Source organism: Caretta caretta, chromosome 10 (genome assembly GCF_965140235.1).
Source record: "Caretta caretta isolate rCarCar2 chromosome 10, rCarCar1.hap1, whole genome shotgun sequence".
In the NCBI taxonomy this organism is placed as follows: Eukaryota; Metazoa; Chordata; order Testudines; family Cheloniidae; genus Caretta; species Caretta caretta.
In genome coordinates, this window is record NC_134215.1 from 45,894,097 (window position 1) to 46,109,262 (window position 215,166).

At 53.0% G+C, this 215,166-nt stretch overlaps 3 protein-coding genes across 5 annotated transcripts; 1 reads left to right on the forward strand and 2 right to left on the reverse strand.

Annotated features, from left to right (window-relative positions):
* Positions 1 to 35,182: 35,182 nt before the first annotated feature.
* On the reverse strand, positions 35,183 to 157,852 carry DUOX2 (dual oxidase 2). Its single transcript, XM_048867468.2, has 38 exons — positions 157,782 to 157,852; positions 153,267 to 153,439; positions 151,362 to 151,419; positions 149,298 to 149,432; positions 148,872 to 149,085; positions 106,597 to 106,811; positions 75,018 to 75,128; positions 74,211 to 74,294; positions 72,601 to 72,765; positions 69,959 to 70,146; positions 66,688 to 66,889; positions 63,592 to 63,758; positions 63,401 to 63,461; positions 62,658 to 62,754; positions 62,059 to 62,149; positions 59,450 to 59,552; positions 58,866 to 59,026; positions 56,905 to 57,080; positions 56,261 to 56,379; positions 54,890 to 55,027; positions 53,807 to 53,920; positions 52,796 to 52,998; positions 51,714 to 51,899; positions 51,015 to 51,240; positions 48,074 to 48,167; positions 47,572 to 47,747; positions 47,165 to 47,234; positions 44,612 to 44,790; positions 43,683 to 43,913; positions 43,287 to 43,386; positions 42,935 to 42,984; positions 42,662 to 42,789; positions 41,719 to 41,872; positions 40,827 to 41,059; positions 40,199 to 40,357; positions 39,500 to 39,655; positions 38,767 to 38,895; positions 35,183 to 37,255 (listed from the first exon to the last, which is right to left on the reverse strand). The coding sequence occupies exons 2-38, from the start codon at positions 153,411 to 153,413 to the stop codon at positions 37,133 to 37,135; spliced, it is 5,343 nt and encodes a 1,780-aa protein (XP_048723425.2). The 5' UTR covers positions 153,414 to 153,439; positions 157,782 to 157,852; the 3' UTR covers positions 35,183 to 37,132.
* DUOXA2 (dual oxidase maturation factor 2) lies at positions 84,268 to 91,631 on the forward strand. The gene is made up of 6 exons (XM_048867469.2): positions 84,268 to 84,510; positions 85,573 to 85,630; positions 87,591 to 87,725; positions 88,312 to 88,525; positions 89,507 to 89,721; positions 90,870 to 91,631. Exons 1-6 carry the CDS (start codon positions 84,364 to 84,366, stop codon positions 91,067 to 91,069), a joined length of 969 nt encoding a protein of 322 aa, XP_048723426.1. The 5' UTR covers positions 84,268 to 84,363; the 3' UTR covers positions 91,070 to 91,631.
* A 15,097-nt stretch (positions 157,853 to 172,949) lies between the features above and the next one.
* NMB (neuromedin B) lies at positions 172,950 to 199,303 on the reverse strand. 3 transcript variants are annotated; one of them, XM_048866921.2, is made up of 3 exons: positions 198,327 to 198,636; positions 192,015 to 192,226; positions 172,950 to 173,495 (listed from the first exon to the last, which is right to left on the reverse strand). In XM_048866921.2, the coding sequence occupies exons 1-3, from the start codon at positions 198,619 to 198,621 to the stop codon at positions 173,475 to 173,477; spliced, it is 528 nt and encodes a 175-aa protein (XP_048722878.1). In that variant the 5' UTR covers positions 198,622 to 198,636; the 3' UTR covers positions 172,950 to 173,474. The 3 variants fall into 3 exon arrangements, with proteins under 3 accessions (XP_048722878.1, XP_048722879.1, XP_048722877.1); XM_048866922.2 differs by lacking the exons at positions 172,950 to 173,495; positions 198,327 to 198,636 and adding exons at positions 183,982 to 184,293; positions 199,019 to 199,303; XM_048866920.2 differs by lacking the exon at positions 172,950 to 173,495 and adding an exon at positions 183,982 to 184,293.
* Positions 199,304 to 215,166: the final 15,863 nt, after the last annotated feature.

A 215,166-nucleotide genomic window follows, 5' to 3' on the forward strand; every position in this document is an offset into this window, starting at 1 on the left:
CTGAAGAACCACCTATGTCACAGCCTGGATTTGAACATGCTGAAGCACTGAATAAGAGTTTCACACACTTGACTCCTGTTAATGGCAATGAAAATTGTGCAGAATAGTGTGTCTGGGCCTCTATTCAAGACTGGGACAGTACTCTCCTGGGCCAAGATTTGTTCTAAGGAGGTGTTGGGGCTGTTCGGTGCTGTCAGACCTGTGTACAATCCCCTGCAAAGCACAGTTGTGGAATACTAATACTTGAATACACTGTCTCTCAGGGCTTTACAAACATGGAATGAAGTCTTGGCATTTCATCTCTGTGGGATGTTCTTTGACAAAGGCAAAGCAGCTCTTACCTTCTCTGTGCTGGAACAGGTGGGGGCCCCCGGAGCCTGCTACAGCAGCTTTGAGGAGTGCAGTGTCTTGTGCCCTTGCTGCGATGGCCCATAACAACAGCACAGAAGTCCTGAGGCAATCCTGGACTTGGCCTGTCCAATCCTGTGCCCATTCTGGAACAGCTCCCAGGGCTGGCTGCCAGGAAGAGAGTGCAGGGCAGAGCAGGCAGAATTGAGCCTGTAGCTCCCATAGAGGGTCTCTTGTACCAAGAGAATTCCCAGATGGGGCCTTATGGCCCTTTTGTACTGGCAACATGGAGTGAATTTCTGGTAACTTCAGGGAAGAAGTCAGCAGGCAGCCCTGCTCGCTGACTGGTGCTTCTCTCAGCCCTACCCATTCTCCAGCATAGAGGAGGTAAGAGCTGCTTTGCCTTTGTCCTTGTGCTGGCCAGATGATAGGGAGGTTAGCCATCCCTAGGAAATCAATTGTGGTGGAGGAATGCTTTAGAGATGCCACACCTTCTGCACACACTGCAGGCAGTCTTTGGTTCCTGGGACCTGCTGCCAGCTAGGGAGCAGAGAAAAAGGAGCCCAACACAGGGCAGTCACAGGCTGCAGCCAGAGAGTAGCAGGGAGTTCTGTTACCATATTTCTGAACATGGTTTCCATTCCTAATAAATTTTACCGAGGGACAATGCTGCTCATCAGTGAGATACCACATAGTACCAGCGGTAGAAGGCCCACCATGCTGTGAGACCCTGCAAGAGAAGCCATTGAAACGGTTGCTACAGATTAGCAGGAGCAGGCAACCACATCCTAAGTGTAGGTCCTACCAAATTCAGGGTCCACTTTGGTCAATTTCATGGCCATGGGATTTTAAAAATCGTAAATTTCATGATTTTAGATATTTAAATCTGAAACTGCACAGTGTTGTAACTGGGGGGATCCCAGCCAAAAAGGGGGCCATAGGAGGGTTGCAAGGCTATTGTGTGTGTGGGGTGGTGTCAAGGTATTACCACCCCCACTTCTCTGCTGCTGCTGCCTTCAGAGCTGGGCTCCCAGCCAGCAGCCACAGATCCTCCTGCAGCCAGGGAAAGTTCCCGGAGGTGGGTCTGACCCAGCCCTGGAAGTGGCTCCTGCAGGGGAAGAGGAAGAGGAGTAGTCAAAGGTCTCAAACATCTTGAGGTAATGAACTTGCTTCACTGAAGGTGGGAAAAACCCCTGACTGGAGAAGGTAGGTGTTATCTTCACCATGTCCGGTTGATACCCTCTATCAGCCAGCCTCAATTCCATGGAATGCAGGTGAAAAATCAGTCAACAACTGTAGCTCTGGCCCAAGCCCCACTGGCCTGCGTCCACAAAATCTTATTAGTTAAATAATCAAAAAACCCTTCCAGTAAAAACACTCCACTCTGCTTCTGCACTTCAACTGCAGCTCACCTCTCTTTAGCCCCATTGTCCGGAGGAGTGCAGAGTGCTGATCAAAATATGTCATTCACAACTGAAGTGCAGCTACCTCTGGGGTGGCGAGGAGGAGAGTGTTCCCTCTGGAGCCTATGTGGAGGGCATAATGTGAAATGTGATCTCTAGTCGTAGCAGCATGGACTGTGGGGAGGAATCAGGACTCCAGCGCTATGTGGAGTGCAAGGCATGAGATATTGATACACCTGTGGCTGGGGAGTGGGATTAGCATGTAGATCGAAGAGGGGACAGTGGACTCTGTAACCCATGAAGGTTGAGTCTGAGTAATGTGTTGCTGGCCCAGAGGTGGCCGACAGGCAGGCAGAAAAGACAAAATTAAGAGGCTGATGGAATCTTAATTCTAAATTTCCTGCTAGAATTTGATTTAATTCATGATAGTGTTTCAGTGATTCATAGATGTTAAAGCCAGAAGGGCTGTTATGATCTAGTCTGGCCTCCTGCATAACCAGGGTACATCATCCCACCCGCAGAGTTCTGCATGCAGCCCAATAGCTTGTGGTCGAGTTGGAGCCATCTCTTGGTTAAAATGAGGTCCATCCTTAATTAGTGCTGTGTATGGTGACAATGATTCATTCGTTAAGTATAGTGGGATGGCAAGTACTCACAATGAGTGAAAAACCTTCTCATCCTTCCCCTGGCCTACAACTTCCGTGCAACCCATCCCACACCGGAGACAGACATCAGTGAAAAGCCTGGCTGAATTCACAGGCCCTGCAAGGCTGCTGGATCCCCTGCAGATAGCCACGACATTTCAAGTGGCTAAAGCGGGATGCCATGCCACTCAAGTTTGGCCTGTTCACCCTTCCATAGATGGAGGGGCAGCCAGACTATACCTGTATGCTGCTGTGACCCCAGCTGCCAGATTGCAAAGCTACTCCATTTGGGGTTCTTCTCAAATGGGGCGGCCTGGACAAACTACCTCTTGTGCCCCGCAGGTGGCCCTGAGCTGCTCCACCCTGCCTTGAGGAAAGTTACATTTCTTTGAACTTGGAGGATAGCAGGCCAGCTTCACCAGCTAGATCGTTTTGTTCACTCTGTTATTCGTTGCAGACATGACCAGTGCCAGGTTTACAATGGCACCAGTGGCACTATGGAGCTGGCCTTCTCTGCTTGCACTGCACCCCCACACCCTGCTGACTCCCCTGCTGACCACTTGCTCCTCCCAGCCTGGCTGCCAGTTGGCTGAGGGCTCCTCTCCATCCACATCCCCATCCCCCTGTTTCTTTTTGCCGCCGGCCGGACCCCAGTGCACCTCCAGCTCCGGGAAGTCTCTGCTTCCCCACACCAGTCTCTCCGGCACTGAGACGCCTGGGGACGATGCAGAAGCCTGGCCAGTCTCAGATCTCAGTTGGGGGGGGGGGTGATGACAGTGGGGGGAAGGAGGAGGCTTGGCTGGGCCTCTCGGGACAAGCGGGTCCTCAGAGAGCCCCTCCAGGGCAGGCCCTGGCCTGGCTGATCGCGCCACTCCCAGGGGGCCGGAGTGATTCCCCACCCCGGGAACAGCCCTGGCTGCACTGCCAGCTCAGGCTGGCAGACAGTCGCCTCCCACCAGGGCTGGTGAATGTGGCCAGAGGCAGGGCGTGGGGGAGTGGGTCTCTTAGGGGTCTGGGGCGGTGCTGGGCTGTGACGGGGGTGGGGAAGATGTGTGTGTTGGGGCACTAGGGAGTGGGGGTTCTGTGGGGGTGCTGGGCAGTTGTGGTGGGGCTGTTGGCAGGAGGGCACTGGGCAGGGGTGGTGTTGTGCAGGGCGCTGGGCATTTGTGGAGGGGTCTGAGGTGGGTGCTGGGCATAGTGGGTCCAGGGGGGCTCTGGCCAAAGGGAGTCAGAGGGTGTTGGGCTGGGGGGTATGGCGCAACATGGGCCTGCCCCCTGAGGGGAAGTGGCATGCTGCCAGCACAGGGCCAGGCGGGCCACTATGTGTCTGGCAACTGCTGGTTTGTAAATAGTGCCCTCGCACTGGACTGGGCGGAGTAGGGCTGCCCCTGCTATGCCATGCCCCATTGCCCCGGCTGGCCCCTTGCTCTGGGGACTGACTTCCCCGCGCCATGCTTCCATGGGGGCTGTTATAAATATAAAGATAAGGGTAAACCCCTTTAAAATCCCTCCTGGCCAGAGGAAAAATCCTCTCACCTTTAAAGGGTTAAGAAGCTAAAGGTAACCTCGCTGGCACCTGACCTAAATGACCAATGAGGAGACAAGATACTTTCAAAAACTGGGAGGAGGGAGAAAAACAAAGGGTCTGTGTCTGTCTGTGTGATGCTTTTGCCGGAGACAGAACAGGAATGGAGTCTTAGAACTTAGTAAGTAATCTAGCTAGGTATGTGTTAGATTATGATTTCTTTAAATGGCTGAGAAAATAGCTGTGCTGAATAGAATGAATATTCCTGTCTGTGTGCCTTTTTTGTAACTTAAGGTTTTGCCTAAAGGGATTCTCTATGTTTTGAATCTAATTACCCTGTAAGGTATTCACCATCCTGATTTTACAGCGGTGATTCTTTTCTTTTTACTTCTATTAAAAGTCTTCTTGTAAGGAAACTGAATGCTTTTTCATTGTTCTAAGATCCAAGGGTTTGGGTCTGTGGTCACCTATGCAAATTGGTGAGGATTTTTACCAAACCTTCCCCAGGAAGTGGGGTGCAAGGGTTGGGAGGATTTGGGGGGGAAAGACGTGTCCAAACTCCATTTTTTCAGGAACCTAGATAAAGTTTGGTGGTGGCAGTGGAAATCCAAGGGCAAAGGGTAAAATTAATTTGTACCTTGGGGAAGTTTTAACCTAAGCTGGTAAAAGTAAGCTTTGGAGGTTTTCATGCAGGTCCCCACATCTGTACCCTAGAGTTCAGAGTGGGGAAGGAACCTTGACAGGGGCCCAAAAATATGTTTGGCGCTGGGCACACAAAAGGTTAATCTGGCCCTGGACATGACCTGCTGCAAGGACCCGTGGTGTCAGGCAGGAATATTGCCTGTCTAAGGACATTCCATCTTGGTGTCTACCACAATGGGCAGTGCAGAGATCCAACTACTCATCTTGGCCATGTTGGGCCCTCTGGGCTGGTTCTAGAGGCACTAGATCTCCATCAGCTTCTCACTCAAGGAACAAATCTCCTATCAATTTGCCTATCACAAATTGCCTATCACTGCCCCATCAGGTAAGAGCCATTCCATCTGCCTCAAGATCCATTGCCACTTCTAGAGATCACTGAATGACAGGATAGAAGGAAGGACGTCATGGATCAACCTCCTTGTATAGCCCCATCTTCCCCAGATGAAGCTATTACCTTAAGTCCTCCTCACCTATTTGAGAGTTTGAAGGTTTTCCAAGACTTAATGCAGAGAGTGGCTATATCTTTAGGTATCCAGGTAGAAGTAATTCCACACAATCTGCATAAACGTTTGGATATTTTGCAGGATCCATCTCCAGGAAAAGTCATCCTTCCAATTAATGAACCCCTTCTTGACCTCTTCTTGAACACTCTGGTAGACCCTAGCATCCATACCTTGTATATCTAAGCATGCTGAGAGGTGCTATCAAGTACTTCAGCAGGAATGCAGGGTTTTGGTTTTGTTTTACTCATCCTGCTTCATAGCGTTACAGCAGCTAAAAGGCAGTCAAGACAATCTCAGTGCAAGTCTACCCTAAAAGACAAGGCCCATAAGAACCTTGACCTATAGGGCAGGAAGGCTTACACTATTGGGAGCCTACAAATAAGGGTCACAGATTATCAATATATTTATTAATGGGATATGCATTTCTGTTGGCAGATAAGCTGCCAGAGGAGTACAAAGATCAATGTATGGCTATAGTGGCTGAGGGTCATCTTTCTACAAGAACAACTCTTCAAGCAGCCATAGACTTCTCAGACACTGCTTCATGTTAAACAGCCAGAGCAATATCTATGAGTTCCTCCTCATGGCATCAGGCCTCAGGGATCCCAAAAAAGCTGCAAAGTATGACTGAGAACTTTCCTTCTGAAGGATCAAAATTGTTGTCTGAAAAGACCCACAATGCTATGCACATATCGAAAGACTCCTGGGGGGTTTATACTCCCACATCAAAGAGAAAGCAGTTCAAACCTTAGTCACAATTCAGATCTTCATACTATCATCTTGGACTCCAAGATACTTGTAAACATAGGTGTAAACCCCTGAGACACTGGTCTTCAACTTCATTGGCTGTGGAATCTACATCAACAAAGCAATCATGCTGAGATTTTCATTGGGGACAGCATACCAGCCATGACAATTCTTCAAGACACAATACCTTCTTTTGGGAACAATCTGTCCCTTTTTCACAGTGCTTGGGCCAATATAACATCAGATAAATGGGTTCTCTATGGAAGGTGGCTATATCATCCAGTTCAATTCCCTTCCTTCCTCCCACCACCTTCGTTGTCCCTATTCAGGGACCTAAGTCACAAGGCTACCTCTTCAGGAGGTGCTATCTCTTCCAGACTTGGGAGCTACAGAGGAAGTTCTTAACAAAGAGGAAAATGATCTTATTTTTGTTAGTTCCTAATTCTCCAAAAAGAGGTGGGTTCTGTACTTGAGGAACTTGAACAAGTTCCTCAAGAAACTGAAATTCAGAATTGTTCCCGTTCTTCAGTTTTCCCTTTCCTGGAACTTGGAGACATGTGTGTGGCCCTTTGATTTGTAGAATGCTTATTTTCACACAGCTGGACCTCCAGGCTAGAGGAAATATCTAAGGTTTGTGATCAGAAGAGCGCACGGCCATTGCACAGTTAATACTGTTTGGCCTTGTTCAGCTCCAAGACTTCTCCTCAGGGGTTTGCAGGCCTGGCTTCACTCTATTTACCATCTGGGAGAGGTATGGAGAACAGATACACTTTGAATGATTAATAACTATTCATTCCTCCTGGCCCTCAAAAATCAGAAAAGCTGATGCCTCTGATTCAAAATAGGATCCACCTAGAAAGTAAAGACAAGAAGAAAATGGTTTATATCATGTGAGACAGATCCACTGCAGTCAAGAATTCCACCCCCAAGAATAGAAACTAAAATGGCTAAATGTGAGTATTGTTAATCATCTAAGCAAGAATCTCATATCTGCATATGGATAAAATGTCTTTCTCCTTCCCAATCTAGCCAAAAAGCAGTCCAAAAAATTACCAAGCCGGGTAATGCCCTGTTTTCCTATGCGAAGCGGAGCATTACACATTGCGTGTGGACCAAGTGATGGGTAGGGAAGCTGTGAGTAAAAGCAACAAGATATAACTTGTGAGATTGAAGGTCAAATGAGGTAAACTGCCTATTGTCCCAAGAAATCCAAACCACGTGTTTGCACTCCAGAATATAAACTATACATTTATTTTCCTTGTGAGGTCTGATCTACAGCTCTCTATATATGGAGAGCGTCCCTTGTTCTGTCGCAAGGCCTAAATAATGTGAAATGCTTATGTACAAGCAAAGAATGTATGAAGTATGGCCATTAGATTTAGCAGATTATAAGGGATTTGTTGGTCTTCACTGGGAATACTTGGCTGCACTTTTTCTTCAATTAAAATTCTTCTTTTAAGAACCTGATTGCTTTTTCATTGTTCTTAAGATCCAAGGGTTTGGGTCTGTGTTCACCTGTGCAAATTGGTGAGGATTTTTATCAAGCCTTCCCCAGGAAAGGGGGTGTAGGGTTTGGGAGGATTTTGGGGGGAAAGACGTTTCCAAGCGGGCTCTTTCCCTGTTATATATTTGTTAGATGCTTGGTGGTGGCAGCAAAAAAGTACAGGGGCAAAAGGTAAAATAGTTTGTACCTTGGGGAAGTTTTAACCTAAGCTGGTAAAAATAAGCTTAGGGGGTTTTTCATGCAGGTCCCCACATCTGTACCCTAGAGTTCAGAGTGGGGAAGGAACCTTGACACATGGTTAACAGGATAAGTAGTGGTGAGATTCCATTTCAAAGCTTGTATTTCCCCTTGTGTTCTTCAACACAATAACTGGCAGTTATCTTCCTGTGTCTACACTCTCTGGTGAGCCATCAAGTCACCATATTTTAGGTTTTAACTAATGCTATATGTGTGCTCTCCTTTATAAGCCCAAGCAAATTGGCCTTGGCCCATGTCTACATTAGGAGTTGGATGTGTGAATCCCAGCTTGAGTAGGCATTTTTGCGCTAGCTCTCATTGAGCAAGCATGCTTAAAAATAGTAGTGGAGCCATGGTGAGCAGCAGCACAAGGTGGTCACACTGAGTGCATAGCCAGGGCGTCCAGGCAGGTTTGTACTAAGGTTATGGCTACACTAGAGAGCTTACAGCGGTGCCGCTGCTCTCCCGTCACTGTAATTAATCCGCCCCCAACAAGCAGCAGTAGCTATGGTGGCAGAAGAAACTCTCCCACTGACATAGTGCTGTCCACACTGGCACTTAGCTTGGTGTAATTTATTTACATCCCTGAGTGACATAAGTGGTACCGACATAAGTGGTAGTGTAGACATAGCTTCAGGACTGTTAGCCCATGCTGTTAGCTCACCACTTCCTGTGTTACAGCAGCTATACAATAGGCACCAACTCCATGAGTGCTCCAGGGCTGGAGCACCCCCAGGAAAAACAAATAGTGAGTGCTCAGCACCCACCAGCCACAGCTGATTGGGGGCAGCTTGGTCAATCAGCTGATTGGGGGCGGGATGGAGGCAGGATGAGGCGAGGCAAGGGTGGAGTCTCAGGGGAGGGGATGGAGTGAGGGTGGGGCATGAAGAGGTGGAGTGAAGGCGGGGCTTTGGGGGAAGGGGCAGAGCAGGGGCGGGGCCTCGGGGTGGATCGGGGGTGGAGCACCCCCGGGGAAAAGTAAAAGTCAACGCCTGTGAGCTACACTACTAATTTTAGCATGCTCGCTTACTGTGAACTAGCACAAGTATGTCCGTGAGCTGGGAATGACAGCCCCAGCTGCAAGGGTAGATGTAGCCTAAGAGGTTTGAACCATAACTTTAAGCATCTGCTTTTGATATTCTAAACTTGTCTCTTTTGGATCAATCAATCCATTCAAATAGCAGTGAGTCAGGACTAGACTCTTAAACATGCCTTAAAGACAAGTGTATCCTGACTCCTTGGAGAAACACTCAAAATGTGATAAACGTGTGGGGACTAAATAATTTGGTGACGGATAAACATAAGTAAATGTGATTTGCATTTTTCCTTGGTGTAACTGCTGAGTCTCAACACTCCTGTATGATACAGGCCGTTGCATTTCCCTGAAAAGAGAAACCAGAGTTTCCCATGAAAGACAATTTTAACATGCTTGATCTTTTACATAATACTTCTTGAAATTTGACAAATGAAACTTTAAATAAATGTGAAGATTAGATTGAATGACTGCTTGCTAAGAGATCATCTGTCTGTTGGCCTTGTTTTCCCAGGGTGGCAATAGGGCGCTAAGTCTTCTGTGAACAGTGATATTTACAGTATCACTTGGCCACCATTACTTCTGTGCTGCTGGTGGTGTGGTGCTGCCTTCAGAGCTGGGTGCTTGGCCAGCAGCTGCTGCTCTCCACTCTGCCTTCACAGCTAGGTGGCAATATATATACTTGTGGGGTGGGTGGCATAAGAGACTACAGACACAAAGAAGGGTTTTGGTGATGAAATAAGTTTGAGAACTACTGGCATAGCTTATTCCACTAACTTGTACATTGCAGCCAACTTTTTATTATGGAAGGTGAAGAAAGCAGCTAGGAGAGAGGCTGGTCAAGATTTGATTCTGACAAACAGGGAGGAACTGATTGAGAACTTGAAGGGGAAGGCAGCTTGAGTGAAAGTGATCCTGAGGTGATAGAGTTTATGATTCTATAGAATGGCAGGAGAGAAAACAGTAGAATAAAGACAATGGACTTCAAGAAGGCAGACGTTAGCAAACTCAGAGAATTGGGAGGTAAGGTCCTGGGGGAAGCAAATCTGGGGGGGAAAAAGTTCAGGAGAGTTGACAGTTTTTTAAAGAGGTATTATTAAGGGCACAAGAGCAAATTAACCCAATGCATAGGAAAGGTAGGGAGTATAGTAAGAGATCACCCTGGCTTCACCAGGAGATCTACAACAATCTGAAACTCAGAGACGAGTCATACAAAAAGTGGAAACGAGGTGAAATTACAAAAGATGAATCCATAAAAAAAAACAGCACAAGCATGTAGGGAGAATTAGAAAGGCCAGAGCAAAAACTGAAATTAAACTAGCTAGGACCATAGAGGGTAACAAGCAAACATTTTACAAATACATGAGAAGCAAGAGGAAGACCAAAGACAGGAGAGAGCCATTGCTCAATGAGGCAGGGAAAGACCATAACAGAAAACACAGCAAGGCCAAAGTATTAAATGTAAGTGTAAGATTGTCATGGAATCTGTGATTTCCGTTTCAGCCCCGGGGCTGGAGCTCCTGGGCAGCACCCCCACCTCCCGGGGGTCCCACCGCAGCTCCTGGCCACTGTGGGCAGCAGGGGGACCTCAGAGCTCCCAGCCACAGGTCCCCAAGTTCCCAGCTGCCACAGAGGGCAGGGGCCTCCACAGCTCCGAGCTGCTGTGGGTAGCTCGGGGACCCCACAGCTCCCAGCCACTGTGGGCACCGGGAGGACCCTGGAGCTGTCAGCCGCAGTGGCAGCAGGTGCTGGACACCCCTCCATCCCCTCTTGCAGTCGGTCTTGGGCTCGGGCTCAATCCCATTTCGTCATAGTTATTTTTAGTAAAAGTCACTAACAGGCCATGGACAGGCTTCCGTGAATTTTTGTTCATTGGCCATGACTAAGGCTAAGATTTAATCATGGGCATGTTTAGTAAAAGTCATGGACAGGTCACTAGCAATAAACAAAACCTCACGGCCCTGTGACCTCTCCATGACTTGTACTATTATAACCCTGATTAAATCTTTAGTTTTCTGGGGGTACCTGCTGGTGCTCAGGGTGGGGGCCTCCGGGGCGCCTGCTGGTGCTCGGGGAAGGGGGGCAGCATGGGACTGCTGCTGCTGGCAGGAGGAAGCCCAGGACTGCCGCTGTGGGGGAAGGGGGGGGCAGCAGTGCAACTGGCCCAGGGCCGCTCGGGTGGTCCTGTGGCCAATTGCTCCTGCCAGCTGCAGAAATCACAGTGGTCCTGGAAAGTCACAGAATCCGTGTCCTCCGTGACAGACTCACAGTCTTACCCATGACCTGTCCATGACTTTTATTAAAAATAACCATGATAAACTCTTAGCCTTTATTAAACACCTTTTTTGTTTCAGTCTTCACCAAAAAAGTTAGGGTGATAGCCAGACATCTACCATATGAACATCAGTGTAAGTGGGGTAGGACCTAAGGGTCAAACAGGAAATAAACAAGTTAAGAACTACATAGAAAAGCTAGATCTCTTCAAGTAGGCAGAGCTGATGAAATTCATCCTGGAATACTTAAGGAACTGGCCAAAGAGATCTCTGAGCCATTAGTGGTTCTCTTTGAGAACTCGTGGAGCATGGGAGAGATCCCAGAGGACTGGGAAAAGGTGCTATATTTGCCCATCTATAGGAAGGGAGGTAAGGAACACCCAGGGAATTATAGACCAATCAGCTTAACTTTGGTATTCAGACAGATAAGAGACCAGATAATGAAACAATCATTTCCTTCTCTGTGCTTACAGACTGAGATGATAAGTAACAGTCAACATGGATTTGTCAAGAATAAATCGTGTCATGCCAACCTAATATCTGTCTTTCACAGGCTAACAAGCCTTGCTGATGGGGGGAAGCAATAGATGTGATATATCTCAACTTCAGTAAGGCTTTTGATATTGTTTCACATGAACTTGTGACGGGTTGGATCACAGAAACCCCCTTGGAGCTGCCAACTCGTGTGCCAAGATTACTTCTGCCCCTGCTTTCCCTCCAGCTTGGGACTCCAGCACCCTGTCTTGCTGAACCAGACTCGCCCGTCTGCTACAACACAGACCCAGTGCCCCAAAGCTGCAGACTAACTGAAAGCAACTTAAGAAGTGTTCCTGTCCTTGACACTCAGATGCCCAACTCCCAATGGGGTCCAAATCCCAAATAAATCCGTTTTACCCTGTATAAAACTTATACAGGGTAAACTCATATATTGTTCGCCCTCTATAACACTGATAGAGAGATATGCAGAGCTGTTTGCCCCCCCCCCCAGGTATTAATACATACTCTGGCTTAATTAATAAGTAAAAAGTGATTTTATTAAATACAGAAAGTAGGATTCAAGTGGTTCCAAGTAGTGACAGACACAACAAAGTGAATTACCAAGCAAAATAAAATAGAACATGCAAGTCTATGTCTAAGAAAACTGAATACAGATAAAAACCTCACTCTTAGAGGAATTCCAGTAAGCTTCCTTTTACAGACTTGTCTCCTTCTAGTTTGGGTCCAGCAATCACTCACAAATCACTCACAATCACTCACAAATACAAAATGGGAAATGACTGTCTAGGAGGGAGTATTACAGAAAAGGATCTGGGGGTTATAGTGAATCACAAACTAAATGAATGAAGTAATGTAATATCACCACAAAAAAAGTGAATATATTCTGGGCTGTATTAGCAGGAGAATTGTAAGCAAGACACAAGAAGTAATTCTTCCACTCTACTCTGCACTGATAAGGCTTCAGCTGAAGTATTGTGCCCAGTTCTGGGAAAGATGTGGACAAATTGGAGAAACTCCAGAGGATAGCAACAAAAATGATTAGAAGTCTAGAAAACATGACCTCTGAGGAAAGATTGAAAAAATTGGGTTTGTTTAGTTTGAACAAGAGAAGACTGAGGAGGGACATGATACCAATCTTCAAGTGTGTATAAGGTAGTTATAAAGAGGAGCATGATAAATTGTTCTCCTTAACCACTGAGGACAGGACAAGAAATAATGGGTTTAAATTACAGCAAGGGAGATTGAGGTTAAACATGAGGAAAAACTTCTGAACTGAAAGGTAATTAAGCACTGGAACAAATTACCTAGGGAGGTTGTGGAATCTGTCTAACCTGTTCTTAAAAATCTCCAGTCACGAACACCTGTCAGGGATGGTCCAGGTAAGACCAAGAAAAAAGTTTTAGCTATTCTCATGAAAGAAAATGTTTACACTGTATGTTATCTACCTGGCAAGTGTGCATGCGTTTCTTATGCTATGACTTCTCAAAGCCATGGAAGAGTCCTAAATTACTTAGTTTTATAAATCACAACAATATTTAACAATTCTACCCCAAGTCTCAAAGCACTCAGCCAGCATTCATTATCCCTACCTCACAGGGATGCCAATTCATTTTTGAGTTGGGGAAACTGAGGCCAGGAGGTGCAGTGATTTGCTATTTGTCACGAAACAAGTCACTGACAGAGCCAGAAATACAATCTAAATAACCAAAGGGCTTGTCTTTGTTAGTGAGTTGACATGAAGTATAGCTTGTGTGTTCCCATTCCACTTTGTTATGCAGAAATTAGCTTTTGGGAAAGCACAAATCGTGGATCCCTAGAACACAATATGGTGAAAGCCTGGAGTAACTGGAATAAAAGTCTCTATGACAGTAACATAATACTAGGAACAGATACCTGCCTGCTTCCATATTTTAAAAGGTTCTGCAAAAAGCAGATATCCTAAATTCTGAATCTTCAGACATAATCAGAACTATTCAGTGTTTCTGTAACTATTTATCTAAGGCGTACTACATACCACTGATCAGCTCGCATACATTACAAAATGCACTCTAGTCTTTCAAAGAGTAATCAGAAGGAAGCAGTTACCTATGTTGTAAATTCAGATGGCAGGCGCTTTCCTGCTACACTGTTTAGAAAAAGGTACAGATTGTTTTTTCAGTTAAAGTCATTACTTTAATACTTGACTGTTTGGCCATCGCTTAACTCTATGTATAAACAAGCATGCGTGCAAACTGTCAGAATTCCCATTTATTTAATACACTTCAGCCTCCAGAGAATAAGATCTGGACAGTAGCATGATTTTTTCTTGTAACAGAAATCAGCATAATCCAAAAAGATTTTGGGGGTAAAATAGACACTAATTCACCTCTGATTTAATGTGTGGGGGAACCTCAGAATTCTAAACGGAATCATGTTCACCAAACCAGTCTATTTTTGGTGAGAACTAAAGACCTGTCTCAGGTTAAAAAGTGATTAAGAGATACCCAAGGCCACTAATAAGTGTCCTCTTAGAAAGATAGAGAAGAGATTGGCAGGGATGCCAAGGTTAGGAGTGTTTTTTTTTAAGTTACTCAACCTGAACGGCTGTCAACAAGAGGCTTGCAAAACTGGAATGGAACTAAGTGCCCTGGGTCAAGTGATTAACAGAGACCAGACTGAGCTTAATGGGACTGGATGTCTACAATAGAGTTGAGAACTATACCTGCCTGGGCCAGCAGGGGTGATGTTGAACATTAAAACTGTCTCCCCTGAGCTTGTCAGGTCCCGACTGGTGGAAAGGCAATATAGAAGTCCCTTGGCAATGCAAACGTTTCTTGTTGCCATGTGCTGAAGAATGATAAGCTTCTTGTCCAAATGATCAAGAGAAGATCAGCTTCTAGCCCATCAGTCCCTGCACAAAAACTGCTCATAAGGCTCCATTGTTAATTGACTTTGGTGTCTGCAGCCGTGCTCTCATCCTGCCAGCTTTGTACAGTTATGTATCAGTTCCTTGCTTATTTATGCAGCCTTGTCCGTTTCATCAGGACAGCCCACCTGCCCAAACACCCGCCACACACCAAGAAACCCAACACAAACTAATCAAACAACAAGCAAAGCAAAACCCCATTCCTGAAGCAGAGATTTTACTCTGAAAAGAGAGAGGAACCAGAGACTCCATGAAGTCCACGAAGAACTTTGCTTTTGATTTTACATGGAAGGCACTGATACCATGGTAACGAGCAGCAGTATAAAACTGTCAGGTATCATGTCTCTCAAAATGGTTACTTGCATATTTACATGCAACTGTTCTTGAGCATCTGTTTCACATGGGCATTATTAGCCTTCTCCTTTTAAGTCCACACTCAACACACGCTCAACACTAACAAATTAGAGTATGAGTTGGGGACATCACTTTCATTCCATAAGAAAATTCGCAACTCCCTATTGCTCTGTTTACACTCTGGCCTTTCCTCAGATATCCAGCTAATTCTGATCTCACTTGGATGCATTATGTGTCCTGATTATCGGTACGCTAACCTTATGATTTGTTTTGTAATTTTTTTCTGTGGGAAACTAAGAAGTTGCCTCATTCAACAGCAACTTCTATGCTAAATGCATTGATTAATCAGCCTTTGCAAAAGTTGCAAACATCCTCATGACAAACTATTCAAAAATCTCTGCAATTGGGAAACTGAGGTTGGCCAGTGGTTCCCCTCTGAGTGCAAGCATTTAGAACCATAAATATAGCTTAGTATTTGGAATCATTGCATAGAATAAGGATACATAATTAAACAATCAGTTTGTAAGAACCTAGAAGATAATGGGATTATAAGGAACAGCCAGCATGGATTTCAAGAAGAAATCATGCCAAGCCAACCCACTTTACTTCTTTGACAGGGTTACTGACCTAGTGGCTATGGGCTAAGCAGTAGACCTGAGATATCTTGATTTTTAGTAAGGGTATGGCTACACTTGCAGATCTAGAACGCTTTGAGTTAAACCAGCCTTTGTAGAGCACAGTAGGGAAAGCGCTGCAGTCTCTCCTCACTGACAGCTTCAAGTGCACTTGCATGGCCATATTTGCGGCACTTGTAGCAGCATTGGGAGCGGTGCATTATGGGGGGGTGGGGTGGAGTGTGACAGGGAGTGTGTGGTGTGCATGTGGGGGGAGGGAGAGTGGGTTTTGGGGGGGGCGCTGAGAGAATGTCAGCATGCTGTCTTGTAAGTTCAGACAGCAGCAGACCTCCCCTCCCGCCTCGCCTGTCTCTCTCACACACAGCATTCCACAGTAACGACTTGCTTTGTCTCTGAGCCGGCTGTCAGAAACAGAGCTTTCAAAGAGCATATCCGCATTCCTAGGCAAGTTCAAAACAATGAGAAGAGTGGCCATTTGACTTAAGGGGATAAGGGGACATTTCCAGAGGCTGATCAGAGCACAGTTATGCAGCACCTCGTTCACGCTGACCCCCGGGCGTTTCAGCCACTGTGCAACAAGCATTAATCTTCTTGCCGAGGTGGAGTACCAGGAGCGCTCTAGCCGTAGAGTCAGAGCGCTCTACTTGCCTTGCCAGTGTGGACGGGGAGTGAGCTAGGGCACCTGGGGCTGCTTTAATGTGCTCTAACTCGCAAGTGTAGCCAACCCCTAAGGCTTTTGACGTAGTTCCATATAACATTCTCAAAAGAAAATTAGGGAAATGGTGTAGATAAATTACTACAAGGTGGGTGGACAACTGTTTGAAGGATCATACTCAAAGAGTAGTATTCAATCGTTCACTGTCAAATGGGGCAGGGGGAGGGGGAGCTAGTGAGGTGCTGTGTGGATCAGTCCTTGGTCTGATACTAGTCAATATTTTCATTAATGACTTGGATAATGGAGTAGAGAGTATGCTTATAAAATTTGCAGATGACACCAAGCTGGGAGGGGTTGCAAATACTTTGGAAGACAGGATCAGAATTCAAAACAGCCTTGACTTATTGGAGAATTGGTCTGAAATCAACGAGATGAAATTCAATAGCAGCAAGTGCAGAGTACTTCACTTAGGAAGGAAAAATCAAATGCACAATTACAAAATCGGAAATAACCAGCTAGGCGGCAGTACTGCTGAAAAGGAACTGGGGATTATAGTGGATCACAAACTGAATATGAGTCAACAATGAGATCAGCTTTGAAAAAGGCTAATGTCATTTTGGGGTGGAGTGTTGTATGTAAGACATGGGAGGGATTTGTCCTACTCTACTCTGCACTTGTGAGGCTTCAGCCAGAGTCCTGTGTCCAGTTCTGGCAAAAGATGTGGACAAACTGGAGAAAGTCCAGAGGAGAGCAACAAAAATGGCAAAAGGTTTAGAAAACCTGGCCTGTGCAGAAAGGTTAAAAAAAAAATTGACATAGAATCATAGGACTGGAAGAGACCTTGAGAGGTCATCTAGTCAGGTCCCCTGCACTCATGGCAGGACTAACTATTATCTAGACCATTCCTGACAGGTATTTGTCTAACCTGCTCTTAAAAATCTCCAATGATGGAGATTCCACAACTTCCCTAGGCAATTTATTCCAGTGCTTAACCACCCTGACAGCTAGGAAGTTTTTTTTCTAATGTCCAACATAAACCTCCGTTGCTGCAATTTAAGCCCATTGCTTCTTGTCCTATCCTCAGAGGTTAAGAAGAACAATTCTTCTCCTTCCTTCTTTTATGTACTTGAAAACTGTCCCCTCTCAGTCTTCTCTTTTCCAGACTAAACAAACCCAGTTTTTTCAATCTTCCCTCATAGGTCATGTTTTCTAGACCTTTAGTCATTTTTGTTGCTCTTCTCTGGACTTTCTCCAATTTGTCCACATCTTTCCTGAAATGTGGTGCCCAGAACTGGACACAATACTCCAGTTGAGGCCTCATCAGCACAGAGTAGAGCAGAAGAATTAGTTCTCATGTCTTGCTTACAACACTCCTGCTTATACATCCCAAAATGTTGTTTGCTTTTTTTACAACAGTGTTACATTTTTGACTCATATTTAGCTTGTGGTCCATGATGACCCCCAGATCCACTTCCGCAGTATTACTTCCTAGGCAGTCATTTCCCATTTTGTATGTGTACAACTGATTGTTCCTTCCTAAGTGGAGTACTTTGCATTTGCCCTTCTTGAATTTCATCCTATTTACTTCAGACCATTTCTCCAGTTTGTTCAAATAATTTTGAATTTTAATCCTATCTTCCAAAGCATTTGCAACCCCTCCCAGCTTGGTGTTGTCCGCAAACTTTATAAGTGTACTCTCTATGCCATTATCTAAAACACTGATGAAGATATTGAACAGAACTGGACCCAGAACTGATCCCTGTGGGACCCCACTCGTTATGCCCCTCCAGCATGACTTTGAACCACTGATAACTACTCTCTGGGAATGGTTTTCCAACCAGTTTTGCACCCACCTTATAGTAGCTCCATCTAGGTTGCATTTCCCTAGTTTGTCCATGAGAAGATCGTGTGAGACAGTATCAAAAGATTTACTAAAGTCAAGATATGCCATGTCTATCGCTTCCCCCCATCCACAAGGCTTTTACCCTGTCAAAGAAAGCTATCGGGTTGGTTTGACATGATTTGTTCTTGAAAAATCCATGCTGTCTGTTACTTGTCACTCTGTTATCTTCTAGGTGTTTGCAAATTGATTGCTTAATTATTTGCTCCATTATCTTTCCGGATACAAAAGTTAAGCTGACTTGTCTGTAATTTCCCGGGTTGTCCTTATTTCCCTTTGTATAGATGGGCACCATATTTGCCCTTTTCCAGTCTTCTGGAATCTCTCCTGTCTTCTGTGACTTTTCAGAGATAATCACTAATGGCTCAGATATCTCCTCAGTCAGCTCCTTGAGTATTCTCAGATGCATTTCATCAGGCCCTGGTGACTTGAAGACATCTAACTTGTCTAAGTAATTGATAACATGTTCTTTTCCTTTTTAGCCTCTGATCCTACCTCATTTTCACAGGCATTCACTATGCTAGACGTCCAATCACCACCACCATACTTGGTGAAAACTGAAACAAATAAGTCATTAAGCACCTCTGCCATTTCCACATGTTCTGTTGCTATTATCTCCCTTCAATGGGTACCTGTTCTACCCTGTCCTTGGTCTGCGTCTTGCTTCTAATGTATTTGTAGAATGTTTTCTTGTTACCCCTGTCTCAAGTCATGTTTAGTCTTGAGGAATAAAAACTGAGGGGGAACTGATAACAGTCATCAAATATGTGAAGGGCTGTTATAAAGGGGCAGGGATCAATTGTTCTTCATGTCCACTCAAGGTAGGGCAAGAAGCAATGGGTTTAATCTCTGGCAAGGGAGATTTAGGTTAGATATTAGGAAAACTTTCTAATTCCAAGGGTAGTTAAGCTCTGGAACAGGCTTCCAAGGGAGGTTGTGGAATTCTTGTCAATGGAGGTTTTTAAGAACAGGTTGGATAAACACCTGTCAGGGATGGTCTGGGTTTATTTGGTCCTGCCTCAGTGCAGGGGGCTGGACGTGATCACTTCTCAAGGTTCCTTCGGCCCTACATTTCCCTGTGTTAAATAAAAGGCTGGAATAGTCAAAAATGTTTAGCTTCTATTTTGCACTGCCTCTGTTTTTAACAGAACAGAAGTATAGGGTAGTTTCAACTAAATTGATACCATTACCTGAGGGTGCAGCTGCCTGCCAGGAATCTGGTTTTCAAGATGACGGTGATTTTTATATACATCAGATGTAACCAGCATTTTAAGATCACACAATTTTACTCGGCATAGGAAATTTGGAAACATCAATTGGGATAGTAAAAACTTCAAAATTCACATGTTAACAGGATTGAAAGTGTAATTTTTTAAACTCTTACTGATGTGGCTACTTAGATCAGTCATGGCCAAAGCCTTCATTTAAAAACCAAATGGCATTTTTCTCTTGCTCAGCAATTGCTTTTACACTGAACTCAAATTAATCCAGTGGCATTCCAGATAAAGGGGTTCTCTTTGGTTCCCCAAAAGCATGGAGGAAAAATATGTCTAGGCTTGTTGTTAACAGTGTTAGTTTTAAAAATACGGGAGTATTTATGAACATTTTTAGTGTACTCAACAGCTGTATAGTATATTATCAGTTTTGCTATTTTAGTCTTTGAAGTTTTTTAATTTAGCCTGTTCTCTTCATTTTCGGCGTATACACCGGTTCCATGAACATGAACCCATCTCTTTTCATTTAGGTGCTGACACTTTAACAATATGATTATATGAACAGACTATGCCAGGAACCCGCTTTGACCAACTAAAATAAATCGTAGCCTAGCAACTGAAAAGATATTTCCAATCTCTCTCACTAGTTCACCCGGGGCAAAACTCACAAGGAGCATAATTAGGAAGTTTAGCCAATGAGAGAGAGTTGGCAGTTGCACCTCTCTACATCCTTGTCACCCAGCTTAAAGATAGCAGGTACACAAGCTCCACCCACTGGTACTGCTGTCAGAAGGCTCTGACTCAAGCACATCAGGAGCATGCATACATACTGTGGACAATATATCTCAGAAAACAACAGTGACTGGGAAGGTCAGTAACCCCAGTGCAGATATGTTCCCCCTCCATCAAGCCAACACATTGGGTTTGTCCTTGTCTAGCTGCTAAGAAATTGGATTCTGCCATCTTCCAACAGAGGACCCCAAAACATTCTTCTAGGACATTCCCTTTCTCCAAGGGTGAATTCTGGAGCAGTGATGGGTGAGCTATCTAATCTGCTGGCATGGGGTCAGGATGGGGTGTCCTGGCCTCGGAGGTGAGTAGAATTCTCTCACTCTATGCCCATAACTTACTTTGCTACATTGAATATGAATTAAAAAGCCCCTGCGAAAATTGGCCAGGAGTCTGAGCAGCCAGTGTTAGGGCATGCTGGGAGAAGGAAGGGAGTGTTGGGTTGGGAGGGGCAGTGGCCCAGGGTTATGCTGGGCAGTGAAGCCGCCCATTGGTAGCTCTGGGGACACTACCCTTCCTTGGAGAAAACAGCACATAAGAGGGCAAAGGGCAGGCGATTGTGTAAGAAGGAAATGCTTGTGCTTAAGTATCAAGCTCTGCTGAGTTGCTATAGAACTGTCTGTGCATCGTAATCCACAACAGCTGGAGCACGACTCCACCTAAGTGATGAGTGAAAGAGAGGGAGAGCCGCTGCCAGTCCAGCCGAGAACAGAAAAAGGGGGAAATTCCCCATCCACAGATGCAAGGAAACACCAACATATCTGTCATAAATATAAAGGGAAGGGTAAACACCTTTAAAATCCCTCCTGGCCAGAGGAAAACCCTTTCACCTGTAAAGGGTTCAGAAGCTAGGATAACCTCGCTGGTACCTGACCAAAATGACCAATGAGGAGACAAGATACTTCCAAAAGCTGGGGGGAGGGAAAAACAAAGCCTCTCTCTCTGTCTGTGTGATGCTTTTGCCGGGGACAGAACAGGAATGGAGTCTTAGAACTTAGTAAGTAATCTAGCTAGATATGCATTAGATTCTGATTTCTTTAAATGGCTGAGAAAATAAGCTGTGCTGAATGGAATGGATATTCCTGTTTTTGTGTCTTTTTGTAACTTAAGGTTTTGCCTAGAGGGATTCTCTATGTTTTGAATCTAATTACCCTGTAAGGTATTTACCATCTCGATTTTACAGAGGTGATTCTTTTTACTTTTTCTTCTATTAAAATTCTTCTTTTAAGAAACTGATTGCTTTTTCATTGTTCTTAAGATCCAAGGGTTTGGGTCTGTGGTCACCTACACAAATTGGTGAGGATTTTTATCAAACCTTTCCCAGGAAAGGGGGTGTAAGATTTGGGAGGATTTTGGGGGGAAAGACGTTTTCAAACAGACTCATTCCCAGTAACCGGTGTTAGACGTTTGGTGGTGGCAGTGAAAGTCCAAGGGCAAAAGGTAAAATAGTTTGTACCTTGGGGAAGTTTTAACCTAAGCTGGTAAAAGTAAGCTTAGGAGGTTTTCATGCAGGTCCCAACATCTGTACCCTAGAGTTCAGAGTGGGGAAGGAACCTTGACAACATTAAAACAAGGAGCAGGTGTGCCTCACCCAGGGTGGGCAACCGTAGGCCAGAAAGAGAAGCTGCAGCTGAGCCCCACCGAGGGGCAGGGAGCCAGAGACTTGGCATCAGGAAGATCTGTAAGTGAATTGGGAGCCAGGAGCAGAACTTGCAGCCTTTGCAGGTTTCCGTCCTGATGCTGCTGCCTCGGCAGGGCTGATCCTGTGGAAAAAACCCAAGGCAAAAACCCTTGATACCCTTCCCTGTGTTAAGGAAAAGTTAGTATATGTGACTCCATTTTTGGTTTGGGGCCCACCATTGTCTAAAAGCAAGCACACCATGCACCAGGAGGAGTGTTCCTTAGATACTGCTTTCCTAGTGAAAACCCTCCCCCTTGATTCCAGCCTGTTTCGACTCCCGGTTTCTGTTCTTTGTCTGTTCCTAACTCCCTGCCTCCTGGCCTTGTGATGTGGGCCTCCCATCCTGATAAGAAAAGTTACTGATGCATTGCTTTAGGACCATGTTATGTAGTTGAAGTAATGGTTTAGCACAGGGAATTACCTAGCAGGGATAGGTGGTAGATAAGGGAAGGGTTTGTCTATTGGCTAAGGTTTCCGATGCACGAGGGCAACATGCTTTGCTAAAAGGTATATAATCTTTGTATAACGTGCATGCGGGGTCCCCACCTGACTAGCAGGGGGGCACCACGCTCGAGCGTAATAAACTTAGTACCTTTGGGAACTCTGCAGTTATGGACTTGGTTCGTGTGTCTCAGCCTAGACTTGAACTGCATGTGACCTATCAGGTATAATTCGCAACACCTGCTAGCACTGAAATAAACCAACAAGAACCTGCCCCCTTCCAGCTTCCTTCAGGGCTGCCCCAGCTCCTCTCTCCTCACCATTATAATGTAATCATTGGGACCACGCAGGGCTGGAGCCCACCACATCCCTATGGGGCCAGGAGCATGCCTGGTATACCCCGCAGGCGCTCAGCAGCTAGGCCTTGTAGGTACTAGCTCTGGTGGGTCGCAGTAGCCACTCAGGCGCATGGCTAAAGTGAAGGGGTATTTTACTCAGGCTGGCAAGAAAGGAGGTTGTAAATACCCTAGTACTGTGGCTTAAACAGTAAAGAGACAGCACAGCAGTTCGTAGCTGGGCCCCTGGTTGGGTGGGCAGGCCAATCGAGAGCCAATTAGACCTAGTGTCTGGGTTGCTCTTTCCAGCCCAGTGTCTCTTCTAGCAAATAGGTGTTTGCAGTTTCCAGGCTCGGATCAGTCAGTGGGGCCACTCTGCACTGGTTCCCTGCCGCTTCCCCTCTAGTCGCGCACAGACCCGCACCAAGCTGTAACATCCGGCAGGCACAGCCAGAGCCAGCTTTGTACTGGGGATTTCTCCCTGCAGCCACCTGCCAAGCTGTTTTTCCAAGAGCCAGGTCACTTCCTGGGCCAGGGATTTCTCCCCTTCCTGGCTGGGGAAGGGGAGCAGTGATGGGGCGGGGTTGCTGGCAAAGTAGTTTCTTGCTACCAGAATCATCACAGTAATTAGGGTCCAAGAGTCGTTTGTAGTTGGGAGACTATTGTTCTCCAAGATGTGGGTGAGGGAGAGGGAATTGCTGAGCAGGCCTTAACTATCAAGTGCCCTTTATTCACTGGGAGTTGATGGGCCTTTATTCACTGGGCCCTTCTCCGTGGGGCAGTCTGTATCCAGCAGAGTAGGGAAAAGGCGGGGGGGTGGGGGGATGAGGGCAGGCATCTGGACTAGATGACCTCTCGAGGTCCCTTCCAGTCCTATGATTCTATGATCTTGGCTCTCCCCTGTGACTTCCCCTTTTTCTCGTCCCGTGGTGGCTGCTGCTTTCTCTTTCACCTGCTGCTTTCTCAAAAGCTTGTCTCTTGCCAACAGAAGTTGGTCCAGTAAAAGATACTACCTTACCCACCTTGTCTCGCTTTCTCTTGCAGGCTGCTACCTCTTTCCCCTCTCCTCTGGGATGGCCTGCACCTTCCCTTCCTACTTCTTCTCCTGTGGTCTCTGCTGTCTCCTTCCCCCCTCAGCCAGCAGTGGATGCAAAGCTTTGGGTTCTAATTAGAATTGCCCAGGAAGCAAAGTGGGGACTGAGCTCACAAAGACTGAGTGCAAACTAGTGCAGCACATTCCCAGTCGTGACTACCCCTGAATGTGCTGCTGTGCTGGGTCTGATGGTGCCTTCCTCATGTTGAATTTGGGGATTACACCTTTGTGGGTTGCCGTGTCGTGCAGGCCCTGTACTGGCTCTGAGTATGGGTGTGAATGTCACCAGGCAGTGAACAAGTACAGACCGCCCCACAGTGCAGACTGGGAGTCGGGAGGGGGGGTTGCCATAAGCGTTTACACAAGGTTTAATCGCTCCCCTCCGAAACTGATCCAGGAGCCTCTCTGGCTGTGCTGGAATGGATGATGTAGCTGGGAAGGGTTTCCACATAGACCTGATGTGCTTCCCACTAACCTGTGGACTCTGGGAACTTCCTCAAAGTTGTACATGAGCACAAACTCCCGGACCATCCGCCTTGCTCAGTGACTTCTCAAGAAAACCAGGCTAGTGAGTCATGTGTAATCATTGATCATGAGCAGCCACAGGTGTTCTTGTACCAGGAAGATGCCAGAACACCAGCCAGACACCCATATCATCGTGACTTGGGGAAAGGCTGATGGTGCCGTTCCGAGATAAGAGCCAGCCAATTAAGAGCTGAATCAGTGTTCCTGGAGAATGACTGTATTGTGGACCCTTGTACCAACACCACCCTGCCCAAACAATGAACGACACTTAATACTCCACAGTCTGGGCTTCAAAACAACCCCCCAGCCTCTCCAAGCAGATCATCAGAAGCAAATGTTGGGGACAACTTCCTGGTACAAGTGCTGGAACATCCGACTAGGGGCCATGCTCCTCTTGATCTGTTACTTACAAACAGGGAAGAATTGGTAGGGAATGTAGAAGTGGGTGGCAACCTAGGCAGCAGTGACCATGAGATGGTTGCGTTTGGGATCCTCACAAAAGAAAGAAAGAAGAATAGCAAAGTATGGACCCTGGACTTCAGAAAAGCAGACTTAGACTCCCTTAGGGAACTGATGGGCAGGATCCCTTGGGAGGATAATATGAGGGGGCAAGGAGTCCAGGAGAGCTGGCTGTATTTTAAAGAAGCCTTATTGAGGGCGCAGGAAGAAAACATCCTGAAGTGCAGAAAGAATAGCAAATATGGCAGGTGACCAGATTGGCTTAACAGTGAAATCTCTGGTGAGCTTAAACTCAAAAAGGAAGCTACAAGAAGTGGAAATTTGGACAGATGACCAGGGAGGGGTATAAAAAAATAGAGCATACAGGGGTGTAATCAGGAAGGCCAAGGCACAATTGGAGTTGCAGCTAGCAAGGGATGTGAAGGGTAATAAGAAGGGTTTCTACAAGTATGTCAGTAAGAAGAAGAAGGTCAGGGAAAGTGTGGGCCCCTTACTGAATGGGGAAAGCAACCTAGTGCCAGAGGATGTGGAAAAAGCTAATGTACTCAGTGCTTTTTTTGCCTCTGTCTTCACGAACAAGGTCAGCTCCCAAACTACTGCACTGGGCAGCACAGTATGGGGAGGAGGCAAAGCTTTAGCAAAACTTTAGCAAAGCTTTTGATACAGTCTTCCACAGTATTCTTGCCAGCAAGTTAAAGAAGTATGGGCTGGATGAATGGACTATAAGGTGGATAGAAAGCTGGCTAGATCATCGGGCTCAAAGGGTAGCGATCAATGGCTCAATGTCTAGTTGGCAGCCGGTATCAAGCGGAGTGCCCCAGGGGTTGGTCCTGGGGCCGGTTTTGTTCAACATCTTTATCAATGATCTGGATGATGGGATTAATTGCACCTTCAGCAAGTTCGCAGATGACACTAAGCTGGGGGGAGAGGTAGATACGTTGGAGGGTAGGGATAGGATACAGAGGGCCCTAGACAAATTAGAGGATTGGGCCAAAAGAAATCTGATGAGGGTCAACAAGGACAAGCACAGGGTCCTGCGCTTAGGACAGAAGAATCCCATGCACTGCTACAGACTAGGGACCAAGTGGCTAGGCAGCAGTTCTGCAGGAAAGGACCTACGGGTTACAGTGGACAAGAAGCTGGATATGAGTCAACACTGTGCCCTTGTTGCCAAGAAGGCTAACGGCATTTTGGGCTGTATAAGTAGGAGCATTGCCAACAGATCGAGGGATGTGATCGTTCCCCTCTATTCGGCATTGGTGAGGCCTCATCTGGAGTACTGTGTCCAGTTTTGGACCCCACACTACAAGAAGGATGTGGAAAAATTGGAAAGCGTCCAGTGGAGGGCAACAAAAATGATTAGGGGATTATTCAGACCCCTGAGCTACTTATTTATACCTAAGTAATTTGTAGTGTAGACACAGCCAGAGACAGTTTAAGTACATAAAGCTAGAACAGCCAGAATCAGTGAGCCATGGAAAAGTAAATATTCTGCACTGCAATTGTTGTACGATGTATGATTATTAGAGCACGGCAAATAACCCACGACAAATAAGTTATTCAATTAATTGCCCCGTTATTTTTGCCTAGGATTTGTTTTACAGTAAGATCCCAATTTTCTTAAATTCATTAATTACTTTTAAAATGGTCAACAAATAATTGACAAATGTACTGCTGTCTTAGCCCTGGTCTACCCTACAGAGTTAGGTCAACGCACGGCAGCTTACATCCATCTACCGCTGTCAGTGTTTACATTAAAATGCAGCTCCCACAGATTTAACTCCCCCACTACACCAATGTAATAACTCCACCTCCGCGAGAGGCATAGCGTTTAGGTCGATGTCGTTAGGTCGACGCAGTGTCAGTGTAGCCACTGCATTCCTTACCTCACCTGTTGCTGCCTTTCAGAGGCTGTCCCACAATGCCCCACACTGACAGTTCAATCAGTGCTGGCCCTCCTGGGGAGGACGCGCACCGCCGACACAAGAAGCGTAGGGTGGACAAGCAAAATCAGTTTAATTACTGCAGTGGCTGCAAGTTGAGGTAACTTAGGTTGACTTAATTTTGCAGTGTAGCCTTGCCCATATAATCTAGCATTTGATTTGTATATTGCAGCTACTGCCTATTAACCTGTCCATGACAGGTAATTTTAGAATTACAAAAATCCACATTTTAGTTTGTAAATCTATAAAATGAGCAGAGATTAACTGAATCAAAAGCAAGTGCTGACTTCATGTGACCAGCAAAACACAGAGAACAGGGAATGCTAACTATCTCCCTCCGGTATACACATACATACAAAGCTGAAACAGTTCCCTACAAGTCCCCATTCTCTATTACCTGGAGAACAATGAGGTATTTACATGCTGCAGGCTATGCACTGACATACAAGGGTAAAATGCATGTAAGTACACACATAATAGCTACACACACAGTGCTGCAGTGTAATAGCTTGCTAACCCAAGTAATACTTGGGCAGTTCTTTAGTGATCCCAGACAGCACAGCCCAAATCCCAGCCCTAGGCCTGGACTGTAAGTCAAAGTAAAGGCATGTCCCCATGACCCGCTGACTCGCATTCTTCACATTTGAAATGGCAGCCTCATCAGGGTAAAGCAGCATGACCTGCAGCCAGCAGAAAGAAGGGGAACTTTTGTCCATCTTGAGATGAGTCCTCTTTAGCTGGGTTAAAGAGCCTGCCATGGCTTTGGGCTGGGCAGGTCAGGATATGGCTGGGCTTTGGGCGGCTGAGTCTCCAGCGTAGTGCTGGCGGAGTATAATGAGGCGCAGCACATCACCAGTGCATGGAGCGGGGAGGGTGGGCATGTTTAACTGGTTTGAAAAATCATTTCACAAATAGGTCCTAGAATGGGATTTAACTCTAACGCTGGTGGAACTCCCGGCATCTGCTGCCACACACATCAGTTTCAGCCTTGCCCCATAGACACAGTGAGCTGGCTTCACACCTGCCCCACTCCTTGCGTTGCCATTTACCCCGGCAAAGGGGCTGTCTGCAGGACCATGTGCATACTTGTAAATGTGCAGCACAGTGGAAAAGCAGGCCATCAATCCAAGTCTTGACCAGCTTCTCTGCTCCAGCCTCTTGCCTTCTCAGGACCGCCCCCTCGAACTGTGGGGAGCCAGTGCAGGCTGGGGTGTGCTGCGTTACTAGGACCTCATGCGTCTCGCAGGCGAGCTTCTGTGTTATCCCCATTGGGTCATTGCAGGATGGGCAGCCTCACGCCTAGATCCACTGAGTTGCAGTGATCAGCCTGGAATGCACAAATGCTGTGGCTTGGGCTGAATTTGCTGGGAGGTTGTGAACAGCCCTGATCTGATGGCCTGGTGACTTTGGGGTGGACAACACTGTGGGGTGTCTGGAACAAACATGGGTGCCCTTCAGGGCAGGTTTGAATACATTTGCCCTGACATGTGTTTTCTCCTAGCCCACTCCAAAGGCCTATTCCAGCCGGGCAATGGAATAATTTTGAATGTGGTTCTCACTGCTTCAAAGCTAGCCAGCGGACAGGCACACACCGATTTGCTCCTGCTTTGGAAGGGCAGCAGCGTGAGCTCCTGGGCTGTGTTGCAGAGGGTGAAGCCTCTGCATCGTCTCCCAACGATCAGCTCCTCAGTATTTCCAGGGGCCACCTGGCATGAGTGCTGCAACTGACACGTCCCGCTGTGACAGGTGCTTCCTTATTTACATTTCTCCCCAGTTTCACCGGCAAAAACCAGTTACGAAAGGGGAAGGGGCTTTAAGAAGGAAGAGAGGGGAGTTCACGTCTTGAAGGATTGTGTAAGTTGGGGCAAAATCTCAACCCTTTTTTTTTTTCCAGTTGAGATTGTCCCCAGGCAGCGATTACTTCCTCTTCAGGTCTGTAAGTTAATACCAAGTTATGACTTGATCTTTGTCTCCTGAGTCAGTGCTGTGGCAAAGAGCCAGCTGTCAAGGTGACTAGTAATTAAATGGATCGTTGCCTTTTTCAGGTAAAAGTGAAACAATGTAAAAAGTACGTGCTCACGTGCACGTGTGTTCACATGGGTCAGGGGCCAGCTCCACGGGCCCATCACGCCAGCAGAGAAGCAGGCGGACAATCGTCAAAAATGGGCTGGTCTCGCTTTCTGTCAGGCCTGGAAGGAGGGCGGGAGGTTATCAAACTAGATGTCACCCAATAGTTCCTGTGCAAGGCAATTTGGGGGGACCAGTCAAAGAACCAAGTGCTGCAAGGCCTGGACCATGGAATTTGTAATAAAATGTCTCCGGATTTAGCCCTTTCCCCTTAGAAAGGCATATCCTAGCTACCGCTCTGCTGGTCCATCTCGCTGCTATTGCAGACCCAGCATGAGGCAAGCCTGAGCTGCTCAATTCAGCCAGGTAATGGCTTGCCCAGCTCAGGAATAGCTTGAGCCCAGGTACAGATCTGTGGCCATTTGGGCACCTCAGAGGGGTCACGATGCTGTGGGCCATGGCTAGTGATAACTGCACAGTACCGACAGGGCTAGCAGGCAGGTCCTTCTTCCCCAAGGCCAGAGGCACCCACCACTTGAGGCACAGGAGAATCTCTTGCACCTCTAGCAGTAGAGGGCCTATGAGACACAGTTGAAAAGAGGGTAGGGTCTGATTAGACGCTAGCTGGTGCAGTACAGTGCACCTCCTTGGCACCCTATATTTATATACATTTAGGCTGAGATTTGTCAAAGCTGCCTAATGGATTTGGAGCCCCAAGTCCCATTACATTTCCAGGGGTGCAGGCACCCAGTTCCCTCATGGGCAGCTTCTCTGCCCCCTCAGGGACAGCTTCTCTGCCCCAGGCCCAGGGTCCCGCCCACTCATCCGGAGAGGAACACAGATGTAGTTAGACAAGTACCAGAGGGGCCCCTGCCTGCTTCCCTGGCTAAGAGAAGCCTTGGTGCTACAGGACAGGATGGGCCACCCCCCCCTTGTAATGTCTGCTGCCTTTTTCTGCAGCCATATTAGGAGAGCAGAAGCCATGAGCCAAGAAGCAGAAAGACACATCCTCACTTTCCTTCTAAATTACATCAAAACAATGTAATATCGGGCTGGTCAGAAGTCCCCACTCCAATAGTACCCACCATCACCAGAGAAAGAAACAGATCTTAAGACTTTTAAAGAAAACTTTGAGGGCATTCTGCCTGACAAGGAACCACTCCTCAACAGTTGTGGGTGTGAAATCGCTACTTCTTTATTGTTTTGCCTTTGTGGTCCCCACTTCACTATTGTTTATCTGTAGGGTCTCTCTCTGATTCTTCAATTGTTTGTTTGTTACGTAACTAACTTTGCAAGGTGTCAGTCGACTAAGGTGGTGGGGGATGATTGGTTAAAGAATTGTTTCATAGTGGGCTAGGATGGGTACAGCTAAGCAGGACTCAAGTTTCACTATATAACCTGGGGTCCAAAGGGAAGTGCTTTGGCAGCAACTCCAGGACACAGCCCACGATCAGAGCTGCCAGACCTCACACTCTGCTGCTAACAATATCATGCAAAAGCTGGAGTCCCCGGATGATGTGATCCTGACTGGCCACCAGGAAAAGTTCGTCTGCCTTATTGGCAGTAGTGAACATTGTATGCTTGGTGTGTGCATTCTGTTTTGGTGATGATTAATAAATAGAGGTTAAGGCTATTACTGTGTAAGGCAGGGGTTTGCAAACTGGGGGTCGGGACCCCTCAGGGGGTCGTGAGGTAATTACATGGGGTGTCACGAGCTGTCAGCCTCCACCCCAAACCCTGCTTTCCTTCCAGCATTTATAATGGTGTTAAGTATATTTTTAAGTGTTTTTCATTTATAAGGGGGGGTCGCACTCAGAGGCTTGCTATGTGAAAGAGGTCACCAGTACAAAAGTTTGAGAACCACTGGTGCAAGGCTCTTTCACTGGTAAAAAGCCCCGAGTATAAGGTTATGCCCTGAGCCCATGGAAGGGTAAGAGTGGGTGCCTGAATTAACAGGGTTATGCCGTGAGCCCTAGGAACAGGGTAAAGGTGGGTGCCTAGAGTGTGAGATTATGCCCTGCATAGGTGCTGACTCTGTGGGTGCACCAATGCTCAGCACCCACTGGTGGACCCACCGATCAACTCTCCTCCTGCCCCGCCAGCACCTCCCGCCCGCCGATGGGCCCTGCAAATCTGCTCTTCCCCCGCCCCGCCAGCGCCTCCTGCTGGCCAAGGATCAGCTGCTCAGTGGCGGGCAGGAGGTGCTGTGTGTGGGGGGGAGAGGAGCGGGGACAGGAAGAGGTGGAGTGAGGGTGGGGCATGCTCGGGGGAGGGGGCAGAATGGGTGAGAAGAGGTGGGGTGAGGCTTTGGGGGAAGGGGTGCAGGAGAGGCCTGGGGCAGAGCTGGGGGTCAAGCAGCCCCGGGAAATCAGAAAGTTGGCGCCTCTGGTGCCCTGAGCCCTAGGAGCGGGGTAAAGGTGGGTGGTGCGGGTAACACCCTTACCTCCTTGTCCACCCACTTGGGCTGAGGGGAGGCAGCTGAGGTCCTGGCTTGGGTGACGGTTTCTTACCCATCCCTACGGTGTCTGAGCCCCTTCTACAGCACCCAGTGCGTTGTGTTCCAGGTCACGGTGCAGCGTGGACCCGCTGAGGCTTTGCTTCAGAGCAGGGAGGGCAGCGCACCCACAGCCTCTCCCCATGGCTTGTGCTCTGGAGCGCGGCCTCAGGGTGGCCCTGGGCTATCAGGCATGGCTGCTGGCTCCTGCACGCTGCAGCTTGCGCGGCTTTGCTGACATGGATGACTGCTCTTAAGGGCCACACAAGGGGGGCGCTGCCCTGTGGCGAGAGGGCGCCTGTGTCTCTCGCCCCGTCACAGCCTGGGCCTCGCGCAGGGCTCAACGGTTTCTGACTCGCCAGGTTCCCGTTACTGCTGTGACGCGTCAGGACCGGCGCTGATGTTAGCACCGGCAGGGGTCTGCAAAGGGGCACATACCCTGCTCAGTGGCCTCCAGCACTCCCTGCTCCTGAGCGTGACAGGCTCAGCATCTTAGGCAGCCCGCTGAGGAGATCTAAGAAGCCATGTCCCCTGCATTCAGGCAGCTGTTTGGGCAACCCACCACCTCCCAAGACGCCCCGCTCCGTGACGCTGGGCCTTCGGGGTGACAAGGCTGGTTCCCCAAAGTGCCTTGTGTCCTTCGGACCTGGGTGAGCAAATTAGTCATGGAACCCTGTGGCTGCCGGGGGGGGCATGCAGGCTGCCAACAAGCCCAGCTGTGCTGCGCCTCAACAATAACCACAGGCCGGTTACACGGCAAACACGCCCCGGACTGTGTCATGCACCCACTCTGGAGGAGCAGCAGCCAGCGTGGGGCTAACGGCCTCCATGGGGCTCAGCCAAGCCCTGTGCCGGGGCTGGGAGAGGCTGCAGCAGACAAGGGCATAGAGTCAGTGCTAAGGGGGCTGCAGGGAGTTTCCTTTTTGTAGCCTTTGTTTTTATTTAACGTTAATTGGAGAGCTGTGATATTACACCATTGAGGGTTCGGCTCTGGCAGCTCCAGCCTCATGTTCCACCGCGTTCGTTCGGCCTGGTTTCGAGCTAGAGCTCATGGGAACACATGAAACCACAGGCGAGTAACACAGGCAATCACAAGAACAAGGGCCACTCTCTTTTATTAAACTTACCAACAGCGTTATGAAAGTCACAGCATAGACAACCCCTAGATCTAGCCATGCACCAGTTACAACTACAACTAGCCTTACAGCCTCCTAGACAGCGTTAGGGGCTGATGGGTCTCTTATGGATTGATCATCAGGGAAGGGCTGAGCCCAGCTGGCGTTCTCTGACAGCAAGTGCCATTTTGCCGCTCTGGGCACCCCCTTTTTATAATGTGATTCTGCCTATACTGATGTTCTGGGCATGTCCATGAATGTATCACCCCCCCTCTTTTCCTTATTGGGCTGATGTTGTCCTAGAAACTTAAGGCACCCTGGTTTCTGTAGGCTGTGTAGGTTCTCTTTTTCCTCACTAGCACTGCAGCACCACCTGTATCCTGTGGTTAAGACACATGTTGGAGCCGGATATGCCTCTACAGCAGTTCTGTGATTTAAAATGAATCTTCCAGCTGATTTTTCACATATTACCATGCGGTATCTCTTGCCCCATCATTTTAGGGCATTGGTTAGTCTTCACTCATTTACTTATGTCAGCATTTCTTATCTCCAAGGCCTAAAATAGCTAAGCTAAAATCTTACAGGCGTCAGCCTCCAGGGCTTGCGGTTCAGCCTTTCTTACTTACATGATTCCCTCTAAAATACCGATCAATCTTATGCGTCTATAATCCTACAACTTAATGCTAACATACAATGATTATACATCACAGGACATGTGTGTATCAGGAGTGTTGTAAGCACAACACGAGAAGTAATTCTTCCGCTCTACTCTGCGCTGATACGGCCTCCGCTGGAGTGTCGTGTCCGGTTCTGGGCGCCACATTTCAGGAAAGATGGGGACAAATTGGAGAAAGTCCAGAGAAGAGCAACAAAAATTATTAAAGGTCTAAAAGACATGATCTATGAGGGAAGACTGAAAAAATATGTTTGTTTAGTTTGGAAAAGAGAAGTCTGAGAGGGGACGTAACAGTTTTCAAGTACGTAAAAGGTTGTTACAGGGAGGAGAGAGAAAAATTGTTCTCTTTAACCTCTGAGGATTGGACAAGAAGCAATGGGCTTAAATTGCAGCAAGGGAGGTTTAGGTTGGACATTAGGAAAAACTTCTTAACTGCCATGATGGTTAAGCACTGGAATAAATTGCCTAGGGAGGTTGTGGAATCTCCATCATTGGGGATTTTTAAGAGCAGGTTAGATAAACACCTCTCAATAATACTTAGTCCTGCCATGAGTGCTGGGGACTGGACTAGACGACCTCTCAAGGTCCCTTCCAGTCCTATGATCAGATGATTCTATGTTAATCATAAATGAATGATAAACTAAAACCACTGACTACATTTTGTTAGTCCCTGGCCTGCCAGGGCCAGGCTCATTTCAGTTTGAGTTGTTGGAGCCTTGTGACGGGTGCTAATATACACTGGCCCCTGGGACATGTGCCCCTGTCACAGCCCCAGTCAAGCCCGCTTCTTGGCTACTCACCAGACTCTGGGGCCTGGGTGTTTTAAGCCTGAGTCCCAAGCTTAGGGCCTCTGATCACACTCTTGGGGTGCAGCTCTTCTATCACCCTCTCCTGAAAGTTGCAACCCCATGGCCAAGTCCCTGCTGGCACCAGCACTCAGCCTCCCTCCCTGATAGTTCGAACACCCCCACTCCCAGCGCTCCACCTGACAGCCTGGGCCCGCTGGGCTATCGCTTCAAGGAGCAGGTGCAAACACTTCAAACACACACACTGACTTTGCACAAGAGTCTGACTCACCATTGCTCTGTCTTTAATCGCACAAGACTCCCAGAGTGACACAGTGTGAATAAACCCTACACCCATGATCCTGCTTCCGGTTCCGCCCCCCACTCCAGAACATTCTTTGGGGGTTGTCTGGGGCCAGCCAGGGTCCTCCTGCTGCAGTGCATGGCTGTGATTCTGAACCATGGAGCCTCCCCCCACCCCAATTCACCCCCTCTGATCTTAGTGGTCCGTCCCCCTTCCCTTCAACTGCCACAACTCCTGTGCATCTCACTGAATCGTCCCCTGTAAGTCCTTTTATAGCCTTTCAGAACGTGGTGGCTCCCAGGGCAGCCTCTGAGAATGATCCTAGACCTTAACCAGGTAACTTCATTGCCAGGCAGCCATTCCTCAACACACCCAGGGTCCTGCTTGGAGGCCAACTGTCTGGGACATTTGTATTTGAATAGAGGACCAGCCCGATTTAATGCCCCCTCTTTTGTAAACCCTGCATCACTGCCCCTTGGAATTTAAGTCCGGCCTGGCAGTACCAGGACAACAGAGGGGAAGACCCCATCCCATCCAAAGTGACGTCTGCAGTCCGACACACATACATACAGAGCACCCCCACCCCCCCCAGGCCAACGCCTTCATACATTGTACAGATTCCCGCATTATCCTAACCCCTCTGCCGCCCCCCATAGAGGAGCCGAGTCTGCTACGGCCCTGCCCACAGACCTTGGCCCCTTAGCTCACATCGTAGAAACTTGGGCTTTTAGCTCTGAAGGTTCCCTGGCTACATCCCTGCTGTCAGCTGAGAGGTGGCCATTACAACACCCTCCTGCAGATACCACCCGTGCTCATTACAGAACGTGATCTTCACTCGTTCTTGCTAGCTTCACATCGTCGCGTTCAATGCTGTCATGCTGGAGCTGTGCCATCGGCTGCTTCCTGTGCATTGACCAAGCCGGAGGGAACAAACGCAGCTTCTTGATAAGCACATAAGAACAGCCATACTGGGTCAGACCAAAGGTCCATCTAGCCCAGTGTCCTGTCTACCGACAGTGGCCAATGCCAGGTGCCCCAGAGAGAATGAACAGAACAGGTAATCATCAAGTGATCCATCCCCTGTCACTCATTCCCAGCTTCTGGCAAACAGAGGCTAGGGACACCATCCCTGTCCATCTTGGCTAATAGCCATTGATGGACCTATCCTCCATGAACTTATCTAGATCTTTTTTTAACCCTGTTATAGTCTTGGCCTTCACAACATCCTCTGGCAAAGAGTTCCACAGGTTGATTGTGCGTTGTGTGAAGAAATGTTTCCTTTTGTTTTAAACCTGCTACCTATTAATTTCATTGGGTGACCCCGATAAGAAGAGATTGCTACATATCAAATAACGAACCCCAATAATTACTAAAGACAAGAGAATGATTCCGCAGTTAACCAGTTTTATTTTGGAAGTGCCTTAAAATCAGTCATTTGAATTTACACATTCACAGCTCATCGAGATTAATGATTTCACTTCCCAGCTTTGGTTCTGAGGCATGGAGTGTAACATTCACAATTCACAAAAAGGGTATTTTAATGCTTGGACAGTTTGCAGTAATCGTTATTGTCATTCTTTCAAAGGCATGAATACTCAGCTAGCAAATTACGCTGGGCTGTTGGGTGATATGCCAACAAAAATAAGAGCTACGGGCTTAGCCATTAAATACAGAAAGGGAACAGACAAAAATGAGTCAGACTTTCAGAGCAGCAGCAGCAAATGCAATGAATTAATAGTTTCTTTCAGAAGCAGCCAGCAAGCCCTGGTTTAATGCATGCAATTACTCCAATACAATTCACGCCAAACGAGGGAGCCACACTTCTCTGTGTCCTAGCGGGAGCAGGTGAGAGCTGGGCAAATGGTGGAAATGTGTTTGAATGGGAAAGCAAATGGCGATTCATCCCTCGTAGGAGCAGGAAACAGGCTGCCTTGTGGGGATGGATACAGTCATTAGCAGAGGGGGGAATGTTCCCCCCCGTAGGGGTGCAGCACATGCTCTAGGCACCACTTACGTCCCACGCCAGCCCAGCCCCTTTTCACTCTATTCCAATGGCTCAGGCCCACCCAGAAGCCCTTTCAGGGGGGCCCAGCAACCAGCTCCATCCTGGATTTACTTGCAAGCATCCCAGTGCTCTTTGTACTGGTGTTTGCAGGCTGAAAAGCCTCCCAAGGCCCTTAGCTGAGGATTCCCTTCAGCTGGAGTTGTGCAGACACCCTCCCTGCCCAAAGCACCCTGGTGTGGCTCTGCTGGTTTCCCCAAGGTGATCCTCTTTCCACCCTCCCTAGCACAGCACACTGCTGCAGGCCACCGTCCCTGGACATGGACATGCTGGTGCTGAGTTCCTCTGAGAGCTGGGCTGGGGCAGGCAAGGGCCACGTGACACCCTCAAAAAGGGGGGTCCAGGGCCCCAAGTGAACAAATTGCCCCAGGTCCTCCCAGGTGTTCTGCTTCCTCCCCCTCCGGCTCCCCCGCCCGGCCCGCATTGCTGCTTGGAGTCACAGAGATGCAATTTCTCTGTGTTAGATTGTTGTCTGAGTGCAGGCTAGAACTCTGGCCCTAGTGAAGTTAATGGCAGCTTCGTCATTAAAATCAGTGGGGCAGAATTGTGCCTGAGGGCTCTTTTATCTGAAGACTTTAAGTTCCATAAGATTTGCAATTCGGTGGCTTAATGTCAGTGTCTCACTGTGAGATTCCTGCCACTGCTCTGGAGCACAGCGGAGTGGCGGAGTTGTGTCTCTCTCTCTCACTCACTACATACTGCTCTGGGGAGCTGGCCACAGGGAAGTAGGGCAGAGATCCAGGAGGACTGCATTCCAGTGATGATGCTACCCTGGAACAGAAGCCCCTTTTTTCAGGGCCTCTGTGACGCAGCACGAAGCTGCCGGATGCCAGTACAGAGACTGACGCAGTACCAATCAATCAGTTCATCGGTTCCTAAGGTCAGACGCACACAAAAGACATGCGTGACAGGACCTGGTGGGTCCCAATGGGATGGAAGAGCAGTGCTGCCTGGCTGGCTACACTGCCGTTGGGGTTTCCATAAATCACAGGCAAAGTCGCTCCCTGCTGGGCAGTGAGCTCCAGGAACCTGCTGCCAGTGCAGTGCAGATCCCCAGCATCCTTGCGATTCGCTCCTGGGACAGCGCGGCTCCAGGAGGGCATCTCCGTGAGGCTGTGCGGGGGACGTGCCATGGACACCCAGCAGCTCCCATCTGAAAAGTGGCAGGGAACCTTTCCCAGGACTCTGGAAGCACTGAGTTGACATAGCAGCTGGCCCCATGGTAGCCCAGGGAACCGCACTCAAGCTTGGGCAGGGCTGTGTGTCTGTGGGTGGGGGGCGGGTTAGAAGTTCTCATAGTGATGCACAAAGTAGGTCTGGTCCAGTTTGTTGATCTGCTGACAGGCTTGCTCCACGTTCTTGGTCATCCCCGGGGGGCCGCAGCTGAACACGCCAATCTTCCACACCTGGGGAAGCAGGGGCATCAAGTAACAGAGCCTCTGAGAGCAAGGGGCTCCCATAGCCAGTCCTCTGCACTGGCCTGGCTCGTCACACCAGCACTCTCCGTTCTGCCAGAGGCTCAGAGCAGTTCACCCTGCTGCCCTCAGGTGCCAGCTCTGGTTTCCTCCCACCAGCAGGAGGGGTGGGTGGCTCTGCCCCCACTGTGCACGGGATGCTGGGGCCATGTATCTCACACCTCCCCTTCTCTCGGCAGCACCCTCCCTGGTTTGTTGCTCTAGCCCCTGGAAGAGTCCAGGAACTGAACCCGTGTGCACACATGCTAAGGGAAGACTCTGCCCTCAGGCTACACCACCGTCAGCCCAATGCACTTGTACCAGTTTGGCCTGCACCTTGCATGAACGCCCCCCAAAGACACCTCCCTTTAGGAACAGCCTTGACCTTTCTGGCGGGATGGGGGAAACAAAAGCCGCGTTTGTTTCTCTGTTCACAACAAGCCTCTTTCCCGGAGCATCTCAAACACCCCAGCTGGAATTTCAGCCGCTGGCAGCGCCAGGAACTCGCTGCAGCCATGGCCTCTCCCATCAGCAGTGCACTGGGCAGTACCAGGTCCCATCCCCCTCAGAGCCGGACTGTCCCCGTTTTTGCTACTGTTTTTGTCTAGTTTTCACAATCCCCAAGCAATGGGGCTTCCCCAGCCTGGCACATCCCTCTGCCTTGCCTGCCGGTCAGCCACAAGACATGTCAGTTAATTTCATCCCACTGCTTCTAGTCAGGCCTCCGACATCCCGCCCCACGTTCGCAGGCTGTGGCTTGTCTCCCTTTGCAGAGCACTGCAGAGCTGGCTCTTCTCAGCCTCCCTCACCCATCAATCCCTCCCTGGTCATTTTTGTGGCTCTGCTCTGAGTGTGGCTGAGTTTGTCGGTACTTTCCCAGTGATGGGGTGTGCACGGTCTCTGGGGGCGTCTGGGGCTCTCTGCCCCAGGGTAAGAGGACATTGCGCATACAGCCCTCCACCGTGTTGGTCTTTCACTGCCATGGCACGGTGCAAACTCACGTCCCCCCAGCAGCCCCAGACGCTTTGGGGATTACGGGTGTGACTCGCTGGCAGGGTGCCAGGCTGCGACGCCCCTGTTCCAAAGGCTTTTGGCTCTTGCTTTGCAGCGGCAGGGCTAAGAGATTTTTGTAACTCTTTGGTGCCCGGACTGGGGTCTGCCTGAGAGGACATGGTCAGGAGGGAACATGAGCCAGTGGCAGGATCAGCCCGGGTCAGCTGGCATGAGGCTGTCATTTTCCCTGTCGGTGGGTCTGGCAGATGCCTCTCCCCTCCCTTGGCAAGGCTTCAGGATAATCTGCGGCCCAGCCCCACCCTTTGAATATTTGGGAACGTTTCCTCCAGGCCCTTGGGAGCTCCCAATGCTGCACACAGGGCTCCCCCCCCGGCACATTGCTCAGCTGCCAGCTCCTACACCCCGTGCTTGGCAGAGATCGGTGGGGGCGAAGGCCGGCTGGCACTGACCTGGGGATGAACCTCCTGCAGGGACTTGAAGAAGGGCACGAAGGGGGGCCGCCCGAAGTGCGTGATGGAGCGCAGCCCAGTGAACAGGCTCCGGTTCAGCACCTTCTGGAAGTGTCGCTCACAGATGTACTGAAAGGAGAAAGGTGCCATGGGTCAGGGAGGGGAGGTGGGCAAGGGCAGGGCCTCTCTGCTCTAACATGGCCCAGGGGGGCCGAACCAGCATGCAGCAGCACTGGGACCAGGGACACGGCACAGGGGACGGGCCCAGCACAGAGCGGCACTGGGACCATGGACACGGCACTGGGACCACGAACACGGCACTGGGACCAAGGACACGACACGGGGGGCGGGCCAGTACAGACTGGCACTGGGACCAGGGACACGGCACAGGGGACGGGCCCAGCACAAAGCGGCACTGGGACCAGGAACACGGCACTGGGACCGGGGACGCGGCATGGGGGGCGAGCCAGTACAGACTGGCACTGGGACCAGGGACATGGCACGGGGGGCTGCCCCACCACAGAGAGGGACTGGGGTCAGGGACACAGCACAGGGTGGGGGAAGGGGGCAGCCCAGAGCAGCACTGGGGCAATGGCTAATCACCTTATGCCCTCTCTCAGTTGGGTCCTGCCCCCCTAGCCCAGCCTTGGCGGAGGTGAAATTGGCCCTGCCCTCTCCCGTATTCGGACCTCCCACTTGGCACAGAGCGGCAGCCCTGGCGCGGGGCACTCACCAGCATGGTGGTGCGCAGGTCGAACTTCTCAGCCAGCTGGGTGATGTAGATGTGCACAGACACCAGGTCGTGCCGGTCGTTCTCCTCCACCTCGCGGATGATGTCAGCCAGCCACTCGAACTGCCGCTGAGTCCGCGTCACCCAGATGAAATAGATCTGAGAGCACAAGAGAGCGGGTCACTGGCAGGGCCCTCGCAACCCCAAGCCAGCCCCTGCTCCGGGGGATCCCCTGCAGCCAGCCCCCACTCCCCAGGTCCCCTCAGCTGGCCCCATCCTGGGGACCCTCCACCGCCAGCCCCACCAGGATCAGCCATGAAAAGTAAAATCTCTGCACTAAGGGAGGCGATAGGTGGCAGCCCAGAGGGGGCGCACTGAGAGTGCTGGGCAAAACTCATGGTGCTGCGTCAGTGAGCATTTCAAAGCCTCTGAGGGAATGGGTTGGGTCCCAGAGACATGCGCAGGGCCAGGGGACAGGCTCTGACAACAGCATCGCGCTGCAGCTATCTGAGACGGAGAGCAAGGGGAGGACAGTGCTGAGACCTCAGAGTGACCTGGAGCAGACAGGCTAAGCCCTACCGCTTGGCCTCGCTGCCCGCTCTCTCCTGAGTGCTGCAGGACTGTTGTCAGACGTTCCTCCCACGTCACCAGGGCAGCGAGAGGAGGGGCCCAGGGAGTCCCTCGCACTCTGTGGGCTCTCACCTTCTTGCACGGCATCTTGGAGCTGACCGAGGACTTGAAGACCAGGTCTTTGAGAATGGAGGCAAAGGGAGTTACCCCGATGCCTCCTCCCACCAGCACAGAGACTTCAAACTTGTTCCACTCCTGGTGGCCCTCGCCGAACGGCCCGTCCAGATAGAGCTGGGAAGGAGCCGGTAGTGAGCAACGCTGCCCTGCCCGCGCTACTGTCTCAGGGAGCAGACCCCAGCTAGCACAGCGCAGAGCGCCCCAGGATGGGGGCAGAGGACATTTTACAAGCAGTGCTCAGAGATCTCTGACACCCCCTTGGGGCAGACAGGAGCCAGGACAGCTACATTTCCTTGGACCATCCCACATGCAGCCAGTGGCAATAGAAACCAGTGCACCAGCCGGGGTAGGATGAAGGACTGAGTCAGCCCATCCAGGAGTGGGACTGGTGGCTCCAAAGAATCTAGCTGCGCTAAGCCAGAAGCTTAGATCTCGGAGCCTGAGCTCCCCCCATGCCACACACAGCTCACTCTGCTGATGCCCGGGTGCTGGCGTTCTGTCATGCTCGGAGGACTCCACTCTCCAGAGATCTGGCTTTTTCACCCATCCCCAGACTCACAGGGGAGGAAATGCCCGGCTGTACCTTGGGATATCTGCCGATTTCAGCCACAATCTCCGGGGAGTACAGCTCCCGCAACCGGGTGGTCCAGGGCCCTGCGGCTCGGATATGCAGGCTCAGCGCGTCCTCGTGGGGTGCAGAGGTCAGGGTGAAGGGGTGGTATTCATTTGTCCCTAGGGACAGGCAGGCAATTCGCACCCACTGCCCAGACTTGTAGTCAAAATCCTGCGGCCGCTGGAACTTGAGATAAGTAACGCCTAAGAGAAGGGCAAAGGTTTTCTTAGCACCTTTCTTAAGATAACAGCTCCTGCTCTGTAAAATCAGCTTCCCCCTGATCTGAGCCATGCCGGGGGTGCTGCACATGGCTCCTTCCTGGGTGGGAGCTGCACATGCACAGAACAGAGGCTCCAACGCTCACCATGCTGCCAGGCCCCGGGTGGGAGCAGGACGGCAGGGGAGGGCTGAGATTGGGTGCAGGGAGAGTCCGGCTGGGTGGTGGTGAAAAGTGGTGTGGTGCTCCCAGCAGAGAAGAGCTTAGCCCTCAGGGGCAGGGCAGCTGAGCAGGCTGCCTGGAGGGTGACGCCAGAGGAAGGCTCCTGGCAGCCTTGTGAGCCTGTGTCTGCTCCTGTTGCTGGGCATGGTTTGGTCTCCAACAGCAGCAGCATGGGGACGTACATTCCAGCGCCACTGCCATGGCCGACGGCCATCGACAGACTTCAGCAGGGATGTACCCATGTGCCTCCTGGTTCAAGGCAGCACAGGCCTGCCCCTGCCAGCCGGAGATAGCTAACCAGGGACACTGAGAGCTCCGAGGCTCCAGATCTCTGCGAAAGCTGGATAAACCCCGCAGGCCTGCGGAGGGTCATGCAGACTGCCTGACACGCTAACACCCCCCGGGGAGCCGCCCCCACTGTACCTGAAGGGAGGAGCTCAGCTTTCAGCACACTCATCTCCACCTTCTTCCTGCTCAGGCTGACCAGCTTATCTGCCCCATAGATGAGAGCTGGGATGATGAAATAAATGTGGAAGCGGGGCTGCTGGACCAGGCCGTAGCTGCCATGGATAATGACCTGGGAACACAGCGCCAAACACACCCATGACTGCAGTGCAGGAAACCGCTCAGGTGGAGGAGCGCAATGACAGAGCTACCCAATGGGCAGTAAGGCTAGGTCAGGCAGGCTAGGTCAGAGGAGCCCTGAGCAGCTGTTAGCTATGACAATAATAATCCCTACTTCTTTGCATCCCCATTCTACAGATGGGGAAACTGAGGAACTGAGCAGGGAGGTGACTTGCCAAAGCTCACCCAGCAGGCCAGTGATTGAGTGCAGACTAGAACCCAGGTCTCCTAAGCCCCAGGCCCATGCTCTACCCACTAGGACCCACAGCCTGCCACATGTGCACTCTCTCTGTTAGCAAGGTTCCAGCACCTGCACGTGCTTTCTAACCAGGCAGCTTGGTGGCTCACGGTGCCATGCTTCAAGCTCTGGGTGCTGAGTGGATTTGCACCCGTCTCTTCTGTACTGACGCATATTCTCTATGCTACCAGTAACATTCATTCTTCCAAGTCTGCAAAACATTCGCCTCCCCTCTGCTTAGCAGCCCCTTCCGCCGCCCAGCTCTGGACCTGTGTGAGTGGAGGACAAATAGTAACTCCCACCTATTGAGTCTAGGTTTGCACACTGTGCTCACCCCCATGGGAGGTGAAAGACTGGTTGGGAAGCCCATCCACCCCCTGTATGTCCCTCCAGCTCCTTGCTAACAGCTGTAAGGAACACTCTGCACCAGGTACAAAACAGGCCTCGTGCCCAATAGCCAGAGCGCAAGAGCGAAGCTGGGCCGCAGGACTCCGATCCACGTACCATGATGTAGAGCAGCACGTAGAGGTGGTGCGTGATCCAGAACCCCCGGAAGCTGATGCGTCGAAAGTGATGGGAGGCGAACACGTACATCACCGCCAGAATCACCAGCAGCAGCACCCCGGTCATGCCTGCCAGAAAGAGGGTTGAAGAATGAGGGGCAAGGGGTCATCAGAATAGCCTGTGCCAAGCTTGGAACCGCCGGGGCGGTGGGTGGGGGAGCTATGCAGACCCCCCCTCACAGAACGCCTGGCATGCACGGATGGTCACCCTTACCTGGGACGGTCTCGAAGAACCACCAGTAGTACTTCTGGGGCATCTGTGACCTAGAGAGGAAAGAGATGACCTAACCCTCTGTCATCAGATCACAGACTTCTCCACAGAACAAACCAAATGCCCACTTTGGTTTCCACTCCACAAATGGCCTCTGACATTGCCCTTTGGGGATGGTGGCCATCCACAGACTGCAGTTTCCCCAAGGAGATCACTTCCCAGGCAGGTTGGATGAGATCTCTCAAGCCATCTAGCCCAGCCCTCTGCATGGCACTGTCCTCCATCTGTGGTCTTACCTAGCTGCTCCTCAAACAGTTGTGCTTTGCCCAGGGCAGGGCCTCCAAAACACACTCACCCATCATCCATGAAGACGTTGGAGAAGAGGCAGGACAGGATGCTGAGTGGGCTGACCGAGAAGATATAGACATTCACTACATGGCCCCCGGTGTGGAGAACTTCAGGACACAGAGACAGAGCAAATACATGGTCAAGCACCGTCATATAGCTGTGCTCGAGAGACCCAAACACACGGATGGAGCTAGGCAACCAATGAGTGCTTTGCAATACAGAGGGGACCCCAATTTTTGCCCGGGTATCTCTGTCTGTGTCTAGGGGGGCAGGTCAGTCCTGAATGGCATGGCCCACGTCTGACTTTGGCTGTGCAGGATGTAGAGCGGCTGGCTTTGGGGGATGCCCCATTCTCTGTCAGTATCAGGGCCAGGGGGATCCCCCCACCATGTAGCCAACTCACTTGAAAAGATCAGGGCCGCCATAGCAAGCCAGCGATGGAAGTCCACGGCGGCGTCGAAGGGGATGTAGCGGTTGAGGAAGGTTTCGCGCAGGAAGGTGATGAGGTTGCGGCACATGGTGAGCAGGATGTAGGAGTACATGAAGGAGATGCTGGCTGCCGCCCCCCGGGAGATGACAATGCCCACGTAGGTGGTGTCAGCAATTCCTGTTGCTGGCGATGCAAATGCATAGTCTGCGGACAAAGCAGGGCAGGGGGGTTACACACAGGGCGAGCACAAGAGAGTGCGGGGGAGAAGCTTGCTCCCTTTCTGTGTCTCCTTAATAGAGGGGCGACAAACCAGCTCATTTCTCCAAAGGTAAAGGCAGCAGGTCATGGTGGAATGCAGGGGTGGGCTAGTGGAAGACTGGTTATGGCTCTCTGATTCTGAGGGCCAGTCTGTGACAGCTCCATTCTCAGCCCTCCCATGATGTAGAGCAGCCTAGGGGCCTGTCTGAACTTACACCCCTGCTGTATGGGATACCAGTGGAACGTCATGCCAGGGGGGGACTGGCATAGTAGAGGAGGGTTCTGCCATGCACAGGTACAGGAACTAGCCTTGCTAGCTTTATGCCAGGGGAAAGAATGCCACGCTGGCCACTTATGGCCAGAGGCACACCCCTTTGCACTGCGGACAACAGGGACAAGTTTCATTAGAGTCTGGCTGGGGACCTCCATTCTCCTTGTCGTTCTGATGTCAGTGAGTGTAACTGATTCATGGACTCCCCTCACCGTCCCAGCCCATCACCCCCCCATCAGGCTGGCCTAGCACACAGGGCCCTGCTCCTGGCGCACCCCCCAGAAGCGCACATTCCTGCTTCTCTCCTCCCTGGATGGTGGCGCTCTGAGCTGCCCCGTCAGCAGGGGACGCTCTATGCTAGCTGGCCACTCACAATATGCTCTCTCTGCAAACACGCCGGCAGTGATGGCGGAGAACAGAACCACGCAGGCAATGTGGCGCCGGTAATTCTCAATGAAACGCTTGAACTGCTGGATCTTCTGGTGAACTTTGCTCCGCTGGTATTTTGTCCTTTGGGCCTCGGTGTATAAATGTGGCTGGGGAGGTGTTGCCCTAAAAAGAATAGTCATCAGCTCACGGTTAAAACAAACGCAGCACTCTTCCCACCAGAGTGGAGGGCAAAACTCCAGTGGACTGCGAGCGAGCAGGGGTTAGATCAGTCACATAACCACGGGACCATGCAGTTCCTGAATGCCACTCGGTGCGCAGGCTCCTTGGGGCAAAGATTCTTTCACTACGTGTCTGAGCAGCAGCTAGCACGTTGGCTGGGCTGGCGTTTCCGCTCGCTCCTGTGATACAGCCAATGAATGAGAGTAGTAAAATGGTGCAAATGTGTGTCAGGTGATGCCATCTGGCAGAGTTATATGGGGATTTATAACAACTAATAATCAGATAAGCGTAACAACTTAATAAAGGCAGATAAGACACGCTTTAAAGGACAGCCATAAAAGGACATTAATTACAGTAATGGGAAACCTCACTAAGGGCAGGGCAGAAGGCTGGGAACTCCAACGGCAGATCTCTAAATTCATAGGAGTTCCAATGTTGCTCCAGGGCATGTTCCTTCCCTGGGTGACGGTTGGTGTCACTGCAGCTGTGGGTCTGGGCCTCGCCCCTCTCCCGCTTGTTGGGAGAGAGTTAGGGTGAACAAGCAGAGGGAGACCATACGTCCCGTTTTGATTTGAACAGTCCCTTTTTTAAGCTCTGTCTCAGCCGTCCAGACTTCTTTGGCAAGAGTGGGCATTTGTCCAGTTTGCTCTTGGCAGCCCCATGCAGGGGGAGAGACAGGGATTGGGTGAGAGGCAGGCAGGCTCGAGCAAGCAGCAACACCAGCCCCAGCCTCACGAGGGGTGGGGAAGACAGGCAGGCAGGCTCCAGCAAGCAGCAACACCAGCCCCAGTGTCGCGAGGGGTGGGGAAGGCAGGTAGGCAGAGCTTGGGCAATCAGTGACACCAGCCCCGCAGGGGAAGGAGGGACAGGGCTTGGGCAAGTGGCTTGGGCCAGCCCCACGCGCTGTCCCGTTTTCCCTTTGGGAAATATGGTTACCCTAAGCAGAGGCCCCCGAGAGCAGGGAGATGATGTGCGGTGGAGTCCCCTACCCAGGGGAGCTCGGGACTGACCTAGCTCAGAACTGCCCCCAACCCCAGGCCCAACTTCGACTGGACCCGCTCAGCCAAAGAGACACGTTCCTCACAAACTGGCTCCTTTCCTGACCGACCTGACTGGAGTTGGACGCATTGCGACTACTCAATGGGCCGGATTCTGACACCCTTACACCCACAGCGCAGCCACTGGCTCCTCGTGCAGGTCCACTGAAATTAGTGAGGCTACCCCAGGTGTTAGGCACTACTCAGCCTGGGGAAGGGCATCAGAAACCAGTGCTTAGTAACTGCGTGTGGCATGCAGAGAAGGGCAGGGGTGCTCATGCCATGCTGTCATCCTACCCGAACGCCAAAACTGATAGTTGCTTTCTTCCTCCCTAGAGGGCCCCTGAAGTTTCAACTGGATCCAGATTCCTTCTTCACTTCCTGCCCTAACTGGTGTTTTATTTTATAATCCAAGCCAATCTGATACAAAGTCGCACAGCCATAATACACATAACGCTCCGGGGCCCTTTTTACAGTCACCGTCCATAGAGAACAGCTGCATTAGAAAGGCATCAAACAGGAAACACCTGAGCCAAAGCCTGACCCCTCAGGCAGCCGGCTCAGAGGCTCAGGCTAGCGCCCAAGGATTGAGGGGGGGCATACGCATTTCTTGCCCATCCTCTTCCCCAGCTCTGGCCTCTCGCACTCCACAAGCTGTGCCGTGGTTTCGAGCTGGGGCTTTCTCTCTGGTTGGGATTGTGCTGCCAAAGGAACTATTTATAAACCAGAGATGCCTCTGTGGATAATCTGCGTAGCATGGCTCAGAGCCAGATGTGAGGGAATGAGGCTTTGGAAAGCAGCCGGGCACACTGGGCTCTTGTGCCGGGAGGCCAGAGCACGCCAGGTTCTCCTGCAGCGGGAGCCTGGCAGGTTGGGTTATTGCATGCTTATTCTGCAGCGTCAGGAGCCAGACCCGCCAGGCCAGGGGAGCCAGAGGGCTCCCCAGAGCAGAAGGCTGCACGTTCCCATGATGCAGTGTAAGCCTGGGGGTTCTATACCAGAAATCTCATGAGAAATCCGGCTCTTGACAAGCTACCATGTGAACTCAGCAGCCAGCCGAGGCTGGAGTCGTGGGGAGAGACAGGAGGAGCCGTGTTCTCCCTTACTGGGCTTGCAGCTGGCCTGCTCCCAGACACACGCTGGAGCTTCAGAAGCAGCCACTTGCCTTCCCTCTCTCCCCTCATCCTGCTGGGGCAGCGGCTGAGCCCGAGCGTGCTAGTGGGGAGGAGAGGGGTTGGGAAGACAGGAAGGCAGACCCCAGGCCAGTGGGCACAGCTTACCCGTTGGTATTGGGCCGGTTTATGAAGGAGACGCGGTTGCTCATGTTTTGCCTGAACACGTCTGGAACTCCTGTGGGGAGGAGAAAGGACAAAGGTGTGACACTACGCGTCCAGGAACGCCCCAATCATGCCCCTGGGCTCTCTGCTCGGGGGGGGGAGGAGGGGCTCTGCTGGGATGGGCAGCCTGCTCTGCTTGAGAGAAGGGCCGGCTTGTTGAGTCTCCGCAGCAGAAGGCAACTTCCCCACCTGGTAGTGAATGGCGCCTCTGCGGGTTGCGGCTGGAAAAGAGACGCTGGAGGAAAGACAGGACTGCACTCTGCCCTCCAGTGCCAGCCACCCCAGCCCAGCTGAGCGCAGCAGAAAGGTCACCTGGACTTTCTTTGCTCTTTGTGCCCCACCACGCTGACCTTTGATGCAGAGCTGGGTGAAGCGCAGCTCGCTGTCATGGTCCCGCAGCATGTAATGAAAATCCTCCCATGTCAGCTCCTCCTTATCCTGAAAGCCTGACGCCTGGAACATGGACTCAATCACCTGCTCCATCTGATCGCCCGAGAGGCAGTTGTTGGCGATCTCGATGAAGGACCTAGAGCAAAGGGACAAGGCTGGGAGCTGCAGAGCAATCAGCTGACTCTCAGAGGGCAAGAACACAGGCCTGACTGGGGGGTTATAGAGACCCCTGCAGGGGATGTGGCAGCATCATTACTGGAGACACTTCAGATGAGACTGAGCATCACGATACATCCAGGGGTTCTCAGAGCATCACGATACATCCAGGGGTTCTCAGCTCCAAGTACTGGACCCAAGGGGTTTCACACCTGACCCTCAGCAGTTGAAACACCTCATATGAGCAGCCACTTTTGAGAAGGCGTATGCCAACTACCTATCCTGCAGCACAGACAGGAGGAATACCTCAGCATCCTGATGAGCTCTTCCTTGGAGAGGAAGCCATTCCCGTCAACATCATACATGGTGAACATCAGCTTTGACTTCTCCTCTGGGGACCCTGTTAGGAAAGAAGATGGATGGAATAAGAATTACTTCTTATTTCTGTAGTTCCTTGCAAATTAGGGTCTCAAGGCACTTTACAAGGACTGAGGTGGGGCTTATGGGACCTGCAGTAACACAGTCATCATTCCATTAGAGAAATTCCTGCAAAAAAGCACACTGCTAATGTTACTTTGAATTTGTAAGCAAGTTTGTTTCAGCTGCATTTGCTGCTCCTCTGTGTTTGATTTCTCTAAATGCTGTCACGCGAGCTTTACCAGCATGAATAGACATGAAGAAAAAAATCTTACAGCTTGAATAACTAAACGTTCGTCAAATGCAAATTCTTTAAGGAATATTTGAGCGTGAAAGTCACAATACACACTTGTGTTAGTTAAGGACATCACTCGTCATGTCAGGGAGCAGAAACAATCCCCTGTGTTTATTTAAGTAATCAACAGGGCACAAATTTTGAATATTTCCAACAAACTCCTTCTTAGTGAACTCCCAACCAAGGATGAGTCGCTGTGGAAATCTGCAGTGATTCTGAATAATGAATAAGTCTGAGACCACCACTACCTGTCTGCAGACAGTTTGCAAAGAGAAAAAGAGGCACAATTTGTCAAACAAATTATTTGTTGTGAATTATTCTCCTAATCAGTGCAAGGCAAAGATTTTCTGGCAATCACCTTATCTAGTCTGTCAGTTATCATATCCCACCTCCTTATTCCCTCCCAGTGTCTCAATTAAAGTATTAAGGTTGCGTGTTTCTCTCCAGCCTGGGGGTAAACTGGGGCAGAGTCTGGTACCCTGGCCAGGAATAAAATCACATTTACTTTGGAACCGAGTGTCCACAGAGGCAGTTATTCCAGAATAGCTGCCTTTTCTGCAATAGCTATTCTGGTCAATTTTCCATGTAGACAAGCTCTTAATAAAGCCTCCAAATGCACCCAGTAAAATGCAACACCACCCAACTTCCCCCAAGGAAGCTACCCCCCAAAACTGCCTGACAGTATAAAAAATGATAGTATGAAGTGATCATGGGATACCCCCTTGCCACTGCCTGTTGAAAAGGCAGCTGCAGAGTTTGCTGTAGCTTTCCCTGTCTGCTAGTGCATCAGAAAAAAGGAGATTTTAAGAGTCACATCACTGGCCTCCCGACAGGTGGAGTGCAGGATACCCATTCAGAGACTAACTAGCCAAACTTTGCCCACCAGCATTGACAAAGAGAAGAGATCGCCTTCTCTGCTTTAACAGCTGAAGGAGAAACACTGTTCTGGTTATTCGTGTTAATTCACAGGTGGAGGTCACTCTCTGCGTGAGTGAAACTGGGGTAGAAATTTGGACCCCAATTTAGGAAAGCAGTTATCCTGTGCCTGAACCCACAGTATTCTTGTCAGCAAGTTAAAGAAGTATGGGCTGGATGAATGCACTATAAGGTGGGTAGAAAGTTGGCTAGATTGTCGGGCTCAACAGGTAGTGATCAATGGCTCCATGTCTAGTTGGCAGCCGGTGTCAAGTGGAGTGCCCCAGGGGTCGGTCCTGGGGCCGGTTTTGTTCAATATCTTCATAAATGATCCGGAGGATGGTGTGGATTGCACTCTCAGCAAATTTACGGATGATACTAAACTGGGAGGAGTGGTAGATACGCTGGAGGGCAGGGATAGGATACAGAGGGCCCTAGACAAATTGGAGGATTGGGCCAAAAGAAATCTGATGAGGTTCAATAAGGATAAGTGCAGGGTCCTGCACTTAGGACGGAAGAACCCAATGCACAGCTACAGACTAGGGACCGAATGGCTAGGCAGCAGTTCTGCGGAAAAGGACCTAGGGGTGACAGTGGACGAGAAGCTGGATATGAGTCAGCAGTGTGCCCTTGTTGCCAAGAAGGCCAATGGCATTTTGGGATGTATAAGTAGGGGCATAGCGAGCAGATTGAGGGACGCGATCGTTCCCCTCTATTCGACATTGGTGAGGCCTCATCTGGAGTACTGTGTCCAGTTTTGGGCCCCACACTACAAGAAGGATGTGGATAAATTGGAGAGAGTCCAGCAAAGGGCAACAAAAATGATTAGGGGTCTGGAACACATGACTTATGAGGAGAGGCTGAGGGAACTGGGATTGTTTAGTCTGCAGAAGAGAAGAATGAGGGGGGATTTGATAGCTGCTTTCAACTACCTGAGAGGTGGTTCCAGAGAGGATGGTTCTAGACTATTCTCAGTGGTAGAAGAGGACAGGACAAGGAGTAATGGTCTCAAGTTGCAGTGGGGGAGGTTTAAGTTGGATATTAGGAAAAACTTTTTCACTAGGAGGGTGGTGAAACACTGGAATGCGTTACCTAGGGAGGTGGTAGAATCTCCTTCCTTAGATGTTTTTAAGATTAGGCTTGACAAAGCCCTGGCTGGGATGATTTAATTGGGGATTGGTCCTGCTTTGAGCAGGGGGTTGGACTAGATGACCTCCTGAGGTCCCTTCCAACCCTGATATTCTATGATTCTATGATTCCTATTCAGGACAACACTTGAGCACACATTTAAATTGAAACACATGCTTACGTGCTGTCCTGAATCAGGACCTCAGTTAGCTACTTCTTACACGCATCATATTGAGAGAGATTTGGTCACATTTGTGTTCTGAGCTTGAAGGAATTTGGCTGAGGCACCAGTGGACTTCAGTGACTACACAGGGACAGGACCTTCGCTTTATGTTTCATTTGATAGATGGACCATGCCAAGGTTCAGCTGAGTTGCGATGGCTGGTGAGCAGAGTGTGGACAAGAAGGAAGCTGTTTAGCTGGGGCTGTGACTGCGGCAAGATGCTTAATGTGAGTCAGTGACTCTCTCCCAGTCCTCCAACAAAGTCTCACCTTTCATGAAGACCACCAAGATGTCCAGGAACTCTCGGAAGGAGAGATATCCATTGCCATCTTTGTCAGCAAGAGAGAACATGGACTCCACAAACATGGACTGGGGTTTGAGCCCCAGCGACTCTGCAAACTCAGCCCGGCTCAGCTCACACTTGAGAGATTCTTTTGCTGTCAAGGACGTTTCAAAGTTGAGGTCTCCGGCATCTGACTTGTCAATGTCCAGCACCTGCGATGAGAGAGGCAGGCTGAGGGCTAGTCCCATACTCAGCACTCAAAGAACAGAACCATGCTAACCCACACCCCTTCCATTCCATACAAACACTGGTGGTCTCTCCCCAACTCTTAGCCAAGGTTTAATAGCAGATGCTGTGGCAAAGTCTCCTATGACTCCCATCTGATGGTCATTATTATTACAATACACACTGGAGGGCATTTACTGGTACAGTGTACTCATCATGCTGTCATGCAACAGCCTCTTCCAGGTATTAAATGGTAATATCCCAGCACTGCCATTTCCTCAGTCCTCTATAAATAACAGGGATTCTTTAGTGTCAAACAGATTGGCAGCTTGTTCCTTGTGAGTGGTTTGCCTATTATGGTGTGCAATAATAGCAGTAGTGCCTAATGTTTAATCAATATAAATAGCTGGCTCCATTTACCGGAGTGCTCACCACACCCATGTGCTGGCTTGGTACATACCTGGGCAAATAAATGTCTGAAGAAAGTCTCCAGGATCTGCTTCCTCTGCTCTTTGGTCACAGCCCTCTTCAGCAGGCTGCGTTCCGTCATGTCAGACATGTTGAGAGACAGTCCATTTGTCTCCAAGTAGTTGGTCAGCTTCCGGACAAAGTCACTTCGCTCTGCCTCGCCATTAAAAAGCAACACCTGGAGGAGCCCCCAAAGAATGAGCCAGTGAGCTGGAGCCATTCTCGGCTGGGCTGGGAGTGGCACTCCGTTAGCGTGTTAAAACCAGACTAAAATGCCAAGACCCCAATAGCAGCCCCAATACCACTCACAGCTAATCAGGCTCTTGCTTGAAGATCTCATTTTTCTTCTCTCTCATGTTCTCTCTGTGCTTAGGCACATGAGCCCTGCTTCCAACCAGCAAGACCCACCCAACGAGTGGCACTTCTATTTCCAGGGGGATGATGTAGATTCATTGTTTGAGAGAAGGCTACAGCTTCTTGTAACTAAAGATCAGAACCTACAGGGCCCACCTGAAGCATCCTCTGTGTAGGCCAGACCATCAGACACTTCTGGGCCATTCCTATGGAGCTCTGGTTGTTATTTAGATAGGCAGGCGTAGCCACCATTAACATGTTTCATGCTGCATGAACCAAAGAGTGGAAACATAGGATCCAAAATACCGCTTGAGATAAAAATGCTTCCTATGGACTCTGGAGTTTCCACCTGTTTGATTGGTTTACCAGTACTAAGTAGAATCCTGACATTTATTTCATGCATACGTAGGGCATGCATGCTTTGGAGCGTCATGTTTACTAGAAATTCAGAGTTATTAAACCTCACAGATCTGGGCAAAAGGCTTTTTCAGAATCAGTACAAAGCATTGGTGTTATTATCCACTGGCCTAGAACCTCCAGTGTAAGGCTACCCCAGCAATAAACCCAGCCACCCCTGCCAAAACATTTAGTTTAGGCTCCCAGGAACACGTCATCAAGGGAGGTGGAGAGTAGGGAATTTATTCCTTATGACTGGCACAGCCAGGCAGAGAGAGGGCTCAGAGGCAACGCCAAGCACATGTCATGTGTCCTACCACATACCAGGTCATACTCTTTGGGAATCTTCAGGAGCAAAGCTTTGTTCCCTTTGTTGATGGAGAGGACCATGTCCACCTGCTGTTGGTTTTTCAGACTGATGCTGCGGAGCACGGCTCGCCGGCTGTCCAGCACTTTGATAATCTTGTCTGGATGAAGCTGAAGGTAGATGAGATTGCTGTCTGTCTTGGGACCTTGCCACTCCAAGGCTGGCGGGAGAGAATGCAGGGAGTTGGGTCAGACTGGTTGTACGTGAGTATTAACAAACATTTTTCTTCACTGGGAGAGCGGCCTACAAATATATCTACTCCTGTTTGGGGTGGGTAACAGAAGCCCTTTATTCCTCTGCTGATCAAGCGGTCTATCCAAATTGCAGGGCGAACTGTACTAAAATGAGCTCAATTCTGGTATCACATGGACTGGTTCTGTCTGGTATAATTCCATTGTCTTCAATACAGTTACTCCTGTTTTACACCAGCGTACGGGAGATCAGGGTCAGGTCACCGGCCTCCATTTTTAAGGACATTATAGAGCTGGAGGTCTCCATTTCATAGAGGATACATATTATTCAGTAACCCCAGATCTCCTACTGAATCACAAGGCAACACTGAGGGAAAAATTCCTTTATCCTATCCACATGACTCTTGGAGCGTCAGAGCTGAGATCACTCATGCAGACGGGAGAGGGGGATTTTACTCTAACTGGGCAATGCTAGAGAGAAGCTCCACAGTTTCCAGATCAGATGCCAGTAGCCTGCTCTAGGGCCAGCCCCAGAAGCTGCCACCTGCCCTCACATGAGTGCCCTGTACCAGAGTTTCCCTCCCAGCTCCCAACTGAAGGTGAGCTGCATGAAGAAGGGTGTCAGCTCCATGCCAACGCTGTCCTAGACAGTAACCCACGCTGACAGCAAAGGGGGTTTGGTGGATGCATGACTTGGACTACGGAGGAACCACCCAACTCCAGCGAGCTGGGGGTTCCACCATGCCCCCCCGAGCCAGCCAAAGGTCCCCGCCTTACCCTGCACTCCCTCGCCCGACACCTCTCTCCTCACACTGGGGTTCGCTTTTCTCTGCAGCTTCTTGAAATCACGCTTGCGGAAAGTAGCGACAATCCAGGCAACGAATAAACTCACTGAGGGAGCAAATGAGCAGGAAAGGGAAAAATGAGGTAACAGAACAACACAGGACCACCCACCTTCTGGCAATTCAGCCCTGGTGGTCACCCACGAGGGCTTACAATGATTCCCACCTACCACTGGGGCCTGGAGGGAATGTGGGATTGTTCCCCTCCCCGACTATGGCACGTTTCAACCGCAAATGGCTTTATTTAATCAAGGGTTCCAGTCACAGTTGAGCCTCTGCCTCCATCTCTGGCATCGCTAATGTCCCACTAAAGGTTCCTGCTGCTGCTGGGACCAGCGACTCACACAACCATAGATGTGTTGGGCTGGAAAGGACCTTGAGAGGTCATTTGGTCCAGCCCCCTGCAGGACCAAGTAAACCTAGACTAGCCCTGACAGCTGTGTGTCCAACCTGTTCTTTAAAACCTCCAAGGATGGGGATTCCACAGCCTCCCTTGCAACCTGTTCCAGAGCTTAACTACCCCAGAACAAAAATCTGTCCTGCTGCAGACTATGCCCATGGCTTCTTGTCCTACCTTCATCAAGACAAGACCACCAGATTGTCTAATCTGACCTCCAATCAAGCACACACCCCTAAATGCCACCCAGCCACCATCTAAGGTACATTTCCCCATTACACGTGGCCCCAGTGTCACAAGGGACCTTGGCGCGGTGAAGTGACTCTCAGTGAAGTGCGACAGGAACTATCATCCTGCAAGCTGCTGAGCATCCTCCTTCCCTAGTGACTGTGATGGGAGCTAAGAGTGCTCAACATCTCTCGGAGGTACTCTACTCCAGCCAGGACTGGGCCTTTGCAGAGCAGGGGATATCACAGAGCTGCAGTGGGCCAATTCCCAAGGGTGGCTAAATGCATGCAACTCCCACTGATGCCAGTCAGGTGCTCAGCCCCCAGGGCGATTTGGCACAACTGCATTTAAGCAAAGAGCAAATAAACAAAGGAAGCAAAGACCAGTGCAAACCTAAAGGAAAACAGCAGAGGGCGACGAGGATAAGCCCGAATCCAGCACCGCTGCCTTCGAAATAGTCCAGCACTGTCATGGGTGTGCAGTTTGCCAGGTGTTCTGTAGTCAGCTGCTGGGGCTGAGGACATGGATCCGCTGGTAGGCAGAGAGAAGATGGTCTGAGTGCCATGATACCAACCCAGCTCACGCTTGCTTTGCTCTCTAGGAGCACACTCACTATGGGATGACGTGAGGGCTTCTCTGGAGTCTGGAAGGGTTCCCCTAAAGCTTGGGAGGTCCTGGGGAAAAGCTCTGGGCCCTACATTTAACTCCAGCTCAGAGTTTTTGGGGCCAAATCCTTGCTGTCAGTTACATGGGTTCCAGTCCCCTGGTTGCTGCACCCATTTAACTGAATTGGCCTGCTCTGGATTCCTTGAGAAGTCATTTGTACAATAGTGTTCTGCAGCGCCCACTCTCCCATGAGACCTGGGAATGGGCAGTGAGGGAATTACCATGTCTTATGAGTTATCGGCACTACGGAGCAGGTGCTCAGCCAGGCTTTAGCATCAGATGACAGGATCATGCTGCAATTCTGGAAATCACTCTTAGCGCAGTTACAAGTTGTCAGGATTTTTGTGTCTTAAACTGAAATCAATAAAGCTCTTGCAATGCGATTGGAAGAATGCAATAAAAAAATTTGCATGGTAAATGGATAACTTTATAGGGCAGGGTGGGGCAAAAACACAGCTGCAAAATGATCACTGACATTAATGGCCACAACTCACAAACAAACTGTGGTCTACTTTCTTCAGACCAAGGCCAGTAACAGGGGACAAGCGCATGACATGGAAAGTGAGGAAAAGCGATGGATGCTGGGTTAGCCATAGGTGCTGGCCTGGGACCTCTGGAATTCCTGCCTGCCAATACCCAGAATGCTTTACCAGCTCCGACCTGACTCATGGCCATGCCAGGGTGTGAGCTCTGGGCCATCCCCATATGAACAGAGTTGGCTTTGCTCATTGCTCATTGCAAGGGGGTTCCATCAGTCTTGGCCTCCAGACCTTCTCAGCAGCACTCTTCTATTAGAAACCATGGCAATTCCAGCCAGGTCCGTGGCTTTTCATTCAACTCCTGTGCCCAGTGTATGCTGCCCAACCCAACTGCTAATGGACACATGGTCCAGATGCGCAGCGGGGTGTATTAGAGGACAGCCATGCAGGGAGCGTCACCTGGACGATGCCCGAGCAGGGAGCCTCTCAGCTGGTGGGCAGGGTGCTGTGTGCAACCTGGCTGTATAGCCCAAGACCTACCATGGGGAAAGGTGAAGGGAACATAGCAGCCTGGCTCCCCCGGGTTATCGCCCCAGCAGCACAGAAAGGAAATACTCACCAGTATTCCAGTTAAACACCTGCATTGGGACATCTGTCGGCTCCGCATAGGTGACATTAACAAGGACATTATGGAATGTGGTCTTTCGAATCTCTTCAATTTCATCTTTTGTGAATAACCTGGGGAAAGAGAAAATGGAATCCATGTAGGCGTCAGAGACCCCTGCCCACACAAGGAGTGCGTGTGACCCCCCAGCCCATGCCCTCCCCAGATCAGCACCTGGAGAGTCCCAAGAGTGTGTCTGACCCAGAGCTCCCAGCCTACACTGTGCCCCAGATCAGCACCGGGAGAGTGCCAGGATTGTATACCACAGACTCTGACACCCACCCCACATCATCTCAGGAACTGGGGAAGAGAACTGAAGATCAAGGCTCCACAGCAGCTTGTCGATGGGTTGCCAGGGAGCTGCTGGGATGGGATTTCTTCACCCACATGAAAGTCTGAGCTCGTTCTCCATTGGCCTGAAGTGCTTCTCGGGCTTCACCATTGGTTCGCACTTTGTAGGACTCCAGGCCCCAGTCTCAGGCCAGTTACAGTGCATTACAGGATGTTAAATTGCACAACACCATCCTGGCCGTACTCTGGGGGAACAAGGGCCAATGCAGGGACCACCCCTGGCATGGGCTGCCAGAAGAGACACTTACCTGTTCTTAGTGTTTTCGAACCAAAACCTGTCCCCGTCACGCAGGCGCGTAAACTGGTCGATGATGATGGCGCTGAAGAGGTCTCCGGGGTCTCCGTTGCTCTCCAGCATGCCCCCTGGCAGGAGTTCCAGCTTGGAGATGTCGTTGTCATATAGGGCAGCTACATTCTGAAGGACCTGGAGAACAAGCCCCCTGGGTTAGGAAGGACTGATTACACCCAATGCCCCCATGCGCTAGTGGCTGAGTGTATCAAAAAGCCGTGAGAAGATTCATTAGCCCTTTGGGGTCTTATGGAAAAGCCAGCTGGCTGTGGGATGGTGACAATGCCAGCTGAGTGTGTGACCCCGTACGGGTGCCAAAGCTTCCCACTGAAACGGAAGGAAGGAAGCACCAACCAAGGTCAATTGATCCCCTCTGCCCCTCCTCGCCCCTCCCAGAGATGTGAAGACTCGTCTGGTGTGGGAGGGGCAGGTGCTGAGAGCCCTGGCTCGCTGCTCCAGAGAACCCCCAGGTCTCTGCCAATGAGAGCACAGGAAAGCCTAGCTGCTCTGTCATTGGCAGGAGTATCCCTGTGCTTCCCATTGTGCCTGACTCCTAGTGGTCTGTAATCTCCACCTGGCACCTCCACCGTCAGCTCCTCACTGAGGTCCCCTGTGGCTGGCCTCCTTTCCCCCAAAACACATAGACTCCAACGCTCCTGTACCATCCTCGCTGGAGCTGGGGCCTGATTATCGGGGGGAGGGATAGTTCAGTGGTTTGAGCATTGGCCTGCTAAACCCAGGGTTGTGAGTTCAATTCTTGAGGCGGCCATTTAGGGATCTGGGGCAAAAATTGGGGATTGGCCCTGCAGGGGGTTGGACTAGATGACCTCCTGAGGTCCCTTCCAACCCTGAGATTCTATGATTCTATTTGCCATCAGATTAAGGATCTCCCAGCATGCAACTCGCCACTGGCAGAGAGACGTTGCAGCAGCTGGCTGCGGGGGCTGATGATACTTGTAGCTAGGTAGGAGTGAGGACTGGGGAGAACCTGGCCAGTACTCTCTGCCCTTCCTACTGACCACTCGAAACCTACGTCCACACTGCTGTCAGAGGGGTGGTGGCGGGAGCTCACGCAGAGGTACCCGCACTAGCTTGAATCTCACTAGTGGGCTAAAACCAGCAGTGAAGCCGCAGCAGGCTGTAATGCAGGCTGTACAAGTCCACCAGGGACCCTGGGTATGAACATGTGTTGCTGGCCTGCGATAAAGCCATCCCGTCTTCACTGCTGTCTGTAGCTGTGCTAGCTAGACTATCTCTGAGTATGGTGCAGACATCAGCTAAGGGTCTGATCTGACCAGAGATGGCAAGTCAGTGGGAGGGGCTAAGAACCGCACTGAGGTGGATAGATGATTCAGTTGTATCAGCCTTGCTCACAGCTGTGACTGCTCCAACTCCCCAGGCTGCTCCAAACCTCAGCCCAGGAGCAGCTGCGGCTCCAGGGAAGAGTAGAGCACACACAGCTATATGGGAGGGTGGGCAGGCGCCAGGCAGTGAGCTCAGCACAGAGCTCGCCACCAGGGCAGGGCAGGGCAGGGCAGGGCAGCCAGCTGCACCAGCCACCAACGCCTGAGGCCCCAGTGATGCTCTGAGGGCAGCAGCAAGGAACCCAGCTCCTCACGTGGTGATCTCTCTCTAGCCAATTTTAAACCCAGACCGAGGCCTGATTTACACACAGCGTTTGAGCTAGTGTCGCTACGTCAGTGAGGGCTGTGGCTCGCTCCCCTGACCTTTGGGAAGAACTATCCCAACAGAAGCACCTTGGGACCAGTGTAACTGTGTCCACACTAGGGTGTCGTAGTGCCTTGACTTCACCAAGACAGTTAAAGCCGTATGACTTTTGTGTGCAGATGAGGCCCCAGCGGTGGGTGTCTGAGGCTAACACAAGCCACTGAGGTTAAATGACATCTCGGTGCTTCTGACCTTTCCATCCATGTGGGCAAAAAATGACCAGTTTGTGGCAGTCGGTAAGTCAAAGAGCTCTTGGGCCTTGGTATAGGTGGACAGGCCGAGGTCTCGGCCCCGCTGGATGTAGCTGGCCGTGTAGTCGGTGCGAGAGTACTTCAGGGGCCCGTACCAGTAATCTGGGAAGAACAAAGAGAGGAGCTAAAGACATGGTAATGCAAAATCAACCTCCAGTGATCACCCTTCCTCTCACAGCACAGCAGGGGCCCTGAGAGGACAATCCTGCATGCTGGCCTCTCCCCTCACCAAGTCCCCTTCCCTCATGGACTCATCTTAAAGTGAAGATTGCTGCCCAACACTAGCTAGGAAGGGCTACAGGAAAGAGAGCAGCTGGCCACAGCCACAGCTGCGGTTAGCGCAGGAGAGTGTCAGGACTCCTGGGTTCCATTCCTGACTCTGTCACCGACTCTCTGCCACGCCATGTCCCCTCCCTGTGCCTCTCCGCCCCAGGTGTAAAAGGGGAACAACGAGACTCCCCCTAACAGCGGAAAGAGACAGACATTCAGCCAAACTGCACAACTGCAACATGAAAGCGTCTCAACCTCTGAGATCCTCCACCACCTCGTTGTCCTCCCGCTCCGCGATCTGGGAGCACATTCCCAGCAGCAGGTCATCCACGTCCTGCGCTGTCTCGAGATTGGGGCTCTAAATGAAAGAGAGATTCTCTGTCATTATGGTGCAAACCTCTGAGACACCCGTGATGTTCGCACTCGCCTGACCCAGCACCCAAAGGAACCTTGATTCATAGAATTTGAGGCCAGAAGGGACCATTAGATTTTCTAGCCTGACCTCCTGCCTAGCACAGGCCAGCGACTTTCACCCAGTTACCCCTTGATTGAGCCATTCCCTTGTGTTTGACTAAAGCACATCTCCCAGAAAGGCATCCAGGCTGAATGTGACAACATCCCGAGAAGAAGACTTCACCTGTTCCCTTGCTAGCTTGTGCCAAAGGTGGGTCGCTCTGACTGAGAAAGGTGGGCCCGATCTCTAACTGGAATATGTCAGCTTCCTCCAGGCCTTCACAGTCCTGCAGGCATCAGGCTAGATCCTCAGCTGATGGAAGGCACTACGGAAGCCAGTGGGGCTTCACAGATCTACACCAGCTGAAGATCTGGCCTTAGACCTGAATGAGAATTGCTCGGCTAAAGCCCAGGGCAGGAAGAGGCTGGCTCTGGAGGCTCATTAAGCCAGTTATGCAGTTCCTGCACTGCAGGTTTCACTGGTTGGCAGAACTGTTGGGTTCTGTTTCAGGGACATCTTTACAATTAGTACCAAAACATGATTTTTTTTTGCCATTATTTGTGAAAATCTTTCAGCAGGTGGAAATCCACAGCCAATGGAAGGCAGAAGGTCCCTTGGGGCCCTGGAGGGTGTAGCACCCTGTGCCTTGTCTGTTTCCATAGGTGCCAGGTCTTCCTGTGAGCCGGGCAGCACCTCACCGTGCGGCTGCCACACCCATGTGCGTAACCATCTCCATATCTGGCTCCCATAGGACAGATCCATTATCTTGGCCCTGCCTGAGTCTCCTGTCTGTAGAAGCTGCCTCCCCAGGGATGGGATGGAGGAACAGAAGCAGCATCAGAGAACAAGAAGGAGCTTTTCAGGAGTCAAGCTGGTTGGGAGTTTTCTGCTGAAACAGTTTTTCAATGGAAAAAAGTTTCTGCAAAATAGCAATTTTCTGCAGGAAAATTTTCATTGACCCAAAACGTATCAACTTTTTCTAGGGAAGATCTCAACAAAATCTCTCGTCTGCAGTTGGTTCGACCCAAATGAGAGCATTTGGTGCATTCAACCGCATGGACGTGCTTCATTTCAAGTCTGTTCAATGTGAAACTGCAGCTGCTGAAGGCACCTTATGTCCTGGTTCTCCCCTACAACCCCGCCTCTGACCAAGCTGCATGGTGCATCACGGGAGTTACGTGCCGGGAGGGCAGAATGTGGGTGAGAGGCACCAGAATCCAGCTCCCATGAGGCACTGCATGGGCAGATGCAGTGTAATATCGAGCTGCTCGGAATGAAAAGTCCCGACCGTTCCAAATGGAAAACGTTTGAATTTCTTTGGGTGACAGCAAGCGCAATATTCCAACTTTCCTTACAATTTGGGGTGGAAAGAAACACTGACTCAAGGGACTTTCTGGAGGGATATAGACCCCACTCTGCTCAGGAGGGCGCTGCCTGTGGGGTAACTCCCTGCTTTATCTCCTCAGAGCTGCAGTGCCTCGCATGTCCATTCGCAGTGAAGTGCTAGGGTGGGGCAGTGACTGCATTAGTCAAGCACTGGGCAGCTGGGTGAGGTGGTCCCGGCGGCTTCGGCAACAGCTCCCTGCCAGCTCCCTGAGTGCAGTCCTACCCGCCTGACTCTCTGTGTGGTGGAATTCTGGTGATGGGATGCGGTTGGCAAGGGCCTTGCCATCACTGGAACGGTCCATTCGGCCCCCTGATGACCAGCGAGGCTCTGATCCTCAGGATGGCTGGTAACCCTCACTTCTCACAATCTGACAATGCAAACTCTGCTACATGGCAGGCCGAGCCAGCCCACCACCATACTGCGCCAAGACCCTGCCCTCCTGACCCTTGAGTGCTCCCCTATTTCCTATTGCAGGCGCATTCAGAATCAGAGACCTGAATCCAGCCCATTTGCCGCGACCGTGGCCAACTCTGCAAGCCTGGGGGCCCTGGGCGGGCCGCGGGCCTGTGCCAGGTGCCGGCCTGCCTCATTAGAGCTGCCAATAAAGTCTGAGACCCCTGGGGATTCCTCCTCCCTGCCTGCCCCACTTTGAGCGGCTGGGCCAGAGCTTTGTAGTCCACGCTCTCAGGAAGGTAAATAAAGGGACGGGGGAGGGAGGAGTCTTTTAATCACTCATCTCACACAGCCACAGCTGCAACTCCCGGAGCCCATCGACTGGCAGACAGCCACCGGCCTGGGGGGAGGGTTATCCCTGCATGCTGCCTCTTTCAGGACAGGGCTCCTGGAACTTCAAGAACCTGCTGTACCGAAGCATGGAGCAGCTGCCTAAATCCTGCCCTCCTGCTTCTGGGGCCAGGTCAGGCGGCGCAGCGGGGACAAGACTTGGCCCGTGATGCAGGTAGTCCCTGCCTTTGGCCAGGGCGCGGATGAGACGCTGCCCTTCCCAGGCCCGCTCCCCCATACCTTTCTGCACCAGTAGCTGTTGCAGAGCCGGAAGGCTGGCGACTTGCTGTTGTCTTGGTTGAGCACTTCCTGGAAATGGCAGCTCGTGTTTCTGGAACAGAGGAGAAGGGTGAGGCCTCGCAGCCCCTCTGGGCAGGGATAACAGCGGGGCTGAGAGGGGCTTTTCTGCAGCTTGCTAGAGTCTGAGTCCCCAGAAAACAGTCCTGAGTGTAGACAGCACCTTTGTATCCATACTGCTACATACACAGCTGGGCGGGAGCTCCAGCTGCCCCAGCCTGCGCATGGCATGACCCGGGCTACACTTCTCTGCTGAGAGGCAATAGGGCAGGGAGCCCGCGTGGCCCCAGACTCTGGAGGGAACGCTTGCTAGGGCGGTGGTGCCAGCCCTGCTGCTAGGAGCTGGCAGGAAAGCACTGGGTTGGATGATGCTTTGGAGGCTTGTGTCTTTCAGGGTTTTGGGTGGATCTGTTGCCCTCCAGGAGTGGAGAGCAGCTCTCCTTGCTGCAGTCTGACCTGCGACTGCTGCCTCCACTCACCCGCCTGGCACTGCTGCTTCCCCAGCTGACGGGCACCCCCACCTGCCACGCGGCTCTCCCTACCTCCTGTAGACTCCAGGGGGCACCATGGTTGCCAGGGAGTGCCCCATGGCCACCAGGAACTCGGTGGATATGCTGGGATCCACATGCTGCTTGTAACCTGCAACAAAGAGCAGCTGCTGGGCTGCACCTCCTGGCAGGAGAGTGAAGAGCCCCCTCAGGGCCCCTCGCTCCCCCATCCACCCACTGCTCCCCCTCAGGGCCCCTCACTCCCCCATCCACCCACTGATCCCCACAGCCCCCCCTCAGGGCCCCTCACTCCTGTATCCACTCAGTGCTCCCCGCAGTCCCCACTCAGGGCCCCTCGCTCCCCCATTCATCCACTGCTCCCCAAAGCCCCCCCTCAGGGCCCCTCGCTCCCCCATCCACCCACTGCTCCCCACAGCCCCCCCTCAGGGCTCCTCACTCCTGTATCCACTCAGTGCTCCCCACAGCCCCCCCCTCAGGGCCCCTCACTCCCCCAGCCACCCACTGATCCCCACAGCCCTCCTCAGGGCCCCTCACTCCCCCATCCACCCACTGCTCCCCACAGACCCCCCTCAGGGCCCCTCACTCCCCCATCCACCCACTGCTCCCCACAGCCCCCCCCTCAGGGCCCCTCACTCCCCCATCCACCCACTGCTCCCCACAGACCCCTCTCAGGGTCCCTCACTCCCCCATCCACTCACTGCTCCCCACAGCCTCCTTAGGCCCATCACCCCACCCTTTTGCTTGCCTCCTGCACCCCGTGCTTCCTGCCCCCTCACCAGTGTACGACGAGATGGTTTTCTGTAGGAATGTCGGCAGCCACTCATACAGGATGATATTCTGTGGAGGAGAGGAGGAGATGGTGTCAGCACAAACACCCACAGAGCTCAGGGCAGAGGGCCCAGCCATCATCACTCCAGGGGCTCTCCCTCGTGCTGGCCCCTCTGCATGGGGCTCCCGGCTCCCTCACCTGGTAGGTAGCAATGACCCACTTGCGCGCATGCTGGAACACGTCCTCGTCCGACCAGCTCGGGTGCTGCTGAGCCAGCTTCGAGGCCCAGTTATTGTGGTAGCGGAACCAGACAATGCTCTCGGCCTGCAGGAAAAGGTTCTCGTTCCCTCTGGCATTCCCAAAGTCTACAACAGTCAAGGAACCCATGAAGTGCATGACAAACATACACAGAAGTTAGATGAAAACATAAAATACTCTTGCTGGCAGGTTGCCATGTAACACAACTATATTTCTTAGAATCCAAAACCCTACTGCAGAAGAATCAAAACCAGAGAGAGGCAATTAATTGATCTTTAACTATTCATGGTAAATAGGCCCAATGGCCTGCGATGGGATGTTGGATGGGGTGGGATCTGAGTTACTGCAGAGAATTCTTTCCTGGGTGTCTGGCTGGTGAGTCTTGCCCACATGCTCAGGGTTCAGCTGATCGCCATATTTGGGATCGGGAAGGAATTTTCCTCCAGGGCAGATTGGAAGAGGCCCTGGGGGTTTTTCGCCTTCCTCTGCAGCATGGGGCACAGGTCACTTGCTGGAGGATTCTCTGCACCTTGAAGTCTTTAAACCATGATTTGAGGACTTCAGGAGCTCAGACATAGGTGAGAGGTTTATTGCAAGAGTGGGTGGGTGAGATTCGGTGGCCTGCATTGTGCAGGAGGTCAGACTAGATGATCATAATGGCCCCTTCTGACCTGAATATCTATGAGTCTATGGGAGACAGAGCAGGCTGTTCTCTAAGGCAGCACAACCTTTGCTCTAGGCCAGCTCTTTGCAGATTGCATGCCAAAAGACCCAGATTGCACATTTCCCTCCAGACCCCCTACCCTGCGAGCAGAAGCAGGAAACTCCTTGAAATTTAAAGTGGTCGCTTGTTTTTAAGACCATTTTCAATATACCATGGAGCTGACTGTTGCTGCTATGGGACAGAAAGGAAGCCTGCTGCTAGATTCCACACGCAGCTTCCCTGGTGCTATGGGGAGGGAAGAGATTGGAGAGGGGATGTTCTGGGGGCTGTGTGTGCTGGCACTGGGTAGGGGATTTTCAGTGTCCATGTCTGCCAGCCAGAGGCCATTCTGTGGGGAACAGAATAAAGGGAGAAGAGAAGAGAAGAGAAGAGAAGAATGCCAGTAACTCTTTTCTAGTCCTCTCTCTATATATCAGAAGGGAGAGGAGTAAGAGGGAACACAATAGAGAAATAGAAAAAACAAGGAGGCAGTTGATTAATTTAAAAAGCAGCACATTTAAACCTGATAAAGTCAGGCAGTGGTTGGCAGAGGATAACTCGCCTTTAACACCAAGCACAGCTACCCTGTGGAACTCATTGCCACAAAGTGTGGCCAAGAAAAGAGGTTACATTTCTCTCTCATTTCTTTCTCCTTCTGTTTTTAATTTTTCCTCATGAACAAGTAAAAGACAAAGCAAACAAAGTTGTTAGGTGCACATCAGGTATTTGATATAGTTTTATGGTAAGCAATACACTTCGGCAGTCATAAAACATCTCTCGTCCGTAGTGTGGCATGGCATGAGCTCGCCCCCTGCTTTGGCCCAGGAGATACTGTGCTCTTCCTAGTATCAGGTAAAGGGGCAGAGAGCAAAGGAGGGCCAGATAAAGAATTCTTTAAAAAAGCACAGCTGGATTATGACCAGGTTTGTGACCTGCAGCCTAGATCATTTCAGATTAGAGGGGGAGAGTGGGTTTCTATCAGCATAGTTTGGGCTGGGTTGGGAACTGATGCAGGGCTGCCTCAAATTCACATTGCATCTTCAACTTACGCAGGTTCCTGTCTCCTCCCTTGCGTGATTTGGCATTTCTCTCCCTCTTGGGCTGGGTCCCTGCCTCCTTCCCCAGCTGGGCACCCACACAGAGTGGTTCCAAAACTTTCCCACTAGCTGGGAACTGACTTTGTTGTGACCTGACTAACATTATCCCAAAAGGAACCTTTGCTCGTGCTTCCTCCCTGAGCTTAGCTGCCCCAGGGGCCTCCCTGGCCTAGTTCCCTCTCTCTAGGGAGCCAATCCGGCTAGTCCGGATGGAATTAACATGCTGCACTTGCTATAGTGAGTGCGCGGAGCTTCGGCAGCTTTGGGCAGAGTTCTGACCCTCACTGGCAGGGAGGTTCTACCCCGACACACAACCCGATAACTGCCCCAGGGCTGCGTGGGCTGCAGAGCAGCCTGGGCCTGAAGCAATTCCCCCCATAAGGGCTAGGGAGAGGCCCAGCCCTGGCAGGCTTAATGGTGCTGAGTCTGACCAGGATTCTGCCTTCTTTGATCGCTGCCCGCCGCACTCAGGGTGTGGTTGGGGAAGGAACATTACACAGGTGAGTCTTTAAACTGTGATTTGAGGACTTCAGTCACTCAGCCAGAGGTTAGGGGTCTAGTACAGCCATGAGGGGGTGGGTGAGGCTCTGTGGCCTGCGACATGCAGCAGCTCAGACTAGATGATCATGAGGGTCCCTTCTGGCCTTAAAGTCTAGGTGACCCACCAGCACGGCCTGGGTCTGTAGGGGCAGCACCTGGCTGCAGGGAGTGGCCAGCACTTCGCTGCCTGGGCCTGGCAGGTGCTAAGAAATGTTTCTCTTCATGGCACTGCTTGAATGCGGCATGAATGCCTCAGTTCCACACCACACACCACACCCAGGAAACAAACAGCTTTGTGTCTGGGAATTTCTGCTCGGCAGCCCTTTCTGGGGAGAGTGCTTGGCATCAGGTTCCCTAGATGCAGGGGGATCTGGCCTACCCACCCAGCCCTTTGCTCCCTGCCCTGAGGTGACGCTCTGCTCGGACACACCCGGCGGTGGGTTTGCTCGGGGGATCGGGAAGGAGACTGATGACTCAGTGCTGGGGGAAGCCCAGCAGTTTTAACCGCTTTTCTGCATTAATTTGCAGCATAAGAGAAGACATTTCTCTCAAGCAGCCTGTGCAATCGGCCACCTCTAGGCCTGATTCTGATCCAGGATGTGTTGGAGACTTCAGCCTGGGTAGGGTGTGAAATAACCTTGCAAATGCACCATGGGAGGCTGAAAGATGGGAAACTGGGACATGAGGCTTCCTTACCATAGATCCCTTGGGGGCCGCCCTGTCCCGTAGACGGGTCCAGAGCCTTCCACATGAAATTTCTCCCGTCCGTCTGCTTTGGGAAGCTCTTGTCAGGCCCAGAAGCCAGCTTCCCACCAGAGAAACTCCTCAAGGCGTCACTCCAGGAATGGGAAGGGCCATAAATGGCACTTCCATCAAGCCAGCCTGTCACCATGTTTATCTGAGGAGAGAAGCAAGGGCTTGGGTCAGAGTGGGATGATCGGCTGCCTCCTGGTCTCTGCATGGGGATGGAGAAGGATCAGGGCTTAGCCAAAGCCCAGGTCCTCTGTGCGCTTGTATATATTGATGGTCCACTACACACACGGTGAGATGAACAACACGTATTCCACAAGGAACAGAAGTCTTACTACCTTTTTATCAATCTGGAGCAGAAGTCACCAGAATCATCAAGACAGGGATGAGCCTGCCAGTGTTGATAAACTACCAACCCCGTGACTCTTCACCCAGATAAGGGGCCTTCCCAGAGGTTGGAGGAAGTTCAGTTTTCATTCTTTTAAATTATTTTTCATTTCCTGCTTTCCTTTAGATTCTGAAACAAGCTCTTGAATCACAGGCTGAGTGAGGCAGGGCAGGAGGAAGTACTGGACTCCTCCCCAGCAAACCTGCTCTCAGCAAGGTGGTTCTAACCAGAGCCCCTCCTTTTGGCTGCTGCTCATCCATCCCTAGAGCCATGTCTCCTGCTGCTGCACTGTGAAGTCTGTTTCCATTACAGCTGGGCTACGCATTTCAAGTGGCAAACATTTCCAGTGAAAAATGGCCTCTTTTGAAAATATACATTTCCTTGCAAACATTTTGGTGTCTTCAACACTTTTCAGGATTTCAAATTTTTCTAGGAAACATTGAATTAAAAATGCAACCTGCTAATCAGGCTCCACTGTGATTTTCCATTTCTGAGCTCTGTCTGTTTGTGTTCATCAGGTGTCAATTACAGACTTTTTGTTTTCTGGATGGACCATTCTGACTGGCCAAATTAGGTACATGGTGGGACTTTTTTCAGCACATAAACAAATTTCAGTTCTGAAAAAAATTTCAATCTCAAAACTGAAAACCTTCATTATGGGAAATTTTTATTTTCAAAAACAGTTTAAAAAAAATCTGTGGATGGTTTTTCAAGAAAATGAAATCAACCCATTTGGAAAACTAGTGACATGAAATGACATGTGCAATGTGTTTTCATTTCTCAGCCAGCTCTGCCTACAGTTGGCTGATGTATTGGTGGTGATGGTACCACATGTTCCCACATCCTGACATTTCAGAATATTACCAGGTTACACTGAGCCAGCCATGCTGGTGTGTGGAAATGCATTCGATCCCATGATGTTTTTTCACAGTACCAAGACTAGGGTGCCATAATGCATTTATCCTTTTACAAGGTCTATGACTGCCCATTTGCACAGCATACACATTCTATTGTTTATTACACCACGATAAAGGGAGTTTACTGCCTAGAATGTCTTGTTTATTACATGTCACACAGGAGCAGAGTGACAGAAAGGCTTGTTAGTCTAGTGTAAGCATTTCCTCAAATTAGTCCTAAAATGACACTGCTCATAACCCATTTCTAACACACCAGAGCTACTTTAGGGCCGATCACTAATATTTTCCTTGGGCATTTTGACTAAAGTGATAGAAATTCCCACAGCAAGAGAATTTTCTCGACCGTTATCACCGTAGGTGGCTACGTTTTCCCCCAACTCTGGCCTCCCAGAAAGTTGCGAGTGACTTGATTTGCCAATCAATTGGATAGTTTTGGGTCAATCTACAGAAATTGATGGGCTTTCTTTTGAAAGAACAAATATTTTGCTCAACGACCCCGAATGCTGACTTTGCCGAGTTGCACCAACAGCCTGGATGCTCCTTTTCGGCGCTGTTTCGTACATGGGGTAAGGTACTGCGGACTGTCTGTCTTCACAGATTTTTTTTTAACAACAACAAAAAATGTGATTCCCCAGCCTTTCTTCGCTGGGCTGTAATGCAGACAGTACCCCATGCTGCATGCCGCCCATCCAGCGGAGCCCTGTTACAGGCTGGGAGCTCTCTGCTCGGAGGTGAGTGGGGAATTTTAGGTTCCTGTTATTTCCTATGAGATGGTGTGATACTGGGAGAACATGGGGAGAGCTTGTCAGTGTCCCTGAGAGGGCTGGGATGAACCCCTTAAACTGAAGTTAGCAGATATGTCCTCCAGGAATCCAGGGCCTAAAACTAGTGAAAGAGCAATTCAGTTTGCAGTTCACAAACAAAGCAGTGCTGTTTAAGTTAGGGTGACCAGACAGCAAATATGAAAAATTGGGACGGGGGGGGGGGAGGTAATAGGAGCCTATATAAGAAAAAGACCCAAAAATTGAGACTGTCCCTATAAAATCGGGATATCTGGTCACCCTAGCTTAAGTGCCAGCAAGAATGAAAAGGCCTTTAAGTGGCGGCATGCCCTCTGCATACTGCACTGAGGGGAGACTTCTGAGCAAGTGCAATTGGATATTAATTAATGAGGAAAGCCTGACAGAGGGTCAGGGCACCTGGCCTATCTGAAGCTTCACACAGAAAGAGCCAAGGGGTATAAATAAAACAGATGCTGCAAGAGAGACTCATCTCTCTTCTTCCTGGCCCAGGTCCATATGCACTGAGTGCTGGAGATACAGGGGTCCAGCTAAGAGCTCAAAGGGCCAGAGAACAAGCTAGATGATGAAAGGAAGGATGGTCCCCTCCAGTGGCTAGGAAGCTAGGAGATCTGAGCTCTCTTCTAGGGGTACTGTGACCTAGGGGAGTTTGCCTCCTGTCTGTAAAATGTCAATTCCCCACCTTGCAGGTGGGGCTTGTGAGGCCTGGCTCACTAATGCTTGTAAAGGGCGCAGCATTCTTATCAGAACCTGCTTATCTTGGTCACTACATTTTCAGCAACGCATTTTCTGTCTAGTCCATGTCATTGCAATGTTTCCTCTCTTGCATCCTGGACTGGTGACCAGTGGGAACTGTGTTGTTCTCAGGTCACTGCGGGCATTAATGTCTTTAATAAATGGGGAGAGTGACTGGCGTCTGAGAGGACGGTGCTGCTGCTCTCTGCTCTCTTGTCCTCTTAATTTCATAAGGCACCTTTATGTCACTGTGCCAGAGACCTGTTGACACATGCGCTGCCTCACCCCAGCCAGTTACAAAATACTCCTGTAAACAACAAATGGAAGAAATAAATACAACCCAAAAAGAAACAAAAAAAGAAATGCTGCCCCTTCACCTGTTCTCGGGGGTTGTTGGGGCTCTGCCCCGTTTCCACAGCCCACTTGCTGCGCTGGAAGGGTAGGACCACGTTTCCAGCATTGTTAGGGTCAAACACGGGGTCTCCCATGGGGATGCGGATGTTTATGAATTGAGCAGGGCAGCCGGGATTCTCCACCGCCAGGATCTCCGAGAGCACATGGAAACCTACGAGAGACCCAAGCAGAGACAGTGACTGGGACAGCTGGGTGGGAGCAGGTTGTCAATTGCACCCCAAGAATAACAGCATTCAACGAGATTCAGGCAAATTCTCCATGGCCCTGCGTAACGACTGCTCTTCCAGCTCAGTCAGAGCAGGTCAGGTGATATGCGGATGTGGGGGGTGGGCTGCACACGGATGGCCATGTTGGACAATGACCCACAGTCTCTCTCTGACTTTGCCACTGGCTTGCTGGCTGACCTTGGGGAAGTCACTTGACGTCTCTGTTCCTCCGTTCCCCAGCTGCAAACAGGAGTGATGATACTTGCCTCTCTCTACAGTGCTTTGAGATCCCTGGGTGGGATGGGCTATGGGGCAGAGTACTGTGAGGAGTGCTGGGCTTTACCCTTCTGTGAGGCTGGGCAGACAAACACATGGCTAGCACAGAGTCCCATAGTCAGCAGGGATTAAATCGGATTAAGCCAGTGGCTGTTCAGAGATCCCAATAGGTTCTGCCTTTCATCAGCCTGATGAAACCTGGTGCCTCACATGACCTTGTTCCTGGCCTGGCCACCCCTTCTCCTCTGAGCCACTCGCTGAGACCTGTCTGAGCCTTGAGGGATTGTGGGGAGCTGTTCTCCAAGCCTGGCGACTGCCTGACATAAGCCAAGTGACGCACAGCAAGCAAGGACAGAAGAGGCATCTGTCCTACAGGCAGGCCCTGAGCTGGAGGTTCACACCCTTCTTTGTTGGGAGCCTTTGAGCTGTCTGGTGTTGGTTGAGGCTCGAGGCAGAGGTGCCACAACCCTGTGAAACAGGCCACTTGTGGGCTAGTCCAGTCTGCATGGCAGCAGGCAGGGCTGGAAATCTCACAGGCTGTTTTAATGCTGGCAGACTGTGCAATGCTCGGGAGGGGAATTTCTGATGTGCTGTGTAAGCACTGACCATCACTATCTCTAGCCAAAAGCAGAGCAAAGGGCCCGGGGAAAGCGGGGGAATTTTGAGGATGTATCCAACCCCGTCCCCTAAACCTTCCAGGGTTCTCCCACTCCTGGGTACTGCAGAGCTGCCCTCAGCCTGGGGATTGTGTCTCGCCTGGGGATTGCATCTCACCAGGATAACAACTTGCCTGCCCACTTCAGAGAGCCTCTAGCTCAGCTGGAGAGATGGGCTGGATGCAGGACTCTCTGGCTGGGTTCTCTGGCCTGTGATCAGAGGAGAGAGTCATGGTCTCTGAGACAAAATTGAACAGAGCACAGAATCCTGGCCAAAGTCTCTGCTAGCAGCCAGCACTGAGCACTGCTGGGACAGGCTCTTGCTGGGATCCACTGCCCAGACAATCGAACAAACACTCAGCAAAATGGTTAATGAATGGGTGAAGTTCTGCGTATGACAGGAATGGGTATTTATTCATGCCTCTTGCAGACAGCAGGGACACTGCTGACTGCCCCAGGCTAGAAGGACTACCCCAGGTGAGCTTGTGTTTGCTTTGCCTTTTGGATCAGTGAGACTAAAGGAAATAATAACTGAACCCCATGTTCTCTTGCTCTTTCTCCTCTGCTGTGCTCGCCCTTTGGCTTCTGGGAAACCTGCTGCCTGTTTGCTCAGCCTGCATGAACATACATAGGGGATTACACTCTCCGAACATGACTCAGACAAATGGAGAAAGCCACCAGTGTGCAGAGCAGGGCCACAGGCCCTGGTGCGAGAGGAGCCCGGATCACACCCTCACCGAGAGGAACGTACTCTGAGAAGCATGAGGGACATGCCCCTCCAGAAAGGGCTGTGGGAACATATCCCAGCCTCAGAGGACAGAGCTGGCCTGGCAAGTCCTGGTGCCCAGGGCTGCAGAACTCCAAATGAGTGGCAGGGGCAGCCGTGTAGCTAAATCACCTGCGCTCCAGTGAAATTCTTACCAGGCAGAGTGTGGAGGGGCAAGAGGAGCCCCAGCTCTGAGTCTCAGAGGCACCCGAACCCTCGCTGAGTTTATAAGCTACACAAGAGTCTGCATCCGATGAAGTGAGCTGTAGCTCACGATAGCTTATGCTCAAATAAATTGGTTTGTCTCTAAGGTGCCACTAGTACTCCTTTACTTTTTGCGAATACAGACTAACACGGCTGCTACTCTGAAACAAGAGTCTGCCGTGGAGTAGGAGCTCCACCTACACCAAGTGTTCATGCATCATTGGTATAAAACTCTGTCTAAAACAACAAGGAAGTTTCCAAACAAAAACCTCATTAAGACAGAGTGACGGGCCACCACCACTCCTCGATGCCTCCCATTCAAATCCTTGTTCCTAACCCCCAGGGCTCAGCCAGGTCTGACGTCTTGGTTCAGAAGTTATAGATTTGAATCTGTCTAACCAAGGGCTTTGTAGGGGAAAGAGCGAGAGGGGCCACAATGATGGGAGTAAAGAAATAGCCCAAGGGCTGTTCCCAGTGCCCTGCCAGCCACCTCTTACCAAAGAAGACACCCAGCACAGTTCTGTTCCTGCTGGAGGCCAGCCTGGAGCTCCCCCGCGCGGCCACGTTGCTCAGGCTCCGAGCGTTGGGCACGTTTGGCTCCTGCACTGGCTGGTACACGCCATCAGCATAGTTAGCTGGCAGGAGACGCAGCAGCTTGGAACCTGGTGGTACAACATCAGTATGTCACTGTGTCCAGCATCCCGAGGACAGATGGGATCCCATGGTTGTGGGCAGCATACAGGGGAAAGGGGGCCCTTGGGGCTGCCCAGAGGGCTAGGGAAATCTGGGCTGGGGGGAGAGTACAAGGTAGCTGGAGCGTTTAGGAACCTGCCTTCCAGAAAACCTAGTGTCTTTGTAAAGGACCGTCAGGGCTGCACTGCTAAACGTTATTGCGGTGTGCTAAACATCCAAATAGACACATTCTTTCTCCTCCACACAATCAGATCCACACAGCATCTCCCCATTCATCGGGGCACAAGGGATGTTTACAAGGGTCAACTACCAGCACGGACCATCCAACCCTGCACCCCCAATAACAGGCCATGCCAGATGTGTCAGAGGAGAACAAACATTTAGACCCAGCAGAGCCATGTCAGCCAGGAGCATGAAAAACCCCCATAACTGACAAAAGACAAAGCCTCCTGCAGATGCAGCTAGCCTGCATAAAAGCCCTTTTTCTGGGAGAGGCTATTCCATTTGGGGAAATGGTAGAAACTATCCTGGGAAAAGCACTCGTTTGCTAGTGCTGGTCTCCTGATCAACGCTAGCAGCAAGCCCTTGCCAGTGGAAACGAGGCCAAAGTAAACAACGTTCCGCAAGCTCCACCAGCTTGAGTTTCTGGAGGGATTGCAGGTGGGATTTTTAAAAGCACCTAAGGGAGTTTGGTGCCAGCACCCTTTGAAAGTCAAAAGAAGACACATGCATAAGGGAGTTTGGCGCCAACACCTACTGAAAGTCAATGGAAGCTGGGTACCTAAGGGAGTTTGGGGCCAGCACCTATTGAAAGTCCACGGAAGCTGGATACCTAAAGGAGTTTGGTGCCAGCACATATTAAAATTCAGTGGAAGCCGGGTGCCTAACTCCCTTAGATGCTTTTGAAAATCCTCCCTGAAGGCGCAGCCCCGTTGAGGACCTGATCAAAGCCCACTGCAATCAATGGAAAGACTCGGGGCTTTGGCTCTGGCCAGCGGAGTGGGGGCTGCCTGCCCTGGAGGTGACCAAGGTACAGATGACAGTAGCAAGGCCTGCATCTGAATGTGAAGGTTGCAACCTCTCAGCCAAGCGCAGGTGGCAGAAGCCATACGCTGCTGTATTACAATCACCTCAAAGGACCTGGGGATCCAACAAGAGTCCTGAGCGATACCCAGGAGCAACTAATGGTAGGCAAACCCCCTCTGCCACCTCCTCTGGATGCCCCAAGCCACCATCTTCAGCTCAGGCAGGTCTGGACTGAGCTTTAGCCTCCTGGTCCCCATCAGGCCCCAGTTTTAAATCAACAGTTCTGCCCAGAGGCAGGACAAGCCAGGTCATCTACTCTGACCAAAGACGTCAAAGCTGCTGGCCTGGCCTTGCTGCCAGCACTGGCCTCCCATGCTCCCGCACTCACCTGCAGAGCCGCGGCTGTGGTGCAGGAGGTTGTTGTACCAGCCGTCATAGCGCTGGACTTCCCAGTGAATGTTCTCTTGAGCACCTGTGAAGACACCAGACCCCAGGGCCATATTCAGCTGGGATGGCATGTAGCGTGAGTGGCAGCTGTTATAGGGGAGAGGGGGACTGAACCCAGGGAACAGGATGCAGGTTTGGTTTGTACAGCCACAGTTGGAGAAAACTGACAGCAATGTCTCCTGAGATTTTAAACAAAACATTGAGAGGGGCCCTGGATCAGTGTGCTGGTAGCCCAGCCTGCCAAAGGGTCGCTAAGGCAACACCTCACTGCCAGCAAGGAGAACATGCTTCCCAGCGGGGCAAGATAACTCCCTCTGCTACACAAGGAACACTGGATTTCTGTGTCATGGGACTTTTACCTCTCTCAGAGTGAGGGGCCGGACTGCCTCCCAGCCAATCAGACCCCAGGGCTGCGAGTGAACTGAACAGCAAAATGATATTACTGACCAATCAAAGCCAAGGGGCCATACCAACATGTCCCACTCCCTGCATAGGGAACAGCAGTGTGCATGGCTTGCCCACAGAGTAGTAGTCACAGCAAACAACAGAGCCAGGGCATCCACCCCACAATCACATGCCAGGACACACCCTTATCTCAGCACCTCTCCTCCTCCCCCAAGAGACGTGGCCTTGGGCGGTAGATTCTTTGTAATCAAAGAAGCCCAAACGGAAGTGAGAAAACATGGGGCATTCCAATATGTCAGTAACCACAGATGGGGGGTGATGGAAGCAAGGTAATGGTACTTACCCACTGCGCCCCACATCCCAGAAAGGAGCCACCCAACCAAGGCCAGGATCCAAGTCTTAGTCCTGGCCATGACGGTCATACTTTTCCTGGGAGACCCTCCCACTGATGCCTCTGAAAACAGAGAGGAAAGCAGGTGAATTGGAGCCCCACAAAGAATTTTTAAACCTCTGAAGGCCTTGGTGTCTCGCAGAGTGCAGGGGGCCAGAGAATGATGCTGTAGCTTGCTGGTTAGAGTATGCACACAGGATGTGGGAGACCCAGGATTCAATCCCCTGGCTCCAATAAAGTTTTAATTATTTATCCACAGAGGAACAGGAGAGACTGAGGCAGCCCCATGTCAGAATATCCCATCACCTAGTGGTTAGGGCACTCAGCTGGGAGATGCCTGTTCAAATCCCTTCTCCCCATCAGGCAGAGGGGGGACGTGAACTGGGGGGGTCTCCCACATCCCAGGTGGGTGACCAACCCACTAGGCTTAAAAGTTATGAGAGAGATGCACCTCCTCACATAACATGCCTTAGGTGCTTAACTCCAAAGGGCTTCCCAACCGTGAATCTCTAGGAAGGATGGACGCCTCCCTGCAGCCTAGACTTAGGTACCCATCTCTGAGACAGGACAGGACTTAGTATGCACTCCTCTCGCTGCCAGCTTCCATTGGCTAGCTTAGGTGGCTCCCCTAACATGCTAGATTGGAGTCAGTACTTGAAATCATCCAACCAGTTTAACACTTGTTCTGCTTCTGAGGCAGAAATCTTAAGGGTGGAGACCAGCAGTCTGCAAAGGCATCTTGCCTATGTATTTCTATAGTGTACCTGTCCATAAGGCACAGTTCTGAATAGCAGGTCTGCACATCAGGGGAAAGCGGTTGCAGAGTTCACGTTTGCTGTGCACGTCCAGCAAATAGTAGCATGGTGGGTCTGCTTCCAAAGTTATTTTCACCTGCTCTGTGGAAGGACGCCCTCAATGCACTGCCTCGGCAAGAAGTCACATTGTTTGGATAAACCGTTTTCTGGACATAGTTTCTGACAAAGATTACACAATCATCTTTTCCCACATTCCAGGCCTAAGTGACACTCCAGGTGTATCACGGTTTTTACATAGAGGCTAATGGAACGCATGTATTGTACCTGAGTTTTAGAAACCCCTCAACCTGGACCATAATCTTTATCAGTTCAGTTTTGCATCTGCAGTTAATGATACCGGAAACTTTTCTCCTATTATTAGCAGCAAACACAAATTATAGCATGTGCACCTCTAACTCCAATGTAGTAGTTTAAGATCTAAATGCTAGCATCTGCGCCCACAAAACCAGATACCATCTCCAGGCCCTCAGTTTGCCTGGAAGAGGAGATACACACTCTAAACCCCATTATTTTTGTTGCCCTTTGAATACATGATGCCATTACAGGTGGTTTGAGACACTGTAAACAAATGTTCCTTTGCTGATGAGAAATAATACTGTATAAATCTCCTCTCAGCTGATCTCAGAGCCATACGTTAGCAAGTATTATTACAAGCAAACCACTTCATTGGCTTTTGAAAGAAAGTTACTTCTTCATGACATATAGATTTAAGATTGAACTACTACTGAAAGATTCCTCTACCTTGAAAAGCACACTACAGCGAAAACAGAATGGCGACATCGCCTTTCGGTTGCAAGCAGTATGGCTATGTATGCATATGAGTATGTGTTTATCAGCTGACAGAATAGTTGCTAGAGGAAAGAGTTACAACCAAATTTTCAAAAATTGCCAGCTGGGTGTAACATTAACTCAGACAGCTCCAATACAACTAGTGCTGTGAATCCCTACTACAGCATTATCCGTAGCACCAGTAGAAAGAGACACTCACAAATGGCTACTTCTCACAAGCAGAAAACCGTAGATCCAGACTGTAACAGGATCTGGGCTGGTATGAAATGAACAGGAAATTTCCACTCCTGGTCCAGTTTAAAGAAATATAAGATAAACAGCAGAGAAAGATGGAATGTTATGCAAGGAAAATTATTAGAAGCTAGCCAACAGGGGGAGTGTCCAGTCATATATTTCTGCAAAGAGAGAGAGAGACTCTAGTCTCTACCAGCAAGGCATTTATACTATGCTCTTCCTGCCATGGCATTAGCCAATGCACTCTCCATTCAGGTCACATACTTCACATACTTCTCCTCTGTACGTAAATGTGATGAGCTGGGCACATGCCTCAGGGATGGGTTAGGGTTAGGGTTAGGGTTGTTAAGTTTTTCATTCTCTCAGGGGTAATACTTAGCTCTTATACAGCACTTTTCATCAGTAGCTCTCAAAGCACTTTATAAAAGAGAAGGAGTATTTGTGGCAGACTAACATGGCTGCCACTCTGAAACCTTTATAAAAGAGGTTGCTATTGTTAGCCACATTTTACAGATGTGGAAACTGAGGCACAGAGAGTAGAAGTGACTTGCTCGTGGGCACCCAGCAAGTCAGCGGCAAAGTCAGGAATAGAGTCCAGATCTCCTGCACCCAAGTTCAATGCTCCATCCTCTATAGCACATGAGCAACTAATGGATTTATCTTAACATTCCCTCCATGAAATAGGGAAGTGCTATCCCCAGTTTATAGCTGGGGACCAGAGACACATGGTAAATTATGTGATTGACCCATGGTCCCACAGGAATCAAACCAAATGCACTGTCCAATAGCCCATCCTTCCTCCCTTTCCCCGTCCCTTCATTGTCTCAGAAAGGTTTTGCTCTCATGCAGAGTTCCAGCCGACATGAGTTTTGAAAGTTCTTTTGTTCTTGTCTTCTGGTGCAGCCTGGGGGATTTGTACTAGGCCTGTGAAGCAGGGAGGCTGACCCTGTACATCTGGGATTCTCATCTCTCCATGGCCTGGCCCGGAGGATCCACCCAGCCTCTATCAACTGACCAAGACTGTGGGGAGTATTCAACAGGGACCAAGATCCCAAAATCCTCATGGGGAGCAATTAACCAAAATTATTTTGGTGGCTCCCGTGTTCCACTTCCTTGCCTGTCCTTTTGGGAACTCTCCATATTATCCATTCACAGGGCTGGTGCAACCACTAGGTGGACTAGGCGGTCACCTAGGGCGCCAAGTGGTTGGGGGCTGCCAAAAGCGCACTCTGGGGAGGCGGTGGAGCAGAGGTGAGCTGGGACAGAGAGGTGCGGGGAGGGCCACCTGCAGCAAGTAACGGCGGGGGGGTGGCGCACAGGGGAACCGCTCCCCACCCCAGCTCACCTCTGCTCCGCCTCCTCATCTAAGCACGCCACCCCGCTCTGCTTCTCTCCCTCCCAGGCTTGCATGCCAAAGAGCTGATAGGCGCCACAAGCCTGGGAGGCGGGACAAGCGGTGTCGGCGTGCTCGGGGAGGAGGCGGAGCAGAGGTGAGCTGGGGCAAGGAGTTGCCGCATGGCTCCCCGGGCCGATGGGAGTTGCTGCACGGCTCCCCGAGGGGAGAGGGGGCGGTGGGGAGCTGCTGCAGGGAGGCCGCCTCAGGGCGGGGGGAGGGGGGGGTGCAAGGTGGAAGTTTCACCTAGGGTGCAAAACATCCTTGCACCGGCCCTGTCCATTCAGCATGTCTATCCCACCAAGTTCTAGCTAGGACTCTGGGACTCAGGCCTGCCAAGAGGACCTTCTGCACCTGAATCATGTGGTCTCCTGGGGGTGGTGCTCCTTGAGCCTGGGAGTCTATTTCCCATGCGTGGCCACCTAGCGCTCCAACCAACCTGTGCGGCAGTTTGTTGCTTTGATGTCTACTCATCTGAGGGCTGATTTGCCCGATTTCCTGGATGTATTCGTTCTGAACCAGGCCAGTGTTCTCTCCCAGCACCATGGAGAAAGAGCAAGCACGTTGGTGCTGGTGAGCTCAAGCATAGCTCGCGAAATGCAGGCCAGCCCCTGGCATGCCAAACAAATGCCTTGCATTATGGCATCTAGCAGCTCTCTGACCTGTTTACTGAACCACTCCTGAAAACACTGGGCTTTGACTGGGGAACCAGTTTGCAGACTTAGGCAGGCTCCACAAGCCCTGGAAGCCCCACAGGGAGTTTGCAAGGTTTGAAACCCCTCCTCTACTGTGGTGAGAGGGAGGATGTGCTGGGAGGTAAACAATAGACAGGGGATCTAGTCTCAGTTCTGCCCCAGGGAAGGTCACTCACTCTCTGTGTCTCAGATCCCTGCTGGCACATTCAAAAAGCCAGCTCTGCCCTGTCCAGCAATGGGGTTTGATCCTGCTCCTCTGCCCACACCCCACTATAGCTCTGAGCTTCCCCACCCCATGAAAACAGGGAACCCTGGTTCTGCCAGAGCCAAGCCCTGGTCCTTGCCTCCTGCTAGGAGTCTGGGTGTGGGACTCCTTGGTTCCCTTGATGTCTCCAAAGGCTCCAGGCCCTTCATCAAATCGTCCAGTGAATCCTATCCAAAACCGCAGGACCCTAGCAAACACTTCAGCAACTGCACTTCAGATAAGAGTGATGCAAACAAACCCTCAACGCCAAAGAAGGGCTTCCAGGAGGAATTGGCAAGGAGTCAAGGACAAGCGCCCTCCACGGCTGAGCTGCTGTGTATTGAAAAGGGAGGGGAGGGACTAGCTTCCCCAAACACTCACCCCCCTGTGTAGGAACCCTGGAGGCTGACGGGGGCTGCTCCCAAGTACCCCAGAAAGTCTCTCTGCTCAGTTAATCAGAGCTGCGCAGCACAGGGTACTGGACAGCTCCGGGAAGCTGGTCTCAGCCCCGGCACTGATGTAAAGTGCCCTGTTTTTTTCAAAAGATTAAACGCTGCAGAATGCCGGCTTGCGGCTGCTTTAGGGATTCTGAACCTTGCAGCACATTCAGTCCCCCCCGGCCCCCGATTACATTTCCAAGACCCAGCTTCTCAATGGGCCCCTTGCCTTTAGCAGCGCCCAGTCAATCCGGCTGGGTGAGAAACCGTCTGGGGCCAGACGGTGCTCAGGGCTGGCTGGCAGGGGATGGGGTGGATGGGATTTAGCCCCGTCTCCGGGCAGGCCAGGGCTTGCTGTCCCTGTGGCCGGAGGGGGTCTGGGACCCCGGGAGTATGAAGAGAACTAAACCCACGGGGGCTCGGTAGCCCCACAGGGCGGTTGTACGTGCCGAGGAGGCAGATTCCCATCGCCTGGATCCGGACCGCCTCGCTGCGCGGAATGGCTGGGGGCGGCGGGGGGGTATCCGGGAAACAGCCTGCGGACGGGGAGCAGGCTCCTGGCGAGCCCTGGCGAACAGGCGCTGGGGCCCTGGTCTGACTCCCCGCCTCCCTCTGGCCAGGGCACAGCCAGCAGCTGGGATGCCCAGCACAGCCCTGCCCGGGGACAGCTGGCGGAAGCAAAGGGGACAGAATGTGCAGGGGAGCCCAGGTGCCCAGCCAAGGGCCAGGGAAAGGAGGCTCCCGTCCCGAGGGGGCCTCGGTCCTGTGTCCTGGCCTCGGCGAGGGAAATAAAGAGCCAGCCAGCCCCACGCGCGGCTCCCCACGGAGGCTAGAGCCGGGGATTCGGCCCCTCCCCAGAGCAGAGACCCTCCCGCCCAGCTCCTCCAGCAGCGCCCTGAGCCCTGCGCAAGGGGCCTTGGCTGGGAGAACGAAGAGTCCCCGTGGCCAAGATTTCACTGGCGGGGAGGGGGCAGAGCTCCCGGTGGGGGGGCTGCGCCTGGCGCTCCGCCTTCGGTCTGGGCACTTCCAAAGCGCGGAGCGACCCGCGTTGGGGAGGTGGGCTGCGCAACGGCTGTGCCGGGCTCCACCTGCCCTGGCCAGGCGGCTCCAGGACTGCTGGCGGCGGGCGCAGGCCGGCTCTCCCCAGGGACGCCACCTGCCCGCGGCAGGGCCCTCTCCCCCGCACAGCTGGGCTCCCACAGCGCACCTCAATAATCAATCAATTGCAAATTAGCAAAGAGGAAGCAAATCCTGCCCCTTGTCAAGGCAACCCCCCCTCATCGCTCCGAATGCGCGCCCCTGGACCAGGTGGTAGCAAGTTCCGACGGGTAACCCAAAAGGCCGCATTTGCGCGGCGGAAGCCGCTACTGGTAGCAAAATTGGAGGGATGCTGCTTCTGCCGCCGCAGCTCCCACGTGTGAACCGATCGGGGGCGCGGCGCCCCCCAGCGGCGCCCTGCGAGCACCGCGCCGCTAGCGCCCGGTCCGACCCGCAGCAGGTGCATCCTGCGGCACCTCCCGACCCCAGGGCCCCGGCCCCAAGAGGGCGGCGCACTCACTTGGACCGCGGGTGCTCCTGGTGTGCGGTGCCTTCCTGCCTGGCCGGCTCTGGGCAGAGTGGGGCTGGGCGGCTCGCGCGCCAAGGAGGAAGAGCTGGGGGGCGGGGCCCAGCTGCCTTATTTGCATAGTCACCGGCCCCCGGAGTCGGGCGGGCACCCCGGGGTGAGTCGGGCGGGCACCCCGGGATGGGGCGGGCGGGCTATAAGAGAGCAGCCCGCGGGCTACTGCTAGCACTGCTGGACCCTGAGCGCTGCCCTGCCGGACAGGTAAGCGAGGGGCAGGCGCCCACCCTGGGCTGGGGCTCCAAGCAGCAGGGAGATGCTCCACCCTGCTAGCGCATTTCTGCCTGGAGCAGGCTGCAAGGGGGAAGCTAAACACTCCGGGCTTCTGGGGACTGGCTGTGTCCCCTCTTGAAGATCCCTGGGGACATGACCCACAGCCCCTTTACCTGACCCCGCTCCCAGGGGACGTGTGGGTGCAAGAGCCGTGAAGCCAAATCCGAGCTGACTCCCCCTCCTCCTCCAGACAGGGCATTGGCTATCCCCTGAGAAGCCCTTGGCGGCCGGGTGGGATCTCATCACTTGCCTTTCCCGTCTGGGGCACCCCAGAGCCAGCCGAAACACCCGCTTGTAGCCCCGAGAGAAATTGCCAAGGGAGAATTTTCGTGGGACACTTTTTGCAGGGGAGCTGGGAAACAAACCGGACTGTCCGGGTGGCGGGATTCGGAGCGAAATGTTGGTTCCGATTCAGTTTTCAACAGCCCCTCCCCTCAAAATACCAGGGTTTGATTTTCATTCCCCTTCCCGCTTGCTCCCCCTTGATTCCTTTTGCCGCTGAATGGCTTAGGATGACCCCGTGCCAGCCAACTTTGCTTTCTTTTCTTTTCTCACTCTAACTTTTATAAGTCCCTTCTTCACCTTTTGAATACTGTCGGAGCCGCAGAATTCACAAGTTTCATTTTTTTACAGCTCTGCGATCTTTCCCCAGCCTTTTGAAAAGTTTCAGGGGAGAAAAAGAAAAAGAGGAAAAACGAACCCCCCCAGGTCTAGAAATCCTGGATCCAACCCCAGAGAGGGTGAAACCTCGCCCCTGCTAGAATTTTGAAAGCTCAAAGAATTTTCAGTTTTCAAAAAGTGAACTTTCCATCCGGAATGAAGCCCGATGAAAATGGTTGTTTGGCTTTGAAATTTCTCATTGAGAAATAATATTTTTATATATAAACCCCCCTTTTCATCAGGAGACATTTTCAGTCCAAATGCAGCGACTTGTAACGGCCGAATAGTTTCTCAGGGGAAATCTCGGCAACGAGGCAGGGGCTGCTGTTTTTTTAACTGAAAAAATTATCTCGCATGATGAGGCTGGGGCCGGTGCGTTGGGTCCAGCGCAGATCCCTGCCCAGAGCGGGGCATTTCTGCGCAATCCAGAGAATGCCCGGCTGCCGCTCGACGATTAAAGTTTGACACCGTCTGATCAGCGTACCGGGCTTTTCTCAGCACCTCAGAGCTGCCTGAGCGGTTTAACCAGAACCTGATTCCCGAATTCACACTTACCCTGCGAGTTACCCCACTGGAGTCCTTGCTTGAGAAGGCGGGTGGGTTCTAACTCAGGGCTTGTCTACACGGGGGAATCGACCGGAAAAGCTCTCCTGGAATCATTGCTCCGGAATAAATGTGATTTTATTCCCGAATAATTACTCCGCTTTCGAAATGCGTTAATTATTCTGGAATAAAGTGACTTCTCCTCCGGAGAAGAGAGGTCCTACATGGGAGATATTGTGGAGTAGCTTATTCCACAGTAGCTATTGCGGTCAATTTCTCTGTGTAGACAAACCCAAACACACGGAGAGATTCCAATCTAGCGCACATTACTATTTAATTTATTTATTTATATTGTATTGTATATATATTTAGCATACGCTAAATTCCTTATTATAAAGCTCAGAGTTCTTGTCAGGTGTTTATTCGACTGAGTTTAGGTTCCCTTGCTCTGCCCCTTCTAACCGTCACCTATTTTCAGTGAGTTGTAATATTCCGAAACTTTCCTCTTTGGGGCTGAACCGTCCCGGAATCTTCCCGGAAGAATGCAACGATTTTTTGCTGGAAAGTTTGAGCAAAATCAGTTTCGCTATTTCTGAGAAAGAGGAGAGTGACAAACAGCCTGGACTATCCATGAGATAGAAATACCCTTTTTAAATCTGTATATTTTCTAAAGAAATCACATAACAATCTTAAGAAATAATCAAACTGGACAGAACAGCCCCGGCTGCCATGAATGCTGATGGCAGAAATGTATCTAAATCTCCTAGGCAGCTTTGGAAAATGCCAGCCAATACTCCTGTGCTCCAGCCAGTCGAGGGTGGGGAGGAGAGCTGGGAACTCCGAGCCAAATCCTGACTCTGCCAATTGCTCCCTCTTTGACCTTGGGCAACACCTCTCACCCTTTGGCGTGCATACAGGATTTCTGCTCTGCCAGGCTGGAACTGGGGGGGGGGCGGTTACTTGCTGCTGGTAGCGATACCCACCAATGGTATCTGAGACCCAGGGCCAGCAAACGGGGCTAACACAAAGCCAGCTTTATAGGTGGAGAGATCCAATGCACAGCCCAGCCTGCGGCGGGTCAGGGCGCCCGCTAGCCCGGGAGATCGCTCCGACGGGTGCGGTTGCAAGGCGCACCGCAAAATACAAAGCCCCTGACTCCCGCGGCTGCAGCGCCAGGCAGGACCCAGCTCGCCCTTGCCGAGCGCGGAGCGGTGGCTGCCTTAGGGTCCGGGCTGTCCAGGGGAAGGGGGAGGCTGAGCAGCGGGGAGCAGAGCCGCGCTCGGTGGGGACGTGGCTCTGCTTTCCCCGCACCGTCCGCTTCCACAAACCCCGCCCGCGGCCGGGAACGGGGCCCAACCTCTGGGCCCGCAGAGCAGCCGAGCCCTGCTCCGAGCGCCGCCTCCCCCGCGCCTCTGGCCGGCGCCTTTCCTCTGGCCCCCGGCGCGACTCCTGCCCTGGGGCACGTTCCCATCCCAGCCCCCTCCCCGCGGCCGGGAGCGCGTCCCAGGCGGTGCTCAGACACGCTGGCCCCGGGCACGCCTGAGTCTCTCTCGCTCTCTCTCTCAGGTTTCCTGCCCTCCGCCCAGCCCGCACCATGACTCTCTTCGACGGCGTCTACCCCTTCTACCCTCAGCCCAGGAAGGCCTTCGCCTTCGATGTCAGCTCCATCATCGTCATCGCCGTCTTCCTGTCGCTGGCGCTCAGCTTCCTGCTCATCCTGCCGGGGATCCGGGGCCGAGCGGTGAGTGCCCCGGCCCCGGCCCCCGGCCCCAGCCCCAGCCCCGGCCGCTCCCGTGCAACGCATTCGGGAACAGAGAGACCGAGAGCTCTGACCTGCCAGACCTACTGCATGCGGGCACTGACACCCCCACCCCAGCTCTACCCCCCAGCCCCCTGCTAGGCCAGTACCCCAGCCCTGCCCCCCAGCTCTGCCAGGACACCTCAGCCCTGCCCCACAGCCCCCTGCTAGGCAGGTACCATAGCCCTGCCCCCCCATCTCTACCAGGACACCTCAGCCCTGCCCCACAGCCCCCTGCTAGGCCAGTACCCCAGCCCTGCCCCCCAGCTCTGCCAGGGCACCCCAGCCCTGCCCCCCAGCTCTGCCAGGACACCTCAGCCCTGCCCCACAGCCCCCTGCTAGGCAGGTACCATAGCCCTGCCCCCCCAGCTCTGCCAGGGCACCCCAGCCCTGCCCTACAGCCCCCTGCTAGGCCAGTACCCCAGCCCTGCCCCCCCAGCTCTGCCAGGACACCTCAGCCCTGCCCCTACAGCCCCCTGCTAGGCCAGTACCCCAGCCCTGCCCCCCAGCCCCCTGCTAGGCCAGTACCATAGCCCTGCCCCCCAGCTCTGCCAGGGTATCTCAGCCCTGCCCTACAGCCCCCTGCTAGGCCAGTACCATAGCCCTGCCCCCCCAGCTCTGCTAGGGCACCACGGCCCTGCCCCACAACCCCCTGCTAGTCGAATACTGGGCTTCCCACACCTCTGCATTTGCCCCTCCCCTCTGATAGGCTGCACTCCTGCTACTCAAGTCCTGGCCTCTCCCCCCTCACAGCAGTTTTGCTGTAAATCCAATGACATTATTGGTTATTTCTATTACAGTAGTGCCTAGAAGCCCTGATCAGGATTGGTGCGAGGTGCTGCACAAACAGGTGCAAGAGCCTCTGTCCCTGTCCCAGAGAACTTAGTCTCATAATGGCTTTGCTCCTTTTAAGTGATTTTGTTACATTCACTCACTCGCAAGAGAACTGAGGACCCCTTGGGCCACTCCTTACAGCTGACCCCCCTTCCATCTCTCTCCTCACAGAGGCTGTATTGGCTACTCCGGGTTATCCTGAGCCTTTTCATTGGGGCGGTGATTGTTGGTAAGTGCTCCCTCGAACTAACCAGTGACCCACAGGGCTGTATTCCCAGAGCAGGGGCACTTCCTGGTAGGGAGGCTTTGGGTGTGTGCACAGGAAGCATGGGCTAGTGGTTAGAGCACAGGCGATTTGGGTTCTTTTCCCAGCTCTGACTAAATCTTCCTGTATGACCTGGACAAGTCACTTAACATGTCTGGGCCTCAGTTTCCCCATCTCTATAATGGGCTTGATAGTATTTTAATAAATGCATGGCCATCTAGGAATGCTGTGGCTGTCACTATTCTGCTCTCTGTGGCCACTCAGAGCTTCTCAGGGAATAGAAATCGAATCCCCCTGTGCCAAAACACTCAGCCCCTTATGTGATCTACAGGAGAATGGCTGTAAGCAGGAGGGAGGCCTATGACACACAGCTGAACAGTTCTGGTGCCAGCCAGTGGAGGGCAGTAGTCATGTACACATACATGCACACACTATCATATTTGCGCCTCTCACAGGGATGCTGAGAGTGGCTGAATTCCTGTTTGTAAAGCACACTGGGACCCTTAGAAGGCAGCTGCTGGAGAGATGCTGAGTGTTGTTATAACTGGCAGCACCCGATAGCCCTAGAGATCGGTCCCTGCCATTTTTACAGGCTGCTCCCTGAGTCCAAATGCCACGGGGGCACTCTGAGGAAATGCAGAAGACTGGCTGTCAAAGAAGGGGCAAGAAGCAGCGGGTACAGCCCCCACCCCCTTCTCTGGGAGTGAGTCCACCCTCCCTGAGGCACTTGAGAGCTGCCACATGCTGCTCTCAGCATAACGAGATGTCCAAGTGCTGCTTGGGCACACAAGAATAATGAATCGTTTTCAGAGCCGAAGCCAAGGATTTCTCTGTCTGGCACCACCCGGAAGCCCAGTTTGGAGTCCATAGATAGATACTCTGGCTCTGTGATCCCCAGCAAGTACTGGGGGGGGCGGGTCCTGAGTACTTGGGGATCACACCATTTTGCAAGTCCTTCTGGACTGCAGTGTGTCTACAGCAAGATCTCAGAGTTTGCCCTTGGGGCATTTCCTCTGAATTCTCCCCTTGGGTGAAAGGAACAGGTCTGGGTTTGTGCCTCCACAGTAGAAGCACGAGGTTCAGCCCCGGAGTCTTGCATGGATCTCAGGCAGCTGCTGAAGGCCCCCATTGCAGACCACCCCAGCTCCGGCTCCCCCATTCCCTGGCAGTGCAGTGTCATTGGAGCTGGGGTGCTGAGAACTCTAGGGTCTGTGCCTGCCACGCCACCCCCTTCGAGGCCTGTTCTACAGGGGTCTTAGGTTGCATGAACTAGATATGCCCCAGGGGCTGGAAGGGGGACAATTTGATGCATCCCCTCTGCTCCACTCCTTCTTCACACATAGACTCTCAGACCCCCCGAGCGTCTCCCTGAACCTGCCTGAGACAGGGAGGTTGTACAGGCTTCATCTTTAGAGCTTGAAAATCTGAAAGGTTCAAGGATGAATAAATTATTTGGTTTTTTTTTAAAGTGGGCAGCTCAGCAAACAAGGGGGGCAGCACAGGGCAGCTGAGCACCCTGCTTGTGGCTCCTAGGTCTGTGCTCTTTCCACTAGGCCACACATCCACTGCTTTGCACCACTGCGAGTGAGTGGCTTCCCAGGTCCTGCTGGAACATGCCTTAGTCAAAGTGACCCTTTGGATCCAAGATGTGCAGGCTCCTCTCTGCTTCTATTTGCCACAGGGCCAGGCAATTCTGCATGGAGGGATCCCAGACAGGGCTAGGTGTGAGCCTAAAGAGCTTATTTCAGTATGAGAAGCCAGTCAGGGCCTTTTGGAGCTTGGCCGGCTGATGACTGCGCAGAGTCCATGGCTTAGTTGTAATCCCTACAAACCCAGACTCTGCCCACAGCTGGTGATCACGAGGGCAGCAGCGCCTGGTGCTAGCCCCTGACTAACTCCACCCACGATTTCTCTCCCCTCCCAGCTGTGCAGTTCACCGGGGACTGGGAGACTGGCCAGGTGACAGCGAACACCTCCTACAAATCCTTCAGCCGCACCATGGTGAATGCAGACATTGGCCTGCACATCAGCTTGGGGGGAGTCAACGTCACGCTAGTAGGTGAGTGCAACGCTGGGATGCATCAGCCAGTGAAACGCGGCCCATGTGCGCAGCACGTGGGGATTTCTCCCCAACCCTGACTTTGGGCATCATAGCATGAGCCGTTGGCCCTCACTTTGTTGTAAGGCCACCAACTCCACTACCAGCTGCAGGGGCCCCTGTACATCTCCTCTGGCTCCCACTGCATGCTGGGTACCAGTCTACTTGCTGGGCCACCTAGGTCCTGTGTGGGGCGGGGGGAACTGCCTGTAACATGCAGTCCAATCTCTGGTTGCGGAAAGCACAGTTGCTTATCACCCGGTCAGTACTGTCTGACTTCTGGATTCTGGGCCATCCATAACACACTACTCACCAGAACTGGTGAGCCTGGGAAGAGCTGGGAAGGGGAAACAATGGGGCTTCTCCTCTTTCTGGGGTGAACTACTCAAGGAAGGCTGGTGGTATGAAGGGGCAGTAAGCTCAGCAATAGCCCTGCCTTTAAGGTAACTAACTGGCCCCCCCATTACTGCTTGGCCCCCTGGAACCCCACCCAGTGCGGAATCTCTGTTCTGCCCCAAGGCTAACGAGACGCTTCCCTTCCCTGCAGGGAAGCCAGTGAATCAGATCAATGAAACCATCAACTACAACGAGCACTTTGCCTGGCGCTTTGGAGAAAACTACGACGAAATCTATGAGGAGGGCCTGGTGAAGGGGCTGCCCAGCCCCATCCTGTACGTGGCAGAGAAGTTCAGCCGGCAGAGCCCCTGCGGCGTGTACATCCAGTACAGGATTTCCGGCCACTACACATCAGCAACTCTCTGGTGAGCCTCGTCCTTCTTCACAGGGAGCCGGACGGTCTCCCTTCCCGAGGGGAACAGACTGGGCATCCTTGGTTTGGCCCCGGGCCTGCTCCAAGTGAGATGGGTTTGCTAGCAAAGCCTGCTGTGCCCGGAGACTCCTCTGGAAAGCCAGCACTGGACTCCCATTCCCTAGGAGCAGACATGGCCTGCAGCAGTGCCTGCCTCCCCCCAGCTGCAATGGGGTCTACACCAGTCAGTCCATTCACACTAACCATACAGCACCCAAGTCAATCTGCAGCAGAAGCCAGGCCCTGGGGATCACAGGTGTAGGTCCAGTGGGGCTAGAGAGTGCTCAGCACTGCTGAGGATCAGGCAGGTGCCTAAATATGGATGGAGGAGTCTGACTTTAGGCTCCTGTTTTTGAAAATCTTGGCCCCTGTTGCCTACGGCCAGGAAGCATGAGTGGGTGGACAGACTGCGGGTGAACTCCACGGGGCTGGACAGACAGACAGGCGAGACTGGAAATATGGTCCTTCCGATCTGACTTGGAACCTTCTTTTGACTTGGAGTTGAGGGTTGGAGCCCACCCACTTTGAGCGCAGGGGGCTGAATTCACTGCAGTCTGCCTCTTCCCTTAGCCTGCCCCTGGCATGGTTTTCAGCACCTCCTGGCCCTTTGCAGAACTACAGAGAAAAGCTGCCCCGCCCCCTACAAAGGAGCAGCCATGTCCCACATTAGGAGCCATGCTCTGTCCATGGGTACCGCCCCTCTGTCTTGGCCCATGGAAGCTGGGAGGGGCATCCAGCACACTGTCCTGGCAGTGCCTGGGGGAAGCCCAGGAACAGCCTGGAGCTCCTAGATCAGCCTGGAGGTGAGCGTTCAGGGGGCGAGGGGTTTGCAAGGCTGGAGCTCGCCCAGCAGTCAGTTTGGTGCCAAGACAGTGGCCCGTTCCAGTGGCTGTGTGTGGGTCTCATCATTTTGTGGCTTTTCTGTTCCCACCAGGGTGGCATTTTGTGCTTGGCTCATTTCCAACATGCTGTTCTCCATGCCAGTCCTGGTCTACGGGGGCTACATGATCCTGGTCACTGGGGCCTTCATGATCTTCTCGCTGCTCTCCTTCTCCACGGTCAGGAACTCCCCCATGTGCGCCATCCAGTTCGGTCCAGCCTCCTTGCAGACTGTCTATGGGGCGTCCTTCTGGCTCACGCTTGCAACAAGTAGGCATCACACTTGCTTTGTTTGTGATGTGGTTCTAGGAGAGACCAGGCAGCTGAGAAGAGGCAGATTCCTTCTGTGCACCTGCTGCTTGTTGTCCAGTTCTAAGTCCCTCACAGCCAACCCGTGAGGGTCAGAGTCCTCAGCTATGAACCTGGCTGTGCTGCTCCGTGCTCTGCAGCTGCCCCTGGGGCTGATACAATGAGAGTGCGTGCTCCCACGGAGCCTGGGAGCTGGTATTTTTTCATTGGACATGTTTGATTGTGATTGACATTGCTGGTATTTTTTCCTGGAAACCCCAGAAACTGAAAATGTTTTGGTAGAAATTATTAGTTTTGGGTAAAAAGTTTTGGCATTTGGAAAAACATTGGTTTGGATTTTTAAAACCTCATTTTTTAACTGAAAACGGTTTTTTAAAAACCAACTTTTTATTTTGTTGTTGTTGTTGTTAAGTTTTAAAAAAAATCACAGGAAATTTAAAAATCAAAAGGAAAACAATTCTCCACAAAAAAACCCTGTCGTTCTCCAGCCAGCTCTCCCGAGCAGGCTGTATCCGCAGCTCTGCCGGCACCCGCTGGCGTAGGCAGCTCCGGATGGAACTCGGCTCTGAATCGCTCACACCCAGCCAGCCTGGTCTCCGGTGCTGTTTGGAGAAACAGGCCTCATGCTCAATGAAAGTACCAGTTCCTCTGCACAGTGAAAAGCATCGCTCCCAGTGGTGGGCGGAGTGGGCTGGCAGGCCACTGTGGGACTTTTTCAGTAGATTGTGGATTTTATATGCACTTAATGGGCCAAGTGGTAAGAATTCCCACAGTCTATGTATGTTCCCCAAAACGTCCAGCTGATGGTGCTGTAGGGTGTGGCATAGGATTTGAAAGGGGGGCAGAGCACAGCAGCCCATGGTGCCGTCACTGCAGTGAGAGGCGGAAGGGGGTGTGATAGTTTCCCATTTGGAGGCCGTTCCCTTTTGCCTGTCAGAATACATACAGGGGGCATCAACTGGGTGGAAGCTGGGATGTGTCCCGGGCTGGTAGCTGGGTGTGATCTGTCACCCTGCGTGAGGGACATGCTGCTCCCAAGGGGCCCTCCTTGTGGAGGGTGCACAGTAGAGGAGCTTGCTGAGTGTGTGTGCGTTGCTTATGTCTTCCAGGCTTGCTGTGTTTCCTGATTGGGGTAATGGTGGTTGTGCTGCACTACTTCCGACCTAAGGCATTGAAAGCCTTCTTTGACCGGAGTGAGGACGAAGAGGAAGGGAACGCGATGCTGGGAGAAGCGTATGGCAACCCCCACTTCTGGGCAAGCAAAAAGAATCCTCATGACAACTTTGCACTGACCATCAAGGCGGTCTAGAGGAAGCTCCTCCGCCCTCCCTAGTTGGACCCTAAACTCGAGGGAGTGGAGCATTATGGAGTCCAGATCCTTCTCCGGCTCTCCACCGAGATTGAACTCGCACATCCTGTTGGCACCTCAAAAATCAGCGAGCGCCTTGCCATGCTCTGCTAGGCTGAGAACCCTCCGAGTTCGTCTTCTCTCCAGCGGCCTCCAGAGAAAGGGAAGGCGCTGCCTCGTAGCCAGCAGGGACTCAGCACACGTGTTGAGCTGCATAGTCGCTCTGCTCAAATGGGTTCACAGGAGCCATTTCTGCTTGCACTTCCGCACCCTTTCTGGCGTCAGGTCGAAACCCTCCCTTCTCCCACTGGACTCACACCTGGCTACAGATGTTGAACCCATGAGTCGGGGGACTGGAATCTCGCATGGAGAGGCTGTGACCCCCACATACAGTAAGTATGTGAGACACACTCGGATCCTGCAGGCGGGACTGAAATGCTACTGGCATCCAGTATTCTACGTAACAGACTGAAAAGGCCAAACCCAATATGAAGAATATTGAAGCTGTTTAGTATGTTCAATGAGCAGCCATGGTCAGGGGATGGAGTAGGGCAGGGGCAGGGGGAAGGGCAGGGGCAGGGGGAGATTGCAAAGAACAATAATCAAGCCATGAAGTGACGGTTCCCTAATTAATGAGCTGCCTCCTGCTGCAGTCCTGCGGGTCAGCACTGCACCTCTCTCTCTGTTTGCGAGGGCAGCTGGAATATTGGCATGACAAGACAGCAGGGGAGTGTTGCACTAAAGCACTGCCAGGAACTGCAGGTATAGGTACAGCAAGGGGGTAGAAGTACCTTCCTGGGGAACAAACATTGCCGACTAAAGGGCTTTACTCTAGCAGCAAAAGGCAGCACGAGAACAAATGGCCGGAGGTTAAAGCCAGCCAAATTCAAAGTGGAGAGAAGGCCCCAGTTGATAACAGTGAGGGAGCGTAACGACTGGCACAAACTCCGAAGGCAGGGGTGGATTCTCCATCTCTGCAAGTTTTCAAATTCCAGCTGGCATCTTTCTGGGCCTCAGCCTTTAAGGCCAGAAGGGACCATCCCAGCCTCCAGTGTGTTACAGGTCATAGAACCTCCCCCACCCACTCTTGCAAAAGGACTATAACACAAGATATGGGGCTCAATACCGGGGCAACGGGGGTGAAGTTCTCTGGCCCGTGCCATATGGGAGGGTTACACTAGATGATCCGATAGTCCATTCTGGCCTTAAAACGGGTGTATCCCTGCCTGCTTCAGCAGCCACATGGGGCAGGCGCTGTATGCTGCCTGTAGCTAATATCACAGCCACGAGCCTAATCCACTTGCTGGAACAAGGGCTTAGGAAGGTTTCACTTTAAAAAGAGATGCATTGGGTGGGTACAAAGTTGAATGACTCCTAAAGCCATGGATTCAGTCCTATGTACCCCCAGGTCCCAGTCACACCCCCAGGTCCCACGGCTTCGCTGGCACCTGAGCCAGCCAATCCTTTGCGTTAGGCCAGCCCACCCCCATGTTCCCCCTGTAGAGACCTAGGACACACCTGGGGCCCCACCCCTTGGAGACCTAGCTCCCAGTTCCCCTGGGGGAGGCAGCACTTGGGTTCACCATCACCTACGGCTTCCAGAGACCCTGCCGTCACCTCCCTGGTGCTGTGAGTCACCACCCCGGGGCCAGGTCTCTGAGCCCTCTGTAAAACTCCCTGTGGTCATCCAAGCCGCTTGCGGGGGGTCCATGAATGTGCTGGGGCAAAGGATTTGTGGGGTAAGGGCCCAGGGGCAGGCGAGCTCCGTAAAGGAGATACTAAGGCTGAGCGTGGGGCCCACAGGCGGGTGGTCACATGGCAGCACCTGACTGTCTGACAGTGGGCAGGCAGCAGGGGACCGTGCCCTCGCTCCGCACGTCCGGCGGGTGGGGGGGTGGTCCCTGTCGCGCTAGGAGCAGGAATGCAGGCATGGGGGATGGGACTGTGCACAGACTGCCACACCACCGTGGGGACTGGCTTCCTAAGAGAATCTTCTCACAGGGCCCGATCCTGTGAGGTGCTGAGTGGCTCTCCAGCTGGAGGAGCACGTGCCAGAACTAGGGCTGCACAAAAGGAAAGTAGTATGTTTGAAGCGGCCTGGCTCCTTTTGCCAAACCTGGGCCTGACCTCAAGCAAGTGATGACCTAGCGCGCAGTGAAGCCGACAGCACTGTGGCGTGCAGCCGCTCAGGGGATTGGGCGGCTCTCTGTACTGAGTTGGTCATGAGGGCAGGCGTCACATCACATGGAGACTCCATTGTCTCTTGGCTGGCTCCCCTCGGCTGGGCTGCCCTCTATTTATCCAACATTCCCTGCAGCATTTCAGCATCTGGGCACATGTAATTTGTGATGCATCCTGGTGAGTTTTGGAGTTTGTGTATGCTAAGAACACTGTAATAAAAACAATAGAAGTGTAGCAACGTGCAGGCTCCTGCCCTTTTTCTGACTGCCTGGGCCAGCTTGTAAGGGCAATTCATGTAGTGGGATCTGAGCCTCCAAGACCTCTAGCCAGGCCCCAGGGCTGATCACTCCTGCGAGGGGCTGCTCTCTCCTGTCTTTTCCACTCCCTCAATAGCACCTGAAATCAGCCTCCCTGCAAGTTTCAAATGACACATTTTGAAGCAGAGGTGAGATGGGATTTTCTAAAGCATTTAAGTGAGTTAGGAGCACAAGTCCCACTGGATGTCAACCCAGGGGCTGCTTTAATTGCACCAGGGTCTGAGAAGGCCTTCAGCAGACCCAGAATTCAGAGGCTGCAAGGCTGTAGAAAGCCTGAGGAGCACAGAATCTAGGCCCCAGTCTAGACCCAGATCAAAGGTGTTTAGGCTCCTCACTTCCACTGAAATCACTGGGAACTAGGCACATAAATGCCTTGGAGGATCTGGACCCAAGCCATGAGCCCACTGTGCCTCTAATTCTTGTCACTTAACCTCAGCTTTCCCATCTGCAAAATGGGCATCCTCTTACCTGAGGCTGTGGGCATGACATCTGGCACATTCGGGGGCATTGCTTATGGCAAAAATCTTTATTAGGCAGGGGAGCTGTATCTCAGGGATTACAAGATGAGTCACAACAGTTTCGCAGTCCCTGATATCAAAGACTGTGAAAGACATGGTGACATCATGATTGCCACCTCTCCAGCAGCCATTGCTAGGAGTGGACCATTTACCAGAAATATCATCACACTCTCCGTGCTGTAATGCCCTGAGATCTGTGTAATCTACCCAGAGCTGATAAGCGCTGCCTGATTCACTGCCAGCCGCTTCCTTTTAGCTAGGACTGTGCTGTATGCTTCCTTGTAGCAGTCCGCCACAGAGCCCAAGATCCACAACTGTTCCAGGATGACACTGGATTTGTTTAAGAAAGGGTGGCAGCTGTTCTGAGATCTGTGTTATCTACCCAGAGCTCATAGGTACCACCTGATTCACTGCCAGCTGCTTCCTTTTAGCTAGGACTGTGCTGTATGCTTCCTTGTAGCAGTCCGCCACAGAGCCCAAGATCCACAACTGTTCCAGGATGACACTGGATTTGTTTAAGAAAGGGTGGCAGCTGTTCTGAGATCTGTGTTATCTACCCAGAGCTCATAGGTACCACCTGATTCACTGCCAGCTGCTTCCTTTTAGCTAGGACTGTGCTGTATGCTTCCTTGTAGCAGTCCGCCACAGAGCCCAAGATCCACAACTGTTCCAGGATGACACTGGATTTGTTTAAGAAAGGGTGGCAGCTGTTCTGAGATCTGTGTTATCTACCCAGAGCTCATAGGTACCACCTGATTCACTGCCAGCTGCTTCCTTTTAGTGCGGATCGTGCTATATGCTTCCTTGTAGAGGTCGGCCACAGAGGTCAAGAACCACGCACCACCACTGTTTCAGGAATGATGCTGGATTTGTTTATGCAAACATGGCAGCAACAACACTGAAGCTGAATGGTGACTGTGGGGAGCTAACAGTTCATGCAAAAAAGTGTGTGGAGGTTCATGGGCTGTTAAGTTATAGCCCAACGTCTTAAAAAAAAAAAAAAAAAGCTCATTACAGGAGTGAGATGGTAACAGATCCAGTAGCTGATACTGTCTGTACTGTACTTAAGAACATGTCTGAGATGGAAGCATGACTCTGGCAGATGGCATCCTCTATGGAAATGCCAGTTACTGCTGGAGTGCCCACATATGCCCCCACACATGGGCTGAGCCAGGAGCTCCCCTCCCTTGTCCTGTTGTGAGGAAGAGAGGTGCTGTACAGCACTATGTGGGGAGAAGCAGAGAGCCCTGTATTAAGGCTGACTAACGCTTTCCAATATAAAAATTCTTGGGACGGTTTCTTTCAAGAGCACTTGCACGTCCCTGGGCTCTAGCAGGACTTGAGCTCTGGCCAAGAAACAGTCCTGGGGTCAAGGAGGTGCCTTTTGCTGGCCTTATCCACCCTGCTCCGAGTTATACACTGTTGAGACACCATCTCCCATGTATGGGTCTGCTTGGTTTCAGCAGTGTGCCCCAGAGCCTCAACATTCTCCAGCCCTGGGCATGCACCAGCCTGGTGTCTCACTTCAGCCTGGCACATAGAGCTCAATCACCAGCCAGACTGCATCCATCTCCTTCAGTTTTCCCCTGTGGGCTAGGGAAGGGGCACTGTGCTGGAACCCAGGAGCCCAGGAGCTCAGCCCCAATCTGTAGACCGACACAGGCTAAAGAATTCTGTATCCTTCACTGTTTTTGTTATTAAGCTGGGATTAGAACCCACTGTATTATTGCAGGAGGCCCGGTGCTATCCATTAGCCACCATGCTCTCAGCACTTGTCTTTCTCCTCGGCTACATTGTCTGTAAAACAGGGCCACTCAGGTCTAGGTAACCCAGTGTGTTGCTGGCCTCCATTAGCAGCTCATTCACATCCCCCGGCCTTTTGCCACGGCCCCCTGGCAAGGTTAGTTCTGTGGCTCGCGTGGGAGCAGCCTGTACTGACCGCTCAGGCCTCAAAGCCTGATGATGCTAGGTCATGAACTAATGGTTGCAGGTGCACATAACTGGAAGGGACTTTTGCCTTTTCCACCCTTAGGAAATTACATTAAAAAAACATAACTGAGGTTGCAGAGTCAAGCACCTGACAGTTGGAAAATGCCAATTTTAACCTTGCTTCGGCCGCCTTAGTTCAGCCCCCTTGTGCCTCTGCTTCCCCCACCCAGTCTTTAATCACATGACCACATGCTCTAACCCTGCCTCACTCAGCTAGAAGAATCTGACGTGACAGGGCAGCAGTCGGGTGGGTTGGTTGGGTGCACACTGGCCTACGGTGGGTGCACTTTGCTGTTGTTCAGCAAACTAATTAATAGTTCCCCATAACCCTGGACTGCAGCCCTGTGGCCTAGCATAGGTCACATACTCCCGCTGCCCAAGTGCCCATCTTTGGAGGGGAATTTGGGATCTAATCTCAGGTCCATTGCTGTAAGGAGGGACAGGCGGCAGGTCTGAGCAGGCAGCGGCTGCCCCAGTCACAGAAACTCTGGAAGTCACATAAGCCATCACCAAAGCCGGGGAAAAGCAGAGGGCACCGCTCAGTTTGGAACGGTGGACAAACATCTGCACCACTTGCCAGCAGGTGCTAAGCTGAGAGAGCAGGGCAGCATGCCGCCAGCACGCCACCTGGTGGAGGAATGCAGACTAGTGCCGTATGACTTACAGCACTCATCTAAAAAGAAAAGGAGTACTTGTGGCACCTTAGAGACTAACCAATTTATTTGAGCATGAGCTTTCGTGAGCTACAGCTCACTTCATCAGATGCATACCGTGGAAACTGCGGCAGACTTTATATATACACAGAGAATATGAAACAATACCTCCTCCCACCCCACTGTCCTGCTGGTAATAGCTTATCTAAAGTGATCAACAGGTGGGCCATTTCCAGCACAAATCCAGGTTTTCTCACCCTCCACCCCCCCACACAAATTCACTCTCCTGCTGGTGCTAGCCCATCCAAAGTGACAACTCTTTACATAATCAAGTCGGGCTATTTCCTGCATAAATCCAGGTTTTCTCTGTATTCTTTTTGCGAATACAGACTAACACGGCTGTTCCTCTGAAACCTGTCATTATGCAAGGCACTGCATTTAGCCGTATGGAGTGGAAATCTATCAACTGCATGAAAAAACTTGTACAGATACAGACAGACATCATCTTCCTTTCCAAATGCAAACAGATGGACATCGTACCAAAAGGACTGAAGGTAAAAAATCCATTACAATCTACATACCACACAGACTATGCTGACAGCTTGTGCCACACGCTCTCAAAGAAACTGCGGAATCACCTGATCAAGATCCTCTACAGCAAACAGGGAAAGATTAAGAATGAGCTCTCAAAAATGGATACTCTCATTAAAAACCAACCTTCCACACAAACTTCCTCGTGGCTGGATTTTACTAAAACTAGACAAGCCATTTACAACGCACACTTTGCTTCTCTACAAAAGAAAAAGGACACTAAACTTTCTAAACTACTACATGCTACAAGGGGCCACAGCAATGGTTCCCTCAACCCACCTAGCAATATTGTTAACCTATCCAACTATACTCTCAGCCCAGCAGAAGCAGCTGTTCTATCTCGGGGCCTCTCCTTCTGCCCCTCCACCCCCACGAACATGATACAGTTCTGTGGTGACCTAGAATCCTATTTTCGATGTCTCCGACTCAAGGAATATTTCCAAAATACCTCTGAACAACATACTAATCCACAGAGGTCTCCCTACCAACACTACAGAAAGAGGGATTCTAGATGGACTCCTCCTGAAGGTCGAAACAGCAGACTAGACTTCTACATAGAGTGCTTCCGCCGACGTGCACGGGCTGAAATTGTGGAAAAGCAGCATCACTTGCCCCATAACCTCAGCCATGCGGAACGCGATGCCATCCACAGCCTCAGAAACAACTCTGACATCATAATCAAAAAGGCTGACAAAGGAGGTGCTGTTGTCATCATGAATAGGTCGGAATATGAACAAGAGGCTGCTCGGCAGCTCTCCAACACGAGTTTCTACAAGCCATTACCCTATGATCCCACTGAGAGTTACCAAAAGCAACTACAGCATTTGCTCAAGAAACTTCCTGAAAAAGCACAAGATCAAATCCGCACAGACACACCCCTGGAACCCCGACCTGGGATATTCTATCTACTACCCAAGATCCATAAACCTGGAAATCCTGGGCGCCCCATCATCTCAGGCATTGGCACCCTGACAGCAGGATTGTCTGGCTATGTAGACTCCCTCCTCAGGCCCTACGCTACCAGCACTCCCAGCTACCTTCGAGACACCACTGACTTCCTGAGGAAACTTCAATCCATCGGTGATCTTCCTGATAACACCATCCTGGCTACTATGGATGTAGAAGCCCTCTACACCAACATTCCACACAAAGATGGACTACAAGCCGTCAAGAACACTATCCCCGATAATGTCACGGCTTACCTGGTGGCTGAACTTTGTGACTTTGTCCTTACCCATAACTATTTCACATTTGGGGACAATGTATACCTTCAGATCAGCGGCACTGCTATGGGTACCCGCATGGCCCCACAGTATGCCAACATTTTTATGGCTGATTTAGAACAACGCTTCCTCAGCTCTCGTCCCCTAAAGCCCCTACTCTACTTGCGCTATATTGATGACATCTTCATCATCTGGACCCATGGAAAAGAAGCCCTTGAGGAATTCCACCATGATTTCAACAATTTCCATCCCACCACCAACCTCAGCCTGGTCCAGTCCACACAAGAGATCCACTTCCTGGACACTACAGTGCTAATAAACAATGGCCACATAAACACCACCCTATACCGGAAACCTACTGACCGCTATTCCTACCTGCATGCCTCCAGCTTTCACCCTGACCACACCACACGATCCATCGTCTACAGCCAAGCTCTGCGATACAACCGCATTTGCTCCAACCCCTCAGACAGAGACAAACACCTACAAGATCTCTGTCAAGCTTTCTTACAACTACAATACCCACCTGCAGAAGTAAAGAAACAGATTGATAGAGCCAGAAGAGGTCCCAGAAGTTACCTACTACAGGACAGGCCTAACAAAGAAAATAACAGAACGCCACTAGCGGTCACCTTCAGCCCCCAACTAAAACCCCTCCAACGCATTATTAAGGATCTACAACCTATCCTAAAGGATGACCCAACACTCTCACAAGTCTTGGGAGACAGGCCAGTCCTTGCCTACAGACAGCCCCGCAACCTGAAGCAAATACTCACCAACAACCACATACCACACAACAGAACCACTAACCCAGGAACTTATCCTTGCAACAAAGCCCGTTGCCAATTGTGCCCACATATCTATTCAGGGGACACCATCACAGGGCCTAATAACATCAGCCACACTATCAGAGGCTCGTTCACCTGCACATCCACCAATGTGATATATGCCATCATGTGCCAGCAATGCCCCTCTGCCATGTACATTGGTCAAACTGGACAGTCTCTACGTAAAAGAATAAATGGACACAAATCAGATGTCAAGAATTATAACATTCATAAACCAGTCGGAGAACACTTCAATCTCTCTGGTCACGCAATCACAGACATGAAGGTCGCTATCTTAAAACAAAAAAACTTCAAATCCAGACTCCAGCGAGAAACTGCTGAATTGGAATTCATTTGCAAATTGGATACTATTAATTTAGGCTTAAATAGAGACTGGGAGTGGCTAAGTCATTATGCAAGGTAGCCTGTTTCCTCTTGTTTTTTCCTACCCCCCCCCCCCCCAGATGTTCTGGTTTAACTTGGATTTAAACTTGGAGAGTGGTCAGTTTAGATGAGCTATTACCAGCAGGAGAGTGAGTTTGTGTGTGTATGGGGGTGGGGGGGATGTGAGAAAACCTGGATTTATGCAGGAAATAGCCGACTTGATTATATAAAGAGTTGTCACTTTGGATGGGCTAGCACCAGCAGGAGAGTGAATTTGTGTGGGGGGGTGGAGGGTGAGAAAACCTGGATTTGTGCTGGAAATGGCCCACCTGTTGATCACTTTAGATAAGCTATTACCAGCAGGACAGTGGGGTGGGAGGAGGTATTGTTTCATATTCTCTGTGTATATATAAAGTCTGCCGCAGTTTCCACGGTATGCATCTGATGAAGTGAGCTGTAGCTCACGAAAGCTCATGCTCAAATAAATTGGTTAGTCTCTAAGGTGCCACAAGTACTCCTTTTCTTTTTGCGAATACAGACTAACACGGCTGTTCCTCTGAAGCACTCATCTAAGAGCTGCTGAGCCACAAGGGGTGTTGTGCTGGGGGAGCAGGGTGGGACAATAGGGTCTTCAATGCACTGGTACCATGCCCCAGCACAGCCTCCTGAGACAGCCCCAGCCCCTTCCTTGGCTACTGGGCGAGGAGCTGGGCAGCCTTCTCTCTTCCTTCTCTCCATTCCCTCCTGGCTGTGGGCAGGGAGCAGAGCCCTGTGCACTTCCTACAGCAGGGAAGGGTCGCATCTACGCCTCTTGCTGGGGGATCCCCACTTACTGGTCAGAGGGGCCCAGCTGTTCTGTATCTTTTCCTCCCGGGATGGAGGTGGGGAACACAGGTGCTGCCACAGCGAGTCCAAGCCAGGCTCCATCCAGTCTGGTGCCTCACGGCAGGCCTCCCAGGAGGGTTCAAGCATCCCCACTTTGGACAACGATGCACTAAGCCATCCATGGCTAGAGCCTGCTCCTGAGCCCAGGATGTCAGGGCTCAGCTTGTGCCCTGATGGACAGGGTTTAGAAACCTTCTAAACAATCACCTGTGGAACTGCACATGGAATTCTTCTGCTTCCTAGAAATGTCTAATCCTTTTGAGGGATCCTCCTATGTCCTTGGCTCAACAATGTCTTGTGGCAGTGAGTTCCACAGGTGAATTATGGGTGGTATAAAAACATTTTCCTTCATTCTTTTTATTTCAATGACTGTTCATTCATCCATACACCCATACACCCTATGTATCTGGTTAAAATTATTTTTTTTAATTGATAACACTTTTCACTGAAAAAAAACCCCCATTTTCATTTAAAAGTTTCATTTGTCAAAGAAATTGCAAAACAAACGGTTTTGCCAGGATTGGCCCCATGTTAGGAGAGCTATGACAAAGTCAAAGTGCTTGAAACAGCGAGAAAGCAGAAGGGGCTTGGTGCTGTCCTGCTCGGAGGGTCTGATTCTCACTGACACTAATGCTCTGCCTACACGTATGGCACCGCAGCAGCCCAATGCAGCCACGCCACTGCAGCGTGTCCGGGGAAGAGGCTCTATGCCGAAGGGAGAGAGCTCTCCCGTCGGCATAAAAAATAAACAAACCCCACGTCCGCAAGTGGCAGAAGCTATGTCAGCGGGAGAAGCTTTCCGGCCGACCCAGCACTGTGCAGATGAACACCTACGTCGGTGTAATTATGTCGCCCCCGCGGAGGGTGGTTTATTTACACCCCTGAGCGACATAAGTTATTGCCTGCGTAGGCTGTAGCGCAGACATAGACTACACAGGAAAGCTGCACCTTGTTAAAGCAGTGTTAACCGCTCCATGGACACCCTTATTAAGAGGGGCTCATTTCCGTCCAGTTTAATTGATTCCTAGGGCTTGTCTCCGTGGCAAGTTACAGTGAGGCAAGCTGGGGTTTGAATCTGCAGTGTGCTGATTTGCTGCACAGTATCAGCCTCCGGGGGACATTCAGGGTGCAGAGGCAGGGTCCACAGGGGATGTGTGGACACCACATGCTGGTATGCTGTAGATTTAGACCCTGTCTTGCAATGCAGAACCTCGCAGTGGAGATAAGTCCCTAACTAAAATTAAGCAAAGTCTCGTTTAAAACTGAGATCACAGTGTCCACAAAGACTCTGACACTGTAGTGACATGGCACCCACCTCTCGTGAGTGCCGCCTTCTGGGCAAGTGTCTCTGTGTCCCGGGCCTGGTCTCAGGCTGTACCCCCAGGGCTTCCTCCCTGGAGGCAATGGTATTGCCCTCTTAGTCCATTTTGGCCCCAGCTCTCCAGCTAGGCCTCTTAACAGTTCATATCCCCTTCTTGGGGGGTGGAGGGTGAGAGCAAGAGAAGAGACTTCTTGATACCTTACATGAGTGCCCCTTGGAAGAGCTAGTTCTACAGCACTCAAGAGGTAAGGCTATGTTCAATTCAGTCCTAAGTCACTCACCGGAGATGGTTCAAGAACTGGGTATAGCTGAGCCACCAAGTAAGAGCCAGTGACCTCGGTCTAATTAATTTCCATGTCCCTGGTGGAGGAATCTTACAAAAAAACATCTCTGCGCCACTAATCTTCAGACAGCAGGTTCCAAAAAAACCCAATACAACTCACCAAAAAGACCCGCAAATAAAAGGGGAGACAATCCGAATCCTCACCCTTGGCATAGGTCTTCACACTGGAGGACAAAACACAGGAGAGCTGGGCCAAAGCATTCTGTGTCAGAGATCTGGCTCTGGAACCAGCATCCAGAGGAGAGCCGGCTAGGGTAGAGTCTGACCATCTTTAGGAAACACTGCAGAACCTCCTCCTTTGAAAAGGTCTTTCCACTGGAAGAAGGACCCTCACAGCATGAACACCCCCTTCTACCTACACATGGCCAACCGGCTCTCAAAACAACCCTGGAAACGTGAAATCGATCACCTAAAGAATCCCCAAGACTAATAAATTAATACAATTTGAAAAACACACAAACCCTCCCACAAGCCGAGATTTTACCCTGAAAGGGGAGAAGTGCCAGAGACCTATGAAGTGCACTAGGAACTTCGTTAGAGCTATTGATTTTAAGTGGCCGGTGCTGCAGTGATGGGTGGCAGGATAAACCCCAAAGAGAGAGAGAGGATTCGAGAGGGTATTTAAAGCAAACAGATATCCTTTGGAAGGCTGAAATCCAGCCTCAATGGCATAACCTTCAGCAGGTTCGATGCATGATGGAGACTGGGAGGGTGAAGAGGGAACCTGGATGAGCAAACAGCCATGGACACAAAAACAATACACAATAATTCCTTCAAGTATCTCAGGAGCAGGAAGCGGGTCTGCTGGGGACGGACACTGAAGGAAAGCTAAATGCATCACTGGGACAAGTAAAAGAACAGTCAAATCACCAAGATGAGGTGGTATCCATCTAAGAGTTTTGAAAGAGCTCATTGAAATCAGCTCCGGTCCTGGCAGGCTTGGGGATCCTCAAGGAGCCTTATTGCAGTGCCAGGGCGTAGGCACCATCTTAACCCCCGCTCCGCCCCAGGCCCCGCCACCACTCCACCCCTTCCCCCAAGCCCCCGCCTCGCCTCTTCTCTCCCCTGCTCCACCCCGTTCGGCCCCTTCCCCCAAGTGCAACCCCTCTCACCCCCACTGCCTCCTGCACACCGCTGAAGCTGATCTGCGGCAAGTAGGGAGGCTCTGGGAGGGAGTGGAAGGAGCTGATTGGTGGGGCCGCGGGGGAGTGGGGGGGGAAGCACTGGGGGGAGGGAGAGGAGCTGATTGGGGGGGCTACCAGTGGGTGTGAGCACCTATGGCCAGGGGAACGGTGTGAAACAACCTGTGCAGAGAGAGCGATAAAGCGCCTAGATGGGCACTATGTGAGGGACAAACCAGCTTGGTGCCAGGGAAGGACAATCATGTCTCCACAATCTCCTGGCACCCTTTCAGCACCCCAGAAAGCAGGACCAAACGGCGCGCTGCCTGATTGTATTGATTTGGAGTTTTCAAAATGCCTTCCGTAAAGGCCCTCACAAGAAGCTTGTAAGGAAACTAAGGAGTGCTGGAGGGAGAGGGGAAGAATTCCTGCCTGGGATCAGAAACTGACCCAGGGTACGTCTACACAGCAGCGGGTAGGTGTAATTCCCAGCGTGGGCGGATGTACGTGTACTAGCTGTGCTCGAGGGAGCACCTACAAATAGCAGTGTGGCCATAGTGGTGGCCACCCGAGTACAAGCCCCCCATGCCCTGGGTAGTTCTTGTGTGGCTAGCATCCCACAGCCTTGCTGCTATTTTTAGGCACTAGTTCCAACTGAGCTAGCGGGGGTCTGTCTGCCCGCACTGGGAATTACCCCTGCAGGTGATGTGCAGCCGTACCCGAGAGAAACGAAAACAAAACGAGGAATAAACGGCCCGTTTTTAGGTAACAGCAGGTGGCTGTCCAGGGCAGTGTACCAGGGCTGTGCTGTTTAATACCTTCCCGAATGATCTAGGAGAGGAGGGGAGCAGTGGCAAGACTAAGGGACCTAAGGAAGCTGGGGGATGGCCAGTGGAATTCAGGCTTGGCTACTGCAAGGCAATGCACATTAGCTGCTCTGACAAACGGCTGGGGCCTACACAACGCACAACCACTCGGAAAAGAGCTGGCCATCGCTGGGGGCAGCTTGAGGCTAGATGGGCCCCAGGTCTGTTCGGGCCATGCCTACATGCCTGGTGTGGCTGTGAAGAGCTGAGCGGCGGGGGGCAGTTAACGATGGATAGGCCACGAGAACTCCCTCACCCAGCCTGGGTACAGGCTGCTACCAGCACAGTTTTGCACCTCCCCAACCTTCCCATCGTGGCTCAGCTCCGCCAGGCAGGCAGGGGAATGGCGGGCACCCAGCAGGGATTCCCTACAGCTCAGTAACCATCACTTTGCAATGCTCGCTCAGGGGCGCCAGGAGCGTGTCCTGCTCAGAGGAGCTTGCTTTGTCTCTCAGGGGTTGCTGGGCAGGCCCCTCGTCTTCCTCTTCCTCTCCCCCTTCCTCACTCAGATTAAAGACCAGCTTCAGCTTCTCAGGCTGTACAGAATTCAGGACGATCACGCCCAGCCCCAGCAGGAAGCACAGCAGCCCTGCAACGCAACATGGGGGGACTAGTTACAGGCTGCAGGTCTGTACCTTTCCTGCACTATACTACCTCTGTGCCACCAGAGGGCTCCCTGGGCTTGGCTGAGCCTCATGGCCAACTACATGGGCTTTGGTGCCACTCTGCTCTGATGGTGCAGTGCGAAGCAGTCCAGGACGTGGGACAGGGTGAGCAGAATGGACTATGGTATCCCAGGGGAGGCCTCCCTGTCTCATGTGAGGGGTCATAACATGACAGGACTCGCTGCTCGAAAAACTAAACCGCCTCTCTATGGAGAGAGCTATTTACAGAGCTGCTGCAACAGCATCTAGCATTCCAGCCATATGCACACTGACCGACAGCCTGGTGCCTCTTCCCTTCCCTTCCCTCCTGCAACTTTGCTGCACCCTCCAAGTTCCATGCAGATTGCTACCGCTTTATATAATGCAATATCCTCCGTATTATCCATCTCGTTCCTTGTACACCTTAACATCTTGTTCGCTTTGCAGATTGCTGCTACTGTTGCACACTGAGCAGGACATCACTGAGTTGTCCACAGCGAGCCTTGCCCCTTTCCTCAGTAGTTACAGATAATTTAGAACCCACTAGTGAGTCTGAATACTTAAAACTGCTGTTTCCAATGTGCATGACATTACATCCAACAGCACTCAATGCCATGGGCCATTATATGCCCCCCAATCACCTAGCTTGGTTAGCTCTTTCTAAAGTTCCTCACGCTCTTCTCCGATCTTGCCTATCCTCAATATTTTTGGATCATCTGCCAATTTTACTACCTCGTTGCTCAGTTCTTTTTCCAGATCTTTAATAAATGTATCAAACCAGTCCTAGCTTTACTGCTCCACTGTTAGTGGAGTTGAATATGCCAACCCTTGTAGTCACTCGCTCACACTGTACTGGTGAACGCCTTCTTTGAAAAGATACTAGCCATCTCCATGATGGGCATGAATTTCCAGTGCTTTTCCTCTTGCACTGTATCCTGGGCTTAACTTGTGCCAGGGCTTGCCAGGGCTGGGATACCACCCGGTATCTCTAGGTTTGGCAATTCAGAGCCCCAACACCTCTGGGCTTGGCAGCTCACAGCTCTGGCACCTCTGGGCTTGGCACATCAGTTATGAAAGTAACAAAATTACTGGAGCTCCAGCACGCAACTGATGGAGCCCTGGCACCTCTTTCAGTACAAATTAAGCACTGCTGTTATCCCAGCATGGGGGAGGGATTCAGGTAAAGGGGATTACCCACCCCACGGAGAAGCAGAAATTTCCTGTGTGATTAGAAACCTCTAATTTGTCCGACTTGGCATTTAATCAAATCCAAGGCCCAAGGGGGCCCCTGAGCTGCAATGTTGCTCTGATCCATCTCTCCAGAATCACAGCCCAGGGCCCGCTCCTTTCTCACAGCTGATGTAATCCTGCACTTGGGGTCTGGAAAGAACTTTCTCAAAGGGCTGTTAGAGCCCTGGGCAAGGTTTCCCTGGAGCTCTGAGCCAATTTGCCCTGTTGGAATCAGGTGGAAGCACCCCACACCATCAGTTTCCTGTGGCCAAGTGCGGTGTTGGGGGAACTGGTGGCTTTTGGTCCCACCTGTCTCTTTCCCTGTGTTGCTAGGTCACACAGCAGCACTGGAGAAGAGGAGAACCCCAGTTCACTCAAAGAAGCTGCCCACTGACCTGTTGCCAGCGTGAGCCAGAAGGATGCCCCGTACACAGTCTGCAAGGAGGCTGGACCGAACCGGATGGTGCACAGCGGGGAGTTCCTCGCGACAGAGAAGAAGAGCAGTGAGAAGATCAGCAGTGCTGCCGTGAGCAGGATCATGTAGCCCCCGTACAGCAGGACTGGCATGGAGAACAGCATGTTGGAAATCAGCCAGGTGCAGAAGGCCAACCTGCGAGAGAGCAGCGGGGTTGAAAGGAGAGGCCATCCCTCGCTTTTACACTGACCTGCTTTGGGCAGCTCCCGAGACCTTCTCTCCGATCACGAGTGGGCAGCATCCTCATCACCTGACCCTGCAATAGTCATCCTTTGCACTGGTATAAAGGGCTACAGAGAGCCAGGCCCACAGATCCCACGGCATCTGCACTGAACCCAACCTCCTGCCTCGCCCGAGGGGCACTTCAGGCTGAGCTCAGCCCCGGTGTAATGCTACTGAATTCCAGGGATGACTTTGTTAGAGGATCCCGGTTGGACACACTTGCCCTTGAAACCACCTTCTCCTCGGCAAGAGGGAGGACTGGACATGGCGATAGTGTGCAGTGAGGATTGAGCTGGGGGTGCAAGTGTGCAAGTGCAGGGGTCCCAGTGCTCATAGACTCTCCCACTCCTCACCCAGCGGAACATCTCCCTCTGAGAGGCCCTGGAATCCATGGAACGTGTGCATGCAGAAGAATTTCCTAACTACCCATGCCAGACTGCATTATCAAGGGACACACCTGCTCTGTGATGTCAGACCCCCCCACAGCGGCCTTGCCAGGGGGTGCTCCAGATATTCAGAAACCCATCTTGGGAGATGACCTTGAATCAAATAGACCCCACCATTCTAAAGCAAGACCCTACGGCAGTTTGGGCCAGGGAGTGACAAAGAACATGGTACCCCACTGACGCTGCAGGAGGGCTTTTGGAAGGCAGAATGCAACTACCTGAGGCAGAGTTTGGCTGGGATGGGGCCTAACATCCCTAGTTCTGCATAAATGCCATGTGATCATAACTGACCATGGGTGGCCAGGGCCTTGGCTGGGTCTCCTCCAGGATTCAGAGTGGTAGCCGTGTTAGTCTGTATCAGCAAAAACAACAAGGAGTACTTGTGGCACCTTAGAGACTAACACATTTATTTGGGCATAAGCTGTCATGGGCTAAAACCCACTTCATCAGATACTTGGAGTGGAAAATACAGTAGGAAGATATATATAGCTGTACATGAAAAGATGGGAGTTGCCTTACCAAGTGGGGGGGTTGAGACAATTCAATTAAAGTGGGCTATTACCAACAGGATGAAAAATCACTTTTGTAGTGTGTGACGAAGTTCCTCCTCTGCCTTGGTGGATCCTGTGCTTTTTGGCAGATTTGCTCACCTCAGAGGTTCACGGCAGCCCTCAGTTTGGCCACTTTTGCTAGTGGCTCAAACCTGCCGTTCAGTCAGCTAACCTCAGCACTGGCCAGCATGGGGGAAATGGCAAACAATCTCCAGTCTCTGTTGTCCTACCTAGTGGGTCAGGGATAGGCCAGATCCCTTTCCAAATTAGACCTTCCCTTCTGGTGTTGCTCACAGACCAGGTCAACTCCTCCTATGTCCGATCAGGAGTTGGGGGGAACCCAGGCCTGCCCTCTACACCGAGTTCCAGCCCAGGGCCCTGTAGATAGCAGCTGTCTACATCTCCTGTTTTAGCTGCATGAAAGCTACAACTCCCTGGGCTACTTCCCCATGGCCTCCCCCCAGCACCTTCTTTATCCTCACCACAGGATGTTCCTCCTGAAGCCTGATCACACTTGTACTCCTCAGTCCTCCAGCAGCACACCTTCTCGCTCCTTGCACGCCCCCCACTAACTGATCGGAGGTCCTCTTAAAACCAGGTGTCCTGATTAGTCTGCCTGCCATAATTGATTCTAGTATTTCTGAATTGGCTCCAGGTGTCTTAATTTGCTTGCCTGACTTAATTGGTTCTAGCAGGTTCCTGATTACTCTAGCGCAGCCCCTGCTCTGGTCACTCAGGGAACAGAAAACTATTCATCCAGTGGCCAGTATATTTGCCTTCTACCAGACTCCTGAAACACCTGCCCCTTTTGCGGCGTGAGGGAAACCCTGGCGCACGTCTATCTGGAGTGCGCCAGGTTGCAGCCCCTATTCCGGCTCCTCACCAATCTTTTGTTATGGTTTTGGTTGCACTTTTCTCCTCACCTCCTTCTCTACGCACTCCCTGTCCGTGGCCCCACTCAGTTGCGGGACCTCCTGGTCAACCTCCTCCTGGCCCTGGCTAAAGCGGCCATCTATAAAACCAGGGTGGGGAGGTTGGCCGATGGAGTCTCCTGCAACTGCGGGGCCTATTTCCGATCCTCTGTCCGTTCACGCCTCCGAGCGGAGTTCCTCTGGGCGGCATCCACTGACTCCCTTGATGCCTTTGAGGAGCGGTGGGCGCTGTCCGGAGTTCTCTGCTCGGTGTCCCCGTCCGGTTCCCTTCCTTTGACCCTTTGACCGTACTCCCGTCCCTGTTTTTCATTAGTTGTCCCCCGTAACTAGTTGGCTCTCCAGGCCCTGTGGATCTCCCCCTTAGGCTGGGGGGGGCTCCTTTGTAGTGGACGAGCTCTGCCCGCCCACGTCCTGGATCCCAATAGGGCCAGACTCCTGTAACACCTGCCCCTTTTGCGGCGTGAGGGAAACCCTGGTGCACGTCTATCTGGAGTGTGCCAGGTTGCAGCCCCTATTCCGGCTTCTCACCAATCTTTTGTTATGGTTTTGGTTGCACTTTTCTCCACACCTTCTTATCTACGCACTCCCTGTCCGTGGCCCCACTCAGTCGCGGGACCTCCTGGTCAACCTCCTCCTGGCCCTGGCTAAAGCGGCCATCTATAAAACCAGGGTGAGGAGGTTGGCCGATGGAGTCTCCTGCGACTGCGGGGCCTATTTCCGATCCTCTGTCCGTTCACGCCTCCGAGCGGAGTTCCTCTGGGCGGCGTCCACTGACTCCCTTGATGCCTTTGAGGAGCGGTGGGTGCTGTCCGGAGTTCTCTGCTCGGTGTCCCTGTCCGGTTCCCTTCGTTTGACCCTTTGACCGCACTCCCGTCCCTGTTTTTCATTAGTTGTCCCCCGTAACTAGTTGGCTCTCCAGGCCCTGTGGATCTCCCCCTTAGGCTGGGGGGGGCTCCTTTGTAGTGGACGAGCTCTGCCCGCCCACGTCCTGGATCCCAATAGGGCCAGACTCCTGTAACACCTGCCCCTTTTGCGGCGTGAGGGAAACCCTGGTGCACGTCTATCTGGAGTGTGCCAGGTTGCAGCCCCTATTCCGGCTTCTCACCAATCTTTTGTTATGGTTTTGGTTGCACTTTTCTCCACACCTTCTTATCTACGCACTCCCTGTCCGTGGCCCCACTCAGTCGCGGGACCTCCTGGTCAACCTCCTCCTGGCCCTGGCTAAAGCGGCCATCTATAAAACCAGGGTGAGGAGGTTGGCCGATGGAGTCTCCTGCGACTGCGGGGCCTATTTCCGATCCTCTGTCCGTTCACGCCTCCGAGCGGAGTTCCTCTGGGCGGCGTCCACTGACTCCCTTGATGCCTTTGAGGAGCGGTGGGTGCTGTCCGGAGTTCTCTGCTCGGTGTCCCTGTCCGGTTCCCTTCGTTTGACCCTTTGACCGCACTCCCGTCCCTGTTTTTCATTAGTTGTCCCCCGTCACTAGTTGGCTCTCCAGGCCCTGTGGATCTCCCCCTTAGGCTGGGGGGGGATCCTTTGTAGTGGACGAGCTCTGCCCGCCCACATCCTGGATCCCTATAGGACCAGACTCCTGTAACACCGGCCCCTTTTGCGGCGTGAGGGAAACCCTGGCGCACATCTATCTGGAGTGCGCCAGGTTGCAGCCCCTATTCCGGCTCCTCACCAATCTTTTGTTACGGTTTTGGTTGCACTTTTCTCCTCACCTTCTCATCTACGCACTCCCTGTCCGTGGCCCCACTCAGTCGCGGGACCTCCTGGTCAACCTCCTCCTGGCCCTGGCTAAAGCGGCCATCTATAAAACCAGGGTGAGGAGGTTGGCCGATGGAGTCTCCTGCGACTGCGGGGCCTATTTCCGATCCTCTGTCCGTTCACGCCTCCGAGCGGAGTTCCTCTGGGCGGCGTCCACTGACTCCCTTGATGCCTTTGAGGAGCGGTGGGCGCTGTCCGGAGTTCTCTGCTCGGTGTCCCCGTCCGGTTCCCTTCCTTTGACCCTTTGACCGCACTCCCGTCCCTGTTTTTCATTAGTTGTCCCCCGTAACTAGTTGGCTCTCCAGGCCCTGTGGATCTCCCCCTTAGGCTGGGGGGGGATCCTTTGTAGTGGACGAGCTCTGCCCGCCCACGTCCTGGATCCCAATAGGACCAGACTCCTGTAACACCTGCCCCTTTTGCGGCATGAGGGAAACCCTGGCGCACGTCTATCTGGAGTGCGCCAGGTTGCAGCCCCTATTCCGGCTCCTCACCAATCTTTTGTTACGGTTTTGGTTGCACTTTTCTCCTCACCTCCTTATCTACGCACTCCCTGTCCGTGGCCCCACTAAGTCGCGGGACCTCCTGGTCAACCTCCTCCTGGCCCTGGCTAAAGCGGCCATCTATAAAACCAGGGTGGGGAGGTTGGCCGATGGAGTCTCCTGCGACTGCGGGGCCTATTTCCGATCCTCTGTCCGTTCACGCCTCCGAGCGGAGTTCCTCTGGGCGGCGTCCACTGACTCCCTTGATGCCTTTGAGGAGCGGTGGGCGCTGTCCGGAGTTCTCTGCTCGGTGTCCCCGTCCGGTTCCCTTCGTTTCACCCTTTGACCGCACTCCCGTCCCTGTTTTTCATTAGTTGTCCCCCGTAACTAGTTGGCTCTCCAGGCCCTGTGGATCTCCCCCTTAGGCTGGGGGGGGATCCTTTGTAGTGGACGAGCTCTGCCCGCCCACGTTCTGGATCCCGATAGGACCAGACTCCTGTAACACCTGCCCCTTTTGCGGCGTGAGGGAAACCCTGGCGCACATCTATCTGGAGGGCGCCAGGTTGCAGCCCCTATTCCGGCTCCTCACCAATCTTTTGTTACGGTTTTGGTTGCACTTTATTCCTCACCTCCTTATCTACGCACTCCCTGTCCGTGGCCCCACTAAGTCGCGGGACCTCCTGGTCAACCTCCTCCTGGCCCTGGCTAAAGCGGCCATCTATAAAACCAGGGTGGGGAGGTTGGCCGATGGAGTCTCCTGCAACTGCGGGGCCTATTTCCGATCCTCTGTCCGTTCACGCCTCCGAGCGGAGTTCCTCTGGGCGGCGTCCACTGACTCCCTTGATGCCTTTGAGGAGCGGTGGGCGCTGTCCGGAGTTCTCTGCTCGGTGTCCCCGTCCGGTTCCCTTCGTTTGACCCTTTGACCGCACTCCCGTCCCTGTTTTTCATTAGTTGTCCCCCGTCACTGGTTGGCTCTCCAGGCCCTGTGGATCTCCCCCTTACTGGGGGGGGCTCCTTTGTAGTGGACGAGCTCTGCCCGCCCACGTCCTGGATCCCAATAGGACCAGACTCCTGTAACACCTGCCCCTTTTGCGGCATGAGGGAAACCCTGGTGCACGTGTATCTGGAGTGCGCCAGGTTGCAGCCCCTATTCCGGCTTCTCACCAATCTTTTGTTATGGTTTTGGTTGCACTTTTCTCCTCACCTCCTTATCTACGCACTCCCTGTCCGTGGCCCCACTCAGTCGCGGGACCTCCTGGTCAACCTCCTCCTGGCCCTAGCTAAAGCGGCCATCTATAAAACCAGGGTGAGGAGGTTGGCCGATGGAGTCTCCTGCGACTGCGGGGCCTATTTCCGATCCTCTGTCCGTTCACGCCTCCGAGCGGAGTTCCTCTGGGCGGCGTCCACTGACTCCCTTGATGCCTTTGAGGAGCGGTGGGCGCTGTCCGGAGTTCTCTGCTCGGTGTCCCCGTCCGGTTCCCTTCCTTTGACCCTTTGACCGCACTCCCGTCCCTGTTTTTCATTAGTTGTCCCCCGTAACTAGTTGGCTCTCCAGGCCCTGTGGATCTCCCCCTTAGGCTGGGGGGCGATCCTTTGTAGTGGACGAGCTCTGCCCGCCCACGTCCTGGATCCCAATAGGACCAGACTCCTGTAACACCTGCCCCTTTTGCGGCGTGAGGGAAACCCTGGCGCACGTCTATCTGGAGTGTGCCAGGTTGCAGCCCCTATTCCGGCTTCTCACCAATCTTTTGTTATGGTTTTGGTTGCACTTTTCTCCACACCTTCTTATCTACGCACTCCCTGTCCGTGGCCCCACTCAGTCGCGGGACCTCCTGGTCAACCTCCTCCTGGCCCTGGCTAAAGCGGCCATCTATAAAACCAGGGTGAGGAGGTTGGCCGATGGAGTCTCCTGCGACTGCGGGGCCTATTTCCGATCCTCTGTCCGTTCACGCCTCCGAGCGGAGTTCCTCTGGGCGGTGTCCACTGACTCCCTTGATGCCTTTGAGGAGCGGTGGGTGCTGTCCGGAGTTCTCTGCTCGGTGTCCCTGTCCGGTTCCCTTCGTTTGACCCTTTGACCGCACTCCCGTCCCTGTTTTTCATTAGTTGTCCCCCGTCACTAGTTGGCTCTCCAGGCCCTGTGGATCTCCCCCTTAGGCTGGGGGGGGATCCTTTGTAGTGGACGAGCTCTGCCCGCCCACATCCTGGATCCCTATAGGACCAGACTCCTGTAACACCTGCCCCTTTTGCGGCGTGAGGGAAACCCTGGCGCACATCTATCTGGAGTGCGCCAGGTTGCAGCCCCTATTCCGGCTCCTCACCAATCTTTTGTTACAGTTTTGGTTGCACTTTTCTCCTCACCTCCTTATCTACGCACTCCCTGTCCGTGGCCCCACTAAGTCGCGGGACCTCCTGGTCAACCTCCTCCTGGCCATGGCTAAAGCGGCCATCTATAAAACCAGGGTGAGGAGGTTGGCCGATGGAGTCTCCTGCGACTGCGGGGCCTATTTCCGATCCTCTGTCCGTTCACGCCTCCGAGCGGAGTTCCTCTGGGCGGCGTCCACTGTCTCCCTTGATGCCTTTGAGGAGCGGTGGGCGCTGTCCGGAGTTCTCTGCTCGGTGTCCCCGTCCGGTTCCCTTCGTTTCACCCTTTGACCGCACTCCCGTCCCTGTTTTTCATTAGTTGTCCCCCGTCACTGGTTGGCTCTCCAGGCCCTGTGGATCTCCCCCTTAGGCTGGGGGGGGCTCCTTTGTAGTGGACGAGCTCTGCCCGCCCACGTCCTGGATCCCAATAGGACCAGACTCCTGTAACACCTGCCCCTTTTGCGGCATGAGGGAAACCCTGGTGCACGTGTATCTGGAGTGCGCCAGGTTGCAGCCCCTATTCCGGCTTCTCACCAATCTTTTGTTATGGTTTTGGTTGCACTTTTCTCCTCACCTCCTTATCTACGCACTCCCTGTCCGTGGCCCCACTCAGTCGCGGGACCTCCTGGTCAACCTCCTCCTGGCCCTGGCTAAAGCGGCCATCTATAAAACCAGGGTGAGGAGGTTGGCCGATGGAGTCTCCTGCGACTGCGGGGCCTATTTCCGATCCTCTGTCCGTTCACGCCTCCGAGCGGAGTTCCTCTGGGCGGCGTCCACTGACTCCCTTGATGCCTTTGAGGAGCGGTGGGCGCTGTCCGGAGTTCTCTGCTCGGTGTCCCCGTCCGGTTCCCTTCCTTTGACCCTTTGACCGCACTCCCGTCCCTGTTTTTCATTAGTTGTCCCCCGTAACTAGTTGGCTCTCCAGGCCCTGTGGATCTCCCCCTTAGGCTGGGGGGGGATCCTTTGTAGTGGACGAGCTCTGCCCGCCCACGTCCTGGATCCCAATAGGACCAGACTCCTGTAACACCTGCCCCTTTTGCGGCGTGAGGGAAACCCTGGCGCACGTCTATCTGGAGTGTGCCAGGTTGCAGCCCCTATTCCGGCTTCTCACCAATCTTTTGTTATGGTTTTGGTTGCACTTTTCTCCACACCTTCTTATCTATGCACTCCCTGTCCGTGGCCCCACTCAGTCGCGGGACCTCCTGGTCAACCTCCTCCTGGCCCTGGCTAAAGCGGCCATCTATAAAACCAGGGTGAGGAGGTTGGCCGATGGAGTCTCCTGCGACTGCGGGGCCTATTTCCGATCCTCTGTCCGTTCACGCCTCCGAGCGGAGTTCCTCTGGGCGGTGTCCACTGACTCCCTTGATGCCTTTGAGGAGCGGTGGGTGCTGTCCGGAGTTCTCTGCTCGGTGTCCCTGTCCGGTTCCCTTCGTTTGACCCTTTGACCGCACTCCCGTCCCTGTTTTTCATTAGTTGTCCTCCGTCACTAGTTGGCTCTCCAGGCCCTCTGGATCTCCCCCTTAGGCTTGGGGGGGATCCTTTGTAGTGGACGAGCTCTGCCCGCCCACATCCTGGATCCCTATAGGACCAGACTCCTGTAACACCTGCCCCTTTTGCGGCGTGAGGGAAACCCTGGCGCACATCTATCTGGAGTGCGCCAGGTTGCAGCCCCTATTCCGGCTCCTCACCAATCTTTTGTTACGGTTTTGGTTGCACTTTTCTCCTCACCTCCTTATCTACGCACTCCCTGTCCATGGCCCCACTAAGTCGCGGGACCTCCTGGTCAACCTCCTCCTGGCCATGGCTAAAGCGGCCATCTATAAAACCAGGGTGAGGAGGTTGGCCGATGGAGTCTCCTGCGACTGCGGGGCCTATTTCCGATCCTCTGTCCGTTCACGCCTCCGAGCGGAGTTCCTCTGGGCGGCGTCCACTGACTCCCTTGATGCCTTTGAGGAGCGGTGGGCGCTGTCCGGAGTTCTCTGCTCGGTGTCCCCGTCCGGTTCCCTTCGTTTCACCCTTTGACCGCACTCCCGTCCCTGTTTTTCATTAGTTGTCCCCCGTAACTAGTTGGCTCTCCAGGCCCTGTGGATCTCCCCCTTAGGCTGGGGGGGGATCCTTTGTAGTGGACGAGCTCTGCCCGCCCACGTCCTGGATCCCGATAGGACCAGACTCCTGTAACACCTGCCCCTTTTGCGGCGTGAGGGAAACCCTGGCGCACATCTATCTGGAGTGCGCCAGGTTGCAGCCCCTATTCCGGCTCCTCACCAATCTTTTGTTACGGTTTTGGTTGCACTTTTTTCCTCACCTCCTTATCTACGCACTCCCTGTCCGTGGCCCCACTAAGTCGCGGGACCTCCTGGTCAACCTCCTCCTGGCCCTGGCTAAAGCGGCCATCTATAAAACCAGGGTGGGGAGGTTGGCCGATGGAGTCTCCTGCAACTGCGGGGCCTATTTCCGATCCTCTGTCCGTTCACGCCTCCGAGCGGAGTTCCTCTGGGCGGCGTCCACTGACTCCCTTGATGCCTTTGAGGAGCGGTGGGCGCTGTCCGGAGTTCTCTGCTCGGTGTCCCCGTCCGGTTCCCTTCCTTTGACCCTTTGACCGCACTCCCGTCCCTGTTTTTCATTAGTTGTCCCCCGTCACTGGTTGGCTCTCCAGGCCCTGTGGATCTCCCCCTTAGGCTGGGGGGGGCTCCTTTGTAGTGGACGAGCTCTGCCCGCCCACGTCCTGGATCCCAATAGGACCAGACTCCTGTAACACCTGCCCCTTTTGCGGCGTGAGGGAAACCCTGGCGCACATCTATCTGGAGTGCACCAGGTTGCAGCCCCTATTCCGGCTCCTCACCAATCTTTTGTTACGGTTTTGGTTGCACTTTTTTCCTCACCTCCTTATCTACGCACTCCCGGTCCGTGGCCCCACTAAGTCGCGGGACCTCCTGGTCAACCTCCTCCTGGCCCTGGCTAAAGCGGCCATCTATAAAACCAGGGTGGGGAGGTTGGCCGATGGAGTCTCCTGCGACTGCGGGGCCTATTTCCGATCCTCTGTCCGTTCACGCCTCCGAGCGGAGTTCCTCTGGGCGGCGTCCACTGACTCCCTTGATGCCTTTGAGGAGCGGTGGGCGCTGTCCGGAGTTCTCTGCTCGGTGTCCCCGTCCGGTTCCCTTCCTTTGACCCTTTGACCGCACTCCCGTCCCTGTTTTTCATTAGTTGTCCCCCGTAACTAGTTGGCTCTCCAGGCCCTGTGGATCTCCCCCTTAGGCTGGGGGGGGATCCTTTGTAGTGGACGAGCTCTGCCCGCCCACGTCCTGGATCCCAATAGGACCAGACTCCTGTAACACCTGCCCCTTTTGCGGCATGAGGGAAACCCTGGTGCACGTGTATCTGGAGTGCGCCAGGTTGCAGCCCCTATTCCGGCTTCTCACCAATCTTTTGTTATGGTTTTGGTTGCACTTTTCTCCTCACCTCCTTCTCTACGCACTCCCTGTCCGTGGCCCCACTCAGTCGCGGGACCTCCTGGTCAACCTCCTCCTGGCCCTGGCTAAAGCGGCCATCTATAAAACCAGGGTGAGGAGGTTGGCCGATGGAGTCTCCTGCGACTGCGGGGCCTATTTCCGATCCTCTGTCCGTTCACGCCTCCGAGCGGAGTTCCTCTGGGCGGCGTCCACTGACTCCCTTGATGCCTTTGAGGAGCGGTGGGCGCTGTCCGGAGTTCTCTGCTCGGTGTCCCCGTCCGGTTCCCTTCCTTTGACCCTTTGACCGCACTCCCGTCCCTGTTTTTCATTAGTTGTCCCCCGTAACTAGTTGGCTCTCCAGGCCCTGTGGATCTCCCCCTTAGGCTGGGGGGGGATCCTTTGTAGTGGACGAGCTCTGCCCGCCCACGTCCTGGATCCCAATAGGACCAGACTCCTGTAACACCTGCCCCTTTTGCGGCGTGAGGGAAACCCTGGCGCACGTCTATCTGGAGTGTGCCAGGTTGCAGCCCCTATTCCGGCTTCTCACCAATCTTTTGTTATGGTTTTGGTTGCACTTTTCTCCACACCTTCTTATCTATGCACTCCCTGTCCGTGGCCCCACTCAGTCGCGGGACCTCCTGGTCAACCTCCTCCTGGCCCTGGCTAAAGCGGCCATCTATAAAACCAGGGTGAGGAGGTTGGCCGATGGAGTCTCCTGCGACTGCGGGGCCTATTTCCGATCCTCTGTCCGTTCACGCCTCCGAGCGGAGTTCCTCTGGGCGGTGTCCACTGACTCCCTTGATGCCTTTGAGGAGCGGTGGGTGCTGTCCGGAGTTCTCTGCTCGGTGTCCCTGTCCGGTTCCCTTCGTTTGACCCTTTGACCGCACTCCCGTCCCTGTTTTTCATTAGTTGTCCTCCGTCACTAGTTGGCTCTCCAGGCCCTCTGGATCTCCCCCTTAGGCTTGGGGGGGATCCTTTGTAGTGGACGAGCTCTGCCCGCCCACATCCTGGATCCCTATAGGACCAGACTCCTGTAACACCTGCCCCTTTTGCGGCGTGAGGGAAACCCTGGCGCACATCTATCTGGAGTGCGCCAGGTTGCAGCCCCTATTCCGGCTCCTCACCAATCTTTTGTTACGGTTTTGGTTGCACTTTTCTCCTCACCTCCTTATCTACGCACTCCCTGTCCATGGCCCCACTAAGTCGCGGGACCTCCTGGTCAACCTCCTCCTGGCCATGGCTAAAGCGGCCATCTATAAAACCAGGGTGAGGAGGTTGGCCGATGGAGTCTCCTGCGACTGCGGGGCCTATTTCCGATCCTCTGTCCGTTCACGCCTCCGAGCGGAGTTCCTCTGGGCGGCGTCCACTGACTCCCTTGATGCCTTTGAGGAGCAGTGGGCGCTGTCCGGAGTTCTCTGCTCGGTGTCCCCGTCCGGTTCCCTTCGTTTCACCCTTTGACCGCACTCCCGTCCCTGTTTTTCATTAGTTGTCCCCCGTAACTAGTTGGCTCTCCAGGCCCTGTGGATCTCCCCCTTAGGCTGGGGGGGGATCCTTTGTAGTGGACGAGCTCTGCCCGCCCACGTCCTGGATCCCGATAGGACCAGACTCCTGTAACACCTGCCCCTTTTGCGGCGTGAGGGAAACCCTGGCGCACATCTATCTGGAGTGCGCCAGGTTGCAGCCCCTATTCCGGCTCCTCACCAATCTTTTGTTACGGTTTTGGTTGCACTTTTTTCCTCACCTCCTTATCTACGCACTCCCTGTCCGTGGCCCCACTAAGTCGCGGGACCTCCTGGTCAACCTCCTCCTGGCCCTGGCTAAAGCGGCCATCTATAAAACCAGGGTGGGGAGGTTGGCCGATGGAGTCTCCTGCAACTGCGGGGCCTATTTCCGATCCTCTGTCCGTTCACGCCTCCGAGCGGAGTTCCTCTGGGCGGCGTCCACTGACTCCCTTGATGCCTTTGAGGAGCGGTGGGCGCTGTCCGGAGTTCTCTGCTCGGTGTCCCCGTCCGGTTCCCTTCCTTTGACCCTTTGACCGCACTCCCGTCCCTGTTTTTCATTAGTTGTCCCCCGTAACTAGTTGGCTCTCCAGGCCCTGTGGATCTCCCCCTTAGGCTGGGGGGGGATCCTTTGTAGTGGACGAGCTCTGCCCGCCCACATCCTGGATCCCAATAGGACCAGACTCCTGTAACGCCTGCCCCTTTTGCGGCATGAGGGAAACCCTGGCGCACGTCTATCTGGAGTGCGCCAGGTTGCAGCCCCTATTCCGGCTCCTCACCAATCTTTTGTTACGGTTTTGGTTGCACTTTTTTCCTCACCTCCTTCTCTACGCACTCCCTGTCCGTGGCCCCACTCAGTCGCGGGACCTCCTGGTCAACCTCCTCCTGGCCCTGGCTAAAGCGGCCATCTATAAAACCAGGGTGAGGAGGTTGGCCGATGGAGTCTCCTGCGACTGCGGGGCCTATTTCCGATCCTCTGTCCGTTCACGCCTCCGAGCGGAGTTCCTCTGGGCGGCGTCCACTGACTCCCTTGATGCCTTTGAGGAGCGGTGGGTGCTGTCCGGAGTTCTCTGCTCGGTGTCCCTGTCCGGTTCCCTTCGTTTGACCCTTTGACCGCACTCCCGTCCCTGTTTTTCATTAGTTGTCCCCCGTCACTAGTTGGCTCTCCAGGCCCTGTGGATCTCCCCCTTAGGCTGGGGGGGGATCCTTTGTAGTGGACGAGCTCTGCCCGCCCACATCCTGGATCCCTATAGGACCAGACTCCTGTAACACCGGCCCCTTTTGCGGCGTGAGGGAAACCCTGGCGCACATCTATCTGGAGTGCGCCAGGTTGCAGCCCCTATTCCGGCTCCTCACCAATCTTTTGTTACGGTTTTGGTTGCACTTTTCTCCTCACCTCCTTATCTACGCACTCCCTGTCCGTGGCCCCACTAAGTCGCGGGACCTCCTGGTCAACCTCCTCCTGGCCATGGCTAAAGCGGCCATCTATAAAACCAGGGTGGGGAGGTTGGCCGATGGAGTCTCCTGCAACTGCGGGGCCTATTTCCGATCCTCTGTCCGTTCACGCCTCCGAGCGGAGTTCCTCTGGGCGGCGTCCACTGACTCCCTTGATGCCTTTGAGGAGCGGTGGGCGCTGTCCGGAGTTCTCTGCTCGGTGTCCCCGTCCGGTTCCCTTCGTTTGACCCTTTGACCGCACTCCCGTCCCTGTTTTTCATTAGTTGTCCCCCGTCACTGGTTGGCTCTCCAGGCCCTGTGGATCTCCCCCTTAGGCTGGGGGGGGATCCTTTGTAGTGGACGAGCTCTGCCCGCCCACGTCCTGGATCCCAATAGGACCAGACTCCTGTAACACCTGCCCCTTTTGCGGCGTGAGGGAAACCCTGGCGCACATCTATCTGGAGTGCACCAGGTTGCAGCCCCTATTCCGGCTCCTCACCAATCTTTTGTTACGGTTTTGGTTGCACTTTTTTCCTCACCTCCTTATCTACGCACTCCCGGTCCGTGGCCCCACTAAGTCGCGGGACCTCCTGGTCAACCTCCTCCTGGCCCTGGCTAAAGCGGCCATCTATAAAACCAGGGTGGGGAGGTTGGCCGATGGAGTCTCCTGCGACTGCGGGGCCTATTTCCGATCCTCTGTCCGTTCACGCCTCCGAGCGGAGTTCCTCTGGGCGGCGTCCACTGACTCCCTTGATGCCTTTGAGGAGCGGTGGGCGCTGTCCGGAGTTCTCTGCTCGGTGTCCCCGTCCGGTTCCCTTCCTTTGACCCTTTGACCGCACTCCCGTCCCTGTTTTTCATTAGTTGTCCCCCGTAACTAGTTGGCTCTCCAGGCCCTGTGGATCTCCCCCTTAGGCTGGGGGGGGATCCTTTGTAGTGGACGAGCTCTGCCCGCCCACGTCCTGGATCCCAATAGGACCAGACTCCTGTAACACCTGCCCCTTTTGCGGCATGAGGGAAACCCTGGTGCACGTGTATCTGGAGTGCGCCAGGTTGCAGCCCCTATTCCGGCTTCTCACCAATCTTTTGTTATGGTTTTGGTTGCACTTTTCTCCTCACCTCCTTCTCTACGCACTCCCTGTCCGTGGCCCCACTCAGTCGCGGGACCTCCTGGTCAACCTCCTCCTGGCCCTGGCTAAAGCGGCCATCTATAAAACCAGGGTGAGGAGGTTGGCCGATGGAGTCTCCTGCGACTGCGGGGCCTATTTCCGATCCTCTGTCCGTTCACGCCTCCGAGCGGAGTTCCTCTGGGCGGCGTCCACTGACTCCCTTGATGCCTTTGAGGAGCGGTGGGCGCTGTCCGGAGTTCTCTGCTCGGTGTCCCCGTCCGGTTCCCTTCCTTTGACCCTTTGACCGCACTCCCGTCCCTGTTTTTCATTAGTTGTCCCCCGTAACTAGTTGGCTCTCCAGGCCCTGTGGATCTCCCCCTTAGGCTGGGGGGGGATCCTTTGTAGTGGACGAGCTCTGCCCGCCCACGTCCTGGATCCCAATAGGACCAGACTCCTGTAACACCTGCCCCTTTTGCGGCGTGAGGGAAACCCTGGCGCACGTCTATCTGGAGTGTGCCAGGTTGCAGCCCCTATTCCGGCTTCTCACCAATCTTTTGTTATGGTTTTGGTTGCACTTTTCTCCACACCTTCTTATCTATGCACTCCCTGTCCGTGGCCCCACTCAGTCGCGGGACCTCCTGGTCAACCTCCTCCTGGCCCTGGCTAAAGCGGCCATCTATAAAACCAGGGTGAGGAGGTTGGCCGATGGAGTCTCCTGCGACTGCGGGGCCTATTTCCGATCCTCTGTCCGTTCACGCCTCCGAGCGGAGTTCCTCTGGGCGGTGTCCACTGACTCCCTTGATGCCTTTGAGGAGCGGTGGGTGCTGTCCGGAGTTCTCTGCTCGGTGTCCCTGTCCGGTTCCCTTCGTTTGACCCTTTGACCGCACTCCCGTCCCTGTTTTTCATTAGTTGTCCTCCGTCACTAGTTGGCTCTCCAGGCCCTCTGGATCTCCCCCTTAGGCTTGGGGGGGATCCTTTGTAGTGGACGAGCTCTGCCCGCCCACATCCTGGATCCCTATAGGACCAGACTCCTGTAACACCTGCCCCTTTTGCGGCGTGAGGGAAACCCTGGCGCACATCTATCTGGAGTGCGCCAGGTTGCAGCCCCTATTCCGGCTCCTCACCAATCTTTTGTTACGGTTTTGGTTGCACTTTTCTCCTCACCTCCTTATCTACGCACTCCCTGTCCGTGGCCCCACTAAGTCGCGGGACCTCCTGGTCAACCTCCTCCTGGCCATGGCTAAAGCGGCCATCTATAAAACCAGGGTGGGGAGGTTGGCCGATGGAGTCTCCTGCAACTGCGGGGCCTATTTCCGATCCTCTGTCCGTTCACGCCTCCGAGCGGAGTTCCTCTGGGCGGCGTCCACTGACTCCCTTGATGCCTTTGAGGAGCGGTGGGCGCTGTCCGGAGTTCTCTGCTCGGTGTCCCCGTCCGGTTCCCTTCGTTTGACCCTTTGACCGCACTCCCGTCCCTGTTTTTCATTAGTTGTCCCCCGTCACTGGTTGGCTCTCCAGGCCCTGTGGATCTCCCCCTTAGGCTGGGGGGGGCTCCTTTGTAGTGGACGAGCTCTGCCCGCCCACGTCCTGGATCCCAATAGGACCAGACTCCTGTAACACCTGCCCCTTTTGCGGCGTGAGGGAAACCCTGGCGCACATCTATCTGGAGTGCACCAGGTTGCAGCCCCTATTCCGGCTCCTCACCAATCTTTTGTTACGGTTTTGGTTGCACTTTTTTCCTCACCTCCTTATCTACGCACTCCCGGTCCGTGGCCCCACTAAGTCGCGGGACCTCCTGGTCAACCTCCTCCTGGCCCTGGCTAAAGCGGCCATCTATAAAACCAGGGTGGGGAGGTTGGCCGATGGAGTCTCCTGCGACTGCGGGGCCTATTTCCGATCCTCTGTCCGTTCACGCCTCCGAGCGGAGTTCCTCTGGGCGGCGTCCACTGACTCCCTTGATGCCTTTGAGGAGCGGTGGGCGCTGTCCGGAGTTCTCTGCTCGGTGTCCCCGTCCGGTTCCCTTCCTTTGACCCTTTGACCGCACTCCCGTCCCTGTTTTTCATTAGTTGTCCCCCGTAACTAGTTGGCTCTCCAGGCCCTGTGGATCTCCCCCTTAGGCTGGGGGGGGATCCTTTGTAGTGGACGAGCTCTGCCCGCCCACGTCCTGGATCCCAATAGGACCAGACTCCTGTAACACCTGCCCCTTTTGCGGCATGAGGGAAACCCTGGTGCACGTGTATCTGGAGTGCGCCAGGTTGCAGCCCCTATTCCGGCTTCTCACCAATCTTTTGTTATGGTTTTGGTTGCACTTTTCTCCTCACCTCCTTCTCTACGCACTCCCTGTCCGTGGCCCCACTCAGTCGCGGGACCTCCTGGTCAACCTCCTCCTGGCCCTGGCTAAAGCGGCCATCTATAAAACCAGGGTGAGGAGGTTGGCCGATGGAGTCTCCTGCGACTGCGGGGCCTATTTCCGATCCTCTGTCCGTTCACGCCTCCGAGCGGAGTTCCTCTGGGCGGCGTCCACTGACTCCCTTGATGCCTTTGAGGAGCGGTGGGCGCTGTCCGGAGTTCTCTGCTCGGTGTCCCCGTCCGGTTCCCTTCCTTTGACCCTTTGACCGCACTCCCGTCCCTGTTTTTCATTAGTTGTCCCCCGTAACTAGTTGGCTCTCCAGGCCCTGTGGATCTCCCCCTTAGGCTGGGGGGGGATCCTTTGTAGTGGACGAGCTCTGCCCGCCCACGTCCTGGATCCCAATAGGACCAGACTCCTGTAACACCTGCCCCTTTTGCGGCGTGAGGGAAACCCTGGCGCACGTCTATCTGGAGTGTGCCAGGTTGCAGCCCCTATTCCGGCTTCTCACCAATCTTTTGTTATGGTTTTGGTTGCACTTTTCTCCACACCTTCTTATCTATGCACTCCCTGTCCGTGGCCCCACTCAGTCGCGGGACCTCCTGGTCAACCTCCTCCTGGCCCTGGCTAAAGCGGCCATCTATAAAACCAGGGTGAGGAGGTTGGCCGATGGAGTCTCCTGCGACTGCGGGGCCTATTTCCGATCCTCTGTCCGTTCACGCCTCCGAGCGGAGTTCCTCTGGGCGGTGTCCACTGACTCCCTTGATGCCTTTGAGGAGCGGTGGGTGCTGTCCGGAGTTCTCTGCTCGGTGTCCCTGTCCGGTTCCCTTCGTTTGACCCTTTGACCGCACTCCCGTCCCTGTTTTTCATTAGTTGTCCTCCGTCACTAGTTGGCTCTCCAGGCCCTCTGGATCTCCCCCTTAGGCTTGGGGGGGATCCTTTGTAGTGGACGAGCTCTGCCCGCCCACATCCTGGATCCCTATAGGACCAGACTCCTGTAACACCTGCCCCTTTTGCGGCGTGAGGGAAACCCTGGCGCACATCTATCTGGAGTGCGCCAGGTTGCAGCCCCTATTCCGGCTCCTCACCAATCTTTTGTTACGGTTTTGGTTGCACTTTTCTCCTCACCTCCTTATCTACGCACTCCCTGTCCATGGCCCCACTAAGTCGCGGGACCTCCTGGTCAACCTCCTCCTGGCCATGGCTAAAGCGGCCATCTATAAAACCAGGGTGAGGAGGTTGGCCGATGGAGTCTCCTGCGACTGCGGGGCCTATTTCCGATCCTCTGTCCGTTCACGCCTCCGAGCGGAGTTCCTCTGGGCGGCGTCCACTGACTCCCTTGATGCCTTTGAGGAGCGGTGGGCGCTGTCCGGAGTTCTCTGCTCGGTGTCCCCGTCCGGTTCCCTTCGTTTCACCCTTTGACCGCACTCCCGTCCCTGTTTTTCATTAGTTGTCCCCCGTAACTAGTTGGCTCTCCAGGCCCTGTGGATCTCCCCCTTAGGCTGGGGGGGGATCCTTTGTAGTGGACGAGCTCTGCCCGCCCACGTCCTGGATCCCGATAGGACCAGACTCCTGTAACACCTGCCCCTTTTGCGGCGTGAGGGAAACCCTGGCGCACATCTATCTGGAGTGCGCCAGGTTGCAGCCCCTATTCCGGCTCCTCACCAATCTTTTGTTACGGTTTTGGTTGCACTTTTTTCCTCACCTCCTTATCTACGCACTCCCTGTCCGTGGCCCCACTAAGTCGCGGGACCTCCTGGTCAACCTCCTCCTGGCCCTGGCTAAAGCGGCCATCTATAAAACCAGGGTGGGGAGGTTGGCCGATGGAGTCTCCTGCAACTGCGGGGCCTATTTCCGATCCTCTGTCCGTTCACGCCTCCGAGCGGAGTTCCTCTGGGCGGCGTCCACTGACTCCCTTGATGCCTTTGAGGAGCGGTGGGCGCTGTCCGGAGTTCTCTGCTCGGTGTCCCCGTCCGGTTCCCTTCCTTTGACCCTTTGACCGCACTCCCGTCCCTGTTTTTCATTAGTTGTCCCCCGTAACTAGTTGGCTCTCCAGGCCCTGTGGATCTCCCCCTTAGGCTGGGGGGGGATCCTTTGTAGTGGACGAGCTCTGCCCGCCCACATCCTGGATCCCAATAGGACCAGACTCCTGTAACGCCTGCCCCTTTTGCGGCATGAGGGAAACCCTGGCGCACGTCTATCTGGAGTGCGCCAGGTTGCAGCCCCTATTCCGGCTTCTCACCAATCTTTTGTTATGGTTTTGGTTGCACTTTTCTCCACACCTTCTTATCTACGCACTCCCTGTCCGTGGCCCCACTCAGTCGCGGGACCTCCTGGTCAACCTCCTCCTGGCCCTGGCTAAAGCGGCCATCTATAAAACCAGGGTGAGGAGGTTGGCCGATGGAGTCTCCTGCGACTGCGGGGCCTATTTCCGATCCTCTGTCCGTTCACGCCTCCGAGCGGAGTTCCTCTGGGCGGCGTCCACTGACTCCCTTGATGCCTTTGAGGAGCGGTGGGTGCTGTCCGGAGTTCTCTGCTCGGTGTCCCTGTCCGGTTCCCTTCGTTTGACCCTTTGACCGCACTCCCGTCCCTGTTTTTCATTAGTTGTCCCCCGTAACTAGTTGGCTCTCCAGGCCCTGTGGATCTCCCCCTTAGGCTGGGGGGGGCTCCTTTGTAGTGGACGAGCTCTGCCCGCCCACGTCCTGGATCCCAATAGGGCCAGACTCCTGTAACACCTGCCCCTTTTGCGGCGTGAGGGAAACCCTGGTGCACGTCTATCTGGAGTGTGCCAGGTTGCAGCCCCTATTCCGGCTTCTCACCAATCTTTTGTTATGGTTTTGGTTGCACTTTTCTCCACACCTTCTTATCTACGCACTCCCTGTCCGTGGCCCCACTCAGTCGCGGGACCTCCTGGTCAACCTCCTCCTGGCCCTGGCTAAAGCGGCCATCTATAAAACCAGGGTGAGGAGGTTGGCCGATGGAGTCTCCTGCGACTGCGGGGCCTATTTCCGATCCTCTGTCCGTTCACGCCTCCGAGCGGAGTTCCTCTGGGCGGCGTCCACTGACTCCCTTGATGCCTTTGAGGAGCGGTGGGTGCTGTCCGGAGTTCTCTGCTCGGTGTCCCTGTCCGGTTCCCTTCGTTTGACCCTTTGACCGCACTCCCGTCCCTGTTTTTCATTAGTTGTCCCCCGTCACTAGTTGGCTCTCCAGGCCCTGTGGATCTCCCCCTTAGGCTGGGGGGGGATCCTTTGTAGTGGACGAGCTCTGCCCGCCCACATCCTGGATCCCTATAGGACCAGACTCCTGTAACACCGGCCCCTTTTGCGGCGTGAGGGAAACCCTGGCGCACATCTATCTGGAGTGCGCCAGGTTGCAGCCCCTATTCCGGCTCCTCACCAATCTTTTGTTACGGTTTTGGTTGCACTTTTCTCCTCACCTTCTCATCTACGCACTCCCTGTCCGTGGCCCCACTCAGTCGCGGGATCTCCTGGTCAACCTCCTCCTGGCCCTAGCTAAAGCGGCCATCTATAAAACCAGGGTGAGGAGGTTGGCCGATGGAGTCTCCTGCGACTGCGGGGCCTATTTCCGATCCTCTGTCCGTTCACGCCTCCGAGCGGAGTTCCTCTGGGCGGCGTCCACTGACTCCCTTGATGCCTTTGAGGAGCGGTGGGCGCTGTCCGGAGTTCTCTGCTCGGTGTCCCCGTCCGGTTCCCTTCCTTTGACCCTTTGACCGCACTCCCGTCCCTGTTTTTCATTAGTTGTCCCCCGTAACTAGTTGGCTCTCCAGGCCCTGTGGATCTCCCCCTTAGGCTGGGGGGGGATCCTTTGTAGTGGACGAGCTCTGCCCGCCCACGTCCTGGATCCCAATAGGACCAGACTCCTGTAACACCTGCCCCTTTTGCGGCATGAGGGAAACCCTGGCGCACGTCTATCTGGAGTGCGCCAGGTTGCAGCCCCTATTCCGGCTCCTCACCAATCTTTTGTTACGGTTTTGGTTGCACTTTTCTCCTCACCTCCTTATCTACGCACTCCCTGTCCGTGGCCCCACTAAGTCGCGGGACCTCCTGGTCAACCTCCTCCTGGCCCTGGCTAAAGCGGCCATCTATAAAACCAGGGTGGGGAGGTTGGCCGATGGAGTCTCCTGCGACTGCGGGGCCTATTTCCGATCCTCTGTCCGTTCACGCCTCCGAGCGGAGTTCCTCTGGGCGGCGTCCACTGACTCCCTTGATGCCTTTGAGGAGCGGTGGGCGCTGTCCGGAGTTCTCTGCTCGGTGTCCCCGTCCGGTTCCCTTCGTTTCACCCTTTGACCGCACTCCCGTCCCTGTTTTTCATTAGTTGTCCCCCGTAACTAGTTGGCTCTCCAGGCCCTGTGGATCTCCCCCTTAGGCTGGGGGGGGAATCCTTTGTAGTGGACGAGCTCTGCCCGCCCACGTCCTGGATCCCGATAGGACCAGACTCCTGTAACACCTGCCCCTTTTGCGGCGTGAGGGAAACCCTGGCGCACATCTATCTGGAGTGCGCCAGGTTGCAGCCCCTATTCCGGCTCCTCACCAATCTTTTGTTACGGTTTTGGTTGCACTTTATTCCTCACCTCCTTATCTACGCACTCCCTGTCCGTGGCCCCACTAAGTCGCGGGACCTCCTGGTCAACCTCCTCCTGGCCCTGGCTAAAGCGGCCATCTATAAAACCAGGGTGGGGAGGTTGGCCGATGGAGTCTCCTGCAACTGCGGGGCCTATTTCCGATCCTCTGTCCGTTCACGCCTCCGAGCGGAGTTCCTCTGGGCGGCGTCCACTGACTCCCTTGATGCCTTTGAGGAGCGGTGGGCGCTGTCCGGAGTTCTCTGCTCGGTGTCCCCGTCCGGTTCCCTTCGTTTGACCCTTTGACCGCACTCCCGTCCCTGTTTTTCATTAGTTGTCCCCCGTCACTGGTTGGCTCTCCAGGCCCTGTGGATCTCCCCCTTACTGGGGGGGGCTCCTTTGTAGTGGACGAGCTCTGCCCGCCCACGTCCTGGATCCCAATAGGACCAGACTCCTGTAACACCTGCCCCTTTTGCGGCATGAGGGAAACCCTGGTGCACGTGTATCTGGAGTGCGCCAGGTTGCAGCCCCTATTCCGGCTTCTCACCAATCTTTTGTTATGGTTTTGGTTGCACTTTTCTCCTCACCTCCTTATCTACGCACTCCCTGTCCGTGGCCCCACTCAGTCGCGGGACCTCCTGGTCAACCTCCTCCTGGCCCTGGCTAAAGCGGCCATCTATAAAACCAGGGTGAGGAGGTTGGCCGATGGAGTCTCCTGCGACTGCGGGGCCTATTTCCGATCCTCTGTCCGTTCACGCCTCCGAGCGGAGTTCCTCTGGGCGGCGTCCACTGACTCCCTTGATGCCTTTGAGGAGCGGTGGGCGCTGTCCGGAGTTCTCTGCTCGGTGTCCCCGTCCGGTTCCCTTCCTTTGACCCTTTGACCGCACTCCCGTCCCTGTTTTTCATTAGTTGTCCCCCGTAACTAGTTGGCTCTCCAGGCCCTGTGGATCTCCCCCTTAGGCTGGGGGGGGATCCTTTGTAGTGGACGAGCTCTGCCCGCCCACGTCCTGGATCCCAATAGGACCAGACTCCTGTAACACCTGCCCCTTTTGCGGCGTGAGGGAAACCCTGGCGCACGTCTATCTGGAGTGTGCCAGGTTGCAGCCCCTATTCCGGCTTCTCACCAATCTTTTGTTATGGTTTTGGTTGCACTTTTCTCCACACCTTCTTATCTACGCACTCCCTGTCCGTGGCCCCACTCAGTCGCGGGACCTCCTGGTCAACCTCCTCCTGGCCCTGGCTAAAGCGGCCATCTATAAAACCAGGGTGAGGAGGTTGGCCGATGGAGTCTCCTGCGACTGCGGGGCCTATTTCCGATCCTCTGTCCGTTCACGCCTCCGAGCGGAGTTCCTCTGGGCGGTGTCCACTGACTCCCTTGATGCCTTTGAGGAGCGGTGGGTGCTGTCCGGAGTTCTCTGCTCGGTGTCCCTGTCCGGTTCCCTTCGTTTGACCCTTTGACCGCACTCCCGTCCCTGTTTTTCATTAGTTGTCCCCCGTCACTAGTTGGCTCTCCAGGCCCTGTGGATCTCCCCCTTAGGCTGGGGGGGGATCCTTTGTAGTGGACGAGCTCTGCCCGCCCACATCCTGGATCCCTATAGGACCAGACTCCTGTAACACCTGCCCCTTTTGCGGCGTGAGGGAAACCCTGGCGCACATCTATCTGGAGTGCGCCAGGTTGCAGCCCCTATTCCGGCTCCTCACCAATCTTTTGTTACGGTTTTGGTTGCACTTTTCTCCTCACCTCCTTATCTACGCACTCCCTGTCCGTGGCCCCACTAAGTCGCGGGACCTCCTGGTCAACCTCCTCCTGGCCATGGCTAAAGCGGCCATCTATAAAACCAGGGTGAGGAGGTTGGCCGATGGAGTCTCCTGCGACTGCGGGGCCTATTTCCGATCCTCTGTCCGTTCACGCCTCCGAGCGGAGTTCCTCTGGGCGGCGTCCACTGTCTCCCTTGATGCCTTTGAGGAGCGGTGGGCGCTGTCCGGAGTTCTCTGCTCGGTGTCCCCGTCCGGTTCCCTTCGTTTCACCCTTTGACCGCACTCCCGTCCCTGTTTTTCATTAGTTGTCCCCCGTCACTGGTTGGCTCTCCAGGCCCTGTGGATCTCCCCCTTAGGCTGGGGGGGGCTCCTTTGTAGTGGACGAGCTCTGCCCGCCCACGTCCTGGATCCCAATAGGACCAGACTCCTGTAACACCTGCCCCTTTTGCGGCATGAGGGAAACCCTGGTGCACGTGTATCTGGAGTGCGCCAGGTTGCAGCCCCTATTCCGGCTTCTCACCAATCTTTTGTTATGGTTTTGGTTGCACTTTTCTCCTCACCTCCTTATCTACGCACTCCCTGTCCGTGGCCCCACTCAGTCGCGGGACCTCCTGGTCAACCTCCTCCTGGCCCTGGCTAAAGCGGCCATCTATAAAACCAGGGTGAGGAGGTTGGCCGATGGAGTCTCCTGCGACTGCGGGGCCTATTTCCGATCCTCTGTCCGTTCACGCCTCCGAGCGGAGTTCCTCTGGGCGGCGTCCACTGACTCCCTTGATGCCTTTGAGGAGCGGTGGGCGCTGTCCGGAGTTCTTTGCTCGGTGTCCCCGTCCGGTTCCCTTCCTTTGACCCTTTGACCGCACTCCCGTCCCTGTTTTTCATTAGTTGTCCCCCGTAACTAGTTGGCTCTCCAGGCCCTGTGGATCTCCCCCTTAGGCTGGGGGGGGATCCTTTGTAGTGGACGAGCTCTGCCCGCCCACGTCCTGGATCCCAATAGGACCAGACTCCTGTAACACCTGCCCCTTTTGCGGCGTGAGGGAAACCCTGGCGCACGTCTATCTGGAGTGTGCCAGGTTGCAGCCCCTATTCCGGCTTCTCACCAATCTTTTGTTATGGTTTTGGTTGCACTTTTCTCCACACCTTCTTATCTATGCACTCCCTGTCCGTGGCCCCACTCAGTCGCGGGACCTCCTGGTCAACCTCCTCCTGGCCCTGGCTAAAGCGGCCATCTATAAAACCAGGGTGAGGAGGTTGGCCGATGGAGTCTCCTGCGACTGCGGGGCCTATTTCCGATCCTCTGTCCGTTCACGCCTCCGAGCGGAGTTCCTCTGGGCGGTGTCCACTGACTCCCTTGATGCCTTTGAGGAGCGGTGGGTGCTGTCCGGAGTTCTCTGCTCGGTGTCCCTGTCCGGTTCCCTTCGTTTGACCCTTTGACCGCACTCCCGTCCCTGTTTTTCATTAGTTGTCCTCCGTCACTAGTTGGCTCTCCAGGCCCTCTGGATCTCCCCCTTAGGCTTGGGGGGGATCCTTTGTAGTGGACGAGCTCTGCCCGCCCACATCCTGGATCCCTATAGGACCAGACTCCTGTAACACCTGCCCCTTTTGCGGCGTGAGGGAAACCCTGGCGCACATCTATCTGGAGTGCGCCAGGTTGCAGCCCCTATTCCGGCTCCTCACCAATCTTTTGTTACGGTTTTGGTTGCACTTTTCTCCTCACCTCCTTATCTACGCACTCCCTGTCCATGGCCCCACTAAGTCGCGGGACCTCCTGGTCAACCTCCTCCTGGCCATGGCTAAAGCGGCCATCTATAAAACCAGGGTGAGGAGGTTGGCCGATGGAGTCTCCTGCGACTGCGGGGCCTATTTCCGATCCTCTGTCCGTTCACGCCTCCGAGCGGAGTTCCTCTGGGCGGCGTCCACTGACTCCCTTGATGCCTTTGAGGAGCGGTGGGCGCTGTCCGGAGTTCTCTGCTCGGTGTCCCCGTCCGGTTCCCTTCGTTTCACCCTTTGACCGCACTCCCGTCCCTGTTTTTCATTAGTTGTCCCCCGTAACTAGTTGGCTCTCCAGGCCCTGTGGATCTCCCCCTTAGGCTGGGGGGGGATCCTTTGTAGTGGACGAGCTCTGCCCGCCCACGTCCTGGATCCCGATAGGACCAGACTCCTGTAACACCTGCCCCTTTTGCGGCGTGAGGGAAACCCTGGCGCACATCTATCTGGAGTGCGCCAGGTTGCAGCCCCTATTCCGGCTCCTCACCAATCTTTTGTTACGGTTTTGGTTGCACTTTTTTCCTCACCTCCTTATCTACGCACTCCCTGTCCGTGGCCCCACTAAGTCGCGGGACCTCCTGGTCAACCTCCTCCTGGCCCTGGCTAAAGCGGCCATCTATAAAACCAGGGTGGGGAGGTTGGCCGATGGAGTCTCCTGCAACTGCGGGGCCTATTTCCGATCCTCTGTCCGTTCACGCCTCCGAGCGGAGTTCCTCTGGGCGGCGTCCACTGACTCCCTTGATGCCTTTGAGGAGCGGTGGGCGCTGTCCGGAGTTCTCTGCTCGGTGTCCCCGTCCGGTTCCCTTCCTTTGACCCTTTGACCGCACTCCCGTCCCTGTTTTTCATTAGTTGTCCCCCGTAACTAGTTGGCTCTCCAGGCCCTGTGGATCTCCCCCTTAGGCTGGGGGGGGATCCTTTGTAGTGGACGAGCTCTGCCCGCCCACATCCTGGATCCCAATAGGACCAGACTCCTGTAACGCCTGCCCCTTTTGCGGCATGAGGGAAACCCTGGCGCACGTCTATCTGGAGTGCGCCAGGTTGCAGCCCCTATTCCGGCTTCTCACCAATCTTTTGTTATGGTTTTGGTTGCACTTTTCTCCACACCTTCTTATCTACGCACTCCCTGTCCGTGGCCCCACTCAGTCGCGGGACCTCCTGGTCAACCTCCTCCTGGCCCTGGCTAAAGCGGCCATCTATAAAACCAGGGTGAGGAGGTTGGCCGATGGAGTCTCCTGCGACTGCGGGGCCTATTTCCGATCCTCTGTCCGTTCACGCCTCCGAGCGGAGTTCCTCTGGGCGGCGTCCACTGACTCCCTTGATGCCTTTGAGGAGCGGTGGGTGCTGTCCGGAGTTCTCTGCTCGGTGTCCCTGTCCGGTTCCCTTCGTTTGACCCTTTGACCGCACTCCCGTCCCTGTTTTTCATTAGTTGTCCCCCGTAACTAGTTGGCTCTCCAGGCCCTGTGGATCTCCCCCTTAGGCTGGGGGGGGCTCCTTTGTAGTGGACGAGCTCTGCCCGCCCACGTCCTGGATCCCAATAGGGCCAGACTCCTGTAACACCTGCCCCTTTTGCGGCGTGAGGGAAACCCTGGTGCACGTCTATCTGGAGTGTGCCAGGTTGCAGCCCCTATTCCGGCTTCTCACCAATCTTTTGTTATGGTTTTGGTTGCACTTTTCTCCACACCTTCTTATCTACGCACTCCCTGTCCGTGGCCCCACTCAGTCGCGGGACCTCCTGGTCAACCTCCTCCTGGCCCTGGCTAAAGCGGCCATCTATAAAACCAGGGTGAGGAGGTTGGCCGATGGAGTCTCCTGCGACTGCGGGGCCTATTTCCGATCCTCTGTCCGTTCACGCCTCCGAGCGGAGTTCCTCTGGGCGGCGTCCACTGACTCCCTTGATGCCTTTGAGGAGCGGTGGGTGCTGTCCGGAGTTCTCTGCTCGGTGTCCCTGTCCGGTTCCCTTCGTTTGACCCTTTGACCGCACTCCCGTCCCTGTTTTTCATTAGTTGTCCCCCGTCACTAGTTGGCTCTCCAGGCCCTGTGGATCTCCCCCTTAGGCTGGGGGGGGATCCTTTGTAGTGGACGAGCTCTGCCCGCCCACATCCTGGATCCCTATAGGACCAGACTCCTGTAACACCGGCCCCTTTTGCGGCGTGAGGGAAACCCTGGCGCACATCTATCTGGAGTGCGCCAGGTTGCAGCCCCTATTCCGGCTCCTCACCAATCTTTTGTTACGGTTTTGGTTGCACTTTTCTCCTCACCTTCTCATCTACGCACTCCCTGTCCGTGGCCCCACTCAGTCGCGGGACCTCCTGGTCAACCTCCTCCTGGCCCTAGCTAAAGCGGCCATCTATAAAACCAGGGTGAGGAGGTTGGCCGATGGAGTCTCCTGCGACTGCGGGGCCTATTTCCGATCCTCTGTCCGTTCACGCCTCCGAGCGGAGTTCCTCTGGGCGGCGTCCACTGACTCCCTTGATGCCTTTGAGGAGCGGTGGGCGCTGTCCGGAGTTCTCTGCTCGGTGTCCCCGTCCGGTTCCCTTCCTTTGACCCTTTGACCGCACTCCCGTCCCTGTTTTTCATTAGTTGTCCCCCGTAACTAGTTGGCTCTCCAGGCCCTGTGGATCTCCCCCTTAGGCTGGGGGGGGATCCTTTGTAGTGGACGAGCTCTGCCCGCCCACGTCCTGGATCCCAATAGGACCAGACTCCTGTAACACCTGCCCCTTTTGCGGCATGAGGGAAACCCTGGCGCACGTCTATCTGGAGTGCGCCAGGTTGCAGCCCCTATTCCGGCTCCTCACCAATCTTTTGTTACGGTTTTGGTTGCACTTTTCTCCTCACCTCCTTATCTACGCACTCCCTGTCCGTGGCCCCACTAAGTCGCGGGACCTCCTGGTCAACCTCCTCCTGGCCCTGGCTAAAGCGGCCATCTATAAAACCAGGGTGGGGAGGTTGGCCGATGGAGTCTCCTGCGACTGCGGGGCCTATTTCCGATCCTCTGTCCGTTCACGCCTCCGAGCGGAGTTCCTCTGGGCGGCGTCCACTGACTCCCTTGATGCCTTTGAGGAGCGGTGGGCGCTGTCCGGAGTTCTCTGCTCGGTGTCCCCGTCCGGTTCCCTTCGTTTCACCCTTTGACCGCACTCCCGTCCCTGTTTTTCATTAGTTGTCCCCCGTAACTAGTTGGCTCTCCAGGCCCTGTGGATCTCCCCCTTAGGCTGGGGGGGGATCCTTTGTAGTGGACGAGCTCTGCCCGCCCACGTCCTGGATCCCGATAGGACCAGACTCCTGTAACACCTGCCCCTTTTGCGGCGTGAGGGAAACCCTGGCGCACATCTATCTGGAGTGCGCCAGGTTGCAGCCCCTATTCCGGCTCCTCACCAATCTTTTGTTACGGTTTTGGTTGCACTTTATTCCTCACCTCCTTATCTACGCACTCCCTGTCCGTGGCCCCACTAAGTCGCGGGACCTCCTGGTCAACCTCCTCCTGGCCCTGGCTAAAGCGGCCATCTATAAAACCAGGGTGGGGAGGTTGGCCGATGGAGTCTCCTGCAACTGCGGGGCCTATTTCCGATCCTCTGTCCGTTCACGCCTCCGAGCGGAGTTCCTCTGGGCGGCGTCCACTGACTCCCTTGATGCCTTTGAGGAGCGGTGGGCGCTGTCCGGAGTTCTCTGCTCGGTGTCCCCGTCCGGTTCCCTTCGTTTGACCCTTTGACCGCACTCCCGTCCCTGTTTTTCATTAGTTGTCCCCCGTCACTGGTTGGCTCTCCAGGCCCTGTGGATCTCCCCCTTACTGGGGGGGGCTCCTTTGTAGTGGACGAGCTCTGCCCGCCCACGTCCTGGATCCCAATAGGACCAGACTCCTGTAACACCTGCCCCTTTTGCGGCATGAGGGAAACCCTGGTGCACGTGTATCTGGAGTGCGCCAGGTTGCAGCCCCTATTCCGGCTTCTCACCAATCTTTTGTTATGGTTTTGGTTGCACTTTTCTCCTCACCTCCTTATCTACGCACTCCCTGTCCGTGGCCCCACTCAGTCGCGGGACCTCCTGGTCAACCTCCTCCTGGCCCTGGCTAAAGCGGCCATCTATAAAACCAGGGTGAGGAGGTTGGCCGATGGAGTCTCCTGCGACTGCGGGGCCTATTTCCGATCCTCTGTCCGTTCACGCCTCCGAGCGGAGTTCCTCTGGGCGGCGTCCACTGACTCCCTTGATGCCTTTGAGGAGCGGTGGGCGCTGTCCGGAGTTCTCTGCTCGGTGTCCCCGTCCGGTTCCCTTCCTTTGACCCTTTGACCGCACTCCCGTCCCTGTTTTTCATTAGTTGTCCCCCGTAACTAGTTGGCTCTCCAGGCCCTGTGGATCTCCCCCTTAGGCTGGGGGGGGATCCTTTGTAGTGGACGAGCTCTGCCCGCCCACGTCCTGGATCCCAATAGGACCAGACTCCTGTAACACCTGCCCCTTTTGCGGCGTGAGGGAAACCCTGGCGCACGTCTATCTGGAGTGTGCCAGGTTGCAGCCCCTATTCCGGCTTCTCACCAATCTTTTGTTATGGTTTTGGTTGCACTTTTCTCCACACCTTCTTATCTACGCACTCCCTGTCCGTGGCCCCACTCAGTCGCGGGACCTCCTGGTCAACCTCCTCCTGGCCCTGGCTAAAGCGGCCATCTATAAAACCAGGGTGAGGAGGTTGGCCGATGGAGTCTCCTGCGACTGCGGGGCCTATTTCCGATCCTCTGTCCGTTCACGCCTCCGAGCGGAGTTCCTCTGGGCGGTGTCCACTGACTCCCTTGATGCCTTTGAGGAGCGGTGGGTGCTGTCCGGAGTTCTCTGCTCGGTGTCCCTGTCCGGTTCCCTTCGTTTGACCCTTTGACCGCACTCCCGTCCCTGTTTTTCATTAGTTGTCCCCCGTCACTAGTTGGCTCTCCAGGCCCTGTGGATCTCCCCCTTAGGCTGGGGGGGGATCCTTTGTAGTGGACGAGCTCTGCCCGCCCACATCCTGGATCCCTATAGGACCAGACTCCTGTAACACCTGCCCCTTTTGCGGCGTGAGGGAAACCCTGGCGCACATCTATCTGGAGTGCGCCAGGTTGCAGCCCCTATTCCGGCTCCTCACCAATCTTTTGTTACGGTTTTGGTTGCACTTTTCTCCTCACCTCCTTATCTACGCACTCCCTGTCCGTGGCCCCACTAAGTCGCGGGACCTCCTGGTCAACCTCCTCCTGGCCATGGCTAAAGCGGCCATCTATAAAACCAGGGTGAGGAGGTTGGCCGATGGAGTCTCCTGCGACTGCGGGGCCTATTTCCGATCCTCTGTCCGTTCACGCCTCCGAGCGGAGTTCCTCTGGGCGGCGTCCACTGTCTCCCTTGATGCCTTTGAGGAGCGGTGGGCGCTGTCCGGAGTTCTCTGCTCGGTGTCCCCGTCCGGTTCCCTTCGTTTCACCCTTTGACCGCACTCCCGTCCCTGTTTTTCATTAGTTGTCCCCCGTCACTGGTTGGCTCTCCAGGCCCTGTGGATCTCCCCCTTAGGCTGGGGGGGGCTCCTTTGTAGTGGACGAGCTCTGCCCGCCCACGTCCTGGATCCCAATAGGACCAGACTCCTGTAACACCTGCCCCTTTTGCGGCATGAGGGAAACCCTGGTGCACGTGTATCTGGAGTGCGCCAGGTTGCAGCCCCTATTCCGGCTTCTCACCAATCTTTTGTTATGGTTTTGGTTGCACTTTTCTCCTCACCTCCTTATCTACGCACTCCCTGTCCGTGGCCCCACTCAGTCGCGGGACCTCCTGGTCAACCTCCTCCTGGCCCTGGCTAAAGCGGCCATCTATAAAACCAGGGTGAGGAGGTTGGCCGATGGAGTCTCCTGCGACTGCGGGGCCTATTTCCGATCCTCTGTCCGTTCACGCCTCCGAGCGGAGTTCCTCTGGGCGGCGTCCACTGACTCCCTTGATGCCTTTGAGGAGCGGTGGGCGCTGTCCGGAGTTCTTTGCTCGGTGTCCCCGTCCGGTTCCCTTCCTTTGACCCTTTGACCGCACTCCCGTCCCTGTTTTTCATTAGTTGTCCCCCGTAACTAGTTGGCTCTCCAGGCCCTGTGGATCTCCCCCTTAGGCTGGGGGGGGATCCTTTGTAGTGGACGAGCTCTGCCCGCCCACGTCCTGGATCCCAATAGGACCAGACTCCTGTAACACCTGCCCCTTTTGCGGCGTGAGGGAAACCCTGGCGCACGTCTATCTGGAGTGTGCCAGGTTGCAGCCCCTATTCCGGCTTCTCACCAATCTTTTGTTATGGTTTTGGTTGCACTTTTCTCCACACCTTCTTATCTATGCACTCCCTGTCCGTGGCCCCACTCAGTCGCGGGACCTCCTGGTCAACCTCCTCCTGGCCCTGGCTAAAGCGGCCATCTATAAAACCAGGGTGAGGAGGTTGGCCGATGGAGTCTCCTGCGACTGCGGGGCCTATTTCCGATCCTCTGTCCGTTCACGCCTCCGAGCGGAGTTCCTCTGGGCGGTGTCCACTGACTCCCTTGATGCCTTTGAGGAGCGGTGGGTGCTGTCCGGAGTTCTCTGCTCGGTGTCCCTGTCCGGTTCCCTTCGTTTGACCCTTTGACCGCACTCCCGTCCCTGTTTTTCATTAGTTGTCCTCCGTCACTAGTTGGCTCTCCAGGCCCTCTGGATCTCCCCCTTAGGCTTGGGGGGGATCCTTTGTAGTGGACGAGCTCTGCCCGCCCACATCCTGGATCCCTATAGGACCAGACTCCTGTAACACCTGCCCCTTTTGCGGCGTGAGGGAAACCCTGGCGCACATCTATCTGGAGTGCGCCAGGTTGCAGCCCCTATTCCGGCTCCTCACCAATCTTTTGTTACGGTTTTGGTTGCACTTTTCTCCTCACCTCCTTATCTACGCACTCCCTGTCCATGGCCCCACTAAGTCGCGGGACCTCCTGGTCAACCTCCTCCTGGCCATGGCTAAAGCGGCCATCTATAAAACCAGGGTGAGGAGGTTGGCCGATGGAGTCTCCTGCGACTGCGGGGCCTATTTCCGATCCTCTGTCCGTTCACGCCTCCGAGCGGAGTTCCTCTGGGCGGCGTCCACTGACTCCCTTGATGCCTTTGAGGAGCGGTGGGCGCTGTCCGGAGTTCTCTGCTCGGTGTCCCCGTCCGGTTCCCTTCGTTTCACCCTTTGACCGCACTCCCGTCCCTGTTTTTCATTAGTTGTCCCCCGTAACTAGTTGGCTCTCCAGGCCCTGTGGATCTCCCCCTTAGGCTGGGGGGGGATCCTTTGTAGTGGACGAGCTCTGCCCGCCCACGTCCTGGATCCCGATAGGACCAGACTCCTGTAACACCTGCCCCTTTTGCGGCGTGAGGGAAACCCTGGCGCACATCTATCTGGAGTGCGCCAGGTTGCAGCCCCTATTCCGGCTCCTCACCAATCTTTTGTTACGGTTTTGGTTGCACTTTTTTCCTCACCTCCTTATCTACGCACTCCCTGTCCGTGGCCCCACTAAGTCGCGGGACCTCCTGGTCAACCTCCTCCTGGCCCTGGCTAAAGCGGCCATCTATAAAACCAGGGTGGGGAGGTTGGCCGATGGAGTCTCCTGCAACTGCGGGGCCTATTTCCGATCCTCTGTCCGTTCACGCCTCCGAGCGGAGTTCCTCTGGGCGGCGTCCACTGACTCCCTTGATGCCTTTGAGGAGCGGTGGGCGCTGTCCGGAGTTCTCTGCTCGGTGTCCCCGTCCGGTTCCCTTCCTTTGACCCTTTGACCGCACTCCCGTCCCTGTTTTTCATTAGTTGTCCCCCGTAACTAGTTGGCTCTCCAGGCCCTGTGGATCTCCCCCTTAGGCTGGGGGGGGATCCTTTGTAGTGGACGAGCTCTGCCCGCCCACATCCTGGATCCCAATAGGACCAGACTCCTGTAACGCCTGCCCCTTTTGCGGCATGAGGGAAACCCTGGCGCACGTCTATCTGGAGTGCGCCAGGTTGCAGCCCCTATTCCGGCTCCTCACCAATCTTTTGTTACGGTTTTGGTTGCACTTTTTTCCTCACCTCCTTCTCTACGCACTCCCTGTCCGTGGCCCCACTCAGTCGCGGGACCTCCTGGTCAACCTCCTCCTGGCCCTGGCTAAAGCGGCCATCTATAAAACCAGGGTGAGGAGGTTGGCCGATGGAGTCTCCTGCGACTGCGGGGCCTATTTCCGATCCTCTGTCCGTTCACGCCTCCGAGCGGAGTTCCTCTGGGCGGCGTCCACTGACTCCCTTGATGCCTTTGAGGAGCGGTGGGTGCTGTCCGGAGTTCTCTGCTCGGTGTCCCTGTCCGGTTCCCTTCGTTTGACCCTTTGACCGCACTCCCGTCCCTGTTTTTCATTAGTTGTCCCCCGTCACTAGTTGGCTCTCCAGGCCCTGTGGATCTCCCCCTTAGGCTGGGGGGGGATCCTTTGTAGTGGACGAGCTCTGCCCGCCCACATCCTGGATCCCTATAGGACCAGACTCCTGTAACACCGGCCCCTTTTGCGGCGTGAGGGAAACCCTGGCGCACATCTATCTGGAGTGCGCCAGGTTGCAGCCCCTATTCCGGCTCCTCACCAATCTTTTGTTACGGTTTTGGTTGCACTTTTCTCCTCACCTCCTTATCTACGCACTCCCTGTCCGTGGCCCCACTAAGTCGCGGGACCTCCTGGTCAACCTCCTCCTGGCCATGGCTAAAGCGGCCATCTATAAAACCAGGGTGGGGAGGTTGGCCGATGGAGTCTCCTGCAACTGCGGGGCCTATTTCCGATCCTCTGTCCGTTCACGCCTCCGAGCGGAGTTCCTCTGGGCGGCGTCCACTGACTCCCTTGATTCCTTTGAGGAGCGGTGGGCGCTGTCCGGAGTTCTCTGCTCGGTGTCCCCGTCCGGTTCCCTTCGTTTCACCCTTTGACCGCACTCCCGTCCCTGTTTTTCATTAGTTGTCCCCCGTCACTGGTTGGCTCTCCAGGCCCTGTGGATCTCCCCCTTAGGCTGGGGGGGGCTCCTTTGTAGTGGACGAGCTCTGCCCGCCCACGTCCTGGATCCCAATAGGACCAGACTCCTGTAACACCTGCCCCTTTTGCGGCGTGAGGGAAACCCTGGCGCACATCTATCTGGAGTGCACCAGGTTGCAGCCCCTATTCCGGCTCCTCACCAATCTTTTGTTACGGTTTTGGTTGCACTTTTTTCCTCACCTCCTTATCTACGCACTCCCGGTCCGTGGCCCCACTAAGTCGCGGGACCTCCTGGTCAACCTCCTCCTGGCCCTGGCTAAAGCGGCCATCTATAAAACCAGGGTGGGGAGGTTGGCCGATGGAGTCTCCTGCGACTGCGGGGCCTATTTCCGATCCTCTGTCCGTTCACGCCTCCGAGCGGAGTTCCTCTGGGCGGCGTCCACTGACTCCCTTGATGCCTTTGAGGAGCGGTGGGCGCTGTCCGGAGTTCTCTGCTCGGTGTCCCCGTCCGGTTCCCTTCCTTTGACCCTTTGACCGCACTCCCGTCCCTGTTTTTCATTAGTTGTCCCCCGTAACTAGTTGGCTCTCCAGGCCCTGTGGATCTCCCCCTTAGGCTGGGGGGGGATCCTTTGTAGTGGACGAGCTCTGCCCGCCCACGTCCTGGATCCCAATAGGACCAGACTCCTGTAACACCTGCCCCTTTTGCGGCATGAGGGAAACCCTGGTGCACGTGTATCTGGAGTGCGCCAGGTTGCAGCCCCTATTCCGGCTTCTCACCAATCTTTTGTTATGGTTTTGGTTGCACTTTTCTCCTCACCTCCTTATCTACGCACTCCCTGTCCGTGGCCCCACTCAGTCGCGGGACCTCCTGGTCAACCTCCTCCTGGCCCTGGCTAAAGCGGCCATCTATAAAACCAGGGTGAGGAGGTTGGCCGATGGAGTCTCCTGCGACTGCGGGGCCTATTTCCGATCCTCTGTCCGTTCACGCCTCCGAGCGGAGTTCCTCTGGGCGGCGTCCACTGACTCCCTTGATGCCTTTGAGGAGCGGTGGGCGCTGTCCGGAGTTCTCTGCTCGGTGTCCCCGTCCGGTTCCCTTCCTTTGACCCTTTGACCGCACTCCCGTCCCTGTTTTTCATTAGTTGTCCCCCGTAACTAGTTGGCTCTCCAGGCCCTGTGGATCTCCCCCTTAGGCTGGGGGGGGATCCTTTGTAGTGGACGAGCTCTGCCCGCCCACGTCCTGGATCCCAATAGGACCAGACTCCTGTAACACCTGCCCCTTTTGCGGCGTGAGGGAAACCCTGGCGCACGTCTATCTGGAGTGTGCCAGGTTGCAGCCCCTATTCCGGCTTCTCACCAATCTTTTGTTATGGTTTTGGTTGCACTTTTCTCCACACCTTCTTATCTATGCACTCCCTGTCCGTGGCCCCACTCAGTCGCGGGACCTCCTGGTCAACCTCCTCCTGGCCCTGGCTAAAGCGGCCATCTATAAAACCAGGGTGAGGAGGTTGGCCGATGGAGTCTCCTGCGACTGCGGGGCCTATTTCCGATCCTCTGTCCGTTCACGCCTCCGAGCGGAGTTCCTCTGGGCGGTGTCCACTGACTCCCTTGATGCCTTTGAGGAGCGGTGGGTGCTGTCCGGAGTTCTCTGCTCGGTGTCCCTGTCCGGTTCCCTTCGTTTGACCCTTTGACCGCACTCCCGTCCCTGTTTTTCATTAGTTGTCCTCCGTCACTAGTTGGCTCTCCAGGCCCTCTGGATCTCCCCCTTAGGCTTGGGGGGGATCCTTTGTAGTGGACGAGCTCTGCCCGCCCACATCCTGGATCCCTATAGGACCAGACTCCTGTAACACCTGCCCCTTTTGCGGCGTGAGGGAAACCCTGGCGCACATCTATCTGGAGTGCGCCAGGTTGCAGCCCCTATTCCGGCTCCTCACCAATCTTTTGTTACGGTTTTGGTTGCACTTTTCTCCTCACCTCCTTATCTACGCACTCCCTGTCCATGGCCCCACTAAGTCGCGGGACCTCCTGGTCAACCTCCTCCTGACCATGGCTAAAGCGGCCATCTATAAAACCAGGGTGAGGAGGTTGGCCGATGGAGTCTCCTGCGACTGCGGGGCCTATTTCCGATCCTCTGTCCGTTCACGCCTCCGAGCGGAGTTCCTCTGGGCGGCGTCCACTGACTCCCTTGATGCCTTTGAGGAGCGGTGGGCGCTGTCCGGAGTTCTCTGCTCGGTGTCCCCGTCCGGTTCCCTTCGTTTCACCCTTTGACCGCACTCCCGTCCCTGTTTTTCATTAGTTGTCCCCCGTAACTAGTTGGCTCTCCAGGCCCTGTGGATCTCCCCCTTAGGCTGGGGGGGGATCCTTTGTAGTGGACGAGCTCTGCCCGCCCACGTCCTGGATCCCGATAGGACCAGACTCCTGTAACACCTGCCCCTTTTGCGGCGTGAGGGAAACCCTGGCGCACATCTATCTGGAGTGCGCCAGGTTGCAGCCCCTATTCCGGCTCCTCACCAATCTTTTGTTACGGTTTTGGTTGCACTTTTTTCCTCACCTCCTTATCTACGCACTCCCTGTCCGTGGCCCCACTAAGTCGCGGGACCTCCTGGTCAACCTCCTCCTGGCCCTGGCTAAAGCGGCCATCTATAAAACCAGGGTGGGGAGGTTGGCCGATGGAGTCTCCTGCAACTGCGGGGCCTATTTCCGATCCTCTGTCCGTTCACGCCTCCGAGCGGAGTTCCTCTGGGCGGCGTCCACTGACTCCCTTGATGCCTTTGAGGAGCGGTGGGCGCTGTCCGGAGTTCTCTGCTCGGTGTCCCCGTCCGGTTCCCTTCCTTTGACCCTTTGACCGCACTCCCGTCCCTGTTTTTCATTAGTTGTCCCCCGTAACTAGTTGGCTCTCCAGGCCCTGTGGATCTCCCCCTTAGGCTGGGGGGGGATCCTTTGTAGTGGACGAGCTCTGCCCGCCCACATCCTGGATCCCAATAGGACCAGACTCCTGTAACGCCTGCCCCTTTTGCGGCATGAGGGAAACCCTGGCGCACGTCTATCTGGAGTGCGCCAGGTTGCAGCCCCTATTCCGGCTCCTCACCAATCTTTTGTTACGGTTTTGGTTGCACTTTTTTCCTCACCTCCTTCTCTACGCACTCCCTGTCCGTGGCCCCACTCAGTCGCGGGACCTCCTGGTCAACCTCCTCCTGGCCCTGGCTAAAGCGGCCATCTATAAAACCAGGGTGAGGAGGTTGGCCGATGGAGTCTCCTGCGACTGCGGGGCCTATTTCCGATCCTCTGTCCGTTCACGCCTCCGAGCGGAGTTCCTCTGGGCGGCGTCCACTGACTCCCTTGATGCCTTTGAGGAGCGGTGGGTGCTGTCCGGAGTTCTCTGCTCGGTGTCCCTGTCCGGTTCCCTTCGTTTGACCCTTTGACCGCACTCCCGTCCCTGTTTTTCATTAGTTGTCCCCCGTCACTAGTTGGCTCTCCAGGCCCTGTGGATCTCCCCCTTAGGCTGGGGGGGGATCCTTTGTAGTGGACGAGCTCTGCCCGCCCACATCCTGGATCCCTATAGGACCAGACTCCTGTAACACCGGCCCCTTTTGCGGCGTGAGGGAAACCCTGGCGCACATCTATCTGGAGTGCGCCAGGTTGCAGCCCCTATTCCGGCTCCTCACCAATCTTTTGTTACGGTTTTGGTTGCACTTTTCTCCTCACCTCCTTATCTACGCACTCCCTGTCCGTGGCCCCACTAAGTCGCGGGACCTCCTGGTCAACCTCCTCCTGGCCATGGCTAAAGCGGCCATCTATAAAACCAGGGTGGGGAGGTTGGCCGATGGAGTCTCCTGCAACTGCGGGGCCTATTTCCGATCCTCTGTCCGTTCACGCCTCCGAGCGGAGTTCCTCTGGGCGGCGTCCACTGACTCCCTTGATGCCTTTGAGGAGCGGTGGGCGCTGTCCGGAGTTCTCTGCTCGGTGTCCCCGTCCGGTTCCCTTCGTTTGACCCTTTGACCGCACTCCCGTCCCTGTTTTTCATTAGTTGTCCCCCGTCACTGGTTGGCTCTCCAGGCCCTGTGGATCTCCCCCTTAGGCTGGGGGGGGCTCCTTTGTAGTGGACGAGCTCTGCCCGCCCACGTCCTGGATCCCAATAGGACCAGACTCCTGTAACACCTGCCCCTTTTGCGGCGTGAGGGAAACCCTGGCGCACATCTATCTGGAGTGCACCAGGTTGCAGCCCCTATTCCGGCTCCTCACCAATCTTTTGTTACGGTTTTGGTTGCACTTTTTTCCTCACCTCCTTATCTACGCACTCCCGGTCCGTGGCCCCACTAAGTCGCGGGACCTCCTGGTCAACCTCCTCCTGGCCCTGGCTAAAGCGGCCATCTATAAAACCAGGGTGGGGAGGTTGGCCGATGGAGTCTCCTGCGACTGCGGGGCCTATTTCCGATCCTCTGTCCGTTCACGCCTCCGAGCGGAGTTCCTCTGGGCGGCGTCCACTGACTCCCTTGATGCCTTTGAGGAGCGGTGGGCGCTGTCCGGAGTTCTCTGCTCGGTGTCCCCGTCCGGTTCCCTTCCTTTGACCCTTTGACCGCACTCCCGTCCCTGTTTTTCATTAGTTGTCCCCCGTAACTAGTTGGCTCTCCAGGCCCTGTGGATCTCCCCCTTAGGCTGGGGGGGGATCCTTTGTAGTGGACGAGCTCTGCCCGCCCACGTCCTGGATCCCAATAGGACCAGACTCCTGTAACACCTGCCCCTTTTGCGGCATGAGGGAAACCCTGGCGCACGTCTATCTGGAGTGCGCCAGGTTGCAGCCCCTATTCCGGCTCCTCACCAATCTTTTGTTACGGTTTTGGTTGCACTTTTTTCCTCACCTCCTTCTCTACGCACTCCCTGTCCGTGGCCCCACTCAGTCGCGGGACCTCCTGGTCAACCTCCTCCTGGCCCTGGCTAAAGCGGCCATCTATAAAACCAGGGTGAGGAGGTTGGCCGATGGAGTCTCCTGCGACTGCGGGGCCTATTTCCGATCCTCTGTCCGTTCACGCCTCCGAGCGGAGTTCCTCTGGGCGGCGTCCACTGACTCCCTTGATGCCTTTGAGGAGCGGTGGGTGCTGTCCGGAGTTCTCTGCTCGGTGTCCCTGTCCGGTTCCCTTCGTTTGACCCTTTGACCGCACTCCCGTCCCTGTTTTTCATTAGTTGTCCCCCGTCACTAGTTGGCTCTCCAGGCCCTGTGGATCTCCCCCTTAGGCTGGGGGGGGATCCTTTGTAGTGGACGAGCTCTGCCCGCCCACATCCTGGATCCCTATAGGACCAGACTCCTGTAACACCGGCCCCTTTTGCGGCGTGAGGGAAACCCTGGCGCACATCTATCTGGAGTGCGCCAGGTTGCAGCCCCTATTCCGGCTCCTCACCAATCTTTTGTTACGGTTTTGGTTGCACTTTTCTCCTCACCTCCTTATCTACGCACTCCCTGTCCGTGGCCCCACTAAGTCGCGGGACCTCCTGGTCAACCTCCACCTGGCCATGGCTAAAGCGGCCATCTATAAAACCAGGGTGGGGAGGTTGGCCGATGGAGTCTCCTGCAACTGCGGGGCCTATTTCTGATCCTCTGTCCGTTCACGCCTCCGAGCGGAGTTCCTCTGGGCGGCGTCCACTGACTCCCTTGATGCCTTTGAGGAGCGGTGGGCGCTGTCCGGAGTTCTCTGCTCGGTGTCCCCGTCCGGTTCCCTTCGTTTGACCCTTTGACCGCACTCCCGTCCCTGTTTTTCATTAGTTGTCCCCCGTCACTGGTTGGCTCTCCAGGCCCTGTGGATCTCCCCCTTAGGCTGGGGGGGGCTCCTTTGTAGTGGACGAGCTCTGCCCGCCCACGTCCTGGATCCCAATAGGACCAGACTCCTGTAATACCTGCCCCTTTTGCGGCGTGAGGGAAACCCTGGCGCACGTCTATCTGGAGTGCGCCAGGTTGCAGCCCCTATTCCGGCTCCTCACCAATCTTTTGTTACGGTTTTGGTTGCACTTTCTCCTCACCTTCTTATCTACGCACTCCCTGTCCGTGGCCCCACTAATTCGCGGGACCTCCTGGTCAACCTCCTCCTGGCCCTGGCTAAAGCGGCCATCTATAAAACCAGGGTGAGGAGGTTGGCCGATGGAGTCTCCTGCGACTGCGGGGCCTATTTCCGATCCTCTGTCCATTCACGCCTCCGGGCGGAGTTCCTCTGGGTGGCGTCCACTGACTCCCTTGACGCCTTTGAGGAGCGGTGGGTGCTGTCCGGGGTTCTCTGCTCAGTGTCCCCGTCCGGTTCCCTTCGTTTGACCCTTTGACCGCACTCCCGTCCCTGTTTTTCATTAGTTGTCCCCCGTCACTAGTTGGCTCTCCAGGCCCTGTGGATCTCCCTCTTAGGCTGAGGGGGGATCCTTTGTAGTGGACGAGCTCTGCCCGCCCACATCCTGGATCCCAATAGGACCAGACTCCTGTAACACCTGCCCCTTTTGCGGCGTGAGGGAAACCCTGGCGCACGTCTATCTGGAGTGCGCCAGGTTGCAGCCCCTATTCCAGCTCCTCACTAATCTTTTGTTACGGTTTTGGTTGCACTTTTCTCCTCACCTCCTTCTCTACGCACTCCCTGTCCGTGGCCCCACTCAGTCGCAGGACCTCCTGGTCAACCTCCTCCTGGCCCTGGCTAAAGCGGCCATCTATAAAACCAGGGTGAGGAGGTTGGCCGATGGCGTCTCCTGCGACTGCGGGGCCTATTTCCGATCCTCTGTCCGTTCACGCCTCCGAGCGGAGTTCCTCTGGGCGGCGTCCACTGACTCCCTTGATGCCTTTGAGGAGCGGTGGGCGCTGTCCGGAGTTCTCTGCTCGGTGTCCCCGTCCGGTTCCCTTCGTTTGACCCTTTGACCGCACTCCCGTCCCTGTTTTTCATTAGTTGTCCCCCGTCACTAGTTGGCTCTCCAGGCCCTGTGGATCTCCCCCTTACTGGGGGGGGATCCTTTGTAGTGGACGAGCTCTGCCCGCCCACGTCCTGGATCCTAATAGGACCAGACTCCTGTAACACCTGCCCCTTTTGCGGCGTGAGGGAAACCCTGGCGCACATCTATCTGGAGTGCGCCAGGTTGCAGCCCCTATTCCGGCTCCTCACCAATCTTTTGTTACGGTTTTGGTTGCACTTTTCTCCTCACCTTCTTATCTACGCACTCCCTGTCCGTGGCCCCACTAAGTCATGGGACCTCCTGGTCAACCTCCTCCTGGCCCTGGCTAAAGTGGCCATCTATAAAACCAGGGTGAGGAGGTTGGCCGATGGAGTCTCCTGCGACTGCGGGGCCTATTTCCAATCCTCTGTCCGTTCACGCCTCCGAGCGGAGTTCCTCTGGGCGGCGTCCACTGACTCCCTTGATGCCTTTGAGGAGCGGTGGGCGCTGTCCGGAGTTCTCTGCTCGGTGTCCCCGTCCGGTTCCCTTCGTTTGACCCTTTGACCGCACTCCCGTCCCTGTTTTTCATTAGCTGTCCCCCTTAATTATTTGGCTTCCCAGGTCCTGTGGATCCCCCCCTTAGGCTGGGGGGGGATCCTTTAGTAGTGGACGAGCTTCGCCCACCCCTTCCTGGATCCCAATAAGACCAGACTCCTGTACCCCTCTGGGCTGAGTCTGTCACAAGTGGTAATCAGGGTGGCTAATTTCAAACAGTTAACAAGAAGATATGAGCAAGAGTAGGGACAAATTAGCTTGGGGAAATTAGTTTTCTTTAGTTCTTGTAGTGACCCATCCACTCCCAGTCTTTATTCAGGCCTAATTTGATGGTGTCCAGTTTGCAAATTAACTCCAGTTCTGCAATTTCTCATTGGAGTCTGTTTTTGGACACCATCAGTTACTCTCACCTTCTCGTTAACTGTTTGAAATAAGCCACCCTGATTACCACTGCAAAAGTGATTTTTCATCCTGTTGATAATAGCCCACTTTAATTGAATTGTCTCGATCCTCCACTTGGTAAGGCAACTCCCATCTTTTCATGTACTGCTTTATATATCTTCTTACTGTATTTTCCACTCCATGCATCTGATGAAGTGGGTTTTAGCCCATGAAAGCTTATGCCCAAATAAATTTGTTAAGTCTATAAGGTGCCACAAGTAATCCTCGTTGTTTCTCCTCCAGAAGTGGCACCTCCACCTATCTCCTACGTGATGCACTGAATCGTCACTGACTGAGAAGGAAGAGTACCAGCTACAGAACCACCAATTTCTGGAGCATCTAGGATGGGTTCTTGTCACCCAAGTACTGGCCTTGCTTATCGTCTGGCATGGCAGCAGATCATGAGCCCAGCTAAGTAAACCTTAGCTCAGTGTTAAGAGCATCTGGATGACTCTGCAGAAAGCTCATCAACAATCTGTCAGATGCTATTCAAGCCTCGGACAGTAATTTCCTAAGGATGGTTTATGGCCAATGAAATCAGTCCCATTATAATGCTACATTGAGCCGCACACTGTGCATCTCAGGAAGCTACTGAAGCTCTTTGACCTTCCACCTGAGAGAAGCCCCTTCCCTCGCGGACGGATCTCCCAAGGTGCGGTGTCTTGCTGGGCCTTACCACAGAGTGACAGAGGTATAGTGGCCAGAGATCCGGTACTGGCTGTGCACACCGCACGGGCTGTGCTGGCTAAACTTCTCTGCCACATACAGGATGGGGCTGGGCAGCCCCTTCGCCAGGCTGTCCACGTAGATGCGGGCGTAGTCTGCTCCCAAGTGCCAGGCAAAGTGCTCATTGTAGTTGATGGTTTCGTTGATCTGATTCACTGGGTTCCCTGCAGGAAAGAGACATGTTTCTGTTCTGCAGCAGCTCAAGGAGACCGAGCACATGGGGAAGGGGAGCTGGGAAGAGCTGCTCAGTCACCCAAGGGCAGGGCACTTTTGCTGAGCTTACCTCCCCTCTGTCCTGCCAACCTGCCCCGGGGGAGCTGAAAGACCCCAGTGTCTCCCCCTCCTACTCACGCTTGACTTGAAGACCAGGACTCACCCACTAGCGTGATATTGACCCCCGCCAAGCCGACATGGAGGCCGACGTCTGCGTTCACCATGGCACGGCTGAAGGATTTATAGGAGGTGTTCACCGTCACCCGGCCGATCTCCCAGTCCCTGGTGAAGTTAACACCTGTGAAGACGGCAGTAAACAGACATAGCCCCTGTGCTACTGAACCAGCCATTGGCTGTGCACGAAGAGCGAGTGACAAACTCCTTGTCTCCATGGCAGCAGCCAAGCGCCTGTACATCAGGGGTGTGCACTGAGAGCACTCTAACATAGGGCTGTCCTGTAAATGCGCTATGTAGATCCTGCAGGCGGGCAGCGGTGATAGTATGCCAACTAGATAGCTTCCACAGCATGACAGCAGGGTCTACGTGGGGCAGTCAGAGCACAGCCCCATCTCAGCGTGATCTCCATGAGTCTGTCCTGCTCTGCTGACCCAGAGGCCACAGTGCGTCCTGCCCGTCCCAGCCCCAGTATGGAGAGCCTCACGCCCTGGCGGAAGACTCACCATCAGTGTTTGCCCCTGGTGAGGGAGGTGACTTCACTCAGGGCAAAGGCACTTGGTCCCTCCTCCCCTCAGCACAGAGCAGGCCAGGGGTAGCTAGGCTGGGGAAGGCCACTGGGTTGTGCGTGGACATGGGGGGAGCTAGGCTGCTTGTAGGGGCAGTGGAATTTGGGGGGAGGGTTGTTTGTATGAGGCACTGGTTTTGGGGGGATGGGGCTTCGGGTGAACATGAGCAAAAGCCAGCTGGCCTCTGTGTTGCCCTTGAGCCCCAGAGCATTGCTGGGGAGCCTGACTGACAAATGCATGACTTCAGCTCACCTCTGGGTGGGATTTCACTTTCTGGCCCCTGTGTGAATAACCTGCTGGTCACATGCAGGGGGCGAGCGCTGGCAGCCAGCCCTGAAGGGTTTATTTACCTTGAGATGTGCGTCACCCAGCGCTGGCGGCGGCCTGGCCACCGCTCACAACTTCTGCGCAAGTATGCTCGAATCCTGCCCATCCGTCCCAGCACAGGTGCTGACTTTCATTTTTCCCAGTGGGTGCTCCACCCCTGCTCTGCCCCAAGGCCCCGCCCTGACTCCCCCTCTTCCTGGCCTCGCTCTGCCGCTTCCTGCTCCCACTCCACCCCCTACCCCAAGGCCCCCCGCCATTCCCCAAGCACCTCCTGCCAGCTGCCGAACAGCTGATTGGTGGCCCCACCAAACAGCTGTGGCTGGTAGGCGCTGAGCACCCCCTATTTTTAATATGGGTGCTTGAGCCCTGAAGCACCCATGGAGTCGGCGCCTCTGGCTCCAGAATCTCCACTCACTGAATGTCAGCGGTCTCGTCTCTGAGAGCTGCCCTTTCCCCGATGCTGCCATGCCGAGTGCCAGGAGGATGGCACCGTGCTGCTGGGACACCAGGGCATTGCAGCCCTGCATGCCTGAAAGGGAGCTCACTGAGCCCAAAGGGAAAGCCTGATCGATAGCCTGAGGGACTGCAATTCCCTCGGGATCCATAGATCACAGCCCCCCGCGCAACCTTCCCCACCCCCACTCCACAACCCTGCCCTAGAAAGGCTGTGTTCAGGAGGCTGTGGCAATTCTCGGCACACCTATCGGCCCAGGCCTCTCTGACGAGGCGCAACAGAGGGTCCCGCTGAGGTGCTGGTGTTTGTGATGCAGACGCTTTCATGATTAGGGTCCCCCAGCAGATGTCCAGCGGCAGTGGGCCTTGTGTTCTGTCAGTGCTGCAGATGACCCCTGGAGGAGAGCTGCTTGAATGACTTGTTGCAAATAATTTATCCTACCAGGGGCCAGCCGCTCCTCTGCTCGCTAACTGCACTGCTGGAGCCAGCGCCTCAGAACGTTAGTCAAAAAAGGGGTTGAGTCGTCTTCTTTCCCCGCAGAGTATTCAATGGGACACCCCCACTTCCTTGCTCTTCATCAACCTTTGCTCTTCCTCTCCTCTCTACCGGGGAGCGTTTCTTGCTATTTCCCACTTTGGTCCAGCCTCTCTGCCTGAAGGGGCAGATGACTACGGGGAACCGGGGCGTGGCAGCAAGTACTCACTGAGAATCACTGCTCCAATGAAGAGGCTGGTGACCACTCGCAGCAGCCAGAAGAACCTCTGTAGGGAGGACAGGACAGATCAGGAGCCAGCCACGCTCCCCTTTCCAGTCTGTGAACTCAACAGAGCCCAATGGCAGAACCAGAGAAGTTCTGTTCACTTCATGGTTCCTGCAGGCCAGAGCTGGCCAGAAATTTCTGATCAAAACATTTTTCCTTCAGAAAACAGGGCTTCCTTGAAATCACCATTTTCTGCAGGAAAAGATTGATTTCAGAGGGATTTTCCAATGGGAAAATCAAAACAAACAAGTTCAGTTAGAAACCTCAACCAGAAACAAATCATAACGTTTTGGAACCTGCCCCAATCCTGAGTAGGGTGACCAGATAACAAGTGTGAAAAACCGGGACACATTTTGGGGGTGTGGGGTGGGATAGTTGCGTATATAAGACAAAGCCCTTAATATCGGGATGGTCCTGATAATATCGGGACATCAGGTCACCCTACTCCTGAGCCCCAGATTAACTGCAGTGGAAGTGGTAGATTCTGAAACAAACTGAGATGGGACAGGAAACTGCAACTCCCATGAGTCACTGCGGCAGCTCCCTCACAGTGAAAGACTGCTGGGCATCATGGGAGATGCAGTCCAGCTGTGGCATGGGGCCTCTAGGGGAACGTGGTTGTGGAGGGACACAAACCTACAACCCCCTGAGGCACTGCAGTTGCACAGGCCAAAGGAGCATTCTGAAATGTTTTTACCTAGGGAAGTTGAAACCTTTCAGCAGGTTGAAAATGAGGCAGCAGGGTTCTGTTTCCACGTTCCCAAATGGAATTTTCCTGAACTTTTCAATTCATTTCAGGAAGAAAATGTATGTCACAATATTGGAATCTGACACCAGACGGGAAACCTGTTGGTCAATCAGGTCTAATGTAGGCACACATGACCAGGGCTATTGTATTTTATACTAGTGTTGGGGACAGTCTGAGGTCACAGTGAAGGTTTGGCTTTGGAGAAGGAGGCAGGGGTGTGCTGGGTGGGGTTCCTTTGCTACAAGGCCAGTGCGTTCCTTGTGGAGGTGTGAGATTAACCAATAGCACGTGGGGTGTCGAGGCCTGTGAAGTGTGGCTCTCTTCACTGAAGTTCTTGTTTCTCTGAGGTTGCGTGGGTGGGTTTCACAGATCAGCTGTGGGATGGTGGGACAGATACCCCCAGAGCTAGAGCTGGGCAAACGCTGAAAACCTTGGATCTGGGCCTGAATGTTCCTCATGAGTCTGGCAGTTGGTCTAGACCTCCATGAGATGGGGCCAGACATGGAGCTTGGAGCCAGGTCCAGGCTCCAGGCCCACCTCTAGATAACACCTCAGACATTAAAGAGCCCATGAAAGCAGGCTTCTGGCCCAGTCTCCTGGGCCAGGCTAGCCCCCTCCATGCTGCTTTTCATTAGGAGGAGTGCCCAGAGGCATTTCCCCTAGTCAAAGTGGCTGCAATAGCCCTTCTAGTTCCCTGGATGGTACTAGCGACTCGGTTACTGGGGGAGTGATGTGTCCCCCTGGGGTCTCATACACACTGAGTGTGTCGCTGTCTCTCTGTGGGGGAGGGGAGGGCTCTCCGCTTCCTCAGCACTTTAGTGGGTTGTTCTAGTGGCCAGATGGCTGCTCACGCTACCTGCAGGCCCCAGAGCGCCTCCCCAGTGCACGAGTTCAATAGCCTCTGCCCCTGGGGAAGTTCACCCATCCAGAGACAGTGTCAGCTGTTCGGTGCCATCGTGGCCTATCAGTCTGTGCCACATGCTCAGTGGGGGAGCTCTGAGTCCACCAGCCAGGAGGAAAGGGGTGAACTCCCCCTTGCTTTTAGCCTAGGATGGGGAGCTGTGCATCCCCCACCCCCTTCACCGAATTCCTGCCCTTACCCCTTTGCCCCGGATTCCAGGCAGGATGAGAATGAACGTGGCCAGCACGGTGAGGAACACGGAGATGATCACGACCCAGGTCGTGTTAAAGGGGAAAGGTGTCCTGGTGTTGGGGTAGAAGGGGAAGGAGCCATCGAGCAAGGTCATCACAGTGCCTGGGAGAGGCAGGAGATCTACAGACACAACATGAGCAGCGAGTGAAACGAATGCTTCTGGATATTCCTCCCCACAGAGCAGGGACACACTTCCCCCTCTCTGGAGAGCAGAGGAAATATACCCTGGGATACCAGCCCGGCCTTCTCCAGCTCTGCCGGAGCCCCTAAGTCCCAGCCCATGGCCCCCTGCTATCCCAGCTCTGCTCCTGCCCCCCAGCTCTGCCGGTGCCCCTCAGTCCCAGCCCACAGCCCCCTGCTATCCCAGCTCTGCTCCGGCCCCCCAGCTCTGCCGGCACCCCTCAGTCCCAGCCCACAGCCTCCTGCTATCCCAGCCCTGCTCCCCCAACTCTGCCAGCTCCCCTCAGTCCCAGCCCACAACCCCCTGCTATCCCAGCCCTGCTCCCTCCCACCAGCTCTGCCAGTGCCCCTCTGTCCCATCCCACAGCCCCCTGCTATCTCACCCCTGGACCCTGTTGTATTAATTTAGATGGAATATAAGGGCCAAAGATGCTATCACAACTCAGTTATTGTTCAACATTAACCAGTTTTCAACAAGGCACGGGGTTTGGTAAGCAGAGACACTTGGCCTGCTCAAGCTCATGGCAAACGCACCATTCAACAGTATTTTTACCTTTTATTAAGAATACAAAAAAGAAGGACATACAGTTAAAGTCTTTGAAATGTGACCTGTTTAGTAAGGCTTGTAGTTTAATGACCTTTGTTGTTCCCTTTTCCTTTAGCTAGGGTTACTGTATTTCAGGTTCCCAAAAAGAGGACACTGCCAGAGGGGCAGGGAGCGGGAGAGGGAGTGGGACATGGGGTACAGTTGTGGAAGGGGGTGTACTAGGAGGGGTGCCTGGGATGGGGGTTGGAGGGGGTACCTGCAGCCTCACACTCGAGGTGGGGGGCAAAAACAACAAGGAGTCCGGTGCCACCTTAAAGACTAACAGATTTATTTTGGCATAAGCTTTCATGGATAAAAAACCACTTCTTCAGATGCATGGAGTGAAAATTAAAGATGCAGGCATAAATATACTGGCACATGAAGAGAAGGGAGTTATCTTACAAGTGGAGAACCAGTGTTGAAGGCCAATTCAGTCAGGGTTTATGTGGTCCACTCCCAATAATTGATGTGGAGGTGTCAATATCAAGAGAGGGAAAATTGCTTTTGTAGTGAGCCAGCCACTCCCAGCCCCTATTCAAGCCCAAATTAATGGTGTTAAATTTGCAAATGAATTGTAGCTCTGCAGTTTGTCTTTGAAGTCTGTTTTTGAAGTTTTTTTGTTGAAGGATGGCTACTTTTAAATCTGTTTTTGGATGTCCAGGAAGATTGAAGTGTTCTCCTACTGGCTTTTGTATGTTACCATTCCTGATGTCTGATTTGTGTCCATTTATTCTTTTATGTAGAGACTGTCCAGTTTGGCCAATGTACAAGGTAGAGAGGCATTGCTGGCACATATCACATTAGTGGATGTGCAGGTGAATGAGCCCCTAATGGTGTGGCTGGTGTCGTGGGGTCCTATGATGGTGTCGTTAGAGTAGATATGGGGACAGAGACAGCAAGGGGTTTGTTACAGGGATCTGTTAGAGGTTGGGGGCATGTCACGGCAGCAGGACGGCTGGTGCAGGATGGCTGGTCAGGACGTCTCTCAGGATGAGGATGAAGAAGGCCCAAGGTCCCAGGAGACAGTGGGGTGGCAGCCATAGATTGGTGCAGCTTGCTCCATTAGTCAATTTTTCCCCACAGTCTCTTTCTTTAAAGACCTCCCAAGGTGGTGGTGGGAGAACAGCCCTTCCCCTCATTATTTGTCCACCAATTAGGCCTAATTTCCAACACACCGATTTTGGTTCATTGCTTTTCAATCTCACACTGTTCTTGTTTACCAAGCATGATCTCAACACAATCCTTGAGTTATTTCAGGGGGCCTTTTTGTATGGACTAATTCAGTCTTGTCTGCTTTCGTGCTTTTTCCCATCAACATCTGCTGTTACCGGGCCATCTTATGAATTTACGCTCACTTCTGACAGTTAAGCTCACAATTATGGGAAATGTGTAGGCCCAGTGATCACAACAGCCCCGGCACAGCACTGCCAGTGTCCCTCAGACCAACCTGCAGCTCCTCTGCTATCCCAGCCCTCACCCAGTTCTGCTGATGCCCCTCACCCAACCCACAGTCCTGTTGCTATGCAGTGCAAATGACTGCCCCCAACTGCTCTGCTGATGCACCTCAGTGCTGACCCGTTATTGACCAAAACCGGCCCTGGAGATAGAGAGCTCTGTGTGTGTTACATACTGACTAGCTCTGGGCGGGATTACGGACCATAATGCCATGATGATGACCTGTAAAGCCAGCCACATCAGGAAGAGTACCTCCTCAAGAGCTTTAAGAGACTGTCATGCTTTTCGACAGGGCCGCAGGGGGAAAAGGCAGGGCAGGGGAGGTTCCAGTACTCCTGCTCGAGTCTCCAGTTTTTAAATATTATGAAGTTGGCCACCCTAGGCAGGGGGTGAAGTTCATGCACAGTGAATCACTTCACTCCCAGATAGGTCTTTCCACAGCTCTGAAATGGTCCTGCTCACTAAAGCTCCTCTTTTCAGGGACTCAAAATGCCTAGACTGAACAAGCCATGTTTCAATAAAACGTGGTTTAAAAAACCATGTATCTTGTGAGTCCCATCAATAGACATATCAGAGTCTCAAAATGGCTCATCCATATCGCCTGAAATTTGAGGGGAAAAACCCCCAACCATAAAAATTGCACAATTTGAAGTGGAAACGGCCTTTGCTGAGGGTTTCCAAAAGCAGCCAGTCAGGTCCATCGGTATAGTGGAAAGCAAAAAGCCTCCCAAACCATGGGTGGGGGCTGTCTATCTCTGGTAGTCCTGGTTTGGGCCCATGCTCTGGCTGCTTCATGGGCCAGCTTCTCAGGACAGCTCAGCATTCTGGGTTGGAGATATGGGCTCTGGGCACTTCCGAAAAGCTGGTCCGAGGTGCGGGCGCTGAGCACGCAGAGATCTGCCCACCCTCTACCCTGCAGATTTACAGACTACAGGCAGTGAGTCACTCTGTGCATATGCTGCCAGCCTGTCCTCCATGAGTCACAAATGGAGGTGCCGCCGGTCAATAAAGGGAAACTAGTAAGTCATCATGGGAACAATTTTGTCACGCCTACCCAGAACCCCAGAGACATAGCACTAGGCTGCAGAACTCCCTCAAAGCGTCTTCGCACATCTGAACCACCTACTCCCTCATCCTCTGGGAAATCGTCTCTCCTGGCATTCACAGGCAAGAGAGGCCGGGGCCTAGGGCAGGGTGGGCACACGTCCAGAGAGGCAAATTTACTTCACTTGGGCCCAGCGCAGTGCTAGGGCAAATGCCCTGCCTGGCTCGGTCATGAGCACAAAGCGACTGGGAGAGGAGGGGAAACACGGTGCTCTCAGGACCATGCACATTTCAGCCAAAGAACAAGGGGCGGCTGAGAGCGCCTCCAAGCCAGCCAGCATGATAGAATGCTCAACTATATTATACTGTTCAGCCACTAGGTGGCACCGTGCCTCAAATGCCTTATTTAAAGGCCCCTCAGCCATGCCTGGAAGAGCCTTAAAGAAAGAATCCAATGATGGACACATCTGGGACGCGTAAGCCAGCCCCGATCTGGTACTGGAGCATGACAGCCAGTGTCTCCTGCCAACTCCATGGAGACCAGCTCAGGTCTCTGCTCCTGTGCTGTGCCCCCACCAGACTGCAGCCTGCCCTTGGGTCCAGGCTGGGGGTGCTAGGATAGGGGGAGCCAAAACAGCACAATCCGCCCTCCCTCCCCGCATTTATTAACATTCGCTGAATGTTCTTGCTGTAGCTTAAAGCCCTGGGTCTGAGGGGCTTGTTGGGCCTGTGCCATTCAGCCCCAAGGCAGTGCTGAGCCGGCCATTCCAGGTTCTAGGTGAGGGGCCCTTTTCCTTGTATTGTCACTGAGCAATCCCTGCCGCTTCCCTGCAGCAGTGCTCAGTGCTCAGAGGAGACGGGTGATTCTGGGGTGCAGTGAGTGACATCCCCCCCCATTGGCCCCATAGCTCAGAAGTTTGATCATGCCACAGGTGCCTGCTCAGGAGTATATGGCTCTAGGGAAGCAAGACTGCAGCTCCCCCCCCACCCACATACAGAGCAGCCCCCATCACCACGGCAGCGAGGCACTTAGTTCCCATGGGCAGTTAGTTGCCAGCACCCCTAGCAAAGGGGGTGTCCCAGAAGCTCTGCTCTGCCTGCAGAAGTGCCCACGTCCCCCAGCGCGCCAGGCCTGGCTCTCCCACGCTGAGAGAGTGGAGCAGTGCACAGAGGCAGCAGCAATGCACACTGACTTACCCGTCTCTGCTGCTCACCAGCAGCCAGCTGGGCTGCTGAGCAGTGGTTCCACACGCGGCCGAGCGCTGGCTGGAGAACCAGAGCTGCTCTCCCTGCCTCTATATAGGAACTCCCTGGGCAACAGGCAGGCTGCCAGGCCTGCGCGTCTTGGCTGTGCTTTTCCCCATGGCACATGCCTCCTGCACTCCAACAGCAGCAGGTTGCTGGAGTGTGTCAGGGAAGCACCAGCCCCACCCACACCTGAGCAACATCTTCCTGCGCTGCAGTTACCCACCCCTGCTCCAAGCCCGGCGCAGACAGGAGGCAGCAGAGCCACAGACATGACCGCCCCACCTGCTGCAGCAGTGAGCACCCTCTGGGTGCTGGGGGCCTGCTGGGAGCCTGCTGGGAGAGAGGGGAGAGGCACGTTCCAAACTCTCCGCCCTGCCCCCGCTGGCCCCTTTGGCTGAACTGGGAGATTCCAAACTGGCTTATGAGTTAGTTTCAGTCAAGCAAAAAACTAGATGGATAAAAGTTCCAGTTGCCTTTTTCAATGAGCCTTCAGAAAAGGTTCAGAGAAGGGCAACTAAAATTATTAGGGGTTTGGAACGGGTCCCATATGAGGAGAGATTAGAGATAGGACTTTTCAGCTTGGAAAGGAGGGAAAGGAGCTTTTCAGCTTGGAAAGGAGACTAAGGGGGGATATGATAGAGGTATCTAAAATCATGAGTGGTGTGGAGAAAGTGAATAAGGAAGTTATTTACTTGCTCCCATAATATAAAAACTAGGGGCCACCAAATGAAATTAATGAGCAACAGGTTCTTCTTCACTCAGCGCACCTTGCCTGAGGAGGTTGTGAAGGCTAGGACTATAACAGGGTTTAAAAGAGAACTGGATAAATTCATGGAGGTTAAGTCCAATAATGGCTATTAGCCAGGATGGGTAAGAAATGGTGTTCCTAGCCCCTGTTTGTCAGAGGGTGGAGATGGATGGCAGGAGAGAGATCACTTGATCATTACCTGTTAGAGAGATTACTTCCTCTGGGGCACCTGGCATTGGCCACTGTCAGTAGACAGGGTACTGGGCTGGATGGACCTTTGGTCTGACCCAAGATGGCCATTCTTATGTTCTTATGAGCCCATTTGGGGGCAGCTGAACTCCCCTCAGACCCTGCCCAGCACAGGCTCCATCCCTAAACCCAGGGTGAGGGTGTGCAGCATAGGTGTTGATCCAGCACTGTGTCAGTGAGACAACTTGGACTGCCAAGGCCCCCGTGCTGCATGTTACACATGGGGCCAGTCCTGCTTTCACTTCCAGCAGCTTCACGGACTGGGATCAACCTGGGCTCCTCTCTCCCTGTCTGAGAGCAGAGTCTGGCCCTGGGGTGAGCTGGTGAGAGAGCCGGGGGAGGGGGAAGTGGCGCTGTAACTTGCATCATTTGGCATTCAGCAGGGATGCCACATGACATGCTGGAGGGTGCAGATGAGGTGTCATGGGAAAACTACCCAGTGGACCAATGAAGGAAGTCCTCAGCCTTGGCTCACAGCAGGGCTGCCCGCTCTCGTGACTGTATTATGAGCCTCGTGATATTTATTATGCTTAAGACCCCAGCTCCTGGAGTCATGAGAATCTCAGCTTTCATAGTGGGGGAAAAAGTAAATGTCTAGCCCTGGTGGTTGCGGAGGAAAGTTGGAAACCGTGACCCACGGCTCAGAAGCCAGAACACAGTCAAAAAGAAACCCAGCATGAATAATTTTTAAAACCTCATGATTTTGAAGTCAATTTCATGCTTTTAGGTGCTTGATTTATGATTTTTGAATGCTTGGGGTTGGCGTCGCAGTCACAGCCTGCAGCCAGTGGCTGGTTCTGCTCTGCCCACGCCACCCTCCAGCAGGGAAGTTGCACCAGTGTAACCCCAGCACTGAGGCATGACTTAAGCCTTCTCCCTGTTGCCTTCTGCTTGGATGGGATCTCCCCTTTCACTTTAGGGGCATGGGTCCTGTATCTTGGCACCTGGTGCCTCCAATGCCTGGGACATATGGGGTGCTGTCCCCTAAGAAAAGATTCCTACCAAATAATATACTAGGAGCATAGTCCAATACACAGGAAATAAAATAATGATCAGAATCCCCAAAATAACAATACAACAATGGGGAGAACTTTATTAGGTACAGGGAACAAAGGATAAGGAAAGAACAAGAGTAACTAGAATAATAAAAAAGCAGTAATACCTCAAGCCTTCCTGCTTCCAACACCTACAACTGGCCTAAATCACCCCGCTCCCGCCCAGCACCCGCCTACGCAGACAGAAGGGGCAATGCAGCACTGCAATCAGTGGCCAACTTAAAACCCTGAGCAGAATAAATAGACATAGGATTTCTTACACGGTCCTCAGACTCCCTAGTCTGTAGTCCAATGGACGGTTAGGTTGGCTCTTGGCAGCCTCACCTGGATTCGCTCCTCAGCCTCCTGGGTTGCTGGTCTCTGCTGGGCTGACACTTTTAGGACCCAGCACCAGAGCTCAATTTCCCCTCGGGTAGGAATGGGAAATCAGTGAGGACCTCCCTGGTTTCAATGTTTCTCTTTCTGCTCCACTCCAAACAGCCACAACTGAAAGTAGAACCAACCCTTTTGTCTCTGAGTTCTGGCATATGATTGGTTCTTGCAATAGCTTCTGCTTCTTCCATCTCTGCTGTGGGCTCTCGGTGACAATGGAAGTGGAGTCCTGAGCCTCTGCCACACTTAACACTGTGGTGAGACATATGGGGCACCTATGGGGCATGCTCAGGGGCACCTCTCTAGTCTATAGCCCCTGGGAATTCAACCCAGAGGCTCCCAGGGACACAACTGCCATGAACTCCAGGCTGCTGCTGGGGTTTATTTTGGCTCTGCAGGGCACTCGGATGGAGAGCATGTCCATAGGAATTATGCTGACCCAGAGTACTTGTGCAGTGGGAGCTTGCAGTCAGAACAGACAGGCAGACAGGGCTTTTTACCCAGTGGGGCGGACATGGGAAAAACACAGCGAATGGCATTTCTCCTTGTTCTTTGTCAGGCCTTTTAGTAGCACAGTGCTACAATTCTCTGTCTGGCTGTGGCCTGATTCTGCGGCTCTCGCTCACTGGGAGCAGGGCTGACTCATGCAGAGAGTCACACAGATATCCCCATTGGGGTGCGTCAGGGCAGGCTGCTCCTGCACACCACATAGCCACAAGCTTCTGGGGTTGCCCCCACCCCGGACCCACTCTGACCCACTGCAAGCCATGGAGCAGCTTGATAACTCTTCCTGGCAACCCTGCTTGCTCAGTCCCAAAGCCGCAGCATGGGGGCCAGGCTGGTCAGTCATCCCGCAACACTGTGCCTGCGTGAACTGGGGGAGGAAGGCACTCTCGCCCCCCGGAAGAGATCTCAGCATCTGGTAAGGGTGGCAGGTGCTATGCAGAAAGAAGCATGTTATGCTACAGCCCAGCAAGAAAGAAGAGATTTCTGGGGAATGACTTTATTGCCCTATTTCTGTAAGGTCCCAGGCTGACCCTGTCTGATTCCAAACACTGATTCCACGGGACTCTGACAGGCGCTGCTAATCACCTAGCCTCACTTCTCCAAAACAGGTGTGTACAGGGTCTCTGTCTGTGGCAGCAGGGGGAGATTTCTGAGGTCCAGCTACTACCCACCCCATTGTCTTGAATCCTCTTGAATTACTGCCCAATCTCTGGGACAGGTAAGAAACAATGGGATATAGTTGGGGAGAAATAAACAACCCAGCAAGATGCAGTTCTGGGCTGCATGTGCCAAGGCATCAAGTGTTGGAACAGAAGAAGTCCCTTTGCACAGATACCACACCTGGGATGCTCAGCTCCAGCCAGAGGATGCCAACAGATTGGAGGAGCACGGAGAAGAGAAAGAAAGAAAGAAAGAAAGAAAGAAAGAAAGAAAGAAAGAAAGAAAGAAAGAAAACAGGTTTGGGGACCGATGGGGTCGAGTGAAAGGACAGATTAGAGCTAAGGACACACTCGCTGGGCTAGTAATACCCAAAAGGTGCGCTACCTGTTTACACTTTGTGGAAGGGTGCAAAGCCTGAGGCAGGAGAGGAATTACTGAGGGGTTATATGTGATGACTAGGCACGATGGAGTGAGAGGAATTAAGAGAATGAAAATGTAGCTGGATACTAGGGGAAATATCTGAGCGGTGAGATGTATCAGGCTGTGGGACCATTGCGCTAGGGCAGGGGACATCACTGATTAAACATGCTAAAGTCCAGGAAAAAGCACTGTAGGGAAGAATTCTGCACTGGCTTAGGGAGTGTGAGAGATAGTGTGGGTGGCCTAGCGGGCTTTCCTAGCTCAGTGCTGGAGAAAGAAGGGGCCCATTCTGCGCTATCTGTCTGTGGACTAGAGTATCCAGGGACCCAGAGTCCAGACACAAAGAGCAGTTCTCTGAAGCCTCAGTCAGGATCGGTCACATCTGGAACTTGTCCAGTGCATATAAAGCCGACTTTTTCTGTGTGAAACAGCTGACCCTGCTGGCTCAGAAAACTGAGTCACCAGCAGAATAGAAAGAGAAGGAGGCTGTGATGGGTTCCCCCCAGTGTGCCACCTGGAACTGGGGTACCATTGAGCCCTCTGATCTACCAGCCTGGGCTCCCTCTCACATTGTGCTGCTGTGACAAGTTGCAATGCCCTCCAGCCTGCACTTTCACCAGCATTCACACAGGTAGGGACATACCCAGCTGCAGTTACACGCAGGCTCTCTGACCACCAGCTTCCCAGCCTGGGATCCCAGAGCAGTACTGTCCTGCCCTGGTCAAATCTGGCCAGTATATGGGTTTAACACCAGTCTGTCTCTCCCTCAATGTGAAGAGAACAATGCACACTTGTGGTAACCAAGCTGAGATTTTCCCTAGACACTTTAGTCAAAGGCACACTGGTTTGGATTAAAACTTAAAATAAGTTTATTAACTACAAAAAGATAGATTTTAAATTATAGCAAACAGGTCAAAACAGATTACCTAGTAAATAAACAAAACCACAAGCTGAGCTTAACATACTAGATAGGTAGGATATGAATTAGAAAATTCTCACCCTGAGTGATAAACAGACTGGCAGATTCTTAAGGCATAGGCTGCTTTTGCTTTGCAGCTTGGGTTTCACAGGTTTTCAGACACAAGCAAGCAATCCCTTTAGTCTGGATCCAGCACTTCCCCCAGTTCAGTCTTTGTTCCTCAGGTGTTTCCAAGTGTGTTGTTGAAGGGAGAGTGAGGTACCATCATGATGTCACTGTCCCCCAGCCCTTTTATATCTTCTTCCCACTTGCTGGAAAGTTCTTTTGCTGTGACATGGGTCAAACAGTTCCCATTATGTAGTGCTATCTCTGGGAGGTTTCTATTGTACACAGTCCTTGGGGTAATCCTTGCGCTTGTGTGCATGTCCTCAATAAGCCATTAACATTGTTTGGCCTTTTTACTGTTGTACCTGAAAGGCTGCTTGTGGGTGTTTTCAATCTTACAACATGTTTCAGTAACACACACATAGCCAAATTTCATAACTTCATGTACGACAGGAGCACATACAATCCAGTGAGATATTAATGTCTAGCAGATCAAGACTTCTAGAATGATACCTCACAAGGCATGCTTTGTACAAAACAGATCCTAATTACATGACAGTGGTGAATATTGGGGTTCCAGGGTGTCACAGAGGTATCAGCAAGCTGGTCTCCCAGAAAACAGGCATTAGTCACGGTGTGCTGCAGGAACCGGAGCCTGGCCTTGCTTTGCTTATTCCTGGCAGCGTTCTGGAAGTCGGGCTGTCAATACAAGTCACGGAGTCCAGTTCCTAGCTGCTATTCATTTAAATGGCAAGAACCTGAGCCAAGCAAAAAAAAAAAAAAAATCCCAAACAAATTCCAGGGGAGGCAAAGGGGTTGCCCTGGCAGGACCAGGCCTTGGAATGTTATTCTTTGTGTGTTGTCCACAAAGACATCATCACTCATCAGCCCTCATAAAAACCTGTGTCAGACACAAAAATAACAGGAAAATTCCAATTCTTCTTCCCTTTTCTAAGTGAAGAAACAGAGCAGACAGCAGTGGAGGAAGAATGGGCCAGTGGCAAAGGCACCAGCAGAGGAGTGAGGGTTCAGTGCCTGGCACTGCACAGATCCTGCCCTAGCTCTCCCCTGGGACCTTGAGCAAGTCTCTGTGGCTGAGGCTGTAAAGCTGGGATACAGCCCTCACTCACAGGGGTGTCAGGAAGAAAGATGCATTCCAGACTGTGAGGTGTTCAGTGCGCCAGATACATACCTTGCTCCAGTTTTCAAAGCAACCCAAGGGAGTTAGGTACCCCGATCTCTTTGAATTTGGACACCTGACTCAGACTCCATGAAAAGTCCATCCTGAAATAGGATTTCCCTGACATTGGGTCTGAACACACGCACGCTCTCTCTGAAGCATAATCCGCGCACCCACAGGGCTGTGAAGTTATGAACCAGGAGTAATGGGTCAGGTCGGGGGGGCGGCCAGGGCTGGGAAAAGGGTCCCAGGGCCGGCCACGCACAAACACCACCCCTCCCCTATAGGGGGCCAGAGTTAACCCCTGGAACAAGCCCCACACTTCACAACAGCACAAGACTTTTATCAAACCCAGGCACAGCCAGGAGCAGACCCACGCCTGGAACTCGAGCTGCGGTTACAGCTACAGACTCCCCTCCCATTCCCCACCTGGCTAGACACACAGACTCTGTGCCCCATGCCAATGCAATCCCCTCCCCGCTGTGGGCCGGACCCACCTCTCCATGCACTCTGCTCTGGTGCTGGCATGTGGGGGGAGCCCAGGCTGGTGGGGTGAGTATGTGGCCTCACCTCCTGTCAGCTCCAGGCTGAGCATTTCTAACAGTCCCCTTTTGCCAGCAGCTGGCTCTCACTCCTGCTCCTTCCCTTGTCTCTTCTCTTCCAATCTCCCTGAGCTGGGCTTTTCCCACACCACTTATTCACTCAAACCCTCCCAAAGTTAATGAGGGGTGTTTGACTGGCACCCATCCCCCAGGCAATCAGGTTTGTGCACAATAGTCGGGCAGGGGAGGGGTGAGCTCTCTCCCCAGCTCCATAAATTGGATGCAATGGAACAAAGCAACCTCAGAGATCTCTGGGAGCCTGCAATCCTCTTGTATTAGTGCATCTTTACATACCCTATTGGACAAAGCACAGGACAATGTAGTTCAGGGAATCCGGTCTTGGTCAGTTATTGTGTGCGCACGGATGGGGGACACCGACTTGCCCTGTGTGAATGCACTGAGTCTATGACCACGCTATGTTTTAAATAATCCTTTCATTGTAATTCTCCATATATTTCTGTTGCTATCCAGGAGCAGAGGGGCAGATCCTCCCCTGGCATAAATTAGCATTGACTTTAGTGAAGTTACAACAGTCTACACAAGCTGGGGGACTGGCCTCGCGCTTGGTTGTGGCTCACGTACCATGTTTGCAGTCACAAGCTTTTTAAGCAAAGAGCATGTCACCTATTCACAGTTCAGATTCTGCAGAGGCCTCTCTTTCATCACAGCAGCCTGCGTTGTTTTTGGTCAGTTATGGGTAATAGTACACTTATAGATCATTTCGAGTACGTCTTTGGAAAGAGACAAATGACAGCTCCAAAACATTTCACAGGTAATAAAATCACCGGGTCAGTTCAGCTATCGTGGAAAGAGGCAAGCAGCCAAGATAGGGAAGAGTGGGACACTTGCATGATGATGCTGAACTGCCCAAGCAGAGTCCCATGCTCGGTCCGCTGGCCCTTTATCCACTCAATTACCTCGAGGCCTGTGCTTGACTTCAATGGAACAAAATGGAAGCATGTGTTTAAGTGCTGTCCTGAACAGGAATGGACTTAAACAAGTACTTAATTGCTTTCCACAATGCCCTTGATTTTGTATTAATTCCAGTAGGGCTACTCCAGCACGGTGCTCTTTAGCCTGAATAAAGATGACAAAATCAGCTGCCATACATGTGCCAGGAATCTCCCTATGGCTGCCTGGCCCTCTTCCAATTTCGCCCCTGGATCTCCAAGGCAGGTGATGCTGTGGGTCAGATAGAGCCTATCTTACGCAGGGCGAATTGCATCCGCGCCATGGTGAAGCTAGCCGAAAGGCCGAGTGCCTCTGGAGGGCCATGGGCGAGATGACTGCCATATTTCGTATTGCAGCCTGCATCAGGCTTCAGCTGGGCCTGAGCAGTGCCAGCTCAGAAGCCCAGCCCTTTTCCCAGAGGGGAGCGCTCTGAGAAATGGATGACGAGGCCGTCCTGCGGCTGCAGCCCAAGCTAATCGCAATGGCAGCTCAGGCACTAGACCCAGGTGATTTCTGCCTCTGGCAGCGAGTGAGCTGCGTTGTCCAGGAGGAGACAGTGTGCAGGGTGTGCCATAGGGTGACGCAGGTGGTCCGTCAGCAGCAGAGCTGAACCGACAATTCCAATGAAATTAGCTTCTCCTGTTTGTGAATTGCACCGGCTGATTGTACCAGTTTATTCACTGGCCAACAGCTGTTCAGTTTGAGCAAATGTGGGTGGCTCCCCCAATCCATACTGCCAGCGTGGGCTGGGGATTGGCCACCGAACTGGGGCTTAGGAGACCCGGGTTCTGGGCCTGCTGGGTGATCATGGGTGGATCATGCACTCTCTTTTAGTGCCATTCTCTGCCTCATCCATTTCTCTTATTTGCTCTTCAGGGCAGAGGCTGTCTGTCGGTGTGTCTGTACAGTGCACAGCACAGTGGGCTCTGGATCTCCGCTAGTGCAATATACATGATAATAATAACTAGCCATTTCTTAGCCAAGAAATAGGCCAGGTCACCTAAGTCACATGATATTGTTTCCCCTCCCTTGCTGGATGACTTCGCCATCATAAAATACATCAGTGCCCATCCAGCATGGATTGCTATCTGTGAGCTCCCTGCCCGCATGAGCCTTACAGGTGTCACAGCCTCCTCAGCAGTAATTAGCAGCTAGGAAAACCACTTGGTTTCCCCCCCACAATCACCAGTCTCTGCAAAGTAGTGTGGGGCACCCCTGGGAAGCCCATGAGCCAGCTCAGCACAGGAACCAGACTGTTGCCTGGCCTGCTGCTCCAGCCTTGGGGAGAGCTTGGCTTTTACCCCGTACGGGGGCTGTGACAGAGCTGCCCAGTACAGATGCCACTCTAGGGGGGAGTGCTACAGCTACACAGCGGCCAAATCACTGCAATATCGCTGTAGAGAGAGGGGCAGCTAATCCTGAGTCTCCTAAAGGAAAAGGTGGAGGCCACATTGCTTAAGTCACCTCCAGGTGAACTGGACAAAGCGCTGACAGACTGTCTCGGGATGACCCCAGGGTGCTGACCTTGGAGGGGATGGCCAAGGGGATCCACATAGATCTTTCCCAACCGCGCAGTCAGGGCTCCTCTGAAGCATGCAGGGCTTCTAGTGGTCCCAAAAAAGTGTGCGTGGGGCGGGGGGGGGGTGTGTCTCTCAGCACCTGGGAGCACCTGCTTTGTTGAGACGGTGCTTTAGGCCGGCCCCTTAGTCGCCCAGCTCAGTTTCAACACAACATTTTTTGCCAGGTCCGTGAGCCTTTGCGACTCCCTTCCGCTTGGAGCATTGGCTCTGGGACAGGAGGGGGATTTATTCTCCGCGCAGTGCACACAGCCAGTAGAGGAGGGACCATGGTGAGCCAGCTTCGGGGTTTGCCAGTGGGGCGGGTGGAGGAGGCTTGGCATGCTGAGCTTGCTGCCTTGTAAAGCTTTAAGCCATGACTCATTGGGAACGGGTGCTTCTTCTGATAGAGCCTGGGAAGTGGCGAAGGGAAATAAAAGGCATTAGTAAATCTACTGTGAAACGAGAGACAAGAAATTTACTGTTCGTGGCTTGGAAAGCTCCCAGCTGGGCTTAACTATTAAATGCCACTGCAGTGCACCAGAGAGTAAGAGGTTAATAAAACTGACTAGGGCTGGAACATTGCAGACAGATGCTGGGCATGTTTCCCTCACACAGCTCTGTCCTTCAGCTGCCCCAGCTATACCAGTCCTGTGCTCCCCCCACAATTCTGCCAGTGCCCATCCTTCCTGGCCTTCCGCTCCTACACCAGGGTCTGTCACCAATCCAGGCACTCCCAGTGGTGGAGGCTGTCACCGTTCAGTAGGAAACTGCACCTCTGACCCCCTAGTGGCCACCTTGAGGTTGACCACTCAGGTCTCAGGCCTCTAGCCATCACCCTTCACAGGGTGGTGTCCCATGAGATTTAGGCTGCAGTTCGCTGCAATCCCCTTAGCAAGTCTGAGTTTAGCTCAGCATCTGCCCCCCTGTTCTCTCTGAGGCAATGGCAGGGTTAACCAGTGACCAGCCACCTTCACAGAGCAAAGTGGTATTTATTCAGAACAAAACCATTTCAGAGAAAACGGATCTTAAAACCAATAAACAGCTTCTATGCAGGTCTAGTTTACCAGGTGTCCCTACCTTCTATGAGAAGACCTGGCAGGGTTCAAAGCACATCGGAGCCTCGCAGGGCTGGTCCCTCTGGTCCCAATCTAATGATACTAAACTGCTGAAGATAGTTAAGACCAAAGCAGACTGTGAAGAACTTCAAAAGATCTCACAAAGTTAAGTGATTGGGCAAGAAAATGGCAAATGAATTTTAATGTGGATAAATGTAAAGTAACACACATTGGAAAAAATAACCCCAACTATACATACAATATGACGGGAGCTAGTTTAGCTACAACTAATCAGGAGAAAGATCTTGGAGTCATCGTGGATCGTTCTCTGAAGACGTCCACACAGTGTGCAGCAGCAGTCAAAAAAGCAAATGGGATGTTAGGAATCAATCATTATATAAAATCATGAGTGGTTTGGAGAAAGTGAATAAGGAAAAGTGATTTAGTTGTTCCCATAATATAAGAACCAGGGGCCACCAAATGAAATTAATGGGTAGCAGGTTTAAAACAAATAAAAGGAAGTTCTTCACTCAGTGCACTGTCAACCTGTGGAACTCCTTGCCTGAGGAGGTTGTGAAGGCTAGGTCGATAACAGGGTTTAAAAGAGAACTGGATAAATTCATGGAGGTTAAGTCCATTAATGGCTATTAGCCAGGATGGGTAAGGAACGGTGTCCCTAGCCTCTGTCTGTCAGAGGGTGGAGATGGATGGCAGAAGAGAGATCACTAGATCATTACCTGTTAGGTTCACTCCTTCTCGGGCATCTTGCATTAGCCACTGTCGGTAGACAGGATACTGGGCTGGATGGACCTTTGGTCTGACCCAGTATGGCCGTTCTTATGTCAGTTTTTGGTTTGGCTCCCTATGCTAGGTTGGTCACTTTTTCCAGTTCTCTGTCTGCCTGGCCTCTTTAACCAGGTCAAACCAGTCAATGCTATTTACCCAGGGAATGAGGCTTCTCTAGCCTACTTACTGGCCTAGGGGTTTGCTTTAATAATTTCCAGGTGACAGTCTCTACGTAAAAGAATAAATGGACACAAATCAGAGGTCAAGAATTATAACATTCAAAAACCAGTTGGAGAACACTTCAATCTCTTTGGTCACTCAATTACAGACCTAAAAGTTGCAATTCTTTAACAAAAAAACTTCAAAAACAGACTCCAACGAGAGACTGCTGAATTGGAATTAATTTGCAAACTGGATACAATTAACTTAGGATGGAATAGAGACTGGGAGTGGATGGGTCATTACACAAAGTAAAACTATTTCTCCATGTTTATTCCCCCCCACACATACACACTGTTCCTCAGACATTCTTGTCAACTGCTGGAAATGGCCCACCTTGATTATCACTACAAAAGGTTCCCTCCCACCACCCCCGCTCTCCTGCTGGTAATAGCTCACCTTAAGTGATCACTCTCGTTACAGTGTGTATGGTAACACCCATTGTTTCATGTTCTCTATGTATATAAATCTCCCCACTATATTTTCCACTGAATGCATCCAATGAAGTGAGCTGTAGCTCACGAAAGCTTATGGTCAAATAAATTTGTTAGTCTCTAAGGTGCCACAAGTCCTCCTTTTCTTTTTGCAAATACAGACTAACATGGCTGCTACTCTGAAACCAGGTGACTATAGTTTCTGCAGGAAACCCTGTAACTCCCCCATGGAACCAGAACAGTCCCCAGCCCATACAGACACACGTGATGCTTATAGAGCTGATACAGTGATCTTTGAATATTATGTGTCTGTCATATTTATCACAAAGACAAATTAGCGCGAATGCTACTGTAGTTAGATGTTCAGGCCATAAATATCTAGTCTGACCTCCCATATCACATCCAATGGGCTGCTCCGTTGCCGGGCTTTAACAGCTTCTGAAATTCCTCACAATCCCTTCTAGACTTGACTCACTTCAATAATTTTGGTGCCTCTGCAGATTTTCCTGTATTTCACCCCCTTTCCCAAACCATTAATAAATATATTAATCAAACTGGTCCTTGTATGGGCTGTTGGGAAACCCAGCTATTCGCCTCCTTCCATGTTGATGATTGGCCATATTTTCCTGCTCATTGTTTTCTACCTCTCAATGAGTTTGTAATGCGTGATGGAATGGGTTCCTGAAAACCTGTGAGCAGACTGAAAGTTTGCCTATATTTTCAAAGCATTCCAAGCTCTGGGCTGTGAGTCTGTCACTAAAGCAAGCAGATGCTGTGAAAATTCACTCAGCTGGACCACAGGTGCCAGAGAGTCATAGATTCCGAGGCCAGATGGGACCACTGCGATCATCTAGTCCAATCTCCTGCATAACACAGGCCAGAGACCTGCCCCCAAATAATCCCAAGAGCAGAGCTTTTAGAAAAACAGCCAGCCTTGATTAAAAATGTTCAGTGATGGCGAATCCACCATGATCCTTGGTAAATTGTTCCAACAGTTAATTGCTTTCGCTATTAAAAATGCACGCCTTATTTCCAGTCTGAATTGGCCAGTACGACGCAATGCAAAAAAGAAAACAGTTGTTGTTTTTGGCCTTGTTGCGTTATGGACAGTTGTTTCTGCTGGGGATTAATGGAGAAACTCACAGAACTTGCTCCTGTTCCCATTGAAGTCACTGGGAATTTTGTGACTGACTTTACTAGGAACAGGGTTGGGCCCACAGTAGAGAAAGGCTGGGTAATGGCAGCTGCAGATAGCAGCATCCCTGTTATTATCTTGATGACATAAAGTACTCACGCTTTCTCTGGCTGCAGGAGAGAAAGCTCTGAGTCAGCCTCATAAACCAGCTGTCATTCGGCACAGACTCTGCCCCAGCCCTCCTTTATGGGAACTGGAATTCAAATGTATGTCTACAAGTAAAAGTCTGGTGCACTGTGGGTAGCTATCCCACAGTTCCCGCAGTCCCCACCACCCATTGGAATTCTGGGTTAAGCTCCCAGTGCATGATGGGGCAAAAACATTCTTGCGGGTGTTTCTGGGTGTGTGTCATCAGAAAGCTATGGCGGACAATTGTTTTGCGCCTTTTTGGTGTGCAGACGCCATACTGCTTTCAGCAGATGGTGCACTGCTGCTCTCCTCCAACTATGAATCCACCTCTCCAACTCAGCTCTGCTCGGCCATCATGAACCGAGCAGCACAGCTTCCGCCGCCAACTCTGCTCTCCCGCTATTGCCACACTTCCGAGCTTCTCCATGTTTTCTGTCCTGGGCTCCCACCTCCGTGAAAGCCACAGAAGACAACCATTTTCCGCCGTTGTTCGGCTACCGTGAACCAAACAGCACAGCTTCCGCTGCCGCTCTGCTCTCCTACGTTTCGCACCCTTTTTCCAGGATTACCTGTGCAGGTGTCATAGTCATGGAACCTGATCAGATCTCCGCGGCAGTTTTGACCATTGTAAATACCTCGCGCGTTATCCAGCAGTATGTGCAGCACCTGCAAAACCGGGTGAGGAAGTGACAACAGCGCGATTACTATACTGATGAGGACATGGACACAGACAGCATGGCGTGTGGCGATTGGGAGATCATGGTGCTGTTGGGCCATGTTCATGCTGTAGAATGCCAATTCTGGGCCCGGGAAACAAGCACAGACTGGTGGGACCGCATAGTGTTGCAGGTATGGGATGATTCCCAGTGGCTGAGAAACTTTCATATGCGTAGGGCCACTTTCGTGGAACTTTGTGACTTGCTGTCCTCTGCCCTGAAGTGCAAAGACACCAAAATGAGAGCAGCCCTCACAGTTGAGAAGCGAGTGGCCATAGCCCTGTGGAAGCTTGCAATGCCCGACAGCTACCCGTCAGTCGGAAATCAGTTTGGAGTGGGGAAATCTACTGTGGGGGCTGCTGTGCTGCAAGTAGCCAACGTGATCATTGACGAGCTGCTATCAACGGTAGTGACTTTGGGAAATGTGCAGACCATTGTGGATGGCTTTAATGCGCTGGGGTTCCCTAACTGCGGCGGGGCGATAGATGGACCGCATATCCCTATCTTGGCCCCGGAACACTGGGGCGGCCAGTACATAAACCGAAAAGGGTACTTTTCCATGGTGCTGCAAGCACTGGTGGATCACAAGGCATGTTTCACCGACATCAACGTGGGATGGCCGAGAAAGGTACATGACGCTCGCATCTTCAGGAACTCTGGACTATTTGAACAGCTGCAGGAAGGAACTTACTTTCCAGACCAGAAGATTACTGTTGGGGATGTTGAAATGCCTATAGTTATCCTCGGGGACCAGCCTACACTTTTAATGCCATGGATCATGAAGCCGTACACAGGCACCCTGGACAGTAGTAAGGAGCAGTTCAACTACAGGCTGAGCAAGTGCAGAATGGTGGTAGAATGTGCATTTGGACGTTTGAAAGCGCGCTGGCGCAGTTTACTGACTCGGTTAGATCTCAGCACAACCAATATTCCAATTGTAATTGCTGCTTCTTGTGTGCTCCACAATATCTGTGAGAGTAAGAGGGAGACGATTATGGCGGGGTGGGAGGTTGAGACAACTCACCTGGTGGCCAGTTTTGCACAGCCAGACAACAGGGTGATTAGAAGAGCGCAGCAGGACGTGCTGCACATCAGAGAAGCTTTGAAAGCCAGTTTCATGACTGGCCAGGGTATGATGTGAGAGTTGTGTTTGTTTCTCTTAAAGTTACCCACCCCCTATTTATATATTAAAGGAAATAAAGTCACAATTGTTTAAAAAACATTCTTTATTATTTGTTGCGCAAAACATTGAGAGAAATCAGAAGCTAGACGGGGAAGGGGGGTATTGGGTTGGGGGGTGGAGGAGGAGGGAAGGACAAGTCCAGAAACCAAATCAAAATTTAGGATATGCCAGCTTTCTGCTGCTTGTGCAATCCTCTGGGGTTGACTGTGTGGGTCCCCATAGCCTCCCCCCTTGTGTTCTTGGGCGTCTGGGTGAGGAGGCTATGGAACTTGGGGAGGAGGGAGGTTATTCAGGGGCTGCAGTGGCAGGCTGTGGTCTTGCTGCCTTTCCCGCATTAGATCCACCATACAGCGGAGCATGTCAGTTTTCTCCCCCACGAGCCTGACCATAGCATCCTGCCTGCTCTCATCGCGCACATCCCTCCTCTCTTCGTATTCATGTAATGCTTTACGCGACTCAGCAATTGTTTTCCTGCACGCATTCAACTGGGCCCTATCAGTGTGGGAGGACCGCATGAGCTTGGCAAACATGTCATCCCGAGTTCATTTTTTCCGCCTTCAAATCTGGACCAGCCTCTGGGACGGAGTAGATAGGGGCCTCATCGAAACATGTGCGCCTGCTGCAGGAGGAGAAAAGGGGAGGGTAGTATTTTAAAAGATACATTTTAGAGAACAAAGGGGACACTGTTTCTCAGTGAAACAGGCAATTCATAGTACACAGCACAAGTTCTTTCTGTACAAGGTCTCATTTCGCCTCTTATACTGAAGTGCCTGCCACTTCGGTGTGAGTAAGCCATCACATGCAGCCAGACAACAGAATTCAGCTTGCAGGCAGCAGCCAGGCAACAGAATTCAGCTTGCAGGCAGCCTGAGGGCTCTCTGGGATGATCGATTCACACAACACCCTCCCCCCCCCCGCCACACACACACACACACCGCGGGGCTCCAATGAGGCTCTGAGCAGGGATGAGCCCTTTAAACTAAATGCAAACAGCCCAGCACGGCTGGGTTTCCCCCGACCCCCACCGCGTGGCTCCGATCAAGCTCTCACTCACCAGAAGTGCCTTCTCCAGGGTCATGGCCCGGGAGCACACTTTGGGAGTAGGGGGAAGCTATTGGCTCCAGCGTTAAGAATAGTTCCTGGCTGGGGGGAAAGCAGATCCCCACTTGTCGCCTGTGCACTGTCCTCCTCCTCTTCCTCTTCATCCTCCAAAAACTCATCCTCCTTGCTCCATGCTACTCCCCCCTTGCAGGTATCCACGGACAGTGGTGGGGTAGTGGTGTCATCACCCCCCATAATTGCATGCAGCTCACGGTAGAAGCGGCATGTATGCGGTTGTGACCCAGAGTGCCCATTTGCCTCCCTGGCTTTTTGGTATGCTTGCCTGAGCTCCTTGATTTTTGTACAACACTGTTCTGTGTCCCTGGAGTAGCCTCTTTCTGTCATGGCCCTGGAAACTTTAGCATATGTTTTTGCATTCTTTTTTTTGGAACGTAGTTCTGCCATAACAGATTCATCTCCCCAGCGTGCAATGAGATCCAGTACCTCCCGTTCGGACCATGCTGGAGCTCGTCTGCGAATCCGGGACTGTGTGGTCTCTTGAGATGTTGGACTCTGCATGGTCGCCTGGGATGGTGAACTGTGCTGATGGTTACCAAACAGGAAATTCAAAAGTTCCCAGGGCTTTTACTGCCTACCTGGCTAGTGCATCAGAGTTCAGAGTGTTGTCCAGAGTGGTCACAAGGGAGCATTCTGGGATAGCTCCCGGAGGCCAATATTGTCGAATTGTGTCCACAGTACCTGTAACCCGGAACTGCGATCTCGATTTTAGCGCTACTCCACTTGCCGAGGTGGAGTACAGAAATCGGAGTAAAGAGCCCTTTAAATCGAAAAAACTGGTTTCGTCGTGTGGATGGAACCAGTGCTATTTCAAGATAGCTCAGCTAATTCCAAAATAACCGCGTACTGTAGACCAGGCCTTAGGGCTTATGGGAGGTAGGACCATGATGCAACACTGGGCAGGCCAGCACTCTTCCCACGTGTGAGTACACACACACAGGTGCTAGAGGAGAGCCTCCTCCTCAGCGGCCAGGGCTCATTTCACATCCCTTGACTTGCCGTAAGAGCAGGACAGACACGCCAGCTTGGAGATGCTCCTGAAGCTGGTCTGTCCTCTCTGGCATGTCAACTGCTCCCTGGCCATCATCTCACCACAGGAGCTTCTCCATCTCCATCTTCCTTTGTGGAAGATGCCAGAGTTGGTTCACTCTCTGCTCTGACCCAGTGACCGCAGCCGCTCCCCTCTAGCAAACAGAGCTACCAAAACCCTCTGGGCCTTAGGAAACAGCAGGAAACAATTCACATTGCAGGGACACCGAGAGATCAGAGGCTTGATTTCTCTTCCCTTTGGATTCCCCAATCCTCCAAAATCTTGCAGAAGAGAGGAGAGGGAGAGACGAGCAAGGACAAATCGCATCTGCCTTTCCCCTCTTCCCAAGGTGCGGGAGATTGGCGTGTTCAGCTGCACTGCCCCCCCAGTGGCAAAGATCAAGAGCATGGCACAAACCTGTCTGTGGATCAAGAAACAGGACTAGGCCCATTTCTCCCACCACTATGCAGGACATTAAGAGAGAAGGCAAAAGGACCCAGATATGAAGCCAGTCTGTCCATCTGCATCTCCCGCATTGATGCACAGGGAAGCACAGGCCCTGGGGTGCCCTACCTGTGCAGGGCTGATCAGCTGCAGCATGGTGAAGCTACCTCTATCAGTGTGTGGGAGAAATGCCCAGCTACCACCAGGGTAAGTACCACAGCCAGCCAGCGGGTGAACATATAAGCTGCTTCCTGCAGCAAACGGGGAGGATGGGGCCAAGCAGATGGGCCAGCGTTGTGCAGAGCCACTCTGTCTGCAGGGCACTTTGCCAGGGGCCAGAGGTTCTGTGCAGTGGCATCTCCGCAAATATTTGTGCTTAGTTTTATGAGAACAAAGAATATTTTCCTGCTGCTTAAAACTGGGTGTTTTGCTGCCCAAGTCTGCTTCCTCCGCAGACACAGGCCACTTCCCACTGGGCAAGCTAACAGAACTCCCCCGTCCACGTGGCAAAGGGCCAGGCCAGCCCAATGGGTGCTTGTTAGCAAGTGTTCCTGCCAGCCCCTCGTTTCCACCTGTAAAACTTACTGCCACCAGCACCAGGCGTCCAGCAGTCCTGAGTCAGGCCCCAAACACAGGAGCTTGGCTTAACAAGCAGGAGGTTTTAAAAGGTAAATAACCATTGGGCTCTTTGCCTTCTGGGTGGTGAGCCTTTAGGCTACAGCTGAGACACGTGTTCCAGTTTTTCTCTGCACCAGCGAGGACTGGAAATGTACCACTCTGTAACACACGCTGAGCTGGTCGTGCGGTCACTGGGCGGCAGAAGCTGTGGAATTTAGAAAAACCACTATCGCGAGATGCACTACAATCACTAGCGTTGCGACCCTAGACCATGCAGAGCCCCGGCTGTGAGCTGAAGGGCTGTGAGCCATGGGACTCTTCCCAGACTTGCCTGGCCCCATCTCCTCCCAGGACAGTGGAAAAGAGAACAACCGAGACCCCAGTGTAAGGCTGCAAGTTGAGGTCAGCGCCTTTGGGTACACTGCATGGAGGTGAGTTTTGTTTGTCTTGAATGTTCTGCGCACCCCTTTCTTTTACCAAGTGCCCCCCCCGGACATCTCATCTGTCTGGACCCATCTCAGCCAGAGGCCTGGGAGCTGGTTGCTGTAAGGGAGTGTTTGCGTTCCAGCAGCACATGGCTGTACTTACCTTTAAACCATGTGAGGCTGGGGTGCCCTGGGGATGGTATTCAGCCAGGGGCAGAATGGGGCTATGGAGGCAGAGCTCACCAACCTCATGCAAGGAGCTTCACTGGGGGAGGAACAGTCTGAACACACACGCTGCTGGACTCCGAGTCCCTGTCAGTGCTCACAATTACCACGGGCAGGTCAGGGAGGCCTCCTGCCCAGTGAACAGTTGCACTCCTAGGACCAGATCCAGGCTTGCAGGATCCTAGTCCCCTAGAGGGCAGAGGGATCTGTGCTCCACTCAGACCTTGAACAGCCAGACAGACCCAGAACTGCCCTCACACCGCATGATCACTTGCCTGCTGTGTTTCCAGCTTGAACTCTGATGTGGCCTTTGTCCCTTGCCCCAGGGCTGTTCTGTTGCAGGGTTCACACCAATGGACGCAGGAATTGATGCCCTGAGGCATTTCCCTTTCAGGGTCATCCAGGGGGCTAGGCACTCACTTTGTTTCACAGCCATGTGGGTTCCCCAGGGTTTTAAACCCAGTTTCTGTAGCTGCTGCCACCTGCTGTTTTTTTGTTGCCTGCAAGGAGGTACAGCTCATTGAGTCAGTGCCCGTGTGTCATGTATCACCCCGAGAACGCGATCCTGGGACGGCCGTATTATGCTGCCACGAAGGGCAGGTTGGCTACAGCCATGTAAACTGGCCACCTCCATACCTGGGTCCCTGACCACCAGGCTGTGATGTGGCAGGTGTAGGATAAAGGAGCACTGAAGGCAAGAACAATTTTTGACAACCTAATGGAAGGAAAACCCTGCACAGAGCAGAACCCTGCTGCAGGGGCAGGCAACCAGGGCAGCCAAATCTTTGCATTTGAGGCACCAAATCCCTGGGGGGGTTACATAAGAATTGTGCTTGACTTTTTTTTTTTTTTGCACTTGGACTTTTTGGGTGCGGGGGTAGGGACAGCAAAACTAGCAGCCCTGGGCCTACTCTGCTGACATCCCGGCATGAGGACATTTCCCCACCCCTTCCTAGCCCACCCGCTGAGCTGCAGGACACCCCCCAGCTCCTCTGCTGGATGGAAGGTGACTCCAGAAACTATAGCACCTAGGGCAGCTAGGGAAGGGTCTTCTGCTCAACTGCAAGTCTTCCCGCTCTTTTCTCTCAACCCAAGGTCATAGGTTGGGGGAAGGGACATTTGAGGCAGAAGAAGGTAGTGGGGGAGGTAACAGATGGGGCAGCTCTTGGGAATGGTCTGACCAGGGACCAAAGGGAGCTGGCAGGGCAGATGGGAACAGTTTATACAATAAGTGCCCGGGAAGAGGGGAACTGGCCATGGCAAAGTGGGGGGAGTTTGTATAACATGGCTACCAAGACAAGTCGTGCACTCGTCACCCCACTGGTCACCTTGTGTGCAGGGAGTGTGCAGGGAAAACCATTGATGTTGGTTTTCATTGTCCTGGAGCAGTGGGGAAGCTCCAGAAGACTGGAAGAAAGCAAACGTGCCAGTTTTTAAAAAGAGTAAAGGGAATGACCCTGTTTATAGGCCTGTCAGCCTGATGTCTACCCTGGGCAAGGTAATGAAGGGACTCGATCAATAAAGAATTAAAGGAGGGTGATGTAATTAGTGCAAATGAAGATGGGTTTATGGAAAACAGATCTTGTCAAACTAACTTGATATCTTTTTATGAAGATATTGCAACTTTGGTTGATAAAAAGAATAATGTGGACATAAGATATTTAGACTTCTGTAAGTCATTTGACTTGGTACCAAACAACATTTTGACTGAAAAACTAGAACAAAATAAAATTAACAGGACACACATTAAATGGATTAAAAACTGGCTAACTGATAGGGAATGGTCATCAAACAGGTGTGTTTCCAGTAGGGTCTCTGCAGGGATTGGGTTTTGGCCCTTCACTACTTTTTAATCAATGATCTGGAATAAAACATAAAATCATCACTGATCACGTTTACAGGTCACATAAAAATTGGGGGAGCAGTAAATAAGGAAGAAGACACGTCAGTGATTCAGAGCGAGCTGGATCACTTGATAAACTGGGCAGAAATAAACAATATGCATTTTAATATGTGTAAGCAGTGTCAGGATGAGCTCCACCCTGACATCTGGTGGTGAGGTGTGGCAAGTTGTGGAAAAGAACTTCAGGGGCCGATCTCATTTGCATAGACACACCCACCACGCCTAGAATGAGACCATAGCTGCCCAAATGGTCACTTTGGCTGCTGTGGGATCCCCAGTGTCTCTGTTATTGGGGCAGGAAGAATAAATTGTTATTACCCTGATTATGGGAACTGTGCTTGGAACTGTATGTGGCCTTTTGTTATGATGGAGGGATTCACCATCAACTAAGTAGCACTCGCTAGGTCATGGGTTCCAAAACTGTGTGACTGGAGAGAGGCTGGGGACAAGTACTAATACTTGGTGGCATGGGCCCCTTGGTGAGGGCTTTACATGCTAATTGCACTTCCTCCTCTCTCCACTGTGGAATATCAGAGCTAATTTTGATTTCATTAGAAGTCTAGTTATAGGCTGCTGAGCTCATTTTGGGCTGACAGTGCACCAGCACTGGGGCTCCCCTACTACAAGCTGAATTCACCTAAGAGCTGAAATCACTGAGTGCTGTGTTAAGTAGTGGGGGAGCCGGAAGATATATTGTGGAGCAGTTGGCGGGCCGGCTGGAGTGCCTTGCGGACCGGCTGGTGGAGCAGTTTGTGGATGGCAGGAGCTGCTTGTGGGCCATGGAGCTGAGCGAAGGAGTTCGTGGGGCGGCTGGCGGAGCGGAGCGGAGCGCAGCTGAGCGAAGGAGTTCGTGGGGCGGCTGGCGGAGCGGAGCGCAGCTGAGCGAAGGAGTTCGTGGGGCGGCTGGCGGAGCGGAGCGGAGCGCAGCTGAGCGAAGGAGTTCGTGGGGCGGTCAGCTTCAGATCATGTAAGGTGCCTCTTACCCCTGTCCCATTTCCACCCAGGTTGGGAGGTAAAGCTCCGCAGATAAACTTTCGAACGCTTGGGCTGCCCTGACCAGGGACAGAGACTTTTGGGGCATTGGACTTTTGGGACTTTGGGTGATTTGGGGTTGCTGGACTCAAGAACCAAAGGGAAAAGGGCATGCCCCAATTTGCTTGGGGTGGGTTTTTGCTCATGGGTTTTGTTATGAATCCTGTTGGTGGTGTTTCCCAAACATAATGCCACATTGTTTCTCTCTGTTATTAAAAGGCTTTTGCTACACTCAGACTATGTGCTTGCGAGAGGGGAAGTATGCCTCTTGGAGGCGCCCAGCGGGGGTGGTATATATTTGTCCCAGGTCACTGGGTGGGGGCTCGAGCCGGTTTGCATTGTGTTATTGGAATGGATCCCCTAGATATTGAACCCGGCCCTTGTTGCTGCCAACTCTGACGGGCAGAAGGGTTACATATGGCTAAATGTAAATGTTTACATCTAGAAACAAAGAACGTAGGTCATCCCTGCAGGATGGGGAGCTCTAGCCAAGGAAGCAGGGATTCTGAAAAAAATGTCGCGGTTGTGGTGGATAATCCGCTGAACATGAGCTCCCAGTGTGACGCTGTGGTCAAGAGAGCCAACGTGCTCCTGGGATGCATAAACAGGGGAAGCTCAAGTAGCAGTAGAGAAATTATTTTACCTCTGTGTTTGTCACTGGTGCCACTGCTGCAGGAATCCTGTGCCCAGCTCTAGTGCCCACGATTCTACAGTGATAAATTGAAGAGGGTTCGGAGAACAGCCACGAGAACGTTTAGAGGACTGGAAAACCTGCCTTCTAGTGATAGATTCAAGGAGCCCAATCTATTTATCTTAAAGAGAAGATTAGGGGGTGACTCGATCACAGTCTGTAAGTACCTACGCAGGGCTGGCCCATAAAATTTTGGCACCTCAGGGCGGGGAGCTCAAATGACGCCCCCATGCCCCCTCGCTTGGGCCAAAACTTTGAAAGGTCTCAATTCTGCCTTCTTCCCGTTCTATTCCTCTCATGGTACTGCTCTGCTACCTACCCCAATAAAGGAGAACTAACAACTTAAAATGTCTTGTTCGGAAACTTTAAGTAACACTTAACTTTCAAACGCCTGGACAGCAAATGTAACTTTTCTTGTCTGCACAGGAAACACTGGTATTTTAATCCGTTTCAATAATCAAAGTGGTGCTTTCCGTGCCTTCTTGGTTGCAAGGATTTGAACTGCTTCCTGAAGGTCCATAGTCTGGGCCAGCTCATGCTCTATTGAGATGGTTGCAAGACCGACCAGCCTCTCCTGTGTCATTGTGGAGCGTAGATGTGTTTTTATTATCTTCAGCTTGGAGAAGCTGCGTTCTCCACTGGCAACTGTTACAGGAAGTGTTAGAAGTATGCGCAGAGCAACAAAAGCATATGGAAAGAGGGTGGTCATCTTATTTGTGCACATATATTCCTGCTGAAGTTGGAGTTGATCCTGCTGAAATGTATCTTGAAAGGGCTTTCAGTTCATCACCTAAATCACTCGCATCAATATCATGCATGTCATCATATGTCAACACTGTCTCTAGTGCCCTGCGTTGCTGGTGTAGGTCTTCTTCAGGTATAGTGAGGAGTTCTGGAATATCATACAACATCCCAAATATACTGCTGTGTTCCTTGAGCTGCATGAAACGTTCTTCATCTGACTGTATTGCACAATCTAGCACCTGGTTAAAGAATTCAACTTTGAATTGTTGTTTGGGGTCTCTTATGGGATTATCCCGTGCCTTGTAACCAAAATGTCTTCTTCTTTGGTGACTCTTGTATTCTTGAATGGGTGGGAAAATAGCTTCAGCGTGAAGTTCCTCTGCCAACTTCTGTGAACTCTTTAGAACGTTTTGAAATCCCTCATCTGACTGGTAAGACTGTAGGTAGGACTTTGCTTTGTCCAGTTGTTCCATTGCTCCAGATATATCAAGGTCAGTTCCTTGGAGTCTCTTGCTTATAACATTTATTTCAAACAGCATGTCATGCCACAACACTAAGCACACAGAAATTTGAAGTTATTTATATTTCTGGTGATTCCATTCCCCTCTGCCACTGTTTTCCCACGAACAGTTCCTGTCATAGCATTATCCTCCATAATGGCAACTATGGCATCATCGATCTTCCCAATTCGGTGTTTGATAGGTTTTATCGCCTCCACTCGACTTTCCCATTGTGTGGCACTCAGTGGTTTCAGTGTCAGAGAGGATGTTCCCAGATGTTGCTTCAAAATCTGCCATCGATGAGTTGATGCAGAGAAAAATACATAGATACTTTGAATTACATTAAAAAATTCAGAAGCCTCACTAGAAGCTGATGCTGCATCACTGACTACCAAGTTCAATGAATGAGAACTGCATGGGACAAAAAAAGCTCGAGGGTTTAACTCTCGGATCCGTGTCTGCACTCCTCTGTTCTTTCCTCTCATGTTGGCACCATTATCGTAGCCCTGACCTCCCATGTCAGCTATCGCAATTCCCGTATCTTCCGGCTTTTTAAGAAGCACAGTTGTCATACCAGCTCCTGTAGTATCATCAACGTCAATAAATTCTAGAAAATGCTCTCTGACAGTCACCATTGCAGGGACATTTTCACTAGGTTCTCTTGTTGTTACAAAATGCACCATTAAAGCAATTTGTTCCGTATGGCTGATGTCAGGGGTGCAATCCAGAATAACAGAGTAATATCTTGCTGACTTCAGATGTGCCACAATCTTCTGTTTGACTTTTGTTGCCAGTAACTGTATGATCTCATTTTGAATTGTTTTTCCAAGGTAGTGGTGTGTGTACATTTCTTGGGTGGTGACTCTTCTTAGATGCTCCTGGAGTACAGCATCAAACGCAGTCATCAGCTCCACAATTTTAAGGAAGTTTCCATTGTTTGGCACATACAGCTGATCTGAAGTGCCATGCAGTGCTCGGTTTTGGGTAGCAAGCATTCTCACAACGGCAACGAGCCTTTTCAGAACTTTTTGCCAGTAAAGAGACCCTGATGCAATCTTCTCTTGATGCTGATCATCTATGGTGACCTTTAACCTTAGTCTCATCTCAAGCTCTTTCCACCTATGGAATGATCTCTAGTGATTTGCTGCCTTCTCATGGCATGCCAGATTTCTAGTCAGATTTTTCCAGTCCTTTGTTCCTGTAGAACCCAATGTGGCTGGAACATTAGACTGGAAGAGTTTGCAACAAAAAACAGTATGCAGCATTCTGGGGTTTTGAGTATATAAGCCATGGCCTCTCCACTTTGTCACCACTGGGGATTTCACACCAGTAACGTGTTGGATGAACACTTCTATTTTTCACTTGCTGTGGCCCATGAAGTACAAGGAAGTCCCGCAGCCTACTGCTCAAGTCCACAGTCCTGGATTGTCTAGACTTAAGGAACTAAACTCAGCAGCTGCTGTTTCTTGCGCCTCTACCACACTCTTTTCTGATCTACACTTTTCTTCAGGAATGTGCATGGTTACATCCATTTGAGATGGAGATACGGATGCTGCAGTAGCTGCCAGGTCACCTGCACTCTGACTAACTGGAAGATCAGGCGTCTCCTCACCACTCACATCCTCTCTGGGGCCGGAAGGCTCACCGTGAACATTTGTGTCTATGTATCTCAGAAGAGCTCCTTCCTACTTAGATAGAAAAGCTTCCTTTGCTTTCTTTCTTTTTCTGAATGCTGCCCCAGAGGGCTGTTTTCTTCTTTCACTCATGACTGCTGTTCTGTGCCAGCTATAGTGGCTCTCAACACTCAGTTGAAGGGGACAAATAAGCAGGCTGGTAGCAGGGCCTGAGTGAGGGAAGATACCAGTGTCTTAAGGGCCCAGGGATCAGCGGCCTGGGGGTGGGATATCTTAGGAGCGGGGTTCTTGGGAGTGGGTTGCTCAGAGAAGGGATCATGGAGATCCCTGAGGAATGATTTCTAGGAGGGCGGCTGTGCCAGGGAGGTGGAATACATGCCACATGCATCAGCCCCAAACACACAACTCCTGGGGAACCCCATCCCCATATATCCTCACAGCTCATCGCTCCTCTGCTGCACGGCCTTCACCACAGCCTGCAGCAAACACACCCGTGCCTGCTCCATCCCCTCAGCCACATTCACTGAGCCCCTCACTCCCACCCTCTGCGGCAGCCTCCCTGCAACATTCAGTAAGACTCTCTCAGCCCTCACACATTCAGCTGCAACCCCCCCTCTGCTGCATCCCACCCTGCCCGTCAGTCGCACTGTGCATAGCAGACTCAGGTCCCAAGAAACAAATCACCCTGCTCCCTAAACGCTGGCCTGTGCTGACTGCAAAGGAAGCGCTCGCACGTGCTATACAGAGAGTTGGTTTTATTCACAAGGGCTCTTTGACCTCAGCAGTAATGCAGAAAATGCAAGGGAAAAATATACAGTCAGCGCTTTGGGGCTTTCTTCATACAGATGGTCAATATTCACAATATTACAGTAATACTAAATCATAAGGGTGATGTAGCTCCACAGAACCATAATTCAAACATTCCCCGGTGTTTACTACAGACCAGCCAGGCCTTCCTGATGCTGGACTCGGTAGTCTATGTACACGGCACCTTTGTCCCTTCTTCAGTTTGAAAGGTATTTCTCCAGCGCCTTCATTACCAATCCTGTCTCCTGAAATGAGAGCAACAGTATGGGTCCCCGTGCTACAGCTGCAGGTATAACTCACCCAGGGCTACGGGCAGCATGAGTCCCTGGCAGTCCTGTAAGCCCTCTACAGGGGCAGCTTATCCACTTATCCAGCCCCATGGAGGGTTCCTGTGCCAGCATATCCCAATCCCAGGCAGCACAAGAGCGGTGAGGGGCTGGTCGGGATGTGCCAGGAAAGAAGAGTTTTCACAGATCCATTGGCCCCAACTCACAAATGGGGCAGTGTGACTGTGGCCAGCATTGCAGCCCATAGGCTAGAGATGCAGGGGGGCTGCTCTGCGGATCCAGGCTGGGGGATGGATTCCATCTCCCTAACCCACCCAGATGTCACTGTGACTTGGGCTCCCACGTTAGGAGTGACTTTCACGCTGATAGAATATCCTGCCATGACGTGATGGCAGATGCATGGGTCGGATTTCAGGGACAGCTGGCATAGGAAAAGCCTAGAGCTAGGGTTGGCCAGGCACGGACTGCCCAGTAACTGACAGGGAGGCCAATCACATCGCACAGGGACTGGGGACAAGGTGAAAACAAACCCAGAGGGAGTTTTTACAATGGTACAGATGTACGTACAGCATTTTGCAAAGCTTGCTGCCTGCCTGCATCTCTGGCTCTCCACCACCGAGCCAGCAATGCCTCCCTGCTGGTCATGAATAGCCAGGACCTACCCAGAGCTTTCCAGTGTCTCTATTACCAGTGCTCATACTATTGCTGCAAGGACAGTCTAACGTGCCCGTCAGATACAAGCCCATTATTTCAACACAGCTTTATGGGAACACAGGAACTGCCGGCTCAGAATGGACATGGGGCCCTGCTAGCCCAGCATCCTGATGGACCAGCACCTTCTCAGGAAGATGACAGCCCATGGAGTAAGCAAATGTGGGATGATCTGCCCCAGGGACTGCTTCCCTTGAGTCCCCTGGAGTTGGAGGTACCTCAAGCCCTGAAGTAAGTGGATCCCTGCCAAGATGGTTGGGCCCAGACTCTCTCCTGCACTAGATCCGCCCAGCACAGGAGAGAAAAAAAGGCAACAGGAAGCTGGTTACAGTTCATGGTGCATCTGCACCAGCCCTGACAGACTGGAGCAGCCTAGGAGCTGCTCTAACGTACCTCACTTGACCATGGGTCCAAGGGGCTGTCTGCCAGCTGCAGCATACTGGAGTGTGCCAGCACTCCCCTCCTCCTGACACACCCCCTATACCAGGCAGGGAGCAGTTGTAGGAGCTGGATACAGCAGATTTGCTACAGCTGAGAGCTCCCCCCTTGGTGAGGCTGGTCAGATCTGGTTGCTTCACAGTCTTTTTATGCCACCAAAGCAACACAAAGGGACCGGCGTGCAGCACAGAACCAGGCCCTTGGTATTTTATGTTCAATCTTTACTGCTGTAATTCAGGATATTTTCATTATCCACAGAAATGCTCAGGCCTTTTGTGAATCCTGCTACTCTCTTGGCCTCAATGGCATCTTGTGGACTGTGTGAAAAAAGGATTAATCAATTTTAAATGTGCTGCCTTTCAATTTCACTGAACAAGCCCTTGTTCTTCTATAATGAGGCAGGGTGAATAGCAGCGTGTGATCTCTCTACCAGTCATTTGCTGTTAGCCCCTCTTCCTTGTCCCTTCTCAAGTAAACAGTCCCAATCCTTCCCCTCTCTTGTAGTATGGAACTTTTTCCATGCCCCACCATTTGCCTATGCATCATTACCACTGTGCATAGGCAGTTCTAAGCCTTCCCTCGAGTGGGTGCCATTTGTGTGACATCGGCAAGGAAGCCCCAGCTTGGGCATCATAGCATGGAGACTCATTGTGCCATGTGCAGCAGCTCCCTTACCAGTCAGAGGTAGAACGACATTTCCTGTGATGCCATCACTGGCCGTGGAATTGTGCTGCGTGCATGTTGGGGGTCAGCTAACAGGCGTCTCTGCATTTCAGGGTGCACACAGGGCCACCATACTCCCACACCCTTATGCCCTGTTCCACAAAGTTTTGTGTATGGAATTTTCATAGTTAGAGGGACGTGATTTATGTTCACTACTGCCATTCTCCTGCCCTCGGTCACTTACGTCCCTACAGTGAGTGTGATTATCCCATCTCCAGAAGAAATGTCATCAGGCCGATACTGAGGGGGAGGAGCGTCAGTTTCATCCTTAAAGGCGACAAGACTCAGGCCGCTCCTTATCTCCCACTGCAGAGTTCCAGAGCCTAGGCACTTCCACCAAGGATGCCATGTGCATGGCCCTGGAGAGGCTCCTCTTGGTGCTGTCAGCCAAAGAATCCCTGCAGTGCATAGGAACTGGGGACTATCCCTTTAAATAGGGTGTGAGCCCTCCAGTGGTCCTCACTGTGGTGTATGGTTCAAAGGCCACCAGCACCCTGCTAGAGCAGCAGCGGGAGCACAGACCTGGGCCTGGCACATTACACACAGTGAGTAACACCATTATTTGGACCCCACTGGGCCCAGGTGGTTCCTGCACATGACAGTAGCTGTGTGAAGTGCAAAAGACCTATCGACAGGCAATGAATCATGCTCCTGTTGAGGGAACTTTCAGTGCCTGCGGTGGGGTGTCCCTGGCCAGTCACGGTGTGGCAAGCTGTATGTAATGTGCTAGGCCTTGGTCCATGTACCCTCTGCTGCTCTAGTAACACAGTGTGTGGACAAGCCCTTGGTTCCCATTGCATGGGGGGAGAGGCAATGAGAAATAGGATGCTCCCTACAACCACCTACAGAACTAACTCCCATCCCCCATTCATAGGAGGAATGGGGGGGGGGGGGGGGGCCGCGGGCGCACACAAAGGGAGGTATTGAGGCTGGGGGGAGAGGCAGCCAGCTGGGAAGGGGCAATTTAAGCAAATTCGGGCAGGTTAAGTAGAATCCCTCAGTATCACATTGCAATAACAGGGGGCAGCAGGGACAGTTGGCCACATCCAAGGGAAGTGCTGGGATGAGGCTGTAACTATTTGCCAGCAAGAGGCAGAGTGCCGAGAAGGGTAGAAATTAGACCGGGAAGTGCGAGAGGCGTGTGAACCCCTCACAGTTATGGAGCCGCTGCAGGCTGCATGAGCCCCGCCCCATGTCACTTGCCAGCGCTGGCAGGCTTGGGGAGGGTAGTGGGAAGGGGAGAACCAGCTCAGCCGGAGAGGGGGGCGAGGGAAGGAGAGGACACAGGCCATTCCCAGGTCGTGCAAGAAGCCTGGGTGAGGCCAGGAGCTGACTGAGGGTAGGCCTGGCAGCAGCGTGCACGTGACTGGTTACCTGGCACCATGGGGTGGAGGTTAAGGCAGCCTTGGTAGCTGGGGTTCACCTGAAAGAAAGAGGCTGAAAGCTGTGCCCAGTGGAGCCAAAGAGTCTCTTGCACTTTGACTTGGGGACTCTGCCCCCCCCACCCCACCCGGAAGGGGTTGAATGCTCGCAGGGCCTGGGCCAGAGGCTGAGCCCCAGCCATAACCCTTAGGAGCACTGAGGCAGATCTAATGCGGTGCTGGGGCACACCATGAGGGAGCATCCAGGGCTGGCACCTCCACCCCAGGGAGCTAAACGGAGACTAGCCAAGAGTTAAAGAGCTCACTGACCCCTAGGAGGAACTGTGCACTGAATCTGTGCCTGTGCAAACGAAGGCAAAAGAACTGGGAAGGCCAAAATAGGCTGCAGAGAATGCTCTCCAGAAAGCCTGTAAATCCAGAGCCAGCCCTGACATACTGAGCAGAGCAGGAGCTCAACAGTTACAGGAACTGGGAAGTGATGGGCTAATTGCCCCAGCTGTTCACACTGTGCCAGCTGCACCCATTGAGACCCATTGGTCTGAACCAAGGGGGTGAGGCAGTGACAGCCCGCCCTTGATCAGACGCACAGCCCTACTCCATGCCAAACATTCCCCCTTGTAAGCAGGGCGAGCAGCCCTGGCTCTCCACTGAGCATTGGCAGTTTGTTCACCTCGCTGGAGCACATGCTCAGACTTGCAGCAGGCAGATCGGATCATTGCTGCAATAGACACGGAGCAGTCAGCATGGCTCAGCCAGCTCCCTCCTGCTGGCAGTCTCCTACACGCGCCTGCTGAGTGTGCACCTGGACCTGTTTTATCCATCCAGACAAAGTGCAGCTGCTAGGATCATCTTCCTTCCCCATGGCCATGATCACCTCATACCCCTCATCAAATCCCACCCCAGTCCCCCACCTGTTACTGCACCAGATCTTATCAGAGCTCCACAGGACTCTCCCGTGCCTGCTGATCCTCTCCTGCCATGGGTCAGATCTTCCCCATGCCCTCCACCCACAGCCACAGCCTCCGCTGCGTGGTTGCAGCCCCCCACTCTTTCCCCCAGCCTCGTGCTCCACGTGGCAATCACAGGGCACAAAGAAAGCCTCCCTCACCCTGAAGTTTTGCTGCCACTGCTCCCCCATCTTCAGAACTTGGTCTCATCAGTCCGTGCTCAAGCTCTGGGCCCTGCAGCATGCAGCCCTCCACCTGGACAGTGCTGGGCGCGGAACCACTGCAGGATGAAATCTGGGAGCTGCTTGCTTCGGGCTCTGGCTCTCAGCTGGCACATCCCCCACTCTCTCACCACAGATACCTCAGCCTGCCCTTGAAAGCCTCGAGCAGAAACCTCTCCTTCAAGCATTCACGCTGGCCTCCAAGTTCAGAAAAGGTCTAGGAAAAGGTACCTGTGCCAAAGGGCTACACAGGAGCATCCCCCAGATTATGGGAGCTGGGCCTTTTCACCCACAATTCCCATAGGCAAATTCCAAAGTATCCTAGAAGGCACTGCTCCCAGGAGCTGTGCTGGGCTGCATGGGATAGGTGCCCAGTGGCCTGTGCACACAATAGCTGGTGTGTGCTGACACCAAGGCTCTCCACCAGCTCATTTGCCACTGGTTCAGTTCTCTAGTCCAGACAAGGCCAGAGACCGTTCCTGTGCTGAGCAGCTCCAGCAGAACGTGTGTCAGTGCGAGCAGATCACCCAGGTTCAAAGAGTTCCTAGCGCTGATCCACAGCTGCAAGCAGTACCCAGCTTCTGCGGTACCCAGGAGTCTACACCAGCCATGTCTCTCTCTTCCCCAGCCCCTTCCCAAGAGAACAGCCTCACCTCTCCAGGAGCCCTGAGGGAACTCTGCTGTACCCCAGGAGACGCACCGCTGTTCCAGCTCCAAGGCAAGGGGCCCAGTGGAGATAACCCCCTACCACAGGCAGCTCTACAGACAGGCAGGGGTGAGGCTGAATGGGATAAGTGCTGTGAAAGGGAGTTCATCTGTTACACAAAAGGAAATGAGCGTGGGAGGAAGAGCAGGTGGTTGATTTAGGGCAGGCCACATCGATGCTAGGAGAAAAGGGGCGCTTTTAACACATTAGCTGGTCATGGTAAACCCTATGTTGAGCCGCCTGTGGTGACCCCACCTAGCTCACGAGTTAAAATACAACGTGTCCCGTTTACACGAAGGTTTTAACATGTTACCTGATGCATGCTAAAACATCCCTTTTCTCCCAGTGAAGGCAAGGCGTTTGCAGGCACAAGAAGCCTTCCCTCAACCCTCGTGCACCCTACGGAAGGGCCAGCTACAGCTGCAGTCCCTATGCTCTTGGAAGTACAAGGATTGCTCCCTAGTTTTGTCCCCTGGGGCATATAGCACCCAAAGGGTCGGAGATGGTGAAGCCCCTTCGTACTGACCCCCGATGGCCAGTGCAGCATGCACAGGGGCATTAAAGGAGGGCTTGAGCCTCTCTGCATTGCCATGTATTTGGGCCAGGGCCAATCAGGCAGTTTGGCCATTAGCAGGATCCAGCACATTGTGAAGGGTGGCTAGCAATTGGTTCAGGTGAGACTATTTCTCAGAGAGAGATGGACTCAGAGCAACCCAGCAGACCTACCAGCACAAATCAGTAAATTAGCAGCTGGTAGTTTGCATCACTCTTCAGGAAAGAGACAGGACTTTGTTCAGTCTTTGAGCTCCTCATCAAGAGCAACGAGCAGGAGTAAGATGCTACTTAAATGGGGTTGATCATTCTCTGAATGCATTTGGTTGTGCCACACCACACAGACCTCCAGTGCAGATAATTTGCCTTAGAATGACCATAGGATTCCCTTTGCTTCCTGCAATGAGAATGTAACCTAATTCTGAGAGAATAAAACTGGGTAAGTCTTTTTACTGTTTTTAATCAGCCAGGCTGTGTGCCTGCACTGCACTCGAGTCCAGTAAATCATTGGCTGGCCTGACTAGTATCACTTTGGCCTACCAGAAATTTTGTCCCTTTTAAATAATTGTTTGGATTATTTTCACCCACTGTAGTGCAGTGATGGACCCAGAGAAAGAAAGGCAGGTTTCAGAAAGGACCCATTGGGGGTGACAGCTCAGGACTGGGAGCTGGGCAGGGGCAGCAGAACCAGGGGGCTAGTGCCCCCACACCGGAAATACTGGGGGGGCTGATGCATGTTTCCACCCCCAATGTTTTCTGTCCCAAAATCTCTCCTGGAGGCAAGAGTAGGACCCGGAGGAGCAGCTAGAGCAGTCGCTGCAGTGGTTGGGATCGGCCTAGCCACCAGGGAGCAGCTGGAACCACCTCGCTTCTCCCCATCCTCCTTCACTTGGCTGGCTATAGTGGCCAAGGTGGCCGGGGCTGGCATGCAACGGGGGAGACTCGAGGCACGCCCCCAGCTAGCCAGGAGAGCCACTCATGTGACTTGCCAGCTGCCAGCTTAGCCCCATCCCACCTTCCAGTCATTGCAGGTCCCAGCAGAGACACCCAGCCCAGGAGAGGGGCTGGGGCATGTGTGCCAGCTGCTGAGGAGCTGTGGGGGGAGCACTGGGCACTAGCCATCAAGGAACGACCAGGACACCTGTTCCCAGCCTGGAACCGGCTTCCCTCCCAGGCTGAGTCTCCGTAGCTCCTCTCGCTCCGCCTCAGCCATTCACAGCGCACTCTGTCCCCCCTGGGGCTGGCCGGACAGTTGCCACAAACACAGGCCACTCGATATGGAACTGTATGAAGCACACAGAGAGGCCAGATCTCTCTCTCCTACAGCTCCACCTGCCTGGCACGTCAGTCACTGCTAATCACTCCAGAGGATACTGAAAGGATCAGCCCTGCGGTGGCAAGGGCTAAGTGACTACGGGCTTTTCCCTTCTAAGAGCTATGGCTCAGACCACCCCCACTGCTCCAGGAGCAGAGGGGACAGAGATCCTGGGCATCTGCCCATGGGCTGTGGAGGGCGAAGAAGCTACAGCTCCAGCATTTATCCTAGCCACGCGCTGTGCCGGGCCGAGCTCTTCCACTGGCGCTCCGCAGGGTCAGTGCCCCACAGGGGTTTGGTGGCAGAGGCATGAGGGACTGGAGCAGGAGCCCAGCTTCTGGTATTAGCATTTCCAAGCCAGAGTTAACACTGCTTCATCTTTTACTCCCACTGAGCCCCTCCCAAGCTTGGCTCCAATGGAGGTGGCAGGGTCAATAGAGGCATAGCCTCCCTTGGGAAACAGGAGTTTCCTTCCCTCTGGATCTCTGGGGTTAGCCTCCTATGTGGGCTCCTTAGCCCAGATGTGAGGGAAACTGTTCCAGCCCAGCCTTGAGGGGCTCCTTGGCCCCTCCTCTGGCTGCCCCAGGGGGGTAGGATGATTTGGCCCTGTGCTGCTCCTTGCTGCACTCTCCTGCAGCCTCTCACTCAGGTCTCTCTCTCTCCACCACATTGCTCAGTAGTCACCTGGTTGTGAAGATCAGATCTTCCTTGGTTCTCATCTATTAGCCTCTCTTGCAAGAGGATTTTCAGGAGCTCTCTGGTAAGCAGCTCTTTCATGTCCTTCAAGACAGCTCGGAGAGTTGGGCTGAAGGCCATTGGGATGGAGTTTGCTACAGCATCTCCCGGAGACTCCAGAAGCGGGGAGGCCGCAATGCTCTTCTTCCCCATGAAATGACCTGAAATGACATTGGGCACGTGTATTAGAACAGGGAATAGGCAAGATGGTTGTGGGGGCGGGGAAGATTTCAAGCTCTGGCAGAGGGACTGGATGCAAAAGTCCCACAGCTCCCTAGCGCCAAGCAGCCTTCGAAATCCGCAATATAGCAGTGGCTGCTGTGGCACTGGAATTTTTCAGAAGCAAGATACTGTAGCAGAAACCCACCTCTAGCTGAAGGAGGCGGAACTGAGGGGGAGCTAGCAAAAGAACATGACAATGGCCACATGCTTTGTTTCTCTTGAAATCCTAGAAACTCTGGGTGACAACTATCCAGAGTTATCACAGTAAGTAGCAGAAATAACACAAGTTTTCCTTTCAAGACCAGTAACTATCAGGGGTTTGAAGGGAGCTTTCCCTATGGGCCAGAGATCCATCACTGCCTACTGCATGGGTCTTATGCCTTCCATGGAAGCAGCTGCTGCTGGCCCCATCAGAGACTGGAGACCAGGCTAGAGGGCCCCCTATCTGAGCCAGAGTGATGATTCCCAGAACCCTAAAAACATCTTGGCAGCTCACCTTTAATAACCACCCAACTAACAACCTACGAGCTAGCTTAGCTGTTCAGAGAAAGGCAGCCAAGACGACACTTCATGCAGGTGCTAACAAAGACAGCAGCATTAGGGTGCTGGTAAATCAGCTAGGATGTAGCATAGGAATTTGTAGAAGTCTTCAGCACTGACACCAGTTTCACACTCTCAGCTCTGCAGATAATGCTGGGCACCTTTTATAGCAGGGATGAGCAAACTTTTTGGCCCAAGGGGCTAATCTGTGTATAGAAATTGTATGGCGGGCCATGAATGCTCATAAAATTGAGTGCAGGGGGTTGAGAGCTCTGGCTGGGGGTGTGGGCTCTGGCATTGGGCCAGAAAGGAGTTCAGGGTGCGGGAGGGGGCTACAGGCTGGGGTAGCGGGGGCGGGGATGTGTGCGGGGGGGTTGCAGGCTCTAGGATGGTGCTCTGGGCTGGGATCGAGGGGGTGGAGAGCAGGAGGGGGATTGGGGCTGGGGCAGGGGCACCGGGGGTGGCTCAGGGGTGCAGACTCTGGGCAGCGCTTACCTCAAGCAGCTCCCAGAAACAGTGACATGTCCCCACTCCAGCTCCTGTGCAAAGGTGTGGGCAGGTGGCTCTGCTGCGCACCGCCCCTGCAGCTCCCATTGGGCACGGTTTCTGGCCAATGGGAGCTGCGGGGGCAGCACGTGAAGCGGAGCCCCAGGTTGCCCCAGTGTGTAGAAGCTGAAGCCGGGGGAAGAGGGGGAGGGCATGCTGTTGCTTCTGGGAGCTGTGCAGAGTAGCCCCCCAACCCTGCTCCCTGGCTAGAGCGGGGCCAGACCCCAGTCCCCAGTGGGAACTTGAGGGCCTGATTAAAATGGCTGGTGGGCCAGATGCGGCCCATGGGCCATAGTTTGCCCACCTCTGTTTTAAAGCCATCAGTGCTAACTACCTGATTTGCATGCACAATCAGTAGTTAGAAATTTAAGGGCTATAAGTTGCATGGACAGTGCACTTGCAAAATCATAGCCTGTTTTCCCAGTCAGGCTCACCCTGAGCTGTAACTGGACCCAGTGCACAGTGTGACTAGGAGAGCAGTGGGACACCAGCCCCCAGGTGTTCTGTAGCATATGCTTGGAGTCAGGCTCTCCAAGCAGCAGACCCTTCAGGATCTAGCCCTCAATGAGTTCCCATAAACACTCACAGACCTGGTCTACACCTAGAACTTCGGTTGGCCTCGCTCAGGGCTGTGAAAAACGCACGCCCTCTGCAACGTGGCCAACGGAAGAATTCTTCCCTCCACCCAGGTTCCGAGGGGATGGATCAACGGTCACTGCAGGAAGTGGCGACACTCCAGTGCCGTAGCTGCCGTAGCACTTGCAGTGGAGATGTACCATCGGAGTCAGACGAGTAACAAAGGGGGCTGAACTTGGGCTGCCAGAAATAAATCCTGCAATGACCCTGGCACAATGGCTGCAAGTTGCAAACTACAGATGATAAACAGAACCCACAACAAATCCCAGCCCAGCCCCAGGGCAGCTCAGTACAGGGATATGAAGGTCAAATCTTGTGCCAGGGTATCTGCTCCAGGCCTCTCCCAGAGGCAGCCATGCACTGGCCTACAGACTCCTTGGCCAACACCTGTAGTCTCATTCAGGCTCATCCACGTGGACCCCCACTTGCAAGCTGCCCCTGGGATCCACCACCATGGCTACCACTAGCCCCCCTGCCAGTGACAGGCTGCTTCCCAGCCTGGCTCTCAGCCCTTCGGACACAGCTCTTAAGCTCCCCAGCCTTTTGATTCAAGACTGGGTGGTTTTCTGAGATGTGCTCTAGGGATTATTGTAGAGCAAGTCTCTGGCCTGTGCTGTGCAGGAGATCAGGCAAAATAATCAGAACGGTCCCTTCTGGCCTTGGAATCTGAGTCACCAGAGGGCCAGTGCCTCTCCGCCCGGTGCCTCTCCAGCCCAGCCTCTGCTGGAAGCGAGGAGGAGTTTGCAGGTTTCCAGGCCGGGATAAGTCAGTGGAGTGTCTCATTGGCACCGTCCTCCCTGCTGCTTCCCCACAGGTTCTGCCCAGAACAGACCCACATGTCCGCCCTGGGGGTTGGTCATAGCTTGATGGGAAGGGCCGTTCCTGCCTAGCAGATTCATCACCCTAGTGGATAACAAGCATTTCATAAACCCCTCATCCTTCAGGGCACAAACAGCACAGGGGCATGGGCAGATCCTTAGTGCTCAGGACCGGGGCCCTCTTCATTCTGAGCCTGCTATTACAAGGCCCCACAAATGGGAGCTTGAATAGCCAGTGCATGCTGTGCCAGTGGTTAACGCCATGGGGGCTTCCAGCAGCAGATTCTGATTACACGACATATGGTTGTGTGCTGGGCTTCCCTGAACCACCGGGGGGATCCGGGCCTGGTCTGTAACAGGGAGACAAAGGTGCCGAGACATCTCTCAGGGGGCTTGAAAACCTGGGCAGGGAGCACGAGCAAGGGAAAGCGCTGCAGTTCTCATTTGGGGAGGGCTCCTGCAGGCTGCACAGAGCCTTTCCGGCTCCCCCCTCCCCGGCTTCAGACGGGCAAGGAGGAAAAGAGGCAGCATAAAGGCCCTTCACACCTCCCATGGCAAGACCAGCTGAAGGGAAGCAGCACCAGGGCACAGACTGAGGAGTCAGATCACACTAGGGTCTGGGTTCATAAGGGAATTTGTTCCTTTTCTGGAAGCCTCTGCTCTGGGCATGGAGCTCTCCCTCGGCCAGCTGGGAAAGGAGCCCTCTGGTGGCAGAGCAGCAGCAGCACAGAGGGGACACATTCTGGATTCATTGCTGCCTGGCGAGTGGACTCTCTCATGCTACCAACCCACCCCCCACTAGTGGGGTCCCCGGCACACAGTGCCCAGGGTTACAGCAGCTGCATCCTTAACTAGGATGAGCATTGCTCTGGGACGGAGCCAGCATTGCCATTCTGAGATAGAGACGTCCTCTGGGGGTTCGCTCCACAGCAAGCCACACCGAGGGGGGTTACTGGAGGGCAACTCCAGTAACTAGTCAAACTGGTTCTCCAGGGGCTCCCTTGCTTCTCTCCTAGCCAAGCAGATTAAGTGACCCCTCAGCTCTGTCCTCCACCCCCATTCTCGGCTTCTCATCTGCGGGAAGCTTCACAGCAGCTTTCTCCCACACACCCACCTTTTCGCTTGCTCACTCCCCTTCAGGCAGCACTATTCAGACAAGTTTCACAGTGGTACCCAAGGTGCCAGACTAGATTTTGAACATGAGTAGCTGAGAAATAGATTTGGTTTCCTCTATCTCAGAGCAGTGCCAATCTGGAAGGTACTTCTGCTTTCTCTCTGCTTTGCCTTAAAATAATGGACAGGCGCTCTGCTTTGCATTTTAAAATACCAATATTTTATTACATGCAATTAGTTGTAGCCATGTCAGTCCCAGGATATTAGAGAGCCAAGGTGCGGGAGGTAATATCTTTTATTGGACCAACTTCAGTTGGTGAGAGAGACAAGCTTCCAAGCCATGCAGAGCTCTTCCTCGGGTCTGGGAAAGGTTTGCTCAGATATCCTGGGATGAACACTGCTACAGCACTGGTGCCTTTCCCAGACCCAAAGAAGGGCTTTGTGTATAGAAGGATTCTATAGCTTGTCTCTCTCACCAACAGAAGTTGGTCCAATAAAAGATATTCCCCCATCCACCACCACGTCTCTCTAATATCCGATTGCATCTGACATTCTGAAATCCTCAGTCTAATCTCCCAGTATTTGGCTCAGTGTAGACCTTGGTGCCTCCACAGCACAATACCACTCACCACGAGGCAGAATCTGCCTGAGGAATTTGCTGCCTGTGTCTGGGATTGTGGGTGCCATCTCTCTGCTATAGGGATTTGGAACAATCCATCTTGCCATGCACCCACAAAAGGGACAATCAGCTAATAGTAGCTAGGGAATATTGTCCAGGCACCAGAATCATTGATTAATCAAGGACAGTTGTTCTGCTGATCATCTATCTATATTCCCACCCTCCCCCTCTGGGATTATGTTTCGGACATTTCATTGGTTGAATGTGTTGTCACTCCGCTGGGGGCAGGTGTGTGGATGGAGTTCTGTGGAGGTGATCTCTCCCATTTAGGGTGTGTCTATACTGCAAAAATGGTACATTGGTAACTCGGGTTAAAACAGCGGGGAAGACACAAACTTGGCTTTTAATTTGGGTTAGCAGCACAACCCAAGAGTAGGTCTCAGAGTAGCAGGCGTGTTAGTCTGTATTCGCAAAAAGAAAAGGAGTAATTTGTTAGTCTCTAAGGTGCCACAAGTACTCCTTTTCCTTTTTCTAAAAGAGTATTTACATTGCATCTGGGAGCAAGTCCCCCAGCTCAAGCAGACAGACTCCTGCTAGTGGGGCTCCAGCTAGTGTGCTAAGAATAGCAGTATGGATAAGGTGGATCTGACAACTGCTCATGCGAGCCCCCAAGCTCAGACCCAGGGGATCAGGTGGGCTTGAGAGCCCAAGCTGCCACCCAGAGACCCAAAGTCCACACCTCTTCTTGCAGGGTAGACAAACCCTCAGATCAGTCTAGCGCCACAACCTGCTCCTGTATCTGAATTAAGATTAATAGCACCGCCGTTACTTTTCCAGTTTGCCCCAGGGACTCTCACAAGTTATTACCCCTGAGACTGTGACTGGCCAGCATTTTCAGCACTACGTGTGCGACAAGGCAGTGCGTGCCAGGGCTCTGGAGCTGCCAGCACAGCGTGTTGGGGCAGCCCGTGCTGGGCAATGGAAGGGCGTGGGCAGTGTATGGTGACGGACAGGCGGCATCTGCCCACTTCTCATCCTGACTTGTGCCCTCCTCTTGCTCTCCAGCCCAGCTCCAGAAACCTCAAGAGCCTTCTCTCAATCCTGCCTTTCACCCTTCTCCACCCCCACATCACACAGAGGAGGATGCAAAGGAGAGGCTACTTCTGACCTGCACAAAATAGGCTCCTAATGGCTGGGTCTCTTATTTTTGGATCTTTTCTTTGGGGGCGGGGGGATTTTAATGGTGTAGATGACTTCAGGGGAGGGCTAACCCTACGTTCTTAAAATGTGCGTCTGATTTGAGGAGCTGAGAGTGTTTGAAATGTCTCCTTATTGCAGGAGGCATAATGGCCCCTGGCTAAGCCCTGCCCCATGCTCCTTTCTCCCCCCCTTCCTCACTCACTCTCCTGTTCTCTTGCTTTAGGTTTCTTCTGGCTGTTGATTTCTGGCCGCGGAGGTACTCAGACATTTCTGCAGGTAAATGCGCCAATTCCTGGCAGCCCTCCCTGGCACCAGGGGTCCCCCACAAGCTGCAGCGAGTAGTTTGGCAGAACCTCGTTGGGCCTTGGCCCATTTGCCCTTGGAGTTCTGCAGGCCAGAGAGCCCCTGGCCCAGAAGTGCGGGTTCCTTTGCTGGGAAGGCACTGCAGTGAATTAACCTCAGCTAGGACCCCGCCAGCCCATGCAAAGCAAAGCGCGCCCCATCACCCAGCCGAAGGGCAGGCGTAGACACGGTGTGGACTGAGCCCTGTAGCGGAGGTCGGCTCACCTGCTGCTCGAGTCTGCCTCCGAGGGGTGCCAGCTCCCAGCCCCCACAGCCAAGTCCCTCGCACTGCTCCTGCCAGCGGCACTCCGGAGAGTCTCCGAAGCGGCTCTGGTGCGTTGGCGTGCGCCCCACCTTGGCGTGTTACCCAGGGCCCCACGACAAGATGCTTTGCCCAGGGGCGCTCTCGGAGACAGAGCGGCTCTTCCTCGCAGCTCGCAGCCGCTCTTCCCACCCAGCCCAGCCTTGTTCCTGGGCAGCTCCAGTCCCCTGTCCCGCCCAGCACCGGGGCCGGAGCCATGGGGGTCCCCCGCTGGGGCTGGGCTGCTCACCTGCCCCCGCCCAAGGCTCTCCCTCATTGCCTGTCCGGCCACACCGGCGCGGGGTTCGCCGCAGACAAGCTCGCCCCGGTCCCGGCCCGCTGGCTCTGGGGGTCCGCTGACACCCTCCATCCCCCGGCCCGGCTCCCCTCTCCCCCGGGCTCGGACTAGGGGTGGCTTCGCCCGGTGGCCGGCCTGCAGCTGGGAGGGGAGCGGGGCCGTCTGCCCCCGGAATCCCCGGGCTGCTCCGCCCGACCCCGCCGGGATCCGGGAAAGCCCCTTCGATCGCGCAAGCCGCGGGCGGCTTCCCAGGGGCGCCCCGGCCGGAGGCGCCGGGGCGGGCGGGGAGCGGCGCCGGGGCGGGGCAGCGGACGGTACCTGTGGCCCAGAGGTTGCCGCGGGGGTTGACTTTGATCCTGGCCGCTCGGTCCCGCGGCTCGGCGAAGTCCGGCCGGTCGGCGGGGGCGGCCGAGAGGAAGGAGAGGAGCAGCAGGCAGCCCAGGAGCCGGCTGGCGGGCAGCGCGCCCATGGCTCCCCGCCGGGCTCCGGGGGACGCTTCGCCTGGGGCCGGGAGAAGCGGCGGCGACGACTCGTGCTCAGGGCTGGTCGCCTCTGGCTTCCCGGGCTGCTCCATTTAAAGCCTCCCACCGCGGGGCGGAGACTGGCCGGGAGCAGCCGCAGCCCTCGCCTTGCGCACGGCGGCGGCGGCGGGGGGCGCCCACCCCCACCTAGGGCCGGGAGCGGGACTGGGGGGGGTGACTCAGCGCCCAGCTGCCTGCCCCTGGCCCGGAGGATCCCGCCACGTGTTCCGGCCAACCCGGGCCAGGGGGACCCTTCAGGGGGACCCTTCCCGCCCAGGCAGTGGTGCTGGAACAATGTCTAGGGTCGGGTGCTGGGAGCTGTTGATCCAAACTGTAAACTCTGTAGCTGATGGAAATGGAAACCACTTCAAGCCAGGGGGTGCGGCTGCACCCCCAGTACCCTTAGTTCCAGCATCTATGGGCCCAGGGCACCTTCTGTGCAGCGCCCCAAACAGGACACACAGGGAAGTCGGGGTGCAGATCCTGCTGCCCCTGGCAGCGGCACAGGGCCAGGCCCTCCAAGCAGTAGGCTTCACTCCCACACAAAGCTCAGGCTGGGTTTTATCAAACACAAAGTGGCTCACCAAAAAGAGCCCCCCAGGGTCTGCCCCAAAGCACCCTGCAGTCCGTGGAAAATATCCCACCATGGGCAGAGGTGCTTCAGAGATCTGGGCTGGAATAGCATCCTGCTCCCCCAGTGCCCTGCAACCCCTCACTGACAAACTGGGCATCCAGCTGGAGGAACAGACAGCTCAGGGGGCAGCAGAGCCGGGGAGCTGTCCATAGATCCTCTGGAGGTGCAAAAGCACAACTGGAAAATGTTTATGAGTCCTTTACATGTCAAACCCCACCCCCCATTTCCGGCTCTCACCGTGACAGCATGGCCGGGTTGCTTTCTTCTCTCTTCAGGGAGTCAGGGGATCATGGTCAGGGCCCACCCGTTTCCCCAGGAACTTGAATAAGGGGTTCTCCAAAGCATGAGCCTTTGCACCCAGCAGGACAGGCTCTCAGCGAGTTTTCCCAGTGAATTGCCACCTATGTTGGGTGACTTTGATGAGGAAGGAGCAGCCCCTCCAGTGCTGTGAAATGCTCTAAGCTCAGACACGTAGAGGCTGAGGAGCGGCCCCCACCCCATTACACAAGGTACTGTCCCCTATTCTTAACCATCATCCCTCTGGAACCATTCCCCCATCGCCATCCCTGGTAAGCGGGTGGGATTGATGCAGCAGAGATCGGGGACAGGCAGTATTCTCTAACTAGTAAACCGGATGGCAGCTTTAGAAGACTGGAACTGGCAGTAGATGTTGAGGAACCTTTCAAAGGCACGAGATGGGGCTTGCTTCACTTTACCCAGATTACATTTAGACTTGTCCCTAGATTCTGTTCCTGTGCAGAGGGCCTCCGCTTTGGTATATGCAAATGGCATTTCATCAATACCATTTGCCTTAGGCCAGGAGACTTGGCAGGGCTCAGCTATGTCCCCTATTGAGTCAGTGGATGGCTCCGGGCTGCTGGTACCAGCAGTATCCTGATATCTCTGGGATCAGAGTGGGTGACTGCTACCCACAGGCTCTCCCTGGGCCCTCCTGGTCAAGATGGGAAGCCTAGAAGGGCACTATTGTTCTCAGCTGCAGCAGGAGGACACGGGGCTCTGGCCAGCAGGTAGGAAGTTGATGCAGAGAGGTCACACAGGGACCTTGTTACTGTTCTTGCGCCTGGACCAGACTGGACAGCCCCTAGGCGCTGCACTGGATTTAATCTTCTAGACATCGTGCCAAAGGAACTTGCAGCTTTTGGTTTCTGGCACCCCTTGTAGAGAAATCCTCTCTAGTGTGCGACTGACTAGAGGAACCCACTGTGGGCTACAGCCTGGGGAGACTGGCGCTTGGAACACTACAGCGCTTGCCTCCAGGACCGTGGTGCACCCGGCATTCTCCCAGGCACCCAGGGACAGAAGTCCCGCAGCACTTGCAGGGACACCCGTGGAGGGGAGCTACAGTACTGGGCCCCCCTTGTGATAAAGACGCACTGTGACCCTTCAAGGAGCTGTTCGGAAAATAGATTCTAGAATGACACGACGCCTGGCAGTGGCTACAGTGTGGGCTTTGTGCCCTGACTCGGCCCGGCAGGAGTTACAACTCTGACACGTCTCAGCCTCAGCCGTACTCCCTTCTCTGGTCTGACACAGCAGCCAGCCTAGAACTAGTGATGAAATACGGGAACGACATCTACAATCCACATTGCCAGGAGGGCAGTGGGTTGGCTCAGCCCAGCTCTCTGTGCTTATCCTCCTCCTGTCATCTCCTGTCCCATCTAGTCTAACAGGACCACATCCATACTGCCTCAATTAGAGGGTCTGATGAATGGGGGGAGTCAGATACTAGCCTCCTGGGGTTCTCTCCTCCCATCACCATGGGAAGGACTGGTCCCCGATTGTGACGCTATCTGATTAAAATATGACCATATAGATCATTGTTGCAACCACTGTTATATATTTGCAACAAATCTTGTACAACAGTTGTCAAGTGAGGTGTCTTTAAAAAGGTTATGATTTGCTGGTTATGCTTATGCTATCTGTATGCATGTATCAGTTTTGTATTTGAAATTATGAGTATTGACTCTATACCTGTATTTCAAATGTTTGCTCCTGGGGTAACTAACAAGGTAGTTAGCCGGCACATCTTGGAGGGACTATTCAAACTGAGTGGCCCATCAAAAGGACACTTAACTCACAATGGACCCTGAGTGGACTGTCATGTAAACATGCTGTCTGGAGCATAATTAATGGCTTCCTGCAATGACTAGGCAAAATGCATGGACATATGACTTGCCCATGTGACTCCAAACTCCATCTTGTTGCTGTAATTTTCCTCAGTAAGAACAATGGGTTTCCCTCCACATGGCAGAGGATATAAAAGGCCCTGGAAACTCCTCCATTTTGCCTCTATACTGCTCCAGCCTTTGGAATGTGGACTTATACTAATGGGAGCATTTTAACCAATGGACTGAGGACCTTCCAATGGTTTGGAAGCAGTCAGAGACTTGACGTAAGCCAGCCGTTTATTCCATCACTGCTACAAGCCTGAACCAAGAACTTTGCAATTACTGTATGTAATTGATTCCATTTAACCAATTTTAACTCTCACCTTTCTTTCTCTCTTTTTATGAATAAACCTTTAGATACTAAAGGATTGGCATCAGCGTGATTTTGGGGTAAGATCTAAGTTATATATTGACCTGGGTGTGTGGCTGGTCCTTTGGGCTCAGAAGAACCTTTTATTTGATGAGACTGGTTGTAAAGAACCACTCACCTTTAAAGCCAGTGTTTTCAGTGGTAATACAAGAACTGGAATGCCTGAGGAAACTGCCTTTATGACTTCTTGTTAGCCACTGTGGTGAAACAGAACTTTACTTTCGTTGCTGGTTTGGTGTCTCCTATGGCGGATTAGCCACCAGTCTCGGGGTGTATCTGCCCTATTTCTCAGCAGTTCGTCCTCATTTTGGCATTCTCAGTTGTGACCCACAGAGGCACGGTTACACCGATGAAGCAAATGAACCTGCAGCGATGGAAAGTTCCTACTGCATCACAGGTGGAGGATAAGCACGGTAACCTCAGTGACCTGGAAGCTCTGCCAAGCAGGGCTGACAAAAGACAGAGCCGATTCTACCCCTGGGAAAATGCCTGGACTTTATCCATGGATTTTATAACTGACACTAGCTTCTCCCTCTTGCTCTGCAACATGGGCATGCAGGGCTTGTGCAGGGTAATCCCTCCCTGTTTGCACTGCAAAGGCATCTTTTCTTTTTCTTCTTGCTATATTTCTCTCTGTGTCTCTCTCCACCCCCTCATCATGGCATTGCTTTCTTCACCCTTCTGCTATTCCCCAACCTTCCCTTCACCCTGTTCTGCTCTATTGTTGTATTGGTGAGATCCGTCCCAGTTGATCATCGCAGAGTTACGTCGACAGTACTAAACTCTCACCAGGTTCATCTAGACCTGATGGCTACTTTGCAGAGTGCCAGGAAGGGTAACAAAGAGAAGAGAAGGAGAAGAGGAGCCTTTTGCTAGTGATGTTCATTGCGACAGCCGAGCAGAGCGGTCTGTTTAAGAGGCAATGTCTCACAGTGCATTCTAGAATGCACATGCATAGATAGATTGCTGTGTCACATCAGGGCAAGCATAAAGTTAGTGAGTGCAAAGTTGGAATCATCTGGTCCCGGGGGTCCTGAGATTCAGCCCCCCTCATTCTAAAATTCGTTAGCTTGTAGAATGGTTTATTACCTGCTGCTAAGGAAAAAAAAATATATATAGGCAGGGCCTGCCTGAAACTGACATCACACTGGGCTTCCTCCAAGCTCCTGAACGCCAGCAAGAGCCAGCTGCACAATGCAAGATTTTACAAGTTGTTACAATTTTTTCTGTTTCTGTAAAGTGGTGCCCCAGACTGATGCAACCCAGAAATCTAGTGCGCAATCAGGCTAGAAACAGAACTTGTCAGTTACAAGACCTATTTTCAGTGCTCTTAACTTCACAGGCACATTCAGATGGGCTTTAAAGTTGGCATGCCTGTTGCAGACCTGGCATACAGTTTGGGGAGCACATTTGAGGCTTTGGGGTGAGGGGCTTCCCCAAGAGACAGCCCCTCCCAAACAGCCTGATTTTACTTTTCAAAGTGTTCCAAAATGCATGCATGTAAGCAGGTTGCCCTGAAATTGCTGTGTCAGATCAGGGTCTGAGGTAGACAATAAAAAGTCTGAGATAAAGTCCCCGCTCCCTCCAAATGACCCGCTTTGAATGATCTAAGGGCTTGTCTACATGGCAGCTTAGCACAGGGCAAGGCAGAGTGCCAATCTACAGTGCACTAACCTGCCAAGTACTGTCCGGCCGTGTGGACCCTGCCACTGCACACTAAAATTTCATAGTGTGCTCTGATATAGTCCTGTCAATTTTAGTGCATGGTAGCAGGGTCCACACAGTGAGTTAGTTCGTGGCAGGCTAGTGCGCAGTTGTGAAATGCAGAAGAGAAGAGGGAAGCCCAATACGGGGAGGAAGACAGGATCTGGCAGGGCAAGGAAAGAGTGTGTGAACATTATTACATTGTATAGAGGGGAAAGCAGAAGGAGGGAGGAGTGAAAAAGGAAGGTGAAAAGAATGGACACAGGGGAGCAGAGTTGGTGGAAATAAGTGAACAGAACATACAATGAAGATGGCAATTAATAATCACTACAACTGGACAATTAATAACTAAGCAGCATGATCAAAGATTAATTCCTATCACAGTAACCTATCAATATCAGTGAGCCTGACATACTGCAGTCACTAGCTAGTACAGTTATTGAGCCGTTTTGCTGCTGCTGGATAAACAGGATTAAAGTGTAGATGCCCTTGGGGCAGGCGCAGTCAGCATGTTCGGGGCTGCCTGGGGAGATGGGGCACCTTGTGCTGGGTATGGCCCTGTGGTATCCAGAGGTGCTATGGAGCTGAGAGTGGGCCCAGCTCTCATGCTGGGGGCAGGAGCGCAACCAGTGAAGCAGCCTCATTGTTGATCAGTGGTGGGATTGGTGCCCAACACTGGCGTGTCCGTGGGGATGGGGTCCTTGGTTCTCAACTGGAGGTCTGGCCAGGAATGACTCAGGATCCCTGGAGCAGAGGGGGATCTCAGGAGGGTTATGGAAGGGGGATTGCCACAGGAAGGGCTGGAAATGAGAGTGGAGCAGGGATTAGGGCTGTCAAGGGGTTGTTTGTGGGGCAGGGTGGGACTGGTGGATAGGATGGCCTTGATCCGGATGCTGCTGGGAGTGGGCGTAGGTGGATGGGCAGGATGGTGGCCAGATCCTTACCCCTCTCTACACAGCCTGGCCATGGTCGCTGTGCCCCATCAGCAGCCCTACTTCCCCACACTGGGCCAGAATCCAGGCAGCTCCACTGAGTGGGGATTCCTTGCTGCTGGCTGCAGGAGGCTGAGGGAGTGTCAAGGGTTCTCCTCACCATTGGGGCACCTCCTTGTGGCTGCATCTGGGGGAACAGCACCACCCAGTCTGATGCCCCTCTCACACCCGCAATTACAGTGCTCCCTCTTCGTGGCCTGGCCCACCACCCAGGTCACTATGCGGTTTCCCCCTACCAGGGTCCCAACATCACTCCACAGGAACTGGCTCAGGCACTCTTCCAATTCACTGCCCAGACTGTGCCACTTCTCCAGCAGCTGGTAGGGGGACCCGAGCCTGCCCACTACTCCAGGTTCCCCCTAAGGGACTCTCAAATCAGCAGCCAAGGCCTGTACTGTTCCAAACCTTACTGGCATTTCCCTCAGCCTTTTCCTACTCCACCCTATCAGGCTTCTGCTCCACCAGCCTTCTGAGTAAAGCCTTCCTGCAGGACCTGGATCCCAGGGCTTCTATTCCCGCAACTGGGTCACCTCCTTCCTTTCCCTCTATAAGCCCACAGAGTGACTGCAGTCCCCCTGGCTGCGTCTGCTCTTGCTCTTCCTCCCTCCACCTACCCCAGCCCTGCCTGCTCAGCTGGGCCCCATCTGCAGTCAGAGGTTGTCTATCTATCTAGTTCGTTAGCCCCAGCTGAGCCACATTAACCCTTTCCAGGCTAGTCTGGGGTGAACACCCGCACACAGGGAAGGACAATGTGCTGGGATGTCCCTAAGGGTTCAGGCAGCCACGGTCAGGTTATGGCGCCCTGAGGAAAAGTGTCGACTCCTCTCCACATTTCCTGTTTTGTCTGTGGTGGGGTTTTGGACTGCAGTTCTCCTGTGCCCACCAGGAAACCACGTTTTGTGTGTGTAAATCAAAACCGGTGGCCAGATACTGGGGAGGAAGTTGCGGAGGGTATATAAAAGATTACAGGACAGATGTGCAAACTCTGGCTTCAGCCCCGGATTAAGTGATACTAATTACAGGCAGGGCAAAGAAAGCCAGAGTCCATCATTCACAGGGCCAATTACTGTAGGCACCAAAGGTAGGTTACAAAGATAGGAAGGTAGGTAGGTGACAAAGATTTAAGTTTCAGAGTAGCAGCCATGTTAGTCTGTAGCCGCAAAAAGAACAGGAGTACCACAAGTCCTCCTGTTCTTTTTAAAGATTTAAATGCTGCTCTCAGAGAAGCTGAATGCCTCCGAGAGATTACCTGGGTGGGAAAACAAGCGCCCCCCCCCGGAAGATGCTGTCACATTGATGGGGGCAGGGAGCAGCCAGATCACCGTGGAATTTTAAGCAGGGGGAATGGGTTTATTCTCGCTCCAATTTAACTGCACACAAGGCGTGAAAAATGCAGCAGGCTCTGACAGGGATGGAAAAGGTGGTCTCCTCCCTCCTACCTAGGAGGTTTTTGTCAAGAAGGCACTTTTCTGTTTTCACACAGTGGCAGTGGGCACAGCCCAGCTGTACGGGTTGCCACCTAGGGTGACCATATGTCCTGTTTTGGCCGGGACAGTCCCTTTTTTAAGCCCTGTCCTGGTCATCCCGACTTTGTTAGCAAAAGAGACAAATGCCCATTTTTGCCCTCACCCACTGATCATCATGGAGGAACATTTGGGGAGGGGGGAGCCAAGTGACTATGCGGGTGGCGGGGCTCAGGCTGTCTGCCCCCGGTGGCATAGGACTTGGGCGGTCAGCTCCAGCCCCGGGCAGCACAGGTCTTGGACGGTCAGCCCCAGCCCCAGCCCTCGCAAGGCTTGGGCAGTCAGCCCCGGGCGGTGCGGGGCTCGGACAGTAGGAGAACACTTCAACCTCTCTGGCCACTCAGTAACAGATTTAAGGGTGGCAATTTTGCAACAGAAAAGCTTCAAAAACAGACTCCAGCGAGAAACTGCTGAGCTTGAATTAATATGCAAACTAGATACCGTTAACTTGGGTTTGAATAGAGACTGGGAGTGGCTGAGTCATTACACATATTGAATCTATTTCCCCATGTTAAGTACCCTCACACCTTCTTGTCAACTGTCTAAATGGGCCATCTTGAGTATCACTACAAAATTTTTTTTCTCCTGCTGATTACAGAACATCTTAATTCATTAGCCTCTTACTCCACCTTTTCATATTCTCCATATGTATATATATATCTTCTTACTATATGTTCCATTCTATGCATCCAATGAAGTGGACTGTAGCCCATGAAAGCTTATGCTCAAATAAATTTGTTAGTCCCTAAGCAGCCACAAGTACTCCTGTTTTTATTGCGAATACAGAGCAACACAGCTGCTACTCTGAAACCTGAAATGAGTCCCACATGGTGTACCATTTTTGCTTTGGGAAATATAGTCACCCTACACCCATCCCAGTTTGGGCAAGGGGGAAGGGAATGGGACACTTAGAGCAAAGCTTGGAAAGGGCTGGCCCGGCTGTGAAGCCATTGGAGAAGGGCAGGACTTCTGCCGTGGGCCAATTCCTCACTGGGCAAGAAGTGAGCCGATACGGACCCTCTATTGTTTCCATAATAAATCTTGGAATTCCAGGGAGATTCCCGAAGACTGCTAAGGTGGTGCCAATATTCAAACGGAGCAAGCAGGATGACCTGGGTAACTATTGGCTGGAAGCCTGATATCAGCCCTAGGCTAAATTGTGGAAAGGTGAGATTCAGTTAATACAGAATCAAAGGATAGGAATATAATTCATCCCAGTCAGCCTGATTTCACAAGTCCCCCAGTCCACCTAGCTGAGGGGAGCAGAGGTGAAGTCACTGCACTGTCCTGGATGCCCTCGACTACCTCTGAGATTAATCTGACTGGAGAGTGGGGTGATGGTGGGTGTGCTTCCTGGAGAGCCACTGTTCTGGATCCCCTCTGTGACCAGATCAGGATGGTCCCAGAGCCCCCTTACATGCCCTAGATGTGCTCAGCATTAGATCCTTTAATGCTCTGCCAGGCCTGCTGAGCAGTTTCAGTAAGGTCTGTTACACACAGTGCCACCTAGTGGCTGAACAGTATAATACAGTTTAGCATTGGGTTACTTCCATAGGCTGGAGAGACATTGTTGGGACTGGGAGCCTTGACCTGCTGGTTTGTTTTGAGGTTGCTCAGTTCCTTGTACACAAACAGATACACTGGGAATTTCTGTTTCTTTTCACTGATTTCCTTTTCCCCATGTCATAAATATAAAAGGAAGGGTAAACCCCTTTGAAATCCCTCCTGGCCAGGGGAAAGCTCCTCTCACCTGTAAAGGGTTAAGAAGCTAAAGGTAACCTCGCTGGCACCTGACCAAAATGACCAATGAGGAGACAAGATACTTTCAAAAGCTGGGAGGAGGGAGAGAAACAAAGGGTCTGTGTGTCTGTCTATATGCTGGTTTCTGCCGGGGATAGACCAGGAATGGAGTCTTAGAACTGTTAGTAAGTAATCTAGCTAGGTATGTGTTAGATTATGATTTCTTTAAATGGCTGAGAAAAGAATTGTGCTGAATAGAATAACTATTTCTGTCTGTGTATCTTTTTTGTAACTTAAGGTTTTGCCTAGAGGGGTTCTCTATGTTTTTGAATCTAATTACCCTGTAAGATATCTACCATCCTGATTTTACAGGGGGGGATTTCTTTATTTCTATTTACTTCTATTTTTATTAAAAGTCTTCTTGTAAGAAAACTGAATGCTTTTTCATTGTTCTCAGATCCAAGGGTTTGGGTCTGTGGTCACCTATGCAAATTGGTGAGGCTTTTTATCCAACATTTCCCAGGAAAGGGGGGGTGCAAGTGTTGGGAGGATTGTTCATTGTTCTTAAGATCCAAGGGTCTGGGTCTGTAGTCACCTAGGCAAATTGGTGAGGCTTTTTACCAAACCTTGTCCAGGAAGTGGGGTGCAAGGTTTTGGGAAGTATTTTGGGGGGAAAGACGCGTCCAAACAGCTCTTCCCCAGTAACCAGTAATTGTTTGGTGGTGGTAGCGGCCATTCCAAGGATAACGGGTGTAATATTTTGTACCTTGGGGAAGTTTTGACCTAAGCTGGTAAAGATAAGCTTAGGAGGTTTTTCATGCAGGTCCCCACATCTGTACCCTAGAGTTCAGAGTGGGGGAGGAACCTTGACACCCCAGATAAAAGCTGTCTGTGGCTCCATGTTCCCAAGGACTTGGAGGGCAGGTGAGTGCGGAAAACTACCTGCAAGAGAGACATGGGATGTTTTATTTTAATTTACCGGAGCCAGAGCTAGGAGTCTGCCTCTGGGGTGGGCTGATTTATTTCAGTAAGGATCCCTCCACACATTAAATCTGGCCTTTGTTGCTGGCTGTGGCACCTCGCAGAAGGATTACGGTGATAACGGCTTAGATCTCTCCCAGCCAGTCAGTTCTGTGCAATGTGTGTTCAGGGGAAGGTGTCTGTGGGATGCCCCAGCATACATCAAAGGACCTAGAAAAATAACTTATATAGATTTTCTTCGATGTTTGCAACAGGACCAGGCTTTATTTCTCAAACTCAGCCAGCTTTTCCCCATGTAACCAGCCCATTTGCACTAAAGCAAAGGGAGCTCAGGGCTTCGTTCTTGGGAGACCGCTCCTCCCAACCGAGCTGCAAGACAGGGTTTTTAGGATCATCTTCCTAAGAGTGTCTCCTGTCCACAGGAGAAAGTCGCACAAGGCCCCAAGTAGAAACACAACGATGGTGGGTGGGTTGGAGAACAGATTGCCATCAATTACCCACGTTTTGAGTTTATTGCTGTTAGGATATAGATATTCAGGCCTGTCTGCAAAGGCCTGTACTTTAAGAATTTAGGTGTATTCTTGTCACTTGGCTAGTTAGAGGTATAAAAGAAAGAATCAAAATCACGGTCTGCCAGTGTAAGGTCCTTCTCTTACTGTGATAGTCTGAGGCCCTGTTCTTAGGCTAAGGCCTTTGGCTAAGCAGCAGAGGCAGCCATAAGCTGGGAAGCGACCGGTCATTTCCTCACATTCCAAACTAGTCACATTGAAAGAAGGTGCTATTGGGCTGTTAGGAATACAATCCTGTCCTGATAGTGCCTATCACCTCCAGAGAAAGGGAAGTGCCTAGAAGATGTAAAAGGAAACTTAGTTTGATAGCATCCTGTCTGGCAAGAACTCACTTATCAATAGCTGGGATGTGAAATCCTCACTTCTGTATTGTTTTGTCATTATAGTTCCCACTTTGCTATTGTTTGAATGCATAATCTCTGTCTGGTTCTGTGATTGTTTCTGTCTGCTGTACAATTAATTTTGCTGGGTGTAAACTAATTAAGGTGGTGGGATATAATTGGTTAAATAATCATGTTACAATATGTTAGGATTGGTTAGTTAAACTTCAGTAAAATGATTGGTTAAGGTATAGCAAAACAGAACTCAAGTTTTACTATATAGTCTGCAATCTATCAGGAAGTGTGTGTGTGCGTGAGTGGGTGTGTGTGTATGGGGGGGAAATGGGAACAGGGAATGGGGGTGGGGAAATTGGAATCATGTTTGGCTAAGGGCAGGAATGGGAATAGGGACACAGGTGTAAGGCTCTGTGGTGTCAGAGCTGGGAAGGGGGATATTAAGGAAGGAAACTGGAATCATGCTTGCTGGAAGTTCACCCCAATAAACATTGAATTATTTGCACCTTTGGACTTTGGGTATTGTTGCTCTCTCTTCATGTGAGAAGGACCAGGGAAGTAAGTGGGTGAAGGAATAAGCCCCCTAACAAATGCCCTGGAAATGTCAGAGGTTTGGGAGATAAAAATACTCCCTTGTTTATGGCACTGAAGGTCTGAGCCATTTCACTTTCTCCGAGTTCAGCATTATCAATGTGCATGAAAGGAGAAAGGCCTTTCACCAGGCAGCCTGCTAGGTCCTCTCCAAGTCTGCACTGCTCTGCACAGCAAATGCAAAAGCCTTAACTACAACCATCTACAGCCACCTTCCAGAGAAAGACACAATGATAGTTGACAATCTCCCCGAAGAAGTCTGTGGATGCCTGGCACTTCTCTTTCCTGTTGCAGTCACATACATCCGGGGTGGGTTAAAATCTCCCACCAGGACCCTGCACTCCTGAGAATCAGAGGGGCTCTGAAAGATGGATACCTGTTGATAGAACTGCACCTGCTCCAGTGCAGATGTTGACAACATTGAGGATCAGCCCCTCCACAAACCCAGAGGTGCAGCAGATGGCTGGACACATCTGGAGAGAACAGTCACCATCCCACCCAAAAACTGCACTGTGGCTGAAGTGCACCTGTCCCCCCACTCCAGTTGCCATCTGACTTTCTTGGCCGCATTGGAGTGAGTCTCCTGCAGCAAGATAACAGCATAAGCCCTCGCCCGAGGGTAGGAGAATACCTGACACTTGCAGAGACTCACCCTACAGCCCCTGGTGTTCAGCGATGCAATGGAAGTTGGCTTCATTGGGGGATTGAGGATCCTTGTGGCCAGAGCAACACCGCCTGCACGCGTGGCACCACACAGCAACCCCTGCTCGATCCCAATGGTGCTTAGGGAATTGTGGAAGCTTCAGGCCTGCTAGTAGGCCTTGCTGGTGCCCTGGGCATAACTAACAGTGCGAACCAAAAGCTGTGAACGCAAGTAGACCTGGCCTTGCCAGAACAGCAACTCACTAGGTATTAGGTAGCATCAAGTAAGCACACTCCTGACCGGAGAGGATAGTACAGGAACACCCGGAGTTCTCAAATAACGGCGTGAACACATTTGTAGGAGATTGTACAGGGACACACCGAGCCCTCGTAAGGTAAGGAGGGAAGGACAGGATAATGGATGAGGATGTTTTGTTCCAACTAGCAGGCACAAGGATCAGGGTAATAATGAAAAGCATATGGAGTGTAATACGAAGCGTTTATATCCGTGCGTAAAGGAGAAGTTATAGGAGGGGTCAAAGCATATGGCGTGTAATACGAAGCGTGTTTGTATCAGTGTGTAAAAGGAGAAATTACAGAAATTACTTTGTATCAGCTGAGGGGACAGGACCATGGAGTCCTGAGCCTTCACCTAGTCACGGGCATACATGTGTCGGTGTCCCTGTGACCTGTTGGGCAAGGTGCATGCTTTGCTGATGTCGTCACCGAACTGAGCCTGTGGTCTCTGTTTAGGAACAACCTCTAATCAGCTGAATCAGCAAGCTGCGCTCTCTGCTAGTGCAGCAAACACGGTAGCTCCAAAACCAGCAGCACATAGCAGCCTTAAGAATGCTCTGCAGCACTCATAATGCTGGTGACCCCCACTGTGGATTTGGTAAGTGGCGAGCTGCCCACTGTTAAGGGTCACAGCCTTCGATGGCAGAAAGCTCCAAGGCAGGTGTGACACATGGCCAGAAAGGGTTTAGCATCCTGCAGGATAAATGACCCAAATTCAACCTCTAGGGACATATTGGTAGATGATGTTTGTGTTTTTGTGTGTTTACACATTAACTGTTAGAGGTTGACAGTGTAATCAAACAGTTCCTCTCTATGCTGCATTCTCTTAATTCAGAGATCAAAAGGAGATCTTAACATTTAAATGAACTGTAAATATGACATCTCTGTATTGATTTCTCTTTGAAGTATATTGCAGATCAACTGCAAATGGTGGAAAACAGGCAATTGCCTTATGTTAATCCATGTAGCTAATTAACGGTGATGCTTAGGAAATAGGTCTACTTCAAAGTCTTGATGATGGCCTATTGTTTGCCTAAGGACTCCGTGCTGTCAAGAGAAGGCCTGGAACTGTATAAAGGTCTCTTGGGTCCTGATCCTTTTAATCTCAAATCTGCTTAAGCTTTATCAGGGAATGCATTAAGTTGCAAGATGGAGATCTCCAGTCCCATCTGGCTCACCCTGCGTATGAAACTTTGGACTGAAAATATGGCCTAATTCTAAGAACTCCTTGCAACTCGAAAGCTCACCATCTCTACTATGAAACCGATCTCAGAACTGTCTGTATAATGATCTTTTAACCCAGGGGCGGGCAAACTTTTTGGCCTGAGGGCTGCATCGGGTTTCGGAAATTGTATGGAGGGCCGGTTAGAGGAGGAGGTCGGGTCTGCTCAGCCCCCACCTCCTATCCAACACCCCCTGTTCCCTGACAGCCCCCCGGGACCCCTGCCCCATCTACACACACCCCTGCCCCTAACTGCACCCCGTCGCCCCATCCTGCCCCTCCTCATTCCTGACTGCCCCCCCGGGACCCCTGCCCCATCCAACCACCCCTTTTCCTTGTCCCCTGCTGCCCCATCCAACCCCCGCTCCTTCCTGACTGCCCCCCGGGACCTCTGCCCCATTCAACCCCCTGTTCCCACCCTGACCCCTATCTACACCGCCGCCCTCTGACCATGACCCCGAGCTCCCCTGCCCTTTATCCAACCCCCCCTGCTCCCTGCCCCCTTACTGCGCTGCCTGGAGCACTGGTGGCTGGCAGCACTACGGCCACGCTGCCCGGCAGGAGCCGGGCCATGCTGCCATCACCACACAGCACAGAGCCCCGGGTCAGGCCAGGCTCTGCAGCTGTGCTGCCCCAGGAGCTGACAGCCCCGCCACCCAGAGCATTGCCCTGGCAGTGAGGTGAGGCTGCAGGGGAGGGGGGACAGTGAGGGAGGGGCCGGGGGCTAGCCTCCCCGGCCAGGAGCTCAGGGGCCAGGCAGGAGGGTCCCGCGGGCCGGATGTGGCCCGTGGGCCGGATGTGGCCCGCAGGCTGTAGTTTGCCCACCTCTGTTTTAACCAATACTCTCTCCCTTTTCTTTTTAAATAAATTTTAGTTTAGTTAACAAGAATTGGCTGTAAGCGTGTATTTGCGTAAGATCTGGAATATTCATTAACTGGTGAGGTAATGTGTCCAATCCTTTGAGATTGATGGAACTTTCACATTTGACTTGGCTGTCTGAGAGGGAGCTTTAAGGGAACTGTGTTTTGGCTTCTGTGTAACCAGTAAGGTATTATAGAAGCTGTTTCGTGGCTAGCTGCATGGATCTGAGTATTGGAATAGCCACCAGCTTTGGGTATTGTCTGCCCCATTCTTTGCATTTTGCCTTAACTGAGTAACCTCAGTGTGGGCCCCCCCCGGAACCTCAGTCACACTAGGGAATCCCTTTTCCCCTCCTGTCAGATCCCCAGAGTTTGATGAGGAATGGATGCGCAGGGTAACGAGTAAAAGTGGCCCACATACGTTAAAAAAAGGAAGTGGAGAGACAAGGACTGGAATCGGTAAGGCAGTGGCAGAGACTGTAGCCTTGAAGGAGAAGAATAGAAATAAGAAATGTAGAACATTGCAAATTATGGTCACGGCTGTTGGACGGCTAAGATACCATGCCACAAAATTGGCGAGGCAAGTAATAGAAACAAAAAGAGTTAGAAGCAGCAACAGAAGGAGTAGAGAATTGGGAAATGCATGCTCTGCTGCCAGGGCAGCAAGCAGTTCAGAACCATGCTATGTTACACAAAGGCCTACAGTAAGGTGAGGAGCACTGTCCTTTGATCCTTTTCCCCGCCTCCAACAAGGTCCCCTCACCCTGCAGGACCAGACTGAAATCCCCTCCACCGCTAGAGAGCGCATTGCAACTTGCTCTGCTCAAGCTACTAAATGTTTGAGCATGCAACTATTCTCAAAGGGGAATGCTACATCCGAGTTGCATGTAATCAGCTTTTACAAACATCTCTGCTCAATAAAACCAAAACACATTTATTCACAGACTTGCTTCTGGAATTCAGCTGATGAAAGTACTCATGAAAAGGGTACCCTGAGCAGCTTATACACTTCAAGGCCTCAGAAATCAGCTGCAGGGCTGGATGGGAGTTTAATGATTACTGATTATTATTTTAAGTGCTGATCACATATCTGGCACTGGAGACACAAAGTGAAGACAGTCCCTGCCCTGAAGAGTTTACAGTCTATAGGCCAGATTGCATTCCTCGCGTTGGCTTGTTTGCTAAATTGCTTCTTGCAAGCTCCTCTCTGCTAGAGAAAGACCTTCCACTTCTACAGATTTATCTTTGGGGTCAACAATGAACATATGCAAATCAATGCAGTTCCATAAACAAAAC

Excerpts from the sequence above, each read along its gene's own strand:
- NMB (XM_048866920.2), bottom strand. The coding sequence starts at position 198,621 with ATGGCTCCGGCCCCGGTGCTGGGCGGGACAGGGGACTGGAGCTGCCCA. Across the intron at positions 192,227-198,326 it reads GAGGCAGACTCGAGCAGCAG|GTCATTTCATGGGGAAGAAG; the intron begins GTGAGCCGACCT and ends ATGTCATTTCAG. Across the intron at positions 184,294-192,014 it reads GATCTGATCTTCACAACCAG|GAGACAGGATTGGTAATGAA; the intron begins GTGACTACTGAG and ends CTCTCATTTCAG.
- DUOXA2 (XM_048867469.2), top strand. The coding sequence starts at position 84,364 with ATGACTCTCTTCGACGGCGTCTACCCCTTCTACCCTCAGCCCAGGAAG. Across the intron at positions 87,726-88,311 it reads AGTCAACGTCACGCTAGTAG|GGAAGCCAGTGAATCAGATC; the intron begins GTGAGTGCAACG and ends CCTTCCCTGCAG. Across the intron at positions 89,722-90,869 it reads CTGGCTCACGCTTGCAACAA|GCTTGCTGTGTTTCCTGATT; the intron begins GTAGGCATCACA and ends TATGTCTTCCAG.
- DUOX2 (XM_048867468.2), bottom strand. The coding sequence starts at position 153,413 with ATGACCTTGCTCGATGGCTCCTTCCCCTTCTACCCCAACACCAGGACA. Across the intron at positions 47,235-47,571 it reads CACCCAGCTCTGCATCAAAG|GAGTTCCAGACGTGTTCAGG; the intron begins GTCAGCGTGGTG and ends TCCTCCCCACAG. Across the intron at positions 39,656-40,198 it reads CCAAGATGCCGTGCAAGAAG|ATCTATTTCATCTGGGTGAC; the intron begins GTGAGAGCCCAC and ends TTGTGCTCTCAG.